General features: G+C 50.4%; 2 protein-coding genes and 1 long non-coding RNA gene across 3 annotated transcripts; 1 reads left to right on the top strand and 2 right to left on the bottom strand.

Annotated features, from left to right (window-relative positions):
• Nucleotides 1–56,296: 56,296 nt before the first annotated feature.
• On the bottom strand, nucleotides 56,297–208,361 carry LOC140430066 (serine protease inhibitor Kazal-type 1-like). Its single transcript, XM_072517605.1, has 5 exons — nucleotides 208,228–208,361; nucleotides 181,587–181,621; nucleotides 181,375–181,487; nucleotides 72,599–72,708; nucleotides 56,297–56,487 (listed from the first exon to the last, which is right to left on the bottom strand). Exons 1-5 carry the CDS (start codon nucleotides 208,280–208,282, stop codon nucleotides 56,474–56,476), a joined length of 327 nt encoding a protein of 108 aa, XP_072373706.1. The 5' UTR covers nucleotides 208,283–208,361; the 3' UTR covers nucleotides 56,297–56,473.
• Nucleotides 208,362–233,941: 25,580 nt separating this feature from the next.
• On the top strand, nucleotides 233,942–247,842 carry LOC140430065 (trypsin inhibitor ClTI-1-like). Its single transcript, XM_072517604.1, has 4 exons — nucleotides 233,942–234,041; nucleotides 244,304–244,338; nucleotides 244,440–244,555; nucleotides 247,628–247,842. Exons 1-4 carry the CDS (start codon nucleotides 233,987–233,989, stop codon nucleotides 247,692–247,694), a joined length of 273 nt encoding a protein of 90 aa, XP_072373705.1. The 5' UTR covers nucleotides 233,942–233,986; the 3' UTR covers nucleotides 247,695–247,842.
• A 19,010-nt stretch (nucleotides 247,843–266,852) lies between these two features.
• On the bottom strand, nucleotides 266,853–275,877 carry LOC140430063 (uncharacterized). Its single transcript, XR_011949307.1, has 3 exons — nucleotides 275,848–275,877; nucleotides 275,642–275,757; nucleotides 266,853–267,142 (listed from the first exon to the last, which is right to left on the bottom strand). It is a non-coding gene; the product is annotated as an uncharacterized lncRNA (long non-coding RNA).
• Between the last annotated feature and the right edge of the window lie 1,734 nt (nucleotides 275,878–277,611).

Genomic DNA, 277,611 nt, shown 5'->3' with positions numbered 1-277,611 from the left:
AAAATGCTATCAAAAACAACGGATGGATTCGAGAGATGATAATGAAGTAGGCAATGTTCACTACAATACATCTCCACCTCGTGGTCAACCATGTAACACGTACCAACAAGACACACCCAGTTTGGCTTCTGGTCAGCAACACTGGCTAAGCAACTACAACCATGGTTTGCTTTTACAGTTAATCAACAACAGTATCATAATAGCCCAACTGTTTACCACATGGCTTTACAGAATCATCTCAGGCAACTGCTTGTTCGGCCTTCCATCATTATCCAATATGAAGATGATGTTCTGATAACCTCCATCAATAAAGATGATCATGACAAAGACTTACGGGTGGTCTTGAACCACCTCAGTACTAACAGTCACAAAGCTAGCTTTCACAAAGCACAAATTGCCCAGAAAGATGTTTACTTGGGACAGAAAATTTCCAAATGAAAAAGAGAACTTACTCAGAACAGAATGGCTGCCATCAAAGCAACTAAAGAAACCTCAATGTATCGCTAAAAAGTTGCTGTTTAAGTACTCATTTTAAAAATGAGAATTTCAGCACACATAAATTCAGGACTTCAATATGATACATGAAACAGCATAAAATTCCATTATAAGATTATAACAGCACAGTTGCAAGACAATTTGACACTGCTTGTGCTAATTGTCAAGGCCAAGGACTGAGTTCCATGGCAACGAGGTGGCAAGAGTCCAATGCAGCTTGTAAGAGCATTGAATCATATATATTTTACTCAATCTTTCTCGATATGAAGTCTCAAGTGTTACATTAGCCAAGCCAGCTTACAACCAGTCTATTGCTGTTAAAGATTAGCAGAACATCACATTCCATAACATGTAGACATGAAACAATTAAAAAGCTGATGTTGCACATTGAAGATGGACGGCTTGCCATCAAATAAAATGTGTTTGAGTCTAACCCAAACCAATTAGGATTATATTGGGGTGTGATTAGATGACTTAAGACAGATATGAAAGTGTATAACTGAAAAGTTTCCGCCCGCCATTTTTAGAGATGTCTTTTGGGGGTTCTGTCAGTCTGTTAGTCTGTGTCAGTGATGTTAGTCCACTTTTGACTTTGAGTTTGAGTTTAGCTGAAGATTAGCTCTCTCTCTCTTTTCATGTTTCATTGCCAGACTTTGACCGTTTAAAAGTTACTTTCGAGCTGTCTGCCTAAGCAAAAAAGATAATGCCTGTAATTCTCTGAAAGCTTCGAATTGTCTACGAATTGCCTTTTAAATGACTTTCAAATTGTAATCAAGCTACTACAAATAAAACAATTCTTTTTGGCACCTGAGAAGTTTTAACTGAAATTTCTGCTGAGTTCCAGTATTCGCAAAGTGCTACTGATAACCGAATAACAGAGATAATATAAATTCCTTCAACTTTACACAGTCGAATAATACTAGGAATCCAACAACTTGGCATAGTCCAGAAATATTACAAATCTTACAACTTGTCGCATGGCGCCAGGACTTTGATTCATCAACTAAGCTTCCCCCAAACTTGGCGTAGTTCGACAGGTTAAGATCCCATCAATTACAGATTCCTACAAAGGGGTGCCAATCAAGTGGGTTGTTTTTTCAGGATGGTGCCAAGCTTCTTGAGTGTTATTGGAGGTACACTCATCCAGGCAAATGGACAGTATATCATTACAATCTGTACTTGTGCCTTGTAGGTGGCGGACAGGTTTTGGGAGGTCAGGAGGCGTGTTTATCGCCGTGGGATTCCTAGCCTCTGACCTGCTCTTGGTCCAAGCCCTTCTGCCTCTTTTATGATGTCAAATTTCCCGAGACCCGATAGTTAAATTAGAAGGACTGTTAGAATCAAAGCACAATATAATATTTATATGGATAACCCACTTCCCACAAGCATAATATTCCCAGTCCTTATCCTAGATCCGTTAAAACTGAAATGGGGCAAATTTAAGGCAGATTTGGTTCATTTTCCACATTTCTTGTGATTTAACCTGTGACAAGGTTCCACCCCGCCTACTTTTGGGAGTTAAGATTCAGTTCTACAGTTTGGGAATCTATTTTTTCAAACAGAATGAAGAATGCAACAAGTCTACGCAGAAATTGATAATGTGCAAATGATTCATTTTATGCTGCAAAGTGAATGATTCTGCAATGGGTCAGAAAGATCGTGTCGGCTCAATGTTCAGCTGAGATTCTTTGGAGATCCTTGTGTTCAACATTTTTCAAACTTCTGAATGTTGATCCTACTGTTGGTTGTCCTGAAATGCAAAAACCATCTGTTATACTGGAATCGGCCTGGCCGAGAGAGACAATGTGAAAGAGGGCAAAGGGAAGCAACAGAGGCCTGTTGGGAGGGAGACTCAAGATCAGCCTCTCATAGACAGGCAAACATGTCTTGGACAACACAGAGCAGCACAATAAAGGGGCACGACTGATTCACAAACAAAACGTTCCTAATGGGCTGAGACTTTCCACGGGTTTGTCTTTTGACCTTTGACTCAGAAGCACTAATCCAACTACCGATGCTCCTTAGGTTCTTGAATTTATTAATTATGAATTCGATGGGATCTTTTACATCTGCCTGATGAGACGGCAGACAGACCTTTGAAAGTCTTGGCTGAAAGGCAACAGGTGAAATCATCCTCCCGTTGGAAATAATTTGAGATGCATGGAAATTTCCAGGCCTGGGACATTGCTGCCGTTTGCCAACTGCATGGTGTCGCGATCTGGCGGGAGTTGGATCATTAACAAGACCCCACCACCTTCTCTGCCCTTACGGATGGCGAGTTGGGAAGCCTAGCGAGGGCGGCTTCCGTGGAACAGCACGCCGTTTCCCCTGGCAACCCATCCAGGGGAAATTCAGAAACAAGGCAGTTTGGGGAGGTGTCCGGTTGGGGGTTTAAGATTCTTTGCTGGCCCTTTGCCTTGAAAGCTGCTTCCAAAGTGCTATGAAGATTCCATCCAAGATCGCCGACTGTCCGGCACTTCCTCAGGGAAGGGTCAGCAGCGCCTCTGGAGAGGGATTTGAACCACAACATTTTGAGCAACTGCTGCCTGTTATGTACAAATTCTGTGTTACAGTTAATGCTCTATGTTCATTATTATTAATAAATTGATGCAATATTTTTGTATTGCGGATGTATTGAAAGGGGAAAGTAAGGGTTAATAACAACATATCAATAAAATTGTATTATCAGGACTCAAGATGCAGCTGCAAGACTATGTGGGAACTGAATACTGGTGGGAGTCTTCTGACAAAGATACAAGATGCTGCTTTATCCATTGTAACTCTGTGTTGAAGGTCATAGCTATAGTGCTTCACCTGAGGAAGGAGCAGTGCTCCGAAAGCTAGTGTTTGAAACAAACATGTTGGCCTTTATCCTGGTGTTGTAAGACTTCTTACTATTATCTGTGTAACAGTGTCAGAATGATGTATTGTAGTTGATCGGGAAGCTTATATTCCATCGTGTATGGGCAGAGCTACCCTGCAAATGCTTGAATAATACCAGCACCAAAGAATCTTGAGTCTCGCCTGGGCCCTGCAGGAATTGGAAGGTACTGATTCCCTCCATTTCAACTACAACATCTGCAGGGTTGATATTTTGCAAATAAGTTAATCAGATATCGGAGCTGAATTAGGCCATTCGGCCCGTCGTGTCTGCACCGCCATTCTATCGTGGCTGACATGGTCCTCATCTGCTACCTACAATGCTACAGACCAAGAGGTGGATTGCAAATTCAGTCAGAGCATCTCCTCCCGACAACACATGACCTAGGAGCAGGAGAAGGCAATTTAGCCCCCCAAGCCTAAACACCTTCAATGTGATCATGGCTGATTCCATTCTGGCCTCAACTCCACCATCCTGCCCTTCCCCATAACCCTTCACCCCATTACCAATTAAAAATCTGTCTGACTCCTCCTTAAATTTACTCACTGTCCCAGCATCCACCGCACTCTGGGGTAGCGAATTCCACAGATTCCCAACCCTTTGGGAGAAGTAGTTTCTCCTCAAATCTGTGTTAAATTTGCTGCCTCTTATTCTAAGATTATGATCTCTCATTTTGAATGTCCCACAAGAGGAAGCATCAGCTCCACGTCTACTTTCTCCATACCTTTTAGCATCTTGTATACCTTAATTTGATCTCCCCTCATTCTTCTAAACTCTAGAGAGTTTAGGCCGAAACTGTTCAATCTCTCCTCATGCGACAAAAACCTCATCTCTGGAATCAATCCAGTGAACCTCCTGCGAACTGCCTCCAATGCCATCACATCTTTCCTCAAATAAGAGGACCAAAACTGTGCACAATACTCCAGGTTCAGTCTTACCAATGCCTTGTATAGTTGCAACAACATTTCCTTACCTCTATACTCAATTCCTTTTGCTATAAATGCCAACATTCCATTTGCTTTCCTTATTACCTGCACCTGCATGCTCGTTTTCTGTGATCCATGCACAAGGACACCCGGATCCCTCTGCATCGGAGCACCCCGCAGTCTCTCCCAATTTAGATAATAAGTTGTCCTTCCATTTTTTTGACCAAAATGCATGACCTCACGCTTTTCTATGTTAAACTCCATCTGCCACATTTTGGCCCACTCTCCTAACCTATCTATATCCAATTGTAAGGTTCTTATTTCTTCATTGCAACTTACTTCCCCACCTATTTTTCTGTCAGCTACAAATTTGGCTATGGAACTTTCTATCCCTGTATCCAAGCATTTATATAGATTGTAAATAGCTGGGGCCCAAGGACCGAACCCTGTGGCACTCCAGTAGTTACAAATTGCCATCCAGAAAAGGACCCATTTATCCCAACTCTCTGTCTCCTGTCCATCAGCCAGTCTTCTATCCAAGCTCATAAATTACCCCTAATCCCATGTGATCACACCTTGTGCATTAACCTTCTGCGCGGCACCTTATCAAACGCCTTCCGGAAGTCCAGATATATTACATCTACAGGATTCCCCTTATCCACTTTGCTTGTTACATCTTTGAAGAACTCAAGCAAATTAGTCAAACATGATCGGACAGCACGGTGGCATGGTGGTTAGCACAATTGCTTCACAGCTCCAGGGTCCCAGGTTCGATTCCCGGCTTGGGTCACTGTCTGTGCGGAGTCTGCACATCCTCCCCGTGTGTGCGTGGGTTTCCTCCGGGTGCTCTGGTTTCCTCCCACAGTCCAAAGATGTGCAGGTTAGGTGGATTGGCCATGATAAATTGCCCTTAGTGTTGGGTGGGGTTACTGGGTTATGGGGATAGGGTGGCGGTGTTGACCTTGGGTAGGGTGCTCTTTCCAAGAGCCGGTAAAGACTCGATGGGCCGAATGGCCTCCTTCTGCACTGTAAATTCTATGAAACTTCTATGAGTCTGCACCTTGTCCCCGTGTGTGCGGGGTTTCCTCCGGGTGCTCTGGTTTCCTCCCACAGTCCAAAGATGTGCAGGTTAGGTGGATTGGTCATGCTAAATTGCCCTTAGTGTCCAAAATTGCCCTTCGTGTTGGGTCGGGGTTATGGGGATAGGGTGGAGGTGTGGGGTTGGGTAGGATGCTCTTTCAAAGAGCCTGTGCAGACTTGATGGGCCGAATGGCCTCCTTCTGCACTGTAAATTCTATGATTCTATGATGATTTCCCCATCAGAAAATCATGCTGACTCTGATGGATAGCGTTTTGGCTTTCCAAATATCCTGATATTACATCCTTGGTAATTGATTCTAACAATTTTCCAACAACAGATGTTAAATTAACTGGTCTGTAATTTCCCACATTCTGCTTCCCTCCCTTTTTAAATAAGGGCGTTCCGTTAGCATTTTTACAATCCACTGGATCCTTTGCCGTGTCAATGGAATTTTGGAATATTATAACCAATGGATCCACTGTCTCTGCTGCCACTTCCTTTAACACCCTAGGATGTAGGCCATCAGGCCCTGGGGACTAGTCTGCCCTCAATCCCAAGAGTTTGTTGATCACCGTTTCCCTATCGATGCTGATTGTTCCGAGTTCCACCTTTTCTATTGCCTCTGAATTGCCCGTTCCTATAGGAATGGTACTCGTGTCCTCCACCGTGAAAACTGAGGCAAAGTATTGATTTAGCATCTCTGCCATTTCCGTGTTCCCCACTATTAACTCACTGGTTTCATCTTCCAAGGGGCCAACATTCACATTAGTGACTCTCTTCTCTTTTATGTACCTGTCGAAGCTTTTGATATTCTGCGCTAGTTTGAGAGTGGAGAGCGCAGAGTGCAGAGTGAAGAGTGGAGAGCGCAGAGTGCAGAGGGCAGAGTGCAGAGTGGAGAGTGCAGAGTGAAGAGTGGAGAGCGGAGAGTGCAGAGTGCAGAGTGCAGAGTGGAGAGCGGAGAGCGGAGAATTGAGATTGGAGAGTGCAGAGTGGAGAGTGGAGAGTTGGGACTGGAGAATGGAGAGTGGAGAGTGGAGAGTGGAGAGTGAAGAGTGGAGAGCGCAGAGTGCAGAGGGCAGAGTGCAGAGTGGAGAGTGCAGAGTGAAGAGTGGAGAGCGGATAGTGGAGAGTGGAGAGTGGAGAGCGGAGAGTGGAGAGTGGAGAGTGGAGAGCGGAGAGTGGAGAGTGCAGAGTGGAGAGTTCAGAGTGGAGAGTGGAGAGTGCAGAGTGGAGAGCAGAGAATGGAGAATTGAGAGTGCAAAGTGGAGAGTGGAGAGCAGAGAGTGGAGAGTGGAGAGTGGAGAGCGGAGAGTGGAGAGTGGACGGTGGAGAGCTGAGAGCAGAGAGCAGAGAGTGGAGAGCGGAGAGCGGGGAGCTGTGAGTGGAGAGAGGAGAGCGGAGAATTGAGAGTAGAGAGTGCAGAGTGGAGAGCAGAGAGTACAGAGTGGAGATTTGAGAGTGGAGAGCGCAGAGTGCAGAGGGCAGAGTGCAGAGTGGAGAGTGGAGAGTGGAGAGTGAAGAGTGGAGAGTGGAGAGTGGAGAGTGATGAGGGAGAGTGGAGAGCAGAGAGTGGAGAGTGGAGAGTGGAGAGCGCAGAGTGCAGAGGGCAGAGTGCAGAGTGGAGAGTGGAGAGTGGAGAGTGAAGAGTGGAGAGCGCAGAGTGCAGAGGGCAGAGTGCAGAGTGGAGAGTGCAGAGTGAAGAGTGGAGAGCGGAGAGTGGAGAGTGGAGAGTGGAGAGCGGAGAGTGGAGAGTGCAGAGTGGAGAGTGCAGAGTGCAGAGTGGAGAGTGCAGAGTGGAGAGTGGAGAGTGCAGAGTGGAGAGTGGAGAGTGGAGAGTGGAGAGCGGAGAGCGGAGAGTGGAGAGCGGAGAGCGGAGAGCGGAGAGTAGAAATGGAGAGTGCAGTGTGCAGAGGGCAGAGTGCAGAGTGCAGAGTGGAGAGTGGAGAGTGCAGAGTAGAGAGTGGAATGCGGAGAATTGAGAGTGGAGAGTGGAGAGTGTAGAATGGAGAGTGCAGAGTGAAGACTGAAGAGTGGAGAGTGGAGAGTGGAAAGCGGAGAATTGAGAGTGGAGAGTGGAGAGTGGAGAGCGGAGAGCGGAGAGTGGAAATGGAGAGTGCAGTGTGCAGAGGGCAGAGTGCAGAGTGGAGAGTGCAGAGTGCAGAGTAGAGAGTGGAATGCGGAGAATTGAGAGTGGAGAGTGGAGAGCGGAGAGCGGAGAGTGGAGAGCGGCAAGTGAAGAGTGAAGAGCGGAGAGTGGAGAGCGGAGAGTGCAGAGTGCAGAGTGCAGAGTGGAGAGCGGAGAGCGGAGAATTGAGATTGGAGAGTGCAGAGTGGAGAGTGGAGAGTTGGGACTGGAGAATGGAGAGTGGAGAGTGGAGAGTGGAGAGTGGAGAGTGGAGAGTGGAGAGTGGAGAGTGGAAAGTGGAGAGTGGCGAGTGGAGAGTGGGGAGCGGAGAGTGGAGTGTGCAGAGTGGACAATGGAGAGCGGAGAGCGTAAAGCGTAGAGCGGAGAGTGGAGAGTGGAGAGTGGAGAGCGGAGAGTGGGGAGCGGAGAGTGGAGAGTGGATAGCGGAGAATTGAGAGTAGAGAGTGCAGAGTAAAGAGCGGAGAGTGGAGAGCGGAGAGTGGAGAGTGGAGAGCGGAAAATTGAGATTGGAGAGTACAGAGTGGAGAGTGGAGAGTTGGGACTGGAGAATGGAGAGCTTAGAGCGGAGAGCGGAGAGCAGGGAGCGGAGTGTGGAGAGTGGAGAGCGGAGAATTGAGAGTAGAGAGTGCTGAGTGGAGAGTGGAGAGCACAGTGGAGAGCAGAGAGCAGGGAGCGGAGAGTGGAGAGTGGAGTGCAGAGAATTGAGAGTAGAGAGTGCAAAGTGGAGAGTGGAGAATGGAGAGTAGAGAGTGAAGAGTGAAGAGAGGAGTGTGGAGAGTGGAGAGCGGAGAATTGAGAGTACAGAGTGGAGAGTGCAGAGTGGAGAATGGAGAGTGCAGAGTGAAGATTGAAGAGAGGAGAGTGGAGAGCGGAGAGCGGAGAATTGAGAGTGCAGAACGGAGAGTGCAGAGTGGAGAGTGGACAGCGGAGAATTGAGAGTGGAGAGTGCAGAGTGAAGAGTGAAGTGTGGAGAGGGGAGAGCAGAGAGTGGAGAGTGGAGAATGGAGAGTGGAGCATGCAGGGTGGAGAGCGGAGAGCAGAGAGTGGAGAGTGGAGAATGGAGAGTGGAGAGCGGAGATGGGGAATGGAGAATGGAGAGTGGAGAGCGCAGTGTGCAGAGTGGAGAGCGAAGAGCAGAGAATGAAGAGTGGAGAGTGGAGAGTGGAGAATGGAGAGTGGAGAGTGGAGAGTGGAGAGTGGAGAGTGGATAGTGGAGAGTGGAGAGTGGAGAGTGCACAGTGGGGAGCGGAGAGCAAAGTGTGGAGAATGAAGAGTGGAGAGTGCAGAGTGGAGAGTGGAGAGTGGAGAGTGGAGAGTGCATAGTGGAGAGTGGAGAGTGCAGAGTGAAGACTGGAGAGTGAAGAATGGAAAGTGCACAGTGGGGAGCGGAGAGCGGAGAGCGAAGTGTGGAGAATGGAGAGTGGAGAGTGGAGAGTGGAGAGTGCACAGTGGGGAGCGGAGAGCGGAGAGCGAAATGTGGAGAATGGAGAGTGGAGCGTGCAGAGTGGAGAGTGGAGAGTGGAGAGTGGAGAGTGCATAGTGGAGAGTGGAGAGCGGAGAGGGGAGAGCAAAGAGTGGAGAGTGCATAGTGGAGAATGGAGAGTGCAGAGCGCAGAGTGGAGTGGAGAGTGGAGAGTGGAGAGTGGGGAATGGAGAGTGGAGAATGCATAGTGGAGCGTGGGGAGCGGAGAGCGGAGAGTGGAGAGCAGAGAGTGGTGAGTGGAGAGGGGAGAGTTGAGAGCGGAGAGTGGAGAGTGGAGAGCGGAGAGTGGAGAGTGGAAAGTGGAGAACGGAGAATGGAGAGTGTAGTGTGCAGAGTGGAGAGCAGAGAATGGAGAGTTGAGAGTGCAAAGTGGAGAGTGGAGAGCAGAGAGTGGAGAGCGGAGAGCGGAGAGCGGGGAGCGGAGTGTGGAGAGTGGAGAGCGGAGAATTGAGAGTAGAGAGTGCTGAGTGGAGAGTGGAGAGCAGAGTGGAGAGCAGAGAGCAGAGAGCAGGGAGCGGAGAGTGGAGAGTGGAGTGCAGAGAATTGAGAGTAGAGAGTGCAAAGTGGAGATTGAAGAATGGAGGGTACAGAGTGAAGAGTGAAGAGAGGAGTGTGGAGAGTGGAGAGCAGAGAATTGAGAGTGCAGAGCGGAGAGTGCAGAGTGGAGAGTGGAAAGCGGAGAATTGAGAGTGGAGAGTGCAGAGTGAAAAGTGAAGTGTGGAGAGGGGAGAGCAGAGAGGGGAGAGCGGAGAATTGAGAGTGGAGCATGCAGGGTGGAGAGCGGAGAGCGGAGAGTGGAGAGTGGAGAATGGAGAGTGGAGAGCGGAGAGTGGAGAGCGGCAAGTGAAGAGTGAAGAGCGGAGAGTGGAGAGCGGAGAGTGCAGAGTGCAGAGTGCAGAGTGGAGAGCGGAGAGCGGAGAATTGAGATTGGAGAGTGCAGAGTGGAGAGTGGAGAGTTGGGACTGGAGAATGGAGAGTGGAGAGTGGAGAGTGGAGAGTGGAGAGTGGAGAGTGGAGAGTGAAAAGTGGAGAGTGGCGAGTGGAGAGTGGGGAGCGGAGAGTGGAGTGTGCAGAGTGGACAATGGAGAGCGGAGAGCGTAGAGCGTAGAGCGGAGAGTGGAGAGTGGAGAGTGGAGAGCGGAGAGTGGGGAGCGGAGAGTGGAGAGTGGATAGCGGAGAATTGAGAGTAGAGAGTGCAGAGTGGAGAGCGGAGAGTGGAGAGCGGAGAGTGGAGAGTGGAGAGCGGAAAATTGAGATTGGAGAGTACAGAGTGGAGAGTGGAGAGTTGGGACTGGAGAATGGAGAGCTTAGAGCGGAGAGCGGAGAGCAGGGAGCGGAGTGTGGAGAGTGGAGAGCGGAGAATTGAGAGTAGAGAGTGCTGAGTGGAGAGTGGAGAGCAGAGTGGAGAGCAGAGAGCAGGGAGCGGAGAGTGGAGAGTGGAGTGCAGAGAATTGAGAGTAGAGAGTGCAATGTGGAGAGTGGAGAATGGAGAGTAGAGAGTGAAGAGTGAAGAGAGGAGTGTGGAGAGTGGAGAGCGGAGAATTGAGAGTACAGAGCGGAGAGTGCAGAGTGGAGAATGGAGAGTGCAGAGTGAAGATTGAAGAGAGGAGAGTGGAGAGCGGAGAGCGGAGAATTGAGAGTGCAGAACGGAGAGTGCAGAGTGGAGAGCGGAGAGTGGAGAGCGGAGAGTGGAGAGTGGAGAGCGGAAAATTGAGATTGGAGAGTACAGAGTGGAGAGTGGAGAGTTGGGACTGGAGAATGGAGAGCTTAGAGCGGAGAGCGGAGAGCAGGGAGCTGAGTGTGGAGAGTGGAGAGCGGAGAATTGAGAGTAGAGAGTGCTGAGTGGGGAGTGGAGAGCAGAGTGGAGAGCAGAGAGCAGGGAGCGGAGAGTGGAGAGTGGAGTGCAGAGAATTGAGAGTAGAGAGTGCAAAGTGGAGAGTGGAGAATGGAGAGTACAGAGTGAAGAGTGAAGAGAGGAGTGTGGAGAGTGGAGAGCAGAGAATTGAGAGTGCAGAGCGGAGAATTGAGAGTGGAGAGTGCAGAGTGAAGAGTGAAGTGTGGAGAGGGGAGAGCAGAGAGTGGAGAGCGGAGAATTGAGAGTGGAGCATGCAGGGTGGAGAGCGGAGAGCAGAGAGTGGAGAGTGAAGAATGGAGAGTGGAGAGCGGAGATGGGGAATGGAGAATGGAGAGTGGAGAGCGCAGTGTGCAGAGTGGAGAGCGAAGAGCAGAGAATGAAGAGTGGAGAGTGGAGAGTGGAGAATGGAGAGTGGAGAGTGGAGAGTGGAGAGTGGAGAGTGGATAGTGGAGAGTGGAGAGTGGAGAGTGCACAGTGGGGAGCGGAGAGCAAAGTGTGGAGAATGAAGAGTGGAGAGTGCAGAGTGCAGAGTGGAGAGTGGAGAGTGGAGAGTGGAGAGTGCATAGTGGAGAGTGGAGAGTGCAGAGTGAAGACTGGAGAGTGAAGAATGGAAAGTGCACAGTGGGGAGCGGAGAGCGGAGAGCGAAGTGTGGAGAATGGAGAGTGGAGAGTGCACAGTGGGGAGCGGAGAGCGGAGAGCGAAGTGTGGAGAATGGAGAGTGGAGCGTGCAGAGTGGAGAGTGGAGAGTGGAGAGTGGAGAGTGCATAGTGGAGAGTGGAGAGCGGAGAGGGGAGAGCAAAGAGTGGAGAGTGCATAGTGGAGAATGGAGAGTGCAGAGCGCAGAGTGGAGTGGAGAGTGGAGAGTGGGGAATGGAGAGTGGAGAATGTATAGTGGAGCGTGGGGAGCGGAGAGCGGAGAGTGGAGAGCAGAGAGTGGTGAGTGGAGAGGGGAGAGTTGAGAGCGGACAGTGGAGAGTGGAGAGCGGAGAGTGGAGAGTGGAAAGTGGAGAACGGAGAATGGAGAGTGTAGTGTGCAGAGTGGAGAGCAGAGAATGGAGAGTTGAGAGTGCAAAGTGGAGAGTGGAGAGCAGAGAGTGGAGAGCGGAGAGCGGAGAGCGGGGAGCGGAGTGTGGAGAGTGGAGAGCGGAGAATTGAGAGTAGAGAGTGCTGAGTGGAGAGTGGAGAGCAGAGTGGAGAGCAGAGAGCAGAGAGAAGGGAGCGGAGAGTGGAGAGTGGAGTGCAGAGAATGGAGAGTAGAGAGTGCAAATTGGAGAGTGGAGAATGGAGAGTACAGAGTGAAGAGTGAAGAGAGGAGTGTGGAGAGTGGAGAGCAGAGAATTGAGAGTGCAGAGCGGAGAGTGCAGAGTGGAGAGTGGAAAGCGGAGAATTGAGAGTGGAGAGTGCAGAGTGAAAAGTGAAGTGTGGAGAGGGGAGAGCAGAGAGGGGAGAGCGGAGAATTGAGAGTGGAGCATGCAGGGTGGAGAGCGGAGAGCGGAGAGTGGAGAGTGGAGAATGGAGAGTGGAGAGCGGAGACAGGGGAATGGAGAATGGAGAGTGGAGATCGCAGTGTGCAGAGTGGATAGCGGAGAGCAGAGAATGAAGAGTGGAGAGTGGAGAGTGGAGAGTGGAGAATGGAGAGTGGAGAGTGGAGAGTGGAGAGTGGAGAGTGGAGAGTGCACAGTGGGGAGCGGAGAGCAAAGTGTGGAGAATGAAGAGTGCAGAGTGGAGAGTGGAGAGTGGAGAGTGGAGAGTGCATAGTGGAGAGTGGAGAGTGGAGAGCGGAGAGCGGAGAATTGAGAGTGCAGAACGGAGAGTGCAGAGTGGAGAGTGGAAAGCGGAGAATTGAGAGTGGAGAGTGCAGAGTGAAGAGTGAAGTGTGGAGAGGGGAGAGCAGAGAGGGGAGAGCGGAGAATTGAGAGTGGAGCATGCAGGGTGGAGAGCGGAGAGCGGAGAGTGGAGAGTGGAGAATGGAGAGTGGAGAGCGGAGAATTGAGAGTAGAGAGTGCTGAGTGAAGAGCGGAGAGCAGAGTGGAGAGCAGAGAGCAGAGAGCAGGGAGCGGAGAGTGGAGAGTGGAGTGCAGAGAATTGAGAGTAGAGAGTGCAAATTGGAGAGTGGAGAATGGAGAGTACAGAGTGAAGAGTGAAGAGAGAAGTGTGGAGAGTGGAGAGCAGAGAATTGAGAGTGCAGAGCGGAGAGTGCAGAGTGGAGAAAGGAAAGCGGAGAATTGAGAGTGGAGAGTGCAGAGTGAAGAGTGAAGTGTGGAGAGGGGAGAGCAGAGAGGGGAGAGTGGAGAATTGAGAGTGGAGCATGCAGGGTGGAGAGCGGAGAGCGGAGAGTGGAGAGTGGAGAATGGAGAGTGGAGAGCGGAGACAGGGGAATGGAGAATGGAGAGTGGAGAGCGCAGTGTGCAGAGTGGAGAGCGGAGAGCAGAGAATGAAGAGTGGAGAGTGGAGAGTGGAGAATGGAGAGTGGAGAGTGGAGAGTGGAGAGTGGAGAGTGCACAGTGGGGAGCGGAGAGCAAAGTTTGGAGAATGAAGAGTGGAGAGTGCAGAGTGGAGAGTGGAGAGTGGAGAGTGGAGAGTGCATAGTGGAGAGTGGAGAGCGGAGAGCAGAGAATTGAGAGTGCAGAGCGGAGAGTGCAGAGTGGAGAATGGAGAGTGCAGAGTGAAGATTGAAGAGAGGAGAGTGGAGAGCGGAGAATTGAGAGTGCAGAACGGAGAGTGCAGAGTGGAGAGTGGAAAGCGGAGAATTGAGAGTGGAGAGTGCAGAGTGAAGAGTGAAGTGTGGAGAGGGGAGAGCAGAGAGGGGAGAGTGGAGAATTGAGAGTGGAGCATGCAGGGTGGAGAGCGGAGAGCGGAGAGTGGAGAGTGGAGAATGGAGAGTGGAGAGCGGAGACAGGGGAATGGAGAATGGAGAGCGCAGTGTGCAGAGTGGAGAGCGGAGAGCAGAGAATGAAGAGTGGAGAGTGGAGAGTGGAGAATGGAGAGTGGAGAGTGGCGAGTGGAGAGTGGAGAGTGGAGAGTGCACAGTGGGGAGCGGAGAGCAAAGTGTGGAGAATGAAGAGTGGAGAGTGCAGAGTGCAGAGTGGAGAGTGGAGAGTGCATAGTGGAGAGTGCAGAGTGAAGACTGGAGAGTGGAGAGTGAAGAATGGAAAGTGCAGAGTGCAGAGTGGAGAATGGAAAGTGGAGATGGATAGTGGAGAGTGGAGAGTGGAGAGCGCACAGTGGGGAGCGGAGAGCGGAGAGCGAAGTGTGGAGAATGGAGAGTGGAGCGTGCAGAGTGGAGAGTGGAGAGTGGAGAGTGGAGAGTGCATAGTGGAGAGTGGAGAGTGGAGAGCGGAGAGTTGAGAGTGCAGAGTGGAGAGTGCAGAGTGGAGAGTGCAGAGCGCAGAGTGGAGTGGAGAGTGGAGAGTGGAGAGTGGGGAATGGAGAGTGGAGAATGCATAGTGGAGCGTGGGGAGCGGAGAGCGGAGAGTGGAGAGCAGAGAGTGGTGAGTGGAGAGGGGAGAGTTGAGAGCGGAGAGTGGAGAGTGGAGAGCGGAGAGTGGAGAGTGGAGAGTGGAGAGCGGAGAATGGAGAGTGTAGTGTGCAGAGTGGAGAGCAGAGAATGGAGAGTTGAGAGTGCAAAGTGGAGAGTGGAGAGCAGAGAGTGGAGAGTGGAGAGTGGAGAGCGGAGAGTGGAGAGTGGAGGGTGGAGAGCCGAGAGCAGAGAGCAGAGAGTGGAGAGCGGAGAGCGGGGAGCTCTGAGTGGAGAGAGGAGAGCGGAGAATTGAGAGTAGAGAGTGCAGAGTGGAGAGCGGAGAGTACAGAGTGGAGATTTGAGAGTGGAGAGTGCAGAGTGCAGAGGGCAGAGTGTAGAGTGGAGAGTGGAGAGTGGAGAGTGGAGAGTGAAGAGTGGAGAGTGGAGAGTGATGAGTGGAGAGTGGAGAGCAGAGAGTGGAGAGTGGAGAGTGGAGAGCGCAGAGTGCAGAGGGCAGAGTGCAGAGTGGAGAGTGCAGAGTGAAGAGTGGAGAGTGGAGAGTGAAGAATGGAAAGTGCAGAATGAGGAGTGGAGAGTGGAGAGCGGAGAGTGGAGAATTAGAGTGTAGATTTGAGATTGGAGAGCGCAGAGTGCAGAGGGCAGAGTGCAGAGTGGAGAGTAGAGAGTGCAGATTGGAGAGTGGAGAGCAGAGAGTGGAGAGTGGAGAGTGTAGAGTAGAGAGTGCAGATTGGAGAGTGCAGAGTGGAGAGTGGAGAGCGGAGAGTGGAGAGTGGAGAGCGGAGAGTTGAGAGTGCAGAGTGGAGAGTGCAGAGTGGAGAGTGCAGAGCGCAGAGTGGAGTGGAGAGTGGAGAGTGGAGAGTGGGGAATGGAGAGTGGAGAATGCATAGTGGAGCGTGGGGAGCGGAGAGCGGAGAGTGGAGAGCAGAGAGTGGTGAGTGGAGAGGGGAGAGTTGAGAGCGGAGAGTGGAGAGTGGAGAGCGGAGAGTGGAGAGTGGAGAGTGGAGAGCGGAGAATGGAGAGTGTAGTGTGCAGAGTGGAGAGCAGAGAATGGAGAGTTGAGAGTGCAAAGTGGAGAGTGGAGAGCAGAGAGTGGAGAGTGGAGAGTGGAGAGCGGAGAGTGGAGAGTGGAGGGTGGAGAGCCGAGAGCAGAGAGCAGAGAGTGGAGAGCGGAGAGCGGGGAGCTCTGAGTGGAGAGAGGAGAGCGGAGAATTGAGAGTAGAGAGTGCAGAGTGGAGAGCGGAGAGTACAGAGTGGAGATTTGAGAGTGGAGAGTGCAGAGTGCGGAGGGCAGAGTGTAGAGTGGAGAGTGGAGAGTGGAGAGTGGAGAGTGAAGAGTGGAGAGTGGAGAGTGATGAGTGGAGAGTGGAGAGCAGAGAGTGGAGAGTGGAGAGTGGAGAGCGCAGAGTGCAGAGGGCAGAGTGCAGAGTGGAGAGTGCAGAGTGAAGAGTGGAGAGTGGAGAGTGAAGAATGGAAAGTGCAGAATGAGGAGTGGAGAGTGGAGAGCGGAGAGTGGAGAATTAGAGTGTAGATTTGAGATTGGAGAGCGCAGAGTGCAGAGGGCAGAGTGCAGAGTGGAGAGTAGAGAGTGCAGATTGGAGAGTGGAGAGCAGAGAGTGGAGAGTGGAGAGTGGAGAGTAGAGAGTGCAGATTGGAGAGTGCAGAGTGCAGAGTGGAGAGTGGAGAGTGGAGAGTGGAGAGTGGAGAGTGGAGAGTGGAGAGTGGAGAGTGGAGAGTGGAGAGTGCAGAGTGGAGAGTGCAGAGTGGAGAGTGGACAGTGGAGAGTGGAGAGTGCAGAGTGGAGAGTGGAGAGTGGAGAGCGGAGAGCGGAGAGTGGAGAGCGGAGAGCGGAGAGTGGAAATGGAGAGTGCAGTGTGCAGAGGGCAGAGTGCAGAGTGCAGAGTGGAGAGTGGAGAGTGCAGAGTAGAGAGTGGAATGCGGAGAATTGAGAGTGGAGAGTGGAGAGTGGAGAGCGGAGAGCGGAGAGTGGAGAGCGGAGACAGGGGAATGGAGAATGGAGAGTGGAGAGCGCAGTGTGCAGAGTGGAGAGCGGAGAGCAGAGAATGAAGAGTGGAGAGTGGAGAGTGGAGAATGGAGAGTGGAGAGTGGAGAGTGGAGAGTGGAGAGTGGAGAGTGCACAGTGGGGAGCGGAGAGCAAAGTGTGGAGAATGAAGAGTGGAGAGTGCAGAGTGCAGAGTGGAGAGTGGAGAGTGCATAGTGGAGATTTGAGAGTGGAGAGTGCAGAGTGCAGAGGGCAGAGGGTAGAGTGGAGAGTGGAGAGTGGAGAGTGGAGAGTGAAGAGTGGAGAGTGGAGAGTGATGAGTGGAGAGTGGAGAGCAGAGAGTGGAGAGTGGAGAGTGGAGAGCGCAGAGTGCAGAGGGCACAGTGCAGAGTGGAGAGTGCAGAGTGAAGAGTGGAGAGTGGAGAGTGAAGAATGGAAAGTGCAGAATGAGGAGTGGAGAGTGGAGAGCGGAGAGTGGAGAATTAGAGTGTAGATTTGAGATTGGAGAGCGCAGAGTGCAGAGGGCAGAGTGCAGAGTGGAGAGTAGAGAGTGCAGATTGGAGAGTGGAGAGCAGAGAGTGGAGAGTGGAGAGTGGAGAGTAGAGAGTGCAGATTGGAGAGTGCAGAGTGGAGAGTGGAGAGCGGAGAGTGGAGAGTGGAGAGTGGAGAGCGGAGAGTTGAGAGTGCAGAGTGGAGAGTGCAGAGTGGAGAGTGGACAGTGGAGAGTGGAGAGTGCAGAGTGGAGAGTGGAGAGTGGAGAGTGGAGAGCGGAGAGCGGAGAGTGGAGAGCGGAGAGCAGAGAGTGGAAATGGAGAGTGCAGTGTGCAGAGGGCAGAGTGCAGAGTGCAGAGTGGAGAGTGGAGAGTGCAGAGTAGAGAGTGGAATGCGGAGAATTGAGAGTGGAGAGTGGAGAATGGAGAGCGGAGAGCGGAGAGTGGAGAGCGGCAAGTGAAGAGTGAAGAGCGGAGAGTGGAGAGTGGAGAGTGCAGAGTGGAGAGTGCAGAGTGGAGAGTGGACAGTGGAGAGTGGAGAGTGCAGAGTGGAGAGTGGAGAGTGGAGAGTGGAGAGCGGAGAGCGGAGAGTGGAGAGCGGAGAGCGGAGAGTGGAAATGGAGAGTGCAGTGTGCAGAGGGCAGAGTGCAGAGTGCAGAGTGGAGAGTGGAGAGTGCAGAGTAGAGAGTGGAATGCGGAGAATTGAGAGTGGAGAGTGGAGAGTGGAGAGCGGAGAGCGGAGAGTGGAGAGCGGAGACAGGGGAATGGAGAATGGAGAGTGGAGAGCGCAGTGTGCAGAGTGGAGAGCGGAGAGCAGAGAATGAAGAGTGGAGAGTGGAGAGTGGAGAATGGAGAGTGGAGAGTGGAGAGTGGAGAGTGGAGAGTGGAGAGTGCACAGTGGGGAGCGGAGAGCAAAGTGTGGAGAATGAAGAGTGGAGAGTGCAGAGTGCAGAGTGGAGAGTGGAGAGTGCATAGTGGAGATTTGAGAGTGGAGAGTGCAGAGTGCAGAGGGCAGAGGGTAGAGTGGAGAGTGGAGAGTGGAGAGTGGAGAGTGAAGAGTGGAGAGTGGAGAGTGATGAGTGGAGAGTGGAGAGCAGAGAGTGGAGAGTGGAGAGTGGAGAGCGCAGAGTGCAGAGGGCAGAGTGCAGAGTGGAGAGTGCAGAGTGAAGAGTGGAGAGTGGAGAGTGAAGAATGGAAAGTGCAGAATGAGGAGTGGAGAGTGGAGAGCGGAGAGTGGAGAATTAGAGTGTAGATTTGAGATTGGAGAGCGCAGAGTGCAGAGGGCAGAGTGCAGAGTGGAGAGTAGAGAGTGCAGATTGGAGAGTGGAGAGCAGAGAGTGGAGAGTGGACAGTGGAGAGTGGAGAGTGCAGAGTGGAGAGTGGAGAGTGGAGAGTGGAGAGCGGAGAGCGGAGAGTGGAGAGCGGAGAGCGGAGAGTGGAAATGGAGAGTGCAGTGTGCAGAGGGCAGAGTGCAGAGTGCAGAGTGGAGAGTGGAGAGTGCAGAGTAGAGAGTGGAATGCGGAGAATTGAGAGTGGAGAGTGGAGAGCGGAGAGCGGAGAGTGGAGAGCGGCAAGTGAAGAGTGAAGAGCGGAGAGTGGAGAGTGGAGAGTAGAGAGTGCAGATTGGAGAGTGCAGAGTGGAGAGTGGAGAGTGGAGAGTGGAGAGTGGAGAGTGGAGAGTGGAGAGTGCAGAGTGGAGAGTGCAGAGTGGAGAGTGGACAGTGGAGAGTGGAGAGTGCAGAGTGGAGAGTGGAGAGTGGAGAGCGGAGAGCGGAGAGTGGAGAGCGGAGAGCGGAGAGTGGAAATGGAGAGTGCAGTGTGCAGAGGGCAGAGTGCAGAGTGCAGAGTGGAGAGTGGAGAGTGCAGAGTAGAGAGTGGAATGCGGAGAATTGAGAGTGGAGAGTGGAGAGTGGAGAGCGGAGAGCGGAGAGTGGAGAGCGGAGACAGGGGAATGGAGAATGGAGAGTGGAGAGCGCAGTGTGCAGAGTGGAGAGCGGAGAGCAGAGAATGAAGAGTGGAGAGTGGAGAGTGGAGAGTGGAGAGTGGAGAGTGGAGAGTGGAGAGTGGAGAGTGGAGAGTGCACAGTGGGGAGCGGAGAGCAAAGTGTGGAGAATGAAGAGTGGAGAGTGCAGAGTGCAGAGTGGAGAGTGGAGAGTGCATAGTGGAGATTTGAGAGTGGAGAGTGCAGAGTGCAGAGGGCAGAGGGTAGAGTGGAGAGTGGAGAGTGGAGAGTGGAGAGTGAAGAGTGGAGAGTGGAGAGTGATGAGTGGAGAGTGGAGAGCAGAGAGTGGAGAGTGGAGAGTGGAGAGCGCAGAGTGCAGAGGGCACAGTGCAGAGTGGAGAGTGCAGAGTGAAGAGTGGAGAGTGGAGAGTGAAGAATGGAAAGTGCAGAATGAGGAGTGGAGAGTGGAGAGCGGAGAGTGGAGAATTAGAGTGTAGATTTGAGATTGGAGAGCGCAGAGTGCAGAGGGCAGAGTGCAGAGTGGAGAGTAGAGAGTGCAGATTGGAGAGTGGAGAGCAGAGAGTGGAGAGTGGAGAGTGGAGAGTAGAGAGTGCAGATTGGAGAGTGCAGAGTGGAGAGTGGAGAGCGGAGAGTGGAGAGTGGAGAGTGGAGAGCGGAGAGTTGAGAGTGCAGAGTGGAGAGTGCAGAGTGGAGAGTGGACAGTGGAGAGTGGAGAGTGCAGAGTGGAGAGTGGAGAGTGGAGAGTGGAGAGCGGAGAGCGGAGAGTGGAGAGCGGAGAGCAGAGAGTGGAAATGGAGAGTGCAGTGTGCAGAGGGCAGAGTGCAGAGTGCAGAGTGGAGAGTGGAGAGTGCAGAGTAGAGAGTGGAATGCGGAGAATTGAGAGTGGAGAGTGGAGAGTGGAGAGCGGAGAGCGGAGAGTGGAGAGCGGCAAGTGAAGAGTGAAGAGCGGAGAGTGGAGAGTGGAGAGTGCAGAGTGGAGAGTGCAGAGTGGAGAGTGGACAGTGGAGAGTGGAGAGTGCAGAGTGGAGAGTGGAGAGTGGAGAGTGGAGAGTGGAGAGCGGAGAGCGGAGAGTGGAGAGCGGAGAGCGGAGAGTGGAAATGGAGAGTGCAGTGTGCAGAGGGCAGAGTGCAGAGTGCAGAGTGGAGAGTGGAGAGTGCAGAGTAGAGAGTGGAATGCGGAGAATTGAGAGTGGAGAGTGGAGAGTGGAGAGCGGAGAGCGGAGAGTGGAGAGCGGAGACAGGGGAATGGAGAATGGAGAGTGGAGAGCGCAGTGTGCAGAGTGGAGAGCGGAGAGCAGAGAATGAAGAGTGGAGAGTGGAGAGTGGAGAATGGAGAGTGGAGAGTGGAGAGTGGAGAGTGGAGAGTGGAGAGTGCACAGTGGGGAGCGGAGAGCAAAGTGTGGAGAATGAAGAGTGGAGAGTGCAGAGTGCAGAGTGGAGAGTGGAGAGTGCATAGTGGAGATTTGAGAGTGGAGAGTGCAGAGTGCAGAGGGCAGAGGGTAGAGTGGAGAGTGGAGAGTGGAGAGTGGAGAGTGAAGAGTGGAGAGTGGAGAGTGATGAGTGGAGAGTGGAGAGCAGAGAGTGGAGAGTGGAGAGTGGAGAGCGCAGAGTGCAGAGGGCAGAGTGCAGAGTGGAGAGTGCAGAGTGAAGAGTGGAGAGTGGAGAGTGAAGAATGGAAAGTGCAGAATGAGGAGTGGAGAGTGGAGAGCGGAGAGTGGAGAATTAGAGTGTAGATTTGAGATTGGAGAGCGCAGAGTGCAGAGGGCAGAGTGCAGAGTGGAGAGTAGAGAGTGCAGATTGGAGAGTGGAGAGCAGAGAGTGGAGAGTGGACAGTGGAGAGTGGAGAGTGCAGAGTGGAGAGTGGAGAGTGGAGAGTGGAGAGCGGAGAGCGGAGAGTGGAGAGCGGAGAGCGGAGAGTGGAAATGGAGAGTGCAGTGTGCAGAGGGCAGAGTGCAGAGTGCAGAGTGGAGAGTGCAGAGTGCAGAGTAGAGAGTGGAATGCGGAGAATTGAGAGTGGAGAGTGGAGAGCGGAGAGCGGAGAGTGGAGAGCGGCAAGTGAAGAGTGAAGAGCGGAGAGTGGAGAGCGGAGAGTGCAGAGTGGAGAGCGGAGAGCGGAGAATTGAGATTGGAGAGTGCAGAGTGGAGAGTTGGGACTGGAGAATGGAGAGTGGAGAGTGGAGAGTGGAGAGTGTAGAGTGGAGAGTGGAGAGTGGAGAGTGGAAAGTGGAGAGTGGAGAGTGGAGAGTGGAGAGCGGAGAGTGGAGTGTGCAGAGTGGACAATGGAGAGCGGAGAGCGTAGAGCGTAGAGCGGAGAGTGGAGAGTGCAGAGTGGAGAGCGGAGAGTGGAGAGCAGAGAATTGAGAGTTGAGAGTGGAGAGCGGAGAGTGGAGAGCAGAGAGTGGAGTGCGGAGAGCGGGGAGCGGAGAATTGAGCGTAGAGAGTGCAGAGTGGAGATTGGAGAGTGGAGAGTGGAGAGTGGAGAGTGGAGAGTGGAGAGCCCCCTCATACTTCTCTAACCGGAGGAAGTCATACAGGTCACCCAACCAACCCGCGACCCCCGGTGGTGACGCCGACCGCCACCCCAGCAAAATCCGACGCCATGCAATCGGAGAGGCGAAGGCCACAACATCGGCCTTCCTCCTCTCCATGAGCTCCAGCTTCTCTGAAACCTCACATATCGCCACCAAAGGGTCTGAGTCCACCTGCTCCCCCACTATCCTGGCTAAGACCGCGAACACCCTCGCCCAGAATCTTCCCAATTTTTCACAACCCCAAAACATGTGCACGTGATTTCCTGGCCCGCACCCAAATCTCACACTCGTCTGCTACCCCCTGAAAGAACCCACTCATTCTCGCCCGAGTCATACGCACTCTGTGCACCACCTTAAACTATATCAGGCTCATTCTTGCAGAAGAGGAGGTCCTGTTTACCCTTCGCAGTGCTTCACTCCATTCTCCCCAATTGATCTCCCCTCCCAACTCCACTTCCCATTTCTCCCTGATCTTCACCACCCTCCCTGCTCCCCCAGCCATTTGCATATATCCCCAATTCTTTCCTCCCGTTCCACATCCGGAAGCAGCAGTCGCTCCAGCAGAGTGTATCCCGGCAACCTAGGGAACCCCCTCCAGACCTTTTGTGCGAAGTCCCTAACCTGCAGGTACCTGAACTCACTCCCCATCGGCCGCTCTACCCTCTCCCTTAGCTCCTCCAGACTGGCGAACCCTTCCTCCAAATACAGATCCCTCACCTTGACCAGCCCCACTTCCCTCCACCTCCTGTATACACTATCCACTTCCCCGGCTCAAACCCATGATTCTCGCACAGCGGCGTTAGCACCAACATCCCTTCCACCCTAAAATGCCTCCTCAGCTGATTCTATATCTTCACCATGGACTGCACCACTGGGCTCCCTGAATACCTACTTGGAGCCATTGTCAATGCTGCCGTCACCATAGCCCTCAAACTAGACCCCTTACAAGATTCCTCCTCCATCCTAACCCACTCTACCCCTTCTCCTTCCCACCACCGCCGCACTTTGTCCACATTCGCCGCCCAATAATAATGAAGCAAGTTCGGCAAGGCCAAACCCCGCTGCTGCCTCTGCCTCTGTAGCAGGATCCTCCCCACCCTCGGCAGTACAAACGCGGTATGAAGAGTAACTTAGCAATGTCGGAGTATAAAAACATGGACAGAAGAGCAAACACTGGGAAAAGTCTCATTCTCCTGCAGTGGAAGCTTTGAGTCAGTAACCGTGCAGTCGTCCACTTGTATTGACACTTATCTCGTATACGGAGCTGGTTTATATAAAGGGAAGGCTGCTCAGTGACTCACTGAGCATTGTGAACATACAGCTGGTTAATGTTGACACAAAATGACAGACTGAGCATTTCTGAGCCAAATACATCACTGAGACAGGTAAAAACAAGCTGACAAGGACACAAGAGGATCACCCAGAGTGCTTAGCCTTTCACAGGAATACAGAGTGAATTATTTGAGTCATCCCACTGTTCTCCGCAGCTGAGAGACACAAAGAATGACAATCAGAAACACCCAAGTTTATAAAGTTTTGATGAAGTGCTTCCTCCTCCCTGTCTCACTTGTCTTTATAAATATTAAAACTTGAATTTTCACCATGACAGTGTCTCCAGCTTATGCAAAATGATGCAAAGGCCAAATCCAGATGTTCTTCTCCCAAACCCACTCCTGCTCCTCATTCTTATGTGTGTTCAAATGTTTGTAAGTAAACATGATGTCCACCATCTTCATTGGGAGGGGCGGGGGAAGTGGTGGGTCTCACTGTGGGCATGTCCATTCATGGGGGCAGCTCCACCTATAAAACTGCAGCTACCTTCTGTCAGATCTGATTTTCATTCGCAAGAGGTATGAAATATGTATTGTATGTCATGATGTGGAGATGCCAGCGTTGGACTGGGGTAAGCACAGTAAGAAGTCTTACAACACCAGGTTAAAGTCCAACAGGTTTGTTTCAAACACTAGCTTTCGGAGCACTGCTCCTTCCTCAGGTGAATGAACAGGTATGTTCCAGAAACATACATATAGACAAATTCAAAGATGCCAGACAATGGAGATGCAACCGGCAGAGCACCCTTCGTCATCCAGTACTTTCCCAAAGCGGAGATACTACAAAATCTTCTTCACAGCCTTCAACAGATCATCGATGCAGATGAACACCTTGCCAAGGTCATCCCCACACCCCCAGTACTTGCCTTCAAACAACCGCGCAACCTCAAACAAACCATTGTTTGCAGCAAACTACCCAGCCTTCAGAACAGTGACCACGACACCACACAACCCTGCCATGGCAATCTCTGCAAGACGTGCCAGATCATCGACATGGATACCACCATTACACGTGAGAACACCACCCACCAGGTACGCGGTACATACACGTGCGACTCAGCCAATGTTGTCTACCTCATACGCTGCAGGAAAGGATGTCCAGAAGTGTGGTACATTGGTGAGACCATGCAAAAGCTGTGACAACGAATGAACGGTCATCGCGCGACTATCACCAGGCAGGAATGTTCCCTTCCAGTCGGGGAACACTTCAGCAGTCAAGGGCATTCAGTCTCTGATCTCTGGTTAAGCGTTCTCCAAGGCGGCCTTCAGGACGCGCGACAACGCAGAATCGCTGAGCAGAAACTTATAGCCAAGTTCCGCACACATGAGTGCGGCCTCAACCGGGACCTGGGATTCATGTCGCATTACATTCATCCCCCACCATCTGGCCTGGGCTTGCGAAATCCTACCAACTGTCCTGGCTTGAGACAATTCACACCTCTTTAACCTAGGGTTACCCCTATCTCTGGAGCTGTAAAGATTTAATTACCTGCTCGCATTCTAAGCATTGTCTGGCATCTTTGAATTTGTCTATATGTATGTTTCTGGAACATACCTCTTCTTTCACCTGAGGAAGGAGCAGTGCTCCGAAAGCTAGTGTTTGAAACAAACCTGTTGGACTTTAACGTGGTGTTGTAAGACTTCTTACTGTATTGTATGTGTTAGACATGTCAGGAGAAGGTGCAAACTTTTTGGAGTTTGTCGCAGATGTAAGGATCTCTTTTGGATAAGACGAGAGACTCCATTAGATACCCCTAAAAAGTTGCAATCACTTCTGCAGAAGTGGCAACAAATCGATCATAGCTAATAATAATCTTTATTGTCACACAAGGCTGACATTAACACTGCAATGAAGTTACTGTGAAAAGCCCCTAGTTGCCACACTCCAGCACCTGTTCGGGTGCACAGAGGGAAAATTCAGAATGTCCAAATGACCAAACAGCACGTCTTTCGGGACTTGTGGGAGGAAACCTGAGCACCCGGAGGAAGCACACGCAGGCACAGGGAGAACGTGCAGACTCCACACAGCCAGTGACCCAAGCCGGGAATAGAACCTGGGACCCTGGACCTGTGAAGCAACAGTGCTACCCACTGTGCTACAGTACTGATGAGGAAGTGAAGACATCGCCATAGACCTGCAGACTAGGGATGGATGGTTATTCTTCATATAACCTCTGTGCTACCTTGCCGCCCATAGATTTCATGGCTGTTTCCCACAGGACTTTGATAATGGGGATGTTGGTCTTGGAAGGGCAGACTTTATTCCCCCTACTGACTTGGGTGCTCAGGAGTGTGTGCCACAGAAAGCTGTAGTGCGCATTGTACTAAATACGAGCCACAATGGGAATGGCACCTTCTCACATTCGCACCAGACAGGCAAGTGACTGAAGTGAGACCAGGGCCAGACCAGGAGGATGGTATAGGTGGTCAAGGGGACAAGGCTCACAACCATCCCATTATTTGCACTATTGCTTTCAGACCTTCCCAGGGAGAATGATAGGGCTCTGCGTCCTCACCTTTCAACCACCACAATCAAAGGATCATGCTCAAACGTTTGTCTGGCATGAGGCCATCACCAAACATGTCTTCCGCTCACTTCCCCTTTTAGCACACACTACCAATGGTGTCAAGTTGTCCTTGTTCTGTATTTTGATGTATCAAGCTCTTGCCAGATCTCGGCGGAATATCACAATCAGCCACGTGCAACTGTTTGGAAGCAGCCCCGGCCACATTCTGGCGTTTTGTGCTCTCTTGAACAGGCATTACTGCTCAGGAAGACATTCTGCCAGTACACATTTAAAATGAAAGGGTCATGAGGCATGCAGACTACATAGCTCCAAAGGTACTTGTCTGTTGTTTTAAGCACCCCGCTGATGTTAAATGTGAGAGTATCCCAAAACCCAGGAGAAAAAACTGAAACATTGGCTCTTCCTGGTGTATATGTTCAATTTTGTACAATGTGAGGAAAATATGTGAACCAGGGAGGAATAGTCCTCGATGAACAATAAATAAAGGATATTTATTAAGTTAAAAGAGAGTCAACACACAAGAAGGACAATAATATATCTCAATACTTGGGTACACTGATGGCTATGGGCATCAGGGGCGGGATTATCCCCCCCCCCCCCCCCCCGCCGGGTCAGAGAATCGCCGGGGGCTGGCGTGAATCCCGTCCCCGCCGGTTGCCAAATTCTCCGGTAGCGGATATTCGGCGGGGCAGGAATCACGGCGCGCCGGTCGGCGAGTCCCCCACCTGGCGATTCTCTGGCCCGCGATGGGCCGAAGTCCCGCTGCTGGAATGCCTGTCCCGCCGGCGAGGATCAAACCGCCTCTCTTCCCGGCGGGACTAGGCGGCGTGGGCTGGGTCCTGGGGGGGGGGGGGGGGGGGCGCGCGGGGCGATCTGGCCCCGGGGGGTGCCCCCGCGGTGGCCTGGCCCATGATCGGGGCCCACCGATCCACGGGAGGGCCTGTGCCGTGGCGGCACTCTTTTCCCTCCGCCTCGGTCACAGTCTTCACCATGGCTGACGCGGAAGAGACACCCCCACCCCACTGTGCATGTGCGGGGATGGCGTCAGCAGCCGCTGATGTTCCCGCACATGCGCGGACTTTTGCCACCTGGCAAAGTCCTTTTGGCCCCGGCTGGCCTGGCGCCAAATGCCTTTCCTGCCGGCTGGCAGCGCGCCAACCACTCCGGCGCGGGGCTAGCCCCTCAAGGTGAGGGCTTGGCCCCTAAAGGAGAAATCCGCACCTTTGTGGCGGCCCGACGCCAGAGTGGTTCACGCCACTCCATCCCGCCGGGACGACCCGCCCCGTCGGGTAGGGGAGATTCCCGCCCCAGGTATTACAAATAATTATCTCTTAGTTCCCAACGACCTACGTTCCCTGGCCTCTGAGACACCCCTTTGTTCCTACAACAACATCCAATATTATATAACTGGATGAGCTAAATCCAGCAAATAATTACCACGCACAGGTTATGTGACCACATTTGATATAACTGTCTTCAGTCTCAGCGACTGCAATATCTGCTCAGTTCAACTTTTAATATTAACTGGCTGCCTGTTTAGCAAAGACTTATTTTCGGGAGACTGTTTCTGCAGCTAGGTGTGGCTGACGGCAGCTGTGTCTGTGTTTGTCTCCCTTTCATCCCAGTCAATGTTCTATGGATACCATTCTTTCCCTCTGATGTTATCCACCTTGTGGAGTCGGCTTTTGGCATATACATGTCAATTTCATCATCTCTCCACTTTGATGTTATCTTTTCTGCACCCCCATTGTTTTCCTCGAGTCACCTAGGAAAACACTTGTTTTTTTCACTGATATGCTAATTTGCATCTCAACATTTCTTCAGAAATCTCCATTTTATTTTCTTTTATCCCAGTTTCATTTTTCATCCTGTAATTTCCTTTGTTCCCATTTATTTTATTTTATAGTGATTTGGTCCATGGACCCAAAATTGGGGTGTGCGTTTAAGCAGAAATCTCAATTAAAACAGCCTGCTTGCCAGAACACTCTGTTCCCAGGTTTTATAGTTTGGAGAGGAGAAACCAGACTCCTCGGTGCTGAGTGAATCTTCGGACCCAGCTTTGGAGGGACTTGGTTCAATCAGTTAACTGGCAATCGGTGGGTCGGCCAGGGATAGTGTTCTGCCTGACAACTGCCAGAGATTGGTTCCTGCAATTGAGAAAACTTAGCAGAAGTGATTAAACCATGGAATTGAAAGGAGCATTCTCTCTGTCTCTTGCTTGCTGAAGTGACAGAACTGCTTTATTGTTCTGAAACCAGTCATGTGTCGATTAAATGGGTTTGGCACCCCTTAGTATCCAAAGATGTGTGGGTTAGCTGGGATTATGGTGATAGGTCCGGAGAGTTGGCCTGGGTAGGGTGTTCCTTCAGAAGGTCAGTGCTAACTCGATGGGTCGAATGGCCTCCTTATGCACTGTAGGAAATCTATGAATCTATGGTTACTTGTGTTAAAGTCGCAAACCTGGTGACTGCAGTTTATTTGTCTCAATCAAGGAGGTTGGGATCTTAAATAAAATCTAATTTCGCCTGTGTTACGACTCCAGGTCAAGTGGAGCAGGAATTAAGCATGCCCGAGCCGAGGGTGTTACAATGTAATTTGGGGGCTCGGTCTTGGGATCTATAGATATATGGGGCGCGATTCTCCACTCCCACGCCGAAGTGGCCGCGCCGTCGTGAACGCCGTCGAGGTTCACGACGGCGCAAAATGGCCCCGGTCCCGACCGATTCAGGCCCTGACATTGGGCCAATATCAGGGCCGCGTCATCTACCCGCGCCAGGCCTTGTCGCCCGCGTAAAAGCGGCGCCGCATAGATGACGCGGCCGGCGCCGCATAACGGACGTCATCCGCGCATGCGCGTGGTTGCCGTCCTGTCCAAATCCGCCCCGCAAGAAGATGGGGGACGGATCTTGTAGGGGCCGCGGAAGGAAGGAGGTCCTCCTTCAGAGAGGACGGCCTGACGATCAGTGGGCACCGATCGCGGGCCACCCCACATTGCAGGTGAAGCCCGGTGCAGGATCCCCCCTCGCTCCCCCACAGGGGGAGAACGCCTCCCCAGCGTTCACGCACCGCCCACGACTGCAGCGACCAGGTGTGGACGGCGCCGGGGGGAACCCGCCGTTTTGCCCTGGCCGTTCGGCCCATCCAGGCCTCAGAATAGCGGGGGTGCCGGAGAATCGCCATCTTGGGTGTCTCCGGCGATTCTCCGGCCTGCGGCCCGCGAAACCCGACCAGGCCGTTCCCGCCGCTTGGGAGAATCGCGGGAGGGCGTCGGACCGGCGTCCCCGGAAATTTTGGCGGCCCAGGCGATTCTCCCAACCGGCGTGGGAGTGGAAAATCGCGCCCATGATGTATTTGTTGAATGCTTGAGTCAGTTAGAAAGACATGAGAGCCATGAGCAAGTCCAGGTAATGGAGCATCAGAAACACTTTTGGGTGGTGAAACCGGTCTTGAGAGAATTTGGCTGCAGTTCAGTTCATGTATGAGATGGAATTTTCAAAAATGGACATGCTAGAAAGTGAAATGGTGATGTGGAAAAAATAAATAGCTTTTCAAAAGGAAATGGAAATGAAGAAACATGATATGGAAATGGAAAGAATAGCGAGAGAAGATCAACTTAAAAAATTGGAGTTAAAGGCAGAAGTTTGAGAAAGTCAAGAGAGAGGAGTAACTTTTCACAATCCAAATCTAGTGTGGATATGCTTAAATATTTACAGGCCCAACCAAAATTTGAGGGAAAGTACGTAGAGGCATTCTTCATGGTATTTGAGAAAGCAGCAACTCAATTGGGTTGGCTGAAGCAAAAGTAGACATTACCCAAGCAAAGTAAACTGACGGGGTAGTTGCAACAAGTTTATGCTTCTTTGTTAGAGTGCCTGTCTACATCTATGTATTATGATGAGGTAAAAAAGATTATTCTAAGCATGTTCCAGAAGCATAGAGGCAAAAGTTCCAGAAGCATAGAGGCAAAAGTTTTAGAATTTAAAGAACCAGCTGCGAGATACTGATGTTTCATTTGAATGGGTTAAGCAGAAGAACTTTAACAGGTGCTTACGTGCATTGGTAGTTGAAACTCTGAGAGAAATCATTCTTAATAATAATAATCTTTTATTGTCACAAGTAGACTTACATTAACAGTGCAATGAAGTTACTGTGAAAGGCCCCTAGTCACCAAATTCAGGCTCCTGTTCGGGTACACAGAGGGAGAATTCAGAATTGTCAGTTGACCTTGTTCTGCATCACAGATCAGCTGTCTAGCCCACTGAGCTAAACCAGGATTTAAGAATTCACTGCCATCTGTGATGACAATTCTTGTTGAAGACCAATGGGTTATGACTGCGAGACAAGCAACAATAATGGCTGATAATTATGAGCTGATCCATTGGTTAAAAGCTTTGCTCCTTCGCTCCTATAGTTCTGAAAAGGATAAGAAGTGGGAGAGTGAAAGGAAAGTGAAAGGAAGGCAGATAGCCATTGTAAGGACTGGATATCTGGGAATGCTTCACAATCCCCTGCTCACACCAGGAAGGAAGGTATTAGGGGCGGAGGTGAGACTCAAAGGACTCAGTGTTACCACGGCAATAAAGTGGGACACGTTCATTCAGGATTTTGGATGTTGCAAGAAAGCCCATGAGACTTGTTAGGGTTCATAAGGAGTATTCTGAAAAGGGAATGATTGTGGAAATTACTACAGGGCTTTAGTGAGAACTAGAGACTTGAATTAGACACTGCTGTGGGAGCAGGTGTGGAAAATGAGGTGGATGGGAGATAAGCAGGGTTTTTGTCTAAGGGGATGATCAGCCCATTTTAATCCAATGATGTAGCTAAACCCACAGTTATTTTAAGGGACTCGGGTGCTATGCAATTTCTCTGACTGGAGGGGGATTTCGTTTTCTTTCCGGAGAGTTCAATGAAAGCTAAGGTGTTAGTGAAGTGGGTAAGTGGAGAATACATCCCAGTTCCCTTGTGTAAAATACAATTGTAGTGCGGTTTATCATCAGGTCGAGCAGTTGGCAAAGTGATATACCAGTAGACAGAGTAGACCTACTTTTAAGGAATGTTTTGACGGGTGTGAATGTTATAGCTTCATCCATGATTACAGAGTCCATGGGAAGATAAGGACACAGAACAGTTATCGGAACAGTTTCCAGATATTTGTCTCAGTCAGCTCTCACAGAAATTGAGGCTGAGGGAGTTCCTGAGTTCTATTAATAATCTTTATTGTCGCAAGTAGGCTTACACTGCAATGAAAACTCCTAGTCACCTCATTCCGGCACCTGTTTGGATACACGGAGGAAGAATTCAGAATGTCCAAATTACCTAACAGCATGTCTTTCGTGACTTGTGGGAGGAAACCGGAGTGCCCGGAGGAAATCCACGCAGCCACAGGGAGAATGTGCAGACTCCGCAAAGACAGAGACGCAAGCCGGGAATCGAAACTGGGAGTCTGGAGCTGTGAAGCAACAATGCTACCCACTGTGCTGGAGTACTATGAGGAAATGAAGACATCTTCATAGACCTGCAGACTAGGGATGGAAGGTTATTCATCAGATTGTGGTACTGCCCAAATATCATAGTGAAATACTGCAGGTAGCACATGAGATACCAATGTCAAGACATGTGGGAAATCATAAAGCTCAGGCATCAGTCAAGAAGCATTTTTCCTGGCCAGGACTGCATAAGGATATGGTGCAATTCTGTCCTACCTGTCATACCTGTCAGGTAATTGTCAAGCACAACACAGGATTAGACCAGCATGTTTGATACCCCACACCAGCATTTGATAAAACCATTTAGTCAGATAATGGTAGATTGTAAAGGACCATTGTCGAAAATGAAGGCAGGGCAATGCATTCTTACGGTCATGGATATAACCACCCGATTTCCGGAAGCGAGACATTTGAGGACAATTACAGCTCAGTTACCAGTGGAAAAGTTGACACAGTTCTTCACAAGCTCTGACCTAATATTAGAAGTAAGGTAATAACTTTTTGTACAAACCTTTCCAACGCAAAATTCATTTTGTCAACCGCCTATCATCTACACACCCAGGAAGCTTTGGAGAGATATTATCGATTGTCTATTATGATCCCTTACCAGACCTAAACAGTAGCTAGGATACTAGACAGAAATCTCAATATCTTATTTACTTTGCAAGACTGTGAGGAAAGGATACTTCGCTCTAGGAGCTATTCCATGCACCAAAAGAGATCTGACATATTAAAACAAACATTATTACTAATGTAGGATTAAAATAACTTCTACAACATTCAGCAAAAGAGCTTACAATTGCCCGTTAAACAATGCTTAACAATGGCAATAATATACTAACTCCTAATTGATATATTTTTTTCTCCACTCAAGCAAAATCCATCTTAGGTAAAAATCTACTTTTAAATACAGTTAGCCAATCCAGAAATACTTCCTGTTAAGAGATGTCTTTGATAAACCACATTGAGAGAGAGATCCTTCAGGAACGAGCATGCAGATTCTTGCCTGTCAACTATTGTTTAACTTCTCATCATTTGGCAAAAAGTTGCTTGTCTGTTCACATCCCCAATCTAAACTGATCTAAAACTCAACACCTGACTGCTTCCACTCCTGGTTCCTCTCTTTAACTACATTATTTTAGTAAAGCTAAATATGATGGGCGCGATTCAGCAGATTTTAGTTAAAGTCACTTGCCATTTTTTAAGCATTGCAGAAATATTCGGAAGTAACCATTCATGCTCAGAAATCTCAGATTTCTCTTCTCATTGATAGCATTGGGAGCTCACCAACAGCATTTGTTTTCAAATGCCATGAGGTCATCTGACCATGTCCAATTGTATAGCCTAAGAATGTGACTCGAGCTTTCACAAATTCACTTTTAATCAATGGACACTGCTTTAATTCAGAAATGACCTTGTTGGTTAAGTCAAGTTTGGTCATAAAATCTGCTTGTCCCACCTTTTCACCAGTATCCCAAACGAGGACTAGGATGCAAATCTGATTTCCTAACTGCATTGGCTCTTCCCTAGTCCACCCACAATTGTTGCATCCCATCTAGTTTTGGTACCATCATAATAGATGAGCTCCAATGCTGTCAATCACTTTGATGATATCATTCTTCAGCATGCTTTCAATCTCCTTTTGTACCTGTGCCAACTTTAGTAAATTGAGACTATAAAGATGTTGCTTAATTGGAGTAGCATTTCCTACATTTACATCATGAATAATTACTTTTGTACTTCCTAGTATGTTCCCACACACAGCTCGATGTGACTGTAATAACTCTTTCACATCACTTTGATTTTCCTCCGGAAGGTAACTGAAAGATCTTCTTCTCGCTACTCAGGATAAAGCACTCAGTCCAGATCAAGAGGTCTTCAAGCACTCTTTATTTTTCAAGAATTCACTTAATATATTTGCACAAAATTAAATTGAAAAACATTTGTGAGTACATTGAAAAGTCCTTGAAGAGTGAAAGAACCGGTTTGAAAATAATAGTCATTCCAGAAAAGTCTTACAAAATAAAAGTAATTTCAACAAAGGTTTTTTAAAAGTAATTTTCACGAATGCTTCAAGAATCTCAGAAGGCTAAAATTCTTCTCCTAATCTGTCATCCAGATCACATTCTTAAGGGAATCTTTATCTATGGTTTAGCCCCTTATTTACTTTCATTGGTTCTAATTCTCAGCTGAGACCCCCCTTGATCCGTTCAGGAAAGTGTCAGTCACTTAACAGGTGATTGGTTAATTAGACATTAATCAATTACTCCAAATTAATTAGCCTTCTAACACCACACAATTCTCATGCATTCTGTTTCATGGTCAAACTCCCAATGTCATGTCTAGTCTCAGTTACCAGATTGTTGCAAATTTGTTGAATGTGCCCTCATATCGCTTCTTAACAGTACATCTTTTGCAACATTTATCAGCATCTGTAGGCAGTCATGGTCAGGATTCAATAATTTAACCAATTTTTATAACTTGATCATATTTGCAGATTCAGTCATTTTCAAGAATCAATTTACTGTCCAGTGTATTTTAGCTAATTCTCTTAAAGGACCCCCTCTCTATTATTGTTGAATCCAACAGTAACACAGTAATTTAACCCAATGTCTTATCACATCCTCATTGTCCAATCTAATTTGAGGAATGTCAAATTCAGAATCATCTGGATGTATCTCTTTTCCCTGAGCTAATCTGATTAACAACCCTTCTTTCCTTCCTTCTCCATCAAAATACCTTTTCAGCATATTAACATTGTACACTCTGTGAGTTTTCCTTCTATCTGGCGTCCTGATCAAATCATTCACCTCACTCAATTTCCATTTAATTTGATACCGCCCACTAAATCTTGCTTTTAATGCTTCACTGACCATTGGTTACAATACTAATACTTTCTCCTCTCCACTGTCCCCCTGCTCAGCCGGAGTCTTTGACGGCATGCACGTTCCGGCAGTGCCGGTACACACTGGGCCTCATGAGACGCCTCCTTGGCACCTCCTCCTCCACGGCCTGTTGGGCTCGCTCTCTATCCGGGACGGTTGCCACTGTCCCTCTGCTGCCCGTTCCATTGCTGCAGCTTCCTCCTCCAGCATCCACTTGTACAGCCACAGGGCATCCCCCAGGGCTGTGGTGACTAACAGGAAGGCCACTATTGCCTGTTTCTATTCCAATATACATTTTCTGCAGGGGGTGAAAGGCTGATAAGATAGGGTGCATACCCCCGTGCCCAACCAGGTCCAACAGGCTACATGGTGTGCGGGGGTGGGGGGGGGGGGGAGCGGGGGGGGGGGGGGGGGGTGGTTGGGGGTGCACATACAGCTGGTGTCACTCTTGTAACCATCACAGATGGCCACCCGCAAAGGACCATGGGAATTCTGGCCAACACAGGACTCAGACAGACTCAGAGCTTGTGTGTATTTGCAACCCAGATACCTAGACCTGATCGAAACCCCCGCTCGTTTGCATTTTAATGGCCCATTTCCCCAGAACAATAGGACTGCACTCAAGAAACCGATACAGATACAGACTAATCGGCGCCACCCCCCTTTACCGGGCAGCATGGTAGCACAAGTGATTAGCACTGTGGCTTCACAGCGCCAGGGTCCCAGGTTCGATTCCCTGCTGGGTCACTGTCTGTGCGGAGTCTGCACGTTCTCCCCGTGTGTGCGTGGGTTTCCTCCGGGTGCTCTGGTTTCCTCCCGCAGTCCAAAGATATGCAGGTTAGGTGGATTGGCCATAATAAATTACCCTTAGTTACCAAAAAAGGTTAGGAGGGGTTATTGGGTTATTGGTATAGGGTGGACATGAGGGCTTAAGTGGGTCGGTGCAGATTCGATGGGCCGAATGGCCTCCTTCTGCACTGTATGTTCTATGTCTATGTCTATGTCTAACCGCCAAGGTCAATGATCGCTAAGGACCCGCCCAGCCACCCCTTTATTGGCCAAAATCGAAGGCAGTGATCGAAGCCTGTCGAATTATTGGGTCCGAGATTAAGGACCGCCCCAAAGAGCACGAAATCCCAGGGGGATAAAAAGAGACACAGCCATGTGTTCTGTCTCTTTTGGATCCGGCCTGTGCCAACCCAACTGCAGCATGACGATCAGACATCCAAGTTCAAGACCAACAATCACTACCTGACGGATGAGCCCAGCAGAGACAATCCAGCCATGTGAGATCAAGATAAAGGCCTTATCCATCTGCACACAGCCAGTCACCCTGAAGTTAAGTATAGGTTATTATAACTAATAGGTATAGTTTAACTTGTAGTGTATTGTGCTTGCTTGTCGAAGTGACCCTTGTGTGTAAATAAACCATCTTTGAACTTTTAATAAATATATATTTTTATTCTCCTTTTTCACATTTTCTCCCGCATTTACACCCATCAACAATAAACAATAATCAGCAAGATATGTCAATTCCCATAATAACAACGATCCCATCCACCCACCAACCCCCAAACATCAGCCCACATGTTTACATAAACAAATGACAAAAAGGAATCAGGGATTACCCATAGTCACCCTTAATCTATACAGCCCCCCTCCCCCCCCCCCACCCCGCAACCCTCCTACCCACCCACCCCAACTAATGTTCGATGTTATCCAGTTCTTGAAAGTGCATAATAAATAGTGCCCATGACTTGTAGAACCCCTCCAAGCTTCCCCTCAGTTTGAACTTAACCTTCTCAAGGGTCAAGTATTCCAACAGCCCCCCCCCCCCCCCCCCACCATGCCAGGGCACTGGGTGGAGAGGCTGCTCTCCATCCCAGCAGGACCCGCCTTCGGGCGATCAACGAGGCGAAGGCTATGATATCTGCCTCCGCTCCCGTTTCCAACCCTGGCTGGTCCGACACCCCGAATATGGACTCCCGGGGACCCGAGTCCAGTTTCACATGCACCACCTTGGAAATTACCTTAAACACCTCCTTTCAGTACTCCCCTAGCTTTGGACAGGACCAAAACATATGAACGCGATTAGCGCCCCCCCCCCCCCGCCCCCCCCCCCCCGGCAACGCTCGCACACATCCTCTACTCCTTCAAAAAATCGGCTCATCCTCGCCCTCGTGAGGTGCGCTCTATATACCACCTTCAGCTGTATCAGCCCCAACCTCGCACATGAGGTGGAGGCATTCACTCTCCAGAGCACCTCACACCAGACCCCCCCCCCACTCTATAACCTCTCCCAGCTCTTCCTCCCACTTTGCATTGATCCCTTCCAGTGGTGCCTTATCCTCTTCCAAAATAGCTCTGTACACCGCTGACACTGCCCCCTTCTCCAGTCCCCTTGTTGTCAGCACCTCCTCCAGCAATGTACCAGCCTCCCCGAACAGGCGCCGGAATGTGGCGACTAGGGGCTTTTCACAGTAACTTCATTTGAAGGCTACTTGTGACAATAAGCGGTTTTCATTTCATTGTGGAGGCCGGTTCCTCTGGGAAGCTCTGTATCTCCTTCCTGGCAAAATCCCGAACCTGCATATACCTAAACACTTCTCCCTGCTCCAGCCCATACTTCGCTTCCAGCTCCCTCAATCCTGCAAACCGACCCCGAAGAAACAAATCCTTTAGCGACTTAATCCCCCTCCCTTCCCATTTCCAAAAACTTCCATCCCACCTCCCTGGCTCAAATCTGTGGTTCCCCCGAATCGGCATTTTCCTTGACCCTGCCCCCAACCCGAAGTGTTGGCGAAACTGCCTCCAGATTTTCAATGAAGCTATTATTACCGGACTCCCTGATTATTTCCCTGGAGCTATCGGGAGCGGCGCTGTTGCTAGTGCTTTCAGCCGACTCCCTGCACAAACTCTCCTCCAATCTGACCCACTGGGAATCAACCCCTCTGACCCAGCTCCGCACCTTCTCCACATTCGCCGCCCAGTAGTAGTACAATAGGTTTGGGAGACCCAAACTCCCTGCCTGCCTTCCCCTCTGTAGCAGCACCTTTCTCACTCTGGCCACCTTCCCTCCCCATATGAAGGAGGTAATCCTTCCCTCAATCTCCCTGAAAAAAGACTTTGGCAGGAAAATCGGTAGGCATTGAAAAATAAGCAGAAATCGGGACAACACATTCATTTTAACCGCATGTACCCGACCCACCAGTGACAGAGGAAGGCCATCCCACCTTGCCAGATCGGCTTTCACTCTCCCCACCAAACTAGTGATGTTGTACCTGCGAAGACTCCCCCACTCCCGGGCAATCTGCACCCCCAGATACCTAAAATGAGTCCCTGCTCTATGGAATGGCAGTCCCCCCACCCCTGCCCCCACCCCCGGCAGAGACACCACAAAATACTCACTCTTGTCCAGGTTCAGCTTGTACCCCGAGAAAGACCCAAATACCCTCAGTAGCTCCAATATTCCTCCTATCGACGCATTCGATTCCGACACACAGCAGCAAGTCGTCGGCATATAAGGGCACCCTATGCTCTATCCCCCCCGCACTATTCCTTTCCATGCTCCCGAACTTCTCAATGCGATGGCCAACAGCTCAATCGCAAGTGCAAACAGCAGGGGGGAGGGACATAGGACACCCCTGTCTCGTCCCACGGTGGAGAGAAAAGTAACTCGAACTGATATTGTTTGTGCGGACACTCGCCTTCGGCTCCTTATATAACAGCTTTACCCAGTTCACAAACCTTGGTCCACTCCCAAACCGCTCCAGCACTGCCATCAGGTACCCCCATTCTACCCGATCAAACGCCTTCTCGGCGTCCAATGCCACAACCACCTCTGTTTCCTTCCCTTCCACCGGTGCCATAACGACGTTCAAAACCCTCCTAATGTTCGAAAACAGCTGCCTCCCTTTCACGAACCCCGTCTGATCCTCACCTATCCCCTTCGGGAGACACTCCTCCAGCCTACCCGCCAGTACCTTCGCCAACACTTTTGCGTCCACATTCAGAAGTGATATGGGCCGATACGACCCACACTCCGTCGGATCCTTATCTTTTTTTAGCAACAGTGAAATCGATGCCTGCCCCAAGGTTTGCGGCAACACCCCCTTCCCTATCGCCTCCTCAAACATCCCCACCATCAGGGGTGCCAACCTATCCTTAGATTTTTTTATAATATTCCACCGGAAACCCATCCGCCCTGCCACCTTCCCCGACTGCATCCTCCCAATCGCATCCTTTATCTCCTGCTCCACTATTGCTCCTTCTAATGTAGCCCTGTCCCCCTCCCCTAGCCTCGGTCACTCCAACCCATCTAGAAATTCCTGCATCTCACGGTCTCCCCCGGGTGGCTTTGACTTGTACAACCTCTCATAAAACTCCTCAAAAACCTTGTTAATCAGCCCTGGAGCCACCACCAACTTCCCTGCCCTATCCCTCACCTGAAGAATTTCCCTTGCCGCTGCCTCCCTCCGGAGCTGACCTGCCTTATCTCCATGTTCATAAACTGCACCCCTTGCTCGTCTCAGTTGGCGCACCGCCTTCCTGGTGGACAGTCGGTCGAAGCTCGCCTGTAGTTCCTTCCTCTTTTCCAGATTCGCTGGGTCTCCATCTTCTGCATAACTCCGATCTACCTCCAACATCTCATCTATTACCCTCTGCCACTCCAACCTCTCCTCTTTGTCCACCCTGGCCATAAACAAAATTACCTCACTCCTCACCACCGCCTTTAGAGATTCCCAGACGACTGCCTTTGACACCTCACCCGTACGATTGAAACCTACATATTCCTTAATTACCTTTTCAATTTGGGGAACCAACCTACACTTGGTTCCCCAAAAGCCCCACACCCCGGTCTCTGCGCTACCCCCTTCTCCAGCACCATATCCACCCAATGTGGAGCGTGATCTGACACTGCAATTGCAGGGTATTCCGACCCCTTGACTCCAGCCAGCAAAGCCTTTCCCACCACAAAAAAGTCGATCCGTGAGTATACCTTATGGACCGCTGAGAAAAACGAGTACTCCCGTTCTCTTGCGTGCAGGAACCTCCAAGGATCCACCCCTCCCATTTCCACCATTAGCCCAGCCAGCGCCTTCGCCCCCCCTGATGGGACCAGCGAGCGCGGCCGTGATCTGTCCAACCTTGGCTCCTGCACCAAGTTCCAGTCCCCCCCACAATCATGCGTGTCCAAGTCGGGAATGGCCCCAAACACCTTCCTCGCGAATCCCACATCGTCCCAATTGGGACCGTATACACTTAACAGCGCCACTAATCTCCCCTCCAGCGCCCCTGCCACAATCACATATCTACCCCTCTGATCTGCCACCACCTTCTCCATCTGGAAGCGTACCCTTTTGCTGACCAGCACCGCTACCCCTCGAGCCCTACCATCAAATCTGGAGTGAAACACTTGGCTAACCCAGCCCTTTTTAAGTCTCACCTGGTCCTTCACCCTCAAGTGAGTCTCCTGCAGCATTGCTACATCGGCTTTCAAACTTTTAAGATGCGCAAGCACCCTTGACCTCTTGACCGAACCTCCTAGCTTTCTCATGTTCCACGTGACTATCCTTACTGGGGATCTCTCACCACCCCCCCCCCCACCTTTCTTATCCACCATCACCATACCACCGGGCTCTGCCACATAAGCCTGACCCACCCCTGTCCACTGTTAACATCAAACCCCTTCCCCTCCTCCCAAGAACCCCCCCTACAAAAACATCCCCGAACATCCATCCCTTCCCCCCTCCCCTCGCTCACCTCGTAGGCCCATTGAAGCCTGCTTTCCAGGCTCCAACGTCCGCAGCCCTCCTCTCACCTCACCCCCGTTCACTAGCTCAGCTAGCATGGGTGGCTCCCCCCTCCAAGACCTCACGCCGCCTTCCACCCAGTCCCAGAGAAAGAAACACCAAAACAAACCCAACAATCCAACCCCTACAATTCACTAACATAACATTTAACCGTCGCAACACAGAACACCAATCAACCCACCATTAACTTGAACTCTGTAACAATGCAGAGAAGTAAATTGCAATACAAATCAGTGAAAAGAAAGTTGTAACATTTATACATTTTCCAGCTGCTCAAACACAGTCCACAGTCTCTCTTCCAGTTCCGCTCATCACGTCTGTCCCAAGCCTTCTGCCCTCACGAACACCTCAGCCGCCACCGCTGTCTCAAAATAAGAGTCTTTGGCGTTATACGTTACTCTCAACTTCGCCGGGTACACCACACCAAATCGCACCCCCTTCTTGTACAAAGCCTCCTTCACTCGCCCAAACACCGCTCGTCTTTTTGCTAACTCCACCGTCCAGTCCTGGTAGATCCGAACCACAGTACCATCCCACAGCACCTCACGCTCCTGCTTCGCCCAGCTTAATACCTTCTCCTTCATGCAAAACTTATGGAAGCAGATAATTACTGCCCTTGGTGGCTCGTTCACTTTGGGCTTCGGCTTTAATGACCGATGAGCTCGGTCTAGCTCGTACAGGGTGGGGCTCTGACCCTCCCCCATCTGCTCCGCCAACTTCTTCGCGAAGTATTGCGTTGGCCTTGGGTCCTCTGTCCCTTCGGGCAAGCCCACAATTCTCAAATTTTGCCTTTGCCACCGCGACCCTCACCGGGCCGATTGCCTCCTCCACCAATGACTTCAACGCGATCGCCGTCTCCTTCCTCAAGGCCTCCATGTGCCTCGCAAATTGTTTTTCTAGCTCCACCACCATCACCTCGGTCATCTTCTCCATCATAAGTAGTGCGGCCCTGCCTTGCAGTTCGGCTTCCGCCATCCTGTCAACACTTTTGCTCGTCTTCTCCTTCGGCGGCGAACCCGCGTTTCCTCCTTTCTTCGATGCTGCTCTTCGCATCCTTTAGCGACTTATTGTTTTTTATCTTCTTTCTTTTCTCCTCTCTCCCCCTTCACCCTCCTGTCCTTCATCAATCTGGCTTATTCTTTCTTTGAATAAAAAGGGGGAGAGAAAAAAAAAACTTTTACCAAACTTCCTTAAACCTTCTTTCTTTCTCCTCTGCATTCACCCAGAGCTCCCCTGGGACCAGGCTTCAGCCTTCTTTCTTCTTCCTAGGTGGGGGGCATCCGACATGGAGCACCCTCCCTACATAGTGCCCTGGCCTCGGGCCTGCTGCCTCGGCGTCCTCGTAGCTCCACCCCCGCTGCTCTGACCTCGTCGCCGCACTGGACCCAGTGCCTCAGCCCCCGCCGCCCGACACCCGCGCGGTGTTCTTCGCCAGTTTTTAACCTGGCCCCGCTGGCTGCTCGTGATGGCCCCAAAGGCCAACGATAGTCAGGGGGTGCGTGAAGACTCGGGGTTTCCCCCGAAATCGCCGCGAATCACAGCCACTGGCGGGAGCTCTTGTTGCTGCGGCCGTCCTGCTCACCCACGCAACCGGAAGTCCCCACCATCTTTGAACTTGAACTGACTACCTGGTTGTGTGGTCATTTGACCAATATACGGGGAAGCCTTGTGGTTCAGTAAGAGAAATAGAAACACTCACAGTATTGGCGACGCTGTTGGGAGATGACATCATATCATAAACAGAGCCTCATCACATGAAAAGAGCAACATTTTTGGCGACCTCTGACGGGACTCGATTTAGAAGTGATTTTGTCACTCCGAGAGAACCCACACAACTTTGTGAACCGGAAAATAGCTTAGGCCATACCCGCAGTTCAAATTGCCGCCTTATCCCCCTGTCCCAAATTAACGGTATGAAAGCAGCGATTAACAGTAGGAAAACAGAGATTAACGGTCGGAAAACAGAGATTAATGGTAGGGAAACTGAGATTAACGGTAGGAAACGAGATATTAGAAGCAATGGGCACAAAAGCGATGGAACGTTTAATGAACCCGCAGGAGCCCGAGGTCACAGCGACCAACAGATCAGAGCAATGCCCCATATGGGAGGAAGAGTTGAGGAAGTATTTGAAGGGGAAAGGATGGCCCCTATAGTCCAATTTTTGTGCAAATGACGAGTCAAGTCCAGGAAGCGTAAGACAAACTTGGTGGGACAACCTAACAAGAAAAATGCAGCAAAGGTTCGAAAGCCGATGGTAATAGTGTTCTGTTTGGCACAGTTGTGAGGCACAGAGGAGGTCGTGAAGATGCTCCACAGGCAGCTAGTTGAGGAAGACGAGAAGAATGAAGGAAACAATAGTGAAAGCGGAAAGATTATTGAGCAACTCCGGGAACAGTTGGCCGCTAAGGATAAGGAGATGGCTGATGTGAAACGAGTACACCAATCTTGTTTAGTTCACCTTAGCAGCTTTCAGACCTACTATGATAAGGCCTGCCAAGACACACAGTGCGCAGTCTTGGTATAAAAAGAGACAGAACAGCAGGTAGCATAGTTAACGAGTCAATGCGCGGATTTAAAAGCAGCTTTGCGAGCGCTCCACAGCTCTACAACAGAACAGAGACAGAGCACAGTTGACCACGCAAAATGCAGACAACAGATAGACAAATTACAGTCACTGCTTTCAGTGTAGGATGGATTTAGGTATACCTTTGGACAAAATTTAGATGAGGAAGGTGCCCCCGATTGGCAAGAATTAAATGAAAGCGCCCAGAGATATGTTGAAGATACAGTGAATGAGAATCAAGCCGCCCATGCCCTGAAAAGGAAAGCACCCGCACCACCGACTGCACAGGCAGCACACACCCCCATGAATCCGGTCACCACACAGCGCAAGTCATCGGATCAGGAGAAGCCTGATTTTGTTTACACCATTCCACTATCCATCACCCAATTGAGAGATGCTTGCACCAAAATTGTTCCATTTCAGCCCACCGCAGACCCGCACTGCTTCTTTGAGGAGGTGCGCCAACAGAAAGTTATGTATGGCCTAGACGAGAAAGAAGTTAACCTCATAGTTATGAGCCTTAGCCTGTCTGTCAGATCAGCTTTACCAGAACTCCAGAATGTAGGAGGAGAAAGCCTACAAGAAATGAAAACGGCTAATTTAGATGCGATTGAGTACAACAAGGGAGATCCCGTAGAAGGTTTGATCCGTTGTAGGAAAAAGAATGCAGAGCATCCAACAGCATTTTCAGGTCGCCTTTGGATCCATTTTAAAGCAGTATTTGGGGATTTGAACCGCGCAAACCGAAATGAAGACGACACCACTAAATGGTCCCGCACTTTAGTCTCACATGCCACAGATGTCGGCCAAAAGGCTTGTGTGAATTATGACCCCGCAGACCACACACATAATGAAGTTTGGGTTTTAAAACGACTCTCCAGAGCTTGGGAACAATCCCTACACAGACAGGCAGACCAGGAACAGATAGAAGCAAATATGCACCCAGTCAGGACTAACCAGGACCCAGCATGGATAAACAAGGGTAGACATGAAGGACAGCACCCCAGAGCACAGGCACTACAAGGTTGCTACAATTGTGGACACATGGGACATTACGCCCACGAATGCCGACAAAACCCCCCGAACCAGCAATAACACCAACCATCGAACCCCCCACCTAGGAACAATGTTAGGCCCATACATAGTGTTAGCGCCCGGTCAGACAATTTAGCAGTCAATAGCACAGATTGATGGTGTTTGGACTCCCCAACTTGTGTCTGCGACACACTTTGGGACAAATCAGGCAGACCAGTAGTCACAGGCTCAGTCCGGGGACATCCAGTAGAATTCCTTTGGGACACAGGAGGGTCCCGCACCACTTTAAACTCCTCCACCATGTTTCAACGTGGCAAATGGCCCACCACAGACACCATCACCCTGAATGGATTTACCGGACACATACAGCAGGGATACATCACAGCCCCCGTACATATTCAGATAGGGAACATAAGCACCAGACACCCCGTTGTTCTAGTAGACTTGCCCCAAACAGCCGAGTACATTCTAGGGATCGATTTTATGAGTTCCCATAAACTTTCCTTTGATCCAGTGAATAAATGTGTATGGAGAATGGCCAAAGCAGCTGGAGCCCCCGCTACGTTCACAGGAGAGGATTATGAACATAGGATTTGCTCAGTAGGAGACTATTGATTTGATCCGCAAACAATTAGTACAGACCAGACAATTCTAGAGGTCCTCAGAAAACACAAAGCTTTGTTCGCACAACACAAACACGATTATGGGAAGATCCCAGGTACGGTCACAATTTCAGGTCCCGATCCAAAGCCACAGAAGCAATACGGTTTCCCACAGTAAGCCGAGGGTGAGATTTCTAAAGTTATCAATAGTTTATTAGACCAAGGAGTTATTCGGCCCATAGTGGTCCATCCCGTTAGACAAAGCCTGTCAATATAAGTTCGCGTTTACATTTCAAGGGCAGCAGTACACGTGGACATGCCTCCCGCAAGGATTCCACAACTCCGCCTCCATTTTCCACCGACAATTGACCAATGGACTTTCCAAATTTTCCCAACCCGAATGCCTTATACAGTATGTGGACGACTTACTCCTACAGACGGACACAAAAGAAGAGCATGTAAAGCTCCTTTCGGAATTATGAGGTCTTTTGCTATCCATTGGATGCAAGGTCAACCCCAAAAAAAGCCCAGATCTTAAAAGAAAATGTCCTTTATTTAGGCACCATTATCACCCACGGGAAGAGAGAGATTGAACACAAACGAAACGAGTCAATCGTTAAATTGCCCCTGCCCCACAAAATCACTGCACTCCGGTCATTATTAGGTTTGGTAGGATATTGTAGGAACCATATCGATGGTTTTGCCACAAAAGCAGCCCCACTTTCAGGGCTGCTTAAAAAGAACATCCCATGGGAATGGTTTCCTCAGCACACAGACGCCATTGATGAATTAAAACGTGCCCTAAGCACAGCCCCTGCTTTGCAAGTTCCAGACCCACACTCGCCCTATGCCATAGAAGTCGCAACCACCAACCGAACCCTATCAGCAGTACTCCTGCAGGAAAGACATGACTGCTTAGGACCCGTAGCCTATGCCTCACGAGTTTTGGACCCCGTAGAGCAAGAATTTTCAGCCTGCGAACGGCACTTGCTCGCAGTCTTTTGGACAGTGCAGTATTTCGCATATATCACCGGCCTCAACCCCGTAACGATTTTAACCGAGGACACCCTCACGCAGCTCTTGTTAGATGGTAGGTTAAAGGACGGCTCAGTCAGCCAAATCAGAGCAGCTCGCTGGACACTGCTGTTACAAGGAAGGGACATTACAGTGAAATGCACCAAGACCCACACATTTCTAGCAGACAATCTTCAGTATGCAGGGATGCCACATGAATGTCAGATCATAGCAGCCCAACACCACACTGGACCTTTTATTCCATAGTCATTACACCCACGTGCAGGTAGTAAAACACAGGATTCCCAGACCACAGGCAACACTTTAAAGATTTATGTAGACGGTTCCTCCACGGTAGAAAATGGAAAGAGAATAACTGGTTGTGGAATTTACGTGGAAGATGCGCAGGGACGCGCATTAGAAGAAATCTCTTTAAAATTGCCAGGCCACCTAGGTTCACAAGCAGCAGAACTAGCAGCCATAGCATATGTAGTGCAACACCCCGATTCTTTCCCAACCCCCGCAGACATACATTTGAACAGTCTATATGTATGCAATAGCTTGACAGAATTCCTCTCCCTGTGGGAATCTAGAGGATTCGTATCAGCCGATGGAAAACCCCTATCCTCTGCCCCGTTGTTGAAACACATTCTTAGGACAGCAAAAGACCGCACATATGGGATAATTAAAGTAAGAAGCCATCATCGTTTGTTCCCACCCAGTAATGTAAAGGTAGATGCCTTAGCCAAGGCAGGATCACGCCATGGTCACTTTTGGCAACCCCCCGAAAGTGAACCGATACACGCAGTCCAGGTTTCCCAGACCAATATTGAGGATCTATCCCAGGCCCAAAAGGCAGACTACACTCTCAGAGAGATTTTAGACGGCAACCTCCCAGCCCCCTACGATAAATGGAAGGACTCGGGACTTCCGGTGTGGACCATGGAGTAAGTGGTCATACACAAGGCAGCTCCTGCCCAAGGTTACAGAAAAGAGCTCTTTTTTAATCAATGCGGGGTGGAATTTTGATGAAAAGACGTAGGTGAACGTTGGAGGGGTACTTTCCCCCAGGAATGGTATGGCTCTTGGTTACCAGACCCGGCAGAAATAGTAAAAGATTTGGCTGGAGCTGCAGTAAAGACAAAAGCCTCTTCCATGCAGGCGGGGGAAGGGCAAGCTTAAAGGCTTCAAGCTGACTTGAGGGCCTTTATTAAAGGTGAATTCTAGCAGCAGAGGGAACAACAAGGAGTAGGTCGCGCATTCGGCAGCTCCTGTCTGGAACGGACTCTCAGACCTTTTTCAGGAGTTTCCACAGACTTTTTGGGGCAGATTGGTGAAGCGAACACTGCCAAAAGGATTCCCTCTCTGTGGAACTTCCGGTGACGGCGGGCGGGAGGCAGCTGTGCGTTGGAGGGCTCCCGTTCAGGAACGACATTGTCGGGGGTTAACGCCCGGTCTTAGGGCCAGCGAAGGCAGTGAAAGTTGGGAGACAGCACAAATAAGGGAAATGTCAAAGACTGGCAAAAAAATGGCTGGGAAAAAAGCTGCTTTAGTCCGTCGGTGAGTGAAAAGGTCACTGCGGGCTCAGTAAAGAAAATGGAGGCTGGAGCGCTGGGGGGGGCCGCATTGCTTACGGCTGAAGAAATAACTAAGGTGATGGCCAATCAACAAGGATCTGCGAGGCAAAATGGAAGACCTGGAAAACAGATCCAGGCAACAGAATTTGAGGATTGTGGGGCTGCCTGAAGGAGTTGAAGGACCGAGGCCTACTGAGTATTTTGCCGCGATGTTGGCGAAACTATTGGGGGAGGATCCCTCTCGATATGAGCTGGATCGGGCACATCGGTCGTGGAGGCCTGTACCAAAGGTGAGTGAGCCGCCAAGAGTAGTGACTCTGTGCTTCCGTAGGTACAGTGTAAAGGAGAAGGTCCTGTGCTGGGCTAAGCAGAAGCGGGTGGTGCAGTGGGCTGGAGCTGGTATACGCGTATACCAGGACTTTATGGTGGAGCTGGCGAGGAGGCGGGCTGCCTTCAACTGGGTGAAGAGGGCACTGTATGTTAGCAGGGTGCAGTGCGGCATTGTATATCCAGCGAAGCTGAGGGTGACCTACAAGTTCAAGGACTTTTATTTTGGGACGGCAGAAGCAGCAGAGGAGTTTGCGAAGGCAGAAGGACTGTGGCAGAATTGAGAAATGGTCATGTACCAATGTAGCCTCATGACTGTATTTTTTTCTTTTTTGTTTCACTGCGTGCTGGTGTATGGGCTATAGGAGCCAATGTTGTATATATTTGGACAAGGGAAGAAACTTTCAGTCGGAATGAGGTGTAGGTGGATATGCGGGGTTTGTGTGCTAAAAGGGGACTTCTGGGATTTTCCTGCGGCCGGGCAAGGGGGAAAAGGACCCGGGCGGGGGCCTCCACGCTGGCCGGTTTAAGCCGGCCAGTGAACGGGAGTGAGGTGGGGGGAGGGGCTGCGGCCATCAGACCCTGGCAGAACAGGGTCCGAGTGGTCTAGCCGGGGTGGAAGTTGGGGGGAAGTAACAGAGGTTGGGGAGATGGGTTTTACAAGAGGAAGTGGAAGGGGAGGAATTGGGGAGGGGGGGTTTACAACTCTTGGGTGTCATTTACAGTACTCTTTTGGAGGTTGGATGGTATTAAGTGTTGTCGTGGAGGGGAGGGGGGGGGCGACTCTATCGGTTAATGGTGGCCATGGGCGATTCTGGACTCCTTTTTCTTTTTCGCTTCTGTTTTTGTTTTATTTGAGGGATATATTGACAGTTGGGTGGGGTGGTGGGAGGATGGGATCGTTGTTGATGTTAAGGGTATTGACTTTGTATTTGTTACCGTTTGTTCCCTGTTGGTGGGGTGTAAGTTTTGAAGGAAAATGTGAAAATGGAGAATAAAAACATTTTTTAAAAAATAAGTAAGTGAATGGAAGGACTCACTGACGGTACAGGACGGCATAGTTTTGAAAAATGGAATTTATGTGGTCCTCACCCAGGACAGAAACCAGATAATTTATCAGTTTCATGATGGACACGGACATCAAGGGATAGACAATACCATTGCCCATTTAAGGCCTTTGTGTTGGTGGCCTGATTTAAAAACTGATGTGACGCATTATGTAGAGAATTGTCTTATCTGTACTGAAAACAATCCGGAACGGTACACAAAGAAAGGACAATTACGCCACACCCGACCTGTTAATGGCCCTTGGACAAATTTACAACTCGACTACATTGGCCCCCTCCCCCTTGCAGAAATGGTTTCAAATACGTTTTAGTTGTTATAGACACCTTTACGAAATGGGTAGATGCATTTCCCTCATGGACAAACACAGCAAAGGCCACAGCTAAGATTTTGACCCAACAGATATTTACACGTGGGGTCTCCCCCGCAGCATTGAGTCAGACCAAGGTTCCCACTTCACCGGCAGAGTTATGCAAAATGTTCGAACAATTTTTGGAATGAAGCAAAAATTTGACATAGCGTATCACCCCCAATTCAGCGGCATTGTTGAATGAATGAATCGCACTGTAAAAGCGACCATTAGAAAGATGGTGCCGCAGAATAATACCACATGGGACACAGTCCTCCCATTCACTCTTATGTTTATTTGGAACACAGTATCCAGTTCCACAGGTTTGACCCCCCACACCCTCATGACCGGACGGCCTATGAAGGAAATTGAATAGTTATTAGGTCTCGATTTGGCAAGCCCCCAGTCACCGCCCTCACCCATGAAAAAGCAGTCCAACAAGTCACAGAGGATATTAAAGCAGCACAGCTCGCTGCAACTGTCTGACTAGGCACTAGGAAAAACCAAAGTAAGGCCTGCTTTGACAAAACCGTCCACCCCATAGAGTATACAATCGGTCAGGAAGTAATGGTTTCCCTCTACAACCCTAGTTCTTTCCTCTCCCCCAAATTTGCAGGACCCTACTCCATCTCGGACAAAGTGAGCCCCTCCATGTACAAGATAACGTACCCCAATGGCAAAACTGGTTGGTTCCACATCAACCAACTCAAAGTCTATGGGACCCAATTTAGCCACTCTCTCGCAATCGGGGACGATTCCGCCTGCCCATTGACAACCTAGCCCAACCCTTCCCAAGCCATGCCAGCACGTCCACAGACCCGACCTTGTCTCCAACCACAGAGACGACCTTCCACCTTGAGCTTGACTCCGACGACAGCGACAGCCTTCCCGAATTGATTGCTTTCCCTGACCAATGGTACGACCTCTCTGCCCCCAGTCACCCCAGGCCCCGGAACCACAATAAGGATATCTTTGCCCCCCTGCATCTCCTTCCACAGCCACCGCCCGACGACAGTAACTTGCCCTTCACTACCACCCCCCTACGCCTCATGACAAACAAACTCCCCTTTGGCACCGCGATAACTCTTGTAGATTGGTAAGACATGACGATTCAGATCCTACGATGGCCCACGTGACCACGGCACAAAAATGGCAGACACGAGTCTGGCAACCGGGAGATGGTGACGATTCAGATTCTGACTCTGGTTTCAGTAATCCTTTTACAACGCTGTTGCTACAGAACCCTGAGGTGTCCAGATGATGAGAAAAAGACGCCACATAAGAATTACGGTGTCCTACTTTCTGATGGAACCTGCCCGCCTTTTTCCTTCTTCTTTTCTTCTTGATACATGGTTTTAATTGATGTTGGCCTGACGCCCAATTTCTTGATACAGTCATAATTACTCTTCTAACAGAAACCCAGACGCAATTTACTGACCAATGGCCGTTAAAGTCACAATTGTTGGATCTCATATGACTACAAATTCTTTCCGCTCATTCCGGTCACCCAGGTAGTAACGGCACTAATCCCCGCGCTACCTGAAGACCCCAAATGCATCCGGCCAGTTATGCTCGGATAGTGGAGCAATGGCACTGATCACCACCCTACCTGGGGATTCCACCCATTCTTGCCCTGCCACGGCCACACGCACCTCATGATCCCGTCACTTCGAGTACTCTGGAATGGTTCTTTACACTCTTTACTGTCTTTGGCAGGTCTTAGTTTTTCCCTTCTCGGCTCCTTTATTGTGGTTTAAAGAATGCCCTTTGCCACAGTCTGTACACTCACCCCTTTACCTTCCGCGACCCTCTGGCCGCTCCCCACCTGCTATTTACACGTTTCACACACGTCGTTGTCACATATGCTGCTACATGCGAACTACCTCTGGACGCTGGGACAAAAGAACTTTGTAAAACTGGCCGCCATAACATTCGGCTGGTTAAGATGAGCCTCAACCATCAATGGTTGCAGTAACGAAAAGACTGGTCAGAAAAACTGTCCGCCCACTCCCCGCATCGACCACCAGTTGCGAGAATCTCTGCGCTTAAAAAGAACACATTTTTTTTGGCATGTCTTATCTCAAAATGTTATTTCAAAAAAAAAATGAGCGAGTCACACATGGTGACGATCATAATGGGAAATTGGATTAAGGAGAGAAAGACAAGTAAAATGAAATATTAACTGAAGATAATAACATATTATGCTTGCACCCCTAGGATCACACAGAACATGACAAGATGAAGCAAGGACCGCTGACGTACGTTTTGATCTTCGCAGGGCTCCTACAACTGCGCGCGCAACAAACTATTTTAACACTCACTACACCAGCCCTGAATACCATCACACAACACAACACCCCTAGCCGGGACACCTCACCACACATAGAGATAGACACTGACACCCCCACTTGGTGCGAAAACATTGCCAATTGGAACCCCCTTTCATATACAGTAGAAGCCCTTCGAGTAATTGCAATAACCTGCAGTGTCATTCAGACACTCCGACTCCATAAATGGCGAGCAAAAGCCTCCTGGTCTCCGATATATACAGTTCGAGCCCCCTTTTTCGGCATTCAACAAGACTGAATTACCTGCTGTACGAATTATAACCATGTACCTCTGTTAACTTTGCTAGATTAAGTAGAAATGTAATGCTGCTGTTTTAAAACTTTTGTACTGTACATACGTTCTTTTTGATATTTACCAGCAGCATAAGAGTAGTTTAGATAGTGTTAGTTAGAGATTCAATTGTGTGGATAAGTTAAATGTTTATAGTGAAATGTTTTCCAGTGACCCGTTAGAAATTAGTGTTGCATGATGTGTTAATAGAATTAGGTAAATGCCCCAAAATATAGGACAGAGTAGTGGAGAACCTAGCCTTGACCAAGGGTGACTGGCACACCAAGGATGATAAGGGATCAACAGTGTGATCCACCGCGCTTCGCGTTCAGGATCAAGAGGACGGGATGTAGCCATCGGAGATGGGCACCTGTAAAGGACCATGGGAATTGTGGCCAACCCAGGACTCAGACAGACTCAGAGCTTGTGTGTATTTGCAACCCAGGTAGCTAGACCTGATTGAAACCCCCGCTCGTTTGCATTCTAATGGCCCATTTTCCCAGAACAATAGGACTGCACTCAAGAAACCGATACAGATACAGACTAATCAGCGCAACCCCCCTTTACTGAGAGAACCCAACCACCAAGGTCAATGACCGCTAAGGACCCACCCAGCCACAAAGGCACCCACCCCTTTATTGGCCAAAATCGAAGGCAGTGATCGAAGCCCTGTCAAATTATTGGGTCCGAGATTAAGGACTGCCCCAAAGTGGGCGAAATCCCAGGGGGATAAAAAGAGACACAGCCATGTGTTCTGTCTCTTTTGGATCTGGCCTGTGCCAGCCCAATTGCAGCATAATGAACAGACAGTCAAGTTCAAGACCAATAATCACTACCTGACGGATGAGCCCAGCAGAGACAGAGCTACTTCTTCAAACCAGTCACGTGAGAACAAGATAAAGGCCTTATCCATCTGCACAGAGCCAGTCGCCCTGAAATTAAGTATAGGTTATTGTTGCTAATAGGTATAGTTTAACTTGTAGTGTATTGTGCTTGCATGTCGAAGTGACCCTTCGTGTAAATAAACCATCTTTGAACTTGAACTGACTAACTGGTTGTGTGGTCATTTGACCGATATATGGGAAAGCCTTGTGGTTCCGTAAGAGAAATAGAAACACCTACAGTATTGGCGAAGCTGTTGGGAGATAACATCATATCATAAACAGAGCCTCATCACATTAAAAGAGCAACACTCTGGAGAACCAGGGGCCAAGGTGGGTGGTCAGTGGGTGCGCAGCAAGATGGCCGCAGCAATGACGGTTGTGACTGTGCACCGCTCCAGTCCCGTGGGGGGTCACCCCGGCCATCCGGCCTGTTCCCCTGTCCACCCCTGCCCCGGGGCTGGCAAGACCCCCCCACCCCAGCCCGGCAAGTGTCCGACCCGGCAGCCCGCAGTCGCTCCTCTCTGAGTCCTACCTCCTCTCTCGCCCTCATCAGGCACCACGCCGGTTTCATGAGTTGTAAAGCAAAAGTGAACCGCGGTGTTGGAACATCGGCCCACCAGAGGCGGAGAATCGCGGAGGCCCCGGAGAATACAGGGTCGGGCCCGCTAATGATATGCAAATAGTGTTTACAATATCTGCGTTCCGGTACACATTGACGCCTCTGTCGAGATGACTGAGTATTGCAATTTGGCATCGGGTCCTTTTCTCCACCCAATCATGTTTCGCGATGTCGCCGTCGGTAAACGGAGAATCCCGCCGTGCTGCTCTTTATTTAACTCAGACTGACAGCACAACATAACCTGATTCTCCAAAGATAAATAAACACTTAAACAATACAGTCCCTCAGTTAAGATGGAGGATGCCTTATCCTGAAAGGAGATCACTGCTGAGCTTTCTTGTTCACAACTTACTTGTCAACAGATATGGTAATTGCATTAAGTATAGAATGGTGGCTTACGAAATTACCAATTCCACAGCATGTTCTGAATCATGATTTTTGACAATATCCAGGTCTGATATGCAGTTAATAGGGTGGCTGTGGTTTTTGGAGGCCAATCATCACAGCCTCAGGACCTCGGTGAAGGAGTCCCTCAGTGCAGGGTCCGAGGCCCAACCATCTTCAGTAACTTCCTGAATGACCTTCCCTCCATCATAATGATGAGGAATGGGGATGTTTGCTGACAGATACACAGGGCTCAGGGAGAACTTTCTCACGTTCTTGGGTGTGTCCCCACCTGCTGCAAGACCTGAACAAAACCTGGTTCAAAGGACACCCCAATTTTTCAAAATAAAAATATAAAATCCCCCCGGTGCAATGGCCCCATGCAACCCCTCCCAGCCCAGAACTGCCCCACAACCACAGAACTCCACCCCACCCTTATGAACATTAAACCCCCTTGTGCAACACCACCCCCCACCACCACCATGGATTACACCCCACTCTCTCTCCCTCCATTTAACCTGCAAGTTTTGAACCCTGCCTGCTGATTTTGACTATCCAGGTGTCACAGATGGAGATTCGATGGTGAACTCAAACCTGCACCTTTATCCCAAGAAGAACAGATAAATATACAGCTTTAAATCACCTCAAGTATAAAAGCAGCAGGCCCACAATATTCAGACTGAAGCCAGCCAAGTCATCGACATTCAAGGGTCGTAAACCTCTTTAGTTTCACTGGACTCTGCGTAAGAAATTACGTAATTTATTCTGTGTGACCTTTGAGTGTGTGCCACTAGGTGTGAAAGTTAGACCATTTTCTTCTTTAGCATTTTGTTGAGACTGGTTTAAGTGCAATGAAAAACTAATCTCTTCTCTTTTTAAAAACTCAAGATAACCCGTCTGTTTGTGAATTTTATGGATGGACATACAGTAGTTTATAAGGCAGCAAGGTAGCATAGTGGTTAGCACAATTGCTTCACAGCTCCAGGGTCCCAGGTTCGATTCCTGGCTTGGGTCACTGTCTGTGCGGATCTGCACGTGCTCCCCGTATGTGCGTGAGTTTCCTCCGGGTGCTCCGGTTTCCTCCCACAGTCCAAAGATGTGCAGGTTAGGTGGATTGGCCATGCTAAATTGCCCTTAGTGTCCAAAATTGCCCTTAGTCTTGGGTGGGGTTGCTGGGTTATGGGGATAGGATGGAGGTGTGGGCTTGGGTAGGGTGCTCTTTCCAAGAGCCGGTGCAGACTCGATGGACCGAATGACCTCCTTCTGCACTGTAAGTTCTATAATTCTATGAATTCTATGATAAAGAGTTAGCAAGTGTACCTTTTTATTTAATCTGCACACATATATCCCAGGTTCCTGTGCTCTTGTATCTTCTTTCAAATTGTATCCTTTATGCTTTATTGCCTTGCCTCATTCTTTCTCTCAAAATGCATCATTTGACACTAGGTTTCACCTGCCATGAGTGGACCCATTCCACCAGCCTGTATCCTCTTCACGCTTATCACAATCTCCTCACAGTTCACAATACCACCATGTTTTGTGACATCCACAAATTTTGAAATTGTCTCTGGTGCACCCAAGTCATAGAATCATAGTCATAGAATTTACAGTGCAGAAGGAGGCCATTCGGCCCATCGAGTCTGCACCGGCCCTTCGAAAGAGCACCCGACTGTCAGTGAGCATCCAGCACCTGCAGGTTTCAGTAGGAGGAGTCCAACCGCATGCAGGAGCAGGAGGTGGTGCCAACCATGTGTGCCAACCATGCCAACCAATTCGGCTATGGGTCAGGATGTCCACCGCCTGGGAAATCTGTGCTACGTTGGCCATGGCCCAGGGCAGGGCTGCCTTATCACAGCCATGTCCCAGAGCCACCTGGACATTGCAGCGGCTGTCCTGAATGTGGCCCAGTCACAGCAGGCCATGGCTGGGAAAGTCGGCGGAATTGCCCAGGCGCAGGCCTACATGGCACACACACAGAGGGAGGTGGCCCAGTCCCAGAGAGAGATGCCACAGTCACTGGCTGATGTGGCACAGATCCAGAAGGTGTGGCATAGTTGCAGCATGATGTGGAGTAATCCCAGATGGAGGTGGTACATCTTTTGTGCTCCATGGCCGCAAACATGCAGATCCTGATCGAGATGAGAGCAGGCCTCCAGAACTGGCAGCGCCAAGTGGCAGGGAAGACTCAGGGGTTAGCTCCACTCGCACTCCTGTCCCATGCAGTACCCTGGGGGAAATCTGGCACCTCGAGGGAGGAGGAAGAGATGGGCCTGTGCCAGTGACTCCTGCGAACCGAGCTGTGTGAGATCCTGGACAGGTCCCCTCTCAGTGCCTGGAAGGAGCCCATCACGCAAACTTTCAGGGCGACCGTTATCTTGTCCGCCACCGGGGGTGGGTGTCCTCTGACATTTTCTTATGGCGACAGGTGGGGTGCTTGGGTGGTGGGTGGGCACTGGGGTGCAGGGCGTGGTGGGATGGGTCACCCATATGGCCGTTGTCACTCTGCAGAACTATGGGCCAAGGTCAATGGAGTGTGTAGTCCAATGGCCTGTCAGCCCTGTCGCGACCCCCCCCCCGCCTCCCAGCCAGGCCAGTGTCAGGACCGGCTGCCACGGTCGTCCCTCTGCATGCCTTACCTCCTCTCTCCCCTCATCTTCCTCGCCCCTGTTTCTCGATTTTTAAAAGCACAAGTGAACCTCGCTGTCGGGAATTCCCCCCGGTGGAGGGGCAGCATCGCGGAGGCCCCGGAGAATTCCAGGTCAGTCCCACTAATGATCTACAAATGTTGTTTACTGTACGTGAAGCGTGGAACGCACTGACGTCGCTGTTTAGACACCGGTGAATTGTGATTTGGCGTGAACCCAGCACCCGCCACAATATTGGCATCAAAACCAATTCTCCGCCCATCGCCTTTCCCAATTTCGGCATTACCAACAGAGAATCCCACCTCGTTTCTCATCCCATTCCAAAAGCACTCTCATTTAGCCAAGCAGCACTCATTGTGCAGCCACACGGTGATACAAAATACTTTGTTGGAGTGAATAGGGAATTGGCTGAAGGCTAGAACTCAATGGCAACTTGTTGAAGGAGTTACGTTGGGATGGAGTGAAGCACTGAGCCGAGTTGTCAAGGTTCAATGTTGGGACCACTTCTGTTTCTAACCTACATTATTGAATTGGATTCAGAAACTCGATGCCACATAGTGACATTTGGAAATTATATCAATCTTGGAGGAACACAATAACAGCTCAACATCTCATCCAAAACATGACTCCTCTGACAATGTAACAGCGCTGCACTGGACTGCCAGCCGAGAACCCATCGAGTAATTATGGTGCAGAACAAGGCCATTCAGCCCATCATGTCAGCACTGACCAAAATAGAGACAAAAGAAACTCGCTGTTCATTTTAATCCCATTTTTGCAGCACTCGCTCCAAGATTATGTGCTCGAGTCTCTGGTGCGGGATTTATAGCCACAATCTCCAAAATCAGATCCATGAATTCTACTACTGGGCAAAGTTAATACCTTAGAAGGTAAACCCAGAATATTACTTCAAGGAGTGAGAGGAGAGCAAAGAGATGTAGATACATAGTAAAATCTAAATTGAATAACCACAAAAAGATCACCCTGAGATACACTCCTGGATAAAGTTGTTTAAGAATCAATTAAACGCTGAAATGGGATTCAGGGTGGATGAAGATCGCCTTCCTCACCTGCAAATTTCTCTGATCTTGGGAGATATTTTCAAATTACATAGTTTTAAAAAATGTTCCTTCCAGGGGATTGTGTTTAAGAAGGGATTGCCAAGAAGCAAAGTTGAAATTGTAATATCAGCAGGATACCAACAAATTGGTGAGAAATGAACATTCTCTAACGACATTGTAATGCACATCATTTATTGTTTATCAATTTTAACACCAACATTAAAATGGGTTATTTAATTGCACTCAAAAGACTGAATGATGTTTAAAGAACAGAGTCAATCCGAATCACAGAAATCCTCGTTTGATGGAATCCTTCAATTTATACATATTCCGAAGTGTTTGATATCGATATCTAGTCCGGTGTCCCTGGAATAAGAGCAGAACATCAGTACGATCCCAGTGTGAAATGAAGACAGTTATTTCCAATACACAATGTTGGAGAATCCCCCTGTAGTTCAGGCTGGCTGCTCGGTTATGGAGCATTCCTGCAGCCATCGCTTATTTTACTGGCCCTGTTAGCCTCCAAAAGAAATGGGGGTTATTTTAACCTTCATTACTGGTTAAATAAATTGTAGGAAAGAGGATGCTTACTTTGCATCTCGCTCAATTTCCTTTTCAGTGTGTTTCATTGGAGAGATGTACAATGGAGCCCTGATTTGCTAGCTCCCATTTTTCATGCCACCCCATGTTGATAGTGTGAGGTGGCGTACGGTGTGAGGAGGCTTGTGTGAAGCAGAAACATTTACATGGACCTGTTGGCTTGAATGGCCTGTTCCTGTCCTGTAGATAATGTGTAAAACTGTGTATACAACCAGTTGTCAACAATCACTGAAGGAGCAGGTCCACCACCACAACCTTCTCGGGGCAATATGGAATGGGCAATAAAGGTAGTCTTGTCTATACCCCAAGAACAGGTCTGGGGGGCAGTACATAATTTAGATGTCAGTTTTCTGACATTACAATAAGGACTGCACGTCTAAAGTAACCCGTCGATTATGAAACATCTTCGGAAATTATATTGAAGTGAGAGGTGCTATATAAATGCAAATTCTTAACTTTCCTCAACAAAGTAGTACTTTACATTCGCTTCTCACTCACTTCCCCACTAACCAATGACCACCCAGCCCCCATGTTGTCCCCCATGTTAGATTGAAATGATACCCTCTCCTCTGTACTTTCAACACAGCTTCCTAAATAGGAAGAGTCTTGACTCCTCTGCCCCTGTAAAATGCCACACGACTCGGAAACCTGGCATGCGGGGTGATTTAATCAGGTGGAATGTGAAGTTCTGAATTCCCAGTGGTGGATTAGGATGCAGGCATTTGATCGCAGTGTGACTGCGTTGTGTCAAGACACACTGACCTGTGGCGTGTTCATACTCCAAATACATTTGCATGCATGAATACTCATTAATGTGAAACAGTTTTCAATGAAGCCGACACTCAGGATGAAGTCGGTGACGGCACATGAGAATCTCGTGCCATCAATTTGGCAATCACTTAAATGTGACCTGTATTAGTCAGCTTTGTGCAGTTGTGACTAAGGTATGTGGTTGTCCATGTTGAACCCGACAGCACAAGCTCCAGGGAGCAGGAGAATGGCAGCTTGTGTGGAGGCTCAGGACCAGCAAGGGTGAGTCAGTGCTGAGGTGGTGGGGAGTGGGGAGGGGGGGTGGGAGGTCCATCTGAGGGTGTTGGCTGGCAGAGTCTTTACAGGGCTTTGAGTTCACTTCCAAAATATCAATTCTCCAGACTGAGAATGAACTCGGACAAGCATCACCAATGGGAAAAAGTACTAAAGGAACTATTGGGATTGAGGGCAGACAGGTTCCCAGGGCCTGATGGCGTACATCCTAGGGTCTTAAAGGAAGCAGTAGCAGAGATAATGGATCCATTGGTTAAAATGTTCCAAAATTACCTTGTTGCTAGAAAGATTCTATTAGAAAAATGCCTCAATCAAAAAGGGAGGGAGGCAGAAAGTGGGAACCTATAGATCAGTTTGTTTAATGTCTGTCAGTGGGAAATTATTAGAATCCATTATGAAGGACATTCAGAAAGTCAAAACGCAAAGTCAGCATGCTTTTATGAAGGGAAAATCGTGTTTGATTAATTTTCTAGAGTTCTTCAAAGATATAACAAGCCAAGTGGATAATGGGGATCCAGTAGATGTAGTGTATCTGGGCCTTCAGAAGGCGTCTGATAAGGTGCCACTGTGGTATTCTGTGTAGAGGTATTACGGTACCTGGGAATGCTGGAACACCATTGATAGATATTGTATGCTTCCTATTGGTCAAGCTGTATGGTAGCTCCACCCTGCGAGGCGGGGTATAAGAGCCCGTGCCGCCCCAGCAGCCTTCATTCTGTACCTGAGCTGCTGGGGGAAACATCTAGCTTATTAAAGCCTTCAGTTGGACTACAACCTCGCTTTAGTGGTCATTGATCGTGCATCAATTTAATAAGCTAGATTTAAAAGGATGGAGCTCCGAATCAAGCCGGAGTGTCTGCAACTCAGCCCCCACGCGGCAAACTCAGCGGCAATCTTCAAGCACTGGCTGGCATGTTTTAAAGGATATCCCGGAACGGCCGAAAACGCACCCACAGGAGAGCAGAAAATGCAGGTCCTGCACTCGAGGGTGAGCCCGGAAATTTGTACCCTCATTGAGGACAGGGAAGACTTCGATGCGGCAATAGAGCTGCTAAAAGGACATTATATCCGCCCAGTAATCCAGGTCTACGCCCGACATCTGCGAGCAACGAGGTGACAAATCCCTGGGGAATCGCTGGAAGAATTCTACCGTGCACTCCTGGTGTTGGGGAGAAACTGCAGCTGCCCGCAAATTTCGGCGAGCGACCACACAGAACTCTTGATCCGGGACACTTTCATGGCAGGTGTGCTGTCCTCCCAGATCCGCCAGCGATTGCTGGAAAAAGACACCCTCAGCCTCAAGGAGGCACGGGCCCTTGCCGGCTCTTTGGACGTGGCCTCCAGAAATTCCCGTGCTTACGTTCCCGACCGCGCGGCAGCCTCCTGGGCAGCGTGGAACCCCTCCGCAGCCGACCCCGAGACATCCCCCATCCCCCCACAAGTTTGTGCTGCAAGGCGGCCTGGCAAGCCCGGGGGGCCCCGCTGCTACTTTTGCGGGCAGGCCAAGCACCCCCGCCAGCGCTGCCCGGCCCGCGGATCCACCTGCAAGGGATGCCGTAAATAGGGCCATTTCGTTGTGGTATGCCAGGCCCGTGCGTTTGCCGCGGTCTCCGGCGGCAAATGCGGACCGCCACCACCAACCTCTCCACGGTCCCCGTGCGGCCAGTGGGCACCGCCATCTTCCTACTCCAGGGCCACGTGCGGCCCCCGGGCGCCGCCATCTTGTCCCGCGGACACAACGTTAGATTTTGTGCACCCCCAGCCATGTGCGACCAATGGGAGCCGCCATCTTGGATGGACTCCCAGGACCCCAGCTCGGCTGACCACACACCGTCCGAAGAGAACACTCAACTGCTGCGATTAGCCTCGGTGACCCTGGATCAGTCCCGGCCTCGAACACTCTCAACTGCTACGATTGTACTTATCAACGGGCACGAGACGTCCTGCTTAATCGACTCTGGGAGCACGGAGAGCTTCATACACCCCGACACGGTAAGGCGCTGTTCTCTCCTCGTCCACCCCATTAATCAAAAAATCTCCCTGGCCTCCGGTTCCCACTCAGTAGAGATAAAGGGGTTTTGTGTAGCAAACCTCACAGTCCAGGGAAGGGAGTTTAAAAATTACCGGCGCTACGTCCTTCCCCACCTCTGCGCGGCCACACTCCTAGGTTTAGACTTGCAGTGTAACCTCCAAAGTCTAACTTTCAAATTCGGCGGCCCTATACCCCCCCTCACTGTCTGCGGCCTCGCGACCCTCAAGGTCCATCCGCCTTCCCTGTTTGCGAACCTCACCCCGGATTGCAAACCTGCCGCCACCAGGAGCAGATGGTACAGTGCCCAGGATCGGATCTTTCTTAGGTCAGAGGTCCAAAGGCTACTGAGGGAAGGAGTCATTGAAGCTAGCAACAGTCCCTGGAGAGCTCAAGTAGTGGTGGTAAAGACCGGGGAGAAGCATAGAATGGTCATTGACTACAGTCAGACCATCAACAGGTTTACGCAGCTAGACGCGTACCCTCTCCCCCATATAGCCGACCTGGTAAACAGGATTGTGCATTACAAGGTCTTCTCCACGGTGGATATTAAGTCCACCTACCACCAGCTCCCCATCCGCACTAGTGACCGCAAATACACTGCCTTCGAGGCAGATGGGCGGCTCTATTACTTCTTAAGGGTTCCCTTCGGTGTCACCAACGGGGTCCCGGTCTTCCAGCGCGAGATGGACCGAATGGTTGACCAGTACGGTTTACGGGCAACATTCCCGTATCTCGATAATGTCACCATCTGCGGCAACGACCAGCAGAACCACGACACCAACCTCCGAAAATTCCTCCAGACCACAAAGATCCTTAACCTTACATACAACAAGGATAAATGCGTGATTAGCACCAACCGCCTAGCCATCCTCGGCTACGTAGTGCAAAATGGAGTTATAGGCCCCGACCCTGAGCCCATGCGCTCCCTTATGGAGTTCCCCCTCCCTCACTGCTCCAAGGCCCTGAAGCGCTGCCTAGGGTTTTTCAGTTACTATGCCCAGTGGGTCCCCAACTATGCGGACAAGGCATGTCCTCTGATCCAATCCCCTGTCGATAGAGGCCCGCCAGGTCTTCAGCCGCATCAAAATGGACATTGCAAAGGCCACGATGCACGCCATCGACGGGTCCCTCCCCTTCCAGGTCGAGAGCGACGCGTCTGACATAGCTCTGGCGGCCACCCTCAACCAAGCGGGCAGACCCGTGGCCTTCTTCTCACGTACCCTCCATGCGTCCGAAATCCGCCACTCCTCGGTCAAGAAGGAGGCCCAGGCCATAGTAGAAGCTGTGCGACACTGAAGGCATTACCTGGCCAGCAGGAGATTCACTCTCCTCACTGACCAATGGTCGGTTGCTTTCATGTTCGATAATGCACAGCGGGGCAAGATAAAAAACGATAAGATCTTGCGGTGGAGGATCGAACTCTCCACTTATAACTACGAGATCTTGTATCGCCCCGGGAAGCTAAACGAGCCTCCTGATGCCCTGTCCCGCGACACATGTGCCACCGTGCAAGTAGACCGCCACCGAGCCCTCCACGAGGACCTGTGCCACCCGGGGGTCACTCGCTTTTTCCACTTTATAAAGACCCGGCACCTGCCCTACTCCATCGAGGAGGTCAGGACAGCCACCAGGGACTGCCAAATCTGCGCGGAGTGCAAACCGCACTTCTACCGGCCAGAAAAAGCGCACCTGATAAAGGCTTCCCATCCCTTTGAACGACTTCAAAGGCCCCCTCCCCTCCACCGACAGCAACACATACTTCCTGAACGTGATTGATGAGTACTCCCGGTTCCCATTCGCCATTCCCTGCCCCGACATGACCGCAGCCACCATCATCAAGGCCCTCCATAGCATCTTTGTACTGTTCGGGTTCCCCGCCTACATACATAGTGATGGGGGGTCCTCCTATATGAGCGGCGAACTGCGTCAATTCCTGCTCAGCAAGGGCATCGCCTCGAGCAGGATGACCACTTACAACCCCCGGGGTAACGGACAGGTAGAGAGGGAAAATGGAACGGTCTGGAAGACCGTCCAACTGGCCCTACGGTCCAGGAATCTCCCGGTCTCCCGCTGGCAGGAAGTCCTCCCGGATGCCCTCTACTCCATCCGGTCACTGCTGTGTACCACGACCAACCAAAAACCTCACGAACGTCTGCTTGTCTTCCCCAGGAAGTCCTCCTCTGGGACCTCGCTCCTGACCTGGCTGGCAGCTCCCGGACCCATCCTGCTCCAAAAACACTTGCGGGCGCGCAAGCCGGACCCGTTGGTCGAGAAGGTCCACCTTCTCCACGCTAACCCCCAGTATGCCTACGTGGCGTACCCCGACGGCCGACAAGATACGGTCTCCCTACGAGACCTGGCGCCCGCTGGAGCCCGACGCACACCCCAGCCACTAGTCCCACTCTCCCTTCCACCAGGGCACCTTACAGGAGGATCGGTCCTTCCGCCAGCCCCGTCTAGGCCCCCCCACCCACCGACACACCCCGCAGGCACTCCCTTCCCAGGTAAACCGTTTTCCCCAACGGCACCGTCTAGGGGTGTCGAAGCTGCCACAGAGATCGAGGCCACGCTCCCGGAGTCACAGATGGCCGAGCCTCCACCGGAGTCACCACCGAAGCTCCGACGATCACAGAGGATGACCAGGGCCCCCGATCGACTGATTGCTTCATGTTAAATTGTAAATTTAAATCATAGATTGTAAATAGTTAATAGAATTGTAAATAGTTACAAAGCGCTGTACGGAAGTATTACGGTACCTCCATAACTAATTCTACCACGTTACCATCATTGTAGTATCAGGCCACCACCCCCGCCGGACTCTTTTTTAACAGGGGGTGAATGTGGTAGTCTGTGTAGAGGTATTACGGTACCTGGTAATGCTGGAACACCATTGGTAGATAGTGTATGCTTCCTATTGGTCAAGCTGTATGGTAGCTCCGCCCTGCTACGTGGGGTATAAGAGCCCGTGCCACCCCAGCAGCCTTCATTCAGTACCTGAGCTGCTGGGGGAAACATCTAGCTTATTAAAGCCTTCAGTTGGACTACAACCTCGCTTTAGTGGTCATTGATCGTGCATCAATTTAATAAGCTAGATTTAAAAGGATGGAGCTCTGAATCAAGTCGGAGTGTCTGCAACTCAGCCCCCACGCGGCGAACTCAGCTGCAACCTTCAAGCACTGGCTGGCGTGTTTTAATGGATATCTCGGAGTGGCCGAAAACACATCCACGGGAGAACAGAAATTGCAAGTCTTGCACTCGAGGTTGAGCCCGGAAATTTACACCCTCATCGAGGAAGCGGACGACTTCGATGCAGCAATGGAGCTGCTAAAAGGACATTATATTCGCCCGGTAAATCAGGTCTACGCCCGACATCTGCTAGCAACGAGGCGACAAATCCCTGGGGAATTGCTGGATGAATTCTACCGTGCGTTCCTGGTGCTGGGGAGAAACTGCAGTTACCCGCAAGTTTCGGCGAGCGACCACACAGAACTTTTGAAATGGGACGCTTTTGTGGCAGGTATGCTGTCCTCCCAAACCCGCCAGCGATTGCTGGAGAAAGACACCCTAGGCCTCAAGGAGGCACGGGCCCTTGCAGGCTCCCTGGATGTGGCCTCCCAAAATGCCCACGCTTACTTCCCCGACCGCGCGGCAGCTCCCTGGGCAGCGTGGAACCCCTCCGCAGCTGACCCCGAGACATCTCCCATCCCCCCACAAGCTGTTGCTGCAAGGTGGCCTGGCAACCCCGGGGGGCCCCGCTGCTACTTTTGCTGGCAGGCCAAACACCCCTGGCAGCGCTGTCCGGCCCACGCATCCACCTGCAAGGGATGCGGGAAAAAGGGCCACTTCGTGGTGGTATGCCAGGCCCGTGCGGTCGCTGCAGTCTCCGGTGGCGAATGCGGACCGCCACCACAACGCCATCTTCCTCCTCCAGGGTCACGTGCAGCCCCCGGGCGCGCCATCATGTCCCGTGGACGCCGCGTGCGATGGATGGGCGCCGCCATTTTGTGCACCCCCCGCCATGTGCAACCAATGGGCTCCGCCATCTTGGATGGACTCCCGGTGGGGTGTCCGGTTAACAGCAGTGTCACCCGGATAGGTGCCGTTCTGGGGCCAGTCACACAGCGCAGCGTAGGGTTCTCTCCTCAGCGTCCAAGTCCTCCAGGAAATGCGTGTGGCCTCTTGCGGGGGAAATGGCGACTTGTTTGTTGCCTGGGGACGGTACCCTCACACCGTTGTCCGGAGCCTCGTGCCTGGCTTTGGTTTCTCACTCGATACTGCCGTCTGTCATCTGGGAACGCTGAGTCGGGGAAAGCTCCATGGTTGCTCCGGGGTGAGTCATGGCGGCAGTTGCGGGCCCTGCGGTGACTCCCAACCCGGGAGGTCGCCGTCACCTCTTTTCTGGTAGTCAGTGGCCGGGGGTCTCGGTGATGCCGAATGTTCAGGATCACCAAACCCTGAAGTTCCTGGAGCCTGCGGTCGGCGTTTTCCTGTGCGAGCGCTATGGCGACGGCCTTGTCAAAGGTCAGGGGGATCTCCATTAACAGCTTCCACTACATCTCCCGATCCCAAAACCCGCAAAGTAGTCCAGCAACGATTCAGCCTGGGTGGCTCCGAACCTGCAGGGGGCAGCGAGTCCCCATAAACAAACAAAGTATTCCCCTATGGACTCCGCTGGCATCTGTGATGCGGTATGGAAACAGTACCGTCAGACCATAATCGGTGGCTGTGGATTCAGGTAACGGTCCACCTGGTCGATCAGCGTGGCGAATGGCAACCCGTCCGGCGTGTGCGGTTAAGTCAAGTTCCTGATTAGTGCATAAGTTGGTCCGCCAACACGGTCAGCGAGATGACGGTATGTCGCTGGCCATTGGTGATGGCATCGTGAGTAAACAAAGTTGAAGTCTTTCAACGTACTGGGCCCAATCGTCCGAGTCGCGTCAAAAGGCTCGAGTTTACCGATGTGTGCTGTGCCTGCCAGTTGGAGAGCGGCCTCTTGAGGTTGTTGACAAATGATTCAAGGTCGCAGGACTAGCCTCTTACAGCAGCTCCACTTTAACCTCATCGCCAATGTTGTAGACGGAGGCAAAGACTCGACGAGAGGCCAGGCTGACAGGGTACAACTCACTTTATTGCACACTAGTCACAATAATTACTCCTCTCCACACTCCACAGGCTCTCCTTCCCTGAACTGCTTCCAGGTCAGGGTTTATATTCTGCGGGAGCTCCTCCAATTAGGAAGGAACTCCTCACGCTAGTCACCTGAGTATCTCACACTCTGAGGTGAGGAGGGGAATCTGTCTCCGAGGTCCTGCTGCTCTGGCTGTAACCCTGCTACCGGACCTGGTGTGTTGTTCTGTATCCTGGCTGCCTTTATTGGACTTTGAAGCTTGGACTACGGCAAGGGTGAATGATGATATGACTGGTTGGATGGAGGAGAAATTGCTTGCAGGGGAAAGAGAGGATATTGTTTGTCTGCCTGCAGTTGCCACGCTTGAGATTCATACTTGTTACTGGCTGCCTTCCTGCTTATCTGCTGGGAGTCGAGATTGGGGGGATTTTGGTTGGCCTGCTACCGGGTTCAAAGTGGTGGAGAATGGACTCACTTTTGCAGTTTTGGACCGGATGGTGTCCGGAGACCGGATATTGGAACTGTGAGAGCAGCAGGGTGTTGGCCCAATTGACTATGTGTGCTGCTTGTACTGATCTTGGTTTTGTCTCATTGTTCGGGGATTGTATGGTTAGTCTTGTATTTTTGTTGTGTATTGTTATTTTGGCTCAGCGGCTAGATGCTCGCCAGTTGCGGCCCTCCTGTTTCTGTGCACTAGGGGTTGATGTGTCCTTCCCGGTGCAAGTGAGGGGGAGGGTTGTCCTCTCTCGCTCTCCTCAACCACGCGCTGCCTGTCATTTTCAGGTGGGCTGAGGTGCTTGGGGTGGCTTCATCAACGATGTGGCCTTTGCTGGAGCCGGGGGTGGGGGTGGGGAGTGTGCAATGGCTTTAGTACTGGCAGCTTTGCCTTGTAATTAATTGTTTGTAGAGTTTCTTGTGGTATTTTGACTTGTTTTTTTTTGTACAGGGTGTTGTCTCCCTCTCTCGTCCGCCACCGTCATGCACCGTATTGATGTGCTCTTTTCTGGTGGTCTGCGCTGCTTCTTTGAGTATCTTTTCACCAATGTGGGATGGGCATCGGTGTCTCCTCTTCGAGTGGTCTGTGCTGTTCATTTTGGCACCTTTCCACCGACATGGGGCTACCATTGGGGCGGGTGGGGGTAGGGGGCTGATGGTGGTGGGTGGTGTGCTGGCTTGAGAGCTGGGTGCTTTTAGCAAATTACTGATTTTTGTGACTGTTCTTCACATGTTGCTGATTCTTTTGTATTCTTGAGTTGTCAATAAACTTAAAATATTTGTAGGAGGGGAAACGGATGCTACACAGTCCTGTCCCTGTAGGGGTCAGAACACTGGCATCCACTGCACTCTGGGGTCGGGAATTCCACAGTTTCATGGCCATTTGAGAGAAGTAATTTCTTCTCATCTCTATTTTAAATCTGCTACCCCTTATCGAAAACTATAACCTCTTATTCTAGGTTATCCCGCAAGAGGCAATGCCTGCTCTACTTCTACTTTGTCAACACCTTTTATCATTCATATACCTCAATTAGATCTCCTCTCATTGTTCTAAACTCCAGACAGTATCGGCCGAAATTGCTCAATCTCTCTTCATAGGACAGACCCCTCATCTCTGGAATCAATCGAGTGAACCTCCTCTGAAGTATTGCAACTCCATCTCTCCTCAAATAAGGGACCAAAACTGTACACAGTACTCGAGGTGCGGTCTCACCAATACTTTGTACAGTTGCAGCAATACTTCCTTACTTTTGTACTCAATCCCTTTAGATATAAAGGCCAGAATTCCATTTGCCTTTCTCATTTTCTGCTGTACCTGCAGCCAGTTTTCTGCGATTCATGCACGAGGACACCCAGATGTTTCTGCACCAGAGTACTCTGAGGTTTCTCTCCATTTCGATAATAAGTTGCCTTTCCATTTTTTCCGACCAATATGGATAACGTCACATTTATCCACATTAAACTGCATCTGCCAACTTTTGGCCCACTTGCCTAACCTATCTGTATCCATTTGTAAATTTCTTATTTCCTCATTGCAACCTGCTATCCCACCTATTTTAGTGTCATCTGCAAATTTGGCTACAGTACCTTCTATCCCTACTTCCAGTCCTTAATGTATATTGGAAATAGTTAGGGCACAAGGACCAAATCTTATGGCACTCCTCTAATTATATCTTGCCAATCAGAAAAAGAACCATTTATCCCGACTCTTTGCCTCTGTCGGTTAACCAGTCTTCCATCCAAGCTAATAAATTACCCCTGATTCCATGTGATCTTACCTTGGATGTTAACCTTTTGTGCGGCTGATGCACGATCAATGACCACTATAGCGAGGTTGTAGTCCAACTGAAGGCTTTAATAAGCTAGCGAAATTCCACCAGTATGTTTATGTGCGGCCGTTCACGGTTTATACCGACCACAAGCCCCTGCTGGGGTTGTTTAAAGAAGATCGGGTGATTACACCGATAGCATCGGCCCGGGTTCTACGGTGGGCCTTGCTGCTGATGGCCTACACGTACACTATGGAGCTTCGCCCGGCACAAGAATCCCGCACGCGGACGCGTTGAGCTGCCTGCCTCTACCCAGGAAGCTTCCAGCTCCCGCACCAGCTGCCGAGGTGATAGCCGTGCTCCATTTCATGGACACTTTGCCAGTAATGGCAGCTCATGTCAGAGAATGGACACAGACCAACCCCGAGCTGTCAAGGGTCTGACATTTGGTCCAATGCGGGTCCCAAAATAGGGCAATGTCAGATGGGCTGAGGACCTACATGCCAAGCTACCTGAACAGGGATGGGCATCCCTGCTGAAAGACCTCCATAACAGGCACCCCGGGGTGGCCAAGGTGAAAATGTTGGCACGCAGCTACGTTTGGTGGCCTGGACTTGATGCAGAGATTGAGCAGGTGGCCTAAAATTGCACCCCATGCCAGGGACACCAGAGGGCTCCACCGGCGACCCCGATGCATCCCTGGGAGTGGCCCGGGAAGTCTTGGTCCCGTCTACATATCGACTTTGCCAGCCCGTTTCGAGGGGGCACATTCCTTATAATAGTGGTTGCCCAGTCGAGGTGGCTGGAAGTACACCAGGTCCCCACGGCGACCACTCAAGTAACAACGACTGAGGGTTATTTTTAGCATGCATGAACTGCCCGAGGTCCTGGTGTCCGACAATGGGGAGGTGTTCACGAGCCAGGAATTTGCTTCGTTCATGACTGCGAATGACATCAGACACGTACAGAGGACCCCATACCACCCAGCCTCCAATGGGCTAGCCGAATGAGCGGTACAAATGTTCAAGAGAGCCATGAGAAATAAGACTTCGGGGTCATAGGAAACACGGTTGGCGAGGTCTCTTTGCAGTTATCGTAAGACGCTAATCATGTGAGAGTACATTTAAGAAATGGATGTTTATCAAATAGCTGTAGTGGATGTACCTTTAAGAAACGGGTGTTTATCAAATAGCTGTCAGTGTGTGGGTGGAACTGAGCTGTGACTCTGCTTTTACTTTTGCTTTGAGCAAAAAGCTGGTGTGTGTCTGTATGTTTTAGTGTCGTTTTCAGAGCGAAGAGCTGCAGTGAAAGCAAGCAGATGTGCATGGATATCTCTACAAGCTAAAGAGTGTTCATTTGGGTGATTTCAAAGTAATACCTGTTTCTGTAGAGAATTTAAACCTGCTGTCTTTCTGTAAAAAGGGTCTTTTTGACTTATGGATGTTGTTAGGAAAGTTATGAAGGGTTACTTATAGAATATTGTAGTGGGGATTATTGGTGTTGATAGTTGTTAAGATGTTTACTGTGTGTTTATAAAGTGTCAACTCGATTCATAAATAAACATGGTTTTGTTTTAAACGTACTTTAGATCTCTGTTGCATCACACCTGTAGAGTGGGCCCTTGTGCTTCCCAAAACCAAAATCTATTAAAAGTTGTGGGTCAGGTGAACTCCATGCTACACTTTGGTGTTCTCTAAACCCTGTCCCATAATATGCCCCATGCCATAACCGGCATCGCACCGGCGGAGTTACGCATCGGGCGCTGAGTCTCGATGCATTTCAGCCTTGTCTTTCCCGACGTCGGGGCAAGTGTCCGTTAGCGGCAGAACCGCTCAGAGACAGACTCTCACCGCCGCCCACGGGCGCGCACCTTCACAACAGGTGACGCGGTTTATGTGAGGAGGTTCAGGGCTGGAGCCACATGGATCGCTGGGACAGTCCTCCACACAACGGGGCCAGTCTCCTACCCGGTCCAGGTGCAGGGGGCAGAGAGATGCCGTCACCTGGACCACTTACGACGATGTGACCAGGAACCACCGGCACGTGGCCTGGAGGCCCCCGCAGGACCCTGTCACCGTCCCCCATACAGCCAAGGAGAAGCCCCGGGACTAGAGGGGAACTTAGACCCCACCTGCCCGTTCTGCCTCCTGTCGAGACGCCAGGGGACGTGTGGCATCCCGTGGAGCTGGACATCGACAGCGTAGATAGCGAGCCGGATTCCGACAAGGACATTGGACCTCCCGGCGACGACACACGGGCACCACTTGTACCAGCAGCCTTACCGGCTGGGCCATGCCAGCTGCGACGTTCTTCGAGGAAGCAGCGGTGCCCGGTACATTACACACCTCTAGGACCGGCTGTAATGCTCCTGGAACTCCACCTGCAATCCAAGCGCCATTCGGCCCATCGTGTTTGCACTGGCCCTTGGAAAGAGCACCCTACTTAAGCCCACGCCTCCAGCCTATCCCAGTAACCCCACCTAACCTTTTTTGGACACTAAGGGCAATTTAGCATGCCCAATCCACCTAACTTGCATATCTTTGTTCTGTGGAAGGAAACCGGAGAATCCGGAGGAAACCCACGCAGACACGGGGAGAACGTGCTGACCCCGCACAGACAGTGACCCAAGCCGGGAATTGAACCTGGGACCCTGGAGCTGTGAAGCAACAGTTCTAACCACTGTGCTACCGTGCCACCCATTCTGTGCGGAGTCTGCACGTTCTCCCTGTGTCTGCGTGGGTTTCCTCCGGGTGCTCCGGTTTCCTCCCACAAGTCGCGAAAGACTTGCTGTAAGGTGAATTGGACATTCTGAATTCTCCCTCAGTGTACCCGAACAGGCGCCGGAATGTGGCAACAAGGAGCTTTTCACAGTAACTTCATTGCAGTGTTAATGTAAGCCGACTTGTGACAATAAAGATTATTTAAAAAAAGAATGGATAGTGGAGAATAAAGTGAGTTGAACCCTGTCACCTGACTTCTCATGGAGTCTTTGCCTGTCTACAACAGCTGGGACATAAATTTGAGAAGAAGGTAGTCATATTTTTAAGTAGTAATGGATTGAAGAGTTATGGAGAATGAGTAGGAAAGTGGAGTGGAAGCCAAGAGAAGATCAGCCATGATGGTATTGAAAGGCAGAGTGGGGTCGAGAGTCTGAATTGCCCAGCCTAGCCCACCTGTGAGTTCAGGCCCACAGGAGTCCTGCTCCCAGTTCTTATGTTCTTACTAATGTCCTTTAACATGCATTGAAGGAAGGGCTGGCTGAGCAAGTTCAGTCATTCCCCATAGAGTGATGGGTACAACCCTGGACACGAACATGAATATTCCATAAAGAATGAACAAAGCAACACAACATTGTGGAAGAAACAACAAAGAAAATGTCCCTAAATCTTCTGTAACCAGCAGTGCCAGCCGACCACGTTTAACTCGCTGACTAAGTAAGTCTCGACAAACAACATTGATCCACTCATGAATAAGGTGACATCCATGTAACGTGAAATATTTACAAAAGAAATTTACTTTTGAAAACCATTTTTGTGCTCTCAGGTCTGATGTCAATGGTGTTAGACAGGAAGGTTGGGTCATGATGCAGAGCTTGTTTGTCCAGGGCCAGCCTGAAGCTGCAACATTGTCAGCTGATGCCAGGTTTCACCAATTAAAAGCTAGGTCTATCCTACCCGTGGACAGAGCACATACAGAGATGGTCTGACATATTCTGCGTGGTATGATTCTGTGGGTATAACTATGTCAGGCTGTTGTTTGACTAATCTGTGAGGTAGCCTTCCCAATGTTGGTAAGGTCCCCAGATATTAGTCAATAAGGCTTTGCAGGGTCAACAGGGCTGAGTTTGCTGTTGTCATTTCAGGTGCCTAGGGGGATGGAGTGTGGTCTGTCTGGTTTCTTTCCTTATTGACTTTCTAGTCAGTTGATATATCTGAGTGGCTTGCCAGGCTATTTCAGAGAGCAGTTAAGAGTCAGTCACATTGCTGTGGGTCTAGACTCCATGTAGGCTCGGCGAGGCCTGACAGGGGAGGCAGATTTATTTCCCCAAAGGGCATTAGTGAATCAGATGGGTTTTTCCAGTAACAGTGGCCCAATGAACACCATTAGATTTTTAATTCCAGATTGTTTGAAGTCAATTTCAATCTGCTGTGGTGGGATTTGAATCCGGGCCTCCAGAACATTACTCCGGATCTTTGGATTACTGGTCCGGTTACAATACCACTCTGCCACTAACTTTCCCAGAGTCCCCAAGTGTAATATATCCAGAATAATGGCAATGTTACAACTCCTGAAGAGACAAATAACTTTTAAAATGATATGTGAATTTCTAGTAACTGACTGCAATGGATCACAAAACAAGATTACAAAGAGAAAAGCAACTTTGACTAAAGACTATCTTTTAGGCGTATGTACTCTAAATGACAGAAATGTTTCCTCCTGTGACTTTACACAACCAACAGTCCCACTCCATGGTTCAACTTTACTCTGTCCTTTAAGTGAACACTTCATCCTCTCAGAACCTGTTCAAAGCTATTCTCCATTCCTAATGGCTTCCTTTTTTATTCCTTTCCCAGCAGGGTAACGTCTAATCCCAGATCTGACTTGCTGTAAGGGTTCTACTGGACATTCCTCATCTCTAACCCATGTTAGCTGAATCTTCCAGCCTCCTTTAAATCCTCACCAACTCAATCTCTTCAATCTGAGCATGAGCTCCCACCAGCATTCATTGTGGTGAAAATTAAGGTCAGCATTTGCTCTGCTTCATGTATAGGACTGGCTGCCTGAGTTTTCCTGCTCTCTCTCTCAGATTCTTGCAGACTGATTTCTGTCTGTGAGGGTCAGTGATATTGTAGCAAACCCTCTAACCTGATATTACAATGGTTTGTTATGGATTCTCAAACCCTATCTCCATGACAATGTGAATCACATGGCCCTTGTATCCAGGTAAAATGGTAATTAGCTATCCTCTAGACTCCCAACATAATTCTGCCTTGGGCAGTTTATCGCCAGTTTAAAGTATAACCATTTACAAAACCGGATATTCCGAACACCACCCTTTGAGACTTGGGGACGAATAGTCTTGCACAGTTAGCCTGCATTCTCTTGCCAATTTGCACATCTTGCATCTTCTGAGCAAGTGTCTTGACTTCAGCCTTTCTTGTCCCCAAAGCAAGCCACCCTGACAAAATTCAGAGCAGCTCACATGACCTCCTTCATTCCTTCACATTTATCTTTAATTAAAGGCACAGTCCCAATATGTAACAACCTTCTAAACATTGCATGTTAACATTCAGGAAAAAAATCCTCCAGTTTGTGGTGATATGGACAGCCCCATTTTACAAATCCTAAAATATTCAAGGGCATCAAGTTTCTATTTTTACAAGAAGAGTATCAAGAATGTGGTTATACCTTCTGTGTTGACACAAATAGCACACATTCTGGTAAGTAATGTCATCCGTTCCACAGACTGGAACTTGATCTGTGTTACATGGAACAATGCTGTCGAAATCACAGTTTGGCTGGAATATCAAACAGAATCATTTGTGATGATTGATTATTTTGAAGCAGAATTGTTCATCAATGGACAGTAATAAAGGTTTTCCAGTGTTGATACTGAAATATAGACACTTGATAATTTCAGAGTGAAACATTGACTCTATCGCAGAATAGAGAGGGAGCTACAGGCACTCTCAAATGGAAAATGAAAAACAAGGGGCGGGATTCTCCGCGGACTGGTGGGATGGGCCACTCCAGTGCCGAGGAAATCTCCACACCTTCAGAGGTTAGGCCGGAGCCAGAGTGTTTTGCGCCGCACCGGCCGGCGCGGAAGGGCCTCTGCCAGCCAGCGCGCGTTGACGCACGAGCGGGAGCGCCAGCGTGTTCTGGCGTAATCCCAGCACATACGCAGGGGGGTTCTTCTCCGCACCGGCCATTGTGGAGGTCCAAAGCAGCCGGTGCGGAGGGAAGGAGTGCCCTCACGGCACAGATCCACCCGCGGATCGGTGGGCCCCGATCGCGGCCAGGCCGCCGTGGGGGCACCCCCCAAGGCCAGATCCCCCCCCCCCCCCGAGGACTCTGCAGGCCGCCTGTGGAGCTAGGTCATGCTTTGATTTACGCGGTTGGGACCGGCCGAAAACGGACGGACACTCGGACTATCGCGGGCCGGAGAACTGCCGGGAGGGGCCGCTGACCGGCGCGACAAGATTTCCGTTCCCACCGAAAAAACGGCGGCGGAGAATTCGGCAGCCAGTGGGGACAGGATTCATGCAGCCCCCTCCGGCGATTCTCCGAACCGGCGGTGGGGGGGGGGGGGTTCGGAGAATCCCGCCCAAGAATTGAGAATGAAATACAGCAAGCAGGATTCTCCGACCCCCCGGCGGATCGGAGAATCCCCGGGAGGTGGCGGGAATCCCTCCCCGCCGCTCCGACGCCGGCTGCCCTATCTCCGGCCCGCAAAAAAGCACGCCGATGGGAATCGCGCAGCGCGCCTTGCGGTATGGAGAGAATCGGCGCAACGGGGCTGCTGCAAATCTCCAGCCCGGATTGGCTGAAGTCCCCCCGACATGACCACAGGTCACACCGACGTAAATCAAAGTAGGTTTTAAATGGTGTCAACCAGTCGTGCTGGCTGACGCCGGCGAGCGAGGAGGTAACGGTCGGCATGGGGCGGCCACCGCAGAGGAGACGGCACGGCCGTGGGTGGGGAGGGGGTTGCGGGTGCCAGTGGAGGATGCTCCCCAGGGCCGGAGGTGCGTGCCGGTGAACGGGGCCAGTTCCGGGAGTGGGGGGGTGGCATGGGGTCGGGAGGGGATCAGTGGTGCCTGTGATGGGAGCGCCGGGGATGGGAGCGCCAGCAAAGGGATCGGGGTGCCGTGGAGGGGATCAGGTGCCAGGGATCGGGGTGCCGGGGAGAGGATCGGGGTGCCGGAGTTCGGGGTGCCGGTGAGACGATCGGGGTGCCGGGGATCGGGGTGCCGGGGAGGGGATCGGGTGCCGGGGATCGGGGTGGCCGGGGATCGGGGTGCCGGGGAGGGGATCGGGGTGCCGGGGAGGGGATCGGGGTGCTGGGGAGGGGATCGGGTGCTGGGGAGAGGTTTGGGTGCCAGGGAGGGGATTGGGTGCCAGGGGGGGATCGGGGTGGCCGGGGATCGGGGTTGGGGATCGGGGTGTCGGGGAGGGGATCTGGGTGCCGGGGAGGGGATCGGGGTGGCCGGGGATCAGGGTGCCGGGGAGGGGATCGGGGTGGCCGGGGATCGGGGTGCCAGGGAGGGGATCGGGTGCCGGGGATCGGGGTGGCTGGGGAGGGGATCAGGGTGCCAGGGAGGGGATTGGGTGCTGGGGATGGGATCGGGGAGGGCATCGGGATTGCCGGGGAGGGGATCGGGGTGCCAGGGAGGGGATTGGGTGCAGGGGAGGGGATCGGGGAGGGGATCAGGATTGCTGGGGAGAGGATCAGGGTGCCACGGAGATGATCGGGTGCCAGGGAGATGATCGGGTGCCGCGGAGGGGATCGGGGTGCCGGGGAGGGGATCGGGTTCCGGGGATCAGGGTGCTGGAGAGGGGATCGGGTGCTGGGGAGGGGATCGGGGTGCCGGGGAGGGGATCGGGTGCTGAGGATCGGGGTGCCGGAGAGGGGATCGGGTGCCGGGGAGGGGATCTGGTTGCCGGGGAGGGGAACCGGTGCTGAGGATCGGGGTGCTGGGGAGGGGATCGGGGTGCCGGAAGTGGGGATCGGGGAGGGGATCGGGATTGCCGGGGATCAGGGTTGCCGGGGATCGGCGTTGCCGGGGAGGGGATCGGGGTTGCCGGGGATCGGGAGGGGATCGGGTTTGCCGGGGATCAGGATTGCCGGGGATCGGGGTGCCGTGAAGGGGATTGGGATGCCGGAGAAGGGATTGTGGCCCGGGGAAGGGATCGGGGGTGCCGGGTAGGGGAGTGCCGGGGAGGAGATCGGGGGTGCCGGGGATCGGGTGTCCCAGGGTGGGACTGCCGGGGAGGGGGTCAGGGGGTGCCAGGGAGGGGAGTGCCAGGGAGGGCATCGGGGGTGCCGGGGATCGGAGTGCCGGGGATGGGGGCTGTTGCCTGGCCAGGTGCCAGCTGGCATCAGTGGCAACCATGCAGCCCATGGCACCTGGCTGCGGAGGGGGGTATGGGCAATGATGGCATGTCGTCTATCCCCACCCCCTGCAGACCGTTATGTTTGGGCAAACCGAGCGATGTTGGCCGCCGTAGCCGGGGCCGCTCGTCCACATGTTGCCCTATGGGAGCTGGAGCAGGGACATGCAAGGGAGGTGGCCTCACCCACCACTCTCACCCTGCCCACCACCGCATTAGCATCATGCACACCACCCCTCCATTGCACATCCACCTGCGGCACAACGGGCCGGGCTCACACGGTCGCCGGTGGAAGCAGGTCTATTGCAGGCCATGGAGGATGATGACAACCCGCTCTGCGATGAGCTCCAGGCTCTACATCATTGGACAATGTCTGACCCATGGCCACAGTAACACCCTCCACCTGGGAGGTCCCTGCATGCGGCCTGGACACTGCAGTGCACGTACCCGTCGTCTGCCCGGGGGGATGGCGAGGGCAACCCGGGGAGGGGGGGGTACACTCACCTGAGCCCGACATCCTATCACCCCTCACACACACACTGGCGCTCATCCCGCACCCCACACCACACAGAGCATGGAGGCTTCTGAGGGTGTGAAAGTGATTATAATGACAAACAGTTCATACACGTGCCCTAGCCTCTGTCGTGTTAGGTACACTGGTCTAACACTGGCTGCAACTGGATGCAGCTTAGATCAGAAAGATACTCCAGACCTTGAAGTTAGTTCAATCAGGTTTATTGAACTAATAGCACAGTTAGCACAGTTCTCTGTGAGTTCGACTCTCTGCTAACCTAGGTGTGGATACTCTGTCTGACTGAACCAGACTAGCTCTTAGCCACGTGGTGGAGGTGTGAGATTGTAACAACACCCTTGACTGACTCTCGAGATGCTCATCAGTGGAAAGAGGCGGAGTGTGAGTGCCTCGTGTCTTTTATAGTCAGATCCCACCCCTGAGTGTCCTGCCTGCTTATTGGTCATGTGCTGTTCTCTGTATCCATTAGCTGCTTGTCTGTATATCATTATATGTGTGTCTGTATATCATGACATCTCCCTTTTTTTAAATGTTTGGATGACATATGTGAACGTATTTACAAGAATAGGCCAATATTACCATATATACATGCAGTGGATGTGAACATATGTACATGTGAAAACAGCTGTCCAATGCGAGAACACAGAACATAGCAAACAGAACAAATGTTCATAAGTCCAGTCTCTGTGGTTTGCGTCTGATCCTGGTCGACCGCCGGAGAGGTGGTGGTGGGGACGACAGCGCCTTGATGTGCGGGATTGAAGCCTGACTGGTAGCCTCGTGAGTCGAGGTATCAGGAGGTGGCAAAACAACAGAAGGAAATGGAAAAGAATGTGGTTGCGGGTAGGCAACTTTGCGCAGTGCCCGTCTGTTTCGTGGCACAACAGAAGCATCAGCCAGACGTACAACATACGAGCGGGGGGCAGCCTGTCGTACAACGACAGCTGGAGCTGACCAGCCTCCATCAGAGATCTTGACCCGAACAGTGTCTGACGGGGATAACACGGGCAAATCGGTGGCATGAGCACCATAGCCCTGTTTCTGCCGGTCTCGGAGTAGCTGCACCTTCTGCAGCACCGGGAGGTGATCCGGGTTGGGCACGTGTATGGCTGGAAGTGTCGTTCGCAGGTCCCTGTTCATCAGGAGTTGAGCCGGCGACATGCCAGTGGACAGTGGGGTCGCCCTGTATGCAAGCAGCGCAAGGTGAATGTCTGGCACAGAATCCGTGGCCTTGCAGATGAGTTGCTTCACTATGTGCACCCCTTTGTCAAATTTTCCGTTTGACTGCGGATAGTGTGGGCTGGAAGTGACGTGTTTGAACTGATACAACTGGGCAAACAGAGACCATTCATGGCTGCTGAAGCACGGGCCATTGTCACTCATGACAGTGAGTGGGATACCATGCCTGGAGAACGTCTCCTTACAGGCCTTGATGACGGTCCGAGATGTGAGGTCTGAGAGTTTCACGACTTCAGGGTAATTGGAAAAGTAATCAATGATTAACACGTAATCACGACCATTTGCATGAAAGACGTCGATGACAATCTTGGACCACGGAGAGGTTTCGATTTCATGCTGCTGAAGTGTCTCCTTACTCTGCGCTGGCTGGAAGCGTTGACAGGTCGCACAGTTAAGGACCATGTTCGCAATGTCCTGGCTGATCCTGGGCCAGTCGACAGCCTGCCTGGCTCTGCATCTGCACTTTTCCACACCCAGGTGGCCCTCATGGATTTGACGGAGCACCAAGCTCTGGAGACTGTGTGGAATTACAATCCGGTCCAGTTTGAGGGGGATACCATCAACCACCGTCAGGTCGTCCTTTACATTGAAAAATTGAGGATACTGCCCTTTCTGCCAGCCATTGGCTAGGTGTTGCATAACATGCTGCAAGAGGGGGTCTTTGGCTGACTCGTCACGGATCGAATCACCTTCTCATCAGATGCCGGGAGGGTGCTAGCACACAGCTGCACCTGTGACTCACCCTGTGACTCAATTTGCCGGATGACATTCAGTGGTTCACTCGGCACAGTGATGGAGCGGGACAGTGTATCGTCAATGATGAGCTCCTTGCCAGGCGTGTAGACCAGGTCAAAGTCGTACCTTCTGAGTTTGAGGAGGATGCGCTGCAACCGAGGTGTCATGTCATTAAGGTCCTTGTGGATAATGTGGACTAGGGGCCTGTGATCCGTTTCGACTGTGAATGTCGGCAGGCCGTAGACATAGTCGTGAAACTTGAGAATGCCAGTGAGAAGGCCCAGGCATTCCTTCTCGATTTGTGCATACCTTTGTTCGGTGGGCATCATTGCCCTTGATGCGAGGGAACCGGTGCCCAGGATGATGTGTCTTCGCATTGCAGCAGGACCGCACCGATGCCATCCTGGCTCGCATCTGTCGAGATTTTTATTTCCCTACCTGGGTCGAAAATGCCAATACGGGTGCAGTGGTGAGCTTGGCTTTCAGCTCCAACCACTCTGCCTGATGGGCCACCTTCCACTCGAAGGCAGTGGACTTCTTCACTAGGTTTCGTAGGGCCGTGGGGTGTGAGGCCATGTTTGGGATGAACTTGCCCAGAAAATTGACCATGCCCAGGAAGCGCAATACCGCCTTCTTGTCTTCCGGAACCTTCATGACTGCGATGGCCTTGACCTTGTCTGTGTCGGGGCACACGCCCTGCTGAGAGATCTGGTCTCCTAGGAACTTGAGTGTCGACATGCCAAAGCAACATTTGGCCCTGTTCAGCTTCAGGCCATTGGCATGGACATGGGGGAATACCTGCTGGACACAGGAAACATGATCCTCGCGGGTTGTGGACCATATGATGACGTCGTCCACGTACACACAAACCCCTTCGATGCCCTCCATCATCTGCTCCATGATGCTATGAAATATCTCCGATGCCGAGATGATGCCGAAAGGCATACGGTTATAGCAGTACCTGCCAAACGGTGTGTTGAAGGTGCAGAGCCTTCTGCTGGACTCATCCAGCTGGTTTTGCCAGAATCGATGTGACGCATCTAACTTCGTGAAAACCGTGCATGTGCCATCTCACTAGTGAGTTCCTCCCGCTTCGGGATGGGGTAGTGTTCACGCATTACATTCTGGTTGAGATCCTTGGGATCAATGCAGGTGCGCAGGTCTCCATCGGGCTGACCCAGTCAGTCGGTTCGGTTACCCTGGAAATGATCCCCTGCTGCTGCAGCTCCTTGAGCTGTTCCTTCAGGCGCTCCTTCAGCGGAGCCGGGACACAGCATGGTGCATGGACCACTGGCTTGGCATCAGGTCGCAGTGGGATCTTGTACCGATATGGCAAGGTGCCCATCCCGTCAAACACATCTGGATACTGAGCGATGATGTTGTCAATGACAGCTTGAAGATCCACATTGGAGGATGTCGTTGAATAAACCCGCTGCACCAGGTTTAGCATTTTGCAGCCATGGTTGCCCAGTAGGGATGCCCTGTCCGGCTTGACAATTTCAAACCTCAGCCGTGCATGGGTACTCCGGTTGGAGACGAGTAAATGGCAGGACCCCAGAGCCGGGATGGCATTACCGTTATAGTCCAGGAGCTGGCAGGCTGCTGGAAGGACCTTGGGGGGCTTCTTGATGCATTTGAAGTCTGCCTGTGAGAGGAGGTTGGCAGAAGCAACTGTGTCCAGCTTGAACTGGATGGAGCAGCGGTTGACCTGCATCACCGCACGCCATTCGTCCTCCGGATCCGCAGCGGGGATGGACTGAATGCGAGATGAGTTAGATGTGGCATGTTCACGTGTAGTAATGATGCCCACTCGGTAGGCGGACTCCAGGCACTCGTCCTCTGGATCCGTTGTACTGCCAGGATCAGAATCCTGTAATCATCGTTGCACATTCTGGACGCGTCATCGTCGGAATTGGGAGCGCTGACCTCTAACTGGAGGTGTAGACCTGCACAAGGCTGCATAGTGTCCAGGCTTCCCGCAGTTTAAACATCGCCTGCCTCTTGCAGGGCAGTGCCCCTTTAATTGGGCGTTGCCACAGTGCGGGCACGTCATGATGTCGGCGTCGTGACGCGGTGTACGTCATCGCACATGCGCAGTGCGGTCGGCAGACGTCTGCACCTGCGCAGTGTGGGTGTCGGCCGCTTCGTTATCCCGTTCGCATCGCGCATGCGTGGGGCTCCGGGAAAAGCGCGCGAGATGGCCGCTGTCTTCAATGCTGAGGCGCTGCATCCGGGAGATGGCCTGCACACTCTGCCTTGTGGGAGGCAAGTGTCTCATTCTCAACCGATTTGTATTGGGAATACCGATTTTTTTGCGTGTTCATGCACTGTACATGTTTCAATCGCGACTGGCAGGGTCATATGCTTGATTTTTAAGAGCTGCTCTCAGAGGATCAGAGTGAACTCCAAACATGATTTGGTCTCTGATCATGGAGTCAGCAATATCACAAAAGTTGCAGGACAGCGCTAGTAGGCGGAGGCTAATTAAGAAGGCATTGAAAGATTCATCTTCACCTTGAAGACGTTGTTTGAATATGTAGCGCTGGAAGATTTCATTGGTGTCCACTTCACAGTGACTATCGAACTTGTCCAGGATGGTCTGAAACGTTGTCTTGTCCTGGCCTTCGGTGAAGTTAAACGAGTTGAAGAGTTCGATGGCTTGATCACCGCTGTTGAGAGGAGAAGCGCGATCTTTCTTGCATCAGATGCACCCTCGAGGTCTGAGGCTTCGATGTACAGCAGAAATCTTTGCTTGAATATCCGCCAGTTGGCACTGAGATTGCCGGAGGTCCTGAGCTGGTGAGGAGCCTGAATCTTCTCCATGGTGCCGGGATACATTTGCTGGTCGTCACGGAGCGGACTGAGGTAAGCCACCTTAAATTTGTAGTCCCCTGATGTCATGTCGTGTTAGGTACACTGGTCTAACACTGGCTGCAACTGGATGCAGCTTAGATCAGAAAGATACTCCAGACCTTGAAGTTAGTTCAATCAGGTTTATTCAACTAATAGCACAGTTAGCACAGTTCTCTGTGAGTTCAGCTCTCTGCTACCTTAAGTGTGGTTACTCTGTCTGACTGAACCAGACTAGCTCTTAGCCACGTGGTGGAGGTGTGAGATTGTAACAATATCCTTGACAGTGGAAAGAGGCGGAGTGTAAGTGCCTCGTGTCTTTTATAGTGAGATCCCACCCCTGAGTGTCCTGCCTGCTTATTGGTCATGTCCTGTTCTCTGTGTCCATTAGCTGCTTGTCTATATATCATTATGTGTGTGTCTGCATATCATGACAGCCCCCATAAATAATGTGTGCCCTGCACCCATGCCAACTTACTCAGTGTCTAATTTTTTGGCCTTTCGGGCGTTATCACTACGCCTAGGTAGTTCCCCAGACGGTACAGCAGAACTGGAGGTTGATTGCTGTGATTCCTGCCCTGTGACGAGGGTCCCCTTTGGTGGCCGTTTCCTGGGGCGGCCGGTTTGGATGGGCCAGGCTGCGCCTCGGGCGAGCGGGATGGCGAGCTGCCAGCCTGTCCTGCCCGTTGGCCACCAGATGCACCTGGGACGGAAGGGGGGGGGAGTCCGAGGTGTCGCGGTGTTCCGGGACCTCCCCTGCAGGGGGAGCCGGAATGGGCCCCAGCATCCCATCCTCTCTCGGGGTGCCCAATGGCCCCGAGCCTCTCCATGGGTTGGGGGTACGAATGAATCCAGCAGCCGACGCACCCTCGGCACCTGGCGCTGCCAGTCCTGGAGGCCCGCCCTGGTATCAACGAGGGTCTGCAAGTTTGCAGCCATGGAGTTCAGGGAGATGGCCACCCCTGTCTGTGTCTGGGCGACGCCGGGCAGCACCTGTGCAATGGTGCCGATGCCCTCAGCAATGGCCTGCAGAGACTGGGCCATGGCCTGCAGAGACTGGGCTATGGCCTGCTGAGACTGGGCCATGGCCTGCAGAGACTGGGCCATGGCCTGCAGAGACTGGGCTATGGCCTGCTGAGACTGGGCCACGGCCTGCAGAGACTGGGCCATGGCCTGCTGAGACTGGGCAACGGCCTGCAGAGACTGGGCCATGGCCTGCTGAGACTGGGCCACGGCCTGCAGAGACTGGGCCATTGCCTGCTGAGACTGGGCAACGGCCTGCAGAGACTGGGCCATGGCCTGCAGAGACTGGGCCATTGCCTGCTGAGACTGGGCCACGGCCTGCAGAGACTGGGCCACGGCCTGCAGAGACTGGGCCATGGCCTGCAGAGACTGGGCTATGGCCTGCTGAGACTGGGCCATGGCCTGCAGAGACTGGGCCATGGCCTGCAGAGACTGGGCTATGGCCTGCTGAGACTGGGCCACGGCCTGCAGAGACTGGGCCATGGCCTGCTGAGACTGGGCAACGGCCTGCAGAGACTGGGCCATGGCCTGCTGAGACTGGGCCACGGCCTGCAGAGACTGGGCCATTGCCTGCTGAGACTGGGCAACGGCCTGCAGAGACTGGGCCATGGCCTGCTGAGACTGGGCCACGGCCTGCAGAGACTGGGCCATGGCCTGCAGAGACTGGGCTATGGCCTGCTGAGATTGGGCCACGGCCTGCAGAGACTGGGCCATGGCCTGCTGAGACTGGGCCATGGCCTGCAGAGACTGGGCCATGGCCTGCTGAGACTGGGCCACGGCCTGCAGAGACTGGGCCATGGCCTGCTGAGACTGGGCTACGGCCTGCAGAGACTGGGCCATGGTCTGCTGAGACTGGGCCACGGCCTGCAGAGACTGGGCCATTGCCTGCTGAGACTGGGCAACGGCCTGCAGAGACTGGGCTATGGCCTGTTGAGACTGGGCCACGGCGTTGAGCGCCTCTGCGATCTGCAGCTGGCTCTGGCTCATGGCTTCCTGTGAGAAGGCAGCCATGTCCCGGGCCATGGACACCGCATGCACGGAAAGCCCCAGGCCTTGCATACTGCTCCCCATGTCTGACACCGTCGCACCCATTGCCTCCACCACGGATGCCACCCATGCGGTTTCAGCCTGGGTGGCACGCATGACCGGCACTACTCCCTGGTCCTGCAGGCGGGTGGACTCCTCCACCTGCGTCTGCAGCTGCCGCAAGCCGGCCCTCAGCCCCTTCGATCGTCCCTGGGTCCATGACTGCATCGGGTCAATTGGTGGGTGTGGCAACTCCAGGAACCCGGGACCCATCTGGGCAGCAGATGGTTGCTAGGGCCGGGCTGCCCTCCGACTGCCCGGCCCCTCGGCTGCTCCTGCCTCCAACTGCTGTACCGGGACGGCTGTGTGGTGCGCACCAGTAAGTGTACCAGAAGCCTCATCGCTAAAGTGACCAACCGAGGTGAGTGTCTCTGCGATGGTGGAGGGTGTAGGAGATATCGGTGCCGTCATGTCGAGGTCTTCATCGGACCCGAAGTTCTGGGTCCCCTGGGGTGGTGTTTCCTGTCCGCCAGTCCCCTGTCTTTAAGTGTCCTGGGTGGGTGTGTCCTGTGTGTCAGTGTCCTGGGTGGGTGTGTCCTGTGTGTCAGTGTCCTGGGTGGGTGTGTCCTGTGTGTCAGTGTCCTGGGTGGGTGTGTCCTGTATGTCAGTGTCCTGGGTGGGTGTGTCCTGTGTGTCAGTGTCCTGGGTGGGTGTGTCCTGTGTGTCAGTGTCCTGGGTGGGTGTGTCCTCGGGAATGGAGAGAGAAACACAGACACTCCGGAATAGAGAGAGAAACACAGACACTTTGGAATGGAGAGAGAAACACAGACACTCTGGAATGGAGAGTGAAACACAGACACTCTGGAATGGAGAGAGAAACACAGACACTCTAGAATGGAGAGTGAAACACGGACACTCGGGAATGGAGAGAGAAACACAGACACTCTGGAATGGAGAGTGAAACACAGTCAATCTAGAATGGAGAGTGAAACACAGACACTCTGGAATGGAGAGTGAAACAAAGACACTCTGGAATAGAGAGAGAAACACAGACACTCGGGAATGGAGAGTGAAACAAAGACACTCCGGAATAGAGAGAGAAACACAGACACTCTGGAATGGAGAGAGAAACACAGACACTCTGGAATGGAGAGAGAACAGAGACAATCTGGAATGGAGAGTGAAACACAGACACACGGGAATGGAGAGTGAATCACAGACACTCGGGAATGGAGAGTGAAACACAGACACTCTAGAATGGAGAGTGAAACACAGACACTCCAGAATAGAGAGAGAAACACAGACACTTGGGAATGGAGAGTGAAAGAAAGACACTCCAGAATAGAGAGAGAAACACAGACACTCTGGAATGGAGAGTGAAACAAAGACACTCCGGAATAGAGAGAGAAACACAGACACTATAGAATGGAGAGTGAAACACAGACATTCGGGAATGGAGAGTGTAACACAGACACTCTAGAATGGAGAGTGAAACACAGACACTCCGGAATAGAGAGAGAAACACAGACACTCTGGAATGGAGAGTGAAACAAAGACACTCCGGAATAGAGAGAGAAACACAGACACTCTAGAATGGAGAGTGAAACACAGACATTCGGGAATGGAGAGTGAAACACAGACACTCGGGAATGGAGAGTGAAACACAGACACTCTAGAATGGAGAGTGAAACACAGACACTCTGGAATGGAGAGAGAAACACAGACACTCTGGAATGGAGAGTGAAACACAGACACTCTAGAATGGAGAGTGAAACACAGACACTCGGAAATAGAGAGAGAAACACAGACACTCCGGAATAGAGAGAGAAACACAGACACTCTGGAATGGAGAGTGAAACAAAGACACTCCGGAATAGAGAGAGAAACACAGACACTCTAGAATGGAGAGTGAAACACAGACACTCGGGAATGGAGAGAGAAACACAGACACTCTGGAATGGAGAGTGAAACACAGACACTCGGGAATGGAGAGGGAAACACAGACACTCTGGAATGGAGAGTGAAACACAGACACTCGGGAATGGAGAGAGAAACACAGACACTCTGGAATGGAGAGTGAAACACAGACACTCGGGAATGGAGAGAGAAACACAGACACTCTGGAATGGAGAGTGAAACACAGACACTCGGGAATGGAGAGAGAAACACAGACACTCTAGAATGGAGAGTGAAACACAGACACTCGGGAATGGAGAGAGAAACACAGACACTCTGGAATGGAGAGTGAAACACAGACACTCGGGAATGGAGAGAGAAACACAGACACTCTGGAATGGAGAGTGAAACACAGACACTCGGGAATGGAGAGAGAAACACAGACACTCTGGAATGGAGAGTGAAACAAAGGCACTCCGGAATGGAGAGTGAAACACAGACACTCGGGAATGGAGAGAGAAACACAGACACTCTGGAATGGAGAGTGAAACACAGACACTCGGGAATGGAGAGAGAAACACAGACACTCTGGAATGGAGAGAGAAACACAGACAATCGGGAATGGAGAATGAAACACAGACACTCTGAAATGGAGAGTGAAACACAGACACTCGGGAATGGAGAGTGAAATGCAGCCACTCTCGAGTGGAGAGAGAAACACAGACACTCGGAAATGGAGAGAGAAACACAGACACTTGGGAATGGAGAGTGAAACACAGAAACTCTGAAATGGAGAGTCAAACACAGACACTCTGGAATGGAGAGAGAAACACAGACACTGCAATGGAGAGTGAAACACAGACACTCGGGAATGGAGAGAGAAACACAGACACTCTGGAATGGAGAGTGAAACACAGTCAATCTAGAATGGAGAGTGAAACACAGACACTCTGCAATGGAGAGTGAAACAAAGACACTCTGGAATAGAGAGAGAAACACAGACACTCGGGAATGGAGAGTGAAACACAGACACTCGGGAATGGAGAGTGATACACAGACACTCTGGAATGGAGAGAGAAAAACAGACACTCGGGAATGGCGAGTGAAACACAGACACTCCGGAATAGAGAGAGAAACACAGACACTCTGGAATGGAGAGAGAAACACAGACACTCTGGAATGGAGAGTGAAACACAGACACTCTAGAATGGAGAGTGAAACACAGACACTCGGAAATAGAGAGAGAAACACAGACACTCCGGAATAGAGAGAGAAACACAGACACTCTGGAATGGAGAGTGAAACAAAGACACTCCGGAATAGAGAGAGAAACACAGACACTCTAGAATGGAGAGTGAAACACAGACACTCGGGAATGGAGAGAGAAACACAGACACTCTGGAATGGAGAGTGAAACACAGACACTCGGGAATGGAGAGGGAAACACAGACACTCTGGAATGGAGAGTGAAACACAGACACTCGGGAATGGAGAGAGAAACACAGACACTCTGGAATGGAGAGTGAAACACAGACACTCGGGAATGGAGAGAGAAACACAGACACTCTGGAATGGAGAGTGAAACACAGACACTCGGGAATGGAGAGAGAAACACAGACACTCTAGAATGGAGAGTGAAACACAGACACTCGGGAATGGAGAGAGAAACACAGACACTCTGGAATGGAGAGTGAAACACAGACACTCGGGAATGGAGAGAGAAACACAGACACTCTGGAATGGAGAGTGAAACACAGACACTCGGGAATGGAGAGAGAAACACAGACACTCTGGAATGGAGAGTGAAACAAAGGCACTCCGGAATGGAGAGTGAAACACAGACACTCGGGAATGGAGAGAGAAACACAGACACTCTGGAATGGAGAGTGAAACACAGACACTCGGGAATGGAGAGAGAAACACAGACACTCTGGAATGGAGAGAGAAACACAGACAATCGGGAATGGAGAATGAAACACAGACACTCTGAAATGGAGAGTGAAACACAGACACTCGGGAATGGAGAGTGAAATGCAGCCACTCTCGAGTGGAGAGAGAAACACAGACACTCGGAAATGGAGAGAGAAACACAGACACTTGGGAATGGAGAGTGAAACACAGAAACTCTGAAATGGAGAGTCAAACACAGACACTCTGGAATGGAGAGAGAAACACAGACACTGCAATGGAGAGTGAAACACAGACACTCGGGAATGGAGAGAGAAACACAGACACTCTGGAATGGAGAGTGAAACACAGTCAATCTAGAATGGAGAGTGAAACACAGACACTCTGCAATGGAGAGTGAAACAAAGACACTCTGGAATAGAGAGAGAAACACAGACACTCGGGAATGGAGAGTGAAACACAGACACTCGGGAATGGAGAGTGATACACAGACACTCTGGAATGGAGAGAGAAAAACAGACACTCGGGAATGGCGAGTGAAACACAGACACTCCGGAATAGAGAGAGAAACACAGACACTCTGGAATGGAGAGTGAAACACAGACACTCGGGAATGGCGAGTGAAACACAGACACTCCGGAATAGAGAGAGAAAAACAGACACTCTAGAATGGAGAGTGAACACAGACACTCTGGAATGGAGAGTGAAACACAGACACTCGGGAATGGAGAGTGAAACAAAGACAGTCCGGAACAGAGAGAGAAACACAGACACTCTGGAATGGAGAGTGAAACACAGACACTCGGGAATGGAGAGTGAAACACAGACACTCGGGAATGGAGAGTGAAACACAGACACTCCGGAATAGAGAGAGAAACACAGACACTCTGGAATGGAGAGTGAAACACAGACACTCCGGAATAGAGAGAGAAACACAGACACTCGGGAATGGAGAGTGAAACAAAGACACTCCGGAATAGAGAGAGAAACACAGACACTCTGGAATGGAGAGTGAAACACAGACACTCCGGAATAGAGAGAGAAACACAGACACTCTGGAATGGAGAGTGAAACACAGACACTCGGGAATGGAGAGTGAAACAAAGACACTCCGGAATGGAGAGAGAAACACAGACACTCTGGAATGGAGAGTGAAACACAGACACTCCGGAATAGAGAGAGAAACACAGACACTCTGGAATGGAGAGTGAAACACAGACACTCTAGAATGGAGAGTGAAACACAGCCACTCTGGAATGGAGAGTGAAACAAAGACAATCTGGAATGGAGAGAGAAACACAGACACTCTGGAATGGAGAGTGAAACACAGACACTCTAGAATGGAGAGTGAAACACAGACACTCGGGAATGGAGAGAGAAACACAGACACTCTGGAATGGAGAGTGAAACACAGACACTCCAGAATGGAGAGTGAAACACAGACACTCTGGAATGGAGAGTGAAACACAGACACTCTAGAATGGAGAGTGAAACACAGACACTCGGGAATGGAGAGAGAAACACAGACACTCTGGTATGGAGAGTGAAACACAGACACTCTGGAATGGAGAGTGAAACACAGACACTCTAGAATGGAGAGTGAAACACAGACACTCGGGAATGGAGAGAGAAACACAGACACTCTGGTATGGAGAGTGAAACACAGACACTCTGGAATGGAGAGTGAATCAAAGACACTCTGGAATGGAGAGTGAAACACAGACACTCGGGAATGGAGAGTGAAACACAGACACTCTGGAATGGAGAGTGAAACAAAGACACTCCGGAATAGAGAGAGAAACACAGACACTCTAGAATGGAGAGTGAAACACAGACACTCGGGAATGGAGAGAGAAACACAGACACTCTGGAATGGAGAGTGAAACACAGACACTCTGGAATGGAGAGTGAAACACAGACACTCTAGAATGGAGAGTGAAACACAGACACTCGGGAACGGAGAGAGAAACACAGACACTCTGGAATGGAGAGTGAAACACAGACACTCTAGAATGGAGAGTGAAACACAGACACTCGGGAATGGAGAGAGAAACACAGACACTCTGGTATGTAGAGTGAAACACAGACACTCGGGAATAGAGAGAGAAACACAGACACTCTGGTATGGAGAGTGAAACACAGACACTCTAGAATGGAGAGTAAAACACAGACACTCTGGAATGGAGAGTGAAACAAAGACACTCCGGAATAGAGAGAGAAACACAGACACTCTAGAATGGAGAGTGAAACACAGACACTCGGGAATGGAGAGAGAAACACAGACACTCTGGAATGGAGAGTGAAACACAGACACTCTAGAATGGAGAGTAAAACACAGACACTCTGGAATGGAGAGTGAAACACAGACACTCGGGAATGGAGAGAGAAACACAGACACTCTGGAATGGAGAGTGAAACAAAGGCACTCCGGAATAGAGAGAGAAACACAGACACTCTAGAATGGAGAGTGAAACATAGACACTCGGGAATGGAGAGAGAAACACAGACACTCTGGAATGGAGAGTGAAACACAGACACTCTAGAATGGAGAGAGAAACACAGACATTCTGGAATGGAGAGTAAAACACAGACACTCTGGAATGGAGAGTGAAACACAGACACTCTGGAATGGAGAGTGAAACACAGACACTCTGGAATGGAGAGTGAAACACAGACACTCCGGAATGGAGAGTGAAACACAGACACTCTGGAATGGAGAGTGAAACACAGACACTCCGGAATAGAGAGAGAAACACAGACACTCTGGAATGGAGAGTAAAACACAGACACTCTGGAATGGAGAGTGAAACAAAGACACTCTGGAATGGAGAGAGAACCACAGACACTCGGGAATGGAGAGAGAAAAACAGATACTCCGGAATGGAGAGATAAACACAGACACTCCGGAATGGAGAGAGAAACACAGACACTCCGGAATGGAGAGTGAAACACAGACACTCGAGAATGGAGAGTGAAACACAGACACTCGGAAATGGAGAGAGAAACACAGACACTCGGGAATGGAGAGTGAAACACAGACACTCGGGAATGGAGAGAGGAACACAGACACTCGGGAATGGAGAATGAAACACAGACACTCTGAAATGGAGAGTGAAACAAAGAGACTCCGGACTAGAGATAGAAACAGAGACACTCTGGAATGGAGAGAGAAACAAAGAGACTCCGGAATGGAGAGAGGAACACAAACACTCGAGAATGGAGAGTGAAACACAGACACTCGGAAATGGAGAGAGAAACACAGACACTCGGGAATGGAGAGTGAAACACAGACACTCGGGAATGGGGAGTGAACACAGACACTCTGAAATGGAGAGTGAAACACAGACACTCGGGAATGGAGAGTGAAACACAGACACTCGGGAATGGAGAGAGAAACACAGACACTCGGGAATGGAGAGTGAAACACAGGCACTCGGGAATGGAGAATGAAACACAGACACTCTGAAATGGACAGCGAAACACAGACACTCGGGAATGGAGAGTGAAACACAGACACTCGGGAATGGAGAGAGAAACACAGACACTCGGGAATGGAGAATGAAACACAGACACTCTGAAATGGAGAGTGAAACACAGATACTCGGGAATGGAGAGTGAAATACAGCCACTCTCGAGTGGAGAGAGAAACACAGACTCTCGGAAATGGAGAGAGAAACACAGACACTTGGGAATGGAGAGTGAAACACAGACACTCTGAAATGGAGAGTCAAACACAGACACTCTGGAATGGAGAGAGAAACACAGACACTCTAGAATGGAGAGTGAAACACGGACACTCGGGAATGGAGAGAGAAACACAGACACTCTGGAATGGAGAGTGAAACACAGTCAATTTAGAATGGAGAGTGAAACACAGACACTCTGGAATGGACAGTGAAACAAAGACACTCTGGAATAGAGAGAGAAACACAGACACTCGGGAATGGAGAGTGAAACAAAGACACTCCGGAATAGAGAGAGAAACACAGACACTCTGGAATGGAGAGTGAAACACAGACACTCTAGAATGGAGAGTGAAACACAGACACTCTGGAATGGAGAGTGAAACAAAGACACTCCGGAATAGAGAGAGAAACACAGACACTCTGGAATGGATAGTGAAACATAGACACTCTAGAATGGAGAGTGAAACACAGACACTCTGGAATGGAGAGAGAACAGAGACACTCCGGAATAGAGAGAGAAACACAGACACTCTAGAATGGAGAGTGAAACACAGACACTCTGGAATGGAGAGAGAAACACAGACACTCGGGAATGGAGAGAGAAACACAGACACTCTGGAATGGAGAGTGAAACACAGACACTCTAGAATGGAGAGTGAAACACAGACACTCTGGAATGGAGAGTGAAACACAGACACTCGGGAATGGAGAGAGAAACACAGACACTCTGGTATGGAGAGTGAAACAAAGGCACTCCGGAATAGAGAGAGAAACACAGACACTCGGGAATGGAGAGTGAAACAAAGACACTCCGGAATAGAGAGAGAAACACAGACACTCTGGAATGGAGAGTGAAACAAAGACACTCCGGAATAGAGAGAGAAACACAGACACTCTAGAATGTAGAGTGAAACACAGACACTCGGGAATGGAGAGAGAAACACAGACACTCTGGAATGGAGAGTGAAACACAGACACTCTAGAATGGAGAGTAAAACACAGACACTCTAGAATGGAGAGTAAAACACAGACTCTCTGGAATGGAGAGTGAAACACAGACACTCGGGAATGGAGAGAGAAACACAGACACTCGGGAATGGAGAGTGAAACACAGACACTCGGGAATGGAGAGAGAAACACAGACACTCAGGAATGGAGAGTGAAACACAGACACTCGGGAATGGAGAGAGAAACACAGACACTCAGGAATGGAGAGTGAAACACAGACACTCTAGAATGGAGAGTAAAACACAGACACTCTGGAATGGAGAGTGAAACACAGACACTCTGGAATGGAGAGTGAAACACTGACACTCGGGAATGGAGAGAGAAACACAGACACTCAGGAATGGAGAGAGAAACACAGACACTCAGGAATGGAGAGTGAAACACAGACACTCGGGAATGGAGAGAGAAACACAGACACTCAGGAATGGAGAGTGAAACACAGACACTCTAGAATGGAGAGTAAAACACAGACACTAGGGAATGGAGAGTAAAACACAGACACTCTGGAATGGAGAGTGAAACACAGACACTCTGGAATGGAGAGTGAAACAAAGACACTCCGGAATAGAGAGTGAAACACAGACACTCTGGAATGGAGAGAGAACCACAGACACTCAGGAATGGAGAGAGAACAGAGACACTCTGGAATGGAGAGTGAAACACAGACACTCTGGAATGGAGAGTGAAACACAGACACTCGGGAATGGAGAGTGAAACACAGACACTCAGGAATGGAGAGTGAAACACAGACACTCTGGAATGGAGAGTGAAACACAGACACTCGGGAATGGAGGATGAAACACAGACACTCTGAAATGGACAGCGAAACACAGACACTCGGGAATGGAGAGTGAAACACAGACACTCGGGAATGGAGAGAGAAACACAGACACTCGGGAATGGAGAATGAAACACAGACACTCTGAAATGGAGAGTGAAACACAGATACTCGGGAATGGAGAGTGAAATACAGCCACTCTCGAGTGGAGAGAGAAACACAGACTCTCGGAAATGGAGAGAGAAACACAGACACTTGGGAATGGAGAGTGAAACACAGACACTCTGAAATGGAGAGTCAAACACAGACACTCTGGAATGGAGAGAGAAACACAGACACTCTAGAATGGAGAGTGAAACACGGACACTCGGGAATGGAGAGAGAAACACAGACACTCTGGAATGGAGAGTGAAACACAGTCAATTTAGAATGGAGAGTGAAACACAGACACTCTGGAATGGACAGTGAAACAAAGACACTCTGGAATAGAGAGAGAAACACAGACACTCGGGAATGGAGAGTGAAACAAAGACACTCCGGAATAGAGAGAGAAACACAGACACTCTGGAATGGAGAGTGAAACACAGACACTCTAGAATGGAGAGTGAAACACAGACACTCTGGAATGGAGAGTGAAACAAAGACACTCCGGAATAGAGAGAGAAACACAGACACTCGGGAATGGAGAGAGAAACACAGACACTCCGGAATAGAGAGAGAAACACAGACACTCTGGAATGGAGAGTGAAACACAGACACTCTAGAATGGAGAGTGAAACACAGACACTCTGGAATGGAGAGTGAAACAAAGACACTCCGGAATAGAGAGAGAAACACAGACACTCTAGAATGGAGAGTGAAACACAGACACTCTGGAATGGAGAGAGAAACACAGACACTCTGGAATGGATAGTGAAACATAGACACTCTAGAATGGAGAGTGAAACACAGACACTCTGGAATGGAGAGAGAACAGAGACACTCAGGAATAGAGAGAGAAACACAGACACTCTAGAATGGAGAGTGAAACACAGACACTCTGGAATGGAGAGAGAAACACAGACACTCGGGAATGGAGAGAGAAACACAGACACTCTGGAATGGAGAGTGAAACACAGACACTCTAGAATGGAGAGTGAAACACAGACACTCTGGAATGGAGAGTGAAACACAGACACTCGGGAATGGAGAGAGAAACACAGACACTCTGGTATGGAGAGTGAAACAAAGGCACTCCGGAATAGAGAGAGAAACACAGACACTCGGGAATGGAGAGTGAAACAAAGACACTCCGGAATAGAGAGAGAAACACAGACACTCTGGAATGGAGAGTGAAACAAAGACACTCCGGAATAGAGAGAGAAACACAGACACTCTAGAATGTAGAGTGAAACACAGACACTCGGGAATGGAGAGAGAAACACAGACACTCTGGAATGGAGAGTGAAACACAGACACTCTAGAATGGAGAGTAAAACACAGACACTCTAGAATGGAGAGTAAAACACAGACTCTCTGGAATGGAGAGTGAAACACAGACACTCGGGAATGGAGAGAGAAACACAGACACTCGGGAATGGAGAGTGAAACACAGACACTCGGGAATGGAGAGAGAAACACAGACACTCAGGAATGGAGAGTGAAACACAGACACTCGGGAATGGAGAGAGAAACACAGACACTCAGGAATGGAGAGTGAAACACAGACACTCTAGAATGGAGAGTAAAACACAGACACTCTGGAATGGAGAGTGAAACACAGACACTCTGGAATGGAGAGTGAAACACTGACACTCGGGAATGGAGAGAGAAACACAGACACTCAGGAATGGAGAGAGAAACACAGACACTCAGGAATGGAGAGTGAAACACAGACACTCGGGAATGGAGAGAGAAACACAGACACTCAGGAATGGAGAGTGAAACACAGACACTCTAGAATGGAGAGTAAAACACAGACACTGGGGAATGGAGAGTAAAACACAGACACTCTGGAATGGAGAGTGAAACACAGACACTCTGGAATGGAGAGTGAAACAAAGACACTCCGGAATAGAGAGTGAAACACAGACACTCTGGAATGGAGAGAGAACCACAGACACTCAGGAATGGAGAGAGAACAGAGACACTCTGGAATGGAGAGTGAAACACAGACACTCTGGAATGGAGAGTGAAACACAGACACTCGGGAATGGAGAGTGAAACACAGACACTCAGGAATGGAGAGTGAAACACAGACACTCTGGAATGGAGAGTGAAACACAGACACTCTGGTATGGAGAGAGAAACAAAGAGACTCCGGACTAGAGATAGAAACAGAGACACTCTGGAATGGAGAGAGAAACAAAGAGACTCCGGAATGGAGAGAGAAACACAAACACTCGAGAATGGAGAGTGAAACACAGACACTCGGATCTGGAGAGAGAAACACAGACACACGGGAATGGAGAGCGAAACACAGACACTCGGGAATGGGGAGTGAACACAGACACTCTGAAATGGAGAGTGAAACACAGACACTCGGGAATGGAGAGAGAAACACAGACACTCGGGAATGGGGAGTGAACACAGACACTCTGAAATGGAGGGTGAAACACAGACACTCGGGAATGGAGAGAGAAACACAGACACTCGGGAATGGAGAGTGAAACACAGGCACTCGGGAATGGAGAATGAAACACAGACACTCTGAAATGGACAGCGAAACACAGACACTCGGGAATGGAGAGTGAAACACAGACACTCGGGAATGGAGATAGAAACACAGACACTCGGGAATGGAGAATGAAACACAGACACTCTAGAATGGAGAGTGAAACACAGCCACTCTGGAATGGAGAGTGAAACAAAGACAATCTGGAATGGAGAGAGAAACACAGACACTCTGGAATGGAGAGTGAAACACAGACACTCTAGAATGGAGAGTGAAACACAGACACTCGGGAATGGAGAGAGAAACACAGACACTCTGGAATGGAGAGTGAAACACAGGCACTCCAGAATGGAGAGTGAAACACAGACACTCTGGAATGGAGAGTGAAACACAGACACTCTAGAATGGAGAGTGAAACACAGACACTCGGGAATGGAGAGAGAAACACAGACACTCTGGTATGGAGAGTGAAACACAGACACTCTGGAATGGAGAGTGAAACACAGACACTCTAGAATGGAGAGTGAAACACAGACACTCGGGAATGGAGAGAGAAACACAGACACTCTGGTATGGAGAGTGAAACACCGACACTCTGGAATGGAGAGTGAATCAAAGACACTCTGGAATGGAGAGTGAAACACAGACACTCGGGAATGGAGAGTGAAACACAGACACTCTGGAATGGAGAGTGAAACAAAGACACTCCGGAATAGAGAGAGAAACACAGACACTCTAGAATGGAGAGTGAAACACAGACACTCGGGAATGGAGAGAGAAACACAGACACTCTGGAATGGAGAGTGAAACACAGACACTCTGGAATGGAGAGTGAAACACAGACACTCTAGAATGGAGAGTGAAACACAGACACTCGGGAATGGAGAGAGAAACACAGACACTCTGGAATGGAGAGTGAAACACAGACACTCTAGAATGGAGAGTGAAACACAGACATTCGGGAATGGAGAGAGAAACACAGACACTCTGGTATGGAGAGTGAAACACAGACACTCGGGAATAGAGAGAGAAACACAGACACTCTGGTATGGAGAGTGAAACACAGACACTCTAGAATGGAGAGTAAAACACAGACACTCTGGAATGGAGAGTGAAACAAAGACACTCCGGAATAGAGAGAGAAACACAGACACTCTAGAATGGAGAGTGAAACACAGACACTCGGGAATGGAGAGAGAAACACAGACACTCTGGAATGGAGAGTGAAACACAGACACTCTAGAATGGAGAGTAAAACACAGACACTCTGGAATGGAGAGTGAAACACAGACACTCGGGAATGGAGAGAGAAACACAGACACTCTGGAATGGAGAGTGAAACAAAGGCACTCCGGAATAGAGAGAGAAACACAGACACTCTAGAATGGAGAGTGAAACATAGACACTCGGGAATGGAGAGAGAAACACAGACACTCTGGAATGGAGAGTGAAACACAGACACTCTAGAATGGAGAGAGAAACACAGACATTCTGGAATGGAGAGTAAAACACAGACACTCTGGAATGGAGAGTGAAACACAGACACTCTGGAATGGAGAGTGAAACACAGACACTCTGGAATGGAGAGTGAAACACAGACACTCCGGAATGGAGAGTGAAACACAGACACTCTGGAATGGAGAGTGAAACACAGACACTCCGGAATAGAGAGAGAAACACAGACACTCTGGAATGGAGAGTAAAACACAGACACTCTGGAATGGAGAGTGAAACAAAGACACTCTGGAATGGAGAGAGAACCACAGACACTCTGGAATAGAGAGAGAAACACAGACACTCGGGAATGGAGAGTGAAACAAAGACACTCCGGAATAGAGAGAGAAACACAGACACTCTGGAATGGAGAGTGAAACACAGACACTCTAGAATGGAGAGTGAAACACAGACACTCGGGAATGGAGAGTGAAACACAGACACTCGGGAATGGAGAGAGAAACACAGACACTCGGGAATGGAGAGTGAAACACAGGCACTCGGGAATGGAGAATGAAACACAGACACTCTGAAATGGACAGCGAAACACAGACACTCGGGAATGGAGAGTGAAACACAGACACTCGGGAATGGAGAGAGAAACACAGACACTCGGGAATGGAGAATGAAACACAGACACTCTGAAATGGAGAGTGAAACACAGATACTCGGGAATGGAGAGTGAAATACAGCCACTCTCGAGTGGAGAGAGAAACACAGACTCTCGGAAATGGAGAGAGAAACACAGACACTTGGGAATGGAGAGTGAAACACAGACACTCTGAAATGGAGAGTCAAACACAGACACTCTGGAATGGAGAGAGAAACACAGACACTCTAGAATGGAGAGTGAAACACGGACACTCGGGAATGGAGAGAGAAACACAGACACTCTGGAATGGAGAGTGAAACACAGTCAATTTAGAATGGAGAGTGAAACACAGACACTCTGGAATGGACAGTGAAACAAAGACACTCTGGAATAGAGAGAGAAACACAGACACTCGGGAATGGAGAGTGAAACAAAGACACTCCGGAATAGAGAGAGAAACACAGACACTCTGGAATGGAGAGTGAAACACAGACACTCTAGAATGGAGAGTGAAACACAGACACGCTGGAATGGAGAGTGAAACAAAGACACTCCGGAATAGAGAGAGAAACACAGACACTCGGGAATGGAGAGAGAAACACAGACACTCCGGAATAGAGAGAGAAACACAGACACTCTGGAATGGAGAGTGAAACACAGACACTCTAGAATGGAGAGTGAAACACAGACACTCTGGAATGGAGAGTGAAACAAAGACACTCCGGAATAGAGAGAGAAACACAGACACTCTAGAATGGAGAGTGAAACACAGACACTCTGGAATGGAGAGAGAAACACTGACACTCTGGAATGGAGAGTGAAACATAGACACTCTAGAATGGAGAGTGAAACACAGACACTCTGGAATGGAGAGAGAACAGAGACACTCCGGAATAGAGAGAGAAACACAGACACTCTAGAATGGAGAGTGAAACACAGACACTCTGGAATGGAGAGAGAAACACAGACACTCGGGAATGGAGAGAGAAACACAGACACTCTGGAATGGAGAGTCAAACACAGACACTCTAGAATGGAGAGTGAAACACAGACACTCTGGAATGGAGAGTGAAACACAGACACTCGGGAATGGAGAGAGAAACACAGACACTCTGGTATGGAGAGTGAAACAAAGGCACTCCGGAATAGAGAGAGAAACACAGACACTCGGGAATGGAGAGTGAAACAAAGACACTCCGGAATAGAGAGAGAAACACAGACACTCTGGAATGGAGAGTGAAACAAAGACACTCCGGAATAGAGAGAGAAACACAGACACTCTAGAATGTAGAGTGAAACACAGACACTCGGGAATGGAGAGAGAAACACAGACACTCTGGAATGGAGAGTGAAACACAGACACTCTAGAATGGAGAGTAAAACACAGACACTCTAGAATGGAGAGTAAAACACAGACTCTCTGGAATGGAGAGTGAAACACAGACACTCGGGAATGGAGAGAGAAACACAGACACTCGGGAATGGAGAGTGAAACACAGGCACTCGGGAATGGAGAGAGAAACACAGACACTCAGGAATGGAGAGTGAAACACAGACACTCGGGAATGGAGAGAGAAACACAGACACTCAGGAATGGAGAGTGAAACACAGACACTCTAGAATGGAGAGTAAAACACAGACACACTGGAATGGAGAGTGAAACACAGACACTCTGGAATGGAGAGTGAAACACTGACACTAGGGAATGGAGAGAGAAACACAGACACTCAGGAATGGAGAGAGAAACACAGACACTCAGGAATGGAGAGTGAAACACAGACACTCGGGAATGGAGAGAGAAACACAGACACTCAGGAATGGAGAGTGAAACACAGACACTCTAGAATGGAGAGTAAAACACAGACACTGGGGAATGGAGAGTAAAACACAGACACTCTGGAATGGAGAGTGAAACACAGACACTCTGGAATGGAGAGTGAAACAAAGACACTCCGGAATAGAGAGTGAAACACAGACACTCTGGAATGGAGAGAGAACAACAGACACTCAGGAATGGAGAGAGAACAGAGACACTCTGGAATGGAGAGTGAAACACAGACACTCTGGAATGGAGAGTGAAACACAGACACTCGGGAATGGAGAGTGAAACACAGACACTCAGGAATGGAGAGTGAAACACAGACACTCTGGAATGGAGAGTGAAACACAGACACTCTGGTATGGAGAGAGAAACAAAGAGACTCCGGACTAGAGATAGAAACAGAGACACTCTGGAATGGAGAGAGAAACAAAGAGACTCCGGAATGGAGAGAGAAACACAAACACTCGAGAATGGAGAGTGAAACACAGACACTCGGATCTGGAGAGACAAACACAGACACTCGGGAATGGAGAGTGAAACACAGACACTCGGGAATGGGGAGTGAACACAGACACTCTGAAATGGAGAGTGAAACACAGACACTCGGGAATGGAGAGTGAAACACAGACACTCGGGAATGGAGAATGAAACACATACACTCTGAAATGGACAGCGAAACACAGACACTCGGGAATGGAGAGTGAAACACAGACACTCGGGAATGGAGATAGAAACACAGACACTCGGGAATGGAGAATGAAACACAGACACTCTGAAATGGAGAGTGAAACACAGACACTCGGGAATGGAGAGTGAAATACAGCCACTCTCGAGTGGAGAGAGAAACACAGACACTCAGAAATGGAGAGAGAAACACAGACACTTGGGAATGGAGAGTGAAACACAGACACTCTGAAATGGAGAGTCAAACACAGACACTCTGGAATGGAGAGAGAAACACAGACACTCTAGAATGGAGAGTGAAACACGGACACTCGGGAATGGAGAGAGAAACACAGACACTCTGGAATGGAGAGTGAAACACAGTCAATCTGGAATGGAGAGTGAAACACAGACACTCTGGAATGGAGAGTGAAACAAAGACACTCTGGAATAGAGAGAGAAACACAGACACTCTGGAATGGAGAGTGAAACACAGACACTCTAGAATGGAGAGTGAAACACAGACACTCTGGAATGGAGAGTGAAACAAAGACACTCCGGAATAGAGAGAGAAACACAGACACTCTGGAATGGAGAGTGAAACACAGACACTCTAGAATGGAGAGTGAAACACAGACACTCTGGAATGGAGAGTGAAACAAAGACACTTCTTCCGAGGTAGTATGGGCTGAAGTTAGAAACAGGAAAGGAGAGGTCACCCTGTTGGGAGTTTTTTATAGGCCTCCTAATAGTTCTCGGGATGTAGAGGAAAGGATGGCGAAGATGATTCTGGATATGAGCGAAAGTAACAGGGTAGTTATTATGGGAGACTTTAACTTTCCAAATATTGACTGGAAAAGATATAGTTCGAGTACAATAGATGGGTCGTTTTTTGTACAGTGTGTGCAGGAGGGTTTCCTGAAACAATATGTTGACAGGCCAACAAGAGGCGAGGCCACGTTGGATTTGGTTTTGGGTAATGAACCAGGCCAGGTGTTGGATTTGGAGGTAGGAGAGCACTTTGGGGACAGTGACCACAATTGGGTGAAGTTTACGTTAATGATGGAAAGGGATAAGTATACACCGCAGGGCAAGAGTTATAGCTGGGGGAAGGGCAATTATGATGCCATTAGACGTGACTTGGGGGGGATAAGGTGGAGAAGTAGGCTGCAAGTGTTGGGCACACTGGATCAGTGGGGCTTGTTCAAGGATCAGCTACTGCGTGTTCTTGATAAGTATGTACCGGTCAGACAGGGAGGAAGGCGTCGAGCGAGGGAACCGTGGTTTACCAAGGAAGTGGAATCTCTTGTTAAGAGGAAGAAGAAGGCCTATGTGAAGATGAAGTGTGAAGTTTCGGTTGGGGCGATGGATAGTTACAAGGTAGCGAGGAAGGATCTAAAGAGAGAGCTAAGACGAGCAAGGAGGGGACATGAGAAGTATTTGGCAGGAAGGATCAAGGAAAACCCAAAAGCTTTCTATAGGTATGTCAGGAATAAGCGAATGACTAGGGAAAGAGTAGGACCAGTCAAGGACAGGGATGGGAAAATGTGTGTGGAGTCTGAAGAGATAGGCGAGATACTAAATGAATATTTTTCGTCAGTATTCACTCAGGAAAAAGATAATGTTGTGGAGGAGAATGCTGAGCCCCAGGCTAATAGAATAGATGGCATTGAGGTACATAGGGAAGAGGTGTTGGCAATTCTGGACAGGCTGAAAATAGATAAGTCCCCGGGACCTGATGGGATTTATCCTAGGATTCTATGGGAGGCCAGGGAAGAGATTGCTGGACCTTTGGCTTTGATTTTTATGTCATCATTGGCTACAGGAATAGTGCCAGAGGACTGGAGGACAGCAAATGTGGTCCCTTTGTTCAAAAAGGGGAGCAGAGACAACCCCGGCAACTATAGACCGGTGAGCCTCACGTCTGTAGTGGGTAAAGTCTTGGAGGGGATTATAAGGGACAAGATTTATAATCATCTAGATAGGAATAATATGATCAGGGATAGTCAGCATGGCTTTGTGAAGGGTAGGTCATGCCTCACAAACCTTATTGAGTTCTTTGAGAAGGTGACTGAACAGGTAGATGAGGGTAGAGCAGTTGATGTGGTGTATATGGATTTCAGCAAAGCGTTTGACAAGGTTCCCCACGGTAGGCTATTGCAAAAAATACGGAGGCTGGGGATTGAGGGTGATTTAGAGATGTGGATCAGAAATTGGCTAGCTGAAAGAAGACAGAGGGTGGTGGTTGATGGGAAATGTACAGAATGGAGTACAGTCACAAGTGGAGTACCACAAGGATCTGTTCTGGGGCCGTTGCTGTTTGTCATTTTTATAAATGACCTAGAGGAAGGCGCAGAAGGGTGGGTGAGTAAATTTGCAGACGATACTAAAGTCGGTGGTGTTGTCGATAGTGTAGAAGGATGTAGCAGGTTACAGAGGGATATAGATAAGCTGCAGAGCTGGGCTGAGAGGTGGCAAATGGAGTTTAATGTAGAGAAGTGTGAGGTGATTCACTTTGGAAGGAATAACAGGAATGCGGAATATTTGGCTAATGGTAAAGTTCTTGAAAGTGTGGCTGAGCAGAGGGATCTAGGTGTCCATGTACATAGATCCCTGAAAGTTGCTACCCAGGTTGATAGGGTTGTGAAGAAGGCCTATGGAGTGTTGGCCTTTATTGGTAGAGGGATTGAGTTCCGGAGTCGGGAGGTCATGTTGCAGCTGTACAGAACTCTGGTCCGGCCGCATTTGGAGTATTGCGTACAGTTCTGGTCACCGCATTATAGGAAGGACGTGGAGGCTTTGGAGCGGGTGCAGAGGAGATTTACCAGGATGTTGCCTGGTATGGAGGGAAAATCTTATGAGGAAAGGCTGACGGACTTGAGGTTGTTTTCGTTGGAGAGAAGAAGGTTAAGAGGAGACTTAATAGAGGCATACAAAATGATCAGGGGGTTGGATAGGGTGGACAGTGAAGCCTTCTCCCGCGGATGGATATGGCTGGCACGAGGGGACATAACTAGAGTGTCTGGAATGGAGAGTGAAACACAGACACTCTAGAATGGAGAGTGAAACACAGACACTCTGAAATGGAGAGTGAAACACAGACACTCGGGAATGGAGAGTGAAACACAGACACTCGGGAATGGAGAGAGAAACACAGACACTCGGGAATGGAGAGCGGAATTTATTGGTGAGAGTCTTCCCAGACGTCTACGGGTCGACTTCCTGATCCCGCCTAAAAAACTAATTTAAAAAAAAAAGAAAAATTCTCAGCTCCTGCTGAAATTGAGTAACCAGCCAGCTCCACTCCCGCCGAAATCGACTGGCCTGCCCCTGCAAAGAGAAGTGCTTTTAAAGGTTGACTTACCTCCCAGCAACCTCCTTCCGCAATGCTCCCGCTGAAACTGACTAACCAGCTGCTCTCACGCCGCCGAAATCGACATGGAGAGTGAAACACAGACACTCGGGAATGGAGAGCGAAACACAGACACTGTGGAATGGAGAGTGAAACACAGACACTCTGCAATGGAGAGTGAAACACAGACACTCGGGAATGGAGGTGAAACACAGACACTCGGGAATGGAGAGAGATACACAGACACTCGGGAATGGAGAGTGAAACACAGACACTCTGAAATGGAGAGTGAAACGCAGACACTCGGGAATGGAGAGTGAAACACAGACACTCTGAAATGGAGAGTGAAACACAGACACTCGGGAATGGAGAGTGAACACAGACACTCTGCAATGGAGAGTGAAACACAGACACTCGGGAATGGAGAGTGAAACACAGACACTCGGGAATGGAGAGAGAAACACAGACACTCGGGAATGGAGAGCAAAACACAGACACTGTGGAATGGAGAGTGAAACACAGACACTCTGAAATGGAGAGTGAAACACAGACACTCGGGAATGGAGAGTGAAACACAGACACTCGGGAATGGAGAGAGAAACACAGACACTCGGGAATGGAGAGCGAAACACAGACACTGTGGAATGGAGAGTGAAACGCAGACACTCTGAAATGGAGAGTGAAACACAGACACTCGGGAATGGAGAGTGAAATACAGCCACTCTCGAGTGGAGATAGAAACACAGACACTCGGAAATGGAGAGAGAAACACAGACACTCTGGAATGGAGAGTGAAACACAGACACTCGGGAATGGAGAGAGAAACACAGACACTCTGGAATGGAGAGTGAAACACAGACACTCTGGAATGGAGAGTGAAACACAGACACTCTGAAATGGAGAGTGAAACACAGACACTATTGAATGGAGAGAGAAACACAGACACTCTGAAATGGAGAGTGAAACACAGACACTCGGAAATGGAGAGTGAAACACAGACACTTGGGAATGGAGAGAGAAACACAGACACTCGGGAATGGAGAGCGAAACAGAGACACTATGGAATGGAGAGTTAAACACAGACAGTCGGGAATGGAGAGTGAAACACAGACACTCGGGAATGGAGAGTGAAACACAGACACTCTGAAATGGAGAGTGAAACACAGACACTCGGGAATGGAGAGTGAACACAGACACTCTGCAATGGAGAGTGAAACACAGACACTCGGGAATGGAGAGTGAAACACAGACACTCTGAAATGGAGAGTGAAACACAGACACTCGGGAATGGAGAGTGAACACAGACACTCTGCAATGGAGAGTGAAACACAGGCACTCGGGAATGGAGAGTGAAACACAGACACTCGGGAATGGAGAGAGAAACACAGACACTCGGGAATGGAGAGCAAAACACAGACACTGTGGAATGGAGAGTGAAACACAGACACTCTGAAATGGAGAGTGAAACACAGACACTCGGGAATGGAGAGTGAAACACAGACACTCGGGAATGGAGAGAGAAACACAGACACTCGGGAATGGAGAGAGAAACACAGACACTGTGGAATGGAGAGTGAAACGCAGACACTCTGAAATGGAGAGTGAAACACAGACACTCGGGAATGGAGAGTGAAATACAGCCACTCTCGAGTGGAGATAGAAACACAGACACTCGGAAATGGAGAGAGAAACACAGACACTCTGGAATGGATAGTGAAACACAGACACTCGGGAATGGAGAGAGAAACACAGACACTCTGGAATGGAGAGTGAAACACAGACACTCTGGAATGGAGAGTGAAACACAGACACTCTGAAATGGAGAGTGAAACACAGACACTATTGAATGGAGAGAGAAACACAGACACTCTGGAATGGAGAGTGAAACACAGACACTCTGAAATGGAGAGTGAAACACAGACACTCGGGAATGGAGAGTGAAACACAGACACTTGGGAATGGAGAGAGAAACACAGACACTCGGGTATGGAGAGCGAAACAGAGACACTATGGAATGGAGAGTGAAACACAGACAGTCGGGAATGGAGAGTGAAACACAGACACTCGGGAATGGAGAGTGAAACACAGACACTCTGAAATGGAGAGTGAAACACAGACACTCGGGAATGGAGAGTGAACACAGACACTCTGCAATGGAGAGTGAAACACAGACACTCGGGAATGGAGAGTGAAACACAGACACTCGGGAATGGAGAGAGAAACACAGACACTCGGGAATGGAGAGCGAAACACAGACACTGTGGAATGGAGAGTGAGACACAGACACTCTGAAATGGAGAGTGAAACACAGACACTCGGCAATGGAGAGTGAAACACAGACACTCTAGAATGGAGAGTGAAACCCAGACACTCTGGAATGGAGAGTGAAACAAAGACACTCCGGAATAGAGAGAGAAACACAGACACTCGGGAATGGAGAGTGAAACAAAGACACTCCGGAATAGAGAGAGAAACACAGACACTCTAGAATGGAGAGTGAAACACAGACACTCGAAAATGGTTGAGAGAAACACAGACACTCTGGAATGGAGAGTGAAACACAGACACTCTAGAATGGAGAGTAAAACACAGACACTCTGGAATGGAGAGTGAAACACAGACACTCTGGAATGGAGAGTGAAACAAAGAAACTCCGGAATAGAGAGAGAAACACAGACACTCGGGAATGGAGAGAGAAACACAGACACACGGGAATGGAGAGAGAAACACAGACACTCGGGAATGGAGAGAGAAAAACAGACACTCCGGAATGGAGTGAGAAACACAGACACTCCGGAATGGAGAGTGAAACACAGACACTCTGGAATGGAGAGTGAAACACAGACACTCCGGAATGGAGAGTGAAACACAGACACTCAGGAATGGAGAGAGAAACAAAGAGACTCCGGAATGGAGAGAGAAACACAAACACTCGAGAATGGAGAGTGAAACACAGACACTCTGGAATGGAGAGAGAAACACAGACACTCCGGAATGGAGAGTGAAACACAGACACTCTGGAATGGAGAGTGAAACACAGACACTCCGGAATGGAGAGTGAAACACAGACACTCAGGAATGGAGAGTGAAACACAGACACTCTGGAATGGAGAGAGAAACAAAGAGACTCCGGACTAGAGAGAGAAACACAGACACTCTGGAATGGAGAGAGAAACAAAGAGACTCCGGAATGGAGAGAGAAACACAAACACTCGGAACTGGAGAGAGAAACACAGACACTCGGGAATGGAGAGTGAAACAAAGACACTCTGGAATGGAGAGTGAAACACAGACACTGGGGAATGGAGAGTGGAACACAGACACTCAGGAATGGAGAGAGAAACACAGACACTCTGGAATGGAGAGCGAAACACAGACACTATAGAATGGAGAGATAAACACAGACACTCGGAAATGGAGAGAGAAACACAGACACTCGGGAATGGAGAGTGAAACACAGACACTCGGGAATGGAGAGTGAAACACAGACACTCGGGAATGGAGAGTGAAACACAGACACTCGGGAATGGAGAGTGAACACAGACACTCTGAAATGGAGAGTGAAACACAGACACTCCGGAATGGAGAGTGAAACACAGACACTCGGGAATGGAGAGAGAAACACAGACACTCGGGAATGGAGAGTGAAACACAGGCACTCGGGAATGGAGAATGAAACACAGACACTCTGAAATGGAGAGTGAAACACAGACACTCTGAAATGGAGAGTGAAACACAGACACTCGGGAATGGAGAGTGAAATACAGCCACTCTCGAGTGGAGAGAGAAACACAGACACTCGGAAATGGAGAGAGAAACACAGACACTTGGGAATGGAGAGTGAAACACAGACATTCTGAAATGGAGAGTGAAACACAGACACTCGGGAATGGAGAGTGAAACACAGACACTCTGCAATGGAGAGTGAAACACAGTCACTCGGGAATGGAGAGTGAAACACAGACACTCGGGAATGGAGAGAGAAACACAGACACTTGGGAATGGAGAGTGAAACACAGACATTCTGAAATGGAGAGTGAAACACAGACACTCGGGAATGGAGAGTGAAACACAGACACTCGGGAATGGAGAGTGAAACACAGACACTCAGGAATGGAGAGTGAAACACAGACACTCGGGAATGGAGAGAGAAACACAGACAATCGGGAATGGAGAGTGAAACACAGACACTCTGCAATGGAGAGTGAAACACAGACACTCGGGAATGGAGGTGAAACACAGACACTCGGGAATGGAGAGAGATACACAGACACTCGGGAATGGAGAGTGAAACACAGACACTCTGAAATGGAGAGTGAAACACAGACACTCGGGAATGGAGAGTGAAACACAGACACTCTGAAATGGAGAGTGAAACACAGACACTCGGGAATGGAGAGTGAACACAGACACTCTGCAATGGAGAGTGAAACACAGACACTCGGGAATGGAGAGTGAAACACTGACACTCGGGAATGGAGAGAGAAACACAGACACTCGGGAATGGAGAGCAAAACACAGACACTGTGGAATGGAGAGTGAAACACAGACACTCTGAAATGGAGAGTGAAACACAGACACTCGGGAATGGAGAGTGAAACACAGACACTCGGGAATGGAGAGAGAAACACAGACACTCGGGAATGGAGAGCGAAACACAGACACTGTGGAATGGAGAGTGAAACGCAGACACTCTGAAATGGAGAGTGAAACACAGACACTCGGGAATGGAGAGTGAAATACAACCACTCACGAGTGGAGATAGAAACACAGACACTCGGAAATGGAGAGAGAAACACAGACACTCTGGAATGGAGAGTGAAACACAGACACTCGGGAATGGAGAGAGAAACACATACACACTGGAATGGAGTGTGAAACACAGACACTCTGGAATGGAGAGTGAAACACAGACACTCTGAAATGGAGAGTGAAACACAGACACTATTGAATGGAGAGAGAAACACAGACACTCTGGAATGGAGAGTGAAACACAGACACTCTGAAATGGAGAGTGAAACACAGACACTCGGGAATGGAGAGTGAAACACAGACACTTGGGAATGGAGAGAGAAACACAGACACTCGGGAATGGAGAGCGAAACACAGACACTATGGAATGGAGAGTGAAACACAGACAGTCGGGAATGGAGAGTGAAACACAGACACTCGGGAATGGAGAGTGAAATACAGACACTCTCGGGTGGAGAGAGAAACACAGACACTCGGAAATGGAGAGAGAAACACAGACAGTCTGGAATGGAGAGTGAAACACAGACACTCTGAAATGGAGAGTGAAACACAGAGACTCGGGAATGGAGAGTGAATCACAGACACTCTGAAATGGAGAGTGAAACACAGACACTCGGGAATGGAGAGTGAAACACAGACACTCTGAAATGGAGAGTGAAACACAGACACTCGGGAATGGAGAGTGAACACAGACACTCTGCAATGGAGAGTGAAACACAGACACTCGGGAATGGAGAGTGAAACACTGACACTCGGGAATGGAGAGTGAAACACAGACACTCTGAAATGGAGAGTGAAACACAGACACTCGGGAATGGAGAGTGAACACAGACACTCTGCAATGGAGAGTGAAACACAGACACTCGGGAATGGAGAGTGAAACACTGACACTCGGGAATGGAGAGAGAAACACAGACACTCGGGAATGGAGAGCAAAACACAGACACTGTGGAATGGAGAGTGAAACACAGACACTCTGAAATGGAGAGTGAAACACAGACACTCGGGAATGGAGAGTGAAACACAGACACTCGGGAATGGAGAGAGAAACACAGACACTCGGGAATGGAGAGCGAAACACAGACACTGTGGAATGGAGAGTGAAACGCAGACACTCTGAAATGGAGAGTGAAACACAGACACTCGGGAATGGAGAGTGAAATACAACCACTCACGAGTGGAGATAGAAACACAGACACTCGGAAATGGAGAGAGAAACACAGACACTCTGGAATGGAGAGTGAAACACAGACACTCGGGAATGGAGAGAGAAACACATACACACTGGAATGGAGTGTGAAACACAGACACTCTGGAATGGAGAGTGAAACACAGACACTCTGAAATGGAGAGTGAAACACAGACACTATTGAATGGAGAGAGAAACACAGACACTCTGGAATGGAGAGTGAAACACAGACACTCTGAAATGGAGAGTGAAACACAGACACTCGGGAATGGAGAGTGAAACACAGACACTTGGGAATGGAGAGAGAAACACAGACACTCGGGAATGGAGAGCGAAACACAGACACTATGGAATGGAGAGTGAAACACAGACAGTCGGGAATGGAGAGTGAAACACAGACACTCGGGAATGGAGAGTGAAATACAGCCACTCTCGAGTGGAGAGAGAAACACAGACACACGGAAATGGAGAGAGAAACACAGACACTCGAAAATGGAGAGTGAAACACAGACATTCGGAAATGGAGAGAGAAACACAGACACTCTGGAATGGAGAGCGAAACACAGACACTATTGAATGGAGAGTGAAACACAGACACTCGGAAATGGAGACAGAATCACAGACGCTCTGGAATGGAGAGCGAAACACAGACACGCTAGAATGGAGAGTGATACACAGGCACTCGGGAATGGAGAGAGAAACACAGACACTCTGGAATGGAGAGCGAAACACAGACACGCTGAAATGGAGAGTGAAACACAGACACTCTGTGATGGAGAGATAAACACAGACACTCGGGAATGGAGAGAGAAACACAAACACTCTGGAATGGAGAGTGAAACACAGACACTCTGGAATGGAGAGTGAAACACAGACACTAGAGAATGGAGAGTGAAACACTGAGACTCTGGAATGGAGAGAGCAATACAGGCATTCTAGAATGGAGAGAGAATCACAGACACTCTAGAATGGAGAGTGAAACACATAGACTGTGGAATGGAGAGAGAAACACATACACTCGGGAATGGAGAGAGAAACACAAACACTCTGGAATGGACAGAGAAACAAAGACACTCTGGAATGGAGAGTGAATCACAGACACTCGGGAATGGAGAGTGAAACACAGACACTCTAGAATGGAGAGAGAAACACACAAACTCTGGAATGGAGTGTGAAACACAGACACTCTAGAATGGAGAGTGAAACACAGACACAATGGAATGGACAGTGAAACACAGACACACTGGAATGGACAGTGAAACACAGACACACTGGAATGGAGAGTGAAACACAGACACTCTGGAATGGAGAGTGAAACACAGACACTCTGGAAAGGAGAGAGAACCACAGACACTCTGAACTGGAGAGAGAAACACAGACACTCGGGAATTGAGAGACAAACACTGTCACTCGGGAATGGAGAGTGTAACACAGACACTGGGGAATTGAGAGAGAAACACAGACACTCTGGAATTGAGAATGAAACACAGACACTCTGAAATGGAGAGTGAAACACAGACACTGGGGAATGGAGAGTGTAACACAGGCACTCGGGAATTGAGAATGAAACACAGACACTCTGAAATGGAGAGTGAAACACAGACACTCGGGAATGGGGAGAGAAACACAGACACTCGGGAATGGAGAATGAAACACAGACACTCTGAAATGGAGAGTGAAACACAGACACTCGGGAATGGAGAGTGAAATACAGCCACTCTCGAGTGGAGAGAGAAACACAGACACTCGGAAATGGAGAGAGAAACACAGACACTTGGGAATGGAGAGTGAAACACAGGCACTCTGAAATGGAGAGTCAAACACTGACACTCGGGAATGGAGAGTGAAACACAGACACTCTGCAATAGAGAGTGAAACACAGACACTCGGGAATGGAGAGTGAAACAAAGTCACTCGGGAATGGAGAGAGAAACGCAGACACTCGGGAATGGAGAGCGAAACACAGACACTCTGAAATGGAGAGTGAAACACAGACACTCGGGAATGGAGAGTGAAACACAGACACTCTGGAATGGAGAGAGAAACACAGACACTCGGAAATGGAGAGAGAAAAACAGACATTCTGGAATGGAGAGCGAAACAGAGACACTCTGGAATGGAGAGAGAAACACAAACACTCTGGAATGGAGAGAGAAACACAAACACTCTGGAATGGAGAGAGAAACACAAACACTCTGGAATGGAGAGAGAAACACAGACACTCTGGAATGGAGAGAGAAACACAAACACTCTGGAATGGAGAGAGAAACAAAGACACTCCGGAATGGAGTGAGAATCACAGACACTCTGGAATGGAGAGTGAAACACAGACACTCGGGAATGGAGAGTGAAATACAGACACTCTGCAATGGAGAGTGAAACACAGTCACTCGGGAATGGAGAGTGAAACACAGACACTCGGGAATGGAGAGTGAAACACAGACACTCGGGAATGGAGAGTGAAACACAGACACTCAGGAATGGAGAGTGAAACACAGACACTCGGGAATGGAGAGAGAAACACAGACACTCGGGAATGGAGAGTGAAACACAGACACTCTGCAATGGAGAGTGAAACACAGGCACTCGGGAATGGAGGTGAAACACAGACACTCGGGAATGGAGAGAGATACACAGACACTCGGGAATGGAGAGTGAAACACAGACACTCTGAAATGGAGAGTGAAACACAGACACTCGGGAATGGAGAGTGAAACACAGACACTCTGAAATGGAGAGTGAAACACAGACACTCGGGAATGGAGAGTGAACACAGACACTCTGCAATGGAGAGTGAAACACAGACACTCGGGAATGGAGAGTGAAACACAGACACTCGGGAATGGAGAGAGAAACACAGACACTCGGGAATGGAGAACAAAACACAGACACTGTGGAATGGAGAGTGAAACACAGACACTCTGAAATGGAGAGTGAAACACAGACACTCGGGAATGGAGAGTGAAACACAGACACTCGGGAATGGAGAGAGAAACACAGACACTCGGGAATGGAGAGCGAAACACAGACACTGTGGAATGGAGAGTGAAACGCAGACACTCTGGAATGGAGAGTGAAACACAGACACTCCGGAATGGAGAGTGAAACACAGACACACGGGAATGGAGAGTGAAACACAGACACTCGGGAATGGAGAGTGAAACACAGACACACGGGAATGGAGAGAGAAACACGGACACTCGGGATGGAGAGAGAAACACAGACACTCGGAAATGGAGAGAGAAAAACAGACATTCTGGAATGGAGAGCGAAACAGAGACACTCTGGAATGGAGAGAGAAACACAAACACTCTGGAATGGAGAGAGAAACACAAACACTCTGGAATGGAGAGAGAAACACAAACACTCTGGAATGGAGAGAGAAACACAGACACTCTGGAATGGAGAGAGAAACACAAACACTCTGGAATGGAGAGAGAAACAAAGACACTCCGGAATGGAGTGAGAATCACAGACACTCTGGAATGGAGAGTGAAACACAGACACTCGGGAATGGAGAGTGAAATACAGCCACTCTCGAGTGGAGAGAGAAACACAGACACTCGGAAATGGAGAGAGAAACACAGACACTTGGGAATGGAGAGTGAAACACAGACATTCTGAAATGGAGAGTGAAACACAGACACTCGGGAATGGAGAGTGAAACACAGACACTCTGCAATGGAGAGTGAAACACAGTCACTCGGGAATGGAGAGTGAAACACAGACACTCGGGAATGGAGAGAGAAACACAGACACTTGGGAATGGAGAGTGAAACACAGACATTCTGAAATGGAGAGTGAAACACAGACACTCGGGAATGGAGAGTGAAACACAGACACTCGGGAATGGAGAGTGAAACACAGACACTCAGGAATGGAGAGTGAAACACAGACACTCGGGAATGGAGAGAGAAACACAGACACTCGGGAATGGAGAGTGAAACACAGACACTCTGCAATGGAGAGTGAAACACAGGCACTCGGGAATGGAGGTGAAACACAGACACTCGGGAATGGAGAGAGATACACAGACACTCGGGAATGGAGAGTGAAACACAGACACTCTGAAATGGAGAGTGAAACACAGACACTCGGGAATGGAGAGTGAAACACAGACACTCTGAAATGGAGAGTGAAACACAGACACTCGGGAATGGAGAGTGAACACAGACACTCTGCAATGGAGAGTGAAACACAGACACTCGGGAATGGAGAGTGAAACACAGACACTCGGGAATGGAGAGAGAAACACAGACACTCGGGAATGGAGAACAAAACACAGACACTGTGGAATGGAGAGTGAAACACAGACACTCTGAAATGGAGAGTGAAACACAGACACTCGGGAATGGAGAGTGAAACACAGACACTCGGGAATGGAGAGAGAAACACAGACACTCGGGAATGGAGAGCGAAACACAGACACTGTGGAATGAAGAGTGAAACGCAGACACTCTGGAATGGAGAGTGAAACACAGACACTCCGGAATGGAGAGTGAAACACAGACACACGGGAATGGAGAGTGAAACACAGACACTCGGGAATGGAGAGTGAAACACAGACACACGGGAATGGAGAGAGAAACACGGACACTCGGGAATGGAGAGTGAAACACAGACACTCTGGAATGGAGAGAGAAACACAGACACTCTGGAATGGAGAGAGAAACAAAGACACTCTGGAATGGAGAGAGAAACACAGACACTCGGGAATGGAGAGTGAAACACAGACACTCTGGAATGGAGAGAGAAACACAGACACTCTGGAATGGAGAGAGAAACAAAGACACTCTGGAATGGAGAGAGAAACACAGACACTCGGGAATGGAGAGTGAATCACAGACACTCTGAAATGCAGAGTGAAACACAGACACTCGGGAATGGAGAGTGTAACACAGACACTCTGGAATGGAGAGTGAAACACAGACACTCGGGAATGGAGAGAGAAACACAGACACTCGGAAATGGAGAGTGAAACACAGACACTCGGGAATGGAGAGTGAAACACAGACACTCGGGAATGGAGAGTGAAACACAGACACTCTGGAATGGAGAGAGAAACACAGACACTCGGGAATGGAGAGTGAAACACAGACACACGGGAATGGAGAGTGAATCACAGACACTCTGAAATGCAGAGTGAAACACAGACACTCGGGAATGGAGAGTGTAACACAGACACTCTGGAATGGAGAGAGAAAAACAGACACTCTGGAATGGAGAGAGAAACACAAACACTCTGGAATGGAGAGAGAAACACAGACACTCTGAAATGGAGAGAGAAACACAGACACTCTGAAATGGAGAGAGAAACAGAGACACTCGGGAATGGCAAGTGAAACACAGACACTCGGGAATGGAGAGAGAAACACAGACACTCTGAAATGCAGAGTGAAACACAGACACTCGGGAATGGCGAGTGAAACACAGACACTCGGGAATGGAGAGAGAAAAACAGACATTCTGGAATGGAGAGAGAAACACAAACACTCTGGAATGGAGAGAGAAACACAGACACTCTGAAATGGAGAGAGAAACACAGACACTCTGAAATGGAGAGAGAAACAGAGACACTCGGGAATGGCAAGTGAAACACAGACACTCGGGAATGGAGAGAGAAACACAGACACTCTGAAATGCAGAGTGAAACACAGACACTCGGGAATGGCGAGTGAAACACAGACACTCGGGAATGGAGAGAGAAAAACAGACATTCTGGAATGGAGAGAGAAACACAGACACTCTGGAATGGAGAGAGAAACACAGACACTCTGAAATGGAGAGTGAAACACAGACACTCTGGAATGGAGAGAGAAACACAGACACCCTGAAATGGAGAGCGAAACAGAGACACTCTGGAATGGAGAGAGAAACACAGACACTCTGTATTGGAGAGTGAAACACAGACACTCGGGAATGGAGAGAGACTCACACACACTCTGGAATGGAGAGAGAAACACAGACACTCTGAAATGGAGAGTGAAACACGGACACTCGGGAATGGAGAGTGAACACAGACACTCTGCAATGGAGAGTGAAACACAGACACTCGGGAATGGAGAGTGAAACACAGACACTCGGGAATGGAGAGTGAGACACAGACACTCTGAAATAGAGAGAGAAACACAGACACTCCGGAATAGAGAGAGAAACACAGACACTCTAGAATGGAGAGTGAAACACAGACACTCGGGAATGGAGAGAGAAACACAGACACTCGGGAATGGAGAGAGAAACACAGACACTCTGGAATGGAGAGTGAAACACACACACTCTGGAATGGAGATTGAAAAAAAGAAACTCCGGAATAGAGAGAGAAACACAGACACTCGGGAATGGAGAGAGAAACACAGACACACGGGAATGGAGAGAGAAACACAGACACTCGGGAATGGAGAGAGAAAAACAGACACTCCGGAATGGAGAGAGAAACACAGACACTCCGGAATGGAGAGTGAAACACAGACACTCTGGAATGGAGAGTGAAACACAGACACTCCAGAATGGAGAGTGAAACACAGACACTCAGGAATGGAGAGTGAAACACAGACAGTCGGGAATGGAGAGTGAAACACAGACACTCTGGAATGGAGAGAGAAACACAAACACTCTGGAATGGAGAGAGAAACACAAACACTCTGGAATGGAGAGAGAAACACAAACACTCTGGAATGGAGAGAGAAACACAGACACTCTGGAATGGAGAGAGAAACACAAACACTCTGGAATGGAGAGAGAAACAAAGACACTCCGGAATGGAGTGAGAATCACAGACACTCTGGAATGGAGAGTGAAACACAGACACTCGGGAATGGAGAGTGAAATACAGCCACTCTCGAGTGGAGAGAGAAACACAGACACTCGGAAATGGAGAGAGAAACACAGACACTTGGGAATGGAGAGTGAAACACAGACATTCTGAAATGGAGAGTGAAACACAGACACTCGGGAATGGAGAGTGAAACACAGACACTCTGCAATGGAGAGTGAAACACAGTCACTCGGGAATGGAGAGTGAAACACAGACACTCGGGAATGGAGAGAGAAACACAGACACTTGGGAATGGAGAGTGAAACACAGACATTCTGAAATGGAGAGTGAAACACAGACACTCGGGAATGGAGAGTGAAACACAGACACTCGGGAATGGAGAGTGAAACACAGACACTCAGGAATGGAGAGTGAAACACAGACACTCGGGAATGGAGAGAGAAACACAGACACTCGGGAATGGAGAGTGAAACACAGACACTCTGCAATGGAGAGTGAAACACAGGCACTCGGGAATGGAGGTGAAACACAGACACTCGGGAATGGAGAGAGATACACAGACACTCGGGAATGGAGAGTGAAACACAGACACTCTGAAATGGAGAGTGAAACACAGACACTCGGGAATGGAGAGTGAACACAGACACTCTGCAATGGAGAGTGAAACACAGACACTCGGGAATGGAGAGTGAAACACAGACACTCGGGAATGGAGAGAGAAACACAGACACTCGGGAATGGAGAGCAAAACACAGACACTGTGGAATGGAGAGTGAAACACAGACACTCTGAAATGGAGAGTGAAACACAGACACTCGGGAATGGAGAGTGAAACACAGACACTCGGGAATGGAGAGAGAAACACAGACACTCGGGAATGGAGAGCGAAACACAGACACTGTGGAATGGAGAGTGAAACGCAGACACTCTGGAATGGAGAGTGAAACACAGACACTCCGGAATGGAGAGTGAAACACAGACACACGGGAATGGAGAGTGAAACACAGACACTCGGGAATGGAGAGTGAAACACAGACACACGGGAATGGAGAGAGAAACACAGACACTCGGGAATGGAGAGTGAAACACAGACACTCTGGAATGGAGAGAGAAACACAGACACTCTGGAATGGAGAGAGAAACAAAGACACTCTGGAATGGAGAGAGAAACACAGACACTCGGGAATGGAGAGTGAAACACAGACACTCTGGAATGGAGAGAGAAACACAGACACTCTGGAATGGAGAGAGAAACAAAGACACTCTGGAATGGAGAGTGAAACACAGACACTCGGGAATGGAGAGAGAAACACAGACACTCGGAAATGGAGAGTGAAACACAGACACTCGGGAATGGAGAGTGAAACACAGACACTCGGGAATGGAGAGTGAAACACAGACACTCTGGAATGGAGAGAGAAACACAGACACTCGGGAATGGAGAGTGAAACACAGACACACGGGAATGGAGAGTGAATCACAGACACTCTGAAATGCAGAGTGCAACACAGACACTCGGGAATGGAGAGTGTAACACAGACACTCTGGAATGGAGAGTGAAACACAGACACTCGGGAATGGAGAGAGAAAAACAGACATTCTGGAATGGAGAGAGAAACACAAACACTCTGGAATGGAGAGAGAAACACAGACACTCTGAAATGGAGAGAGAAACACAGACACTCTGAAATGGAGAGAGAAACAGAGACACTCGGGAATGGCGAGTGAAACACAGACACTCGGGAATGGAGAGAGAAACACAGACACTCTGAAATGCAGAGTGAAACACAGACACTCGGGAATGGCGAGTGAAACACAGACACTCGGGAATGGAGAGAGAAAAACAGACATTCTGGAATGGAGAGAGAAACACAGACACTCTGGAATGGAGAGAGAAACACAGACACTCTGAAATGGAGAGTGAAACACAGACACTCTGGAATGGAGAGAGAAACACAGACACCCTGAAATGGAGAGCGAAACAGAGACACTCTGGAATGGAGAGAGAAACACAGACACTCTGTATTGGAGAGTGAAACACAGACACTCGGGAATGGAGAGAGACTCACACACACTCTGGAATGGAGAGAGAAACACAGACACTCTGAAATGGAGAGTGAAACACAGACACTCGGGAATGGAGAGTGAACACAGACACTCGGGAATGGAGAGTGAACACAGACACTCTGCAATGGAGAGTGAAACACAGACACTCGGGAATGGAGAGTGAAACACAGGCACTCGGGAATGGAGAGAGAAACACAGACACTCGGGAATGGAGAGCAAAACACAGACACTGTGGAATGGAGAGTGAAACACAGACACTCTGAAATGGAGAGTGAAACACAGACACTCGGGAATGGAGAGTGAAACACAGACACTCGGGAATGGAGAGAGAAACACAGACACTCGGGAATGGAGAGCGAAACACAGACACTGTGGAATGGAGAGTGAAACGCAGACACTCTGGAATGGAGAGTGAAACACAGACACTCCGGAATGGAGAGTGAAACACAGACACACGGGAATGGAGAGTGAAACACAGACACTCGGGAATGGAGAGTGAAACACAGACACACGGGAATGGAGAGAGAAACACAGACACTCGGGAATGGAGAGTGAAACACAGACACTCTGGAATGGAGAGAGAAACACAGACACTCTGGAATGGAGAGAGAAACAAAGACACTCTGGAATGGAGAGCGAAACACAGACACTCGGGAATGGAGAGTGAAACACAGACACTCTGGAATGGAGAGAGAAACACAGACACTCTGGAATGGAGAGAGAAACAAAGACACTCTGGAATGGAGAGAGAAACACAGACACTCGGGAATGGAGAGTGAATCACAGACACTCTGAAATGCAGAGTGAAACACAGACACTCGGGAATGGAGAGTGTAACACAGACACTCTGGAATGGAGAGTGAAACACAGACACTCGGGAATGGAGAGAGAAACACAGACACTCGGAAATGGAGAGTGAAACACAGACACTCGGGAATGGAGAGTGAAACACAGACACTCGGGAATGGAGAGTGAAACACAGACACTCTGGAATGGAGAGAGAAACACAGACACTCGGGAATGGAGAGTGAAACACAGACACACGGGAATGGAGAGTGAATCACAGACACTCTGAAATGCAGAGTGAAACACAGACACTCGGGAATGGAGAGTGTAACACAGACACTCTGGAATGGAGAGTGAAACACAGACACTCGGGAATGGAGAGAGAAAAACAGACATTCTGGAATGGAGAGAGAAACACAAACACTCTGGAATGGAGAGAGAAACACAGACACTCTGAAATGGAGAGAGAAACACAGACACTCTGAAATGGAGAGAGAAACAGAGACACTCGGGAATGGCGAGTGAAACACAGACACTCGGGAATGGAGAGAGAAACACAGACACTCTGAAATGCAGAGTGAAACACAGACACTCGGGAATGGCGAGTGAAACACAGACACTCGGGAATGGAGAGAGAAAAACAGACATTCTGGAATGGAGAGAGAAACACAGACACTCTGGAATGGAGAGAGAAACACAGACACTCTGAAATGGAGAGTGAAACACAGACACTCTGGAATGGAGAGAGAAACACAGACACCCTGAAATGGAGAGCGAAACAGAGACACTCTGGAATGGAGAGAGAAACACAGACACTCTGTATTGGAGAGTGAAACACAGACACTCGGGAATGGAGAGAGACTCACACACACTCTGGAATGGAGAGAGAAACACAGACACTCTGAAATGGAGAGTGAAACACAGACACTCGGGAATGGAGAGTGAACACAGACACTCTGCAATGGAGAGTGAAACACAGACACTCGGGAATGGAGAGTGAAACACAGACACTCGGGAATGGAGAGTGAGACACAGACACTCTGAAATAGAGAGAGAAACACAGACACTCCGGAATAGAGAGAGAAACACAGACACTCTAGAATGGAGAGTGAAACACAGACACTCGGGAATGGAGAGAGAAACACAGACACTCTGGAATGGAGAGTGAAACACAGGCACTCTAGAATGGAGAGTAAAACACAGACACTCTGGAATGGAGAGTGAAACACACACACTCTGGAATGGAGATTGAAAAAAAGAAACTCCGGAATAGAGAGAGAAACACAGACACTCGGGAATGGAGAGAGAAACACAGACACACGGGAATGGAGAGAGAAACACAGACACTCGGGAATGGAGAGAGAAAAACAGACACTCCGGAATGGAGAGAGAAACACAGACACTCCGGAATGGAGAGTGAAACACAGACACTCTGGAATGGAGAGTGAAACACAGACACTCCAGAATGGAGAGTGAAACACAGACACTCAGGAATGGAGAGTGAAACACAGACAGTCGGGAATGGAGAGTGAAACACAGACACTCTGGAATGGAGAGAGAAACACAAACACTCTGGAATGGAGAGAGAAACACAAACACTCTGGAATGGAGAGAGAAACACAAACACTCTGGAATGGAGAGAGAAACACAGACACTCTGGAATGGAGAGAGAAACACAAACACTCTGGAATGGAGAGAGAAACAAAGACACTCCGGAATGGAGTGAGAATCACAGACACTCTGGAATGGAGAGTGAAACACAGACACTCGGGAATGGAGAGTGAAATACAGCCACTCTCGAGTGGAGAGAGAAACACAGACACTCGGAAATGGAGAGAGAAACACAGACACTTGGGAATGGAGAGTGAAACACAGACATTCTGAAATGGAGAGTGAAACACAGACACTCGGGAATGGAGAGTGAAACACAGACACTCTGCAATGGAGAGTGAAACACAGTCACTCGGGAATGGAGAGTGAAACACAGACACTCGGGAATGGAGAGAGAAACACAGACACTTGGGAATGGAGAGTGAAACACAGACATTCTGAAATGGAGAGTGAAACACAGACACTCGGGAATGGAGAGTGAAACACAGACACTCGGGAATGGAGAGTGAAACACAGACACTCAGGAATGGAGAGTGAAACACAGACACTCGGGAATGGAGAGAGAAACACAGACACTCGGGAATGGAGAGTGAAACACAGACACTCTGCAATGGAGAGTGAAACACAGGCACTCGGGAATGGAGGTGAAACACAGACACTCGGGAATGGAGAGAGATACACAGACACTCGGGAATGGAGAGTGAAACACAGACACTCTGAAATGGAGAGTGAAACACAGACACTCGGGAATGGAGAGTGAAACACAGACACTCTGAAATGGAGAGTGAAACACAGACACTCGGGAATGGAGAGTGAACACAGACACTCTGCAATGGAGAGTGAAACACAGACACTCGGGAATGGAGAGTGAAACACAGACACTCGGGAATGGAGAGAGAAACACAGACACTCGGGAATGGAGAGCAAAACACAGACACTGTGGAATGGAGAGTGAAACACAGACACTCTGAAATGGAGAGTGAAACACAGACACTCGGGAATGGAGAGTGAAACACAGACACTCGGGAATGGAGAGAGAAACACAGACACTCGGGAATGGAGAGCGAAACACAGACACTGTGGAATGGAGAGTGAAACGCAGACACTCTGGAATGGAGAGTGAAACACAGACACTCCGGAATGGAGAGTGAAACACAGACACACGGGAATGGAGAGTGAAACACAGACACTCGGGAATGGAGAGTGAAACACAGACACACGGGAATGGAGAGAGAAACACAGACACTCGGGAATGGAGAGTGAAACACAGACACTCTGGAATGGAGAGAGAAACACAGACACTCTGGAATGGAGAGAGAAACAAAGACACTCTGGAATGGAGAGAGAAACACAGACACTCGGGAATGGAGAGTGAAACACAGACACTCTGGAATGGAGAGAGAAACACAGACACTCTGGAATGGAGAGAGAAACAAAGACACTCTGGAATGGAGAGAGAAACACAGACACTCGGGAATGGAGAGTGAATCACAGACACTCTGAAATGCAGAGTGAAACACAGACACTCGGGAATGGAGAGTGTAACACAGACACTCTGGAATGGAGAGTGAAACACAGACACTCGGGAATGGAGAGAGAAACACAGACACTCGGAAATGGAGAGTGAAACACAGACACTCGGGAATGGAGAGTGAAACACAGACACTCGGGAATGGAGAGTGAAACACAGACACTCTGGAATGGAGAGAGAAACACAGACACTCGGGAATGGAGAGTGAAACACAGACACACGGGAATGGAGAGTGAATCACAGACACTCTGAAATGCAGAGTGAAACACAGACACTCGGGAATGGAGAGTGTAACACAGACACTCTGGAATGGAGAGTGAAACACAGACACTCGGGAATGGAGAGAGAAAAACAGACATTCTGGAATGGAGAGAGAAACACAAACACTCTGGAATGGAGAGAGAAACACAGACACTCTGAAATGGAGAGAGAAACACAGACACTCTGAAATGGAGAGAGAAACAGAGACACTCGGGAATGGCGAGTGAAACACAGACACTCGGGAATGGAGAGAGAAACACAGACACTCTGAAATGCAGAGTGAAACACAGACACTCGGGAATGGCGAGTGAAACACAGACACTCGGGAATGGAGAGAGAAAAACAGACATTCTGGAATGGAGAGAGAAACACAGACACTCAGGAATGGAGAGAGAAACACAGACACTCTGAAATGGAGAGTGAAACACAGACACTCTGGAATGGAGAGAGAAACACAGACACCCTGAAATGGAGAGCGAAACAGAGACACTCTGGAATGGAGAGAGAAACACAGACACTCTGTATTGGAGAGTGAAACACAGACACTCGGGAATGGAGAGAGACTCACACACACTCTGGAATGGAGAGAGAAACACAGACACTCTGAAATGGAGAGTGAAACACAGACACTCGGGAATGGAGAGTGAACACAGACACTCTGCAATGGAGAGTGAAACACAGACACTCGGGAATGGAGAGTGAAACACAGACACTCGGGAATGCAGAGTGAGACACAGACACTCTGAAATAGAGAGAGAAACACAGACACTCCGGAATAGAGAGAGAAACACAGACACTCTAGAATGGAGAGTGAAACACAGACACTCGGGAATGGAGAGAGAAACACAGACACTCTGGAATGGAGAGTGAAACACAGGCACTCTAGAATGGAGAGTAAAACACAGACACTCTGGAATGGAGAGTGAAACACACACACTCTGGAATGGAGAGTGAAACAAAGAAACTCCGGAATAGAGAGAGAAACACAGACACTCGGGAATGGAGAGAGAAACACAGACACACGGGAATGGAGAGAGAAACACAGACACTCGGGAATGGAGAGAGAAAAACAGACACTCCGGAATGGAGAGAGAAACACAGACACTCCGGAATGGAGAGTGAAACACAGACACTCTGGAATGGAGAGTGAAACACAGACACTCCAGAATGGAGAGTGAAACACAGACACTCAGGAATGGAGAGTGAAACACAGACACTCTGGAATGGAGAGAGAAACAAAGAGACTCCGGACGAGAGAGAGAAACAGAGACACTCCGGAATGGAGAGTGAAACACAGACACTCTGGAATGGAGAGTGAAACACAGACACTCCAGAATGGAGAGTGAAACACAGACACTCAGGAAGGGAGAGTGAAACACAGACACTCTGGAATGGAGAGAGAAACAAAGAGACTCCGGAATGGAGAGAGAAACACAAACACTCGAGAATGGAGAGTGAAACACAGCCACTCTGGAATGGAGAGTGAAACACAGACACTGGGGAATGGAGAGTGAAACACCGACACTCAGGAATGGAGAGAGAAACACAGATACTCTGGAATGGAGAGCGAAACACAGACACTATAGAATGGAGAGATAAACACAGACACTCGGAAATGGAGAGAGAAACACAGACACTCGGGAATGGAGAGTGAAACACAGACACTCGGGAATGGATAGTGAAACACAGACATTCTGAAATGGAGAGTGAAACACAGACACTCGGGAATGGAGAGTGAAACACAGACACTCGGGAATGGAGAGTGAACACAGACACTCTGAAATGGAGAGTGAAACACAGACACTCCGGAATGGAGAGTGAAACACAGACACTCGGGAATGGAGAGAGAAACACAGACACTCGGGAATGGAGAGTGAAACACAGGCACTCGGGAATGGAGAATGAAACACAGACACTCTGAAATGGAGAGTGAAACACAGACACTCTGAAATGGAGAGTGAAACACAGACACTCGGGAATGGAGAGTGAAATACAGCCACTCTCGAGTGGAGAGAGAAACACAGACACTCGGAAATGGAGAGAGAAACACAGACACTTGGGAATGGAGAGTGAAACACAGGCATTCTGAAATGGAGAGTGAAACACAGACACTCGGGAATGGAGAGTGAAACACAGACACTCTGCAATGGAGAGTGAAACACAGACACTCGGGAATGGAGAGTGAAACACAGACACTCGGGAATGGAGAGAGAAACACAGACACTCGGGAATGGAGAGCGAAACACAGACACTGTGAAATGGAGAGAGAAACTCAGACACTTGGTAATGGAGAGTGAAACACAGACATTCTGAAATGGAGAGTGAAACACAGACACTCGGGAATGGAGAGTGAAACACAGACACTCGGGAATGGAGAGTGAAACACAGACACTCAGGAATGGAGAGTGAAACACAGACACTCGGGAATGGAGAGAGAAACACAGACACTCGGGAATGGAGAGTAAAACACAGACACTCTGCAATGGAGAGTGAAACACAGACACTCGGGAATGGAGGTGAAACACAGACACTCGGGAATGGAGAGAGATACACAGACACTCGGGAATGGAGAGTGAAACACAGACACTCTGAAATGGAGAGTGAAACACAGACACTGTGGAATGGAGAGTGAAACACAGACACTCTGAAATGGAGAGTGAAACACAGACACTCGGGAATGGAGAGTGAACACAGACACTCTGCAATGGAGAGTGAATCACAGACACCCGGGAATGGAGAGTGAAACACAGACACTCGGGAATGGAGAGAGAAACACAGACACTCGGGAATGGAGAGCAAAACACAGACACTGTGGAATGGAGAGTGAAACACAGACACTCTGAAATGGAGAGTGAAACACAGACACTCGGGAATGGAGAGTGAAACACAGACACTCGGGAATGGAGAGAGAAACACAGACACTCGGGAATGGAGAGCGAAACACAGACACTGTGGAATGGAGAGTGAAACGCAGACACTCTGAAATGGAGAGTGAAACACAGACACTCGGGAATGGAGAGTGAAATACAGCCACTCTCGAGTGGAGATAGAAACACAGACACTCGGAAATGGAGAGAGAAGCACAGACACTCTGGAATGGAGAGTGAAACACAGACACTCGGGAATGGAGAGAGAAACACATACAGACTGGAATGGAGTGTGAAACACAGACACTATTGAATGGAGAGTGAAACACAGACACTCTGGAATGGAGAGTGAAACACAGACACTCTGAAATGGAGAGTGAAATACAGACACTATTGAATGGAGAGAGAAACACAGACACTCTGCAATGGAGAGTGAAACACAGACACTCGGGAATGGAGAGTGAAACACAGACACTCGGGAATGGAGAGAGAAACACAGACACTCGGGAATGGAGAGCGAAACACAGACACTGTGAAATGGAGAGAGAAACTCAGACACTTGGTAATGGAGAGTGAAACACAGACATTCTGAAATGGAGAGTGAAACACAGACACTCGGGAATGGAGAGTGAAACACAGACACTCGGGAATGGAGAGTGAAACACAGACACTCAGGAATGGAGAGTGAAACACAGACACTCGGGAATGGAGAGAGAAACACAGACACTCGGGAATGGAGAGTAAAACACAGACACTCTGCAATGGAGAGTGAAACACAGACACTCGGGAATGGAGGTGAAACACAGACACTCGGGAATGGAGAGAGATACACAGACACTCGGGAATGGAGAGTGAAACACAGACACTCTGAAATGGAGAGTGAAACACAGACACTGTGGAATGGAGAGTGAAACACAGACACTCTGAAATGGAGAGTGAAACACAGACACTCGGGAATGGAGAGTGAACACAGACACTCTGCAATGGAGAATGAATCACAGACACCCGGGAATGGAGAGTGAAACACAGACACTCGGGAATGGAGAGAGAAACACAGACACTCGGGAATGGAGAGCAAAACACAGACACTGTGGAATGGAGAGTGAAACACAGACACTCTGAAATGGAGAGTGAAACACAGACACTCGGGAATGGAGAGTGAAACACAGACACTCGGGAATGGAGAGAGAAACACAGACACTCGGGAATGGAGAGCGAAACACAGACACTGTGGAATGGAGAGTGAAACGCAGACACTCTGAAATGGAGAGTGAAACACAGACACTCGGGAATGGAGAGTGAAATACAGCCACTCTCGAGTGGAGATAGAAACACAGACACTCGGAAATGGAGAGAGAAGCACAGACACTCTGGAATGGAGAGTGAAACACAGACACTCGGGAATGGAGAGAGAAACACATACAGACTGGAATGGAGTGTGAAACACAGACACTATTGAATGGAGAGTGAAACACAGACACTCTGGAATGGAGAGTGAAACACAGACACTCCGGAATGGAGAGAGAAACACAGACACTCCGGAATGGAGAGTGAAACACAGACACTCTGGAATGGAGAGTGAAACACAGACACTCCAGAATGGAGAGTGAAACACAGACACTCAGGAATGGAGAGTGAAACACAGACACTCTGGAATGGAGAGAGAAACAAAGAGACTCCGGACGAGAGAGAGAAACAGAGACACTCCGGAATGGAGAGTGAAACACAGACACTCTGGAATGGAGAGTGAAACACAGACACTCCAGAATGGAGAGTGAAACACAGACACTCAGGAATGGAGAGTGAAACACAGACACTCTGGAATGGAGAGAGAAACAAAGAGACTCCGGAATGGAGAGAGAAACACAGACACTCGAGAATGGAGAGTGAAACACAGCCACTCTGGAATGGAGAGTGAAACACAGACACTGGGGAATGGAGAGTGAAACACCGACACTCAGGAATGGAGAGAGACACACAGATACTCTGGAATGGAGAGCGAAACACAGACACTATAGAATGGAGAGATAAACACAGACACTCGGAAATGGAGAGAGAAACACAGACACTCGGGAATGGAGAGTGAAACACAGACACTCGGGAATGGATAGTGAAACACAGACATTCTGAAATGGAGAGTGAAACACAGACACTCGGGAATGGAGAGTGAAACACAGACACTCGGGAATGGAGAGTGAACACAGACACTCTGAAATGGAGAGTGAAACACAGACACTCCGGAATGGAGAGTGAAACACAGACACTCGGGAATGGAGAGAGAAACACAGACACTCGGGAATGGAGAGTGAAACACAGGCACTCGGGAATGGAGAATGAAACACAGACACTCTGAAATGGAGAGTGAAACACAGACACTCTGAAATGGAGAGTGAAACACAGACACTCGGGAATGGAGAGTGAAATACAGCCACTCTCGAGTGGAGAGAGAAACACAGACACTCGGAAATGGAGAGAGAAACACAGACACTTGGGAATGGAGAGTGAAACACAGGCATTCTGAAATGGAGAGTGAAACACAGACACTCGGGAATGGAGAGTGAAACACAGACACGCTAGAATGGAGAGTGAAACACAGACACTCTGCAATGGAGAGTGAAACACAGACACTCGGGAATGGAGAGTGAAACACAGACACTCGGGAATGGAGAGAGAAACACAGACACTCGGGAATGGAGAGCGAAACACAGACACTGTGAAATGGAGAGAGAAACTCAGACACTTGGTAATGGAGAGTGAAACAGAGACATTCTGAAATGGAGAGTGAAACACAGACACTCGGGAATGGAGAGTGAAACACAGACACTCGGGAATGGAGAGTGAAACACAGACACTCAGGAATGGAGAGTGAAACACAGACACTCGGGAATGGAGAGAGAAACACAGACACTCGGGAATGGAGAGTAAAACACAGACACTCTGCAATGGAGAGTGAAACACAGACACTCGGGAATGGAGGTGAAACACAGACACTCGGGAATGGAGAGAGATACACAGACACTCGGGAATGGAGAGTGAAACACAGACACTCTGAAATGGAGAGTGAAACACAGACACTGTGGAATGGAGAGTGAAACACAGACACTCTGAAATGGAGAGTGAAACACAGACACTCGGGAATGGAGAGTGAACACAGACACTCTGCAATGGAGAGTGAATCACAGACACCCGGGAATGGAGAGTGAAACACAGACACTCGGGAATGGAGAGAGAAACACAGACACTCGGGAATGGAGAGCAAAACACAGACACTGTGGAATGGAGAGTGAAACACAGACACTCTGAAATGGAGAGTGAAACACAGACACTCGGGAATGGAGAGTGAAACACAGACACTCGGGAATGGAGAGAGAAACACAGACACTCGGGAATGGAGAGCGAAACACAGACACTGTGGAATGGAGAGTGAAACGCAGACACTCTGAAATGGAGAGTGAAACACAGACACTCGGGAATGGAGAGTGAAATACAGCCACTCTCGAGTGGAGATAGAAACACAGACACTCGGAAATGGAGAGAGAAGCACAGACACTCTGGAATGGAGAGTGAAACACAGACACTCGGGAATGGAGAGAGAAACACATACAGACTGGAATGGAGTGTGAAACACAGACACTATTGAATGGAGAGTGAAACACAGACACTCTGGAATGGAGAGTGAAACACAGACACTCTGAAATGGAGAGTGAAATACAGACACTATTGAATGGAGAGAGAAACACAGACACTCTGCAATGGAGAGTGAAACACAGACACTCGGGAATGGAGAGTGAAACACAGACACTCGGGAATGGAGAGAGAAACACAGACACTCGGGAATGGAGAGCGAAACACAGACACTGTGAAATGGAGAGAGAAACTCAGACACTTGGTAATGGAGAGTGAAACACAGACATTCTGAAATGGAGAGTGAAACACAGACACTCGGGAATGGAGAGTGAAACACAGACACTCGGGAATGGAGAGTGAAACACAGACACTCAGGAATGGAGAGTGAAACACAGACACTCGGGAATGGAGAGAGAAACACAGACACTCGGGAATGGAGAGTAAAACACAGACACTCTGCAATGGAGAGTGAAACACAGACACTCGGGAATGGAGGTGAAACACAGACACTCGGGAATGGAGAGAGATACACAGACACTCGGGAATGGAGAGTGAAACACAGACACTCTGAAATGGAGAGTGAAACACAGACACTGTGGAATGGAGAGTGAAACACAGACACTCTGAAATGGAGAGTGAAACACAGACACTCGGGAATGGAGAGTGAACACAGACACTCTGCAATGGAGAGTGAATCACAGACACCCGGGAATGGAGAGTGAAACACAGACACTCGGGAATGGAGAGAGAAACACAGACACTCGGGAATGGAGAGCAAAACACAGACACTGTGGAATGGAGAGTGAAACACAGACACTCTGAAATGGAGAGTGAAACACAGACACTCGGGAATGGAGAGTGAAACACAGACACTCGGGAATGGAGAGAGAAACACAGACACTCGGGAATGGAGAGCAAAACACAGACACTGTGGAATGGAGAGTGAAACACAGACACTCTGAAATGGAGAGTGAAACACAGACACTCGGGAATGGAGAGTGAAACACAGACACTCGGGAATGGAGAGAGAAACACAGACACTCGGGAATGGAGAGCGAAACACAGACACTGTGGAATGGAGAGTGAAACGCAGACACTCTGAAATGGAGAGTGAAACACAGACACTCGGGAATGGAGAGTGAAATACAGCCACTCTCGAGTGGAGATAGAAACACAGACACTCGGAAATGGAGAGAGAAGCACAGACACTCTGGAATGGAGAGTGAAACACAGACACTCGGGAATGGAGAGAGAAACACATACAGACTGGAATGGAGTGTGAAACACAGACACTATTGAATGGAGAGTGAAACACAGACACTCTGGAATGGAGAGTGAAACACAGACACTCTGAAATGGAGAGTGAAATACAGACACTATTGAATGGAGAGAGAAACACAGACACACTGGAATGGAGAGTGAAACACAGACACTCTGAAATGGAGAGTGAAACACAGACACTCGGGAATGGAGAGTGAAACACAGACACTTGGGAATGGAGAGAGAAACACAGACACTCGGGAATGGAGAGCGAAACACAGACACTATGGAATGGAGAGTGAAACACAGACAGTCGGGAATGGAGAGTGAAACACAGACACTCGGGAATGGAGAGTGAAATACAGACACTCTCGAGTGGAGAGAGAAACACAGACACTCGGGAATGGAGAGAGAAACACAGACACACGGGAATGGAGAGAGAAACACAGACACTCGGGAATGGAGAGAGAAAAACAGACACTCCGGAATGGAGAGAGAAACACAGACACTCCGGAATGGAGAGTGAAACACAGACACTCTGGAATGGAGAGTGAAACACAGACACTCCAGAATGGAGAGTGAAACACAGACACTCAGGAATGGAGAGTGAAACACAGACACTCTGGAATGGAGAGAGAAACAAAGAGACTCCGGACGAGAGAGAGAAACAGAGACACTCCGGAATGGAGAGTGAAACACAGACACTCTGGAATGGAGAGTGAAACACAGACACTCCAGAATGGAGAGTGAAACACAGACACTCAGGAATGGAGAGTGAAACACAGACACTCTGGAATGGAGAGAGAAACAAAGAGACTCCGGAATGGAGAGAGAAACACAAACACTCGAGAATGGAGAGTGAAACACAGACACTCTGGAATGGAGAGTGAAACACAGACACTGGGGAATGGAGAGTGAAACACAGACACTCAGGAATGGAGAGAGAAACACAGATACTCTGGAATGGAGAGCGAAACACAGACACTATAGAATGGAGAGATAAACACAGACACTCGGAAATGGAGAGAGAAACACTGACACTCGGGAATGGAGAGTGAAACACAGACACTCGGGAATGGATAGTGAAACACAGAAACTCTGAAATGGAGAGTGAAACACAGACACTCGGGAATGGAGAGTGAAACACAGACACTCGGGAATGGAGAGTGAACACAGACACTCTGAAATGGAGAGTGAAACACAGACACTCCGGAATGGAGAGTGAAACACAGACACTCGGGAATGGAGAGAGAAACACAGACACTCGGGAATGGAGAGTGAAACACAGGCACTCGGGAATGGAGAATGAAACACAGACACTCTGAAATGGAGAGTGAAACACAGACACTCTGAAATGGAGAGTGAAACACAGACATTCGGGAATGGAGAGTGAAATACAGCCACTCTCGAGTGGAGAGAGAAACACAGACACTCGGAAATGGAGAGAGAAACACAGACACTTGGGAATGGAGAGTGAAACACAGGCATTCTGAAATGGAGAGTGAAACACAGACATTCGGGAATGGAGAGTGAAACACAGACACTCTGCAATGGAGAGTGAAACACAGACACTCGGGAATGGAGAGTGAAACACAGACACTCGGGAATGGAGAGAGAAACACAGACACTCGGGAATGGAGAGCGAAACACAGACACTGTGAAATGGAGAGAGAAACTCAGACACTTGGGAATGGAGAGTGAAACACAGACATTCTGAAATGGAGAGAGAAACACAGACACTCGGGAATGGAGAGTGAAACACAGACACTCGGGAATGGAGAGTGAAACACAGACACTCAGGAATGGAGAGTGAAACACAGACACTCGGGAATGGAGAGAGAAACACAGACACTCGGGAATGGAGAGTAAAACACAGACACTCTGCAATGGAGAGTGAAACACAGACACTCGGGAATGGAGGTGAAACACAGACACTCGGGAATGGAGAGAGATACACAGACACTCGGGAATGGAGAGTGAAACACAGACACTCTGAAATGGAGAGTGAAACACAGACACTGTGGAATGGAGAGTGAAACACAGACACTCTGAAATGGAGAGTGAAACACAGACACTCGGGAATGGAGAGTGAACACAGACACTCTGCAATGGAGAGTGAATCACAGACACCCGGGAATGGAGAGTGAAACACAGACACTCGGGAATGGAGAGAGAAACACAGACACTCGGGAATGGAGAGCAAAACACAGACACTGTGGAATGGAGAGTGAAACACAGACACTCTGAAATGGAGAGTGAAACACAGACACTCGGGAATGGAGAGTGAAACACAGACACTCGGGAATGGAGAGAGAAACACAGACACTCGGGAATGGAGAGCGAAACACAGACACTGTGGAATGGAGAGTGAAACGCAGACACTCTGAAATGGAGAGTGAAACAAAGACACTCGGGAATGGAGAGTGAAATACAGCCACTCTCGAGTGGAGATAGAAACACAGACACTCGGAAATGGAGAGAGAAACACAGACACTTGGGAATGGAGAGAGAAACACATACAGACTGGAATGGAGAGTGAAACACAGACACTCGGGAATGGAGAGAGAAACACATACAGACTGGAATGGAGTGTGAAACACAGACACTCTGGAATGGAGAGTGAAACACAGACACTCTGAAATGGAGAGTGAAACACAGACACTCTGAAATGGAGAGTGAAATACAGACACTATTGAATGGAGAGAGAAACACAGACACTCTGGAATGGAGAGTGAAACACAGACACTCTGAAATGGAGAGTGAAATACAGACACTATTGAATGGAGAGAGAAACACAGACACTCTGGAATGGAGAGTGAAACACAGACACTCTGAAATGGAGAGTGAAACACAGACACTCGGGAATGGAGAGTGAAACACAGACACTTGGGAATGGAGAGAGAAACACAGACATTCGGGAATGGAGAGCGAAACACAGACACTATGGAATGGAGAGTGAAACACAGACAGTCGGGAATGGAGAGTGAAACACAGACACTCGGGAATGGAGAGTGAAATACAGACACTCTCGAGTGGAGAGAGAAACACAGACACTCGGAAATGGAGAGAGAAACACAGACAGTCTGGAATGGAGAGTGAAACACAGACACTCTGAAATGGAGAGTGAAACACAGAGACTCGGGAATGGAGGGTGAAATACAGTCACTCTCGAGTGGAGAGAGAAACACAGACACACGGAAATGGAGAGAGAAACACAGACACTCGTGAATGGAGAGTGAAACACAGACACTCGGAAATGGAGAGAGAAACACAGACACTCTGGAATGGAGAGCGAAACACAGACACTATTGAATGGAGAGTGAAACACAGACACTCGGAAATGGAGACAGAATCACAGACGCTCTGGAATGGAGAGCGAAACACAGACACGCTAGAATGGAGAGTGATACACAGGCACTCGGGAATGGAGAGAGAAACACAGACACTCTGGAATGGAGAGCGAAACACAGACACGCTGAAATGGAGAGTGAAACACAGACACTCTGGAATGGAGAGTGAAACACAGACACTAGAGAATGGAGAGTGAAACACTGAGACTCTGGAATGGAGAGAGCAATACAGGCATTCTAGAATGGAGAGAGAAACACAGACACTCGGGAATGAAGAGTGAACACAGACACTCTGCAATGGAGAGTGAATCACAGACACCCGGGAATGGAGAGTGAAACACAGACACTCGGGAATGGAGAGTGAACACAGACACTCTGCAATGGAGAGTGAATCACAGACACCCGGGAATGGAGAGTGAAACACAGACACTCGGGAATGGAGAGAGAAACACAGACACTCGGGAATGGAGAGCAAAACACAGACACTGTGGAATGGAGAGTGAAACACAGACACTCTGAAATGGAGAGTGAAACACAGACACTCGGGAATGGAGAGTGAAACACAGACACTCGGGAATGGAGAGAGAAACACAGACACTCGGGAATGGAGAGCGAAACACAGACACTGTGGAATGGAGAGTGAAACGCAGACACTCTGAAATGGAGAGTGAAACACAGACACTCGGGAATGGAGAGTGAAACACAGACACTCGGGAATGGAGAGAGAAACACAGACACTCGGGAATGGAGAGCGAAACACAGACACTCTGAAATGGAGAGTGAAACGCAGACACTCTGAAATGGAGATAGAAACACAGACACTCGGAAATGGAGAGAGAAGCACAGACACTCTGGAATGGAGAGTGAAACACAGACACTCGGGAATGGAGAGAGAAACACATACAGACTGGAATGGAGTGTGAAACACAGACACTATTGAATGGAGAGTGAAACACAGACACTCTGGAATGGAGAGTGAAACACAGACACTCTGAAATGGAGAGTGAAATACAGACACTATTGAATGGAGAGAGAAACACAGACACTCTGGAATGGAGAGTGAAACACAGACACTCTGAAATGGAGAGTGAAACACAGACACTCGGGAATGGAGAGTGAAACACAGACACTTGGGAATGGAGAGAGAAACACAGACACTCGGGAATGGAGAGCGAAACACAGACACTATGGAATGGAGAGTGAAACACAGACAGTCGGGAATGGAGAGTGAAACACAGACACTCGGGAATGGAGAGTGAAATACAGACACTCTCGAGTGGAGAGAGAAACACAGACACTCGGGAATGGAGAGAGAAACACAGACACACGGGAATGGAGAGAGAAACACAGACACACGGGAATGGAGAGAGAAAAACAGACACTCCGGAATGGAGAGAGAAACACAGACACTCCGGAATGGAGAGTGAAACACAGACACTCTGGAATGGAGAGTGAAACACAGACACTCCAGAATGGAGAGTGAAACACAGACACTCAGGAATGGAGAGTGAAACACAGACACTCTGGAATGGAGAGAGAAACAAAGAGACTCCGGACGAGAGAGAGAAACAGAGACACTCCGGAATGGAGAGTGAAACACAGACACTCTGGAATGGAGAGTGAAACACAGACACTCCAGAATGGAGAGTGAAACACAGACACTCTGCAATGGAGAGTGAAACACAGACACTCGGGAATGGAGAGTGAAACACAGACACTCGGGAATGGAGAGAGAAACACAGACACTCGGGAATGGAGAGCGAAACACAGACACTGTGAAATGGAGAGAGAAACTCAGACACTTGGTAATGGAGAGTGAAACACAGACATTCTGAAATGGAGCGTGAAACACAGACACTCGGGAATGGAGAGTGAAACACAGACACTCGGGAATGGAGAGTGAAACACAGACACTCAGGAATGGAGAGTGAAACACAGACACTCGGGAATGGAGAGAGAAACACAGACACTCGGGAATGGAGAGTAAAACACAGACACTCTGCAATGGAGAGTGAAACACAGACACTCGGGAATGGAGGTGAAACACAGACACTCGGGAATGGAGAGAGATACACAGACACTCGGGAATGGAGAGTGAAACACAGACACTCTGAAATGGAGAGTGAAACACAGACACTGTGGAATGGAGAGTGAAACACAGACACTCTGAAATGGAGAGTGAAACACAGACACTCGGGAATGGAGAGTGAACACAGACACTCTGCAATGCAGAGTGAATCACAGACACCCGGGAATGGAGAGTGAAACACAGACACTCGGGAATGGAGAGAGAAACACAGACACTCGGGAATGGAGAGCAAAACACAGACAATGTGGAATGGAGAGTGAAACACAGACACTCTGAAATGGAGAGTGAAACACAGACACTCGGGAATGGAGAGTGAAACACAGACACTCGGGAATGGAGAGAGAAACACAGACACTCGGGAATGGAGAGCGAAACACAGACACTGTGGAATGGAGAGTGAAACGCAGACACTCTGAAATGGAGAGTGAAACACAGACACTCGGGAATGGAGAGTGAAATACAGCCACTCTCGAGTGGAGATAGAAACACAGACACTCGGAAATGGAGAGAGAAGCACAGACACTCTGGAATGGAGAGTGAAACACAGACACTCGGGAATGGAGAGAGAAACACATACAGACTGGAATGGAGTGTGAAACACAGACACTATTGAATGGAGAGTGAAACACAGACACTCTGGAATGGAGAGTGAAACACAGACACTCTGGAATGGAGAGTGAAACACAGACACTCTGAAATGGAGAGTGAAACACAGACACTCGGGAATGGAGAGTGAAACACAGACACTTGGGAATGGAGAGAGAAACACAGACACTCGGGAATGGAGAGCGAAACACAGACACTATGGAATGGAGAGTGAAACACAGACAGTCGGGAATGGAGAGTGAAACACAGACACTCGGGAATGGAGAGTGAAATACAGACACTCTCGAGTGGAGAGAGAAACACAGACACTCGGGAATGGAGAGAGAAACACAGACACACGGGAATGGAGAGAGAAACACAGACACTCGGGAATGGAGAGAGAAAAACAGACACTCCGGAATGGAGAGAGAAACACAGACACTCCGGAATGGAGAGTGAAACACAGACACTCTGGAATGGAGAGTGAAACACAGACACTCCAGAATGGAGAGTGAAACACAGACACTCAGGAATGGAGAGTGAAACACAGACACTCTGGAATGGAGAGAGAAACAAAGAGACTCCGGACGAGAGAGAGAAACAGAGACACTCCGGAATGGAGAGTGAAACACAGACACTCTGGAATGGAGAGTGAAACACAGACACTCCAGAATGGAGAGTGAAACACAGACACTCAGAAATGGAGAGTGAAACACAGACACTCTGGAATGGAGAGAGAAACAAAGAGACTCCGGAATGGAGAGAGAAACACAAACACTCGAGAATGGAGAGTGAAACACAGACACTCTGGAATGGAGAGTGAAACACAGACACTGGGGAATGGAGAGTGAAACACAGACACTCAGGAATGGAGAGAGAAACACAGATACTCTGGAATGGAGAGCGAAACACAGACACTATAGAATGGAGAGATAAACACAGACACTCGGAAATGGAGAGAGAAACACAGACACTCGGGAATGGAGAGTGAAACACAGACACTCGGGAATGGATAGTGAAACACAGAAACTCTGAAATGGAGAGTGAAACACAGACACTCGGGAATGGAGAGTGAAACACAGACACTCGGGAATGGAGAGTGAACACAGACACTCTGAAATGGAGAGTGAAACACAGACACTCCGGAATGGAGAGTGAAACACAGACACTCGGGAATGGAGAGAGAAACACAGACACTCGGGAATGGAGAGTGAAACACAGGCACTCGGGAATGGAGAATGAAACACAGACACTCTGAAATGGAGAGTGAAACACAGACACTCTGAAATGGAGAGTGAAACACAGACATTCGGGAATGGAGAGTGAAATACAGCCACTCTCGAGTGGAGAGAGAAACACAGACACTCGGAAATGGAGAGAGAAACACAGACACTTGGTAATGGAGAGTGAAACACAGGCATTCTGAAATGGAGAGTGAAACACAGACACTCGGGAATGGAGAGTGAAACACAGACACTCGGGAATGGAGAGAGAAACACAGACACTCGGGAATGGAGAGCGAAACACAGACACTCTAGAATGGAGAGTGAAACACAGACACTCGGGAATGGAGAGAGAAACACAGACACTCGGGAATGGAGAGTGAAACACAGACATTCTGAAATGGAGAGTGAAACACAGACACTCGGGAATGGAGAGAGAAACACAGACACTCGGGAATGGAGAGAGAAACACAGACACTCGGGAATGGAGAGTGAAACACAGACACTCGGGAATGGAGAGTGAAACACAGACACTCAGGAATGGAGAGTGAAACACAGACACTCGGGAATGGAGAGAGAAACACAGACACTCGGGAATGGAGAGTAAAACACAGACACTCTGCAATGGAGAGTGAAACACAGACACTCGGGAATGGAGGTGAAACACAGACACTCGGGAATGGAGAGAGATACACAGACACTCGGGAATGGAGAGTGAAACACAGACACTGTGGAATGGAGAGTGAAACACAGACACTCGGGAATGGAGAGTGAACACAGACACTCTGCAATGGAGAGTGAATCACAGACACCCGGGAATGGAGAGTGAAACACAGACACTCGGGAATGGAGAGAGAAACACAGACACTCGGGAATGGAGAGCAAAACACAGACACTCTGAAATGGAGAGTGAAACAAAGACACTCGGGAATGGAGAGTGAAATACAGCCACTCTCGAGTGGAGATAGAAACACAGACACTCGGAAATGGAGAGAGAAACACAGACACTCTGGAATGGAGAGTGAAACACAGACACTCGGGAATGGAGAGAGAAACACATACAGACTGGAATGGAGTGTGAAACACAGACACTCTGGAATGGAGAGTGAAACACAGACACTCTGAAATGGAGAGTGAAACACAGACACTCTGAAATGGAGAGTGAAATACAGACACTATTGAATGGAGAGAGAAACACAGACACTCTGAAATGGAGAGTGAAACACAGACACTCTGAAATGGAGAGTGAAATACAGACACTATTGAATGGAGAGAGAAACACAGACACTCTGCAATGGAGAGTGAAACACAGACACTCTGGAATGGAGAGTGAAACACAGACACTCTGAAATAGAGAGTGAAACACAGACACTCTGAAATGGAGAGTGAAATACAGACACTATTGAATGGAGAGAGAAACACAGACACTCTGGAATGGAGAGTGAAACACAGACACTATGGAATGGAGAGTGAAACACAGACAGTCGGGAATGGAGAGTGAAACACAGACACTCGGGAATGGAGAGTGAAATACAGACACTCTCGAGTGGAGAGAGAAACACAGACACTCGGAAATGGAGAGAGAAACACAGACAGTCTGGAATGGAGAGTGAAACACAGACAAACAAAGAACAAAGAAATGTACAGCACAGGAACAGGCCCTTCGGCCCTCCAAGCCCGTGCCGACCATACTGCCCGACTAAACTACAATCTTCTACACTTCCTGGGTCCGTATCCTTCTATTCCCATCCTATTCATATATTTGTCAAGATGCCCCTTAAATGTCCCTATCGTCCCTGCCTCCACTACCTCCTCCGGTAGCGAGTTCCAGGCACCCACTACCCTCTGCGTAAAAAACTTGCCTCGTACATCTACTCTAAACTTTGCCCCTCTCACCTTAAACCTATGCCCCCTAGTAATTGACCCCTCTACCCTGGGGAAAACCCTCTGACTATCCACTCTGTCTATGCCCCTCATAATTTTGTATACCTCTATCAGGTCGCCCCTCAACCTCCTTCGTTCCAGTGAGAACAAACCGAGTTTATTCAATCGCTCCTCATAGCTTATGCCCTCCATACCAGGCAACATTCTGGTAAATCTCTTCTGCACCCTCTCTAAAGCCTCCACATCCTTCTGGTAGTGTGGCGACCAGAATTGAACACTATACTCCAAGTGTGGCCTAACTAAGGTTCTATACAGCTGCAACATGACTTGCCAATTCTTATACTCAATGCCCCGGCCAATGAAGGCAAGCATGCCGTATGCCTTCTTGACTACCTTCTCCACCTGTGTAGCCCCTTTCAGTGATCGGTGGACCTGTACTCCTAGATCTCTTTGACTTTCAATACTCTTGAGGGTTCTACCATTCACTGTATATTCCCTACCTGCATTAGCCCTTCCAAAATGCATTACCTCACATTTGTCCAGGTTAAACTCCATCTGCCATCTCTCCGCCCAAGTCTCCAGACAATCTAAATCCTGCTGTATCCTCAGACAGTCCTCATCGCTATCCGCAATTCCACCAACCTTTGTGTCGTCTGCAAACTTACTAATCAGACCAGTTACATTTTCCTCCAAATCATTTATATATACTACAAAGAGCAAAGGTCCCAGCACTGATCCCTGTGGAACACCACTGGTCACAGCCCTCCAATTAGAAAAGCATCCCTCCATTGCTACCCTCTGCCTTCTATGGCCTAGCCAGTTCTGTATCCACCTTGCCAGTTCACCCCTGATCCCGTGTGACTTCACCTTTTGTACTAGTCTACCATGAGGGACCTTGTCAAAGGCCTTACTGAAGTCCATATAGACAACACTCTGAAATGGAGAGTGAAACACAGAGACTCGGGAATGGAGGGTGAAATACAGCCACTCTCGAGTGGAGAGAGAAACACAGACACACGGAAATGGAGAGAGAAACACAGACACTCGTGAATGGAGAGTGAAACACAGACACTCGGAAATGGAGAGAGAAACACAGACACTCTGGAATGGAGAGCGAAACACAGACACTATTGAATGGAGAGTGAAACACAGACACTCGGAAATGGAGACAGAATCACAGACGCTCTGGAATGGAGAGCGAAACACAGACACGCTAGAATGGAGAGTGATACACAGGCACTCGGGAATGGAGAGAGAAACACAGACACTCTGGAATGGAGAGCGAAACACAGACACGCTGAAATGGAGAGTGAAACACAGACACTCTGGAATGGAGAGTGAAACACAGACACTAGAGAATGGAGAGTGAAACACTGAGACTCTGGAATGGAGAGAGCAATACAGGCATTCTAGAATGGAGAGAGAAACACAGACACTCTAGAATGGAGAGTGAAACACAGAGACTGTGGAATGGAGAGAGAAACACATACACTCGGGAATGGAGAGAGAAACACAAACACTCTGGAATTGACAGAGAAACAAAGACACTCTGGAATGGAGAGTGAATCACAGACACTCGGGAATGGAGAGTGAAACACAGACACTCTGGAAAGGAGAGAGAACCACAGACACTCTGGAAAGGAGAGAGAACCACAGACACTCTGAACTGGAGAGAGAAACACAGACACTCGGGAATTGAGAGACAAACACTGTCACTCGGGAATGGAGAGAGAAACACAGACTCTCTGGAATGGAGAGTGAAACACAGACACTCTGGCCTGGAGAGAGATACACACACACTCTGGAATGGTGAGTGAAACACAGACACTCTAGAATGGAGAGCGAAACAGAGACACTCTGGAATTGAGAGAGAAACAAAGACACTCTGGAATGGAGAGAGAAACACAGACACTCTGGAATGGAGAGTGAAACACAGACACTCTGGCCTGGAGAGAGATACACACACACTCTGGAATGGTGAGTGAAACACAGACACTCTGGAATGGAGAGAGAAACACAAATACTCGGGAATGGAGAGAGTCGCACAGACACTCTGGAATGGAGCGAGAAACACAGGCACTCGGGAATGGAGAGTGAAACACAGGCACTCGGGAATGGAGAGAGTCGCACAGACACTCTGGAATGGAGAGTGAAACACAGACACTCTGAAATGGACAGCGAAACACAGACACTCGGGAATGGAGAGTGAAACACAGACACTCGGGAATGGAGAGAGAAACACAGACACTCGGGAATGGAGAATGAAACACAGACACTCTGAAATGGAGAGTGAAACACAGACACTCGGGAATGTAGAGTGAAATACAGCCACTCTCGAGTGGAGAGAGAAACACAGACACTCGGAAATGGAGAGAGAAACACAGACACTTGGGAATGGAGAGTGAAACACAGGCACTCTGAAATGGAGAGTGAAACACAGACACTCGGGAATGGAGAGTGAAACAAAGACACTCTGGAATGGAGAGTGAAACACAGACACTGGAGAATGGAGAGTGAAACACAGACACTCGGGAATGGAGAGTGAAACACAGACACTCCGGAATGGAGAGAGAAACACAGACACTCGGGAATGGAGAGTGAAACACAGACACTCTGCAATGGAGAGTGAAACACAGACACTCGGGAATGGAGAGTGAAACAAAGACACTCTGGAATGGAGAGTGAAACACAGACACTGGAGAATGGAGAGTGAAACACAGACACTCGGGAATGGAGAGTGAAACACAGACACTCTGCAATGGAGAGTGAAACACAGACACTCGGGAATGGAGAGTGAAACAAAGACACTCTGGAATGGAGAGTGAAACACAGACACTGGAGAATGGAGAGTGAAACACAGACACTCGGGAATGGAGAGTGAAACACAGACACTCCGGAATGGAGAGAGAAACGCAGACACTCGGGAATGGAGAGCGAAACACAGACGCTCTGAAATGGAGAGTGAAACACAGACACTCGGGAATGGAGAGTGAAACACAGACACTCTGAAATGAAGAGTGAAACACAGACACTCGGGAATGGAGATTGAAACACAGACACTTGGGAATGGAGAGAGAAACACAGACACTCGGGAATGGAGAGCGAAACACAGACACTATGGAATGGAGAGTGAAACACAGACAGTCGGGAATGGAGAGTGAAACACAGACACTCGGGAATGGAGAGTGAAATACAGCCACTCTCGAGTGGAGAGAGAAACACAGACACTCGGAAATGGAGAGAGAAACACAGACACTCTAGAATGGAGAGAGAAACACACAAACTCTGGAATGGAGAGTGAAACACAGAGACTCTGGAATGGAGAGAGAAACACAGACACTCTAGAATGGAGAGTGAAACACAGACACACTGGAATGGACAGTGAAACACAGACACACTGGAATGGACAGTGAAACACAGACACACTGGAATGGACAGTGAAACACAGACACACTGGAATGGACAGTGAAACAGAGACACACGGGAATGGAGAGAGAAACACAGACACTCTGGAATGGAGAGTGAAACACAGACACTGGGGAATGGAGAGAGAAACACAGACACTCTGGAAAGGAGAGAGAACCACAGACACTCTGAAATGGAGAGGTAACCACAGACACTCTGAACTGGAGAGAGAAACACAGACACTCGGGAATTGAGAGACAAACACTGTCACTCGGGAATGGAGAGTGTAACACAGACACTGGGGAATTGAGAGAGTAACACAGACACGCTAGAATGGAGAGAGATACACAGACACTCTGGAATGGAGAGAGAAACACAGACACGCTGAAATGGAGAGATAAACACAGACATTCTAGAATGGAGAGAGAAACACACACACGCTAGAATGGAGAGAGTAACACAGATACTCTGGAATGGAGAGTGAAACACAGACACATGGAAATGGGGAGAGAAACACAGACATTCTGGAATGGAGAGCGAAACAGAGACACTCTGGAATGGAGAGAGAAACACAAACACTCTGGAATGGAGAGAGAAACAAAGACACTCGGGAATGGAGAGTAAACCACAGACATTCTAGAATACAGAGATAAACACAGACACTCTGGCCTGGAGAGAGATACACACACACTCTGCAATGGTGAGTGAAACACAGACACTCTGGAATGGAGAGAGAACCACAAATACTCCGGAATGGAGAGAGTAACACAGACACTCTGGAATGGAGAGAGAAACACAGGCACTCGGGAATGGAGAGTGAAACACAGACACACTGGAATGGAGAGATAAACACAGACACTCGGAAATGGAGACAGAAACACAGACGCTCTGGAATGGAGAGCGAAACACGGACACGCTAGAATGGAGAGTGATACACAGGCACTCGGGAATGGAGAGTGAAACACAGACACTCGGAAATGGCGAGAGAAACACAGACACTCTAGAATGGAGAGTGAAACACAGACACTCGGGAATGCAGGGAGAAACACAGACACTCGGAAATGGAGAGTGAAACACAGACACTCGGGAATGGAGAGTGAAACACAGACACTCTAGAACGGAGAGAGAAAAACAGACACTCGGGAATGGAGAGAGAAACACAGACACTCGGGAATGGAGAGAGAAACACAGACACTCGGAAATGGAGAGAGAAACACAGACACTCGGGAATGGAGAGAGAAACACAGACACTCGGGAATGGAGAGAGAAACACAGACACTCGTGAATGGAAAGAGAAACACAGACACTCGGGAATGGAGAGAGAAACACAGACACTCGGGAATGGAGTGAGGAGCACAGATGCTCTAAAATGGAGAGTGAAACACAGACACTGTAGAAAGGAGAGAGAAACACAGGCACCCTAGAATGAAGGCTGCACTACATGCTCTCTAGAATCGAGCGTGACACATGAGTGGTCTAGGATGTAAAGTATGTGTTTGTAGACCAAAGTGTATAAAATCTAGATGAGATTGACTTCCGGTTGCGGCTCTGCCTAGTTAGGTCGCACGTTCGGGAGCTCCCGCCGGGAATGGACTTTTGGGCTCTTTAGAGGGCCCCAACTGAAATTGTTCAACGGCTTCCAGTGTGGGAAGATGACAGCAAGGTCCCTCCGACAGTATATGGATTGGACTAGGAGTGGAGCGGTGAAAAAAGGGATCTTGGAGCAGCGAAAAGTGAGAGGGAGATAAAACAAGATGGCGGCAGGTGGAGGCCAAGCAGCGTGGGCGCAGTGGCCGCAGTAGCAGCAGGTGTTTCTTAAACGCTGCTTTGAGGAGCTGAGGACAAAAATGCTGGTGCCAATGAAGGTGGCGATTGAGAAGCTTGTGGAGACCCAGAAGGCCCAAGGGGCGGCGATCCGGGAGGTGCGGCAAAAAGCCTCGGAGAACGAGGACGAGATCTTGGGCCTGGCGGTGAAGGTGGAGGCGCACGAGGCGCTGCACAAGAGGTGGGCGGAAAAATTCGAGGACCTGGAGACTAGGTCGAGGAGGAAGAATCTTTGGATTCTGGGTCTCCCTGAGGGAGTGGAGGGGCCCGATGCCGGGGCATATGTGAGCACGATGCTCAATTCGCTGATGGGCGCGGGAGCTTTCCCGAGGCCCCTGGAGCTGGATGGGGCTCATCGGGTCCTGGCAAGGAGACCCAAAGCCAACGAGCCACCAAGGGCTGTAGTGGTGAGGTTCCAGCGCTATATGGATAAGGAGTGTGTCCTCAGATGGGCCAAAAAAGAGCGGAGCAGCAGGTGGGAGAACACGGAGATCCGAATTTACCAGGACTGGAGTGCGGAGGTGGCTAAGAAGAGAGCTGGCTTTAATCGGGCTAAGGCTCTCCATCGGGAGGGAGTGAAGTTCGGGATGCTGCAGCCAGCGCAACTGTGGGTCACGTTCCAAGATCAGCACCACTATTTTGAAGCGATGGATGAGACATGGAACTTTATACAGACTGAAAAGTTGGACTCAAATTGAGGGTTTGACGTGGGGGGGATGTTTACGGGGTTTACTGTGTTCACTGTGTTTGGGGAATGTTCTGTTTGTTTGAGTGTGGGATGGGGATGGGTGAATGAATTTGATGTGGGGAGTTGGGGTGAGGCCGCAAAAAGGAGCTGCACCAGAGGTGGGGGGGGGACGGGTCAGGAAAGCGTGTTTTTTTTCCCGTGCTAGGGAAGGATGGGGGTGGAGCCAGGGGGAAGGGGCGGTTCTAGAGGGGGGCGCTTACAGACTGCCAAGTGGGGGGAGATTCAAGTGTGGGTTGATAAAAGGGCGGGAGAGGCCGGGGTTCGCAGGAGTCAGCTGACTTACGGGAGTGTCATGGGGGAGCAAAATGGCTAGATGAGGATCTAGCGGGCGGGAGGGGGGGAGGGGGGAGGGGGGGAACTGGGTTGCTGCTGCATTGGCCAAAGTAGAGCTGGAAGTAGGAGAGGTAGTCAGGGATGGGGATCCGCCGCTTGGGGGACTGGAGGGTGCGGGAGGCGCGGGCACGTGGCTGGCCTAGAAAAGGAGATGGCTAGTCGGCAGGGGGCGGTGGTGCGAGTAGCCCCCCAATCCGGCAGATAACTTGGAATGTGAGGGGCCTGAACGGGCCGGTCAAGAGGGCCCTGGTGTTCGCGCACTTAAAGGGACTGAAGGCAGACATGGTTATGCTCCAGGAGACACATCTGAAGGTGGCAGATCAGGTTAGGCTGAGAAAGGGATGGCTAGGGCAGGTCTTTCACTCAGGGCCGGATGCGAAGAACAGAGGGGTTGCAATACTGGTGGGGAAGCGGGTGTCGTTCAAGGCACTGATAATGGAGGTCGATATGTGATGGTGAGTGGTAGGTTGTAGGAGGTGCGGGTGGTACTGGTGAACGTATATGCCCCGAATTGGGATGATGCTGGATTTATGAAACGCATGCTGGGTCGGATTCCAGATCTGGAGGCGGGAAGCTTGATAATGGGGGGGGGGGAGGACTTTAACACGGTGCTGGACCCAGCACTGGACCGGTCTAGGTCCAGGTCGGGTAAGAGGCCGGCAGCGGCCAAGGTGCTTAGGAGGTTTATGGACCAGATGGGGGGAGTGGATCCATGGAGGTTTGTCAGGCCGCTGGCCAGGGAATTTTCCTTCTTTTCCCACGTCCATAGAGCCTACTCCCGGATAGATTTTTTCATTTTGAGTAGGGCACTAATCCCGAAAGTGGAGGGAACAAAATATTCGGCCGTAGCCATCTCGGACCACGCCCCGCATTGGGTGGAGCTGGAGTTGGGGGAGGAGAGGGACCAGCGCCCGCTGTGGCGCCTGGACGTGGGATTGTTGGCGGATGAGTTGGCACAACTGCGGGCAGGTGCGGGGGTGTATTGAAAGATATTTGGAGGCCAACGACAACGGGGAGGTGCAGGTGGGGGTAGTCTGGAAGGCGTTGAAGGCGGTGGTCAGGGGAGAGCTCATCTCCATTAGGGTCCATAGGGAGAAGAGAGAGGGGAGGGAGAGGGAGAGGTTGGTGGGGGAGATCTTAAGGGCGGATAGGAGGTATGCAGAGGCTCCCGAGGAGGGGCTGCTCAGGGAGCGACGGAACCTCCAGACGGAATTCGACCTGTTGACCACGGGGGAAGCAGAGGCACAGTGGAGGAAAGCGCAGGGGGCGACGTGTGAGCATGGGGAGAAGGCGGGTAGAGTTAAGGATAGAGGGGGGAATACGGTGCGGAGTACGGTGAGAATCAACTAGGTATTTAGGGACTTCTATGGGGATCTATACAGGTCTGAGCCCCAGCGGGGGAGGAGGGGATGCGACGATTCCTGGATCAGCTGACGTTCCCGAGGGTGGAGGAGGGGGAGGTGGCGGGTTTGGGGGCGCCGATTAGGCTGGAGGAGCTGGTTAAATGATTGGGGAGTATGCAGGCGGAGAAGGCCCCGGGGCTGGATGGGTTCCCGGTTGAATTCTACAGGAAATACGTGGACCTGCTGGGCCTGTTGCTCATGAGGACGTTTAATAAGGCGAGGGAGGAGGGGACCTTGCCCCCGACAATGTCCAGGGCGCTGATTTCTTTGATCTTGAAGTGGGACAAGGATCCATTGCAATGTGGGTCGTATAGACCGATCACGCTCCTCAATGTTGACGCTAGGTTGCTGGCGAAGGTGCTGGCTATGAGAATTGAGGACTATGTCCCAGGGATGATTCATGAGGACCAGACGGGATTTGTGAAGGGTAGGCAGCTAAATACAAATGTACGGATGCTCCTCAATGTGATTATGATGCCCTCGGTGGAGGGGGAAGCGGAGGTAGTGGCAGCTATGGACGCGGAGAAGGCCTTTGATCGGGTGGAGTGGGAGTATCTTTGGGAAGTGGTGCGGAGGTTTGGGTTCGGGGAGGGGTTCATCAGTTGGGTCAGGCTGCTATATAGAGCCCCGGTGGCGAGTGTGGCTACGAACCGGCGGAGGTCGGAGTACTTTCGGCTGTACCGGGGGACGAGACAGGGGTGCCCCTTGTCCCCCTTGTTGTTTGCACTGGCGATCGGGCCGCTGGCCATGGCACTGAGGGAATCCAGGAAATGGAGGGGGTTGGTTCGGGGGGGGGGGAGGGACACCGGGTGTCGTTGTATGCCGATGACCTGTTGTATGTTGCAAATCCAGTGGAGGGGATGGCGGAGGTCATGCGGACCCTCAGGGAGTTTGGGGACTTTTTGGGGTATAAACTCAACATAGGGAAGTGTGAGCTCTTTGTGGTGCATCCAGGGGACCAGGGAAGGGGGATAGACGAGCTATCACTGAAGAGGGCGGAAAGGAGCTTCCGATACCTGGGGATCCAGGTAGCTAGGAGCTGGGGGGCCCTGCACAAGCTCAACTTGACGTAGCTGGTGGAGCAGGTGGAGGGGGATTTTAAAAGATGGGACATGCTACCACTCTCACTGGCGAGTAGGGTGCAGTCGGTAAAAATGACGGTCCTTCCGAGGTTTCTCTTTGTGTTCCAGTGTCTCCCCATTCTGATCCCCAAGGCCTTTTTCAAACGAGTAAGCAGGAGCATAATGGGATTTGTGCGGGCGAATAAGACACCGAGGGTGAAGATAGTGTTTCTGGAGCGTAGCAGAGGCAGGGGGGGGCTAGCTCTGCCGAATCTGTGTGGCTACTATTGGGCAGCCAATGTGGCGATGATCCGTAAGTGGGTGATGGAGGGAGAGAGGGCGGCGTGGAAGAGGCTAGAGATGGCGTCTTGTGTGGGCACGTGCCTGAGGGTGCTGGTGACGGCACCGCTGCCGCTCTCGCCGACTAGGTATCACGAGCACGGTGGTGGTGGCGACGCTGAAGATCTGGGGGCAGTTGAGGCGACGCAGGATGAGGTGGGGGCCTCGGTTTTGTCCCCGATTCGGGAAAATCATCGGTTCATCCCGGGAAGGATGGATGGGGGGTTTCGGAGCTGGCACCGGGTAGGGATCAGTAGAATGGGGGACCTGTTCATCGATGGGACGTTTGCGAGCCTAGGGGCGCTGGAGGAGAAGTTTGGGCTACCCCGGGAAACCCTTTCAAGTACATGCAACTGAGGGCGTTTGTGAGGTGGCAGGTGAGGGAATTCCTGCTGCTTCCGGCACGTGGGATTCAGGACAGGGTGATTTCGGGTGTATGGGTTGGAGAAGGCAAGTTTTCGGCGATTTACCAGGAGCTGCAGGAAGAGGAGGAGGCCTCGGTGGAGGAGTTAAAGGGCAAGTGGGAGGAGGAGCTTGTGGAGGAGATAGACGAGGGTCTGTGGGCTGATGCCCTGAGTAGGGTTAATTCTTCCTCCTCTTGCGCCAGGCTCAGCCTAATACAATTTAAAGTTATTTACAGAGCGCATATGACAGGGGCGAGGTTGAGTAGGTTCTTCGGGGTGGAGGACAGATGTGGGTGGTGCTCGTGGAGCCCAGCAAATCACGTCCATATGTTCCGGTCGTGCCCGGCGCTGGAGGGGTTTTGGAGGGGTTTTGTGAGGACTATGTCCAAGGTGGTGAACGCCCAGGTCAAGCCGAGCTGGGGATTGGCACTATTTGGGGTATCGGACGAGCCGGGAGTGTCGGAGGCGAAAGAGGCCGGGACTCTGGCCTTTGCGTCCCTGGTAGCCCGGCGGAAGATCCTGTTACTGTGGAAAGAGGCGAAGCCCCCTAGTGTGGAAGCTTGGATCAATGACATGGCAGGGTTCATCAAGCTGGAGAGGATAAAGTTTGCCTTGTCAGGGACTGTGCAGGGGTTTTCCAGACGGTGGCAACCGTTCCTAGACTATCTCATGGAGCGTTAGGAGGAGGTCAGCAGCAGCAGCAACTCGGAGGGGGGGAGTGGGGGGGGGTTCTTTTGGGGCGGCATTTGGATTAAAGTGGGGGGTTTCCCCATGTGGATTTTCTACTGTTTTCTGGGAGTTTATTGTATCTTGGGGGGAAAATCCAATGTATAATTTTTACTTGTGTTTTGTTTCTTTTTCTTGTTGTGGGGGTGGGGGGGGTGCGGTTTTGTTGAAAAATATGTTGAAAAATTTGAATAAATATATATATTTTTTTAAATCTGGATGAGAATGAAAATCTATTCATTGTAAAAGATAATTGCTTTAAATGTGAATGTGGAATACACACTTCCTACCTCCACTTGTCCAGTGATGGCAACTGTAAAAAAGTAAAATGGCGGGAAGAAAGATAGTCACTGCACTGGTTAATAACACAACTCATAAACACAACAGATTTTCATAATCAGCTGCATCCAAATAATGATATGATAAGATATTCCACACAACATGTTGCAGCCTATTTTTCACTGTTATGCAAATAACTTAAACTAGCAATTAATTTTACTCTAATCTTTCATTATTTCTTCTTGTTTACTTTCTAGTCAGGCGGCTGTTTAATCTCTTTGTTACTCTGAGACCAACATCGTTCATGTGACAAGAGCAGCTGATGGATTGTTGTGTTCTTTGTGATTCTTGTTATCAGGATGGATGCTGTAATATTCACAAAGACCACAGAAGCTAAGTTCATTAACAAAGCTAACATTCATTGCACTACTTATTAAAGCTCGACCACTTACTCCTATAGTAAACAATAGTCTAGTAATGTACAATCTACATTCAGCTAATACTAGTCTCCACACTCCACCTATAACTGTACTCTGATCTCTCTCACTCTCCTGTGCTCTCCTCTCCAGCCTTCTTTCAGAAGCCTGTGAGTCAGTGATTGAGATAGTTCCGCATCTACCTCCATCTAGTGGTCAATTATGATATGACATTAACCCTTTGTATTCTGAACTTTCCCATAATGTCACAATTGTCTTGTTCAATATCTACGGATATTGTCCTAAATTACAATTCATGAACAGTGCAGATGGGAAATACGTATACTACTGTAAGGCTGCTTGTTGGAACTGGCGTCTTTTGGAGCTTTCCCGTGAATATGGGGAGGGTGTGAAATCACTTTAATGTTATGTTGCTGAGAATCCTTCACTAAATATCCTGGAGTGCCATCCCTGCTTGGTGTGGGCTCCAGTGGGTGTTTAGCAAAGATTGACACCGTCCCCAACACTGTCACTCAGTGACAGACAATCACCATTCAAGCTGCGAGTCAGACTCTTCACCAATCAGCAATGGGACGTGAAATGCTCAGTGAACAAGTGCAGCAGCATCACAGAAACATTTTTAAAACCCACATGTGTTGATGAATTCGCCGCCCAGAACAACCAGAGCCCACGTAAGCCTTAAGCAATTGCAGATCAAATGATATAATGTGAATGTGCAGACTCCAGTCCTTATTTGGGACTGTTTAGCACAGCGACAGGGGCTGTTTAGCACAGGGCTAAATCGCTGGCTTTGAAAGCAGACCAAGGCAGGCCAGCAGCACGGTTCAATTCCCGTAGCAGCCTCCCCGAACAGGCGCCGGAATGTGGCGACTAGGGGCTTTTCACAGTAACTTCATTTTACTGTCTTCAGGGGATGTCCCGGAGGACTGGAGAATAGCCAATGTTGTTCCTCTGTTTAAGAAGGGTAGCAAGGATAATCCAGGGAACTACAGGCCGGTGAGCCTTACTTCAGTGGTAGGGAAATTACTGGAGAGAATTCTTCAAGACAGGATCTACTCCCATTTGGAAGCAAATGGACGTATTAGTGAGAGGCAGCATGGTTTTGTGAAGGGGAGGTCGTGTCTCACTAACTTGATAGAGTTTTTCGAGGAGGTCACTAAGATGATTGATGCAGGTAGGGCAGTGGATGTTGTCTATATGGACTTCAGTAAGGCCTTTGACAAGGTCCCTTATGGTAGACTAGTACAAAAAGTGAAGTCACACGGGATCAGGGGTGAGCTGGCAAGGTGGATACAGAACTGGCTAGGTCATAGAAGGCAGAGAGTAGCAATGGAAGGATGCTTTTCTAATTGGAGGGCTGTGACCAGTGGTGTTCCACAGGGATCAGTGCTGGGACCTTTGCTGTTTGTAGTATATATAAATGATTTGGAGGAAAATGTAACTGGTCTGATTAGTAAGTTTGCAGACGACACAAAGGTTGGTGGAATTGCGGATAGCGATGAGGACTGTCAGAGGATACAGCAGGATTTAGATTGTTTGGAGACTTGGGCGGAGAGATGGCAGATGGAGTTTAATCCGGACAAATGTGAGGTAATGCATTTTGGAAGGTCTAATGCAGGTAGGGAATATACAGTGAATGGTAGAACCCTCAAGAGTATTGAAAGTCAAAGAGATCTAGGAGTACAGGTCCACAGGTCACTGAAAGGGGCAACACAGGTGGAGAAGGTAGTCAAGAAGGCATACGGCATGCTTGCCTTCATTGGCCGGGGCATTGAGTATAAGAATTGGCAAGTCATGTTGCAGCTGTATAGAACCTTAGTTAGACCACACTTGGAGTATAGTGTTAAATTCTGGTCGCCACACTACCAGAAGGATGTGGAGGCTTTAGAGAGGGTGCAGAAGAGATTTACCAGAAAGTTGCCTGGTATGGAGGGCATTAGCTATGAGGAGCGGTTGAATAAACTCGGTTTGTTCTCACTGGAACGTAGGAGGTTGAGGGGCAACCTGATAGAGGTCTACAAAATTATGAGGGGCATAGACAGAGTGGATAGTCAGAGGCCTTTCCCCGGGGTAGAGGGGTCAATTACTAGGGGGCATAGGTTTAAGGTGAGAGGGGCAAGGTTTAGAGTAGATGTACGAGGCAAGTTTTTTACACAGAGGGTAGTGGGTGCCTGGAACTCGCTACCGGAGGAGGTGGTGGAAGCAGGGACGATAGTGACATTTAAGGGGCATCTTGACAAATACATGAATAGGATGGGAATAGAGGGATACGGACCCAGGAAGTGTAGAAGATTGTAGTTTAGTCGGGCAGCATGGTCGGCACGGGCTTGGAGGGCCGAAGGGCCTGTTCCTGTGCTGTACATTTCTTTGTTCTTTGTTCTTTGTTATTTAACTCAGAAACAAAATGGTAATAAATAAATATGAGCGTGAGAAGCAAGTAAAGTCCTTGGGCTGGATTCTCCGATTTTGCGGCTATGTCCGGAGGAAGTGTGACAAAACAATCAGCGAGGTCTCAGCACCGATCCTCCGGCCGGTAAGGGGCTAGTAGCCGGTCCACGTAAAACGCACGGCCTTCCTGATATAAACGCCTGGGAATTGCCGGTTCCGTGGCCGTGCCGGCCCTGCACAGTCCCTACCTGCCAGATAGTACCCCCTGGACACACTCGCCACCCCCGGGCGACCCCCCACAGTCCCCCGAGTCCTCGCCGAGGGCCCCCCTCCCCCAGCCAGCAGCACGTCTCCTCCCCCCTCCCCCCCGACTGTGGCGGCGCTGGACACAGTCCGCATCCACCACGCCGGGTTCACGAAAACTGAGAGCACACCTGTCCCGCGCCGTCGTGAACTCGGCCCATCGGGAGTGGAGCATCGGGGGAGGGCCTTCAGGTAACGTCCTGAGGCCGTCCCAATGGCGTACGCTGTACTCCTAGATGCTGCCATTTTGGATGGGGCAGAACATCCGAAAACAGGCGCTGCCCCAGATTCAGTCATAAACAGGGGTTCTCCGCCCGATCGCCGATTACGATATCGGCGTTAGCAAGCGGAGAATCCCGCTCCATGACTGTAACCAGCGGTATTAAGAGGAACTTACCGATTTCAGAGAATAAGAACATGGACAGAAGAGCAAAGGCTGAGAAAGACCCCATTCTCCTGCAGTGGAAGCTTTGAGTCAGTAACCGTGCAGTCGTCCACTTGTATTGACACTTATCTCGTATACGGAGCTGGTTTTTATAAAGGGAAGGCTGCTCAGTGAAACATACAGCTGGTTAATGTTTACCCAAAATGACAGACTGAGCGTTCCTGAGCCAAAATGCATCAGTGCTAAACAGTACATCAATGATACAGGTGAAGATCAAACACTCAAGGATACAACCACAAGAGGGCCACCTAGAGTTCCAGTCTGCTCCCAGCCATAAACAATCAACTCTTGTGGTTGGATATTCATGTTTGCGCTGTGAAACAGGAGTCAGGAGGTTTCCTGATGTGTCAGCTGGCAGCGTTTTGACATATTGGAGTTGAAGATGGGCTGGGCTCGGTGCTGCCTCCGGCAAAGGGGGAAGGGCTTGGGGAAGATTTGAGGAACGCACTTCAAATAACAGAGTTTATAATTCTTACAGAATTTATGAAGGGCCTGTATGTTCCTAAATGACAATTTCAACTTTTTTCCTGACAAGTTCAGTCATGTGCACTTCAGTGCCCGGCTCTGAGGTTCACCCAGGACGCAAATGCTTTTCTCTGCACTTGTCTTGGAAACAAACTTGGGCCGCCCTTGTCGTGCAATGCCCCGGTCTGTCTCGTTTCACCTCCATGGATTTCCCCTGCGATCGTAGGTCATAGAATTTACTGTGCAGAAGGAGGCCATTCGGTCCATCGGGTCTGCACCAACCCTTGGAAAGAGCATCCCACTTAAGCCCACGCCTCCACCCTATCCCTGTAACTCGGTAACCCCACCCTAACCTTTTGGACACTAAGGGCAATTTAGCATGGCCAGTCCACCTAACCTGCACATATGTGGACTGTGGGAGGAAACCGGAGACTCCGCACAGACCCTGGAGCTGTGACGCAGCAGTGCTAACCACTGTGCCACGGTGCCACTCAGCATGGCAGCCCTCAACATGACTGTGACCTGGTTTTTCCCCTGGTGCTGCGCAGGCAGCTTCCACCCACTGGAGATACTCCGTATCTGGGAAGAGAATCAGTTCAGACGCCCAAATCATGGCAGGTATTAATTTCACGCTAAATCACAATTCTCCGTCTGCCCTCGACAGCGGTGTCAATACATTCCACTCTGCACGTACAGTAAACGCCCTTGGCATAGCATCAGCGGGCCTGACCCGCTATTCTCCGGGCCTCCGCGATTCTCCGCCTCCACTGGGGCAAATTCACAGTGGTGAGGTTCACTTGTGCATTAAAAAATCGTGAAACGGCCGGCGTGGCAGCTGAGGGAGAGAGAGGAGGAGAGACACGGAGAGGCACGACCATGGGCTGCCGGGCCGGACACTGACCGGGCTGGCTGGGGTGGGGAGGGGGGTGTCCCTGCCAGGGCCTGGGGTTGGGTGACGGGCAAACGTGGCGTGTGGTCAGGGTGACCCCCCCCCACAGGACTGGGGTGGTGTCCAGGCATGGACCGCCATTGCTGCAGCCTGCAAGGCAGCCACCTTGCAGTGCATCCCACTGACAACCCACATTACCGATGCAGGGCACCGATGGGGCCAGGGGTGCGGGGATGGGGTGGGGGGACATGCGGGGGCAGAGTCTGAAGTGCCAACCGGGGGCACCATGTCGCCCATTGGAACTGGTTGGGCACAGGAGTATGCATCATGCTAACATGTCGGCCTTTCACCCCCTGCAGTCAATGGATATTGGAATTCAAACAGCAATGGTGGCCTTCCTGCTAGTCTCCGCAGCCCTGGGGGATGCCCTGTGGCTGTATGAGACAGAGCTGCTTGAGGAAGAGGAAGCTGCAGCAATGGAGCCTATCACCGAGGAACAGGAGGCAGCCGCTGAGGATGGAGAGCTGGCCAAGGAGGTGGAGGTGCAAAGGAGGCACCAAATGAGGCCTCGCGTGTACGGACAGCACCTGTTATTCAAGGATCTGCCGGACCAGGCATGCCATCGAAGATTCCAGCTGAGCAGGGGTCAGTGTAACATATCTGCCAGATCATGGCACACCTGGTACCGCGGGGGAATGGGGGAGGACACCCACTCCCAGCGGCCCTCAAGGTGAACTTATACGCCACAGGTTCCTTCCAAGCGCCAAGCGGGGACCTATCTGATATCTCACAGAGCTCAGTGCATAGGAGCATCTGCGCCATCATGTAGGCCTGAGATGCCCAGTTGGCACAATACATCCATTTCAATGTGCACCGAGCCCACCAGGATGTACGGGCAGCGGGGTTCGCTGCCATTGTCGACAGGCCCAGGAGGTGATCGACGGGATGCATGTCACCCTACGAGCAGCTGCAGATGACAGGCGGCTCTATACAAACCGAAAGGGGTTCCATTCGATGAACGTGCAGCTGATATTTTACCATCAGATATTCAGAAATTTGACCTTGAGCATTGCTTCCGATCAATGTGCATCGCAAATAATGTAAATAAAGAGCTCCTTTCATGAAGCTGGGTTGACCTCCAGAGGCCTCTGTATCACCTGGCTGTGCTCGCCGTGGCGGCTCGTCATTGGCTGCACCATGATGTCGATGCCCTCAGCGATGCCCCCCTGTGGCCAGGTCACGCTCTGCAGTGCCTCACCAATGTCCACCTGCCTCTGGGACGTAATCCCGAGTGACTGGGAGTACGCCGCACACTGTATCGGCGGCCTCGGGATGTTGCCTGAGGCTCTCCCCCCAATGCTCCGCCCCTGACCGTCCGAATTCCCACTGCATGGGTCTCTCATGCTATTATTTGTCAGGAACCCGGCGTGGCGGCTGCAGACTCAATCCAGTCGGGGAGAGCTGATCCGCGGACAGGGGGGACTTTGGCAGGGGCTGGGGTCACTGTTGGGGGGTGGTCCGGGGATCACGAGCCAGCCAAAGGGGGGAGCACTATTTTGCAGGCCGGGTCCACACACAGCCGGCGCCATGTTGCACGGTGTGGCCGCTGCAGGCCGCCGCCATGCGCACGCACAGCCACGGACCCGACAATTATCCGCCCGTATCGGCAGCTAGAGCCGCGTGTGCTACCCTGCCTTCCTGCTGTAGTTATCTGGGATGGCCACTTACAACCTGGACAGATAAACTCGCAAAGCCGAGCAGGTAAAATGGACAAAGCAAGACTCAGGCGGGCTCAGAGCCTGAAATGTATATTTGCAAGCAAGGAGTCCAGATGGTAATGAAACTCCGACCAATGAGCATTTTGATGGGCCGATTAGCATTTGATGTCCCATCTTCACCAAGACAAAGGACTGGTACTCGAGCGACCAGTTCAGTCCCAGACATTTTGGCACCACTCCCTGTTCAGGGGAAGCGTAAACAACAGGGTCAGCGACCGCTTGGGACACGCCCAGCCATCCAGGCCCCCGCTCATTTATTGGTTAGGAATCGAACAGAGTGATCAAGAATCACCCAGTTAGTGGGGTCCAACCTGAAGGACCGCCCAAAAGAGCACGAAACTCCCCAAGTATAAGAGAGTCCGTCATATGTTCATCCTCTTTTGGACCTGGCGCCCCGGCAACGACCATCTCCAATCGCAGCACCAGCAGAAGCAAGTCCAAGTTCAACGCCCGCTACCAGACGGATGAGCCCAGCTGAGCAGCAGTTACGTCTCCAGACTCGATAGATCCAGAATCGAACAACAACCACTGTTCCTCTGACCTAAGCCGGGTGCCTGAAGTTAAGTACAGGTTGTCTTAGTCAATAGGTGTAGTTAACTCGTGGGTTTATGTTGCATGATCCACTGTGTGTGTAAATAATGTATCCTTGACCTTGAACTAACAAACTGGTGTTTGGCTCTTTGATCGATAGCCAGTTGAACCTTGTGGTGGTATCATTTGTTACCTGGCAACTCTGAACATTAGAACATAGATATCAAAAGAAAGAAGGGCAAACTCACTGATTGCCATAGTTGGAACAGAGCCACAGGAAAAGAAAAGCAACACTGCTAGCACCCAACCAAACGGAGGATCGGTGGCCGTTTTGAAGCAAATTTTTGGTCGTAAAACGCCACCGTTCCCACGGCGGTGTCAGGACATCGCCTGAAAATCGGAGAATCCAGTCCCAGGTGATTCAATAGGCTAATGGATTTCTGGGCTGTCAGCCAAGCCTCATTATGTACTCTTGGCTCAGAGCCTTGAAATCCAATGGACTGGCAATGAAAGTATGGCAAAGTATTTTCATGATTGACCCCTAGGGGAACCTATTGGTAATTCTAAGGGGCACTGGTCCTACAAGCTTTCTTACCTTATCCTTGGCCTGCAGCTCTTTCAGAATCCAATGAAATGGCAAACATGTTTCACAAATGTAGTACCCCATAATCTAAAGGCAAAATGTTCTTTCTTATATTATCAAATGACACCATGGCCCTCCAACCCACTTCCCTTATTAAAAATGTATTCACTACACTTAAGTTCCTTAAATTACTTAATCCACTATAAAGGCAAGCATTTAATTCAAGTACTTAATCCCATATGAAAATAAACATTTGTATCAAAGCCCAATTCTAAAGAATGTATAATCAACTGGATCTCTTAATCATACTGTGAACTGACAGACGCCCCTCTGTGATAATGATAGGCTGTGAAATCAGTTGTGCAGCACATGTCCTATAATGTTCGCCTTCAGGCATATGTCAACAGACAAAGCGAAATAGCAAGCACTGAATGTTTTGAACTGCATGTAGGCCTTTATTTAATTTAAAGGCAGGAAATTCCTTTATTGATTGACATTGCCTTTTTTTAAAATGTTTTCATTAGCTTTTTCTCTTTATACACAATGAAAATAAACGTAAACAAATCTGTACACATCAGTGACAGTTTACAATTTACAAAAGCCCTGTATTCGAATTAGCCTCCAAACCCCAACTCCCCTTACTACCCCGAGCCCCCTTCCCCTTCTTGTTATCTGCCATGTTTACTTTATTTGCTGGTTCATCAATCCTGTACATAGTGGTGTAATATAGCGGTACATATGTTACATGGTGGTAGGTTGTTCTTATTTAGTTATTTGAATCTACAAACCTTCAGTCGGGGGGTGGGGAGGGGGACACCCCCCCCCCCTTGCATGGGGGTTGGTTGGCTTATGTGCCTCCCTATTCCCTCCCCCCTCCCAATCCCTACACTTGTGAAAATGGTGGGTGTTGGCTTAAGGTGGAGATCTCCTTCTGGAATTGAGGCTTTGGTGCCATTTTGGCTAAACCCTTTCCATCCCTATGAAAATTCAGGCTTGAAAGTAGAATAGTTGTAAGAACTATCTCAAGGCTACACCAGGAGCATGTCAAAATGATAGCAGTTATTAACGGCCAGGAAGGGAACCGGCATCTTCGGATGGTCCCGGCTGGGACTGGTTGTCCTCCCCGCTGTGTTGCGGCTTTGCTTTGGCTTGTTAAATAAACCTTTTGATTTGTATCCTTCTCGGGACTCCTGTGATTGTAATACTGACGACGAGGAAAAGCAGAACTACAGATGGCGATTCGGGCCATCTGGACCATGTCTCGGATCGTGTTTTCGGGATCCTTAAGGGGGAAGGGGAGCAGCCCCAAGTCGTGGTCCACATAGGTACCAACGACAGAGGTAGGAAAAGGGATCGGGATGTAAGGCAGGAATTCAGGGAGCTAGGGTAGAAACTTAGATCTAGGACAAACAGAGTTATTATCTCTGGGTTGTTACCAGTGCCACGTGATAGCGAGATGAGGAACAGGGAGAGAGAGGAGTTGAACACGTGGCTACAGGGATGGTGCAGGAGGGAGGGTTTCAGATTTCTGGATAATTGGGGCTCATTCTGGGGTCGGTGGGACCTCTACAAATGGGATGGTCTACACCTGGACCAGAGGGGTACCAATATCCTGGGGGGGAAATTTGCTAATGCTCTTCGGGAGGGTTTAAACTAGTTCCGCAGGGGCTTGGGAACCTGAATTGTAGCTCCAGTATACAGGAGGTTGAGAGTAGTGAGGTTATGATTAAGGTTTCAAAGTTGCAGGAGTGTACCAGCAGGCAGGAAGGTGGTTTAAAGTGTGTCTTCTTCAATGCCAGGAGCATCCGGAATAAGGTGGGTGAACTTGCGGCATGGGTTGATACCTGGGACTTCAATGTTGTGACCATTTCGAAGACATGGATAGAGCAGGGACAGGAATGGTTGTTGCAGGTGCTGGGGTTTAGATATTTCAGTAAGCTCAGGGAAGGTGGTAAAAGAGGGGGAGGGGTGGCATTGTTAGTCAAGGACAGTATTACGGTGGCAGAAAGGACGTTTGATGAGGATTCACCTACTGAGGTAGTATGGGCTGGGGTTAGAAACAGGAAAGGAGAGGTCACCCTGTTAGGGGTTTTCTATAGGTCTCCGAAAAGTTCCAGAGATATAGAGGAAAGGATTGCAAAGATGATTCTGGATAGGGGCGAAAGCAACAGGTTAGTTGTTATGGGGGACTTTAACTTTCCAAATATTGACTGGAAACGCTATAGTTCGAGTACTTTAGATGGGTCCATTTTTGTCCAATGTGTGCAAGAGGGTTTCCTGACACAGTATGTAGATAGGCCAACAATAGGCGAGGCCATATTGGATTTGGTACTGGGTAATGAACCAGGACAGGTGTTAGATTTGGAGGTAGGTGAGCACTTTGGTGATAGTGACCACAATTAGATTACGTTTACTTTAGTGGTGGAAAGGGATAGGTATATACCGCAGGGCAAGAGTTATATCTGGGGGAAAGGCAATTATGATGCGATGAGGCAAGACTTAGGATGCATCGGATGGAGAGGAAAACTGCAGGGGATGGGCACAATGGAAATGTGGAGCTTGTTCAAGGAACAGCTACTGCGTGTCCTTGATAAGTATGTACCTGTCAGGCAGGGAGGAAGTGGGCGAGCAAGGGAACCATGGTTTACTAAAGCAATCAAAACACTTGTCAAGAGGAAGAAGGAGGTTTATGTAAAGATGAGACATGAAGGTTCAGTTAGGGTGCTTGAGGGTTACAAGTTAGCTAGGAAGAACCTAAACAGAGAGCTAAGAAGAGCCAGGAGGGGACGTGAGAAGTCTTTGGCAGGTAGGATCAAGGATAACCCTAAAGCTTTCTATAGATATGTCAGGAATAAAAGAATGACTAGGGTAAGAGTAGGGCCAGTCAAGGACAGTAGTGGGAAGATGTGCGTAGAGTCCGAGGAGATAGGAGAGGTGCTAAATGAATATTTTTCGTCAGTATTCACACAGGAAAAAGACAATGTTGTCGAGGAGAATACTGAGATTCAGGCTACTAGACCAGAAGAGCTTGAGGTTCATAAGGAGGAGGTGTTAGCAATTCTGGAAAGTGTGAAAATAGGTAAATCCCCTGGGCCGGATGGGTAGGTCGTGCCTCACAAACCTTATTGAGTCCTTTGAGAAGGTGACCAAACAGGTGGATGAGGGTAAAGCAGTTGATGTGGTGTGTATGGATTTCAGTAAAGTGTTTGATAATGTTCCCCACGGTAGGCTACTGCAGAAAATACGGAGGCATGGGATTCAGGGTGATTTAGCAGTTTGGATCAGAAATTGGCTAGCTGTAAGAAGGTGGTGGTTGATGGGACATGTTCAGACTGGAGTCTAGTTACTAGTGGTGTACCACAAGGATCTGTTTTGGGGCCACTGCTGTTTGTCATTTTTATAAATGACCTGCAGGAGGGTGTAGAAGGATGGGTGAGTAAATTTGCAGATGACACTAAAGTCGGTGGAGTTGTGGACAGTGCGGAAGGATGTTACAAGTTACAGAGGGGCATAGATAAGCTGCAGCGCTGGGCTGAGAGGTGGCAAATGGAGTTTAATGCAGAAAAGTATGAGGTGATTCATATTGGAAGGAATAACAGGAAGACAGAGTACTGGGCTAATGGTAAGATTCGTGGTAGTGTGGATGAGCAGAGAGATCTCAGTGTCCATGTACATAGATCCCTGAAAGTTGCCACCCAGGTTGAGAGGGTTGTTAAGAAGGCATACCGGACTTCCGGTGGCGTTCGTGAGCGGAGCGGTCCCAGCAAAAAGGCTCCCACAGTTCCACAAAGTCGGGGCCTCCGGATTAAAAAAAAACATTTTTTTAAACATTTTTTTAAAGTTTCCCGCGAAATTGGGAGCAGGGGAACTGGGCCACTCTTGATGACAAGTGATGCCTCCCCATATCTTATCGGATAGACAACGGGATGGAGAGGCCAATAGAGCACGCATAGATATGTTCGGATCAAGAAGGAAGGGTTGGCCGCCATTTTTGCGGTGAAGAAGTACTACCAACATGACCATAACAGACCACAAACCTTCGCTCGGCCTGTTCAAGGAGGACAGGTCACTTCTGACAATAGCATCGGCCTGGATACAGCGTTGGGCGCTATTATTGGTGACGTGTGAGCACGTGCTCAAGTATCGCCCAGAAGCACAAATCGCACACGCTTTGAGCCGATTCCCATTTCCAATGCACCCCCTGTACCCACCAGTAGCAGACAAAGTCACAGTTGCCTTGAATTTTACGGACATCTTGCCGGTCACATGATTCATGAGTGGACACAAAAGGACCCAATCTTAACGAAATTACGTCACATCGTCCTGCATGGGGGACAGCAAGGGAGACTACCCGAGGAGCTGCGGGTTTTCACGACTAAGTAACATGAGCTTGACATGGAGGACAACAACCTCCTGTGGGGAGCCCGTGTTCTGGTCCCAAGTCAAGGCAGAAAGATCATATTGCAGGATCTGAACAACCGGCACCTGGGAGTGTCCAAGATGAAGATGCTCACCAGGAGCAACGTATGGTGGCCTAGACTTGATGGTGACATTGAGCGGTTGGCCCAGCAATGCACCATGTGTCAGGAGCACCAAAAGCTCCTACCAGCAGCGCCCCTTCATTCCTGGGAGTGGCCAGGTCGACCCTTGGTACGGTTGTATGCTGACTTCATCGGACCTTTTCAAGACTCAATGTTCCTACTAATAATGGACGCCCACTCAAAATGGTTGGACATCTATCAAATGCCATCCACCAGTCCGAGAGTGACCATCGAGCAGTTGCACTTTTCATTCAGCACCCATGGCATCCCACAGGTGCTGGTTACAGATAACGGCACCACTTTTACTGGCGAGGAATTCTCGTATTTCCTGAGGGTGAATGGGGTGAAACACATTCGGATGACCCCAGACCACCTCTCATCAAATGGCCTGGCTGAGCGGGCAGTACAGACATTTAAGAAAGGCATAAAAAATAGGACATGGGATCCATGCAGACTAAGTTGGCGCGGTTCCTATTCAGCTATCGTACCACACCACACACAACGACCGGAGTCGTGCCAGCAGAATTTCTGATGGGCCGAAAGCTTAGCCTGACATTTCCTGACATTGGCAGAAGACGGGAGAGGAGACAGGATCTCCAGAAACAATACCACAGGAGATGGACGCAGGACAGAGGTGTTTGGCCAGAGGGCATGGTATATGTCCGGAACTTCGGAGGTGGTACCCGGTGGGTACCAGAGGCCATAGTGGAAAGGACTGGACTGAGGTCATACATGGTGGAAACCTCGGAGCTGATGGTGAGAAAGCACATGTAATACTTTAAAATTAGGGAACCCGTACCAGGACCAGCCCTGCCGGATGAGTCAGCCCTCCATCCCTGTCACCCAAGGGCCAAGTGGCAACACCCCTCAGAGGACAGGACAAGGATTTGCGCGAGGTGGAAGACACAGGGTCAGACATGGAGACACAAGCGTCCATGGTCTTGGACAACAGTTTGTGCATTTGAGCAGGGAGCGATCACCGTCAGCATCCTCAGATGATCGACGTGGAAGCGATACTCCCCAATGTGGTACACACACCCCCACACAACTCCGTAACCACTGGAACCGCGACCGCAGCTGAAGCGAAGGAGGAGTCCTCCTCCACCCTCCATGACAGAGGGGCTTATGGACTTTGGTGGGGGAGGCATGTAATAACCCTATGAGACACACGGGGATGCTCCGATTAATTTCCCGATGGGGCCCGTGGAATACGAGCTTCCCTGCTGAGGGCTGGACATCTAACAGCAGGGGTCATTGAAACCCACCAATAAAAACCAGCCAGGAAGGGAACCAATATCTTCGTATAATCCGGCTGGGGCTGGTTGTACTCCCCGCCATTTTGCGGCTTTGCTTTGGCTTGTTGAATAACCTATTTATTTGAATCCATCCTGGGACTACTGTGATTGTAATACTGCCCATCCCTAATTACCCTTGAGTAGGTGGTGGTGAGCTGCATTCTTGAACTGCAGTTCATGTCATGTAGGTACACTGTGGAAGGGAAATTAACATAAACCAACTTCGAAGCATGCTGGGAAATGCTTGACTATAGTTCAACCCTGCTTTTGAACTAAAATAAGTAGGTCAGGTAACATAAACAAAATACTGCTTAATATTCTGGTCTTGGCCTGATTATGAAAACACATTGTCCTCCAAAAGACAACAAAATGTGTACTCGAGTTGTTTTTAGCCAAGGGCAAGAACATACATACTGCATATTTCATCTTACATACTTTCCAAGGTCTATTTAATATAAACATGCCAGTTTAGTTCAAGCTGTTATTTCAGATTATAAAAACATGCTGTCTTCAATCGAATCTCAGAGTGCAGTGCACTGGCCTTTGCAGCTGGAACACTCTCTCTCCGCAAATATATTTGTGTAAATAAATTTCCTTAATTCGAACCTCGAGGAATTTGTCTTTATTATAATTTCCACAACAAATTGGCGTAGCCGTTGCAGTTTCCCTAATTTAACGGGATGTGAACCCCGAAACGGTTCTCTAAACAGGACTCTCTCAGCTGAAAGGGAGAGAGCCATAGCGCGACCCCAGCTGAAAGGGGGAGTCTGCTGCTCGGCAGCCTTAATTACTGGCCAGTGACTCATGCTAGGAGAGTTATCTTAATTAATAAATTAATGAAAGCTGCATGGGAAGAAAAAAGGTGCCTTAGAGACAAAACATTTTTTTCAAAGACTTTGAGGTCCGTGAAAGGATAAACACCGGTGTGCGCTCACTGTAGTATTTGTAAATGATTTCCGCGGTCGTTGTTATTGTTATATTTCTGTTCTAAAGTATTTTGCAGACGGAACGATGAGTAATAAACTTGACGCCCCCTCACAGGTCATCCCGAAGCCTCGGTAAAGACATCTGGAACGAGAAAGAAGTTGAACTCCTTGAAAAAGACAGATAAGGGAGTCAAAATCAGTAAGAAAATGAAAAGAAACAATCGTAAAGCAACGGAATGAGGTGGGAAACCCTATATGTTATGTCCCGCATAGGAATCTAATGAAGCTGACCCCCTCTCGAAACAAAAAAACAGGGGAGTAAAAGTAAATGGAAGATTAAGGTAAAAGCATACAGATGGGTTCCTGTAGAAAAAGGGAATTCAGATTTGTGTGTGAGATCAGGCTACCGGTTAGCTGTGATATGAAATGAAAATGAAATGAAAATCGCTTATTGTCACAAGTAGGCTTCAAATAAAGTTACTGTGAAAGCCCCTAGTCGCCACATTCCGGCGTCTATTCGGAGAGGCTGGTACAGGAATTGAACCGTGCTGTGAGCTGTGAGATTCTGTGTGTTTTGTTTAACCAATTAATTTTAGTCAAAGCATGAAGTGCTAAGTGGGTTGTATTTTTTTATCGTCTGTCCTTGAGTCAGATTATAACTTAAGTGATTTTTGTTGAGATTTCTCCAATGAACTGAAACATTGGAAATTACAGTTTAAAAGAAAGAAAGTGCCTTTACGAATAAAAGTAATTGAATATGAATAAGTTTTTAGATTACATGAAAAGATGTAAATGGCATCATTCCAAGTTCTCCGCCTCTTAGTTTCTGCAGGAAACATTAACCATTTCAGCAGACAGTTGACCTTTATAGAATTGACAAAGAAAAATATACATCTCTAAGAATAGCTAATGCCTATAAAATCAATCATTGGAAATTTACTTAAATTTGTGCTATTTATAGCCCCCTCCCAGGGGATGTTTTGCTGCTTCTAAAATACTCTTATGGTGCATCTTGGCCAGCTTTGAAGGGTGGGATTGCAGTCCCACCCGGCATAAATGGGGGCTGGGTTCCCAATAATGATAATTATTTGAATGAAGGAAATGAGGCCATCGAACAATGGTTAGCAAATAGAGGGGAGGAGGCTATCATGCAAGGGGCCAAGAAGCATTTAACCCCCAAGAAGGATGTACCGCAACTAGCGACACCTGACCCTATTAGGCAGACAGACACTCTGCAAATTAGGAGCAGTAATATATTGCATTGATAATGGAATGTTTATAGAACTGTCTCAAATACGAGCTCACCAGCTGCAAAATGTAATAACTTCTGAGCCTGCGCCCGATCGCTCTGTGTCTGTGTTGTATGCTGGCAGCCGAACGTTAACCCTTACAGAACCGCTGTTAAAAAAAAATTTTTTTAAACTGCAGTAAGTCTCACAAAAGATGAATGAACCTTGGACACAGCTATTAAAGCACCTGATAGAGTCCAGGCGAGAGAATATAGTGACCCATTGCACGGCTTGGTATGCTTGTGAGGATGAGCACGTATACAATTTACAAACACAAAGTCACTTAGGAAAGCAGACCTCATTGCATATCACTCCTTTTTATTTTTCGGTGTTGTGGGATTAGGAATGTTAGTACAGTTGACCCATAGTCAGAGGGACCTTTTTAGGATGGGTTTGACCTCAGAACCCCATTTAACATTGGCCGTAAGACATCCCGCTAAGGCAAAGCAAATAGGAGATGTGATCAAAGAGGCCAAAGGAAAAAGGTAATACATGGGATTTATATTGAAATGGACGGACAAAATTGCCTGATAGAATTTTATGGCAAACAGGAGGGCAAAGTGACCTGGAAAGAGGAGCAATGGCCCGCCACATTTAAAAGACAACAACCTCCCCGAGAGAGCCATCATTTACTCCCTTCAATCCTGGCCCAGGTACTCGCACATCTATGGGCCCAACATAAAAATCATGTTGGAAAAGTACATTCTGCCCCAGCGCATAGGGTGCAGTTACAGAAGAACATTGCCCTGCCCTGCTTAAAACTATACAGGTTGGCACCGGAAGCAGAAAAAGGGATAGAGGGAGTGATCAATGCACTATTATAGCAAGGGGTGCTGAAGAGAACACAAAGCCCCTGTAACACCCCTCTACTCCCCATTCCAAAATAGGAAGACCCAACGAGTGGTGGTTTGTGCAAGATCTTAGAGCCATCAATAAAACTGTTATCATTATTGCTCCATTGGTGCCGGACACAAATGTCATTTTGACTTCTATACCACCAACAACGGATACTTTCTTAGCGTTTTTCTCCATACCATTGCACCCGGAAAGTCAATATCTATTTGCTTTACATATCGGAATTAACAGTATTAAAAAAAGACTTGGAAGATTGCCAGTTGTCTGCAGGTTCAACATTCCCTCAATATGATGATTTATTGATAGCCTCAGAGGGAGGGCTAGTTTGTCAACAGAATACCGTTTTGTTATTATCACATATGGCAGAAAGAGGGCAAAGAGTCTCAATGGACAAACTGCAATTCTGTCAGGAGACAGTTCAGTATTTGGGATTTCAGCTGCAGCAAGGACAGCGGAGGCTTGGGTCTGAATGTGTACAGGCTGTAGCAGGGGTTCCAACTCCATCCATGGAAAAGGAGACCCTTACCTTCCTCGGAATGGTGGGCTATTGCAGGCAGTGGATACCGGACTATAGAGAAATGGACGCAGCACTGCGCAAGGCTACCCTACAGGATGCCCTTCAGTTGTTACCTGGATCCCAGAGAGGGAGCAAGCATTTCATAATTTGAAACAAGCCATGATTGGCGCCCCTGCCTTGGGACTTCCTAATTTCAGCAAGCCCTTTACTCTTTATTTAAATGAAGCAGGGGGATTTGCAACAGGAGTCCTGGAGCAAGAGCATTGAGGAGGGTGTAGCCACCTAAATTGGCCAACTCCTGATTTAAAATGGCGAACGGCAAAGGCTGATGGGAAAGTCAGCCAACATAGACAGAAACCAGCAGCTGCAGGTTTGCTGTGTATTTACCTCTGCAAAGGCCAGACAACATCGATACCAGCGACCATCAGCATAACAATGTAGCAGCCATCTGCATACTGATGAGCAATCCCCGGGAACAATAAGTAACATTTTGGACACACAACGCAAAGCCAGACTCCTCGGCGCCAGCAGGAGCCAACACAAAGGAGGTGAACGAGCACCTCAAGACCGCCCATCGATCTGGGAACCGCTCCAGCATTGGAGAAATCGAACCAAGCGATTGGGACAAAGTCCAATCACTTGGGACCAGGTACAGGGTCCGCCCCGAAAGGCGGGAAGCCCCTGGGGACTATAAGAATTAAGCCCCAAGTTCAAATCGCTCTTCACCTCTTCGTCCTGCCCGGGTCATCCAGCAACACGAACCAACATTGACCGTGACCGGTGCAGTGACCACCCAACAAAGTAAGTCTTAATTCAACGTTCGCTACGAGATAGGCGCTCCTAGCTACCAATCCGTGCCAACTTCGAATCCCGCAGACTCAGAACCCGAACGAAAGGCCATTTGTTCCCCTGACCTGGTGGGCCAGTCCGAAGTTAAGTATAGGCCTGTTAGTTGTAGAAGTAGCTTAGACGTAGAATTTGTGCATGAGTAGTGATTACTGTGTATAATAAATGTGCTTTGATTTGAATCTTACTTATCGATGTATTGGGTCATTGATCATTACTCGGACTTGAACCTCGTGGCGGTATCATAAAGATACCTGGTGACTCGAGAGCAAAGGTAATAAAACAGAGCAATTGAACCAAGGAGAAAGTTAGCAAAAAGGGAAAAGATCCCTTGCCTATTACTTGGTGGCCCTATGTGCTGTAGTAAAGGGTATGCCAAATTGCTTAAGAGCAGTAGCAGCCACAGCAGTCACAGTAGAAAAAAATCAGTCTTGCTGCTGCATCCGCAACGCAGCATTTTACTGCGGCTCGACGCACTGGGAACAAAATAATCCTCTCGAAAATCAACTTTACCTACAAGCGAGCGCCAGCTGTCAACCCTGCAACACTCTTGCCCGTACCCTCGGAAACAGAACATATGTATGATCATGATTGTTTACAATTGGTTGAAGCCACCACAACCCCTCGACCTGATTTATTGAGTCACCGACTAGAAAATCTAGACATCATCTTTTTCACCGATGGATCAGCAAACCGACCAAATGATATGACCCTCCTGGCTGGCTATGCAATTGTAACTCCATTCGAGGTAGTGGAAGCTTTTGCTCTGCCTTCGGGAACATCTGCTCAAGCGGCAGAATAGTTTGCCCTTAGTTTGCATGTATTCTAGCTAAAAATAAAACAGTCAATATTTATATGATTCCCGATCCGCTTTTGGGGTAGTACATGATTTTGGCCAATTATGGAAAAACAGGGGATTCATAACTTCCTCCAGCCAACCTATTAAACATGCTAAATTGGTTTTAAATTTACTAGATGCTGTTCAGCTGCCGAGCAAGATAGCCGTTTTAAAGTGTGAAGCGCATACTACCGCAGACGATGAAGTCTCATGCGGCAATAGATTTGCTGAAAGAACAGCAAAGGAATTGGCTCTCAAACACCAGCCACAACTACAAGCTTCTGCAGTTGAACTTCCGTCCACCATAACAGAACCAAAGTTAAAACAGACACAGGAGCAAACCTCCGTACAGGAGCATCGCTCTTGGCTAAAAACAGGTTGCTATGAAGACAATTTTGATAGGTGGATAAGGGCTTTGAAAATAGACCAAATGTATGAAGCTCTCAGAGAAATTATACTTTTGGAGGAGTTTAAAAACTCAATTCCTGATGTAGTGAGAACTCATGTGGAAGAGCAGAGGGTTAAAACTGTGAGATTAGCAGCGGAAATGGCAGATGATTATGAATTAGTTCATAAATCAAAGCTTGGTTTCTGACATCAGTTTCAGCCAGTGAGGGATAGAAACTGGGACATGATAAATACTCAAGTGGTAAAAATAAAGGTGATCTGATGGGAGATAATAAGGAGAGTGTACCTCAGATTAAAAAAGAAATCCAGGAGGGTGGAAAAGAAATGAAAAGTTTCAAATGTTTTCATTGTAATAAACTAGGCCATGTAAAGTTATAGTGTTGGTGGTTGAAGAAAAGCACTGGGAAGGCTGATGTGGTAAATAGGATAAGACAGTGGGGTTTCTGAAAGTGGTAAAGGAAAGCCCAAGTGAAGCGAAGGAGGTGCAAAAGATTGTACAGCCTGATCAAGAGGTGATTGATAAGAAGGTGCCAGATCTCTTTAAAGAATTTATTTGTGTGAGTGAAGTTTACTCATGTGTATCAGGAGGAGCAGGTAACAATTTTAAGAGATACGGGAGCTAGTCCATTTTTGATGGTACGAGATGAGGAGTTATGTAGTCTGGGAAGAATGTTGCCAGAAAAGGTGGTAATATGTGGAATTCAAGGTGAGAGGAGTAGTGTTCCATTATATAAGGTAAGGTTGGAAAGACCAGTGAAGATGGTGAAGTGGTAGTAGGAGTAATAGAGAAATTATCTTGTCCAGGAATACAGTTTATCTTGGGTAATGATATAGCTGGATCGCAGGTGGGAGTGATGCCTACTGTAGTGATAAGCCAGTGGAAAATCAGACAACCGAAGTGTTGAAGGATGAATATCCTGGGATTGGGATACCAATGGGGATTAACAACGATAGGGGAACTCATTTCTCTAGCAAATTGACCAAAGCCCTAACAGAAGCCATGGGATTTGATTGGAAATTGCATATACAATATCTGCCACAATCCTCAGGAATGGTGGAAAGGGCAGATGGAATAATTAAAACTGCAGTTACAAAAGTATGTCAACAAAATGGGCTGCTATGGCCAGATGCCATACCCATAGTAATGTATGTCCTGAGAAATCAGAGAAATCGTAATACGGGTTTAACCCCGTATGAGATATTAATGGAACCCCCCCATGACAACTGGAACAAAACCCCCAATGACTCCAGCGGCAGTAACCTTAAAATGGGCAGATGTGGCATCTCTCAAATATGCCCAGGCCATGTGTGAAAACGCTGAAAAAAATAAAAACATGAAAAGGTGCGACAGGCTCAGGTGCATCCAAAAGAGGGAAATACACACCCTTTAAACCTGGAGATCAAGTTTACGTGAAAGCACGAAACAAAGGTTATTTTTCTCCTCGGTGGAATGGACCCTACCAAGTGCTGCTAACAACCCGAACAGCCGTTAAAGTAAAAGAAAAGCCAGATGGGATCCACGCAACTCGTGTAAACTACATCATACAGAACTTTGAGAGTACTCACAAAATGCTGACCCGAAGAGAATGACGGCGCTACTGTTCTTATGTATTATCATATTAATCCAACATCAATGAGAGGGTAAACTGCATACTAACACCTTAATATACATGTATGTCCCACTCATACGCAAAAGAGGGTAAATAAATTCAGTTGTTGGGTTTGACACAAATTCCCAGATGCTTGGGTGAGGGCTTCCCTGTGCGACCTATCCCATTCACCAGTAAAGAAATACAGAATGGGCTCTAAGACAAAATAGTACAGGACGTGGTGAAGATACACAGAATATGTTAGATTGGAGATTAGCTGGATACAATATGAATAGGTTTGAGGAATGGTGAAGGCCTAGGTTTAATGTAACACGTCAACCGCCCTGGTTGATCCTTCCCAATTATACTGGAGTCCCAATGGGAAGTATATGCTTTAAGAATCATAAAACATATGGGACCCACGCAGTAGGCACGAGTCAGTGTGATCCAACCTTGAATTGGCAACCCCCTATGGTCCACCTTACAGCTAAAGGACTATTCATCTTTGATTAGTCAGGAGTTGAAAATCAAACTAGTGGAGGCTCCTGGGAAGGGGATCCGATTACACTAATGATGACTGATAGTAAAGGAAACCTGACCGCATATAACGGCACGTATTTTATCTGTGGACGTAAGGCATACCCGTGGTTACCAGAAACTTGGGAAGGCTCGTGCTATTTGGAATAGGTAGTCCCTTATGTGCATCACATTCAGCAATTGCAGGACCATCCCCATCACAGGATGACACAAAGTGTTATGACATGGGCACAAATGCTGGGAATAATAATACCACCATTAGGAATAGCCACTAATGTATCGAACTACGCAAACTACGAGACATCCTTGAGCAGGTAGCTAATGACGCTGCAGAAGCTGTTAACCAGATAGAAACTGAGATGGTCGCTATAAGAGCGGTTGCCCTGCAGCATAGAATGGCTCCTGATTTCTTGTTAGCTGAAAGGGAGGTACTTGTGCCCTGATTGGAAGTGGCTGTTGCGTGTACATCCCTCATAACTCAGAAAAAATTGATAATCTGTGGATCACATTCATAGAGAGGTGACAAGATTACATGAAAATGAGGGATGGGACTTTAGCTTTGGATGGTAGGATCGTCAGGACAGAGGAGTGTGTTCCGGATTATAATCGCCATTGTAATCTTGATTGTCGTATGGTTACTGTTTTAATGTTGCGCAAGATATTTTTATTGTACTAACACGGGAGAACAGCCCTAGCCGCCTTGCCTCCTTGCTACCAGGCTCATAACATGCAGGGAACTGTCATACGTCCGTTCTCCATACATTATAAACCACTCTTCTCTATGGAGGACACGATAATTTACTAAAAGGTGTTGATCAAAAGATAAACAAGGAGGGAATTGTGGAAGGGAAATTAACATAAACCAACTTCGAAGCATGCTGGGAAATGCTTGACTATAGTTCAACACTGCTTTTGGACTAAAATAAGTAGGTCAGGTAACAGAAACAAAATACTGCTTAATATTCTGGTCTTGGCCTGATTATGAAAACACATTGTCCTCCAAAAGATAACAAAATGTGTACTCGAGTTGTTTTTAGCCAAGGGCAAGAACATACGTACTACGTATTTCATCTTACGTACTTTCCAAGGTCTATTTAATATAAACATGCCTGTTCACTTCAAGCTGTTATTTCAGATTATAAAAACATGCTGTCTTCAATCGAATCTCAGAGTGCAGTGCACTGGCCTTTGCAGCTGGAACACTCTCTCTCCGCAAATATATTTGTGTAAATAAATTTCCTTAAATCGAACCTCGAGGAATTTGTCTTTATTATGATTTTCACGACATACACCCACAGTGCTGTTAGGAAGGCAGTTCCAGGATTTTGATGCAGTGACAGTAAAGGAACGGCAATATATTTCCAAGTCAGGCTGGTGAGTGGCTTGGAGGGAAAACTCCAGGTTGTCGGGTTCCCAGGATCTGCTGCTTCTGTCCTTCTAGATGGTATTGGTCATGTGTTTGGAAGCTGCTGTCTAAGGAACCTTGGTGAGTTACTGCAGTGCATCTTGTAGATGGTACACACGGCTGCAACCGTGCATTGGTGGTAGAGGGTGTGCATTTTTCTGGAAGGGGTGCCAATCAAGTGGGTTGTTATTTCCAGGATGGTGTCGAGCTTCTTGAGTGTTGTTGGAGGTGCACTCATCCAGGCAAATGGACAGTATATCATTACAATCTGTACTTGTGCCTTGTAGGTGGCGGACAGGTTTTGGGAGGTCAGGAGGCGTGTTTATCGCTGTAGGATTCCTATCCTCTGACCTGCTCTTGGTCCAAGCCCTTCTGCCTCTTTTAAGCTGTCAAATTTCCCGAGAACCGATAGTTAAATTAGAAGGACTGTTAGAATCAAAGTACAATATAATATTTATATGGATAACCCACTTCCCACAAGCATAATATTCCCACTCGTTGTCCTAGATCCGGTAAAACTGAAATGGGGCAAGTTTAAGGCAGATTTGGTTCATTTTCCACATTTCTTGTGATTTAACCTGTGACAAGGTTCCACCCTGCCTACTTTTGGGAGTTAAGATTCAGTCCTACAGTTTGGGAATCTATTTTTTCAAACAGAATGAAGAATGCAACAAGTCTATGCAGAAATTGATAATGTGTAAATGATTCATTTTATGCTGCAAAGTGATTGATTCTGCAATGGGTCAGAAAGATCGTGTCGGCTCAATGTTCAGCTGAGATTCTTTGGAGATCCTTGTGTTCAACATTTTTCAAACTTCTGAATGTTGATCCTACTGTTGGTTGTCCTGAAATGCAAAAACCATCTGTTATACTGGAATCGACCTGGCCGAGAGAGACAATGTGAAAGAGGGCAAAGGGAAGCAACAGAGGCCTGTTGGGAGGGAGAATCAAGATCAGCCTCTCATAGACAGGCAAACATGTCTTGGACAACACAGAGCAGCACAATAAAGGGGCACGACTGATTCACAAACAAAACGTTCCTAATGGGCTGAGACTTTCCACGGGTTTGTCTTTTGACCTTTGACTCAGAAGCACTAATCCAACTACCGATGCTCCTTAGGTTCTTGAATTTATTAATTATTAATTCTATGGGATCTTTTACATCTGCCTGATGAGACGGCAGACAGACCTTTGAAAGTCTTGGCTGAAAGGCAACAGGTGAAATCATCCTCCCGTTGGAAATAATTTGAGATGCATGGAAATTTCCAGGCCTGGGACATTGCTGCCGTTTGCCAACTGCATGGTGTCGCGATCTGGCGGGAGGGGGATCATTAACAAGACCCCACCACCTTCTCTGCCCTTATGGATGGCGAGTTGGGAAGCCTAGCGAGGGCGGCTTCCGTGGAACAGCACGCCGTTTCCCCTGGCGACCCACCCAGAGGAAATTCAGAAACAAGGCAGTTTGGGGAGGTGTCTGGTTGGGGGTTTAAGATTCTTTGCTGGCCCTTTGCCTTGAAAGCTGCTTCCAAAGTGCTATGAAGATTCCATCCAAGATCGCCGACTGTCCGGCACTTCCTCAGGGAAGGGTCAGCAGCGCCTCTGGAGAGGGATTTGAACCACAACATTTTGAGCAACTGCTGCATGTCATGTACAAATTCTGTGTTACAGTTAATGCTCTATGTTCATTATTATTAATAAACTGATGCAATATTTTTGTATTGCGGATGTATTGAAAGGGGAAAGTAAGGGTTAATAACAACATATCAATAAAATTGTATTATCAGGACTCAAGATGCAGCTGCAAGACTATGTGGGAACTGAGTACTGGTGGGAGTCTTCTGACAAAGATACAAGATGCTGCTTTATCCATTGTAACTCTGTGTTGAAGGTCATAGCAGGTGCTTCACCTGAGGAAGGAGCAGTGCTCCGAAAGCTAGTGTTTGAAACAAACATGTTGGCCTTTATCCTGGTGTTGTAAGACTTCTTACTATTATCTATGTAACAGTGTCAGAATGATGTATTGTAGTTGATCGGGAAGCTTATATTCCATCGTGTTTGGGCAGAGCTACCCTGCAAATGCTTGAATAATACCAGCACCAAAGAATCTTGAGTCTCGCCTGGGCCCTGCAGGAATTGGAAGGTACTGATTCCCTCCATTTCAACTACAACATCTGCAGGGTTGATATTTTGCAAATAGGTTCATCAGATATAGGAGCTGAATTCGGCCATTCGGCCCGTCGAGTCTCACCGCCATTCTATCGTGGCTGACATGTTTCTCATCTGCTACCTGCAATGCTACAGACCAAGAGCTGGATTGCAAAATCAGCCAGAGCATCTCCTCCCGACAACACATGACCTAGGAGCAGGAGAAGGCAATTTAGCCCCCCAAGCCTAAACACCTTCAATGTGATCATGGCTGATTCCATTCTGGCCTCAACTCCACTGTCCTGCCCTTCTCCATAACCCTTCACCCATTACCAATTAAAAATCTGTCTGACTCCTCCTTAAATTTACTCACTGTCCCAGCACCCACCGCACTCTGGGGTAGCGAATTCCACAGATTCCCAACCTTTTGGGAGAAGTAGTTTCTCCTCAAATCTGTGTTAAATTTGCTGCCTCTTATTCTAAGATTATGACCTCTCATTTTGAATGTCCCACAAGAGGAAGCATCAGCTCCACGTCTACTTTATCCGTACCGTTTAGCATCTTGAAGATCTTAATTTGATCTCCCCTCTTTCTTCTAAACTCTAGAGAGTTTAGGCCGAAACTGTTCAATCTCTCCTCATGCGACAAAAACCTCATCTCTGGAATCAATCCAGTGAACCTCCTGCGAACTGCCTCCAATGCCACCATATCTTTCCTCAAATAAGAGGACCAAAACTGTGCACAATATTCCAAGTTCAGTCTTACCAATGCCTTATATAGTTGCAGCAACACTTCCTTACCTTTATACTCAATTCCTTTAGCTATAAATGCCAACATTCCATTTGCTTTCCTTATTACCTGCACCTTCATGCTAGTTTTCTGTGACCCATGCACAAGAACACCCGGATCCCTCTGCATCGGAGCACCCCGAAGTCTCTCCCCATTTAGATAATAAGTTGCCTTTCCATTTTTTTGACCAAAATTCATGACCTCACACTTTTCCATGTTAAACTCCATCTGCCACATTTTGGCCCACTCTCCGAACCTATCTATATCCATTTGTAAGGTTCTTATTTCTTCATTGCAACTTACTGCCCCACCTATTTTTGTGTCATCTACAGATTTGGCTATAGAACTTTCTATCCCTGTATCCAAGCATTTATATAGATTGTAAATGGCTGGGGCCCAAGGACCGAACCCTGTGGCACTCCACTAGTTACAACTTGTCATCCAGAAAAAGGCCCATTTATCCCAACTCCCTGTCTTCTATCCATATTAATAAATTACCCCTAATCCCATGTGATCTCACCTTGTGAATTAATCTTCTGTGCGGCACCTTATCAAACGCCTTCTGGAAGTCCAGATATACTACATCTACAGGATTCCCCTTATCCACCTTGCTTGTTACATCTTTGAAGAACTCAAGCAAATTAGTCAAACATGATTTGCCCATCAGAAAATCATGCTGATTCTGATGGATAGTGCTTTGGCTTTCCAAATGTCCTGATATTACATCCTTGATAATTAATTCTAACAATTTTCCAACAACAGATGTTAAACTAACTGGTCTGTAATTTCCCACATTCTGCCTCTCTCCCTTTTTAAATAAGGGTGCTACGTTAGCATTTTTACAATCCACTGGGACCTTTCCCGTGTCAATGGAATTTTGGAATATTACAACCAATGGATCCACTGTCTCTGCTGCCACTTCCTTTAACACCCTAGGATGTAGGCCATCAGGCCCTGGGGACTGGTCTGCCCTCAATCCCAAGAGTTTGTTGAGTACTGTTTCCCTATTGTTCCGAGTTCCACCTTTTCTATTACCTCTGAATTGCCCGTTCCTATAGGAATGGTACTAGTGTCCTCCAGCGTGAAAACTGAGGCAAAGTATTGATTTAGCATCTTTGCCATTTCCGTGTTCCCCACTATTAACTCACTGGTTTCATCTTCCAAGGGGCCAACATTCACATTAGTGACTCTCTTCTCTTTTATGTACCTGTCGAAGCTTTTGATATTCTGCGCTAGTTTTTTTTCCGTAATTTACCTTAGCTCTTTTTATTCCTTTTTTCGCATCCCTTTGTTTCTGTTTGAAAGTTTCCCAATCTTCCAGCCTGCCACTGGCCTTTGCAATATGAGATAACTTAGTTTTTGTCTTTATAATGTCCTTGACCTCCTTGTTTAGCCATGGATGTTTTTTACCCTTCTTCCCATCTTTCTTCCTCACTGGGATATATTTTAGTTGTGAGGAATTGGGTATCTCCTGAAACAACTGCCACTGCTCATCAGCTGTCCGACCTTTTAGCCTCCCTGCCCAGTCCATACGGGCCGAATCTGTCCTCCAGCCTGTGTAACTTCCTTTGTTTAATTCCACAACACTAGTGTGGGATTCCGCTTTCTCGCCCCCAAATTGAGTCTTGAATTCCACCAAACTATGATCACTACTCCCTCGTGGATTCTTAACTAGGAAGTCATTAATTAATCCCTCCTCATTACAGAATACCAAATCCAGAATAGCCTCCTCATTGGTTGGTTCCCCAACATACTATTCCAGGAAACGATCACTAATGCATTCAATGAATTCTGCCTCCAGGCTGTCCTTGCCAATTTGATTCCTCCAGTCTATGTGCATATTAAAATCACCCATTATTATTGCCGTACCTTTCTTGCAAACCCCCAGTATTTCCGGGTTTATACTGTGCCCCACTGTAGAACTACTGTTTGGGGATCTATAGATTACTCCTACCAAGGACTTCTTCCCTTTGTTATTTCTTATTTCTACCCAGACTGATTCCACATCTTGATCTCCAGTGTTTATGTCATTTCTCATTACAACACTTTCCTCACCAGCAGGGCTACGCCACCTCCTTTTCCTTTCACCCTACCTTTCCAAAATACTGTGTACCCTCGGATATTTAATTCCCAGACCTGGTCTCCCTGTAACCACATTTCAGTAATCCCCACCATGTCATAACCTTTTGTTTCTATTTGCACCCTTCGCTCATTAAGTTTGTTACGAATGCATCTTGCATTTAGATACAAAGCACTTAAATTTGTTTTAATGTTAGATTTCCCATGGGTGGCACGGTGGCTCAATGGTTAGCACTGCTGTCTACGGCGCTGAGGACCCGGATTCGATCCTGGCCCCGGGTCACTGTCTGTGTGGAGTTTGCACATTCTCCCTGTGTCTGTGTGGGTTTCAACCCCACAACCCAAAAATGTGCAGGATAGGTGGATTGACCACGCTAAATTGCCCCTAAATTGGAAAAACATTTGGGTACTCTAAATTTTTTTTTTTTAATGTTAAATTTCCTTACTCTTCTATAATTCCTTGGTGCACAAAGACATCGCCTGTTCTGTCCCTCACCTTGATTTTCTGGTAACCATCCACCACATTGCTAACCTGCACTCCTAACTCCTCCTTTAAATTGGGGTTTCTAGTTTCATCTACAACTGAACCCTTTAATTTAAAGCTCTATCTACAGCCCTAGTTACGCGATTCGCTCGGACTCTGGTCCCAGCATGGTTCAGATGAAGACCGTCCCTTCGGAACAGGTCCTCTCTTCCCCAGTACCGGTGCCAATGTCCCATCAACTAAAACCCATTTCTCCCACACCAAACTTTGAGCCACGCATTTACCTCCTTAACCTTATTAAATGTGGACCAATTAGCTTGTGACTCAGGTAGCAATCCAGAGATTACTATCTTTTTGGTTCTGCTTTCTAATTTAACTCCTCGCTGTTCATACCTGCTTTGCAGAACCTCTGTCCTTGTTCTACCTATGTCATTGGTACCAATGTGGACCACAACAACTGGATCTTTACCCTCCCACTCCAAGTTCCTCTGCAGCCCAGATGAGATATCCTGGGCGGGATTCTCTCAGCCCGGGACCGATTCGGAGAATCCCCGCGACCGGCGCGAATCGCGGCTCGCCGCCCCGACGCCGGCACGTGATTCTCCACAGAGCAGATTCTCGGCCTCGGATGGGCCAAGCGGCCGTCGTAAAACGACAAGCCCCTCCGGTGCCGTCCACATCTGCTCTCAGCCGGCTGGACCTTGCCGTGGAAGGGGCAAGGGGCGGCCTGTGGGGGTGGGGGGGGAGGTCCGACCCCGGGGGGGGGGGGGCTCCGATATGGCCTGGCCCGCGGTCGGAGCCCACCGATCGGCAAGCCGGCCTCTCTGGCTGGCGGCCTACTTTCTTCCGCGCCTACCCCTGTAGCCCTGCACCATATTGCGTTGCGGCCAGCGCGTTGAAGGAAGCCACTGCGCATGTGTGCGTTGGCACCAGTGCCACTGCGCATGCGAGGATTCCATGGCACCCAGTTCGCACCGGGATCAGCAGCTGGAGTGGCTTGAACCGCTCCTGTGCCGTGCTGGCCCCCTGAAGGGCCAGAATTTCTAATCATGAGGTCGTCGGCGTTTCCGACAGCGTCAACACTTAGCCTCAGGATCACAGAATCCTGCCCCTGAACCCGAGCGCCAGGTAGGCAACACAACCGTTAGAATTCTCGATCCTGGTCACAGAGAACAGTGTCAATGCCCCTGACTATATTATCCCCGATTCCGACTACATTTCTTTTCCCTCCCCCGACTTGAATGGCTCCCTGAACAGTGCTGTGGTCAGTTTGCTCATCCTCCCTGCAGTCTCCCTTCCCGCCCACACAGGGAGCAAGAATCTCAAACCTGTTGGACAGGGATAAAAGCTGAGGCTTCTGCAACCCTGCCTCCTGGATCCCTACTTGCCTTACCCGCAATCACACACTCCTGTCCCTGACAGAATTTAAGTTAGTTATTTGAAAGGGTGTGACTGCCTCCTGGAAAACAGTGTCCAGGTTCCTCTCCCCCTCCCGGATGAGTCGCAGTGTCCGAAGCTCAGACTCCAGCTCATCAACTCTGAGCCGGAGTTCCTCAAGCAACTAACGCCTACTACAGATGTGCTCACTGGGAACCACAATAGGATCCACCATCTCCCACGTCATGCAGAAACAACACATCACCTGACTCTCCCATCGCTATTTTATTTAATTAGCTTTCGATTTGATTTTTAAACCCTAATTATTTACTTCAAAAACTTTTGTTTAAAATCTCTCCCTATTACCTCTGTCTGAAGGTAATTTATAAACTGTAATAAAGTGGGTTTTCAAATTTGATACACTTTCCCTGTTAGCCAATCATATCACAGCCTTCCTGTGCCATCTTTTGGTTTTTTCCGCAGTTGGAACTCTGTCAGTTTCAGTGAGAGACACAGAGAGAGTGAGAGAGTGAGAGAGAGAGTGAGAGTGAGAGAGTGAGAGAGTGAGAGAGAGAGAAAGAGAGCACCTCCTTACCTTCCCGAGTTGCAATCTGTTTAATTACCGGTCAGCTGTTCCCCTCTCTGCTGCAATGTCTGAACTCCTCTCTCCGACTCTGCTCCCTGGAGACTTATCAATCACTTCTCTCCCCGTAGTCTCAGCTGCCAGTTTCTCCCAGTTCCACCTAACTCCCTGTTTGCACCCAACTCCAAAATGCACTCTCACTCAGTTAAAGCAGCACTCCCAGAGCAGACAAGCAGTATTCGTAGCATTTGTACAGACTACAGTCTGATCAAGTTATTCATCCACTATCTGAAAGGCTAGGAAGATGTGAGTTTTCTTGTGTCATTTACAAGGACTAAATTATATCAACAAGGATTTTGTGCTTTGAAGTTCTCTGCATTACCAGGTGGGGTTGCAGAGAAAGAGGGCCATCTTGCAGTGTTCCTGACCCAATGTGGTATCCAAATGGAGTGTACTTATGTACCCACGATGTGCTATTTCCTCCCTAACTCTATCACTCCAGCACAGCTCCTACTTAAATCGTATATCAACATATTGTGTGACATTCTCATATCGAGCTATTCAGCTTTGGTGAGGAAGGAATAAAAGTGTGCTGGGCCTTTGGAGGTTAACTGCCACATGTCAGGGGAGACAGTCTGTGAGCAGAAGTCTAATTCCACTTTGATTTCAGTCTCAGGGCCGTCGCTTCCACAACAAAGTTAATACACCAACAACCACCAACCCAGGATACTGGGACACTACACCTCACAGCATCACAGGAGCACATTCAGCACATGGACTACAGCGGCTCAAGAAGAAGGCTCACTACCACCTTCTCAAGGGCAACTGGGCTTAGCGAATAAATGTTGGCTTTGACAGCAATGTCCATATCCCAAGAATGATTTTCTTTTAAATACTCTAATGCAGAGTTACATACCGTTTTGTAGCCAGTAGTGAACATAGAACATAGAACATACAGTGCAGAAGGAGGCCATTCGGCCCATCAGGTCTGCACCAACCCACCTAAGCATTCACATCCACCCCACCCTCGTAACCCAATAACCCCTCCTAACCTTTTTTGGTCACGAAGGGCAATTTATCATGGCCAATCCACCTAACCTGCACGTCTCTGGACTGTGGGAGGAAACCGGAGCACCCAGAGGAATCCCACACAGACACGGGGAGAATAGTGGTTAGCACAATTACGTCACAGCTCCAGGGTCCCAGGTTCGATTCCCGGCTTGGGTCACTGTCTGTGCAGAGTCTGCACGTTCTCCCCATGTCTGCGTGGGTTTCCTCCGGGTGCTCCGGTTTCCTCCCACAGTCCAAAGATGTGCAGGTTAGGTGTATTAGCCATGCTAAATTGCCCTTAGTGTCCAAAATTGCCCTTAGTGTTGGGTGGGGTTACTGGGTTATGGGGATAGGGTGGAAGTGTGGTCTTGGAAAAGGTGCTCTTTCCAAGAGCCGGTGCAGACTCGATGGGCCGAATGGCCTCCTTCTGCACTGTAAATTCTATGAAATGTATGAAATCTATGAGAATGTGCAGACTCCACACAGCCAGTGACCCAGCAGGGAATCGAACCTGGGACCCTGGCACTGTGAAGCCACAGTGCTATCCACTTGTGCTACCGTGCTGCCGGGTGAGATGGGTGGGGAAGCCCAGCACTGTTTCACAAGAATGTGCCTGTTCCTGCTGCGACGCTTTGGGCTAGTTCCAGTTTACTGGCAAATACATGAGAGGGCTTCAAGACTTCATAGATAGTATTGCACTGTGCTCTGTGCTCATGATGAGAAGATGTCCCTTGGCAGTGGTATAAACTTCAGGGTGCCCAAAGTACTTTGCAGCTAATGGGGAACTTCTAAAATGTAGTCACTATTATAACACAGGTAACAATGGCAGCTAATTTTTGCACAGCAATGTCTCGCAAACAGGAATGAAATAAAAGGTCAAATCATCTGTTTTAGATGTTTGTTTAGTAAAATAGTCTGCCACCATAATGCAGTCTCCAAGACCCTGGCTAAATTTTTGATGGGTTCAGTGAGGTGCCAGGATTCATATCGCGTGAAGCATTCCTGCTCCAATTTATACTTTGTCCAGCCAGATTACACTGACAAATCCAGGCCCATTTGTACCTGATTTTGAGGCAGAGGGAGCATTCATTGTGATATGTCACCCCATCAGTTCCACATACTGGTTCATATTTGCTGGGACATTTCAGATTTGTCTGCGTCCTCCCGCAGAGTGGCTAGAACAAAGAAGAGAATGACTTGCACAGGTTCGTAACTCCAGAATGATACATACAAAAGCATTGCTGAAATCGTAAGTGGAAATGTTTTTAATTTACCTGGACAGAATTTTCAGTCATGTCTGCAGCTGCAGCTGTGGGGAGAAAAATAAGTCAGTTCATTGTTCCAGTGGATTGTTGCAGATTAAATCAAATAAATATATCTTGAGGAGAGAGAAAGAGAGGAAAAAGAGAAAGTAAGAGCACAACACCTTTCCTGACCTCAGGGCACTCGGACTAAACCCCCTCACTGCCATCAGAGTACTTTGGAGGCATCGTTAATATTGTAATGATGGAAACATGAGAGTCAATTTGCACACAGCATTCTCTCAAAAGACAGCAAAGTGACCAGATGTTGGTTTGCTTGATAAATATCATACAGGACAGACTGTCGGATTTTGAATGATTTCCATGAAATATTTTATGTTCACTAGAGAAGGCAGTTAAACATCACAACACCTCTAACAGTGCAGTGCTCCCTCAGTATTACAGTGAAATGTAAATCAAGATTACGAGCTTAGATTTCTGTAATGGGGTTTGAGTTTATGGCCTTTGGTGTCATTGGGAAGAAAACTATCACTCAGCCAAGTTACCTCTAACACAAATGTAGCTGACGGCAGAAATCGGCTGTGTTCATCTAGAAATCTGGGCACATTTGCCAGAACTCTGTATTGCCTTTGTGTACATTTATTAGGTTGAGTTGACCGTTCTGTTTTATGCGTGACAAGAATCACATATAAATGGGGTGTAAATCAAAGCACCTTGGTAAAAGGCCATGGAAGCTGTGGCACCTGTGTGTTCTGCACTTACCAGAATTGTGTTGCTCTATTGAGCCTGGCTCCTGAGCTCATGATAAACCACCCAGGCTAAAGGGCTTCATACATGAATATTCACCAATTAACCCTGGTTCAAAACAGGATGGAAGATTACTCAAGTATTTGAGGCACAGCAAGAATCAAAGTCCCTTTTATTATTTCATTGAGGTTTCTTTAAATGAATTTTTCTTTAACTGAACCCCACTGGGGTACATTTTATTGATTATTTTCAATAGATTTCTGTGGTGCCAAAAATTGAAAAGCTTCTTTTGTGAGGGCCACGAAGAATCCAGCACGAGTTTTTAAAAAAATATATTTATTAAAGTTTCTCAACACAATTTTTCTCCCTTACAAACAATAACCCCGCCCCCCGCCCCGTAACAAAAAAAACCCGAGAAATCGCGCAGAGCAAGGTATATACATGGCAAAATGATATATTTACACAGCTTTGTACACTGGCCCTCACCCGTACGTGCCAGTTTCCCCAACCCTTCATGTTATCTCTTGCTCATCCACCCTCCCAGGCAGTCCCCCCCCCCCCCTCCCACCCAAGGTTGCTGCTGCTGCTGACCGACCTTCCTCTAACGCTCCGCGAGATAGTCTAGGAACGGTTGCCACCGCCTGTAGAACCCCTGCGCAGACCCTCTCAAGGCGAACTTAATCCTCTCCAACTTTATGAACCCAGCCATATCATTTATCCAGGCCTCCAGGCTGGGGGGGCTTCGCCTCCTTCCACATTAGCAAGATCCTTCGCCGGGCTACTAGGGACGCAATGGCCAGAATGCCGGCCTCTTTCGCCTCCTGCACTCCCGGTTCGTCCACTACTCCAAATATTGCTAGCCCCCAGCTTGGCTTGACCCAGACTTTCACTACCTGAGATATTGCTCCCGCCACTCCTCTCCAGAACCCCTCCAGTGCCGGGCATGACCAAAACTATTGGACATGGTTCGCCAGGCTCCCTGAGCACCTTCCACATCTGTCCTCTACCCCAAAGAACCTACTCAACCTCGCCCCCGTCAGGTGTGCTCTGTGGACCACCTTAAATTGTATCAGGCTGAGCCTGGCACACGAGGAGGAGGAATTAACCCTACCTAGGGCATCAGCCCACAGACCTTCCTCGATCTCCTCCCCCCAGCTCCTCCTCCCATTTACCCTTCAACTCTTCTACCAGCGCTTCCCCCTCTTCTTTCAACTCATGGTGTATTTCCGACACCTTGCCCTCCCCGGCCCATACACCCAAGATCACCCTATCTTGAACTTCTTGTGCCGGGAGCAACGGGAATTCCCTCACCTGTCGCCTCACAAAAGCCCTCACCTGCATATATCTAAAGGCATTTCCCGGGGGTAACTCGAACTTCTCCTCCAGTGCCCCTAGGCTCGCAAACGTCCCGTCGATGAACAGGTCCCCCATTCTTCCAATCCCCGCCCGATGCCAGCTCTGGAACCCCCCATCCATCTTCCCCGGGACAAACCGGTGGTTACCCCTGATCGGGGACCACACAGATGCTCCCATTGCACCCCGGTGCCGTCTCCACTGGCCCCAGATCCTTAGCGTTGCCGCCACCACCGGGCTCGTGGTATACTTTGTCGGCGAGAACGTCAGCGGTGCCGTCACCAACGCCCCCAGGCTCGTTCCTTTGCAGGACGCCATCTCCATCCTCTTCCATGCCGCCCCCTCTCCCTCCATAACCCACTTGCGGATCATCGCCACATTTGCTGCCCAGTAGTAGCTCCCCAGGTTTGGCAACGCCAACCCTCCTCAGTCCCTACTGCGTTCCAGGAACCCTCTCCTTACTCTCGGGGTCTTATTCGCCCACACAAACCCCATAATACTCCTGCCTACTCTCTTAAAAAAGGCCTTAGTGATCACGATGGGAAGGCACTGAAACACAAACAGACACCTCGGAAGGACCACCATTTTGACCGACTGCACTCTACCCGCCAGCGAGAGCGGTAACATGTCCTATCTTTTAGATCCTCCTCCATTTGCTCCACCAACCTCGTCAGATTCAGTTTATGTAGGGTCCCCCAACTCCTGGCTATCTGGATCCCCAGATACCGAAAGCTCCCCTCCGCCCTCCTCAGCAGTAGGTCCCCTATCCCTCTTTCTCAGTCCCCCGCCTGTAATACAAAGAGCTCACTCTTCCCTACATTGAGCTTATAGCCCGAAAATTCCCCAAACACCCTTAGAGTCTGCATGACCTCCACCATCCCCTCCATTGGATCCGCCACGTACAGCAACAGGTCATCCGCATATAGCGACACCCGATGCTCTTCTCCCCCTCGGACCACCCCCCTCCATTTATTAGACTCCCTCAATAACATGGCCAATGGTTCGATCGCCAATGCGAACAACAGGGGGAATAGGGGGCACCCCTGCCTCGTCCCTCGGTACAGTCGAAAGTACTCCGACCTCCGCCGGCTCGTCACTGCACTCGCCATCGGGGCTCTGTAAAGAAGCTTAACCCAATTGATAAACCTTACCCCGAACCCAAACCTACGCAGCGCCTCCCAGAGGTACTCCCACGCTACTCGGTCAAAGGCCTTCTCCGCGTCCATAGCTGCCACTATCTCCGCCTCTCCCTCCTCCGATGGCATCATTATCACGTTTAAGAGCCGCCGCACATTGGTGTTTAGTTGCCTGCCCTTTACAAATCCCGTCTGGTCCTCGTGGATTACCCCCGGGACACAGTCCTCGATCCTCGTGGCCAGCACTTTTGCCAGCAACTTTGCATCCACATTGAGGAGCGAGATCGGCCTGTACGATCCACATTGCAGTGGGTCCTTGTCCCGCTTTAGGATCAAAGAAATTGTCGCTTCCGACATTGTCGGGGGCTGGGTCCCCTCCTCTCTTGCCTCATTAAAGGTCCTCACCAGTAGCGGGGCCAACAGGTCTGCGAACTTACTGTGAACTCCACCGGGAATCCGTCCAGTCCCGGGGCCCCAAACCCTTGCTCAGCTCCTCCAACCCAATTGGTGCTCCCAAATCAGCCACCTCTTGCTCCTCCACCCTCGGGAATCTCAGTTGATCTAGGAATCGTCTCATCCCCTCTTCCCCCGCTGGGGGCAGGGATCTGTACAGCTCTTCATAAAAGGCTTTGAATACCTCGTTTATTTTCGTCGCACTCCGAACCGTGGCTCCCCTTCCATCCTTGACTCCCCCTATTTCCCTCGCTGCCGTCCTCTTACGGAGCTGGTGTGCCAGCATCCGACTAGCCTTTTCCCCATACTCGTAGGTCGCCCCCTGCGCTTTCCTCCACTGTGCCTCCGCCTTCCCTGTGGTCAACAGGTCAAACTCCGTCTGGAGCCGTCGTCTTTCCCCAAGTAACATTTCCTCCGGGGCCTCTGCGTATCTCCTGTCCACTCTCAAAATCTCCCCCACTAACCTCTCCCTTTCCATACCCTCTGTCTTCTCCCTATGAGCCCTAATGGAAATTAGCTCTCCCCTGATCACCGTCTTCAACGCCTCCCATACCACCCCCACCCGCACCTCCCCGTTGTCGTTGGCCTCCAAATACCTTTCGATACACCCCCTCACCTTCCCACACACCACCTCGTCCGCCAACAGTCCCACATCCAGCCGCCACAGCGGGCGTTGGTCCCTCTCCTCTCCCAGCTCCAGTTCCACCCAGTGCGGGGCATGGTCTGAAACGGCTATAGCCGAATACTCCGTCCCCTCCACCCTCGGGATGAGCGCCCTACCCAGAACACAGAAATCTATCCAGGAGTAGGCTTTGTGTACATGGGAGAAGAAAGAAAATTCCCTGGCCTGCGGCCTTGCAAACCGCCATGGGTCCACTCCCCCCATCTGATCCATAAACCCCCTAAGTACCTTGGCCGCCGCCGGCCTCTTTCCAGTCCTTGATTTGGAGCGGTCCAGTGCTGGATCCAACACTGTATTGAAGTCCCCTCTCATTATCAGGCCTCCTATCTCGAGGTCCGGAATGCGCCCCAACATGCGCTTCATGAATCCTGCATCATCCCAGTTCAGGGCATATACGTTTACCAACACCACCCACGTCCCTTGCAGCCTACCGCTCACCATTACATATCGCCCTCCATTGTCCGCTACAATAGTCTTGGCCTCAAATGACACCCGCTTTCCCACCAATATTGCCACCCCTTTATTCTTCGCGTCCTGTCCCGAGTGGAATACCTGTCCTACCCATCCCTTTCTTAGCCTGACCTGGTCCGCCACCTTCAGGTGTGTCTCTTGGAGCATGGCCACGTCCGCCTTCAGTCCCTTTAAGTGCGCGAACACTCGAGCCCTCTTCACCGGCCCATTCAGGCCCCTCACATTCCACGTTATCAGCCGGATTGGAGGGGCTCTCACCCCTCCCCACGCCCCGCCGACTAGCCATCTCCTTTTCTGGGCCAGTCCCGTGTCCACGCCTCCCTCACCCTCCAGTCCCCCAGAGGGGGGACCCCCGTCCCGACCACCTCTTCTGTGTCCCATTCCCTTTCGGCCAGTGCAGCAGCAACCCTTTCCCCCCCCCCCTTCCACCCCTCCCTTCCCCCCCGCTAGACCCCCGTCCAGCTTTTTTGCTCCCCCATGTCACTCCCGTAAGTCAGCTGACGCCTGCTGACCCCGGCTTCCCCCGCCGTCCCATTGACCTCCCCGCGTGGGAGTCTCCCAATCCATATGCATTCCTTCGTTCCCCTTCCCGCCTTTCTTCCCGTGCGCGGGAAAACACCCCACGCTTTCCAAAGCCTGCTCCGCCCCCTCTGGCGCAGCTCCTGTCGCGGCCTTGTCTCTCTCCCCCAGCCCATGTAACATTTCCTGCGCGTGATTGATCCCCTATATACAACAACCATCACACATCAAACCTCAAACATCCCCCCTACCCTCACAAACCCTCAGTTAGAGTCCAACTTTTCGGCTTGTACAAAGGTCCACGCCTCTTCAGGCGTTTCGAAGTAATAGTGTTGGCCCTTGTATGTGACCCACAGTCGCGCTGGCTGCAGCATTCCGAATTTCACTTCTTTCCGGTACAACGTCGCTTTGGCCCGGTTGAAACCCGCTCTCCGCTTTGCAACCTCCGTGCTCCAGTCTGGGTATATTCGGATCTCTACAATGTCCCACTTACTGCTCCGCTCCTTCTTGGCCCATCTCAGGACCCACTCTCTGTCCGTGAACCGGTGGAACCTCACCACCATCGCTCTTGGCGGCTCATTTGCCTGGGGCTTCTTCGCCAGCACCCGATGTGCCCCGTCCAACTCCAGCGGCCTCGAAGGGGCCTTCGTGCCCATCATCGCCTCGAGCATCGTGATCGCGTATGCCCCGGCATCAGCCCCCTCCACTCCCTCAGGGAGACCCAGGATTCGCAGATTCTTTCTCCTCGACCTGTTCTCCAGGTCTTTGAGTCTTCCCGCCCACCTCTTGTGTAGCGCATCGTTCTGCTCCACTCTCACTGCCAGGCCCACAAGCCTCTTTTCTGACTCTTTTCTGTACCTCCTGGATCTTAGCTTCGTGGGCCTTCTGGGTGATCCCGAGTCCTTCAATTGCCGAAAGCATAGGCGCCAACATCTCTTTGCGCATCTCCCCGCGCTGCTCCTCAAAGCAGCACTTGATGAACTCCTGCAGCTCCCCTTTGTCCCTGGCCGCCGCCATTTTGTTTTCTTTCCCTCGCTTCTCCCATTGCTCCAGTGCCGCTCCTTTGGCCGTTACACTTCTGGTCCGTTCCATAGAAGTTGGAGGGGGACCTCTCTCTTCCCTTCCCCAAGGGTTGCGGCAAAAAAAAAAAGTTCCATTGGGGCTCCTCTAACGAGCCCGAAAGTCCGTGGTAGCGGGAGCTGCCGAATCGTGCGGCTTAGCTCCGCATAGCCGCAACCGGAAGTCGAGAGGGAATCCTTTTGGCAGTGTTCGCTTCACCAGTCTGCCCCAAAAAGTCTAGAAACTCCTGAAAAAGGTCTGAGAGTCCGTTCCAGACGGGAGCTGCCGAATGCGCGACCTACTCCTCCATGGCCGCCACCGGCAGCCTCGTCCCTGCTTCTTCAATGGCCTTGGTAGATTTTTTCACAGTTGTTCCCTCTGCTGCTAGAATTCACCTTTGATAGAGTCAAGTCAGATTGCAGCCTTAAGCTTGCCCTTCCCCCGCCTGCATGCTGGAAGAGGCTTTTGTCTAAACCTGCAGCCAAAGCCAAATCTTTTACTGTTTCTGCCGGGTCTGGTAGCCAAAAGACATAACATTCCTGGGGGACACTGTCAGGGGAATGCTGCAGTCTTCTTCCCACACCGGGAAATGTCAAACAAATGCCGTGGGGGCCCTGTAAAAGAGCCCAAAAGTCCGTTCCAAGCGGGAGCTACCGAATATGCGACCTCGCTCTGCATAGCCGCACCCGGAAGTCCCCAGCACGAGTTTTAAGGATACAAAGTAATAACATTTATTTACAATAACATATATATAACAGCAGCAACAACTTCCCTTGCTGCACACTCCTTCCTGCTGGTTCCTGAACTGGCCAGCTTTATTTATACTAGGAGTTTACTAATGGTTTCTCCGCCCCCCTCATTGGGGAAGCTCATACTCCCACAGGATTGTGGGATTGTCATTCGTCCCCAGCCAATGGTAAGTAGGCAGGTTATAACAGCTTCTTTGGGTGTCAGTTCATTGACATGTCATTGGTGTGCATGACTGATATCGTGGTAGCTAAAAACATTCATTTCCACCCTTTAAAAAATAATTATGTGTTGTGAGCTTTCCAAGGCTTCAATTGTTTACACTGATTTTTTACCACAAGGGGTAAATTAATGAGGCTGGTAGGAAGTTTGGACATAAATAACATAATAATAATCTTTATTAGTGTTCCAAGTAGGCTTACATTAACACTGCAATGAAGTTACTGTGAAAAGCCTCTAGTTGACACATTCCGGTGCCTGTTCGGGTACACAGTGGGAGAATTCTGGGTCGGGATTCTCCTACCCGGCGGGGGGTAGGAGAATCCCCAGGGGGCAGCACTAGTTTTTGGGCAGGGGCGGGATCACGCCACACCGGTCAGAGGCCATTGGCAGCGGCCCCCCCGGCAATTCTGCGCGCCCCAATGGGCCGAGTGGCCGTCGGTTTCTGCCCAGTCCTGCCGGCGTGGATTGGACATGGTCCCACATGGCGGGACCTGGCAGGTACGTTCGCTGGTGCAGTGCAGTCCTCGGTGGGGCACGGGGGGGATCCGACCCGGGGGGGGGGGGGGGGGGGGGTGGCTCCACGGTGGCCTGGCCCGCGATCAGGGCCCACCGATCTGCGGGCGGGCCTGTGCCATGGGGACACTTCTTCCTTCAGACTGGCCAGCGTATTCTGGCGCATGCGCAGGGGGGTGTCATCTCCGCGCCGGCCATGGCGCGGAGATGACACCCCCCTGCGCATGCGCCAGAATACGCCGGCCAGTCTGCGTATGCGCTGAACCACGCCAGCAGTTCTGCACATGCGCTAACTCGCACAGTCCCTCCGGCACCAACTGGCGCGGCGCCAACCCCTCCTGCGCTGGCCTTGTCCCCGGACGTGCGGAGAAATCCGCAACTTCCAGTCGGCCAGGCGCCGGAGTGGTTTGCGCCGTTTTTTACGCCGGCTTCGGGCCATCACGGGGATCCGGGAGAATCCCGCCCCAGAATGTCCAATTCACCTAACAAGCACATCGTTCGGGACTTGTGGGAGGAAACTGGCGCACCCGGAGGAAATCCACACAGACACGGGGAGAACATGCAGACTCTGCACAGACAGTGACCCAAGCCGGGATTCGAACTTGCGGCCCTTGTGCTGCGAAGTAACAGTGCTAACCACTGTGCTACTTTGGCAAAGGGATCTAATTTCAGGTTTCTTTTCCAAATTATATCCAAAGGAGGTTCACTCCACTGCAGTCTACTCGTTCCTGCTTGAATAAAGATGTGGAGGCATTATGAGAGTGCAGAAAAGATTCACAGGAATTGCCCAGGGATGAGGGACTCCAGTTCCGCAAATAGATTGGAGCAGTTGGGAGTGGTTTCCTTGGAGGAACGAGGGTGAAGAGAGGTCATCAAAATTATGACTGGTTTAGACAGAGAAGATGGAGGGAGACTGTTCCCATCAAGGGAAGGATTGAGAGTAAGAGGGCAAATATAAAAGCAAATTACTGCGGATGCTGGAATCTGAAACAAAAACAGAAAATACTGGACATTCTCAGCAGGTCAGACAGCATCTGCGGAGCGAGAAGGGGGCTAACGCTTCGAGCTTTGACAAAGAGTCAACCAGACTCGAAACGTTAGCACCCTTCTCTCTCTCCACAGATGCTGTCAGACCTGCTGAGAGCAAGAGGGCAGAGGTTTCATGTAATTGGCAAAAGAAGTGTTGGTGACATGAGGGGGAACCTTTTCAGGCAGTAAGTTGTTAGGATCTGGAATGCAAAGCCTGAGAGTGTGCTGGAGGTGGATTCAATCAAGAGGAAATTGCTTTCTGAAGGGAAAGAATGTGTGGGGTCACGGGGAGAAGACAACAGAGTGGCACTAGGTTGCTCCCATGGAGAGCTGGCGCAGACATGACTGACGGAATGGCCTCCTTCTGAATTATGATTGTGATTTAGCCTAATCTCTTGGTGTTGATGATACATTAACTCATTCCCAACCTGTATTTTATGAACCTGTCCGAGGATTTTCTACAGATAGCTTAAACTACAAATCACTAAATTTCACCCATTTCTTTTCTGATCCCTTCTCCCTTGTTGATGCCGCAACTTCAATGAAGAGAGAGCGGTGGAACATTTGTGCTTTCATTTTAACTGAGCCCGTCTCTACTCCTGCAGTATGTTTGAAAGTTCCTGAGCAAAACAGATTGTATAAGGATTGTTCAATAACATCAAATAAAAATTGCCCTTGTCACTTAAGGTCAGGGGCCATGGGGTAGTCATGTGAATGAAAAGTAAGATTTTAAAATAATTTGGAAAAATCCAAGGTTATCCACTTTGGTAGCAAAAACGAGAAGGCAGACTATTATCTGAATGGCCATAAATTAGGAGAGGGGAAAGTGTAACGAGACCTGGGTGTCCTCTTACACCAGTCACTGAAGATACGCATGCTGGTGCAGCAGGCAGTAAAGAAGGCAAATGGTATGTTTGATGCACTATCAATTACCACAAAGACGAGAGGAGTGGGATAATCGAGGCTTTATTGAGCAAAGATGTTGTGCCTCCTGTAGCTGGAACCAGAATGGCTGCAGCACCGGCGAGCACACACATTTATACGCCGCCTACTGGGCGGAGCCAGCAGGCAGGGATTTACCCGTGGACCTCTGCTATACGGGCCTTACCGTAATACATGTAATACAACTAGTGGTGACTACCACGTTCACCCCCCTGTTAAAAAAAAGAGTCCGGCGGGGGTGGTGGGAAACATTACAAGTTAAGTCTGTCGGGGGCCTTGACCCTCCTCTGCGATCGTCTCAGTCCTGGTGGTGATGTGGGCGTCGACTTGGTCACCTGTGACTCCGGGAGCGTGTTGTCCTCATCTTTGTCACCCCTTAGTGGATCCAGTGGGAGGACGGATCCCGCTGGGGTGGGGGCTGCGGTGAGGTTCGCGGGAGGGAGGGGGAGTGGCGCAGGGGTGGAAGAGGCAGCCGGGGCGGGTGGGGGGGGGTGGCAGTGTCAGTTCAGGGACCTTAGGTGCGGATCCACCGGGTGCCAGGTCCTGGAGGGAGACTGTGCCCTGGCGCCCGTCGGGGTGTGCCACGTAGGCGTACTGCGGGTTCACGTGTACGAGGTGGACTCTTTCAACTAAGGGATCCGACTTATAGCTCCACACATGCTTCCGGAGGAGGACGGGTCCAGGAACTGTCAGCCATGTTGGGAGCGAGAGCCCGGAGGTGGACTTCCTGGGGAAGGCAAACACACATTCATGAGGGGTCTCGTTAGTCGCGGTGCTGAGGAGCGATCGGATGGAGTGGAGCGCGTCGGGGAGGACCTCCTGCCAGTGGGAGACCGGGAGATTTTTAAACCGCAGGGCCATATCGGGGCATGGGATGGCGAAAGGGAACCGGGAGTACTCGTCAATCACGTTCAGAAAGTACGTGTTGCGGTCGGTGGAGGGGAGGGGCCCTTTGAAGTCCATGCTGAGGCGTTCAAAAGGGCGGGAGCCTTCACCAGGTGAGCTCTACCTGGCCGGTAGAAGTGCTGCTTGCACTCTGCGCAGACTTGGCAGTCTCTGGTGACGGTTCTGACCTCCTCAATGGAGTAGGGCAGGTTGCGGACCTTGACAAAATGGAAGAACCGGGTGACCCCTGGGTAACAGACGTCATAGTGGAGAGCCCGGAGTCAGTCCACTTGTGCCCTGGCACATGGATAGGGCACCAGGGGGCTCGTTGAGCTTCCCCGGGCGATACAAAATCTCGTAATTATAGGTGGAGAGCTCAATCCTCCACCTCAAGATCTTGTCATTTTTGATCTTGCCCCGTTGTGTGTTATTGAACATGAAGGCAATTTTGGTCAGTGAGGCGAGTGAATCTCCTGCCCGCCAGGTAATGCCTCCAATATCTCACAGCTTCCACAATGGCTTGGGATCCTTTTCGACAGAGGAGTCCCGAGTTTCAGAGGCATGGAGGGTGTGGGAGAAGAATGTCACAAGCCTGCCCGCCTGGTTGAGGGTGACGGCCAGAGCGACGTCTGATGTATCGCTCTCGATCTGAAAGGGGAGGGACATGTCGACCGCGTGCATCGTGGCCTTGGCGATGTCCGCCTTGATGCGGTTGAAGGCCTGGCGGGCCTCAGCCGTCAGGGGAAAAACTGTGGACTGAATGAGTGGGCGGGCCTTGTCCGCATAATTAGGGACCCACTGGGCGTAGTAGGAGAAAAACCCCAGGCATCGGTTCAGGGCTTTGGGGCAGTGGGCAAGTGGGAGTTCCATGAGGGGGCACATGCGGTCGGGGTCGGGCCCTAGAACTCCATTTTCCACGACATAGCCAAGGATGGCTAAGCGGTTGGTACGGAACACGCATTTCTCCTTATTGTACGTGTGATTAAGGAGTTTGACGGTCTGGAGGAATTTTTGGAGGTTTGCGTCGTGGTCCTGCTGATCGTGGCTGCAGATGGTGACGTTATCTAGGTACGGGAAGGTGGCCCGCAGTCTGTACCGGTCAACCATTCGGTCCATCTCACGTTGGAAGACCGAGATCCCATTAGTGACGCCGAAGGGAACCCTGAGGAAGTGATAGAGGCGGCCATCTGCTTCAAACGCAGTGTATTGGTGATCCTCCGGGCGGATGGGGAGCTGGTGGTAGGCGGACCTCAGGTCCACTGTGGAAAAGACCCGATACTGTGCAATCTGATTGACCATGTCAGATATGCGTGTGAGGTGTACGCGTCAAGCTGCATGTACCGATTGATGGTCTGACTGTAGTCAATGACCATCCTGTGCTTCTCCCCAGTCTTTACTACTACCACTTGAGCTCTCCAGGGGCTGTTGCTGGCCTCAATGACCCCTTCCCGCAGAAGCCATTGGGCCTCCGACCTGATGAAGGTCCTGTCCTGGGCACTGTACCGTCTGCTCCTGGTGGCGACGGGTTTGCAATCCGGGGTGAAGTTCGCAAACAGGGAAGGTGGATCGACCTTAAGGGTCGTGAGGCCGCACACGGTGAGGGGGGGTATGGGTCCGCCGAATTTTAAGCTTAAGCTTTGGAGGTGGCACTGGAAGTCCAGATCAAGTAACAGGGCAGCGCAGAGGTGGGGGAGGATGTAGAGCCGGAAGTTGCTGAACTCTATGCCTTGGACGGTGAGGGTCGCGATGCAGTACCCCCGGATTTCCACGGAATGGGATCCGGAGGCCAGGAAGATTTTCTGGGTGACTGGTGTACTGGGAGGGAGCAGCGCCTTACCGTAGCGGAGTGGATGAAGCTCGCCGCGCTCCCTGAGTCAAAAAGGCAGGTCGACTGGTGCCCATCGATCTTCACCGTCGTTGTTGCGGTCGCGAGGTTGCGGTGCCGGGACTGGTCCAGGGCGATCGAGGCGCGCTGCGGCAGATGCTGGGAGGTCCCGGGCTGGTCAGCGGTGGTGGAGGTAGTGGCAGGCGATGAACGGCCAGACGAGCAGGAGTCCTGAGATGCCGTCCAAAATGGGGCAGAAGATGGCGGCACCCACGGGGCGCACATAGAGGGGGGCATCAGATATGGCGGCAGCCACGGGCCACACGTGGTTTGCGGTGAAGAAGATGGCGGCGCCCACGGGTTGCACGTGGCCGTCGATGAGGGAGATGGCGGTGCCCCTGGGTCACACGTGGAGGGTGCAGGAACACCGGGCCTGGAAACAGCGGCGACCGACCGGGCCTGGCAAACAGCAGCGAAGTGTCCTTTCTTCCCACATCCGTTGCAGGTCGCGCTCCGCGGCGGGCAGCGCTGCCGGGGGTGTTTGTTCTGCCCGCAAAAATAGCACTTGGGGCCCCCCAGGGTTGGCTGGCTGCCGCGCGGCGCAGGCTTGAGGTGAGCTGGAGTCGGCAGCTGGTGGGGCCCACGATGCCCACGAGGGTGCCGCGCGGTCCGGGGCGTATGACTGGACGTTACGGGAGGTGACTTATAACGAGTTAGCGAGCTGCCTAGTTCCCGCAAGATCAAGCGTACCCCCTTCCAGTAGCCGCTGGCGGATGTACGCAGACCTCAGTCCCCTAAGGTAAGCGTCTCGAATGAAAATTTCTGTGTGCTGGACTGCTAAAACTGCCTGGCAGTCACAGTTCCTACCTAGGATGTGCAAGGCACGCCAGAAATCGTCCAGAGACTCCCCAGGGAGTTGCTGTCTCGTGGCCAGGAGGTGTCTGGCATGTAGTTGATTGACTGGTCGAACATAATGTCCCTTCAGGAGCTCCATCACTTCGGAGTAAGTGGGCGCATCCCGGATGAGAGGAAAAATGTCAGGGCTCACCCATGAATAAAGAACATGGAGCTTCTGCGAGTCCGAGGGTTCCTCAGCGGATGTTCGGAGGTAGTTTTCGAAGCAGGCCAGCCAGTGGTCAAAAGCGGACGTAGCGTTGGCTGCTTGAGGGCTCAGCTACAGGCGATCAGGCTTGATGCGGAGATCCATCGTTTAAAAAAAATCTTTGGGCCAATAAATTGATGAACTAACAATTACCACAAAGACGAGAGTAGTGGGATAATCGAGGCTTTATTGAGCAAAGTTGAGCCTCCTGTAGCTGGAACCAGAATGGCTGCAGCACCGGAGATCACACACATTTATACGCCGCCTACTGGGCGGAGCCAGCAGGCAGGGATTTACCCATGGACCTCCACTATACGGGCCTTACCGTAATACATGTAATACTACTTAGTGGTGGCTACCACAATGTTGGCCTTCATTGCGACAGGATTCGAGGACAGGATCACAGATATCTTGCTGCAATTATACAGGGCCTTGATGAGGCCTCACCTGGAATACTGTGTGCCTTTTTGGGGCACAATTCAATGAAAGTGTGGTAGCGAGCAGGAACTGCCGCGAGCTTCCCGGTGCTTGGCCTGGTGAGACCATCACCACAATCCAACGTTAGTTGGTCCACTTAAGGAAGCCCCACAAGCTTCACATCGTAAATCAAGGCTCGCCAGCCAATTTTACCGGCACCGCACTCGCCAGCCCGCCACTAACAAGGAAGAGCAGAACATAAACTGCTCTTGCACAGCCAACCCCACTCAGCTCACAGCCATGGCGCTGAGATGACCGGCCCCATGATTTGGGGATGCAGACCTGGGGAGGCTCCTAAAGTCAGTCGAGGCCAGGAGGGATGTCCTGTTCCCCTGATGGTCCTGGAGGGTGATCCACAGGGCAGTCAGTGCTTCCTGTAAGGAAGTGGCAGGGACCATCAGCTCGGGCAGCGTCACCAGGAGGAGTGACACTAAGTGCCACAAGAAGATCAATGACTTACATCGGGTCGCAAGGGTGAGTTGGCATCTGCCCCCACCCCCCACATGGGAATGCTTCTGGCACCACCCCCACCTAGCGCCGTGCCGTGCCCTGGGCCACCCAGGCTGCCCATGCCTCCCCTCCACAACCGCCCTCCCCAAAACCTTACCCCCACCCACCCCAAGCCCCTCCGCAACCTCCCCCCCAAAAGCTCCCCCAACCCCTTGGTGGACCACGCCTGCGGCTAACGATGCCCTCTATGTATCCCGCAGGAGAAGCTTCCCCACAACCATCGAGAGAGGGCCAAGGCGGATGGTGGGGTGCCGGACATTAGAATCCTCACCACCTTCGAACAACGGGCCTTGCCGGTTAGGGGGGTGATCAAGCACAGAACGGTCACCAACGCGGAGGTCAGGCACGGCGCCACCCGGGTGGACTGTCACACGTGAGTTGTTAATGCCACTCGGATTGATCCATCCCTCCCACTGACCACATGTCTATTCTCCCCCAGGACCTCCAGTCAACAGTACCGGCTCATCCAGGTGGTCCCCCCCCACCCTCCAACCCCCCCCCCCCCACCTTCCACACGCGAACACCTCAGAGGAGAACTCCAAGGATGCCACCATAGACGTCGCACAGCTGTCATCCCCACACCCTCCACCAGCTCAGACACATACCTCGGTGGGCAACATTATTGGTCAGGCTTCTGTGGCGCTTTCTGGTGAGCACCGCACAGTTACAGGTGCACATCAGACATGGCTCAGTCTCAGATGGGAATAGCCAAGGCTTGTGGAGCTTGTCCCAGGGGCAGGTGAGCATTGCTGAGTGTGGTAGTATGTATTGGGGGTCATGTGGGACTGGAAGCCCTAATGTCATTGGCTGACAGATCCCGGGTCCTGGTTGGCCGTTGACCTCTAGCTCCGCCCTGAAGGCGGAGTATAAGAAGCCGGTGCCTTCCCCCGCAGGCCAGTTTACTATCGAGCTGCGGGGGAACAGACACGCTTAATAAAGCCTCATCGACTTCACTCTATTCGTCTCACGGAGTCTTTGTGCGCTACACTGAGGCATTGCGAATATTTCCCAGTCATGAGGAACATCGCCGAGGGCGTCGACACCATGGTGCACACACTGGGGAGACGCAAGAGCTGGCAGAACCAGCTGATGCTGGGGCAGCTGGGGTTCGGTCCAGCTACCCCTCCATCCCAAGGTGAACCACAGGGTCCTATTGGCACCGACAGGGAGGAGGGTGTCACCCAGGACCAGTCCTATGGTGAGGCGATGGTGGCCAGCAGCTCCCCCCGCGTTCCACCCTGCTGATGATGCCACATCTTGCAGTCAGCACCCGGTACAGGGTGGCACAGCTGTCCATGTGCCGCAGTCAAATGTGCCAGGGCCCTCCAGCCCCCAGAGGATACCCGCCAGGGGCATCAAAGGCCATTGGACGTGTTCAGCAGCTGGCTGTCTCCACCGATGATGTGCATCCTGGAAATACACCTAGAGGCAGGGATGGAGCACGGAAAGCTAAGCACATTGAGGATCACTGAGACGGCACTGGGGGGAGGAGGAAGAGGAATAGGTAGGGGGTGAGGGGGGCAGTGTGAGTTGGGGGAGGGGGTGAGGGGGTTGACGGGGTGGTGGTGAGAGTGGGGCGGCACCGTCGGGAGAGTGGGCAGTGGTGATGTGAGATACATTAAAAACCTTCACCACCACCAGTATGACGCCTCTGGCACTTTCTTCTGCAATGTGGGATGACCATCAAACCTTTGCCCATCTCCCTAGGCATGGGGGACCTGCCCCTCCCCACACTGGCACACTGCTTGCAGGTGATGGGTGTGAGCGATCACTCAGCAGACAGGCAGGGGTCAGACTAAGGCATAGATTGAGGAGCACAGAGCTCAGCTCTCTGCGGGTTATCATCACCCCGCCCCCCTGCCCTCGACAGCGCCGGCGATGGTACAGAATCATGCTGCCCGGATTTTGTTGAGTGTGGTCCAGGACAGCCAGCTAACAATGGCTCAACACCCTGGAGTGATGCACCACAGATCCTAGGAGGGTGGGAAATGAGGGGGGAAGGGAGAGGGGGAGGGGAGGTTTGGGGGGAAGGGTAGCGATGATGGACTAGGCCACCTCCTATGAGAAGCGGACGAGAATGAGGGCCTCCCTGGCAGGGCACCACCGAAGCAGTTGAGGCATCGGAACCACGTCTCGAGGAGTCCGATGCACTGCTCAATGAGAGTGCGAGTGGCCACTTGGGCCTTGTTCTACCAGGTCTCAGCTTCGGTCTCCAGCCTCTGTAGTCGCATCATTAGCCAGGTCCTAAGTGGGTACCCTTTATTCCCCAACAGCCAGCTGTCCACCCTGGGGTGCTTCTCGAAGAGGCCGGGGATGACCGACTGCCCCAGGATGTAGCTGTTGTGCACACTCCCTGGGAAGCGTGCATGATCCTAAGATGGTGGTCACACACGAGCTGAATATTCAAGGAGTGGAATCCCTTCCTGTTGATGTAGGGCACTCCCAGATGGCCCGGTTAGCGCACCTGGACATCCCGGCGATGGTACAAAATCATGCTGCCCAGATTTTGTTGAGTGTGGTCCAGGTCAAAGTGTATATAATTTTCTGCCCTTACAAACAGGGCATCCGTGACCTGTCAGATGCACATGTGGGCTGCAGCCTAAGAGATGCCACATAGGTCCCCAGCTTGGAATGATCCTGACGCAGAAATGTTCAGGGATGCGGTGATCTTGACAGCCACAGAGAGCGGGTGTCTTCCTCCTCCACGTGGTGCTAAGTCCGCGAGGACATGGTACAGGTGCCACACCATCTGCCTGTTGAGGCAGAGCCTTCTGCGGCACACGCTGTCCGTCATTTGCTCGAAAGACCAGCGACGCTTGTGCACCCTGGGCAGTCGCAGGCCTCACCCTGTGGGTCTCACCCTGGCCTGATGGATGGCTGGGTCCTCTGGGTGTGGGGCGGGCCCCGCACATGGATGGCCACCTTGAGCCTCTGCTGACGCTGCTACCGTCGTCTCTGGCGCCTGGCTGCCCAGCATCACTAGGGCTAGTTCCACCGTGTCAAAAATACTGTCCATACCATTCAATATCTGTGAGGAATTGGGAGAGGGTGAGAGACTGACAAACAGCGGTGTCTTGCACCCCAGGACCCTCCAATCCCCCATTGCCCCACACCCCCAAAAACCCCGGCACGCCCTGCACTCGCACACCCGGCCGTAGCTGGGGTTCACGTTCATCAGACTCCAGACCCTGTACCTTTGGCACTAGCACATAACATTACCTGGACCGGCACTGGTCCCCTCCTCATTTCACTCACCCATCCTCTGGTCAGGGCCATGTCTCAGGAACTGGGGCTGAGCCCCAGGGTGTTTGGATCTTGCCTGCTGCGTGTGTAGTGTTGCCTCCTGCAATGTTCAGGCACAGTGTCCAGGTATCACGGTCTGACTGGGATGCTGGGTAATAACTCCCACATGCTAAATGGCACATCTACCCACGGGAATCCACTTAGGGTGTGTGAAGTGCTCACCTAATTACGACTGCTAGTTCCCGATTCACAAAGGCCTTCAGCCACATGGCCAGAGGCCTCCGCAGTCAGTAGGGGTTATGGGTGGTCGATGGGGCAGACAGGCAGGAACTAAGGTTGCCTCAGATCGGGTACACACGATTCAGAGGTTGGCATGGTGGACCCGCACCCAGTTCCCCCCCCAGCAGAGAACCCCCCAAGCACCAATACCCCCACCCCCTATGGCAGACCACCCCGACCAAGGCTGGACCCCCAGCCCCTCTGAGCACAGGGGCAGCAAGCCTAGTGCCTCCGGGCTCTTTGCCTGTGAGTGAAGATGGCTGCTCACCTTCTCAGGTTCCCCCAGTAGCCCTTCCACCAGGTTCATGCTCTTAAAAAGGAGGCGTCCTTGTGACCATTTGCTGGGAAGGCCGCTGGATCGCGGAAAGCTGTTGGATGTGGGGTGGCTCCCGTTAATTGTATGGAAATAGGGATTAAGTGGTGATTATTGCTTTCTCGCTGTGGTAATACCAGGTATTGCAGTACCTGAGAGAGGAATGACCATTGACTAGACCGCGGGGTCTACAATTGGGTAATGTACATAGCCCCGCCCTGAGAGGCGGGGTATAAGAACCAATGCCGTCCCAGCAGCCTTCACTTCTGTAACATCGCTGCTGGGTACAGTTCTATCTGATTAAAGCTGAATCGATATGACTCCTCGTGGTCTCAAGAGTATTGATTGTGCATCAATTTAATCAGATAAGTACTTTGAAGGATGGATCTCCGCATCAAGCCGACGTGCCTTCAGCTCAGCCCTCACGCAGAAAACTACCTCGATACGGCTGCCGATACCCCCACGGAAAGGCAGAAGATACACCTCCTACGCTCGCGGGTCAGCCCGGTGATCTACCCCCTGATCGAAGGGGCGGCGAACTATGATAAAGCCATGGAACTGCTGTAAGGACATTACATTCGTCCACTGAACCAGGTCTACGCCTGTCACCTGCTGGCAACGAGACGGCAGAGCCCAGATGAGACACTCGAAGACTTCTACCGGGCACTGATAGTGCTGGGCCAAAACTGCGGCTACCCAGCGGTGACGGGAAACGAGCACACGGAACTTTTAATTCGGGACGCTTTTGTGGCAGGTATGGTTTCCCCCGACATTCGCCGAAGGCTCCTCGAAATGGACACACTGGGCCTCACCGAGGCCCGGGCCCTGGCTGGGTCCATGGACGTGGCGTACAAGAACGCCCTTGCGTACGCCCCCGTGCGCACCGCGCCCCCCTGGGCTGCGTGGCACCCCGCCGCGGCAGCCCCCCAGACTTACCCGCTTAACCCCCAGACTTACCCGCTAACTCTGCAGGCCTGCACGGCAAGGCGCCCCGCTACCGCCGCCGGCCAACGCTGCTTCTTCTGCGGCCAGGCAAATCATCCGCGCACGCGCTCCCCGGCCCGCACCGCCACCTGCAAAGGGTGCGGCAAGAAAGGTCACTATGCCGCGGTCTGCCTAGCCCGCGCGGTATCCAACGAGTACCCGCAGCCGTTTTTCCAGCCGCCTGCTGTCCAACCACAGCTGTTTTTCCAAGCCCCGACTGCCCCAGGCCCACCGTATTCCTTTTTCCCAGCCCCACCGGCCCAACGCGCACCGCAGCCTTTGTCCCTTCAGGCAGCGTCGCAGCCGCGGCCATTCTGCCCCCCCGGCAACCACGCTGGAGGAGTGCGCGCCGCCATTTTTTCCCTCGCCGGTCCAATCGTCGGAGTCCATCTCCCCGAACTCCATGTGCGATCCATGGCCGGCGCCATCTTGGATGGGGCCTCAAGCCCCCAGCTCGGCTGGCTACGCGCTGCCCGACCAAAACCCCTTGCTGCAGCTGGCCTCCGCCACGCTGGAGCAGTGTGCGCCGCCATTTTGTTCCTCGCCGGTCCAATCGTCGGAGTCCCCGTCCCCGAACTTCATGTGCGATCCATGGCCGGCGCCATCTTGGATGGGGCCTCAAGCCCCCAGCACAGCTGGCAACGCGCTGCCCGACCACAACCCCTTGCTGCAGCTGGCCTCCGCCACGCTGGAGCAGTGTGCGCCGCCATTTTGTCCCTCCCCACCGCCATTTTGTTCCTCCCCCTCGCCATCTTCGGAGTCCCCGGACTCCATGTGCGATCCATGGCCGGCGCCATCTTGGATGGGGCCTCAAGCCCCCAACACGGCTGACGACGCGCTGCCCGATCTAAACTCCTTGCTGCAGCTGGCCTCCATTACCCTGGACCAGAATCGGCCCCGAACGCTAGCGAAAGCCACCACGATGATCGCCATCAACGGCCACGTGACGTCGTGCTTCATCGACTCCGGGAGCACGGAGAGCTTCGTCCACCCCGACACGGTAAGGCGCTGTTCCCTGGTCACCTATCCCATCCAACAAAGGATCTCCCTGGCCTCCGGGTCACACGCAGTGCAGATAAAAGGGTTCTGCCTCGCGAACCTCACCGTCCAAGGCGGGGAATTCCGCAATTTCCGCCTATACGTCCTGCCACATCTCTGCGCAGCCACCCTTCTGGGACTGGATTTCCAGTGCCACCTACAGAGCCTTACTTTTAAATTTGGCGGCCCTATACCCCCCCTTACTGTTTGCGGCCTCGCGACCCTTAAGGTCGACCCGCCTTCCCTGTTTGTGAACCTCACCCCGGATTGCAAACCCGTCGCCACCAGGAGCAGACAGTACAGCGCCCAGGGCCGGACCTTCATCAAGTCCGAGGTCCAAAGGCTGCTGAAGGAAGGGGTCATCGAAGCAAACAACAGCTCCTAGAGGGCTCAAGTAGTGGTGGTAAAGACCGGGGAGAAACATCGGATGGTCATCGACTATAGCCAGACCATCAACCGGTTTACGCAGCTGGACGCGTACCCTCTCCCCCGTATTGCCGACCTGGTAAACAGGATTGCGCAATACAAGGTCTTCTCCACGGTGGATCTCAAGTCTGCCTACCACCAGCTACCCCTCCGTAATAGTGAACGCCAGTACACTGCCTTCGAAGTAGATGGGCGGCTCTACCACTTTTTAAGGGTTCCCTTCAGTGTCACGAACGGGGTCTCGGTCTTCCAGCGTGAGATGGACCGAATGGTTGACCGGTACGGCTTACACGCAACGTTCCCGTACCTTGACAACGTCACCATCTGCGGCCATGACCAGCAGGACCACGACACCAACCTCCGTAAATTTCTTCAGACCGCGCACCTCCTAAATCTGACCTACAATAAGGAGAAGTGCGTGTTTAGCACCGACCTTCTAGCCATCTTAGGCTACGTAGTGCGAAATGGAGTCATAGGCCCCGACCCCGAACGTTTGCGCCCCCCCATGGAGTTCCCCCTCCCTCAAGGCCCCAAGGCCCTAAAGCCCTGCCTTGGCTTTTTTAGCTACTATGTACAAAGGGTCCCTAATTATGCAGCCAAGGCTCGACCCCTGATCCAATCCACAACCTTCCCCCTGTCGGCGGAGGCCCGCCAGGCCTTGTGCCGCATCAAAGCGGACATCGCAAAAGCCACGATGCGCGCCATCGACGAGTCCCTCCCATTCCAGGTCGAGAGCGACGCGTCCGACGTAGCTCTAGCGGCCAACCTCAACCAAGCGGGCAGGCCCGTGGCTTTCTTCTCCCGCACTCTCCATACTTCCGAAATCCGCCACTCCTCGGTCGAAAAGGAGGCCCAGGCCATAGTAGAAGCTGTGCGACACTGGAGGCATTACCTGGCCAGCAGTCGGTGGCCTGCATGTTCGATAATGCACAGCGGGGCAAGATAAAAAACGACAAGATCTTGCGGTGGAGGATCGAACTCGCCGCCTACAATTACGAGATTTTGTATCGTCCCGGGAAGCTGAACGAGCCTCCTGATGCCCTGTCCCGCGGCACTTGCACCACCGCACAAGTAGACCGCCTCCGAGCCCTCCACGAGGACCTCTGCCACCCGGGAGTCACCCGGTTCTTCCATTTTGTTAAGTCCCGAAACCTGCTTTACTCCATCGAGGAGGTCAGGACAGTCACCAGGGACTGCCGAATCTGCACGGAATGCAAACCGCACTTCTACCGACCAGAGAGGGCGCATCTGATAAAGGCTTCCCGTCCCTTTGAACGCCTCAGCATGGACTTCAAAGGCCCCCTCCCCTCCACCGACCGCAACACGTACTTCCTTAACATGATTGACGAGTACTCCCAGTTCTCATTTGCCATCCCCTTCCCAGACATGACCACAACCACCGTCATCAAGGCCCTCCAAAGTATTTTTCCACTGTTCAGTTTCCCCGCATACATCCACAGTGATAGGGGGTCCTCCTTTTTGAGCGATGAGCTGCGTCAGTTCCTGCTTAGCAAAGGCATCGCCTCGAGCAGGACGACCAGCTACAACCCCCGGGGAAACGGGCAGGTAGAAAGGGAGAACGGAACGGTCTGGAAGACTGTCCTGCTGGCCCTTCGGTCCAGGAATCTCCCGGTCTCCCGCTGGCAAGAAGTCCTCCCAGTGGCCCTTCACTCCATTCGGTCACTGCTATGTACTACCACGAACCAGACACCTCACGAACGTCTCCCTGTTTTCCCCAAGAAGTCCTCCTCGGGGACCTCGCTCCCAACATGGCTAGCGACACCCGGAACCGTCCTACTGCAAAAACATGCGAGGGCGCACAAGTCGGACCCGCTGGTCGAAAGGGTCCACCTGCTGCATGCCAAAACCCAGTACGCCTACGTAGCGTTCCCCGACGGACGCCAAGACACGGTCTCCCTTCGGGACCTGGCGCCCGCCGGAGCCCCACGCACGCCCGAGCCACTGCCCCCAACCCCCCCGCCCCTGCACCTGACCGGAGGGTCAGTACTGCCGCCAGAACCCCGACCCAGAGCCGAGCAGGCATCGATGCCCCCTACAGGCACCCCTTCCTCCTGCCCATTTTTAGACTCTACAGCGCCGCCTAGGGGTGACGAAACTGCCTGGGAGGAAGACACCACGTTCCCGGAGTCACTACCGCCGGGGCCCTCACCAGGATCGCCGCCGAAACTGAGACGCTCCAGCAGGACGACCAGGCCACCCGATCGTCTGATTGCAGCACCATGAAGAAAATAAACAACACAAGAACTTTCTCCGTTACCCTCGACAGCATGGTATCTGCAATACCTGGTCCTACCATGAAAAGGCGACAGTAGCACTGGCCATCACCCCGCTGGTTCTTTTTTTAACAGGGGGTGAATGTGGTAATACCAGGTATTGCAGTACCTGAGAGAGGAATGACCATTGGCTAGACCGCGGGGTCTACCATTGGGTAATGTACATAGCCCCGCCCTGAGAGGCAGGGTATAAGAACCAATGCCATCCCAGCAGCCTTCACTTCTGTAACATCGCTGCTGGGTACAGTTCTATCTGATTAAAGCTGAATCGATATGACTCTCGTGGTCTCAAGAGTATTGATTATGCATCAATCGCCGCGCTGTGGTGAGATCCTGGCTTCACCTACGGTGCGGGCCGGTTGCATGGCGAGCAGTTTGGTGCCCATCTGGTTCTCATTTTTGGCCTCTCCCTCTATTCACCGGCCTCATCGCGCTCTCGCGAGAGCACAATGAAGCCACTGAATTGTCCCCTTGGTCTCCTTATCTGAGGAAGGATATTTTTGCTCCAGAGGGAGTTCAGTGAAGGTTTACCAGACTGATTCCTGTAATGTTCTTTGATTAGTCTGATGTTGAATCTTGATATTGTAGTGTGAATGAACAAAGAACAGTTATTTATTGCTCACACTATACTAACGAATTACTAAAATGTCTAAGATAAATACAGTTGGAAATAATAGTCTAACACTAACTTACACTCAGATACGACAGAGCTACTCCATTATGTGACTGCTACAAACTCCTTACCAACACCTTCTCCTGGAACACAAGTGGCAGGATTCTCCCGCAATTGGCCGGAATGGCCCGATGCCGGCGCCAAGAATGGCGCAAACCACTCCGGCGTTGGGACGTTGCGGAAACCTCCGCACCTCCGGGGGCTAGGCCGGTGGCGGAGTGGTTGGCGGCGCGCCAACCAGTGCTGAAGGGACGGCGCAAGTTGGCACATGCGCAGAACCGCTGGCGTGTTTCCTGCGCATGCGCAAGGGGGTTCTTCTCTGCGCCGGCCATGGCGGAGCCCTACAGAAGCCGGCGCGGAAGGAAGGAGTGCCCCCACGGTACAGACCCGCCCGCAGATCGGTGGGCTCCGATTGCGGGCCAGGCCACCATGGGGGCCCCGCCCGGGCCGGATCCCCCCCCCCCCCCCCCCGAGGACACCACTAGACAGCCGACAAGCCAGGTCCCCCCGTTTGGGACCATGACCATTTCACGCCGGCGGGACTGGCCAGGAACTGACAGGGGGGGGGTCAGAGAATCCCGCCCATGGTGCGTCCGGGTCATGTGCCTGCATACTCCCACCACCTGCTGGTCGGTTGCTGGAACTACAACAATTGTAGTAGGGGCTGGTTTAGCACAGGGCTAAATCGCTGGCTTTGAAAGCAGACCAAGGCAGGCCAGCAGCACGGTTCAATTCCCGTACTAGCCTCCCCGAACATGCGCCGGAATGTGGCGACTAGGGGCTTTTCACAGTAACTTCATTTGAAGCCTAGTTGTGGCAATAAGCGACTTTCATTTAATTTCAATTATACATATATTATTATTTACATTCAGATGATAATACAGATGACAATTTACTTATCATCACAATTTCTGGGATGTCAGGACTTACGTATGAGGAGAGATTGAATCGGTTAGGATTGTATTCGCTGTAGTTCAGCAGAATGAGGGGGGGAATCTCATAGAAACCTGTATAATCCTAACAGAACTTGACAGGATAGATGCAGGAAGGATGTTCCCGATGGTGGGTGTGTCCGGAACCAGCGGTCGCAGTCTGAGGATACGGGGTAGACCATTTAGAACAGAGTTGAGGAGAAATTTCTTCACCCAGAGAGCGGTAGGTTATGGAATTCATTACCACAGGAAGTAGATGAGGCCAAAACATTACATGTTTTTAAGAAGCATTTAGAGTTTGCATTTAGGGCAAAGGGAATCAAAGGATATGGGGGGAAAGCAGAATTGGATGATAAGCCATGATCAGAATAAATGGCAGAATAGGCTCGAAGGGCCGAATGGCCACCTCATGCTCCTACTTTTTCTGTTTTTAATTGTGACCCCCGTGGTGACCTCCTAATAGATTTGGATGCCAGCCCTCAGTTCTGTCAAACCAGCAAATTGCAGAAAAGAACAGGCAGCTCGTAGGTGAAGGGAAATTAAAATTCAAGCCGTGCTTGTATTGCAACAGCACTGAGAAAGAATGGCAACCAAGTCAGGAAGGAGGGGTTGGTGCGACCATCAATTCACACGGGACGGAGAGTTGAAGTGAACAGTGGCATTAATCAGCTAGAACTGTGCCTGCCTGCGACTGCTCTGCTAGTGAGGGCCGCCTGCAGGCAGCAGCTCTATATACCTCCCCCAAGGGGCGGAGCCAGGGGCGGAGCCCACAAGGGCACCAACATGATACAATGCGGTGTAATACAATACAATGGTCCATAGGTGGAGCCCACAAGGGCAACAACATAGTACAATGCAATACAGTGGTGAATGGCTGCCATAATACATTTGCCACAGGGGTATGGTCAGGAGGGAGGGCTCGTGATGGGAATATAAAGGAATCTGCAAATAGTGGCTCATACTCTAAGGATCTCACTCTGTCCAGCTGCATAATTCAGGTAAACCTACCTTGTTGGGCCTGGTTTGCAGCATTTCCTTTATGGAGTGTCTATAAACTGCTTGTGGGCCTTGTTATCCTTAAGTGATTAAAGATGGTAGCAAGTAGTGCCCCTGCCTCAGCAGGAAGCTCCGGGTTTAAGTGCCACCCCAGGACAGAATGAGTGAGGAAAGTGCGTGCATGACGCACAAAAACAGGCTGAGTAACAACCTGCAAATCCTTCCAAACACGCCAATGGCTGGCGGTAAGAGTGGGCGAGACTCACGTCCATTGATGTGGCAATGCACCCCTCAGGCGGCAAACTAGTGATCTGTTCCAGGAATCAGTGGCTTTGGAAACAGACAAAGGTTTGCCTTTCTGCACCGCTAAGTGCGGGAAGAGAGTTGGAATTAAAGATGGCGCTTGCTTCTGGGCAAATCAATCTTGCAGCGGGGACCTCAAACAAAATCCTGCAAAGATCTACCCACGACATTAAACTTGCGCATACAAAATGGTCATAGGAACTCCGGGTGGTTGCAGGCTTCATAAATGATGATTTAACTGGTTGTTTGTTCATTAGCAGTTTGTGGGATCTTGCTGTGTACATTGACTGCCATACTGGCATGTGTAAAAATATTGCACGGAATCCGTTGGTAATAAAGTGTGTGGAACATCCTGAGGATGATTAAAGGCATCACGAGAATGAGTTCACCAGCAGGACACATGTAATTAAACTAAGAAATTAAAATGATCACAAGTCAAACTTGGCAATGGGAAAAATGAAAGTCCATGACCAAAACCAGCTCAATGAAAAGGAACTTACCCATGGTGCAGAGTAAGAACAGGGAGAGAAGAGTAAAAGCAGAGAATGGTTTCATTCCCCTGCAGCGGACGCGCTGGGTCAGTTGCAGGCAATCGTCTTCTTGTTTCGACACTTGTCTCTCAGTGTTACACTGCACATGGTGGAGCTGCTTTATATAAAGGGGCGGATGGTCACTGACTCATTCAGCAATGTGAAACACAGGAGGAAAACATGGACTAAGGATGGCCAAGTGTATGTGTGAGGCAACAGTCATTGGTACTAAACTGGGACAAGTGCTACAATGTTGAACAATGCACAGGTCCAGGACAGTGAGAACCTACAAGGATACAATCACTTGAAGGCCACCCAGAGTTGCCATCCTTTTACTGACGTACACAAGCCCTTTCTCTCACTCCCCTCCTCCCTGAGGCTGAATGTAACAAATACTGGCAACTAGTCACATCCTTTTGTCTCAAGGTTTGGTGAAGTTCTCCTGCCTCCCTACAGCACACTGTGTACTGGGAGGGAATGGCAACAGTTATAGAAATGGAGTTGAAATTGCCTTTGCATGTTGACCATATATAAACTAGAGTTAGCTAATATACATGCAGGAGGACAGTGTCACATGCACACATGGAGGTGTGGGTGGGAATTTACCCAGGTATTTTCAGCCTTCTTTTGTCCCTGCCACTGATGAGATCTGGGACTCTGAGAATGATGGTGTGCAGATTCTAACATAGGATTACACCGAGGGTACAGGCACAGGCAACTCACCCCAAACACTTCACGCGGGTTTTTATACTCCACTCGAGTCTTCTCCCATCTTTCCTCTTCTACTGTGTGATGTGTTGGGTGCTCTGGATCCGTGGAACACATACAGGCCACCAACACTTAAAATAGTGCAACACTATTTTATTAAGTTAGAAACTGTTGAACATACTTTCACTGTGGGTTAACACGATGTTAGATTAAACTAAAGATTTATGCCTGTCTGAACCAGTCTATGCACTCAGCACATGGTGAGGATCTGTGCTGTAAGCTGTAAGCTCTGTTCTTGTAGGAGGCTGCATCCCGAATGAGCAGGAACTCTGATGTCCCCTGTCTTTATAGTGAGTGTGCTCTAACTGGTGATTGGCTGCGGTGTTGTGTGTGTTGATTGGTCTTGCTGTGTGTCCATCAGTGTGTGTGTATCTGCACCATGATATACTGATGTATATCATGACATCCCCCTTTTATAAAAGAATGTATGTATGTGGCAATAAATAATGTATGGCGAGAATGTTCCTAACTACGTGTGGGTGCGAAGACATATTTACAGGACTACGTACATGAGAACAAAGCTATTTACATGGGAAGGTGCCTGGTGCAGAGAAGCAGTATGCAACAAGAATAACGAGATCAACACTATATACAAACCAGGGAAACGATCAAACAAAGCAACAAAACAATTCAGAGAGTCTATAAGTCTGCAAAGTTCATAAATTAAGCCTCTGAGGTGGGCGATGAATTCTGGTTGACCGTAAGGGTGGCACACCACTCATCGTCTGGATCGATGCTGTATACCGATAGAAGCTGGATTCTGTGCTTCGGGGACACCCTGTTTTTTGTAACGATACCGATTCGAAAAGGTGTCTTCGGGTCCTCGGTGTCAATATTGGGTAGTAGGTCCGCATCGGACTCGGTGACCGTGGGTTGAATGGCCCGGACATTCCTGCGAGTCTGGCCGGAGCGATACGAATTGGCAGGCCGAGCTGATCTGCATAAAGCAGCATAGTGGCCAAGTTTGCCACATCTCAGGCATTGTCAGGATTTGGCAGGGCATTGCCGCTTTAAGTGGGCGGAGCCACAGTTGCCGCACGTTGTAGCGTCAGTACGCTAGCTGCGCCACCGCGCCTGCGCGGTGCCGCCTTACGTGGTGTGCGCCTGCGCAGTACGTTCGTCGACGTCACTGTCCCCTCGTTCGGCGCGCACAAGTGCGGGAGTCCTCGAAAAGCACGCAAAATGGCTGCCCTCATCCAGGCTGAGGCCCTGGAGCTGCTCGATTGCTTGGACCCGTTATGCCTCATGGGGACCTTGCCGTGCCGTTTCAGCCGCTTGGATGTGGGAATACCGACGAGTGGCGTGTTTCGTGTAGCATGCAGGTCTCGATGGCGGTCGCTAGGGTGAGCTGCTTTACTTTGAGGAGTTGCTGGCGTAGGGGGTCCGACTGAACACCGAAAACGATCCGGTCGCGTATCATTGAGTCGGAGGTGGACCCGTAATTACAGGACTGCGCAAGGATGCGGAGGTGGGTGAGAAAGGACTGGAAAGGTTCATCCTTACCCTGTAAACGCTGTTGGAATACATAGCGCTCGAAACTTTAATTCACCTCGATGTCGCAGTGACTGTCAAACTTAAGGAGGACCGTCTTGAATTTTGATTTATCTTTATCATCAGCAAAGGTGAGAGAATTGAAAGTGTGGATGGCATGTTCCCCAGCCGTGGATAGGAAGAGACCGATCTTCTTGGTGTCCGAGGCATCTTCACGGTCTGTGGCTTCCAGGTAGAGCTGGAAGTGTTGTTTGAATATCTTCCAGTTGGCCCCCAGGTTACCGGTGATGCGGAGCGGCGGCGGCGGGCGGACGCTGTCCATTTTGCAGGATGACTGTATGCTGGTGGAAAACAGATCACTTGCAGGTAGGTCTAAGAAGTTCTAATATCCCTCAACTCCTGGTACCATGATGTGTTGGGTGCTCTGGATCCGTGGAACACATACAGGCCACAAACACTTAAAATAGTACTATTTTATTAAGTTAGAAACTGTTGAACATACTTTCACTGTGGGTTAACACGATGTTAGATTAAACTAAAGACCTATGCCTGTCCGAACCAGTCTATGCACTCAGCACATGGTGAGGATCTGTGCTGTAAGCTGTAAGCTCTGTCCTTGTAGAAGGCTGCATCCCAATGAGCGGGAACTCTGATGCCCTCTGTCGTTATTGTGCGTGTGCTCTAACTGGTGATTGGCTGCGGTGTTGTGTGTGTTGATTGGTCTTGCTGTGTGTCCATCAGTGTGTGTGTATCTGCACCATGATATACTGGTGTATATCATGACACTGTGATTATTGCAACCCTCTATTCCCTTCTCCCGCATGTCCAGCTTCCTTGTAAATGCCACTATACTATTCACTTCGCCCACTCCCTCTTATCGCAAGATCCACTTTCCCACTACTCATAATAATAATCGCTTATTATCACAAGTAGGCTTCAATGAAGTTACGGTGAAAAGCCCCTAGTTGCCACATTCCGGCGTCTGTTCGGGGAGGCCGCGCTTCTGGCATTGTTCTGCATTGTTCTGCATTACAAGCCAGCTGTTTAGCCCACTGTGCTAAACCAGCCCCTACTCTCTGGGTAAGACAGTTTCTCCTGATTTCCCAATTGCATTCTTTGGTGACTATCCTAGGGGGCATTCTCCGTCGGCCGACGCCGAAATTGGGAAAGGCCTTCACACCAAAAACGTAGCGGGAGCCGGGTTCACACCAAATCGCAATTCACCGGTACCTCGACAATGGCGTCAATGCGTTCCACTCTGTATGTACAGTAGACACCGTTCACATATCTGTAGCAGACCTGACCCGGTATTCTCTGGAGCCTCCCTAATCCTCAACCACCACTGTGGGGAATATCCGATGGCAAGGTTCATTTGTGCTTTTAAAAATTGGGAAACGGGCGCCGTGGCTGATGAGGGAGAGAGAGGAGGTAGGACATGGAGAGGCGCGACTGTGGGCTGCCGGCCCTGATACTGGCCGGGCTGGCTGGAAGGAGGGCGGGCCAGAGGACGGGCCGTGGGACCACCCCTGCAGCCCACCCCCTGCCACAGCCCTCCAAACGCCGCCACCCACCAGCGGGGTAGCACCCGTCCCACCCAAGGGCAACACCTACAGTAACCCCTACAGGGGGGCGCCAGATGGCGCCGTGGAGCATACAGCTGACATGGGTAGCACCAGCTGATAGTACCCCTGACTGCAGGGACGGGTGCCAGGGCCAGAGGCACCGATGGTGCCGGGCAACAATGGGGCCAGGGGTCCGGAGATGGGGGGGGAGTGGAGAGGGACATGCGGGGGCAGGGTCCGCAGTACCAACCGGGGCCACCGTGTAGCCTGTTGGACGTGGTTGGGCCCGGGGGTACGCATATGCTAACATATCTGGCTTTCGCCCTCTGCAGACAATGGATATTGGAATTTGACCGTCAATGGTGGCCTTCCTGCTAGTCACCACAGCCCTGCAGGATGCCCTGCAGCATGCCCTGCGGCTGTACGAGCTGGAGCTGCTCGAGGAGGAGGAGGCAGCAGCAGTGGAGCATGCCGCAGAGGAACAGGAGGCAGCCGGTGAGAATGGGGAGCCGGCCGCCCAACAGGCTGAGGAGGAGGAGGAGGTGCAAATATGAGGCACCATATGAGGCCTCGCGTGTACCAGCAGTGTTTGTCATTCGAGGACCTGTCGGACTGGGCATGCTGCTGAAGTCTCCGGCTGAGCAGGGGGACAATGCAACATATCTGCCAGATGATGGCACACCTGGCACCACAGGGGAATGTGGGTGTACACCTGCTCCCAGTGGCCATCAAGGTGACGGTCGCCCTGAACCTCTATGCAACAGGGTCCTTCCAGGCGCCAAGTGGGGACCTATCCAGAATCTCACAGAGCTCGGAGCACTGGTGCATCCATGCCGACAGAGTCCCAATATGCCCGGTTGCGACAATGTATCCATTTCAATGTGGACCGAGCCCACCAGGATGCCCGGGCAGCAGGATTCGCTGCCATCGCTGAGTTGTCCGCGATCCAGGGAGTGATCGATGGGATTGATGTTGCCCTATGAGCACCTGCAGATGACAGGCCAGTCTACACAAACCGAAAGGGGGTCCACTCAATGAGCGTGCAGCTGGTGTGTGACCATCAGATGCGCAACATGCACGTCTGTGCCCGATACCCGGGCAGTGTGTACCACGCTTCCATCCTGGCACACTCGACGGTTCCTGGCCTCTTTGAGACACACTCCCAGCTGGGGCGTTGACTCCTGGGTGACAGGGGTTATTCACTGCGGTCGTGGCTGATGACGCCTATCTGGAGGCACAGACCGACACAGAGACTCACTACAATAACGCCCATGCCGTGAGAAGGGTTGTGATCGAGTTTCAGCATCCTGAAGATACGGTTCAAGGCCCACTCAGGAGGGGCCCTCCAGTATAGCGCAAAGAAAATCTCCCACATCGTGGTGGCCTGCTGCGTCCTCCACAACATTGCACAGCAGAACGTGCTGGAGGAGGAGGATGAACGTCAAGCCTCATCCGACGAGGAGGATGCGGCGGAAGGTGGAATGGACAGGAAATGGACCTCGGCAGGCACGGGAGGAGCACAACATGTGCGCCTGGGCCGGCACGCACGGAACACTCTGACCGCCTCCGGGTTCACCAATTAAGGGACTGGCCAGGGGCATGGACACCGAAACCCACCCCCCCCCCCCGCACCCCCGCTGGCCACCCCTACCCATGAACACCATCCCTGCGCCATTCCCCTGCCCCACCTTGCAACCCCCACCATTATTCCTACCTGCCTGACTGTGGTAAAACACTGTGTTCTGATATTAGAGGTTGTATGGTAGAACCTGCACTACAGGTTCACCTGTGGCCCCTGCATGCTAGCTCCGCCCAGGAGGTGGGGTATAAATATGCGTGGCCTCCAGCTCGCAGCCATTTTGCCAGCTGCTGTGGGAGGCCACACATCTGATACTAATAAAGCCTCAGTTTGGATTCAACTTCGTCTCCAGTCAAATTGTCCTGCCTCAATTTATTAGTATCAGATTCAGAAGATGGACCTCCGGATTAAACCAGATCGACTGCAGCTGGATCCACACGCAAGCGACACCAGAAAGGACTTCCAGCACTTGCTAGCTTGTTTTGAAGAGTATATCAATGCGGTGCTGACCCCTGTTCCAGAGGCTCAGAAGATCCAGATATTGTACTCCAGACTCAGCTCCAAAATCTTCCCACTGATCCAGGATGCGCCAAATTACGCTGATGCCATGACTCGACTCAAAAACAATTATGAACAGAAGACGAACACGCTCTTCGCCAGACACGCGCTCGCAACGCGTACTCAACTACCTGGTGAGTCAAACGAGGACTTCTGGGGGGCCCTGATCCCACTAGTTCGGGGCTGTGACTGCCAGGACGCTACAGCCAAGGAGCACTCAGATCCCCTTATGAGGGACGCTTTTGTGACTGGGATTGGGTCTGATATTATCAGGCAGCGGCTCCTAGAAGGAGCCATGCGCGACCTCGCAGAGACTAAAACACTAGCGTTCTCCATGACGGTCGCCCTGCGCAATGCCCAGTCCTACGCCCCCAACCGCGCGGCCCACTCCTCCTACGCTTCATGGGCCCCACACACAGCCGCCCCAGCGGGGGCGCTACCCACCCAATACGCCTGCGCTACGCGCCAGCCAGTGATCCCCGGGGGGCCCCGATGCTACTTTTGCGGCCAGCAAAAACACCCCCGCCAACGCTGCCCGGCCCATGCTGCCCTTTGTAAGGCCTGTGGGAAGAAGGGCCACTTCGCTGCGGTGTGCCATGCCCGCTCAGCGGCCGCGGTCGCCCTCACCCTCCCTGATCACGGACAATGGGTGCTGCCACCCTCCTCTCCTCCCAGGTCATGTGCGACCAATGGGCGCCGCCACCTTCGCCTCCGCGCAACACGTGCGTTTCATGGGCGCCGCCATCTTGCTCCACCCCCGCAACGTGCATTCCGTGGGCGCCGCCATTTTGTAATCCCCAGGATCTCCGGACGCCGCCATTTTGTCCACCCCACAGCACATGGACACCAACGCCGTTCCAGGACCTCAACTCAACGGCCGCCTCACTACCCGACGATCAACCACGGGTCGCCTCCATGGCAATCGACCAGTCTCGACCACATAACTTGACCAACGCATCCACCAGCGTGAAAGTCAACGGCCATGTGACCTCCTGCCTACTGGACTCCGGGAGCACCGAGAGCTTTGTACACCCAAATATGGTAAGGCGCTGCTTCCTTAAGGTGCACCTGACCAATCAAAAAATCTCCCTGGCTTCCGGATCCCATCGTGTAGCGATCCGGGGGTACTGCATGGTCACGCTCACAGTCCAAGGCATAGAGTTCCACGGCTTTCGCCTCTACGTCCTCCCTAACCTCTGCGCTGCACTTATCCTCGGCCTGGATTTCCAGTGCAACCTCCAGAGCCTGACCCTTAAATTCGGCGGACCCTTACCACCCCTCACTGTGTGCAGCCTCGCGACTCTAAAGATCGACCCTCCTTCTCTCTTTGCCAATCTAACTCCAGATTGCAAACCCGTCACCGCCAGGAGCAGACGGTACAGCACCCAGGATAAGGCCTTCATCAGGTCTGAGGTCTAGCAGTTCCTTCGGGAAGGCATCATCGAGGCCAGCAACAGCCCCTGGAGAGCTCAAGTGGTAGTGGTTAAATCTGGGAAGATAAACCGAATGGTTGTGGACTACAGCCAGACCATCAACAGGTACACACAGCTCGATGCGTACCCCCATCCCATGCATATCTGACATGGTTAACCAGATTGCACAGTACCGGGTCTTCTCAACGGTGGACCTGAAATCCGCCTACCACCAGCTCCCCATCTGTAAATCGGACCGTCCATACACCGCCTTCGAGACAGAAGGCCGGCTATATCACTTCTTTAGGGTCCCCTTCAGCGTCACCAACGGGGTTTCGGTCTTCCAAAGGGAGATGGGCCGAGTGGTCGACCGGTACGGCTTGCGGGCCACGTTTCCGTACCTAGACAATGTGACCGTCTGCGGCCATGACCAGCAGGACCACGACGCCAACCTTGCTAAATTTCTCCGCACCACCACTCTCCTCAACCTAACGTATAACAAGAAGTGTGTGTTCCGTACAAACCGCTTAGCCATCCTCGGCTACGTGGTCCAGAACGGAGTTCTGGGGCCCGATCCCGACCGCATGCGCCCCCTCATGGAACTCCCCCTCCCCCACTGCCCCAAGGCCCGCAAACGTTGCCTGGGGTTCTTCTCATATTACGCGCAGTGGGTCCCAAACTATGCGGACAAGGCCCGCCCACTCATAATCCACTCATTTCCCCCTGACAGCCGAGGCCCAACAGGCCTTCGCCTGGATCAGAGCTGATATTGCCAAAGCTGGAATGCACGCTGTAGACAAAACACTTCCATTCCAAGTAGAAAGCGACGCATCGGACGTCGCCCTTGCCGCCACCCTCAATCAGGGAGGCCCATGGCATTCTTTTCCCGCACCCTCCATGCCTCCGAAATTCGGCACTCGTCCATCGAATGAGAGGCCCAGGCTATCGTTGAGGCTGTGCGACATTGGAGGCATTACCTGGCCGGCAGGAGATTTGCTCTCCTCACTGACCAACGGTCAGTGTTCAACAATACACAGCGGGGCAAGATCAAAAATGATAAAATCTTGCGGTGGAGGATTGAGCTCTCCACCTATAATTACGAGATTAAGTATCACCCTGGCAAACTCAACGAGCCCCCAGATGCCCTATCCCGAGGTACATGTGCCAGCGCACAGGTTGACCGACTCCGGGCCCTGCACGACAGCCTTTGTCACCCAGGGGTCACTCGGTTGTACCATTTCATTAAGGCACGAAATTTGCCCTACTCCGTCGAGGAAGTAAGGACAATCACCAGGGACTGCCAGGTCTGTGTGGAGTGCAAGCCGCACTTCTACCGGCCGGACCGCACGCGCCTGGTGAAGGCCTCCCGCCACTTTGAACGCCTCAGCGTGGATTTCAAAGGCCCCCTCCCCTCCTCCGATCGACACACATATTTCCTCAGTGTGATCGATGAATACTCCCGGTTTCCCTTCGCCATCCCATGCCCCAACATGACGTCTGCCACCGTCATTAAAGCCCTTAATTCTATCTTCACTCTGTTCGGCTTCCCCGCCTACATCCACAGTGACAGGGGATCCTTATTCATGAATGATGAGCTACGTCAGTTCCTGCTCAGCAGGGGGATCGCCTCCAGCAGAACGACAAGCTACAACCCCCGGGGAAATTGACAGGTAGAAAGGGGGAATGGGACGGTATGGAGGGCCATATAGCTGGCCCTGCGGTCCAAGAATCTCCCGGCCTCCCACAGGCAAGAGATCCTCCCTGATGCGCTACATTCCATTCGCTCATTACTTTGCACTGCTACTAACAGTACACCACATGAACGTCTTTTTGCCTTCCCCAGGAAGTCCACATCCGGGGTATCACTCCCAACTTGGCTTACAACTCCGGGAACCGTGCTTCTCTGTAAACATGTGCGGCTCCACAAGGTGGATCCGTTGGTGCAGAGGGTGCACCTGCTCCACGCAAACCCACAGTACGCCTACGTGGCGTTCCCCGACGGCCGCCAGGATACCGTCTCCCTCAGGGACCTGGCACCAGCAGGTTCCACCCCCACACCACCCCTGTCGCCCCCGTCAGCACCCTCCCCTCCCCCGCCGCTCCCATCACCCCCCCTAGGACCGTCCGTCCTCCCCCTGCCCACGCCTGTCGATGAAGAGGATTTGGGCACGCTCCCAGAGTCATCTTCGACCACGACAGCGCCCACATCGCCGTCACCACTTCGTCGATCTCAAAGAACCATCAAGGCACCGGACCGGCTGAACCTCTGACCGGCCCGCCGGATGCCAAGAGACATTTTTTTTGCTGCTCTGTAAATATTAAAATTTCTAATTGTATATAGTAATCCACCCCCCCCCCCCACCCCCCGCCCCCCCCCCCCCCCCCCCCCCCCCCCGCCGGACTCAACTTTCACAGGGGGTGAATGTGGTAAACCACTGTGTTCCTATATTAAGGGTTGTACGGTAGAACCTGCACTACAGGTTCACCTGGGCCCCTGCATGCTAGCTCCGCCCAGGAGGCGGGGTATAAATATAAAGCCTCAGTTTGGATTCAACTTCGTCTCCAGTCAAATTGATCGTGCCTCACTGGCTACGGGGTGAGCGCCCTGGGTTGGCAGTAACAGCAGGTCTTGCCCATGGGATAAAGGATGATGACAACCCGCTTCTGGGATGAGCTCTGGCCCTCTGCATTGCTCAGCAACCTCTGACTCCTGCCCATGGTAGCACTTTACTCGGTCCACCTGGGTGATCCCTGCATGCGAACTGACCATTCCATCACAAGGACCCGTCGAATCCCTGGGATGGCAGAGGTGGGAATGGTGGGGACGAGGTGGGAGGGTGGGGACCCCAGAACTGCAGTCCCTGGGCCAAGCCCACCCACAGCATCCACCCATTCCCCACCCTCCGCCTCCTGTGCCCCCTCTGCAGTCAGCCCAGACCAGCCCAGACCAGACCATCCCTCACAATCTGCTGACGGGCACCGAGGCAGCTTGTGACAGAGTAAAACATGTGTTTATTGTGAACATATATGCACAGGTTTGTGCTCTAGCTCCTATCGCTATCTTATGTGCTGCACCCTTACCATCCTAACTGGTGTCTACCTTTCTGGCCTTGCGCTCCCTAACGCTACATCCAGGTGGATCCCCAGGTGGTACATCAAGAGTGGAGGCAGCCTGCTGCGATTCGAGCCCTGTGACTTGGGTCTCCTTTGGCGGCCGTCTTCTTGGGTCAACGGGGTCCGGCTACTGGTCTGGTGTCTCAGATGGCGTTGGTGCCGCTCCATTCTGCCCACTGCCCATGTGATGCGGCAGGGACAGGAGGGAGGGAGTCCGAGGCGCTGGGTGTTCCAGCATCGGACACGGTAGCACAGTGGTAGCACAGTTGCTTCACAGCTCCAGGGTCCCAGGTTCGATTCCCGGCTTGGGTCACTGTCCGTGTGGAGTCTGCACGTTATCCCCGTGTCTGCGTGGGTTTCCTCCGGGTGCTCCGGTTTCCTCCCACAGTCCAAAGATGTGCAGGTTCGGAGGATTGGCCATGCTAAATTGCCCCTTAGTGTGCAAACAGGGTACGTGGGGTCACAGGGTTATGGGGATAGGGTGGAGGTGTGGGCTTAGGTAGGGTGCTCTTTCCAAGGCCCAGTGCAGACTCGATGGGCTGAATGGCCTCCTTCTGCACTGTAAATTCTATCCCCCCCCCCTGCGGGAGTCGTCAGCACAGGCCCCATCACCTCCTCCTCCCTCGGAGAGCCTGATGGCCCCCGATCTACTCCATGGGACAGGGGTGCGAGCGGAGCCATCCCCTGAAGTCCCCGCGCCACCTGGCACTGCCAGTCTTGGAGGCCCACTCTCATCTCGACCAGGGTCTGCATCCTCGCAGCCATGGAGCACAGGGAGTTGACCATCGCCATCTGTGACTGCGTCACATCACGCTGCGACGGTGCCACCACCTTCTGGGTCTGTGCTCCATCAGCCAGTGACTGCACCATCTCCTCTGGGACAGGGCCATCTCCCTCTGTGTCTGTGCCACGTCGGCCATTGTGACTGGGCCAAGCCCTGGAGCGCTGCTGCAATGACCAGGTGGCTCTGGTATCTGGTCGCCTGTGATAGGCCTGGCCTGGGCCTCGGCCACCGCCTGCACAGAGTGCCCCAGGCCTTGGGCATCTTGACCCATGGCTGAAACCTTTGTCCCAAAGGCCTCCACTACGGACGTCACCCATGCGGTGCAGGGCTGGGTGGCACACATGGTCGACACCACCTCCTGCTCCTGCACGGGTTTGGACTCCTCCAACTGCACCTGCAGGTGCTGGATGCTCGCCGACAACCCCTCATGTGGTCCCTGGCTCTGCAACTGCCTCTCCACAATCGATGGGAGTGGGTGGGGACTCGGTGCTAGGGGTGGGGTGGGGACTTGGTGCTAGGGGCACAGTGCTGCCTACTCACCCTCGCCGCCCTGAGAAGGTGATGCAGTTTTCGTGGTGTTGTCCACATCACTGACGACCTCTGCCACCTGTATCCAGACCCAGTGAACAACGACGGCTGGCAACTTCCTTTCCACCCGGGGTACAAGGTGGCCCGCCTCTCCTCTACAGCATTTAGCAGGGTCTTCAGTTCAGCATTAGCGAAAGGTGGTGCCACTCGTCTTGCTGCCACCTTGTTGGCTGGAATGGTGTGTGTGGGGTTTGGAGTGCTTATGTACGGCTCCGGCTTGTCAGCCTCTCGAGTGTCAATCCCGAATCTGGCAAATCAGACACTGGGCTGGGTTCTCCGGTTCTGCGAATAGGTGCCGACGCCGACGGAGAATCCGTGGACTTGTACGACAGGAAAATCGGCAACGCACCTGCACCGATTCCGCTACTGCTGAGGGGCTAGCACCAGTGCCGCGTGGAACACCATCGATTCAAATGAAAAACGGTGCGGGATTCGTCAGGTCCGTGATTGACACTCGGGAGGCTGACAAGCTGCAGCCGCGCATAAACACACAGCCCACACACACACCCACACACACTCCCACACACACACCCACACACACTCCCACACACACTCCCACACACGCTCCCACACACACTCCCACACACACTCCCACACACGCTCCCACACACACTCCCACACACACTCCCACACACACTCCCACACACACACACACACTCCCACACACACTCCCACACACACCCCACACACACTCCCACACACACTCCCACACACACTCCCACACACACCCCACCCACAAACACCACACACGCTCCCACACACGCTCCCACACACGCTCCCATACACACTCCCATACACACTCCCACACACACTCCCACACACACCCCACACACACTCCCACACACACTCCCACACACACTCCCATACACGCTCCCACACACACTCCCACACACACCCCACACACACTCCCACACACACTCCCACACACACCCCACACACACGCCCACACACACTCCCACACACACTCCTACACACACATCACACACACTCCCACCCCCCCCACACACACTCCCACACACACTCCCACACACACACCACACACACTCCCACACACACTCCCACACACACACCCACACACGCTCCCATACACACTCCCATACACACTCCCACACACACTCCCACACACACTCCCACACACACCCCACACACACTCCCACACACACTCCCACACACACTCCCATACACACTCCCACACACACTCCCACACACACCCCACACACACTCCCACACACACTCCCACACACACTCCCACACACACCCCACCCACAAACACCACACACGCTCCCACACACGCTCCCATACACACTCCCATACACACTCCCACACACACTCCCACACACACCCCACACACACTCCCACACACACACCCACACACACTCCCACACACACACCCACACACACTCCCACACACACTCCCACACACACTCCCACACACATTCCCACACACACTCCCACACACACCCCACACACACTCCCACACACACTCCCACACACACCCCACACACACTCCCACACACACTCCCACACACACACCCACACACACTCCCACACACACTCCCACACACACTCCCACACACACCCCACCCACAAACACCACACACGCTCCCACACACGCTCCCACACACGCTCCCATACACACTCCCATACACACTCCCACACACACTCCCACACACACCCCACACACACTCCCACACACACTCCCACACACACTCCCATACACGCCCCCACACACACTCCCACACACACCCCACACACACTCCCACACACACTCCCACACACACCCCACACACACGCCCACACACACTCCCACACACACTCCTACACACACATCACACACACTCCCACCCCCCCCACACACACTCCCACCCCCCCCACACACACTCCCACACACACTCCCACACACACACCACACACACTCCCACACACACTCCCACTCACACTCCCACACACACTCCCACACACACCCCACACACACTCCCACTCACACTCCCACACCCCCCCCACACACACTCCCACACACACTCCCACACACTCCCACACACTCCCACACACACCCCACAAACACCACACACACTCCCACACACGCTCCCACACACACTCCCACACACACTCCCACACACCCCCACACACCCCCCACACACACTCCCACACACACTCCCACATACACCCCACACACACTCCCACACACACTCCCACTCACACTCCCACACACACTCCCACACACACCACACACACTCCCACACACACTCCCACACACACCACACACACTCCCACACACACTCCCACACACACACACTCCGAAACACACTCCCACACACACCCCACACACACTACCACACACACCCCACACACACTCCCACACACTCTCCCACACACACTCCCACACACACCTCACACACACTCCCACACACACCCCACACACACTCCCACACACACCCCACACACACTCCCACTCACACTCCCACACACACCCCACAAACACTCCCACACACACTCCCAGACACACTCCCACACACCCCACACACACTCCCACACACACTCCCACACACACCCCACACACACTCCCACACACACTCCCACACACACACTCCCACACACACCCCACACACACCCCACACACACTCCCACACTCACCCCACACACTCCCACACACACTCCCACACACACTCCCACACACACCCCACACACACTCCCACACACACTCCCACTCACGCCCCACACACACTCACCACACACACTCCCACACACACTCCCACACACACCCCACACACACTCCCATACACGCTCCCACACACACTCCCACACACACTCCCACACACACCCCACACACACTCCCACACACACTCCCACACACATCCCACACACACGCCCAAACACACTCCCACACACACTCCTACACACACCTCACACACACTCCCACCCCCACCCCCACACACACTCCCACACACACTCCCACACACACACAACACACACTCCCACACACACTCACACTCCCACACACACTCCCACACACACCCCACACACACTCCCACACACACTCCCACTCACACTCCCACACCCCCCCCACACACACTCCCACACACACTCCCACACACTCCCACACACTCCCCACAAACACCACACACACTCCCACACACACTCCCACTCACACTCCCACACACACTCCCACACACACCACACACACTCCCACACACACTCCCACACACACCACACACACTCCCACACACACACACTCCCACACACACTCCCACACACACCCCACACACACTACCACACACACCCCACACACACTCCCACACACTCTCCCACACACACTCCCACACACACCTCACACACACCTCACACACACTCCCACACACACCCCACACACACTCCCACACACACCCCACACACACTCCCACACACACCCCACAAACACTCCCACACACACTCCCAGACACACTCCCACACACCCCACACACACCCACACACACTCCCACACACACCCCACACACACTCCCACACACACTCCCACACACACACTCCCACACACACTCCTACACACACACCCCACACACACCCCACACACACTCCCACACATACTCCCACACACTCCCCACACACCCTCCCACACACACCCCACACAAACTCCCACACACACCCCACACACACCCCACACACACTCCCACACACACCCCACACCCACTCCCACACACACTCCCACACACACCCCACACACACTCCCACACACACTCCCACACACACTCCCACACACACCCCACACACACAGAATCGTGGGTGGGCCCACTAATGATATGCAACAGTGTTTAACATACGCATCGCGATTTGGATTCAAAAGCTATTCTCCGTCCGAACCCACGCCCCGAGTTCGGAGTAGGCTCACTGAGAATCCTGCCCACTATTTTTCATTGGAATCGGTCGTGTTCCACTCGATTCTGGTGCTCGCCCCCTAACGGTTGGTCCAGGCGCACTGCCAATTTTGCTGTCATATAGGTCCACCAATCTTGCCCTGGGGTCAACACTTAGAGCTGGATTCTCCGATTCTGCGGCTATGTCCGAAGGATCGGTCTGTCTTATGGCCTGAAAGTCAGCGACTCCCCCGCACCGATGCTCCACCACATAAAGTCCCCAGCTTTACTGCCGATACGGACGCAGAATGGCCGGGTCTGTGGCCGCGCATTCGCACAGCGGCGACCTGCGGCAGCCAGACCGTACAATATGGCGCAGGCCGGGCGCAGTCCCCAAAAAGTCAGAGGCTACACGCCCCACACCGTCGGGTCTCAGCCCATAGGGGGCGGAGAATCGGGGGAGGGCCTCAGGTGACATCCTGAGGCCGTCCTGACAGAGTGCGTCGTACTCGCCGTATTTGAGGGGGCGGAGCATCAAAAAACAGCACCGCCCCCCTAGTCCGACGTAAAAATGGATTCCCCGGCCGATCTGCAAATGTGATTTTGGTGTCGTTGATTGGAGAATCCAGCCCTTAGTCTCAAAAATGGAGAATCCGGCCCCCTCTCTGATGGCCTCTAGTTCGGGGGCGGGTTTCTCTGTCGCACCAGATTTTTGGGGCGAGATTCTCCGACCCCCCGCCGGGTTGGAGAATCGCCGGGGGCTGGCGTGAATCCCGCCCCCACCGGTTGCCGAACTCTCCACCACCGGAGATTCGGCGGGGGCGGGAATCGCGCCGCGCCGGTTGGCGGGCCCCTCCCCTCCGCGATTCTCCGGCCTGGATGGGCCGAAGTCCCGCCGCTAAAATGCCTGTCCCGCCGGCGTAGATTAAACCACCTACCGTACCGGCGGGACAAGGCGGCGCGGGCGGGCTCCGGGGTCCTGGGGGGCGGCGCGGGGCGATCTGGCCCCGCTGGGTGCCCCCACGGTGGCCTGGCCCGCGATCAGGACCCACCGATCCGCGGGCGGGCCTGTGCCGTGGGGGCACTCTTTCACTTCCGCCTTCGCCACCGTCTCCACCATGGCAGAGGCGGAAGAGACTCCCTCCACTGCGCATGCGCGGGAATGCCGTCAGCGGCCGCTAACGCTCCCGCGCATGCGCCGCCCGGAGATGTAATTTCCGCGCCAGCTGGCGGGGCACCAAAGGCCTTTTCCGCCAGCTGGCGGGGCGGAAATTCGTCCGGCGCGGGCCTAGCCCCTTAAGGTTGGGGCTCGGCCCCCAAAGATCGGAGCATTCCACACCTTTGGGGCGGCGCGATGCCCGACTGATTTGCGCCGTTTTGGGCGCCAGTCGGCGGACATCACGCCGTTTCCAGAGAATTTCGCCCCTGGTGTAGCACGCCGTCGGGATTCGCCGACTGGTCAATGGGCTTTCCCATTGTGGGGCAGCCCCACGCCGTCGGGAAACCCCCGGGCGCTGGCAAAATTGAGCATCCCGATGGCGGAGAATTCAGCCCGTGCTCTTCCCTAAACATTCACTTTGTATCCACAGTATCAGAACAGTCTTCATTTGAAAGACATGGGCGGGATTCTCCATTCGTAGAAGACGGAATCGGAACAAATGATTGGGTGCAGAATCGCGTGTGAGGCGGAAATGATGGCTGGCGCCGAGCGCCTGACGGAATGCCATGCTCCAGCGCCTCGACAGCGGCGTCAATGCATTCTACTCCCCACGTAAAGTAAACGCCGTTCGCATATCATTAACGGGCCTGACCCGGTATTCTCCGGGGCCTCTGTGATTCTCCGCCTCCACCTCCGTCTCCGGCATGTAAAATTACCAATGGCAAATTTCACTTGTGGTTTTAAAAATCGGGAAACAGGCACCGTGCCTGATGAGGGAGAGAGAGGAGATAAGTGATGCAGAGGCAAGACTGCGGACTGCCGGGCCTGCCACTAGCAGGGCTCGCTGAACGGGCAGGGGTGGGGTGTGATGGGGGTGACCAGGGGATGGGATGGGGGTGGTCACCCATGGGACCAAGGCGTCAGGCACAGACTGCCATTGCCACAGCTTGCAAGGCAGCCATCTTGCTGCACACCCCATTGACTGCCCTACGTGGCATGTGGTTGCGAAGTGTGACACCATCTGTATGGGTACCCCCACCCCACCACCCCTGGCTCAGGAGCCAGGCTCAATAGATAGAGCGATACAATTCTGGTAAGGGCAGAACACACAGGTGCCACAGCTTCCATGGCCTTTTACCAAGGTGCTTTGATTTACACCCCATTTATATGTGATTCTTGTCACGCATAAAACAGAACGGTCAACTCAACCTAATAAATGTACACAAAGGCAATACAGAGGGTTCTGGCAAATGTGCCCAGATTTCTAGATGAACACAGCCGATTTCTGCCGTCAGCTACATTTGTGTTAGAGGTAACTTGGCTGAGTGATAGTTTTCTTCCCAATGACACCAAAGGCCATAAACTCAAACCCCATACGGAAACCTAAGCTCGTAATCTTGATTTACATTTCACTGTAATACTGAGGGAGCACTGCACTGTTAGAGGTGTTGTGATGTTTAACTGCCTTCTCTAGTGAACATAAAATATTTCATGGAAATCCTTTAAAGACCGACAGTATGTCCTGTATGATATTTATCAATCAAACCAACATCTGGTCACTTTGCTGTATTTTGAGAGAATGCTCTGTGCAAATTGACTCTCATGTTTCCATCATTACAATATTAACGATGCCTCCAAAGTACTCTGATGGCAGTGAGGGGGTTTAGTTCGAGTGCCCTGAGGTCAGGAAAGGTGTTGTGCTCTTACTTTCTCTTTTTCCTCTCTTTCTCTCTCCTTAAGATATATTTATTTGATTTAATCTGCAACAATCCACTGGACCAATGAACTGACTTATTTTTCTCCCCACAGCTGCAGCTGCAGACATGACTGAAAATTCTGTCCAGGTAAATTAAAAACATTTCCACTTACGATTTCAGCAATGCTTTTGTATGTATCATTCTAGAGTTACGAACCTGTGCAAGTCATTCTCTTCTTTGTTCTAGCCACTCTGCGGGAGGACGCAGACAAATCTGAAATGTCCCAGCAAATATGAACCAGTATGTGGAACTGATGGGGTGACATATCACAATGAATGCTCCCGCTGCCTCAAAATCAGGTACAAATGGGCCTGGATTTGTCAGTGTAATCTGGCTGGACGAAGTATAAATTGGGGCAGGAATGCATCACGCGATATGAATCCTGGCACCTCACTGAACCCATCAAAAATTTAGCCAGGGTCTTGGAGACTGCATTATGGTGGCAGACTATTTTACTAAACAAACATCTAAAACAGATGATTTGACCCTTTATTTCATTCCTGTTTGCGAGACATTGCTGTGCAAAAATTAGCTGCCACTGTTCCCTACGTTATAATAGTGGCTACATTTTAGAAGTTCCCCATTAGCTGCAAAGTACTAGCCCAAAGGGTCTGAGCAGAAGTGGTGATGAGGGGAATTTCAGAGTAACTTCATTGCAGTACATTGTGCATCCTTTACACAATATTATAACACAAATAACAATGACCTATTTTATAAACAGAAAATGAATAAATAATAAATAACAAAAATGAAAACTAACCCTAATTGGCAACTGCCTTATCACAAGTAACACTCTCCAAAAATATAATTTAACAGTCCAATATATAATTATCTGTACGAAGTCTTACAACACCAGGTTAAAGTCCAACAGGTTTGTTTCGATGCCACTAGCTTTCGGAGCGCTGCTCCTTCCTCAGGTGAATGAAGAGGTCTGATCCAGAAACACATATATAGACAAATATATGCCAACTGTCCTGGCTTGATACAATTCACACCTCTTTAACCTGGGGTTACCCCATCTCTGGATCTGTAAAGATTTAATCACCTGCTAATGCTCGCATTCCAAGCATTGTTTGGCATCTTTGAATTTGTCTATATATGTGTTTCTGGAACAGACCTCTTCATTCACCTGGGGAAGGAGCAGCGCTCCGAAAGCTAGTGACATCGAAACAAACCTGTTGGACTTTAACCTGGTGTTGTAAGACTTCGTACTGTGCTCACCCCAGTCCAACGCCGGCATCTCTACATCAGGACTAACTGGAGACAGAGGGAAGTACCAGCTGAGGCTCCCCCAACAGACACAGACCGTTTTTGGCACCAGACAGAGTGGGGTAACAGCGACAGAAACCCTAGAAGGAGGTGGCAAAAGAGGAATAGTAGGTGGGGATGCAGGGAAGTATACAACCTAGACGCCCCATCCTCCTCCGAAGGGGAACAATTATATAATATTGCGACGAAGAAAGCAGAACCTATTAAGATTACCCCACGGGTGAACGGTCGGCCGACAATCATGGAAATAGAGACGGGTGCGGCCGTATCAGTAATGGGAGTGACAGCATTTTTAAAAAATCAAAGATGGACTCCAGCCACTAACCCTAACAAAAACATCGACGAAACTTAAAGCCTACACGGGGGAACCCCTGGAAGTTCTAGGCACGACTCATGTACCCGTGGAATATGAGAAACAATTGTTCAGATTACTGTTGACGATAGTAGAGGGCTCCGGACCGAGCTTAAGAGGACGGAACTGGCTGAAAGACCTAAAGTTAGATGCCGGGCACCTATAAGGTACACCCCACCCACGTCGGAGAACGACCCGGCGGACGACAGAGGTGACAGACCCGGACATGAAGAGCAGGAAGAAGCTCTGAGGAATGCCAGCTGGCAGGAATTCCTCAGACCTTGAGAGGGGTGGGGGGGGGGGGTTTAATGACCTCCAATTAGCATTATTAGTTGGCTAATTGGAGTATGAGCTCCCTCAATGGTAGCTCATTGAGGGGGTCCATATAAGCACCTGTGTAAGCTTTGTGAGGCAGTCTTAAGTTGACTGGAATGCTAGCAGCACTTGTAAATAGTTATTGCAAATAAATATTAGTGTGGTGACGGGACTCCTGCCTCTTGTGGATTATTACAACCAGTTAACCTGTGTTATGGGCGAGGCATTTTCCGAACCCCAAAATGTATCATGGAGTTCAGCCAACATCACCCTTTAATGTATTTGTTGCTTTTCCTAGCACACGGCTTTTTCCCTAGGTGTGGTATTACAATTATGGACACGTGGGTTTTTAAACACAAAACACTGTTTATTCCATGAACTCAACTTAACATCTTAAATAAACATTGGATCTCTTAACACCCCTTACTTCAAAGATAACTCAGAAAATATTGCAACAGTAAATAATTCCTTAAAATGTTCCTTCAAACTTCCAAGAGGCTTAACACCTTTAAACAGTATCACATCAGGTTAGAGGCTTCACTATTATAAGTTTAAATCACCCAAATGACCCAAAGATAGTCTTTCACGGCAGAGATCCAACTCACTGCACACAGATACACACCAGCTCTTTTCAAAACTGAAACTAAACTTAAAACTGCAAAATGGCTGACTGAGCTCAGCCCCACCCACTCTCTGACGTCATTGTTTTCTTAAAGGTACATTGCTTAAACATCCATGCCTTAAAGGTACTCTCACATGACACCTGGCACACACGCAGCACCCAGCAGTGTGAACAGCCAGGAGCCTGTTAGTAGCACCAAAGACAGACTAAAGCAATGGGGGTCTGAGGCAGGCCACCGCTATTCCGAGGGTAACACCCCAAGTCCACGGACCTGGCACCAAGTCACTATCCACTACTTCCCTCGGCCCAGGCAGCCATCTCCCAGCAAGCCCGACTGTTACAACGGGGTTTCAGTGATTTTTTTTTAGCCTCCTTCTAATCCCCCTCCGCAACCATGGTGCCCACCTCGTTTGTGAATACTTGCGAATTCACACCTGCAAGACTTCATCTGAGAGGAGCGGAGCATCGCGGAAGGGTGGAGCATACTGTGTCCAACCCACTAATCACATGTATGTAAATGTCGGTTTTGCATGCTCTTGGTGGCATGGGGCATCAATCTCGCTTTCGCCGCAAGGGAGGGACTGGAGCATGGCGCCGAAATCAGCACCCAGCCACAGACCTCAATTTTGGCTGGATGCCAGATTCTCCACCCGATCACAGTTCATGTTTGTGGCGTCGCAAGGTGGAGAATTCAGCCCCTTCCCAGCGTAGACTAGAACAAATTCTGCAAATCCTTTGCCTTCTATTTTATACTGGGCCGGACTTTAAATCGCATATCCTAACGATTAGCGTGTTCCACCCCTGCAAAATTGCCACTCATTTGCCACTGAGACCCTTATCCAATATTTGACACCTTCAGACAATTATAAGACCATAAGACGTAGGAGCAAAAGTAGGCCATTTCATAGAATTTACAGTGCAGAAGGAGGCCATTCGGCCCATCGAGTCTGCACCAGCTCTTGGAAAGAGCACCCTACCCAGGGTCAACACCTCCACCCTATCCCCATAACCCAGTAACCCCACCCAACACTAAGGGCAATTTTGGACACTAAGGGCAATTTATCATTGTCAATCCACCTAACCTGCACATCTTTGGACTGTGGGAAGAAACCGGAGCACCCGGAGGAAACCCACGCACACACGGGGAGGATGTGCAGACTCCGCACAGACAGTGACCCAGGCCGGAATCGAACCTGGGACCCTGGAGCTGTGAAGCAATTGTGCTATCCACAATCCTATCGTGCTGCCCATCGAGTCTGCTCTGCCATCCTTTGAGATCATGGCTGATCTGATATAATCTGCCTTGTCCCCGTAACCCTTGATTCTCTCACTGATTAAGAGTCTGTCTATCTCAGCCTTGAACATACTTATGACCCAGCCTCTTCGGTAAGGAATTCCACTGATTCATTATCCTCCAAGAGAAGAAATTCCTCCTCAATTATTCCAATGGCCACCCATCCCCCACAAAATTCCATGTTCAAAACACAGCAATACATATTCTGTTCTGCACTAAGATCTATTTCCATATCGCTGACCCACTTTGCATGTGCTACATAGCATTTTGAAGTTCAACTACTCATTTCATTAAATTTCAGGCTGCAGCCTATGCCTACAAAGTCTAACATTACAATCCAGGACATCCTTCAGTCCTCTAGTTCTGATTTATTTTTTTAAATTAAATATTTCAGGTTTCCCAATCCCATTCCCTCCTCCATTTGGAGACAGAAAGGACCATTGTGAATAAAACAGAGTTACGCTAAACTTTTATAAATCACTGATTAGGTCCCAGTTGAAGTATTGTGTCCAATTCTGGGCACCACTATTTAGAAAGAATGTTACGGTGAAGCAGAAGAGATTTACTAGAATAATACCAGTTGTGAGGAACTTCAGTTACATGGAAGGATTAGGAAAACTGAGGCTGTTCTTCTGAGAGCAGAGGAAACTAAGGGGAGATTTAATAGTGGGGTGGGGGGGGCTGGCCCGCGGTGGCCTGGCCCGCGATCGGGGCCCACCGATCCACGGGCGGGCCTGTGCCATGGGAGCACTCTTTCCCTCCGCGCCGGCCGGTGTAACAGTCCGCCATGGCCGGCGCAGAGAAGAACCTCCCTGCGTATGCACTGGGATAACGCCAGCACACGCTGGCGCTCCCGCGCATGCGCCAACTCGCGTCGGCTGGTGGAGGCCCTTTGACGCCGGCTGGCGTGGCACCAACCGCGCCGGCCTAGCCCCTGAAGGTGGGGAGGATTCCGCACCTTCCAGGCCCGACGCCGGAGTGGTTCACGCTACTCCTTGGCGCCGGTACAGCCCGCCCTGCCAGGTAGGGAAGAATCCCGCTCAAGGTGTTTGGCAATGGAGACTGAAACAAGATGAGAAGATATTTTATACACGGTGAATTAATATGATCTGGAACACACTGCTTGAAAGGAAGCAGACTCAATAATCTCTTTCAAAGAGAAATTGGATTGATCCCAAATAGCGTACTTCCTGTGGCTGAAGAAATCCTCGCAGAGACACAGTGTGGCTTTAGACCTTCCAGAGGAACCTCTGGCATGGTCTTGGTTACCAGACAAATCCAAGAAAAATGTCAAGAGCAACACCAGGAACTCTTCGTCACATTCATCAACCTGACCAAAACATTTGACTTAATAAATTGCAAGGCTCTGTCGATTGTGCTCCAGGGATTTGGATGTCCAAGAAGCTTCATCACAATCCTAAAACAGCTTCATGATGATATGACTGTAACTATAGTGGGAGATCTACAATCTATTATCCCTTCAAAGTCCGGACCAGTGTCAGGCAAGGTTGTGTGATAGCCCCCATGCCATTCACAAGCTACTTGACAATGACTATTCACATCATTAAAGATCAACTGCCCTTTGGTGTGAGTATTAAATACCGTCGAGAGGTTCTTTAACCTCAGTCGCTTCCATGCCAATCTGACCACCATATACATTCATGATCAACAATTTGCAGATGACTGAAGTGCCATTGCCCACTCTGCACCATATTTGTAAGCTATTTCCGATTTCTTCATGTAAGAGATTTGGCCTGTCCCTAAATGTTGACAAAACAAAACTCATATATTAACCCACATCTGATCAGCCAAATATTCTTTCTCCCATATATGTTGAAAGAGAGACTCTGGAGCATGTTGGGCATTCCCATACTTTGGTAGTCACCTCTCTCAAAAGGCCACCATTGGTGTGTAGATCCAACACCGGATCAGCTGTGCCAGTTCAGCCTTCTACAATATGGCAGCGGGTGTTTGACAACCAGGTGCTTTGCAAAGTCCTGGTGTACAGAGCAGTTGTCACTGTATTCCTGTACTACAGTGAGACCTGGACTATGTATCTGGGATACACCAGCAAGACCTCAGCCACATTCTCCAGATTAAATAGAAGGATCATTGAACAAACACTAGTCCATCCGTCCCCCGTCCCCCCGTTCCCCCCCACTTTGAAGCCAGGCCCACAAGCATTGAGGCAAATTTCCTGCAAAATCAGTTTTGATGGACTGGATGATGTCCCGATGGTCAAAAAGCACCTTCCCCACCAAGTCCTGTATTCTCGACATTCAAATGACCAACGTCTCAGGGGAGGACAAAGGAAATGCTACAATGACACTCTGAAGCTCTCCTTGATAACGGCAGCATTGACATTAATGACTGAGAGGAGTTTGTTCACAATCGTTCAAAATGACACAACTTGCCCACCAAGCTGCTTCGTGCTTTGAGTCCAAATGCCTTTGTGATGAGGCAGAGCGGTGGCAGAGAAGGAAGGAAACTCTGAACTCCGAATCCCACAGCCTCATTGGATGTTCTGCCCCCTGTGCCCAAAGATTTGTGGGTGAAGAATCCGTCTGTTCAGCCTCGGGAATATTCATGGCAGAAACAAAGCCCTGAGTACACGTCATCCCCGAATCGAGGGACAAGTTGATCAATTGATAGGCATTTTTTAGGGAGAAACTTTGCAGGCTATGGGGGTGAGGGAGTGGAACCAATTGGTAGTTTTTCAAAGGGCTGACACAGGCACAGTGGGCTAAACAGCATACTTCCATCTTCTTTAATTTTATATTTCTATGATACTACTGAATAATCCAAACTGCAATTAGTCACATCTGGATTCCCAATTAGCCTTGTGTGGCTTGTGGATAACATACTGGCAACCCTGGTTTATACACAAGGACACAGCTAGTTGTCATTATTTGCTACATTCAGCGTTGGGGCATAACAAAGAGTTCACTGTACTCTAGCGAAGCGATGGTATCCGTGGGTGACCATCAGTCGACCGCGTCCTTGCAGGTTCATCTTGTGTTGTTCAACACTGTACCACTTGTTCCAGCATATTACTGTTATCTGTTGCCTCACACACAACACTCCGCCATCCTCACTCTATATTTGCCTCCTGCACGATTCGCATTGCCCAATGAGTCACTGAGCAGGCTTCCCTTTATATAGACCAGCTCTGTGTTGTACGGTGTAATATTGAGAGACAAGTGTCAGTACGAGACGAAAGTTGCAAGCTACTGACTCAGGGCTTGTGCTGCTGAAGAATGAAACCATGCTCGGCTTTTGCTCTTCTTTTCGTATATTTTCTCTGCACTGATGGTAAGTTCTTCTTCATTTTTAAAATTTGTTCATGGGATGTGGGCGTCGCTGGGCCAGCACTTATTGCCCATCCCTGAGGGTATTTAAGAGTCAACCACATTGCTGTGGGTCTGGAGTCACATGTAGGCCAGACCAGGTATGGATGACAGATTTCCTTCCCTAAAGCACATTAGTGAACCAGATGGGTTTTTATGACAATCGACAATGGTTTCATGGTCCCCTTTTACACTTTTAATCCCAGATTTGTTTTTATTGAATTCAAATTTCACCATTTGCCATGGGTGTGGGATTCGAACCCCGGAGCCCAGAGAATGACTCTGGGTCTCTGGATTACTAATCCAGTGACAATTCCACTACGCCACTGCCTCTCTCTTGATCCATGATGTCGCTGTCTATAGTCATGGACTTTCATACCTCCCATCACCTGATTTTATTTATTATCATTTTAAGTTAAATAATCTCGAAGCAACCAATGAATTGGACTCCGATCATTCCGCTGGGCCTCCCACTTTCGGATTTAGATTCTGACTGGAATGGAGACTGATGTTTGAAGCTTTGAAAATGGAGCCCGTGAATACCTTGGATGGAACACACACAAGCCAACAAGACAGTTATTAACTATGTTCCGGAACGTGAGAAATCAATTTCGGGCATTAGGGGAGTTAAGGGAAATGGTGAAAAAGTGGGAAGGTGGTTCAGCCATGATGATATCATTGAATGGCAGCTGAATCCTGAAAGTTATAAGGCCCTCCTGTTCCTACTTCTTAATCTACTTCAGTTCATATTTCTACTACCCATTGGGTCAAAAGATGTCCCCTGAACAACGTGGATAAGTAAGTGCAATATTGCATTTTGGTACGAAAAATGAGATCCCCACTTTACTTGGAAAATATGGGGGTAGATAGAGAGGCAGAGGGACCTGTGAATGTAAATACACAGATCACTTGAAGTCACGATACAAGTTAATAGAGTTACAGCAAAACCAAATGAAACATGAGTTTATTTCCAGATGGTTATAACTAAAAAGTAGGGAATTTATGCTAGATTTGTAATAAAACTTGGTTAGACTACACAGTTCTGGTCACCATATTCTAAAAAGGGTATAGAGGCACTGGAGAGGGTGCAAAGGCGATTCATGAGAGGATGATATCGGAATTCATGGGTGTACAAATCAGGAAAGACTTGCCAGGCTGGATCACTCTGCCATTGAACAAAGAAGGCTGAGGGGTGACCTAAGTAAGGCATTTAAAATTCTAAAAGGTTTTGAGAGAGTGGATACAGAGAATGTTTCCTCCTGTGGGGAAGATCCATCAACGAAGGCCATCAATATAAGATAGTCACTAAGAAACCCAATAGGAAATTAAGAAGAGACCTCTTCACCCAAAGAGTAGTGAGAATGTGGAACTTGCTGCTCCCGGGATATTTGCAGGAATAGTATAGATGCATTTAAGCTAACACTACATAGGTATATGAGGGAGAGAAGGGACACCGGGTTATAGATGAGGAACGATGGGAGGAGGGTCGAGTTGCGCATTAATGTCAGCATTGACTGGTTGGGCCGAACAATGTGTTTCTGTGCTGTATAACCTAGCTCATTCTGAATAGCCCAGCTCGAATATTAAGATTATGCCTCCTTATTCTTGATGCCCCAACAGAGGAAATAATTTCTCTGCATTTACCCAAACAAATCATTTAATATTTTAAGCACTTTAATCATATCACCCCTCAACTTTCGATTCTCAAAGGAATACCAGTAAACATTGTGCGCCCTGTTCTCATGACTTTAATACTCTAAGCCCCAGTATTGTTCAAGTGAATCTGTGATACACTTCCTCCAAGGCCAATTTATCCTTCTTGAGGTATATGCCCAGAACTGGATGCAGCACTCCAGGTGAGGTCTGACCGGTGCTCTGTACAGAACAAAGAACAAAGAAAAATTACAGCACAGGAACAGGCTCTTCGGCCCTCCAAGCCCGCGCCGATCCAGATCCTCTATCTAAAACTGTCGCCTATTTTCTAAGGATCTGTATCCCTCTGCTCCCTGCCCATTCATGTATCTGCCTAGATACATCTTAAATGACGCTATCATGCCCGCCTTTACCACCTTCGCCGGCAATGTGTTCCAGGCACCCTCTTTGTAAATAACTTTCCACATATATCGCCCTGAAACTTTTCCCCTCTTACCTTGAACTTGTGACCCCTAGTAATTGAGTCCCCCACTCTGGGGGAAAAAGCTTCTTGCTATCCACCCTGTCTATACCTCATGATTTTGTAGACCTCAATGAGGTCCCCCCTCAACTTCCGTCTTTCTATGTTTCAATGTTAGTTTACTTTAGCTTTTTAGAAAGAAAACAAAACCAAGGAACCAAAGGAATTTGCAGCAGACCAGATGGAGTATCACTGCCCCAAAAGTTACCTCAAAGGGCTGGCTCCAGGGTAAAGTGTCACTGTGAACTGGGGTAGAGTTGGTGACGTGGATAGTTAGTGGGGTAGCAACGCTGTTAAGCTTGTTCTTGCAAGATGGTGACATGGACAGGGGTGTATTTATCATCCATAAAGAGTCAGCCATGTAGTGTGATACAGGAGTTGCATTTGGGTCAGACAGAGAATGGATGGCAAGTTCCCTTTTGCTGAAAGACATTACTGAAGGAAATCCTCCAGTAACATTTCCACCTCCAACAGCTAAACTGACATCGCAACCAGGGAAGGAGCCGATTTTTGAGCAACTGGCAAATGTTTCTAGTTAATAGTTTGAAAGTAGATGTTTGGCAGGGAACCTCAGTCCCATGGGGTGCATGTCCTGTGTCATGTGAGAAACCCAAAATGTTTGTCATGGCCTGAACGTCTACACGCGCAGGAAACCTCACCTAGAGTAGCTCGAACTCTGGGTGTCAGAGTTTGAGTGGTGGCAGGAGTCACTACGGTGCATGGACTGCAGCACCACCATCCCAAGTGCAATTCGGAATGGGCAATAATTTCTGGCCTTGCCAGTGATGCCCACATCCCATGATAGAATAAGTGCCAGAGGCACCTTGGAACCTGGGAGTCCAACTCCACAGATCCCTGAAGGTGGCCTCACAGGTAAATAAGATGGTCAAGAAGGCATACAGGACACTTTTTATTTTTATTCTTTCATGGGATATCAGTGGCAAGGCCAACATTTCTTCCCCATCCCTAATTACCTTTGAGGAGATGGTGCTAAGCAGTTTTCCTGAACTGCTGCAGTCCATCTGCTGCAGGTACACTCACAGAGCTGTTAGAGATGGCTTTCCAGGATTTGCAGCCTGCAACAGTGAAGGATGGTGATATAATTCCAGCTCAGGATGGTGTGTTTTGGAGGGGTACTTGCAGCTGGCATCTTCGGCATTGTCCTTCTAGGTGGGAGAGGTAAATTTGGAAGGTGCTGCCGAAGGAGCCTTGGCGAGTCGCTGCAGTGCATCTTGCATATGGTACACACTGTTGCTACTGTTCCGCGGTGGAGGGAGTGAATGTTTAAGTTGGTGGATGGGGTGCCAATCAAGCGGGCTACTTTGGCCTGGATGGTGCTGAGTTTTTTGAGTGTTGTTGGAGCTGAACTCATCCAGGCAAGTATTCTAACACACTCCTACCTTGTGTCTCATGGATGGTGGACAAACTTTGGGGAGTCAGGAGGTGAGTTACACATTGCAGAATTCCCAGTCTCTGACCTGCTCTTGTAGCCATAATATTTATATGGCAGGTTTAGTTCAGGTTCTGGTCACTGGTAACACATAAGACGTTGATAGTGGGGAATTCAACAATGGCAATGCCAATGGATCTCAAGGGGAGGTGGCTAGATTCTCTCCTGTTGGGAGCGGTCACTGCCTGGCACTTGTATGGCCTGAATATCACTTGCCACTTCTCACCCAAACCTGAATGCTGTCCAGGTATTGCTGGATATGGACTACTTCAGTATCTGGGGAGTTAGTAAAACATTGTGCAATGGCACTGAACATTGTGCAATCATCAGCAAACATCCCCATTTCTGACCTCGTGAAGGTCATTGATGATGGATGGGGCCAGAACACTGCCCTAAGGAATTCCTGCAACAGTGTCCTGCGGCTGAGATGATTGGCCTCCAACCACCATAACCACCGTCCTTTGTGTTAGGTGTGACTCCAACCAGTGGAGAGATTTCCCTCTGATTGCATTGACTTCAGTTTTGCAAGGGCTCCTTGAAGCCACACTCTGTGAACTGCTGCCCTGACGTCACTCTCACTTCTCCTTTTGAGTTCAGCGCTTTTGTCCATGTGTGGGCCAAGGTAATAATGAAGCCAAGAGCTGAGTGGACCTGGCGGAATCCAGACTGAACATCAGAGAGCAGGCTATTGCTGTGTAAGTGCTGCTTGAATCTTCTGTCACTTTGATGATCAAGAGTAGATTGATGGGGTGGTAATTGGCCGGATTGAATCTGTTCTGCTTTTTGTGGTGAGGACATACCTGGGCAATTATTCACATGGTTGGGTAGATGCCAGTGTTGTAGCTATATTGAAACAGCTGTGGTTGAATACAATTCTGCTGCAGATGGTCCATAGGGCCTCATGGATGCACAGTTTTGAGTGGCTAGATCTGTTTTGAATCCATGCTGTTTAACACAGTGGCAGTGCCATACAGCATTCAGTCCTCATTATAAAGATGGGGCTTTGATTTCATTCTCATTATGTGGTGGCCATTCCAATCAATACTGTCATGGATGGATGCATTTGTGATAGATTGATTGGTGATGTCTAACTTCATTGCAGTGTTGATGTAAGCCTATTTGTGACAATAAAGATGATTATTATTTTAGGTTTGTCCCTTTCTTGTTCCCTCTTTACTGCTGCAGATCTAGTCTGGCAAATGTGCCCTTCAGGACTCAGCCAGCTGGGTCAGTTGTGGTACCACTGAGCCACTCTTGATGATGATCATTGAAGTCCAGAGTATATACTATAGCCTTTATAAAAGCAAATTACTGCGGATGTTGGAATCTGAAACCAAAGAGAAGATGCTGGAAAATCTCAGCAGGTCTGGCAGCATCTGTAAGGAGAGGAAAGAGCTAATCTTTCAAGTCCAGATGACCCTTTGTCAAAGCTTTGATAAAGGGTCATATATACTATACCCTTGCTGCCTTTGTCTTTATTAGCTGAGTTAGGATAGAGGAGTAAGGAAGTTATGTATAAAAGTAGTTAGGCCACAGCTGGTGCAGTCCTGGCCACCACACTGTAAGAAAGATGCAAGTGAACAAGAAAGGGAAAAGGTCTAGTTGGAGTCGATAGTAAAGGCTCTATTCCCTTTGCTTGAGGGGTCCATGTGGTAGTCACCACTGATGTATATATTAGGTGATGTGTGGTAAGGCCCTGTACTACAGGTACGGGGGTAGTCTCTGCCTGCTGGCTCCGCCCAGTAGGCGGAGTATAAATATGTGTTCTCCCCGTACAGCAGCCATTTCGCCAGCTGCTGCAGGAGGCCACACATCTTAGTGTAATAAAGCCTCAGTTGTATTCAACTCTTGTCTTTGTGCAATTGATTATGCATCAGTCCATAACCAGGGGGCATAGATTTAGTGTAAGAGATAGAAGGTTTTGAGGGGTCTCCTAAGGAAATCTTTTCACCCACAGGGTGAATGGGGATCTGTAATGCACTGCCTGAAAGGGTGGTAAAATTAGAAACCCCATAGCATTCAAAAAGTGCTTGGACTTGCATTTGAAGTGCCATAAATTGCAAGGCTATGCACCAGGAACTGGAATGTGGGATTAGGCTGGATGGCACCTAGTCAGCCACCATGGACAAATTGTCCATTCACATAACAAACGTATATTATAATATATTGAATAGACAGTAGCTCTCATAAACTGAACGGATGTAGATCTCAGGCTTCCATAAGACCAGAAGACATGGGAGCAGAATTAGGCCACTCGGCCCATCGAGTCTGCTCTGCTATTCAATCATGGCTGGCCAAGCTACTGTGGGCTCTTCAATTTCCTATCTCTGTTTTAAAAACTGCTTTGTGAAATGTACTGGACTTTGGAGTACACCCATCGCTAGACAGAAGGAGTTCTGCTCAGCCACATAGTGGGTGCGAGTATTTCCTGCTCACTAAAAAAACATGAAAATCCTGCAGATGCAATAAATCTGAAATAAAAACAGGGAACGTTGGAAAAGCTCAACAGGCCTAGCAGCACCTGTGGAGAGAGAAACTGAGTTCATGTTGAATGCGTGTCTTCTTCGGAACTCAGTTCTGAGATTCGACTTGAAACGTGCTCCTCCCTCCGCAGGTGCCTCCAGACCTGCTGAGTTTTTCCAGCAATGTCTTTTTATTAATGTTGTGGTTACGAGTTTGGGTTCACAGGTTTTGACACTGCCTGCTGCTATTGTGAAATTGTGGCTAGTGCCCAGTAGCTATCCTCTCAGGCAGAGGCACACGGCCCAGTTGATTGTCCTCTGTGACCGTAACGTAAATTAATGAATGGAATGGAGAGGGGTTGACATGAAAGGCGATGATGGTCTCCATCCCTTGTCCTCTTTGAGGTGGTGCTGTCTGATGCAGTGCATTCACCAGCAGTCACAAGGAATATTTGGGAATCCCTTGTGTCCAGTGTTTCCAGCGAGCTTTTTGAGAGGATACAGGGGGGAGGAGCTGAGGGGGAAGCTGGACAGGTTCAGATTTAATCAATCAATCCATTGCAGAACACTTAATGTGTCGTAGGGAAACTGCTGAATAATTGAAACTTGGTAGCATTTCCATTTTAATTGCATGTATCCAGGTTTTCCCCATATCCCTCGCCTAATAAAAGTAAGGGTGGGATTCTCCGATCCTGGGGCTAAGTGTTGATGCCGTCGTAAACGCCGGAGCGTTTTACAACAGTGTCATCTGGCCCCTAAGATCAGCGATCCTGCGCCGCACAGGGGGCTGGCACGGCACTGGAACGCTTCACACCGCTCCAGCTGCCAATACGGGCGCCGCACAGGGGGCTGGCACGGCACTGGAACGCTTCACACCGCTCCAGCTGCCAATACGGGCGCCGCACAGGGGGCTGGCACGGCACTGGAACGCTTCACACCGCTCCAGCTGCCAATACGGTTGCCGCACAGGGGGCTGGCACGGCACTGGAACGCTTCACACCGCTCCAGCTGCCAATACGGGCACCGCACAGGGGGCTGGCACGGCACTGGAACGCTTCACACCGCTCCAGCTGCCAATACGGGCACCGCACAGGGGGCTGGCACGGCACTAGAACGCTTCACACAGCTCCAGCTGCCAATACGGGCACCGCACGGGGGCACGGCACTGGAACGCTTCACACCGCTCCAGCTGCCAATACGGGCGCCGCACAGGGGGCTGGCACGGCACTGGAACGCTTCACACCGCTCCAGCTGCCAATACGGGCGCCGCACAGGGGGCACGGCACTGGAACGCTTCACACCGCTCCAGCTGCCAATACGGGCACCGCAGAGGGGGCTGGCACTGGAACGCTTCACACCGCTCCAGCTGCCAATACGGGCACCGCACAGGGGGCTGGCACAGCACTGGAACATTTCACACCGCTCCAGCTGCCAATACGGGCGCCGCACAGGGGGCTGGCACGGCACTGGAACACTTCACACCGCTCCAGCTGCCAATATGGGCACCGCACAGGGGGCTGGCACGGCACTGGAACGCTTCACACCGCTCCAGCTGCCAATACGGGCACCGCACAGGGGGCACGGCACTGGAACACTTCATACCGCTCCAGCTGCCAATACGGGCGCCGCACAGGGGGCTGGCACGGCACTGGAATGCTTCACACCGCTCCAGCTGCCAATACGGGCACCGCACAGGGGGCACGGCACTGGAACGCTTCACACCGCTCCAGCTGCCAATACGGGCACCGCACAGGGGGCACGGCACTGGAACGCTTCACACCGCTCCAGCTGCCAATACGGGCACCGCAGAGGGGGCTGGCACTGGAACGCTTCACACCGCTCCAGCTGCCAATACGGGCACCGCACAGGGGGCTGGCACAGCACTGGAACATTTCACACCGCTCCAGCTGCCAATACGGGCACCGCACAGGGGGCTGGCACAGCACTGGAACGCTTCACACCGCTCCAGCTGCCAATACGGGCACCGCACAGGGGGCTGGCACGGCACTGGAACGCTTCACACCGCTCCAGCTGCCAATACGGGCACCGCACAGGGGGCTGGCACGGCACTGGAACGCTTCACACCGCTCCAGCTGCCAATACGGGCACCGCACAGGGGGCACGGCACTGGAATGCTTCACACCGCTCCAGCTGCCAATACGGGTGCCGCACAGGGGGCTGGCACGGCACTGGAACGCTTCACACCGCTCCAGCTGCCAATACGGGCACCGCACAGGGGGCTGGCACGGCACTGGAACGCTTCACACCGCTCCAGCTGCCAATACGGGCGCCGCACAGGGGGCTGGCACGGCACTGGAACGCTTCACACCGCTCCAGCTGCCAATACGGGCACCGCACAGGGGGCACGGCACTGGAACGCTTCACACCGCTCCAGCTGCCAATACGGGCACCGCACAGGGGGCTGGCACGGCACTGGAACGCTTCACACCGCTCCAGCTGCCAATACGGGCACCGCAGAGGGGGCACGGAACTGGAACGCTTCACACCGCTCCGGCTGCCAATACGGGCACCGCAGAGGGGGCACGGCACTGGAACGCTTCACACCGCTCCAGCTGCCAATACGGGCGCCGCACAGGGGGCTGGCACGGCACTGGAACGCTTCACACCGCTCCAGCTGCCAATACGGGCACCGCAGAGGGGGCTGGCACGGCACTGGAACGCTTCACACCGCTCCAGCTGCCAATACGGGCACCGCACAGGGGGCTGGCACGGCACTGGAACGCTTCACACCGCTCCAGCTGCCAATACGGGCACCGCAGAGGGGGCACGGCACTGGAACGCTTCACACCGCTCCAGCTGCCAATACGGGCGCCGCACAGGGGGCTGGCACGGCACTGGAACGCTTCACACCGCTCCAGCTGCCAATACGGGTGCCGCACAGGGGGCTGGCACGGCACTGGAACGCTTCACACCGCTCCAGCTGCCAATACGGGCACCGCAGAGGGGGCACGGCACTGGAACGCTTCACACCGCTCCAGCTGCCAATACGGTTGCCGCACAGGGGGCTGGCACGGCACTGGAACGCTTCACACCGCTCCAGCTGCCAATACGGGCGCCGCACAGGGGGCTGGCACGGCACTGGAACGCTTCACACCGCTCCAGCTGCCAATACGGGCACCGCACAGGGGGCACGGCACTGGAACGCTTCACACCGCTCCAGCTGCCAATACGGGCGCCGCACAGGGGGCTGGCACGGCACTGGAACGCTTCACACCGCTCCAGCTGCCAATACGGGCACCGCACAGGGGGCTGGCACGGCACTGGAACGCTTCACACCGCTCCAGCTGCCAATACGGGCGCCGCACAGGGGGCTGGCACGGCACTGGAACGCTTCACACCGCTCCAGCTGCCAATACGGGTGCCGCACAGGGGGCTGGCACGGCACTGGAACGCTTCACACCGCTCCAGCTGCCAATACGGGCGCCGCACAGGGGGCTGGCACGGCACTGGAACGCTTCACACCACTCCAGCTGCCAATACGGGCGCCGCACAGGGGGCTGGCACTGGAACGCTTCACACCGCTCCAGCTGCCAATACGGGCGCGCCACGGCCGGCGCGAGTTCACGAATGTGCGTGGGTTCCCGTCTCCGTGCCGACCCCGACGCAACATGGAGCGGCGTCGCGGGATTCACAAAGATTGGGTAGCATGGTGGTTAGCACAGTTGCTTCACAGCTCCAAGGTGCCAGATTCGATTCCCGGCTTGGGTCACTGTCTGTGCGGAGTCTGCACGTTCTCCCCGTGTGTGCGTGGGTTTCCTCCGGGTGCTCCGGTTTCCTCCCACAGTCCAAAGATGTGCAGGTTAGCTGAGTTGGCGATGATAAATTGCCCCTTAGGGTGGAGTTGCAGGAATAGGGTGGGGGATTGGGCCTAGGCAGAGTGGTCTTTCAAAAGGTCGGTGCAGACTCAATGGGCCGAACGGCTTCCTTCTGCACTGTAGGGATTCTATGATTCTATATCCTTGGTGTGAAAAGTTGAACCCAAAGGTTGACAGATGTAACCTTCCAATCCAAACTCTAAAATAACCTCCCATTAAATTGCCAGAGCTGGGAGTTGAGTTTATTTTTCCAATGTGTTGTTCCCACACACAATGGTGATCTTCCCTCCGTGTTTTGTCTTCCAGCTACTGAATACACATTTTCTGATGAAGCCACTGAGGTGAGTTGTGACCAGTTTACTTTCTCGCGCATATGTATTTTCTTTTCCACTTTTGCTTCAGAGCTTTGTGTGACTACAAGTGACTGTGTTCTCTGTTTCAGCCCATTTGTGATCAGCTAAGAGAGCTGTTCCAAACATGCCCGAAGAGCTATATCCCCGTCTGTGGAACTGATGGGATCACCTATGATAATGAATGCCATCTCTGCAATGCAGTTCAGTAAGTTTCACCTTATGGACAAGAGATATCTGCAGCTTGGAAATGTAGAATGCTGCTTTATCTAAAAGATGGGAACTTATTTTTCAGGATGACTGAAGCATCATCCTTGCTGCCATCTTAGCTTGTGCAGATTTAGTGACCACAGAGGAATCCACAACGAGAGGCGAAAAGAAACTTGTTTTTTATTGCTAAGCAACTATTTACACCATACACATCAGGTCCCAGCCGCTGATCGGCGGGTAGGGGCTGGGGGCAATGTGGGCGGGCAGTCCGGGGAGCGCGAGCGGTTGATGCGGGGCACTATATTGCCGGTCCAGGTCCGCGGGCTGAGTCTGCCATGGAGCACACGCGGTTGCTGCAGGTCACCGCCGTGCGCATGCGCGGCCTCTGACCCGGAAGTGCATGGGGGCCGTATCGGCAGCTAGAGCTGCGAGCTCTATGACGACTGCCTGCCAGCCCCCAGTAAAATGGTGAACCTGTGGCCGTTTGATGCCAGTTTTCCTGGCGTAAAAGACCACAGTTTTCACGACGGCATGGGGACGTAGTCCCCAAAACAGAGAATCCAGTCCCATTACTCCGCTAATGGGCCCCCGTCCCTCAATGGGGAAGCTTGTATTCAACGAGACTTACGGGGAGGATAATTGGACCATCCCTGTAGGTCTCTGCAGGTTAGAACAGTAGAGTAGTTCAACTAGGTAATGAAAATAGCGATCAGTAACTTTACTTATCACATGTAATGAGCCACACAGGATGACAGGGCCGTAAGTACAAAAGATAGACATTACCACAATCCTTTGGGGAGAAGGGGACTATGTATTCAGGATTCCTAATCCTTTGTTCTGTTTTTGCTACTCCTGGAGTATGACGTGGAGGGATTTGAACACAAAAGTACTGCCCTTCCCCATTAGAACAGTTTTTTGCATACACCTAGCTCCACCTTGCATTTCAATGACCAGTGTATAATTTACGCTGGCCAATCTGTGCACTGTGATCAATTTCTACCCTCATATGGACACCATTTTAGTTTGTTTCTTCCAGATTGTTCAACAGTTTCAGCCACTACGGTGTCTTCAAGCTGCAGTGAAACAATTTAATATTACACACCCTGCAATTGAATGTTTTCCCAACTCTGGGAAATCCTCTCCCCTCACCAGAAGGCAGTTGTGCCTTTAACCACCTGGGTCCCACACCCTGAAAGTTCCTCCCTACCTCCTTCTCTTCCCTTAAAACCGGAGACAGTGACCATGGGCGGGATTCTCCTACCCCCCGCCGGGTCGGAGAATTGCCGGGGACCGGCGTGAATCGCGCCCCCGCTGGCCGCCGAATTCTCCAGCACCGGATATTCGGCGAGGGCGGGAATCGCGCCGCGCCAGTCGGCGGGGTCCCCCCCCCGGTGATTCGCCGACCCTCGATGGGCCGACGTCCCGCTGCTTCTATGCCGGCCCCGCCGGCGTGGATTCAACCAGGTCCCTTACCGGCGGGATCTGGTGGCGCGGGCGGGCTCCGGGGTCCTGTTCTCGCCCCGGGAGGTGCCCCCACAGTGGCCTGGCCCGCGATCGGGGCCCACCGATCCGCGGGCGGGCCTGTGCCGTGGGGGCACTCTTTTCCTACGTGCGGCCGTCAGCTTCCGCCATGGCCGACGTGTCGGTGACCACCCCCGTGCATGCGCAGTTTGACATCAGCAGCCACTGACACTCCCGCACATGCGCGGACTCCCGGCCGACGGAGTCCCTTTGGCCCCGGCTGGCGTGGCGCCAAAGGCCTTCCACGCCAGCCAGTGGGGCGCCAACCACTCCGGGGCGGGCCTAGCCCCGAAAGGTGCCGAGGTTTCCGCACCTTTGTGGCAGCCCGACGACGGAGTGGTTCACGCGACTCCATCCTGCCGGGACCCCCCGCCCCGCCGTGTTGGGGAGAATCCCACCCCATATTTCAAAGTTTACTTCATTGCACCAACGAGCTTTGAGGCACCTTGAGATGGGGAAAGACAATTTTTTTTCTCCTTTAAAACCTACCTCTTTCACTTAACCTTCAGTAAGATTGCAATGACTTGGTAATGCTTTCATTTTTTCCAAACACGCTATGAATTATATCTCAGATAAGGTGTCGTACCTACAATGGGGCTTTCTGCAATTTTTGAGGAGAGGTCCAGGAATGTTTGAGGTGTTAATACTAATGGTTGGGTGAAAGCTGAACAAGTGGTTGGAACTGGAAGGACACACGGTTCTTGAAGGGCTATAGGGCTGAAGAAGCTGGCAGAGATAAGGAAGTGCGAGGCTTTGGAAGAATGGGAACATGAGGATGAGAATTTTAAAATGGCGGCATTGCTGGGCCAGGGGCCAATGTATGTAGGCCAATGAGCAGAAGAGTGATGGGCGAACAGAATTCTGTGCGATTTAGGATACTTGTAACTATTGTCATGCAAGAGTACCTTTAAGAACTGGATGTTTAAACAATGTACCTTTAAGAAAACAGTGATGTCATAGAGTGGGTGGAGCTCAGCTTAGGTCAGCCATTTTGCAGTTTTGGTTTTGCAGTTTGAAAAGAGCTGTGTGTGTGTCTGTGTTTTGCAGTGAGCTGGACCTCTGCAATGAAAGACTATCTCTGGATCATTTGGGTGGTTTAAACTTATAATAGTGAAGCCTTTAACCTGATGTGATTTTGTTTAAAGGTGTTAAGTCTCTTGGAAGTTTGAAGGAACATTTTAAGGAATTATTTACTGTTGCAATATTTTCTGAGTTATCTCTGAAGTAAGGGGTGTTAAGAGATCCAATATTTATTTAAGATGTTCAGTTGAGTTCATGGAATAAACAGTGTTTTGTGTTTAAATACCCATGTGTCCATAATTGTAATCTCACACCAAAGGGAAAAAGCCGTGTGCTAGGAAAAGCAACAAATCCATTAAAGGGAGAGGTTGGTTGAACTCCATGATACATTTGGGGTTCTAAAAAGCCTCGCCCACAACACTATCTACTTCCATATCATTAGTGTCAGACTCGAGCATTATACATTACCAACAATAATCCTGTTTAAGATTTTGATCTCATCCTAACCTTTGCTTTCTATATGTTTCAGAAAAGGTAAACCTGATATCATGATTCAGAAGTTTGGACCGTGTGGAAATCTACGCCGAGATGACTGATGAGGCACCGATGAACCATATTGAAAGTCATTACTGTCACTGTAATTAGTCACTTGTAATTAAGAGCTGGAGACGATCAAACCATTTGACTGTTGGGATTACTATCTTTAGGATTGTTAAATCCATTAAAAGCTTTTTTGTATGTAAACATAGACACCATGAATTATTTACCTTAGTGACATAAACTTCAGCCATTTCATCAACAAGCATTTCTAGCACTTCAACTTTGAAGCTCAATTAGATGTTTTATTCAAAGGCAAATAAATTGACAGTGAGTTGAATCTGGGTGCGTTAGCATTGTTGGTCAAAGAGATAGATTATAAAGAGCATTTTAAAGGAAACAAGCGAGTTGGAGAAGCAGAGAGATTTAAGGAGGATGCTACAGAGTTGGTGTTCAGACGGTTGAAGACATTGCCAAAAATAGTGAAATCAGAAAATGAGCGATGCACAAGAGGCGAGAGCAGGAGGAATGTAGAGTTCCTGGACGGCTGAAGGACTAGAGGAGATTACAAAAGTGGGGAGAAGTGAAGTCACGGAAGGATTTGAACACAAGAATGAGAATTTAAATTCCAAGGTGTTGGTAGACCAGGTGGCAATGTAAATTAACAAGCACAGATGAAATGGGTGAGTGGAGTTGCTGCAAGTTAGTATATGGGCAGCAGGGCTTTTGAATGAACTCAAGTTTAAGGACGTGAGAAGGGAGAATTGCCAGGGGAGTTCTGGGATAGTCAAGTCTGGATGAGGGTCTCGGCAGTTGATGGGCTGATGCAGGGCAGAAATGGGCTATATTTTGGAGGTGGAAATAGACAGACTTATTGATGGAGAGGACAGGAGATGAGAAATTCAAGCTCCATCACAAACTATTTGTATAATTAAAAGTCCTGAAACCAGAACACAGTGTCATGCCTCATCTTTCATAGAATCGATAATGACTAGAAAATCAAAAGCATGCTGGGATAGCCGGAGCACATGGAAGTCCCACGAGGTTGGAAAGAAGCTAAAACTGGAATGATCTCTCAATCAAAAGAAATGGATGCAGAGCTACAGATATTAGATGGGGTGATTAAAAGCCTGTCCATACAGATGGGTATTAGAGGGGAAGGGGGAGGTGAGGTGAGGGTGTGTGGAGAGGGTATTTCAAATCATGGGACCTGGATGACTGAAGGCACAGCTGCCAAAGGTGGAGTGAAAGGAAGGAGGATGCAAAGTCAGAGAATTCAGGAATTGTAAGATCTAAAGGAGATGCCAGGATGAGGCTGATGCGTGAGTGGATTTGATGTGGGTTGTGGCAGCACAGGTTTAGATGAGTTGAAGTTTATGAGGGATGGAGGAGGGGAGATATGTGCAAACTGTGCAAATCTTCTCCCCATACGTTAGTTCAATTCAGTATCCTACAATAACTGGCATCTATACAGCACCTTTAACTTAGAAAAATATCCCATGATGTTTTGAAGGACTATTACGAAGCAATGTTTGGCACAACGCCACATAATAGGTCACACATTAGGACAGGTCACGAAAGATTTGGTCATGGAGGTAGATGTGATGATTGGGCAGCACTCTGAATAATCCGAGTGTGCTGAGAATTACACTAACATCTAATTTAAGATTATCAGATGGGCTTGCAATGTAATTCACTTATGCTTGCTACAAGGTACATATATTCATATGCAGGAACATGACCTCCGCAGGGACAAGAACACGTCCAGACATTGCGCCTTTTTTGAATAAACAAAAGCATGTGGGGGAGGGGGTGAAGAAATAGCTCCCTGGTGCACATACCATGACAATACGTCCAGCAATCAGAGCCAACTTGACAACCAGTCAGCACACCTTTTCTCATGTGGCATAAATTGTTCTCTTTGAAATAAGAGCATAAGAAATTGGAGCAGCAGTACACCTCAGGGCCCATCGAGCCTGCTCCACCATTCACTATGATCATGGCGGATCTTGGGCTTCAACTCCACTTTCTCACCCTTTCCCCAGATCCCACATTCCCTCATGACCAACAATCAGTCTCTCCCAGCCTGAAATGAATTCAATAACAGAGCAGTACAACCCTTTAGGGTGGAGAATTCTGAAGGTTTTCAACCCTTTAAGTATAGGGGGCTGGATTCTTTGGCCTCCCCCGCCGCGTGTTCCTCGACGGCGCGCCATTCGCTGGCGGTGGGATTCTCTCCTCCTGCCACTTGTCAGTGGGATTTCCCATGGAAGCCGCCACACGCTGCCGGGAAACCCACGGGCGGGGGTGCGCTGCTGGCAGGAACAGAGCATCCCGACGACTGGAGAAGTCAGCCAAGAAATTTCTCCTCAACTCAGTCCTAAATATTTGGCCTCTTATCCTGACACTGCGCCCCGTGTTTTAAATTCCCGACCAATGGGAACAATCCTTTAATATCCACCCTATTAAGCCCCTTCAGAATTTTGTAGGTTTCAATGCGATCACCTGTCATTGCTCCAAAACCCAGAGGATATAAGCCCAACTTACTCAGCCTCTCATCATAGGACAACCCCTTCATGCCAGGCACCTATTTGGTGAAATTTGCTGCACCGCCTCCAATGCAAATGTATCCTTTCTTAACTGTGTTGACCAAAGCTGTACAACAGTAATCCGGATGCGGCCTCACCAAAACCCTTTACAATTCGGCCAAAACTTCTTTGTTCTAGTACTCCAATCTCCTTGCAATAAAGGCCAACATACCAGGTGGAATTCAACAAAATAATTACAAGTGTTATTTTGGGCTTGGTGGCATGTTTCCCGCCGGTTTTATGGGTGAGATCCACGTTGGTATTCCCCCACATTTCTTGGGGCCTTGGGGAGTTTGTCTCCGGTCTAGGGCACACTTAGAAATTTGTTCAGCAGTGGGGAGCTGAACTCGCCGGCAAGACCAGCTCCTCAGAGATCGGGGCGCCATTTTGAAAGGTTGCGCCGATCTCTAAGTGAGCTTCAGGGCACCCCACACCTCTCACCCACAGACAATATCACCCCAGGCACACATGGCCATTACGAGTGAGGATACCTTGCTGTGGGGTCACTGAGGGCCTCCCCTTTTCAGGCATCCCCACCCATCCTTTCAGGACCCCCTCCTTCAACCTCCCCAACCTTTATGAGGCCCCTTCATACCCACCCTTAACAGCACCACATCCTTCATATCCCCCTTACCCCCCCTCCTTCAATGGACATGGCCCCCCTCAGATCTGACCTTTGGCAGCGCCACACAGGCCCCTGGCAGTGCCAGGGTGGCAGTGTCAAGGTGCCAGACTGGTGGTGCCAGGAGTGCCAGGGCACCATACTGCCCTGTCCCCAACCACCCAAGGGTCGCCAGAGGGCTGGGAGATCCCTCCAGGTGCAGTTATGCCTGGTCCATGTTTGTGTGGATCAGTACTGTCGTGTTGGGAGTTCCGATACACAAACGAACCAACACGGTTGTAGATGGTACAACTCTGTTTTATTGTCCTGTACAATTATAACTATTAACTTCTGGCTGTGGTTCGTACTTCACCAGCTAGCCTGTGGACCCAGCCCTTTCACTATCTTAGTGAGGCACTCAGCACATGGTGTATGTCTGAGTGGCACGCTGTGAGCTCTGTGCTCTGAGCTATCTCCTGGTGGAATAAGCGGGAACTGTGGTGTTCCCTGTTTTATAGTGCGTGTGCTCTCACTGGTGATTGGCTGCGATGTTGTGTGTGTGTTGGTTGGTCCAACTACCTGTCCATCAGTGTGTGTGTGTGATTGCACCATGATATGTTAATGTGGATATCATGACAAGTACTAAACAGCATCTTGGCGAGGCCTGTCGGGCAAGGCCGTTAGGGCCCTAGCACCAGGGGAATCCAGTGCATGCAGTGAGGGTGAGATCCAGATTGCGATATTTCACGAGGTTCGGTTGAATCTCACGAGATGTTGCGAGTGTTGCTCATCTTGCAAGAGGCTTCTCACGAGATTCAACAGCCTCACAAGGCCGGGCACAAGGAGGCCATTAAATCCCACCCACCATTTGTCTTCTTATTTTAATCAGACCATGCTTTTCTAAGTGCCTTGTGAAGTCTTCCTTCATAATAATTTCCAGTATTCCCCCAACAATTGATGTTAGGCTAACTGCGCTGTAGTTTACTGCTTTCTCTCTCCCTCCTTTATTGAAAAGCAATGTAACATTTGACAACTGTCAATCGAGTGGTGCCATTCCTGAATCGAAGGAATTTTGGAAAATAATTGTTTGCACATCCACCACCTCTGCAGCAATCTCTTTGATAATCCAGGGTGTGGGCCATCAGGTCGTGGGATTTGTTGGATTTTAGTTCCTTAAGTGTCTCCAATACTTTATCTCTGCCAATACTAATTTCCATCATTTCTTCACTCATTTTAACCTTTAGGTTATCATTTGTTTCTTCTAGTACGGAAATTTGCCATTCTTGCATCTGGTCTGATGAGTGCAAGATGAAAAGCTTTCACAGCATGTCTCTTTCTTCAGCAATACTCAAGTTACTACCAAACGACTGATTTGGAATTGTGAAATCTAGAAGTAACTGTGGTAGTACCAGGTATTGTGGTACCTAAGAGGCTGATGACCATTGGTTAGACCCAGGAGTCTACCATTGGCTGTTGTACGTAGCTCCTTCTACAGGCGGAGTATAAGAAACGGTGCCGTCCCAGCAGCCTTCAGTTTCTGTATTGAAGCTGCTCGGGAAAGAGTTCTAGTATGTTAAAGCCTTCAGTTATGAAATCACTTTGGCTTGAGTGTAATTGATTGCACATCAATTTAATCTACTACAACTTAAGCTGGAAGGATGGATCTCCGAATCAAACCGGAGTGCCTTCAGCTCAGCCCCCACGCGGAGAACTCTGCTGCAATTTTTAAACACTGGCTGGCGTGCTTTAAAGGCTACCTCGAGATGACCGGAGGCACCCCATGGAAGGACAGAAGATGCATCTCCTGTGCTCAAGGGTCAGCCCTGGGATCTACCCCCTTACCGAGGAGGCGGAGAACTATGCAGCCGCGATCGAACTGCTAGAAGGACATTATATCCGCCCTGTAAACCAGGTCTACGCTCGTCACCTGCTTGCGACTAGACGGCAAAACCCCGAGGAAACGTTGGAAGATTTCTACCGGGCGCTACTGGTGCTGGGCCAAAACTGTGGCTGCCCGCACGTTTCGGGGAGCGAGCACACGGAACTTTTAATCAGGGATGCTTTCGTAGCAGGTATGAGCTCTCCAGATATCCGCCAAAGACTCCTAGAAAGGGACACTCTGGGACTTAGAGAGGCACGGGCCCTGGCAGGGTCCATGGATGTTGGCTACAAAAACACTCAGTCCTTTGCGCCCGACCGCGCGGCGGCCCCCTGGGCTGTGTGGCACCCCGCAGTCCCACAGACTTTCCCCCTGACCCCGCAGGCCTGCACTACGAGACGGCCCGCTAACGCCGCCGGGCCCCGCTGTTTCTTCTGCGGGCAGGCGAATCATCCCCGCCCGCGCTGCCCGGCCTGCACCGCCGCCTACAAAGGGTGCGGCAGGAAGGGCCACTTTGTGGGGGTCTGCCAGGCCCGCGCCGTGGCCGCGGTCTCCAGCGACTATGGACCGCCGCGGCAACCCCCCTGGATGGGTGGGCGCCGCCATTTTGTCCATCAACGCCGCCATCTTGTTCATCCCCGGACACCATGTGCGACCCATGGGTGACGCCATCTTGGATGGGGCCCCAGGCCTCCAGCACGGCCGACTACACGCTGCCCGATCAGAACTTGCAATTGCTTCATCTGGCCTCGGTGACACTGGACCAAAGTCAACCCCGGACACTCGCAACAGCTACAACGACGGTCTTCATCAACGGCCACGAGACGTCTTGCCTGATTGACTCTGGGAGCACGGAAAGCTTTGTTCACCCCGACACGGTAAGGCGCTGTTCACTTGTCACCCACCCTGTAAATCAAAGAATCTCCCTGGCCTCCGGGTCACACTCGGTGGAGATAAAGGGGTTCTGCTTAGCGAACCTCACTGTCCAAAGCAGGAAATTTGACAATTTCCGCCTGTATGTCCTGCCGCACCTCTGCGCGGCTACCCTCCTGGGGCTGGATTTCCAATGCTATTTGCAAAGCCTGACCTTTAAATTCAGCGGCCCTATACCTCCCCATACTGTCTGCGGCCTCGCGACCCTTAAGGTCGACCCGCCTTCCCTGTTTGCGAACCTCACCCCGGATTGCAAACCCGTCGCCACCAGGAGCAGGCGGTACAGTGCCCAGGACCGGACCTTCATCAGGTCAGAGGTCCAAAGGCTGCTGGGGGAAGGGGTCATCGAAGTGAGCAACAGTCCCTGGAGAGCTCAAGTAGTGGTGGTAAAGACCGGGGAGAAGCATAGGATGGTCATTGACTACAGCCAGACCATCAACAGGTTTACGCAGCTGGATGCGTACCCTCTCCCCCGTATAGCCGACCTTGTAAACAGGATCGCACAATACAAGGTCTTCTCCACGGTGGATCTCAAGTCCGCCTACCACCAGCTACCCTTCCGCACTAGTGACCGCAAGTACACTGCCTTCGAAGCAGATGGGCGGCTCTATCAATTTTTTAGAGTTCCCTTTGGTGTCACTAATAGGGTCTCGGTCTTCCAGCGAGAGATGGACCGACTGGTTGACTGGTACGGCTTACGCGCAACGTTCCCGTATATGGATAACGTCACCATCTGCGGCCATGACCAGCAGGACCACGACACCAACCTCCGCAAATTTCTCCAGACCGTGAAAATCCTTAATCTGACATACAATAAGGATAAATGCTTGTTTAGCACCGACTGTCTAGCCATTCTAGGCTACGTAGTGCGAAGTGGAGTTATAGGCCCCGACCCTGAGCGCATGCGCCCCCTTATGGAGTTCCCCCTCCCTCACTGCCCCAAGGCCCTGAGGCGCTGCCTCGGGTTCTTCAGCTATTATGCACAGTGGGTCCCCAACTACGCAGACAAAGCCCGACCCCTAATCCAGTCCACAACCTTCCCCCTGTCGGCGGAGGACCGCCAGGCCTTCAGCCGCATCAAAGCAGATATTGCAAAGGCCACGATGCGCGCCATCGACGAGTCCCTCCCCTTCCAGGTCGAGAGTGATGCGTCCGACGTCGCTCTGGCGGCCACCCTCAACCAAGAAAGCAGGCCCGTGGCTTTCTTCTCCCGTACCCTCCATGCTTCTGAAATTCGCCATTCCTCGGTCGAAAAAGAGGCACAAGCCATAGTAGAAGCTGCGCGACACTGGAGGCATTACCTGGCTGGCAGGAGATTCACTTTCCTCATGGACCAACGGTCGGTTGCCTTCATGTTCGATAATGCACAGCGGTGCAAGATTAAAATCGACAAGATCTTGCGGTGGAGGATAGAACTCTCCACCTCCAACTACGAGATCTTGTACCGTCTGGGGAAGCTAAACGAGCCTCCTGATGCCCTGTCTCGCGGCACTTGTGCCACTGCACAAGTGGACCGCCTCCGATCCCTCCACGAGGACCTCTGCCACCCGGGGGTCACTCGCTTTTTATTTTATCAAGACCCGCAACCTGCCCTAGTCCATCGAGGAGGTCAGGTCAGTCAACAGGAACTGCCAAATCTGCGCAGAGTGTAAACCGCACTTCTACCGACCAGAGAGGGCGCACCTGATAAAGGCTTCCCGTCCCTTTGAACGCCTCAGCATGGATTTCAAAGGCCCCCTCCCCTCCACCGACCGCAACACGTATTTCCTGAACGTGATTGGCGAGTACTCCCGGTTCCCATTCGCCATCCCCTGCCCAGACATGACCACAACCACCGTCATCAAGGCCCTCCAGGGAGACTTCCGGGTGCGGCGATGACCAGCTGAGTCGCACGTTTCGGCAGCTCCCGGTGTAACGGACTTTTGGGCTCTTAATAAGAGCCCCAACGGCAATTTTAACGGCTAAAAGTACTGTGCGGTGAACCAGAAGGGAATCCCCCCTGGGTACGGATGGAAAAAGGAGAGGAAGGTGGCCGGATTGCGGTGGATCCTTTAGAGCAGCGGCAAGGAAGGCAAGCAAAAACCAAGATGGCGTCGGAAGGTGGCAGTTTAATATGGGGCCCTGAACAACACGAGTTTTTGAAACGCTGCGTGGAAGAACTCAAAAAGGAAATGAAGAAGGAGCTGTTGGCCCCGATATTACAGGCGATCGAAGGGCTAAAGGAGGAGCAAAAGACCCAGGAGCGGGAGCTTCGGGTCATGAAGGCAAAGGCTGCCGAGAATGAGGACGACATACAGGGCCTGGTGGTGAAGACGGAGATGCACGAGGCACACCATAAACGATGTGTGGAAAGGCTGGAGGCGCTGGAGAACAATGCGAGGAGGAACAACCTAAGGATTCTTGGCCTTCCTGAAGGTGCGGAGGGAGCGGACGTCGGGGCATATGTGAGCACGATGCTGCACTCGTTAATGGGAGCGGAGGCCCCGGCGGGTCCGCTGGAGGTGGAGGGAGCATACCGAGTGATGGCGCGAGGACCGAGAGCAGGAGAAATTCCTAGAGCCATAGTGGTGAGATTCCTCCGTTTTAAGGACAGAGAGATGGTCCTTAGATGGGCAAAGAAAACTCGGAGCAGTAAGTGGGAGAACGCGGTGATCCGCGTATACCAAGACTGGAGTGCGGAGGTGGCGAGAAGGAGGGCGAGCTTTAATCGGGCCAAGGCGGTGCTTCACAAAAAGAAGATAAAATTCGGAATGCTGCAACCGGCAAGACTGTGGGTCACATATCAAGGGAGGCACCACTACTTTGAGACGGCGGATGAGGCGTGGACTTTTATCGTGGAAGAAAAATTGGAATGAGCGGGTTATTAAAAATAGAACGTTTGAAACAAAGTGGTGGGGCGAGTATGGGGGGCGAAGAACGGGGGAAAGAGGAGTTTTATGTTATTAATCCTGCGATGTGGTAACTTTTCTCTCTTCCACAGGAGGTGGTGGGGGGAGGAAAGGAGGTGGAAGAGATGGGGCGTTGGCCATTGGGGGCGGGGCCAAGGGGGAAGCGCGGGCTCGGTTCCCGCGCTATGATAATCATGGCGGGAATAGGGAAGCAGGAAGGAGGGGGCATCGCACGGTGCGAGCCGAGGTCACGGGGGGAAGCCGAGGTCGGCCAGAGTTTGCTGACTTCTGGGAGCAACATGGGGGGTGTAACTACGCTAGTGGGGGATCTAGCGGCGGGGTGGGAGGGGGGAATTATTGGGCTGCTGCTGCTGGGGAGAGGGGGGAGCTGGTATGGGGCGGGATGGGCGGGGAGGCACCGCCTGGGGGGGACACAGCTGCGTGGGAACCGGGTGAGGAGCTGGAAAAAGGGGATGGCTAATCGACAAGGGGGGGGGGTAAAAAGCCCCCCAACCCAGCTGATCACGTGGAACGTGAGAGGGCTGAACGGGCCGATAAAGAGGGCACGGGTACTCGCACACCTTAAGAAACTTAAGGCAGACGTGGTTATGTTACAGGAAACGCACTTGAAACTGATAGACCAGGTGAGACTACGCAAAGGTTGGGTGGGGCAGGTGTTCCATTCGGGGCTAGATGCGAAAAACAGGGGGGTGGCTATATTAGTGGGGAAACGGGTAATGTTTGAGGCAAAGACTATAGTGGCGGATAGCGGGGGCAGATACGTGATGGTGAGTGGCAGACGGTGGTTTTGGTAAACGTATATGCCCCGAACTGGGATGATGCCAATTTTATGAGGCGTATGCTAGGACGCATCCCGGACCTAGAGGTGGGAAAGTTGGTAATGGGGGGAGATTTCAATACGGTGTTGGAACCAGGGCTGGACAGGTCGAGGTCCAGGACTGGAAGGAGGCCGGCAGCAGCCAAGGTGCTTAAAGATTTTATGGAGCAGATGGGAGGAGTAGACCCGTGGAGATTTAGCAGACCTAGGAGTAAAGAGTTTTCGTTTTTCTCCTATGTCCACAAAGTCTATTCGCGAATAGACTTTTTTGTTTTGGGAAGGGCGTTGATCCCGAAGGTGAGGGGAACGGAGTATACGGCTATAGCCATTTCGGATCACGCTCCACATTGGGTGGACTTAGAGATAGGGGAGGAAACAGAAGGGCGCCCACCCTGGAGAATGGACATGGGACTAATGGCAGATGAGGGGGTGTGTCTAAGGGTGAGGGGGTGCATTGAAAAGTACTTGGAACTCAATGACAATGGGGAGGTCCAGGTGGGAGTGGTCTGGGAGGCGCTGAAGGCAGTGGTTAGAGGGGAGCTGATATCAATAAGGGCACATAAAGGAAAGCAGGAGAGTAGGGAACGGGAGCGGTTGCTGCAAGAACTTCTGAGGGTGGACAGGCAATATGCGGAGGCACCGGAGGAGGGACTGTACAGGGAAAGGCAAAGGCTACACGTAGAATTTGACTTGCTGACAACGGGTACTGCAGAGGCACAGTGGAGGAAGGCACAGGGTGTACAGTACGAATATGGGGAGAAGGCGAGCAGGTTGCTGGCCCACCAATTGAGGAAAAGGGGAGCAGCGAGGGAAATAGGGGGAGTGAGGGATGAGGAAGGAGAGATGGAATGTGGAGCGGAGAGAGTGAATGGAGTGTTCAAGGCATTTTATAAAAAATTATACGAAGCTCAACCCCCGGATGGGAGGGAGAGAATGATGGGCTTTCTGGACGGGCTGGAATTTCCCAAGGTGGAGGAGCAGGAAAGGGTGGGACTGGGAGCACAGATTGAAATAGAGGAAGTAGTGAAAGGAATTAGGAGCATGCAGGCGGGGAAGGCTCCGGGACCGGATGGATTCCCAGTTGAATTTTACAGGAAATATGTGGACTTGCTCGCCCCGCTACTGATGAGGACCTTTAATGAGGCAAAGGAAAGGGGACAGCTGCCCCCGACTATGTCTGAGGCAACAATATCGCTTCTCCTAAAGAAGGAAAAGGACCCGCTGCAATGCGGGTTCTATAGACCTATTTCCCTCCTAAATGTAGACGCTAAGATTCTGGCCAAGGTAATGGCAATGAGGATAGAGGATTGTGTCCCGAGGGTGGTCCATGAGGACCAAACTGGGTTTGTGAAGGGGAGACAGCTGAATACGAATATACGGAGGCTGCTAGGGGTAATGATGATGCCCCCACCAGAGGGGGAAGCGGAGATAGTGGTGGCGATGGATGCCGAGAAAGCATTTGATAGAGTGGAGTGGGATTATTTGTGGGAGGTGCTGAGGAGATTTGGTTTTGGAGATGAGTATGTTGGATGGGTGCAGCTGTTGTATAGGGCCCCAATGGCGAGTGTGGTCACGAATGGACGGGGATCTGCATACTTTCGGCTCCATAGAAGGACAAGGCAGGGATGCCCTCTGTCCCCATTACTGTTTGCACTGGCGATTGAGCCCCTGGCAATAGCATTGAGGGGTTCCAAGAAGTGGAGGGGAGTACTTAGAGGAGGAGAAGAACACCGGGTATCGCTGTATGCGGATGATTTGTTGTTATATGTAGCGGACCCGGCGGAGGGGATGCCAGAGATAATGCGGACACTTCGGGAGTTTGGAGAATTCTCAGGATATAAACTGAACATGGGGAAAAGTGAGTTGTTTGTGGTGCATCCAGGGGAGCAGAGCAGAGAAATAGAGGACTTTCCGCTGAGGAAGGTAACAAGGGACTTTTGTTACTTGGGGATCCAGATAGCCAAGAATTGGGATACATTGCATAGGTTAAATTTAACGCGATTGGTGGAACAAATGGAGGAGGACTTCAAGAGATGGGACATGGTATCCCTGTCACTGGCAGGGAGGGTGCAGGCAGTTAAAATGGTAGTCCTCCCGAGATTCCTCTTTGTGTTTCAGTGCCTCCCGGTGGTGATCACGAAGGCTTTTTTCAAAAGGATCGAAAAGAGTATCATGAGTTTTGTGTGGGCCAGGAAGACCCCGAAAGTGAGGAAGGGATTCTTACAGCGTAGTAGGGATAGGGGGGGGGGGCTGGCACTACCGAGCCTAAGTGAGTACTACTGGGCCGCCAATATCTCAATGGTGAGTAAGTGGATGGGGGAAGAGGAGGGAGCGGCGTGGAAGAGATTGGAGAGGGCGTCCTGTAGGGGGACTAGCCTACAAGCTATGGTGACGGCCCCATTGCCGTTCTCACCGAAGAAATACACCACAAGCCCGGTGGTGGTGGCGACTTTGAAAATTTGGGGACAGTGGAGACGGCATAGGGGAAAGACGGGAGCCTTGGTGGGGTCCCCGATAAGAAACAACCATAGGTTTGCCCCGGGGAGAATGGATGGGGGATTTGGAATATGGCAAAGAGCAGGAGTAACGCAACTGAAAGATCTGTTTGTGGATGGGAAGTTCGCAAGTCTGGGAGCGCTGACCGAGAAATATGGGTTGCCCCAAGGGAATGCATTCCGGTATATGCAACTGAGGGCTTTTGCGAGGCAGCAGGTGAGGGAATTCCCGCAGCTCCCGACGCATGAGGTGCAGGACAGAGTAACCTCAAAGACATGGGTGGGGGACGGTAAGGTGTCAGATATATATAGGGAAATGAGGGACAAAGGGGAGACTATGGTAGATGAGCTGAAAGGGAAATGGGAAGAAGAGCTGGGGGAGGAGATTGAGGAGGGGCCGTGGGCGGATGCCCTAAGTAGGGTAAACTCATCATCCTTGTGTGCCAGGCTAAGCCTGATTCAATTTAAGGTGTTACACAAGGCGCATATGACTGGAGCACGGCTCAGTAAATTTTTGGGGGTAGAGGATAGGTGTGCGAGATGCTCGAGAAGCCCAGCGAATCACACCCACATATTCTGGTCATGTCCGGCACTACAAGGGTTCTGGGTGGGGGTGACAAAGGTGCTTTCGAAAGTGGTGGGGGTCCAGGTCGAACCAAGCTGGGGGTTGGCTATATTTGGGGTTGCACAAGAGCCGGGAGTGCAGGAGGCAAGAGAGGCCGATGTTTTGGCCTTTGCGTCCCTAGTAGCCCGGCACAGGATATTGTTAATGTGGAAGGAAGCCAAGCCCCCGGGGGTGGAGACCTGGATAAATGACATGGCAGGGTTTATAAAGCTGGAACGGATTAAGTTCGTCCTAAGGGGATCGGCTCAAGGGTTCACCAGGCGGTGGCAACCGTTCGTCGAATACCTCACAGAAAGATAGAGGGAATGGAAAAGAAGAAGGCAGCAGCAGCAGCCCAGGGGGAAGGGGGGGGAGGAACCAGAAGGAGTCTCAGGGTTATTAATATATATGTATAATATGTATAGGTCGTTGCTATAAATAATTGTATATTGGATTGTTAAACCATATTTTTGGAGAGTGTTTATCTGAGACAAGGCAGTTGCCATTTAGTTTTAGTTTTAGTTTTTGTTATATATTATTTATTCTTTGTTTATAAAACAGGTCATTGTTATTTATACTGTTATATTATTGTGTAAAGGATACACAATGTACTGTGATGGTTGACCAAAAATTTTCAATAAAATATTCTTAAAAAAAAAAATCAAGGCCCTCCAGGGTATCTTTACGCTGTTCAGTTTCCCCGCATACATACACAGTGATGGGGGTCTTCCTTTATGAGCGACGAACTGCGTCAATTCCTGCTCAGCAAGGGCATCGCCTCGAGCAGGACGACCAGTTACAACCCCCGGGGAAACGGGCAGGTAGAGAGGGAGAACGGAACGGTCTGGAAGACCGTTCTACTGGCCCTACGATCCAGGAATCTCCCAGTCTCCCGCTGGCAGGAAGTCTTCCCGATGGCCCTGCACGCCATCCGGTCGCTGCTCTGTACAACCACAAATCAGGCACCTCATGAACGTCTCCTTGTTTTCCCCAGGAAGTCCTCCTCCGGGACCTCGCTCCCAACCTGGCTAGCGACACCCGGACCCATCCTGCTTTGGAAGCACGTGCGGGCGCACAAGTCGGACCCGTTGGTCGAGAGGGTCCACCTGCTGCACGCTAACCCCCAGTACGCCTACGTAGTGTTCCCTGATGGCCGGCAAGACACAGTCTCCCTTCAGGACCTGGCGCCCGCCGGAACCCCACGCGCACCCGAACCATTGCCCCACTGACCACTGAGGGTCAGTGCTCCCGCCGCTCCTGCCTAGGCCCGACCACCCACCGACGCCCCCTACAGGCGTCCCCCCACCCGTGTCAACATTTTGCCCCCACAGCGCCGCCGAGGGGGGAACGAAGCTGCCAGGGAGGACAAAACCACGCTCCCGGAGTCGCAACTGCCGGGACCCCCATCAGAATCACCGCCGAAACCCAGACGCTCCAGGAGGACGACCAGGCCACCCGATCGACTGATTGCTGCACTGTGAACACTTTGTAAATATCCTCGACATCACGGTACCTCCATACCTGGTCATACCATGCTAAAGGCGACTATTAACGCTGGCCACCACCCCCGCCGGGCTCTTTTTTAACAGGGGGTGAATGTGGTAGTACCAGGTATTGTGGTACCTAAGAGGCTGATGACCATTGGTTAGACCCAGGCGCCTACCATTGGCTGTTGTACGTAGCTCCGCCCTGACAGGCGGAGTATAAGGAACGGTGCCATCCCAGCAGCCTTCACTTTCTGGCGTCAATGGCCCCCCAAGGTGAGGAATTCTCACCTTTCGAGGGGGCTAGGTTGCTTCCGGAGTCATCCTGCTCCAGCCGGCGCCGAAGGGCCGGCGCGAGTTCGCACATGCGCAGACCGGCTGGTGTATTTTCGTGCATTTGCTGAGGTTCCCTTCTCCGCGCCGGCCCCCGGGCAATATGGCAGAGAGCTACAGGGGCCCGTCACAAAGGAAGGAAGGCCTTGGGAACAGCCCTCCCGCAGGATCGGCAGGCCCTGATCGCGGACCAGGCCACCGTGCCACCCCCCCCCTCCCCCGGTGTCGGATCCCTCTGCGTCCCCCCCTAGGACGGTCCCCGCGTACTTACCTGCCAGGTCCCGCCGTGCGTGAGGTGAGTAATTCACGCCGGCGGGACTGGCCAAAACTGGACAGCCACTCAGCCCATCGGGACCCGGAGAATCGGCGGGGGGGGGGGGGGGGCGCTGTCAACAGCCCCCGACCGGCGTGGCGGGAATCCCGCTGCCTCCCAAAAAACGGCGCCGGAGAATAGAGAAGCCGGTGTCGGGGCGGCGGGGCAGGATTCGGCGGAGAATCCCGGCCCTGATGTTTGGCAGAATGGGTGTTGGCGGGTGGTGCCGGGATGGGGGTGAGGTTAAAATATTGGTTCAGCCCTTTACAGGATCTGTGGGCTTCAGGGATGTAGCTAAACCCCTGCGGTGAGTTGGGCCTGCATGGGGTCTCAATTACATTCTGGGCCTCATTTATATTTGTCAGCCTGAACTTGAGGTGAATCACTTTGGGGTTAGTGGATGGGAATGATAACTTGGCTGGGAGCCCTGTCAAATAATAAAGGTGTCAGTGCTTGAGGCTTCAACATATTACCCAACAAGCCCATGAATAACTGTGGGCTGTGCCGAGAGAAGAAGTTTGTCTTCAGCCTTTTTTTAATTAAAATTGCTGACCTGTGGTAAAATCGATAGGAAGGAACAAAGAAAATTCCATTTAAAGGAGATTTCTGCCCAAAATAATGAGGGAACAGACCTTGACGTTCTGGTGGAGAGGATAACACAGAACATAATGGCCTGTTTAGCTTTTCTATCTCAGTAAGTTCTGTTATACCAATACAACCAGATGTGAAAATTGCAACAAAATGCAAAAGAGGAATTATTGAATCATAGAATCTACAGTGCAGAAGGAGGCCACTCAGCCCATCGAGTAAGCACCAGGCCTTGGAAAGAGCACTGTACCTAAGCACACCCTTCCATCCTATTCCTGTAACCCTACCTAACCTTTTTGGACTGCTTAGAGACAGTGGACTGGTCCATATTTAAGAACTCAGCGACCAACTTAATGAGTCTGCCACCACCGTCACAGACTTCATCAGCAAATGTGTGGACGACTGCGTGCCAAAGAAAGCAGTACGTGCGTTCCCCAACCGGAAACCATGGCTCAATCACGAGATTGACTCCCTACTGAAGGACAGATCTGAGGCGTTCGAGACAGACGACCCTGACCTATACAAGAAATCCAGGTACGACCTCCGCAAAGCCATCCGAGATGCCAAGAGAGAATATCAAACTAAGCTAGAGTCACAGACAGACTCTCGGCGGTTGTGGCAAGGACTAAACAACATAATGGGCTACAAAGCGAAGCCGAGCAGTATCTCTGGCAGCAGTGCACCCCTCCCCGATGAACTCAATGCATTCTATGCTTGGTTCGAGCAGGTAACCAACAATCCGCTGTCGAGTGCCCCAGCAGCTCATAATTCACCCATACCCACCATCACAGCTTCCGAAGTCAGATTGGCCTTCCTGAAAGTGAACCCTCGGAAGGCGACGGGCCCAGACGGGATCCCTGGTCGTGCACTCAGAGCCTGAGCGGACCAGATGGCAGAGGTATTCACGGACATCTTTAACCTGTCCCTACTCCACTCCGAGGTCCCCACCTGCTTTAAGACCACTATCATAGCGGTACCAAAGAAGAACCAGGCAACGTGCCTCAATGACTACCGTCCAGTGGCCCTGACTTCAGTCGTAATGAAGTGCTTCGAGAGATTGATCATGAAGCGCCTCACCTCCATACTCTCAGAACGCCTTGATCCACTGCAATTCGCATACCGCTGCAACCGGTCCACATCAGACACCATTTACCTGGCCCTACACTCATCCCTAGAGCATCTCGAAAACAAGGACTCCTACATCAGACTCCTATTTATTGACTACAGGTCCGCCTTCAACACCATAATCCCCCAGCCAAGCTCATATCAAAGCTCCAAAACCTAGGACTTGGCTCCCCACTCTGCAACTGGATCCTCGATTTTCTGACCAACAGACCACAATCAGTAAGAATGAACAACAACACCTCCTCCACAATAGTCCTCAACACTAGGACCCTGAAAGGCTGGGTATTTAGGCCCCTACTCTACTCCCTGTACACATACGACTGCGTGGCAAAATTTGGTTCCAACTCCATCTACAAGTTTGCTGACGATACAACCATAGTGGGCCAGATCTCGAATAACGACGAGTCCGAATACAGGAGGGAGATAGAGAATCTAGTGGAGTGGTGTAGTGACAACAATCTCTCCCTCAATGCCAGCAAAACTAAAGAGCTGGTCATTAACTTCAGGAAGCAAAGTACTGTACACACCCCTGTCAGCACCAACGGGGCCGAGGTGGAGATGGTTAGCAGTTTCAAATTCCTAAGGGTGCACATCTCCAAAAATCTGTCCTGGTCCACCCACATCGACGCTACCACCAAGAAAGCACAACAGTGCCTAACTCAGGAAACGAAGAAAATTTGGCATTTAACCCTTACCAACTTTTACAGATGCACCATAGAAAGCATCCTATTGGGCTGCATCACAGCCTGGTTTGGCAACTGCTCGGCCCAGGACCGCAAGAAACTTCAGAGAGTCGTGAACACCGCCCAGTCCATCACACAAACCTGCCTCCCATCCATTGACTCCATCTACACCTCCCGCTGCCTGGGGAAAGCGGGCAGCATAATCAAAGATCCCTCCCACCCAGCTTACTTGCTCTTCCAACTTCTTCCATCGGGCAGGAGATACAGAAGTCTGAGAACACGCACGAACAGACTCAAAAACAGCTTCTTCCCCACAGTCACCAGACTCCTAAATGACCCTCTTATGGACTGACCTCATTAACACTACACCCTGTATGCTTCATCCGATGCCAGTGCTTATGTGGTTACATTGTATATGTTGTTTTGCCCTATTATGTATTTTCTTTTATTCCTTTTCTTCCCATGTACTTAATGATCTGTTGAGCTGCTCGCAGAAAAATACTTTTCACTGTACCTCCCGGGATAATAAACAAATCCAATCCAATCCAATCCAAGGGCAATTTATCATGGCCAATCCACCTAACCTGCACATCTTTGGACTGTGGGAGGAAATTGGAGCACCCGGAGGAAACCCACACACACACGGGGAGGACATGCAGACTCCGCACAGACAGTGACCCAAGCCGGGAATTGAACCTGCGACCCTGGAACTGTGAGGCAACTGTGCTAACCACTGTGCTAACGTGGTTTACCTGTGAATCCTTTGCATCCAGCCTTGGGATAAGGGGTTGGTTGGTTTCTCTGATGCAATTTATGGAAGAGCTGAGCATTCCAGCAGTGTTCTAAATAGTTCAGAGTATTAAAACCCCACAAAACACCAGGGAGACAGCCTGGACTCAAGGCACACCCACAGTGCTCAGTACAGGTCATCTTACTTAAGGAAAGTCATACTTGCATTGGTTGTAGTTCAGAGAAAGTTCACTGTGCTTTTTTCCTGGGGTGATGGGCTTGTCTTATGAGGAACGGTTGGGCCCATATGCATGGGAGTTTAGGAGAATGAGAGGTGATCTCATTGACAAATCTGAGTCTGAGGGAACTGGACAGGAAACTGAGACGGTGCTTCGCCTAGTGGGGGAATCCAGAACTGCAGGGGGCACAGTTTTAACAGCAACGCCCCCATTGGGTTATTCACGGCTGTGAGACATATTTTGATTGACAAGGGGGCCAAGGGTTATGGAAGCAGACAGAAAAGTAGAGTTATGGCCACAATCAGATCAGCCATAATGGTGGAGCAGGCTCGAGGATCCGAATGGCCTAGTCCTTCCCCTATTTGTTATGCCTTTAAATAAGTGTGAAGGGATGGGGATGGACGTCGAAGGCTCATCTGCCAAAGCTCCACCACATGGGTGGCACAGTAGTACAGTGGTTAGCACTGTCGCTTCACAGCGCCAGGGACCCAGATTTAATTCCTGCTTGGGTCACTGCCTGTGTGGAGTCTGCACGTTCTCCCCGTGTCTGCATGGGTTTCCTCTGGGTGCTCCGGTTTCCTCCCACAAGTCCCGAAAGACGTGTTGTTAGGTAATTTGGACATCCCTCTGTGTACTAGAACAGGCGGCAGACTGTGGTGACTAGGGGCTTTCCACAGTAACTTCATTGCAGCGTTAATGTAAGCCTACTTGTGACACTAATAAAGATTGTTATCTATTGTTATTATTATCCATTGTGACTGCTCTTGTTAGAACAGGGGAAATTATGGGTTTAATTGATAGATAGGCCACTATTTGTACATGTGTGGACCAATCAAAGCCAGTTTCCACACTGTAATTTATTGAGGCAGACAGAAAAGGAGCCACATGATCCAAAAGGTCACTCAGCAACTTTATTAGGTCTTTATCTCAAGAAAGATAATTGTACATAATCAAACTTGATAAAAAGAAACTATTGGTGATTTTGGATCACAACAAAATTAGCCAAAGTATTTTATTTAACAGTTCAAACTTTCAAAAGGCGAATCAGCTTTACATTGAAGACTAGATGGTTTTCCAAATGACCGACTGGAACGTTTAGTCAGTTTGCTTGACTGTAATGCCGACTCTCGTGATGTTGAATTCAACATTCGCCATTGTGACGAATCCTGATGTTTATCATGGACTTCCTGAAGGGCAAAAGAAATCAGTTACACTGGACACACAGTCAGAAATCAAGAGCAGTGACCTTTGCAGAGGTTTGAGAAACTGAATCAAATTAAAACACGCAATGACCAGAGGAGATCTAAAATAAAATGGCCACCCTGACCTCAGACATGGTTGGACTTTTCAACCAATTTGCTGTCTGCTATCCAAAGACAATGACAATCATTTCATTTATAACACTAAATAAAAGGAATAAGGAATAGCCAACAAGCTTATGGATGATATTGAGTAGAAGGCAACGATAGCTAAGGTATGGGGGTAGTGAAGGCTCTTAAGTATCAGGTTAGCGCAGTCACAGTGCATTTGAGCATAGACGATTGTGAATCAAATCCAACTCCCAGACTGATGAAGAACTCTGCGAAGAGCAAGGGAGCCATTCTGAGACAGCATCCTCCTCACACCTGATTATTTGCTGTTTGAGAGACATTGATGTTTCTGTTTGCCTACCAATGAAGGCTTGATTAACAAGGGGATCAGGGGTTATGGGGAGAAGGCAGGAGATTGGGGATGAGAAAAATATCAGCCATGATTGAATGGCGGAGCAGACTCGATGGGCCGAGTGGCCTAATTCTGCTCCTATGTCTTATGGTCTTATGGTCTGTAAAACTCTTTGGGAGGTCCTGCAGCTGTGAAGGGTTCTGTATAAATGCTAGCCTTCATTTGTATGAGTTTCAACTCAAGAAAATTACTAGGGCCGATTCCGACTGAGGACTCACATCTTTGGAGAATGTTGGCCATACCTACAATTTCCTTTAAAGCAATTACCTTCAACTATGTATTAGAGTTAAAGTTTGTGACAATATGTGATTAGTTATAAGAGTACATTTCTTTATCTCTTTATTATTCAAAACTATGTACAAACTAAATGTATAAGGAGACTGGTTTAGAATGTCACATTTTAAACAGTGACTATTGCCATACGGTTATGTTATCTACTCACTCTGTGTAACATTAAGTACAACTTGCATTATAACTCTCTGTATTTTTTTTAATTCATTTTTACGGGATTTGGGTTTCGTTGGCTAAGCCTAATTAATGGTTGCCCATCCCTAATTGCCCTTGAGAAGGTGGTGATGAGCTCCATTCTTGAACCGCTGCAGCCCATGTGGTATGGGTACACCTACTGCTGTTAAGGAGGGAGTTCCAGGATTTTGACCCAGCAACAGGAAGGGGCAGCGATATATTTTCCATGCCAGGATGCTGAGTGAGCTGGAGGGGAACCTCCATGTGATGGGGTTCCCATGTATCTGCTGCCCTTGTCCTTCTAGATGGTAGTGCTCATGGGGTTGGAAGGTGCTGTCTAAGGGGCCTTGGCGAATTCCTGCAGTGCATCTTGTAGGTGGTACACATAGCTGCCACTGTGCGTCGGTGATGGAGGGAGTGAATGTTTATAGAAGGGGTGCCAACCAAGCGTGTTGCTTTGTCCTGGATGGTATCGAGCTTCTTGAAGTGTTGTTGGAACTGCACTCACCCTGGCAAGTGGGGATTATTTTGTCACACTCCTGACTTGTGCCTTGTAGATGGTGGACAGGCTTTGGGGAGTCAGGAGGCAAGTTATTCACTGCAGGATTACTAGTCTCTGACCTGTTCTCGTAGCCACAGTATTTCTATGGCTAGTCCATTTCACATTGTGGTCAATGGTAACCCCCAGGGTGTTGATAGTGGGGGATTCAGTGATGGTAATGCCATTGAAAGTCAAGGGGCATCACAGCTTGGTATGGCAACTGCTCGGCCCAAGATGGCAAGAAACTACAGAGTGTGGTGAACTCAGCCCAACGCATAACACAAGCTTGCCGCCCTCCCATTGATTCTGTCTACACCGCCCGCTGCCTCAGAAAGGCAGACAGCATTGTCAGAGACCCCTCACACCCAAGCTTTGCCCTCTTCCAGACCCTTCCATCAGGCAGAAGATACAGGCATCTGAAGACCCGCATAGACATAGGAACAGCTTCTTCCCCACAGCTACAAGACTCCTCAATGACTCCCCCTCGGACTGATCTGTTCCCTGTAAGAACACTATTCACGACGCCCTATCACGACGCTCTTGCTCGTGTATTTGCTTTGTTTGGCCCTTGTTCCGCACTGTAACCAATCACTGTTTGTTGATGTACTTTGTCGATTATTATTTTTGTCTACTGTGCACATTCCCTTGACCGCAGAAAAATACTTTTCACTGTACTTCAGGACATGTGACAATAAATCAATCAATCAAATCAATCAATCAATCTTATTGGAGATGGTCATTGCCTGGCACTTGTGTTGCATGAATATAACATGCCACTTGTCAGCCTAATCCTGGATATTGCTGCATTTGCATGTGCACTGTTTCAGTGTCTGAGGAACAAAGAACAAAGAAAAGTACAGCACAGGAACAGGCCCTTAGACTCTCCAACCCTGCGCCGACCATGCTGCCCGTCAAAACTAAAATCTTCCACACTTCTAGGGTCCGTATCCCTCTATTCCCATCCTATTCATGTATTTGTCAAGATGCCCCTTAAACGTCATTATCGTCCCTGCTTCCACCACCTCCTCCGGCAGCGAGTTCCAGGCACCCACTACCCTCTGTGTAAAAAAACTTGCCTCGTACATCTACTCTAAACCTTGCCCCTCTCACCTTAAACCTATGCCCCCTAGTAATTGACCCCTCTACCTTGAGAAAAAGCCTCTGACTATCCACTCTGTCTATGCCCCTCATAATTTTGTAGACCTCTATCACGTTGCCCTTCACGTCGTTCCAGTGAGAACAAACCGAGTTTATTCAACCGCTCCTCATAGCTAATGCCCTCCGTACCAGGCAACATCCTGGTAAATCTCTTCTGCACCCTCTCTAAAGCATCCACATCCTTCTGGTAGTGTGGCGACCAGAATTGAACACTATACTCCAAGTGTGGCCTAACTAAGGTTCTATACAGCTGCAACATGACTTGCCAATTCTTATACTCAATGCCTTGGCCAATGAAGGCAAGCATGCCGTATGCCTTCTTGACTTCCTTCTCTACTCAGTTGCCCCTTTCAGTGACCTGTGGACCTGTACACCTAGATTGCATTACCTCACATTTGTCCGGATTAAACTCCATCTGCCATCTCTCCGCCCAAGTCTCCAAACGATCTAAATCCTGCTGTATCCTCTGACAGTCCTCATCGCTATCTGCAATTCCACCAACCTTTGTGTCGTCTGAAAACTTACTAATCAGACCAGTTATATTTTCCTCCAAATCATTTATATATACTACAAACAGCAAAGGTCCCAGCACAGATCCCTGCGGAACACCACTAGTCACAGCCCTCCAATCAGAAAAGCACCCTTCCATTGCTACTCGCTGTAATACAGTTCTGTATCCATCTTGCCAGCTCACCTCTGATCCCGTGTGACTTCACCTTTTGCACCAATCTGCCATGAGGGACCTTGTCAAATGCCTTACTGAAGTCCATATAGACAACGTCCACTGCCCTCCCTGCATCAATTATCTTTGTGACCTCCTCAAAAACCTCGATCAAGTTAGTGAGACACGACCTCCCCTTCACAAAACCGTGCTGCCTGCCTCTCAGTAATACGTCCATTTGCTTCCAAATGGGAGTAGATCCTGTATCGAAGAATTCTCTCCAGTAATTTGCCTACCACTGACATAAGGCTCACCGGCCTGTAGTTGTCGCGAATGGTGATGAACATTTTGCAATCATCAGCGAACTTCCCTGCATCTGACCTTATGTTGGAAGGAGAGAGAGCGGGTAAATGGAGTTGAAATCAGCCCTGATTGAATGGTGGAATGAACTCGATGGGCCGAATGGCCTTACTTCCGCTCCTATGTCTTATGGTCTTATGGTCTTAAGGAAGGTCATTGATGAAGCATCTGAAGATGATTGGGCCTAGGACATTACCCTAAGGAACTCCTGCAGTGATATACTGGAGCTGAGATGATTGACCTCCAACTACCACAACCATCTTCCTTTGTGCCAGGTATGACGCCAACCAGTGTAGAGCTTTCCTCCTGATTCCCATTGACTCCAGTTTTGCCAGGGCTTCTTGATGTAATACTTGATCAAATGCTTCCTTGAGTCAAGGGTAGTCACTCTCACCTCACCTCTGGACACACAAGTGCAGGAAGAGATTGGGGCACTATTTAAAAACTTACCAATGAGGGTGTCCTCGAGTCCCTCGCACCCCACCTCATAAGGCGTCTCGCGAGATTTAACGGCCTCATCGTGTCTCGAGTCGGGCGCAACAAGGCCAATAGAGTGCGGCCCTAATTCTATATACTGGCAGAGTTCCCCATAAGTGCAAGGAGTAATTGACAGACTTTAACTGGACCGACCACATAAAAACTGTGAGCACAGGGTCAGAGACTGGGTTTCTGTGGCGAGTCACGCACTTCCTGACTCCACAAGCTTTCCCAGGTCTCTCAGCATCCGTCCTGTCAAACCCACTCAGACTCAGTAGGTTTCAATTAGACCTGCTTGCCCAATAACATGCACCCTCCACCACCCCTAGCGCCGTTGGACTTGCATTAGTGAGATTGGGCAGCACGGTAGCACAGTGGTTAGCACAGTTGCTTCACAGCTCCAGGGTCCCAGGTTCGATTCCTGGCTTGGGTCACTTTCTGTGCGGAGTCTGCACGTTTTCCCTGTGTCTGCGTGGGTTCCCTCCGGGTGCTCCGGTTTCCGCCCACAGTCCAAAGATGTGCAGGTTAGGTGGATTGGCCATGCTAAATTGCCCTTCGTGTCCAAAAAAAAGGTTAGGTGGGGTTACAGGGATAGGGTGGAGGTGTAGGGATAGGGTGGAGGTGTAGGGATAGGGTGGAGGTGTGGGCTTAGGTGGGGTGCTCTTTCCAAGGGCTGGTGCAGACTCAATGGGCCAAATGCCCTCCTTCTGCAGTGTAAATTCTATGATTCTATGGCACTTCCCATCGTATAATTAGCTCTAAATTTGAACAGACTGATTGGTTTCCGTTCAATGGAATGATGGAAGGTTTTGACTACAAGAATTCTCATCTGAGTATAAATAGGCAAAGGAATCAGTAATGCTGATTAACATAGGAACAGGGAGTAGGCCATTCAGCCCAGCGAGCCTCCTCCACCAGTTATTATGATCATGGTGGGCTGGACACTTCAATACGTTTTACATCCGCTATTTCCATAAATCCGTAGGTTATTGTTAATCAGAAATCTATCAATCTCTGCTTTAAACATGCACAATGGCTGAACTTCCACAGCCCTCTAACGTAGAGAATTCCAAAGATTCTTGAACATGGTATATTCTGGACACCATAGGATTCCTACAGGGCAGAAGGAAGCCACTCGACCCATTGTGTCTGCACCGACCCTCCGAACAAGCACCCTACCTGGGCTCACTCTCCCCACCCTATCCCCCGTAACCCCGCAACCCCACCTCACCTGCACATCTTTGGACTGTGGGAGGAAATGGAGCACCCGGAGGAAACCCACGCACACGAGGAGAAAGTGCAAACTGCACACAGTGAACCTGAGTCCGTGGTGCTGTGAGGCAGAGTGCTAGCTACTGTGCCACAGTGCTGCCCTGGTTAATATTAACTCACGTATGCATGCAGAATTACACAGCACAGAAAATAACGTCATATATATTGTGCGCGATTCCCCGGAAACATTTCCAAGTGCCGTAGCGAGTGGGAATTGCTGCAAGTTTCCCGGCGTTCGGCACTGCGAGGCCGGCAACGCTATTCAACGTTAATTGGTCCACTTAATGAGACCTTATGGGCTTACCGCTCTGAATGCCAGCTCGCCAGCTGTTTCGCCGGAACCGCGCTCGCCAGCCCCCCGCTAACAACGTCGAGCAACATTTAAGCTGCGCTTGCTCAACCAACCCAACCAGCTCGCAACAATAGCGCTGAGGAGACCGGGGCCTAGATTCAGGGATGCTAGATGCAGTGGAGGCCAGGAGGGATGTCCTGTTACCCTGAGGGTCCTGGAGGGTGAGCCACAAGGCAGCCAGTGCCGCCTGGGATGAGGTAGCGGCAACAGTCAGCTCAGGCAGTGTGACCATGAGGACTGGCCTCCAGTGTCGGAAGAAGGTCAACAACCAGTCCTCCTGGTCACACTGCCCGAGCTGACTGCTCATCAACGACCTACAATGGGCAGCACAAGTGAGTAGACACCAACATCTCACCCCCAACCCCCCAGGGAGCATCCCCTGAGGTGACCCCAATCCCCAACCCTCCTTCCATCCCCCTCCCCCTTCAGCACTCGCTCCAACCACCCCTTCAATCCTTTCTTCACACACACCCCCACCACCACTGTGAACCATGTGTGTGGCTAACGATGCCCTCTCTGTGTCCCCTCAGGAAAAGCTCTCCCATACTCGGCGGGAAACTGGCGGTGGGGTGCCGGTCTTGGGAATCTTCACCTCCTTCGAGGAGAAGGCCCTGGAGGTGACCGGTGTGGCCGAGGACAGGGCGGTCACCCACGCGGAGGCTGGCGGACGACGCAGAGGTGAGGAACCACCGAGCTCCACCGGAGGACCTGTCAAACGTGAGTAGTGATTGCCTTACTGACTGACACATCCCTCCCACTGACCCCATGTCCATTCTCCCACAGGTCCTCCAGCCTACGGCGCCGGCCCCGGGCAGCCCCCCCCCCCTCCTAAATCCGAGGAGAACACTACGGAGGAGAGCTCCGAGGATGCAACTGTTATAGTCACGGCACAGCTGTCATCCCCACCCTCCACCAGCGCAGATACACGCACCTCGATGGGAAATGTTAGTGGTCAGGCTTCTGGGGCACAATCTGGTGAGCACCACACTGCGGCTGATGTACATCAGGTGGAGGCAGGAACCCCAGACGAGGCAACAGGCGGAGGGCTGCTGGATCCCAGGACCCAGCTGGGTCCCAGCTTGATGCTGAGCCTCTGGTACAGGACGTGGTCGGGGTGTTCAGAGGGAGATGTCAGCGTCACTCCAGCAGATCCATAGCCGATTGGAGGAGTCCCAGAGGCTACGGGCACAGGAGATGTCGCTGGCAATGTGTGGCACCGAGGCCAACACTGCTGGGGTGGCGACCACAGTGGAGAGCCTGGTGCACGACATCGGCACCATGAGTGAAGGTGTCTTCGGCAGTCTCACATACACCATGACTCTCACATAAAGCATAAAAAAGATAGCTTTTCAAGTATAAATGACCAGGGCCCAAAGTTCTATCCTAATAATGATTATAATCTTTATTCGTGCCATAAGTAGGCTTACATTTAACACTGCAATGAAGTTACTGTGAAAATCCCCTCGTCGCCACATTCTGGTGCCTGTTCGGGTACACAGAGGGAGAATTCAGAATGTCCAATTCACCTAATTGGTGAATTAGGTGAACAGGCCTTTCGGGACTTGTGGGAGGAAACCGGAGCACCCGGAGGAAACCCACGCAGACACGGGGAGAACGTGCAGACTCCGCACAGACAGTGACCCAAGCCGGGAATCGAGCCCAGAACCCTGGCGGCGTGAAGCAACAGTGCTAACCACTGTGCCACCGTGCCAGCATCTCTGACAGTGCAGCAATTGCCCTCAATACTGCGCCAAAACGTCAACCTGAATTAAATGCTGAAGTCTTTGGAGTGGGGCTTGCACTGGGATGATATGCATAAGCAACGATGTAAATAGTAATGTAAACGACCTCCAACCAGTAGGTGACAGTGTAAAACTACCATGTGACTGTACCTGGAGGAGTCTGGCGATAGTCGTGTTAGTGGATATTCATACTAGGTTCATTTATCATAATTAGTAGTTTGTAATATATTTCTCATAGTTATCTGAACCACGCATTTATTTTATAATAAATATTAACTAGTCAAGAACTAGACGTTCCATTGTGCATAATTCCTATGGGACAAGCACCTAGAAGTGAGAGTGCTACCAACTGAACCACAGTTAACACCTTCTTACTCCTTTAGAGTCATTTATTTCAGCGCGAATATTAACTCCTTTTAGCATCCTGCATGCTCATCAAACACAGCACATTTAACAACTTATTGACGAAGCTTTTCAAATTAGAATGTGACTTATACCGATGCCATAAAAATACGTCCAAAGGAACAGAAAACGCAGTGTGCATAAGGTAGGTTTTCTTTAAAATATCACAATAAAACCCAGAAAACGGGTCTTTGTTTCCCGTTGTCCCTGAAACAATGGTCGTAATTCGAAGAGACACTCCGAGCAAGCACCACAACAGGAAACTCCTGTATAAAGTTCCTTCAATTGGGAGCCATTGTTATGAGCAGAGAGTGGTTCAGGATCAACAAGCAATCAAAAAATCAAGGAGATATGTGCATTTTGTATTTACGCTTAAAACTCTACTGTCTTTGAAGAGGCATATTTGCTTGGTGGACGACTATAGGAACATTGACTGGTGATTCCAGACCATTGGTTACACTGTTATCAGTGAAAATATTTATTTTCCCACTCTCACCATTCTGCGGAATGAGCAAAAGAGCATTTGATTCGTACCAGTTAGTGACGCAGATCTGGCACTCATTCTTGTACGTTATCCCGTTTGTTCCACATATTGGCCTGCTTGGAATTATACATTCAGGAAACATGGTAATGTATCTCATGCAGTCTGGCTGGAACAGAGAAGAGAATCACTGATGTCTGTTTAAAGTCAAGGTACTCACACACGGCATGAAGCAGAAAGTGAAACACATGCTTCTTACCTTCCTCTCTTCTTGGTAAGAATAACCTGCTGATGAATGAATACAAAAGTCATTCCCAGGGCCAGTAATTTACATGATTTCCAGTAAAAGATTTTCAAAACTTTTAGTTGCACAGTTTAAAGATCAACAACACGTCCAAGACACTTCAAAGCAGTACCCACTTCGAGAGGGCTCTCTGCGAAAGGTTTAAGAAAGAATTTGTATTCATTGAGCACCTTTCAGATCTCCGGTTGCCTAAAGCGCTTGATAACCCGCACGATATTTTTGAAGTGTAGTCACTGTTGTGATGTCGGCAAAGTTGCAACCAAAACCGCACGCAGACGGGTCTCAAGAATAACATTGTGATAATGACCAGGTATCCTCAAAGCGGCTATCAGTGGTGGAGTGCCACTGCATAGTGACTTGCCTGCTCTTAAAGTGGAAAGCACCTTTCTCGCCCGACCTTCCTGACTCAGGCCGTGGGAAGCTGAAGAAGCGAAGCTTGTCCACGGCTCCAGCGGCAAAAGGAGCAGACAAAGGAGGAGACGCACCAGCTGCCATGAAGCAGATGAGTTTAAAGGCCCCATTGAAAGGGAGAAGGGAAGTTTCTAAGATGAGTGAATGGGATTTGGCGGTGGGAGTTCGGACATTGGCAATGGAGGGGGAGGGGATCTGAACATTGGTGATGTGGGAAGTCCAGACATATGGGGGAGAGGGGGGTGTCTGGACATGGGGGTGGGGTCAGGTCAGGTGGGAGGATGGGGAGTCCTGTGTGGATGGGGGTGTGGAATGCCATGGGGGGGATTCTTTGTTGAGGGTTTTGTGGAGGGGTCCTCTGGGGTCATGAGAGTGGGGGGGGGGGGGGGGGGGGTGAACCGTGCAAGGCTTGGTCTTGGTCTTTTAAATAGTTAATTTGAAGTTAGAAATGCATTTATTCCTCTTAATGTTTTCAGAATAACTATGGGCGGGATTTTCCGCTAGCGCTCCTTGGCGTGTTTCATGGCGGCAGAGGTGGCATTGGCTGGCAACAGGATCTGCCAGTCCCGACACTGTCTACAGCATTTCCCATTATTTGCACTCAGCAGTGAATATCAGCCGATAAGTATAAAACTGGCTGGACATCAAACGTTAACAACTGAGATTGCTTTGTATATGGTTCCCGGCCCAGCGCACTTCTGGACAATTGTCCGGTAAACTCTTATGTTGGAACGTCCAGGAGGGATTCCCCAGCATATCTTTGGGGCACCCCCCCCAAATCCTCCACTGTGAAGCCAGGAATTTATGGCCCAAGCTTTTTTAAAGTGACGTTTGGCTGATTGTCAAATATTGCCCCGAGGAGGACTTCCCTCCTCATCTCTGAAGTAGAGGCATGGGATCTTACTATGTCCAACTGAGAGGGGAATTGGGAACTGATTTTCACATCAGCACATCACCTAGACCACTGTTATAAGCTGCCCAGAGTTAAGCCAAAAAGCATGTAGAACCCAATGGATGTTTCAGGCAACTTTTTACAATAACAGAAAGTAAAAACACATTTCCATGACGTGTATCAAGGTAGAAATCTCATATAATGATACAGCTTGGGGCCAAAATTTGATCTTCTAAGTTTTTTTCCCATTTAAGCTACATGGGAAAGTTCAGTAAATTGGAGAACTCTTGCTGCTGTCCTAATCTAGCATCAAGCCAGCATTTTGAGAGGCGTTTATAGGGTGTTTCCAGGGTGCCCTGTAAATTCCAGCAGGATGCTAAATTGACACTGCAGACTCAATAGGCTGAATGGCCTCC

Source organism: Scyliorhinus torazame, chromosome 9 (genome assembly GCF_047496885.1).
Source record: "Scyliorhinus torazame isolate Kashiwa2021f chromosome 9, sScyTor2.1, whole genome shotgun sequence".
Lineage (NCBI taxonomy): Eukaryota > Metazoa > Chordata > Chondrichthyes > Carcharhiniformes > Scyliorhinidae > Scyliorhinus > Scyliorhinus torazame.
Note: the sequence above shows the minus strand (reverse complement) of the source record. Positions and strands in the feature narration are given on the sequence as shown.

What these genes read in the sequence shown, in the direction of transcription:
- LOC140430066 (XM_072517605.1), bottom strand. Translation starts at nt 208,282, where the DNA reads ATGAAACCATTCTCTGCTTTTACTCTTCTCTCCCTGTTCTTACTCTGC. An exon ending in GTTCTTACTCTGCACCATGG is followed by an intron (nt 181,622 to 208,227) that starts GTAAGTTCCTTT and finishes TTCTCCCCACAG; the next exon opens with CTGCAGCTGCAGACATGACT. An exon ending in TGACTGAAAATTCTGTCCAG is followed by an intron (nt 181,488 to 181,586) that starts GTAAATTAAAAA and finishes TCTTTGTTCTAG; the next exon opens with CCACTCTGCGGGAGGACGCA.
- LOC140430065 (XM_072517604.1), top strand. Translation starts at nt 233,987, where the DNA reads ATGAAACCATGCTCGGCTTTTGCTCTTCTTTTCGTATATTTTCTCTGC. An exon ending in TTTCTGATGAAGCCACTGAG is followed by an intron (nt 244,339 to 244,439) that starts GTGAGTTGTGAC and finishes TCTCTGTTTCAG; the next exon opens with CCCATTTGTGATCAGCTAAG. An exon ending in CATCTCTGCAATGCAGTTCA is followed by an intron (nt 244,556 to 247,627) that starts GTAAGTTTCACC and finishes TATATGTTTCAG; the next exon opens with AAAAGGTAAACCTGATATCA.